The sequence below is a fragment of the Danio aesculapii genome, chromosome 4, assembly GCF_903798145.1.
Source record: "Danio aesculapii chromosome 4, fDanAes4.1, whole genome shotgun sequence".
Classification (NCBI taxonomy): domain Eukaryota; kingdom Metazoa; phylum Chordata; class Actinopteri; order Cypriniformes; family Danionidae; genus Danio; species Danio aesculapii.
In genome coordinates, this window is record NC_079438.1 from 49264855 (window position 1) to 49485842 (window position 220988).

A 220988-nucleotide genomic window follows, 5' to 3' on the forward strand; every position below is an offset into this window, starting at 1 on the left:
ATAATTATGTCAGTGAGACGTCGCTGCTAAACACTGAAACAAAAAAAACATGACAGACTGTTTATGAATAAATAATAAATAGTAGGAGTGTTTATTAATAAACAATAGTGTGGTCCCAATTGACAAAACTTCTATTTGAGCCAGTGAAGTCATACACTATAAAGCACTTATTAAATATAGATTTTTGATACTGTGTGTTAGTATTCTTAACTGTATACAGGCCTTCTGTAAAACGTTTGGGGTCAGTATGATTTTTAAATGTTTTAAAATAAGCTTATCCTGCTGCATTTATTTAATCAAAAATACAATACAAATTGTAAAATTGTGCCTTTTATAGTGCATGTTATTGCACTATAAAATAACTGTCCAAAAGTAGTTTATAATTTAATTTAATTATTTATTCCAGTGATTTTAAAGATGAATTTTCAGCTTTGTTACTCCAGTTTTCAGCCACATGATCCATTAGAAATCACTCTAATATTCATTATTATTATTATTATAATTATTAATATTATTAATATTATTATTATTATTCACTATTAATGGTAATAGTAATAGTGTAGTAGTGTAGGCTATTATGGTTGAAGTTAAAGTTATTATGTCAAATACATTTAGAAGAAGGTGTAGAAGCCAGTAATAACAGAAACAGAGCGTGGTGTTTTACTTTATGGTTTGTTCATGTTATATCTACTTGAACACAAATCCTCTCCTTAAATTATAAAGTAATTCATACTTCCCTAAGACAGCTTTTTCAGAATGCGATCTGATTAATTTTAAAAGTAAAATTTTGAAAATGACCATCAAACATTTTTACCATGATTTACAGTTGATAGACACCCAGTAGAATAACTGTATAGTTAATATAAAAAAATTATAATACTCTTGATGTTAACAAGGATCATTTTAAATCTTTATGGACTACTTTATGCAATATCTCAATTACAGGCACAATACAGTACAAAATGCACCATGTAAAACTATTTTATCTCATGCATGATGAGGATTTCATCAGAATTGCAACAAACTAAAACTGATTATTGTATTAAATTAATGTATAAGTTATATTAAGTAATTATAGTTTACTTAGGGATAGTTTAAAGTTTGTGCCATTGGTAATTTGGCTTGAAAACAAAAGAGTTACAGAGATATCGCCACCTAAACATCACGACAAACAGCAATGTGATCACTTCTACCTCAAAAATTCATACTTAGCAACCATGTGTCACAAGATAAATTGAAATGTTACACTCTCTCTTTACACTCTCAGAAATAAAGGGACAAAATCTGTCACTGAGGTGGTACCTTTTCAAAAAGTATACACGTCTCATACAGATGGACATTATACCTTTGGGGTACACTTTTGTACTTTTAAGTTACTGTGAGGTACACATATGTACTTTTTAGGTATTAATATGTACCTTTAAGGACCTATTAGGAACAAAAATGTACCTTTTGAAAAGGTCCCATTCCAGTGACAGATTTTGTACATTTATTTCTGAGAGTGTATATGCAGTTCACACATTGGTTACACTTTATTTTAAGGTGTCCTTGTTACAGTGTAACTATACATTTAACTACTGAGTAATATTAATAAATTACATGTATGGTTAGGGTTAGAATATGAAACAGATTTAGGGTTTGTTGCATGTAATTATGCATAACTAATTGTAATTACTATAGTAAATATGTGGAGTAACAAGGACACCTTAAAGTAAGGTGTAAAGTGATACCCAAACATATATATATATTGCAAACACTGAACACAAAGTTATGCTATAGTCACACAACAGAATTCATTACAATAACACACAATGAGTCTTTCCAGAAATGTTTATACTGCAAATGTGGTGACCAGTGACTAAACCATATACAGGCATATGGTTCACTATTACTGGAAAAGTAGATCCCCCTTGTGTCATACACTAAGACATACATTTATTAATGTCCAAAAGAACAAAAACCTCCTGACACACACACAAAACCCAGAAATAGATGAGGTTCATATACTCACAGTGAAGTCACTGCCATGACTCAGAAACATCAGCACTCTGACAAATAAGAGAAATGTGAAGGTCAGAAGAAAGCCTAGAGATAGATGGAGGAGGACATCTGGTCGTCATTTAGATGTCAGCTCACCTTATGATTCACTTTCAAATCTCACAGAAATAATCAAGCACGTGTATTACATCAAGATGCTCTGGATAAACGACTTTATTTGTTCCTGTTCATTTACAAAATATACATGGTTAGCAAAATACTTCAAATTTCATTATGCTTTTTTAAATAAGTGCCTGTTAAGGCAAGACAACATGTAAACATGTCAAAGACACTGTACAGAAGAGATACACAATACACAACCACATACAAACAAACATACAAGCAGCAGCAGCGCCACAATGATACAAACCTACATTTTCTCACATTTAACACCCTCCGACAACCATTAATGCAGCGTTACGATGGATTTATAATGACCTTGTTAGCCTATACAATCGGTAATTCTCTTTGAACGTAAAAGACTTTAATCAGAAGATAAGCAGAACAGAGAACAGGACTATACATGTGCATTATGGACTTTAAATTAGAGATTAGAGAAATCCTATGTTTTCTCAAAGCTCCGGTCGGATATTTGGAAATATTTCAGTGCTATTTATAACAATACAAAAACAAAAGAAAAATAATGTTGGTCTTCATGTATAACTTAAAACAAATGTGGAAAGAAATCTGATTTCGATTTGATTTCATGCAAAATCTACTTCTAATTTATCACATGAGCTAAATCTACCACTGGTTTCCATCACTCCGCATGCAGAATCTACTGTCACGAACATGCAAACGCACAATCTGTACATATTACATCATTTACAAGAGCTGAGAGAAAGAGTGTGTGAATTTGCTTCTGGCTCCATCATAAATCAACTTCTTTTTGATGTAAAACACACTTTCCATTAAAAAAAAAACAGTGCAGGACAAATAGCACGTTTATTTTATTTTAAAGACAAGTCACTGTGTAGCATGCAGCGTCTTATAGAAAGTCAGCTGACCATTGATACATCGAACAATCATGTTGTGCTACCATAATTCTGAGTCTATCACCGAGACAGCAGAAAACGCCACTGGAAAGATCTTGGGATGCTGTAAATTATCCCCTACTACTGCCGGGTCTTAACACCATAACACACTGCTACAATTCTAGTCTAGTTTGTGCTGTAAAAAGACATCAGGTGAAGACAACTTGTGTGTATACCAGAAACGATTATATAGTAATAGATACTGTAAGTATTAAGAAATAGATTCTTGTTCATAACAATAGTACCTCAGAGCATTCATAATGTATAGGAGTTCAACGATAGTAATGTTAATCATTATACTTTGTTTTGCATCTACCTCTGATGGAAAACGCTACATATTTCATTCTTTGAACTTCGCTAGGTAAATATACATCATTTCAAGGGATAGTTCACACAAAAAATGAAAAGTCGTCATTAATTTACTCTCAGGTTACATTGAGGTCTCTGAAAAAAAAACTTGGATTACCTCAGGGTGAGTAAATTAGGCAGATTTTCATTTTTTTAGGCCAACTGTCTATTTCTTTTCATAATGCCATATATTTTTGGTGAAAGACAGTATGGAAGTTTCTGTTTCTAGCAATTTTATTAGCTAGATAATCAATTCATGCTATATATATTAATGCTACAGACTGAATTGCATTGTAAAAGCATACTGGGATGACTTTCGCTTGCACTTATCTTTAACGTTTAATGCTTTGTGACTAAACAAAGGGCAACAATGTGAGTGTGCACAGCAATGCACAAAATGCCAGGTGTAAAATTGTCATTTTTTTTTTTTTTAATGCCTGAAGCTTTAAAAAAATCTACCAATGAGATTGTTCATATGGCTAAAGCCTGCCTAGGTTACAGTAAACACGAATTGGTGGTGCTCAAACACAAAACAGTCTAGACAGGCACACATTTCTAACTATGAAGAATTTCTATGATGATTTCAGCCGTGTCTGTTTGTCAACTTGTATACCAGGGTATTTCTGTTATTCATTAAGCGCCATCTAATGTCAGGGAGTCAAAGAAAACGTCTTTTGTATGAATGGCGAAAGACATCTCGGAAAAACACTGGTGATAAGCACATTCGAAAATCGTCCCACTATGCACAAGTCTTAAGAAACATCTTTTTTCAAGGATTTCTGTAAGATAGTAGTTCTCATCTGGCTTTACATTACACATCAGGCTGGCAACCAAACACGCTACCAAAATCTTAAAAAGTCAAACATTGAATTGCATTGAAATGTATCATACAGAGAGAATTCTTCATTTGTTGTACAGTGTTTTTTGCATTCATAAGCTTTAAGATTTTGCTACAGTATTGAAACTTTGGGGCTGTTTATCCCTGCGATCAAAGAACTATGATTCATTTTTTGGGCACCAGTTGAGAATCGCTGATTCATGTCATTTTCCAACATTTCTGTAACTCTTTGATTTGCCTCTGTTTGTGTGCAGAGAATAGATTGTATAGATGTAAATGCTAAGTTTAGTCATTACAAACATTAAAAAAAGATCATATAACTTAAAATGAAATCATCAAGAGATTTACAGTATATCTGTGCTTGTTCATTACACTCGTTTCGGAGTTCATTTAGTGTTATACATTTGTCAACCTTTATATAAAAATATCTATCACTCTTTAGTATCATTTATCAATCTACACACAACAAAATCAATCTACAAACTCCACGTCTCGGAATAAACAGTTCGCGTATAAAAATATTTGTGGAAGGTTGAAAATAAGCACGTTTACCTGCTGGAATAACCTCAACCCACCAGAAATCTTCTGTTTTCTTGACCAAAAGGAATGTAAAACTGCATTATGCATCAGATATGTGCAATTTCTAAATAGTGCTGTACAGACACCTACACAGTTTTGGAGTCAGAAATTAAACAGAACATGCCCTGGTCGAAAGTGAAGATCACGATTGCTGAACACTAATGATACTTCTCTATAATAAAATAAAAGAATAAGGAAGATTGAAAAAGTACTGCATGCTTCTACCTAAACAGAAAGCAGTGACGCACAAAGCAAAATGCAGCATCCAAAGCATTTTTTGATGAAGACGGCATCCTCTTTGGTCCTCAAGACGAAAGCAGTTTATTCTTGACAGCCAAAAAGAGGTCAAATGTGCAAATGTTCTATTGAAAAAAATGATAAGGCAAACAGTTTCAGGACGACCTTCGAAATCGTCCATCAAGAGAAGAAAACAGCGAATGAAATGGGAAGGAGAGAATCAATCAGAAGCTGTTGAAGTCTTCCCTCATTGGTTGAAACTGATATGACTGTCTACAAAAGCAAAGCTGAACGCCAAACAACCAGCATCACAACGCACACCAAAAAAAGCATCGAGTTTGGAAGCTACTGTGTTCCCGCATGACCCGGGTGAAGGATGGTTTTCGGTTCCCATTAGTGTGGTCAGGGAGGAAGAATTGAGTACCATGGGCGGAGTGGGAGGATGAGGTCACTTCCTGTCCAGCCCTCAGGCCAGAGCTCTGGTTAAACTGGGAATGAGTAGAACCGCTGCTGCTGCAACCGCAACAACCATCACCAGGTTCCAGTCTCCCTCACTCTCCTGAGAGAATGACATCAGAGAGGGGAAAGGGACAACAGAGGTCAAGAGTAAGTTGATGTTTTTGACCAAGCATTGATTAGTGCTGTTAATTCTTGTGGAACATTATGATGATGATGATGATGATGATAGAATGTTGATATTTGTGATTTATGGATATTATATTTATTAATATAAACACAAAGTAAATGTGTAGCTAACAATTATTAAATTCAATTACAGAATTTTAATAATGCTCAAAATATTTCTGATTCTTACAACTCACAAAGTATATATGTATTAAAACTACAAAATTATACAGCATATTAACAATATTTTATAATGCATACAACCAAGGTGCAAATTACATGGGGGTTTGGGGGGTATTGATCCCTCTAATTAATTGTTCATCCCCCCTGAAGGACTTCAAAACAACATGTATGGGGGTCAGCCCTCTAAATAGTGAGAAATAGTTTGCTCTGATCTGTATATTAAATAATAATATTAATAATTAAAATAATAGGTCATTCAACCACCCATATAACACTACATACCATTGTAAATGCATAATCGCGCCAGTCAGTCTATGCAAGAAAAAAATCATTCAACAGTCTAAAAAGGGCAGTTCTAGAGCACCGATACATGTGGTAAGTGTTCACAAGACACTTTTTCTTGTAAAATAGATGTTTGTTTGGATATATAGTCCAAAAGTAAAGTCAAATTAGCTACATAGCTTGACCAACAGAAACCTCTGAAATAGCTAATCAGAGGAGACAGTGGGTCAGAAACCACATGATATCCCACAACACACTGAAATCTTAAATACGTTTAATTATTAAAATAATTATTAAAATAGGTTATTATACAAACTAATATTATACGAAAAAGCTGACCCCCCTGATCATCAATTTATAATTCCAACCCTGCATATAATAAGTAATTTTGGTAGTATTGTTGTATTAAATCATCTATAAATATATTATTCATATTTAAACATTAACATTCATTATGTTTGAGGGGAGGGGGGTTAAATTAATGTAACTAAAAGCAAATTTAGTAAGATTCATTTTAAAATAAAAAAGTGTTTTCATACCCACTTTATTGATATTTGTTATTGGAATTATTTTCCTACAAAATATAACTGATTAATAAAGTGCATCTCTAATTGTGTTAATATAATAAATAAAATCAAGAAATATTTCTCATTTAAATAAAATATTTCTATTCCCAACTTTGATGTTCTGACATTTTTTTTCCATTTTTGCGTTCTTCAAACTTGATGAAACTGCACCATCAATGTCTTTTTTTTTAGTCTCTGGCTGCAGTATGGATCTGGTTTTGATGAACCTTCTGAGGGCTTGTTTATTTTCTGTCATCTTCTATAATAGCGCTGGACATGAGAGCTAAATATACCCATCCAGAAATGTGGAGTGATTCAAATCCAAGAGCAATGACCCAGTAAATACCGCAATCACTGTCACACACGTTCTCTCTTTTACGTACTCTATTACTCTCTCTCCATCTGGCGTCCTGAGATTGGCAATGGAAACCGCATGACTGTCCAGCAGAATCAGAGAAGTGTGTAAGTGTGTGGCTTCAGTCGGGCCTGCTGGGCTGCAGAACTGTTGAAATCAGAGTCGTGTCATGTGTTTGGCTGGGATAATAGTGTTTGGAAATCTCAGAGGACGTCTGAATATGACTTCATCCAATCCGATTTTTACATAGAGCCAAACATTTTGAGTGAAAAACATAGGAAATATGCTTATGATGAAAATATTCTGCCGCCCAAACTACAAAAGCACAAGTTGGCGATGCTTGAAAAAAATCATGTCAGCTCTCTTGGGGTGTAGAATTCTTTTTAATGCCTCTTCTAAACACTTTTGTCTGATAAACTGACCCATTTTCTAACATACTCCTTCTAAAAAGAGATTTTTGAATGTTTTTTGTTTTGCTTAGGGAGGTTTTATACCTTTACAAGATGAGAATCAACTGGATCCTAAAATGAAAATGTTTCTAAAATGATAATGCTTATTTATGCTGACCAGAATTGCTTTGTTTTGTCAGTAACACATCATAGACAATGTGCAACATCTTAATATTAGCATCTTTCAGTTGCTTAATTTGTTCTGCTCCAAACTTAGTTTATAAACTGATTTATTCAGCAAAGTTAGTTAAATTTTGTCATAATATACCTTAAAGTTGTTCCAAAGCCATTTTAAAATGTTTTTACTCAAATAGTAGAGATTTGTCACTCTCTGAAAGTCTGTTCACCCAAAACTTACAGATCATATAACTTAAGATTTATCATTTCCATAAAGAATTTAAAGAAGAAATTAATTCATATGAATTGAGCAGCTTAATCAAAGTCTTCTGAAGAGACAGAATTCTCAATTGCTTTTTATGAGATTTTTATGATAAAAAAACATAAAAATATGCAGATATAAATTATTTTATTCAGCTACAAACCTTAAACCGGTTCAAAATGTTTAGTCCCAGAAGAATGCTTGCTTGACACCTGAGAACCAATAAGGTCCAGTCATGCAGGTCCCATGACACGTTTGTGATTCCACATGAAGTTATTGCACTATTATCAGGCAGTATTGAAAGCCAGTTTATTTGATAAACTAATTATGTTTCTTCAGACGATCTGGATTAAACTTGATTCTTTGTTGATACATCTGGATTTATTTCTTGTTTTTATAAAAAAAAAAGAATAGATTTTCATTGGAGACACACACAAAAAAAAATCTGAATACTGAAAGTCCTGTAGGCTTGAAATTACATGATGGTGAGTTTCTTTTGAGAGTTTCTCAGACTAGTAAAGTACAGTTGTGAAACAATGTGCACATCCATAAAGGGCCCTCAAAATAAATCATACACTATGTCCAATAGTAAAAAAATTTTTAGAATTACATCATGTCTTATAAAAGTGACCACGAAAAGGCTTGTCTCTGGACTCTTAGAGAAAGAAAAGGCAAAGCCATACCTTTCCCCCTTTAGGACAAGAGCTCCTTCCAGCAGCACCATATCAGGCCCAAAATTACAACCATTCCTATGAAGGGTATGGAGAGAATAGGGCACTCAGACGAAGGAGTGGAGCTCTGAGGAAAAACACAGGGGGGGCGCAGGGATGGAGAGGAAGAGGAGGAAGAGGTGGTGAGAGAAACAAAAGAAAGAAAAAAATGACAGACGCACAAAATAAAAAAGTGATTACACATGGGACGTTTGCGCACATGTGGAATTACATATAAAGAAAACATGGATAAATAACCAAATGTTGAGAGAAAGAATGAGGAGTGTGAGGATGATAGGGAGAAGACACAACCAGATAGATAGAACGATAGATAGAACGATAGATCGATAGATAGATAGATAGATAGATAGATAGATAGATAGATAGATAGATAGATAGATAGATAGATAGATAGATAGATAGATAGATAGATAGATAGATAGATAGATAGATAGATAGATAGAACGACAGACAGACAGACAGACAGATAGACAGATAGACAGATAGATAGATAGATAGATAGATAGATAGATAGATAGATAGATAGATAGATAGATAGATAGATAGATAGATAGATAGATAGATAGATAGATAGATAGATAGATGTGGTAGCAGTTCATCAGGAATCATCAAATTGGTTTGGAATTTGATACAGTGCAGTGTGCGTCATGATTGTTTATGGCATGTATGTTCATGTAGGTGTTCAGTGGTCAGAAAGCAACAGAACGAAGTGATGAAAGCCCACGGGAAAGCAGGGAGACAGGAAAATACACCCAGGTTAGATACACAGCAAAGATGGTTAAACACAAAATGGAAACCTTGTGCTCGTTTTCGACCCTCCGGCTGATGAACACAGAGCCAAGGTTGCCATCTTGGCATTTAAAGATCCTTGCCCACACTGCACAGCCTGCCCACGCTTTTAAACCAATGTACCGGGTTAAATCTGTCAGGAGAGTCTGAGATGTGTTGTTGAATGCCACAGAAAAAATGAAGGATCTCTTTCCCCATACATTGAAATCATAAACATGTCTGTGAGTGTTTTTATTAAGTAAACTTCCAGTGAAATTGACTTATTACTATGTTATTGTATAGTTGGAATGTTTATATTGTTATTGAGATGCAAAACACACATGAATTTCAAAGAACATTGATTAGAGCTTATATTTAAATAAAGCAATAGGTGGGTATTTTTTTGTTTTAGGTTGTCTTTTAGGTGTGTATAGGTGGGTATTTTATACTTTTAGGTTGTCTTTTAGGTGTGTATAGGTGGGTATTTTTTAGTTTAAGGTTGTCTTTTAGGTGTGTATAGGTGGGTATTTTTTAGTTTAAGGTTGTCTTTTAGGTGTGTATAGGTGGGTATTTTATACTTTTAGGTTGTCTTTTAAATAAAATTAATTGCAATGCCACACTATGAAACCACAACCCATTTTATTATGCTCATTGAGCAGTCACAACACATAAAAAAGTTAAATGAACAAGGAGGCATGTGGACATAATACAAAATTTAAATCAAGTAATTTTATCATGCCAAAGTCTAATTTAAGCATATAAAATATATGTTCCCAACAACAAAATTGGGGCTAGTGAAAATAGCAAGTGGCTAGTAATGTTGGAAAACTACTAGCCACAGTGGCTGGTGATCAAAAAAGCTTATGTCAAGCCCTGTTTCTAAATAAATATTTTGTAATGAAACAATTAAAAAGCAAGCTAAATGACTTGCACTGAGTGTGTGTTTGCTTTGTATTTCTAACATTGTGGGGATCAAATGTCCCCACAAGTATAGCAATATCAGTAAATATTGACCTTGTGGGGATATTGTATTGTCCCTGTTGGCTCACAGAAAACAATCTGCATTTTTTATAGTCAAAATACGTAATTCTGTGTTATGTTTAGCTGTTTTCTTCATGGGGACAATACAATATTCCCAAAAGTATAACTATATCAGTAAATCTTGACATTGAGAGGATATTTTATGGTCCCCATGAAGAAAACAGCTAAAATAACACCGAAGTAAGTATTTTGACAATGTAAAAATGCAGATTGTTTTCTGTGGCTTCAAGGCTGGGATTAAAAATTGGGGTTAGGGTTCGGGTAGGGGGTTGGAATACTATATAAAAATAATTATATCTATAGGAAGTCCCCTTAAAGATAGCTGTACATGTGTATGTGTGTATGTGAATGTGTGGATTATTAAACGCAACAGAACTTGATCCTCTATCAGTTTCTGTGGTATTCTCAACAATATCACAGCTTCTGTCAATAGAGCTCCATATGTCTTTAACCCGGAACATTCCTTTAAAGGAATTCAACAAACTACAGGAATCAAAGCAATTGTAGGCAGCAGAACAGTGTGAGTGAGGGGTTAACCACACAATTGAAGTACAACTATGAAGGACGGATGACTGACATGGGACACTGGACAGACTCTTTGATAGTAAAAAAAAAAGCTTAATTAGGATTTCTTTGGCTCATTCTAAGTCCTCATTCTTACACGCTACAGGGGTTAGAAAGACCTCTATGTCAGTGCACATTGTACACACACAAAAGCTCGATATGCTACAGTGGATCAGGAGAGCTAGCTAGACACATTAGCTGCAAGAGGTTTGACGAACACAAGATGTGGAAACACACGCAGCGTCAATGTGGCAAATAAGCAACCCAAAGCAAGACACACAAACACACACACTCAACCGGAGTGGTTCAGTTAGACAAGATGCGCTTTGAAAGACAGATACTGCTGTTGGACAGATGGTCAATTCAGCGGTGGTTGACCCCCGACATGCAAAAAACGTTAGTCATGTACAGAGCATTTTCGAATGCTGACAAACATGTAGGTTGATGGAGTCATGGTGTCAATCTGTTGATAATATCTCAACCCACTTGCTGTGTGAGTAATGTCTGTGTGCGTGATTTATTACACAGTGAGGTAGTGTTTTTTTTACCCCAAGGAGATCCACACGTTCCAAAACCTCTGCTATTGATAACTGTTGTGGATTTAGAATAAAGCAATGCATTAGGACTGATTTCAGACCCTTTGATGAACCCTCACCTGAGCCTTCCTCCCGGCCAGCCGGTCAAGCTCCGCCCTGTAGCGCTGAAGCTCCGCCTCCAGCTCCGCCCTCTCCCTCTGACTGCTCTCATAAAGCCCCTGCAGCTCCATCAGCTCTCCTTTCAGTCCCTCACACTGAAAAAATCAAGAGATATGGAGAAAAAAAAAACAAAGGACCTGTGGTTCAGTAACAAGGGAAACTTTTGTGTTTTGTGGCAGAAAGAAATAATCAAATCATTTTATTGATATTTGATAAGAAGACCGAGGAATTCGATTTTCATCGTTACACCTTTAAGGTTTTTTCAGCAATATTTCTCACAAGGTCATGCTGTTGAACCACTGAAGGCAAGAAAACAAGATAAGCTGCTAGTATCAAGTATTTGGCTCAAACTTGTTAATATCACAGTGGCAGATGGGTTTATTTGCAAACTGGCATGAATTTACTTACCCCATACTGCGAGTTGAGAATGTTTTCGTTATAAATTAATTAAAAACTGTAATCATTAAATAATATCATGACAAATTTTACACACCATTTTAAAAATAAATATATTTAAGTCTTTTATTATTATTATTTTATTCTTTATATGCCTTATTTACTAACCATTAAATTCAAAGTACTGAACCTAAACATAGGAGCCAGTAAAATGTTGGACACATTATTTACATTAATATTTATTTGAAACACTTTAAAATAAACATGTAATATACATACGTTTAAATATATTTATACACACACATATACAAAAAGAATGAGAAATGAGAATATATACTGTAAATATATTTAGTAATATTAGGTATATTGAGGTAATGTCTATTACTCATTAAAGTCGGACATGCTGTACCTCTCTCTGGACCTTTGATGCTTTCTCCTCGGCTTGTTTCAGTTGATCTCGGAGAGAAAACACCTCTGAAAATCCTCCGCTCTTCCCTGTCGGGGTGATGGGTTTCCCCTCAAACGAGATGTTCTTCTGGGTATAAGCATCCATGCACTTTCCACCTTCCACTTCCCGCGTGCTGATGAAACCCTCGGCCTTCACCTCCTTCTCAACTTCATCATCTTTCTCTGTGTCGTTCTGCTGAGTTTTCAGGGCCAGGCATGAATCGGCTGAGCTGTCAAGAGGAAAGTTTAAAAAAGTATAGTACATTTATAATACATAGACGCACACAGCAACACTGCAGCATTCGTTACCTATTCCTGCTCATTAAAAACGATCATTAAAAATCTCTCTTCACTATTGCTTACAGGAAAAAAAAATGTCAGAATGATAAAAATGTGAAAAAGTATGATTATTAATTATTAATAAAGTACATGCAAAGAAATAAAACACCATTAAAGATAATTATGCTTTACACTTCAAATCTCTCAAATATTCAACACAATTTTGATTATACGAGTATAATATTTGATGTTGTTCTGTATTATTTTCGAGAAAACCCTGTTTAAACCTGTGGTGATTTAAAGTTTCAATTTGCAAAATGTATGTAATTGCAAAAGACTTCAGCATAATCAGCTTTTCCCAAGTCTTTTGAGCTGACACGTCTAGCATTAGAAAAACGTCATTGTATATGCACAGTTGATGTTTAAAACAGCAGTAGAGCAACTGTGGCTCCTCTCCCTGCAAATATATTTGGATAAGTTGAAATTCACAGTCATTAATGATTCATGTAGCTGCAAAGGCATTCATAGCTGCTAAATAGTTTCAGAGAGTGTGTCTATTGAGACAGATTATGGCCGAATGCTTCAGCGGTCAAGCTAACCCAATTAACAGACAGAGTCAGCGATGCTCATTGGCTGAGTGTGTGATTGACAGGCCGTGTGGCCAGTCACCTGGCTCGCTGCTGCTCCAGTATCTCCAGTTTCTCCGAGAGCTGTTTGTTGTCGTTCTTCAGAGTCTGACGCTCATCCTTTAAAGAGCGACACTCCTCCATCAGCTGGTCCACATCACCTGTTCAGTAACAACATTCAGCAGAAGTCAGATGGAGGGAAATACACTGAATTCAGAATACTAGCATATATTAGCATTTGGGCCTTTCTAAAGTCTTCCATAATAGTTACACTTTTACAGAAATAGATGATTTACCACACCAACCATATATATATATATATATATATATATATGTATATAAATTGAAAATTGAAAATTTGAAGTAAATGTCATTTCTTTCCACCTCACTGTACTGAAAGAAACCAAACGCGTCATTAAACCTGAAGTACATACCAAACCCTCATTTTTGTGTCCCATTTCACCTACGACATTGTAAAAAAAGACCACCCTGAAACAAACACCTCATCGAACATGGAACCAGAGAGTCTCAAATCCACACCAAACCATTTTCTAACAAGTTTCTATGTAAATACAGCATTGCCGCATCAGCAGTGTAAGCTGTCAATCAGGAGTGTGTTAACATCCCCCCGAACTGTGCTCATCCCCCATGGTGCACTGCTCAACCCCCGATAGCAGAGCCTCTAATCTAGCAGGAATCTCACATGCAAAAACAACTCGCATCTGCACTCTGTCTCTGCCAGATCCAGTGTGTGTGTGTGTGTGTGTGTGTGTGTGTGTGTGGTATAAACAACTCTCAGAAGTGCACATACTGATAAACAACTGCCGCATCTGACCCCAGATCAGAGTTAGCATCAACGCATCAGTCAAAGGTTTGTGTTCAGCACTGTTCTGTGATCAGAGCAATCACTGCTATGTTGATTTTATTGCAGATCTTATTACAGTAAAGTTGTAATGGCATAGAGGGAGTAAAAAGCAGAGGAAGATATCAATGGTAGACAAATCTCCTGCACTCAATTTCAAACATACACTCAGGCCTTGAAAGAACTGTCAATACACTCGCATTTGTTAGTGGCAGTGCATACTGGGTAATATCAGAGCGCTGTGTCAGCTATGGAGAGGGGGGTTCAGTGAAAATCTCTGTATCTTTTAATAAGGTTTATTTGCTATATGTCAGATATTATGTTGCAATTGAGGTTGTGTGTTATGAGTAAGCCTGCGTGGAATCTGCACACACAGAAATAGCTGATTTTCACAAAATCATGAAATTTTATTTTATTCATATTTATTTGTTTGTATGTTTATTTGTTTGTGGAAATGTGAAATAAAAATGATACAATTCATAAAATATGATTATAAAGATAAATTAATAAGGCAAAAGAAATTAGATGACACGATAAAAAAACGTAACTAAACTAAATTAAATAAATATATAAATATATAAAATACAATATGATTACACCAGGGGTCACCAAACTTGTTTCTGGAGGGCCGTTGTGCTGCAGATTTTAGCTCCAATCCTAATCAAACACACCTGAACAAGCTAATCAAGGTCTTACTAGGTATACTTGAAACACCCAGCCAGGTGTGTTGGGGCAAGTTGGAGCTAAAACCTGCAGGGACACCGGCCCTTCAGGACCGAGATTGGTGACCCCTGGATTACACAATGAATCAAATTGGGTGTAAAATAAAATAAAATAAAATAAAATAAAATAAAATAAAATAAAATAAAATAAAATAAAATAAAATAAAATAAAATAAAATAAAATAAAATAAAATAAAATAATTAAAATGTGGAAGTGTCTAGTGCACATTACTAATGCCATTTAATATTTTTTTATCATTCATCAACTGGAAAAAAAATGCAATTTTTTGTCAACGCTTTGTCAGTTCCAACGATTTTTGGGGTGCAATTATTTTAAAGTTTAGTTTTTTTTTTATTAATTTGAAGCTTTATTATTATTGGTGTGCAAAACCCTTTACAGAAACCACTTTATCAAACAAACTTCCAGAAACATAATTTTAACTAACACTTTATCAGATATTACTCCCACAATTAATGCAAAGCACTGTGGGGCATAGGAAGGTGTATAAACTGTTGTTTTGCAGTGTGTTTGTGCTCAGACCTCCTCCTGGTTTCTCCTGCTGCTCTTTGCTCTGGTTCTTCATGCAGATCTCGGCTCTCAGTGTTGTGAGCTCCAGCTCGTACTCCTGCGTAGTGCCACGCAGACGCTCCAGCTCGGCTCGCAGACGACACAGCTCCTCCTGCAGCAGGGCGATGTCATTTTCCCGCTCAGCCGCAGCCTCCTCCGCTGCCTGTTGGAGCTCCTGCACCTCATCCTGCGCCACTCGCAGTTCCTCCTGCGCCTCCCACAGCTCACTGGCCTTCTCCTCCTCCAGACTGTCCAGCTCCTCCTGCACTGACCGCAGCTGGGCTGAGGAGCAGAACATAAACATAAAATGAAAATGTAATGTATATATGGATGGATGGATGGATGGATAGATGGATAGATGGATAGATGGATAGATAGATAGATAGATAGATAGATAGATAGATAGATAGATAGATAGATAGATAGATAGATAGATAGATAGATAGATAGATAGATAGATAGATAGATAGATAGATAGATAGATAGATAGATAGATAGATAGATAGATCTTCAGCACACTACAGAAAATTATGCTATCTTTGAATACCTGTACTAGTAGATTTCCAAAACCACATAAGCTGTAATCTAAGTAATAAAATCCATGTAACATTTATACATGAAGCTCTTAAGGCCATCAAGACCAATTGAGGTCTATAATCAGCCACTTCAGTGAAAACCAAGGACATTTGAAGTGAAAGATATAGGGATTCACTTCACATCTCATTAGAGCATTCCCTTAGCTGTCGAGAAGCAGAAAAATGTTCAAACCTCTTAAACTAACCACTCAAAGTGTGCATTTTAGCCTGCAGGGGATTCTGGAAAACTATAATCAGCCTCTTTCTTGCAATATAGGTAATGTGAACAGTAAAAGACACATGAATATCTTTCATGATGATTGTTGCAGTCGTTTGTGTTATCTATTCATATAACTGTGACTCCATTACCTACAATGGCAACACAGCATCACCCGTGCACTTCTGCAAAAGCTGGTTTATTTTGTCTGCTCACAGTTGATTTAACTGAATGCCCCTGAGAGACTGTAATTGAGTCACTGGGGAACAGAACAACAACTCCAGCATCTTTGCTTTTCACTTTTCTATTCACTGTGGTAACTGCACTTCAGCAAACTAAAGGCAAAAAAGCTGTAATGATTTATATAAATGATATTATTAAGGACTCCAACAACTTGTTTAGTTGTGACATATGTAACACTGTACTCTACTGGTCCATGCCTCTGCACATTTGAATTGAGAAAACTCTCAATAGCTGTTTATAAGTACTGTTAAGTCATATGACATATTAAAGCAAATCTTTTACAAACTCATGGTGCTCACTGAAAAAACGAATCTAAATTAAATGAAACAAAATGATACAAAAGACAAAAAAACAAAAACAAAGCAAAAATTTAATTAAATAAAATAACCAAAAGCAAAGCAAAAAACTAAACCAAATGAAAAAGAAACAACAAATAAAACAAAATCAAAGTAAAAATCTAATCAAATCAAATAACTGAAAGCAAAGCAAAGCAAAAAACTAAATTAAAGAAAAAACAAACAAAATCAAAGCAAAAAAAAAAAAAAATCGAAACAAAATCAAAGCAAAAATGAAATAAAAAAATATAAAATATCTAAAAGCAAAAAACTAAATAAAAAACACAACTAAAAAAACACAACTAAATAAAACTAAATGAAAAAAAAATAAAATAAAAGCAAAGCAAAAAAGAATTATTAAAATAAATAACTAAAAGTGAAGCAAAAACAAAACAAAATGAAACAAAGGAAATGAAAAATAAAACAAAATCAAAGCAAAAATAAATAAAAAAACTAAAAGCAAAGCAAAAAAACAAAAGACAAATACTAACAAAACGAAGTAAAAGACAATGAAATTATAAAAAATGAGACGAACAAAATGAAAAAAAAAAAATCGAAGCAGAAACGAAATAAAAAATAAACGAAAAAAGTAATGAAAAAATAAAAGCAAAATAAAATAATAAAATAAAACTAACAAAAAAAAACGAAGAAATAAATGAAACAAAGATAGGGTAAAAAATTTTCTTACCACAATTGATTTTGGTAAGAATTTGAATCTTACATCAAGCACACTGCATTGTAGGACGAAGCATTTAGTGCGTTGTACTATGATATTGGAGTTATACTGTTATTTAATGCATACACAAAAATCTACATTATGCACAATATATACAACAAAAATAGTATGTGTAGTCATATTTCCAAACATAGCCAATGCTTTCTAATTTTCTTACAGCATAAAGATATGAAATTGCAAATAGCCTCTTCAAATCAGCTGTGCTCTGTGATAAAATCCTAAATCAGCTTGGTGAATCAAGACTGTTTATTCATTAGCACTGGACACAGCTGTTTTTCAATATGTCGGATTGAAAAGCACAATACAGCTGCTTGATGGCTAAGTAAAACAGTTTTTATGTCTGTCATATTTTAAGTTAATTATATTTATCATTAAATGCGCTTGCTGTGATGCAGGCAGAATTGTAAATGTGTTTCTCTTCACCTTGAAGTCTCTGGATTTGTCTGGTGAAGCTCTCGGCCTGATGGGCACTAGCCAGACGCTCTTCTTCCAAAAGACCTACAAACACAGGGAATGACATTAAAAACCCAGTAAATATTGGTTATTATATATTTTCCTACTTAATATGAGAAATTTAGGAGTAAAAGGGCCTTTTCAATAAAAAGAAAATGTGTAAATACATTTTTAAAAAGTAAATGGGAACAAAAAATCTAATAAATGGAATAATACAACAAACCAAAACAAAGAATACTTACAAAATGACAATAAAAATAGATTAAAAAGACAAATATTCATGAAAAATCTAATTAATAAATAACTTTTTAAAAAGTAAATTGAAAAAAATCTAATAAATGGAATGAGAAAACAGAAAATACTAACAACATCACAAAACATAATTAATAGATCAATAAAAAAGACAAATATTTATGAAAAAATAAATAAATAAATATATTTTTTAAAGTAAATGGAAAAAAAAACAAATAAATGTAATAAGAGAACATATCAAAGCAGAAACTAACAATATGACATAATAAAGAAAGAAAGAAACAAAGAAACAAAGAAACAAACAAACAAACAAACAAACAAACAAATATTTATTAAAAATATAATAATTAAATAAATGGAAAAAGCTAAAATGGAAAAAATAAAGCAACAGAAGGAAACAACTAAAAACTAGACAACTAAAAAGGCATAAAAGACGACAAAAAATAAAATTAAAATGGGGGAAAATAATTATAGATAATTATCTACTGCATCTTTGTGAGGTACACAAAAAATTAAATAAGAAGACAAAAAATGTCAAATTTATGATAGCAAATCAAAGTAAATTAAGACTAAAATACATGAATGATGCAATTTGACAGCATAATAAATAAAAAAAAATCATAAAATAAATAAAATTAACTAATCTAAAAAAATGGTTATATACACAAAGAAATTAAATAAGACAACAAACAAATTAAACTAAGAAAAATCTACAGAAATTCAAACAAATGACACACAACAATAAAGAAAAATGATAAAACATAATTAAACAGATTATAATTAAACTAATTTTAAAAATTAATTAAACAAGTGAAATGAAAGATCAAATAAAACAAACCAAATAATTGTTTATAATAAACGGAGTAAATGGAATGGGATAAATGGAGAGATCAAAAGAACACCGAAACCTCTAGAAGACCTGCAGCCACATTAGACACTAGTAATCAGCAATTACCCCGGGCATCCAGCACTAACAAGCCAGGAATGCCAGTGTGAGGCCCTGCCAGCCAGCAGGAACAGGTGTTTTTATGGGTCAGTGACAGCTGATGCTGCTCAGAGGGCTCTCCCGTGATGATGTCACTCTGATGTCACAGCTGTGTTTGTGCGCAAACTCACCCTGCAGCTCATTATAGCTGTCCTCATGCTTCTGGGACACCTCTCTGGTCTCCTCCAGCTCCAGCAGCAGCTGCACCACCTGAGACCTCAACACCTCCAGCTCATCTTCATCCTCCTCCTCTTCCTCATCTGCTGCTCCCCTGAGCTCCTCCTGCTCCTCCTTCTTCTTCTCCTGCTCGTCCTCCTGGCCCTTCTCTCCGTTTCCGGTGTCCAGATCCTCCTGGTCTCGCTCCTCGTTGTGCTCCAACGAGCCTCGCTCTTTGGCCGTCATTTGGATGCCGAAAACAGGAAGCTCTGCCTTCAGGTCACACACATCGTCTGAGGTGGAAAACAAAAACTATCAACAATAAATTTCTATCAAAAAACATTTCCTAGTACTGGGTTGCAGCTGGAAGGGGATACGCTGCATAAATCATATGCCAGAGCAGTTGGGATTTTAGTTAGCGGTTCATTCCGCTGTGGCAACCCCTGATAAATTAGACAGTCGCAAAGATAGAATACTGTTTTCAGGTGCATGCCTATTTATGAAGTACTCATGAATTTAGCATAACACAAGACAATATGAATATTTATACATTGCCATTATCATCAAAAATCACAATAAATATAAAGGTTTGTATTGTTCACAGGTGTTTAACAATTAATTACAAACTAAAGTTTATTTAAATATTCATATTTTAAATATAATATATGCTACATATTGCATGTGCTTATTTATTTATTTATTTATTTATTTATTTATTTATTTGTTTATTTGTTTATTATTATTATTAATATAATTTATAATATATTTCTAATTATTATATTATAATTCACTATTATACTATTATTTATTTATTATATATTATATATTATATATATATTATTTTTATTTGTATTAAAATTACTAAATATAATAAAAGTAAGCATTGTTTACAGGTATTTAACAATTAATTACATACTAATATATTTATATAGTCATATTTTAAATACCATATATATCACATATTTTATATACTATACATTTTTACATATGTAAAAGTGGTATTATGATAAAATAATTGTTTATCTATATTTATTCTTATTTTTAATATTTTTTAATTATCGATATAATGTCATTTATTATATAATTCTTTTTATAACATTAATTATTACTATCCTACTATAATATATTACATTGTAATATATATAATTATTATTTTATTGAAAATCATTATAAGTATTATAAGTAATAATATTTACTATTAATAATACTATTATAAGTAATAATAAAAGTATTAGAATTTCTTACAGGTATTTAACAATTAATTACGTACTAAACTATATTCACATTTTAATATATATTCATATATATATATATATATATATATATATATATATATATATATATATATATATATGAATTACACAGAATTTTAAATTCAGACTCACTGATGCTGTTAAACAGTGTCAGATGTGGCTTTAGTACCAACTTTAAAGTCCCTGAGAAACAAAACTAAAAATTCTAAAAAGGGGCGGGACTGAACTATATGACCCAGCCCCTCATCCCGTTTCACTGGGAGTTCCTGCATTACACTCAAAAACACTGATGTTACAGGACACTTCAAAGACCCCAAAATGGTTCTCAGACAAGAAAAGCGATGTGTAGCTCTGCATGTCCCAGACCCCCCAGTCACACACCTGTCGTCTCTTATGGAGATCTGCTAATTCCAGCACATTCATCTCTTGATCACCTGCCGTCATCTCTCTGTGCACCCCAGCAGACCTCCAGACCCCCTCAAGAAAACCAAACACACACCCATGGCCACCAGTGCCCCACTGACAGGGGAATGGGTGCTATTTTGGGGATTTAGGTCATAAATTGGCCCCTTTGCCTTCACCTGTTGTCTGTTCACTAACACAAACACAGTCCTGATGGGAAAATTACAGTCTGCAGCAAAAGTGGCCCTTACACACTTAATGAGACCCACAGAGTCCTCTAGTGGCGGCACTGAGTATACAAAGACTTTTACTACTACTGATAATAATAATAATAATAATAATAATAATAATAATAATAATAATAATAATAATAATAATAATAATAATAATGGTAATAATGGTAATAATAATAATAATGGTAGTAGCAATAATAATAATAATAATGGTAATAATAATATTAACAATAATAATAATAGTAGTAGTAATAATAATAATCATAATAATAATAATAATAATAATAATAATAATAATAATAATAATAGTAGTAGTAGTAATAATGGTAATAATAATAATAATAATAATAATAATAATAATAATAATAATAATAATAATAATAATAATAATAATAATAATAATAAAAATAATAATAATAATAATAATAATAATAATAATGTGTGTATATTGTAAAAAATCACAACACATACACTTACATTTTGATTATATATATACACAGATATTTATTTATTATTATTGTGCACACAGCCTGCATTCACTTACTTAAAATAAAGTAATTGTTACCTACTCCTATTATTATTTTTGTTTTATATTCTTAATATTCTCTTTTAAAACTCATATGAAGTTTTTTGAATATTATTTATATAGATTTGTCTTCAATTATACTTATACGTTAAGTTAAAAGATAAATTATAATAAATATATTTTATTGTCTTTTTGAAGTATTTTCCTTAATGCTTTTAGAGTATTCATTTTAATATATATATCCAACATTTTAATTTCTCTGAATCACAATTTTAAATTAAAAAAATATATACAATGTATATAATGTTTACACACAAAATAACATTTTCACAATTTTTTAACAAATTATCTCCACAATTTTTTTATATACAGTTTTGTACTAATACATTATTTTACTTTTAGTTTATATAGTTAGTTTGGTAACATTTTACAATAAGGTTCCATAAATTAATGAAACAAACAATAAATAACACATTTAATTAAAGTGTCTGTTTATCTTTGTTAATCTTAGTTAATGAAATTAAAGTTAATAATTGTTAGCTCATGTTAACTCACAGTGCATTAACTAATGTTAACAAGCAAGACTTAGATTTTAATAATGCATGAGCACATATTGAACTATGATTAATAAATGTTGTTAGTTCACATTAGTAAATGCAATAAATAACATTATCTAATAGAACCTTAATGTAAAGCGTGACCATTGCGTTCATATGCTATTGTACATTACATAAGCATAACTCAACAATTGCTTGAATTTACATAGACAATTGAAATTACAAAGACAAGATGTTACACAGACAGCTCTCTCTCTCTCTCTCTCTCTCTCTCTCTCTCTCTCTCTCTCTCTCTCTCTCTCTCTCTCTCTCTCTCTCTCTCTCTCTCTCTCTCTCTCTCTCTCTCTCTCTCTCTCTCTCTCTCTCTCTCTCTCTCTCTCTCTCTCTCTCTCTCTCTCTTCTGCTGAATAAAAAGTGTTAAACAGATTGAATGAAAGCACATGCTCTGCTGCTGCAGTCTGTGTTAATCACCACCAAACCAAGAAAACAGCTGCTTAAAAATAGCCCATTTCCACACCCTCTTCCCCTCCTCCATCCTTTCTTCATTGCTTTTTCTCACTCCTTCATTTCCTCTTTCACCTTCTCACTATTCACCTCAGCTCTTTTTCATTCTTCTTTGCCAAATGATCGACCTGTTAATCACAGGTTCTAGGAGTCACCTATTCTTCTCTTTCCAAATCACCTTTTGCCAGTCTGATCTATTTGCCCTCTGAGTTAATTAATTAAAGAATTTATATACATGCATATACCACCATTTATCATATAAAGTGCATCAGTTTATCTAATTATATCAGTTGTGTTTTATTTCTTATTATTTTTTATTTCCTATGATTTATTACTTATTATTATAATGAAAAGTATACAATAATAATAGTAATATTTAGTAAAGATGTTTTTATTATGTGCATAAATACAGTCATTAATAAATATAATTAATAATATTGTGTTACTTTATGAAAACAAATTATGAATGTACTTTACATTTGCAAATTATAAACATAAGAAATGCAAGTAATAATAATAATAATGATGTTGATGATGATAATGATGATAATATTAAAGAGCTGTATTTATTATTATTATTTTTATTATTTTATTATTATCATTAAAAATATTAAACAGTATAATTAAACCGCTATTAGTATTTATATCTAATTATATCAGTTGTGTATATTATTTATTACTTATTGTTATAAAAGTATTTAATAATAACAGTAATATTAGTAGCAATTTGTTTATTATACACATAAATTCAGTTATTAATACATATAATTAATAATATAGTGGTATTTTATGAAAATAAATTATGAATGTACCTGCAAATTATATATAACATAAGAAATGCAAGTAATAATAATGATGATGTTGATGATGATGATGATGATGATGATGATGATAAGGATGATAATAATTAAGAGCTGTATTTATTATTATAATCATTATTCAAAATATTAAACAGTATAATTAAACAGCTATTAGTATCACTATGTAATTATATCAGTTGTGTATATTATTTATTACTTATTGTCATAATAAAAGGTATTTAATAATAAAAGTAATATTAGTAAAGATGTATTTATTATATACATTAATACAGTTATGAATAAATGTAATTAATAATATAGTGGTATTTTTATGAAAACAAATTATTAATATACTTGTAAGTTATATGCAACATAAGAAATGCAATTATTAATAAGAAGAAGAAGGAAAAGAAGAAGAATGTACCATATTTTTGTTTATTATAATTATTATTATTTTCATCATCGTTATTAGTATTATTATAATAATAATAATTATTATTAACAACATAAACATTTATTTAATATGTTAAACAATATAATTACGCAATTTATATATTTTTAAATCAATTAAATAGTAATTTATTAATTCATTAATAATCAATTAATTAAATAAGTAAAGCTTTTTTATTTAAGCTCCTAAACACTATTTACTTGTTTACTAAAACAGACTGGAACACCACACTGTATATCAAATGTGTGTCAACTCATTATTTATGCATAACTGTACAAGAATTTAAATAGTCACATTATTTACAGCACTAACTTATCCCAGTCAATAGTATAAATCTACATCAGAAGGCAAATCTTAATGGGATAAATCTCATAGCCTGCTCTGAGCTCCACACACAGGACACAGAGACACTCGGGCCAGCCAGACCTGACTAGACGATTCACCTCTCTGATCCTCTTAGATCAGATGGCTGTGTGGGATTAGCGCAATCTGTCGGTGCGGAAAATGATTCGTCTTGCCAGCAGCTCCTCCATCTTTCTTTCTCTCACTCCTGTTTGTTTTCCCTTCCTCTCTTCCTCAATGATCTACATCCCATCCTAATCAGCCCTGCACTGTATTATTGATCACGCTTTGCAGTTAAAAGTCCTTTAAACATCAATCGAATAGTAACGAAGCAGTAGGGAAACACACACACACACACACACACACACACGAGATTACAGCAGCTTTGATAGCTTCCAATCAGCCTTGTCCAGCATTTCTGAACTATGAATTTATTCTGCAGGGACAGAGAATTATGTTTTTACATGCAAACAGACATGCAGATTTATCACTGGATGGACAAAACATGAAGCAGCTATCATGAAGAATCCCTCATGATGAGTGTATTTATATAACAATAGCCAACAGCATTGCTTTTATTGAAGGACTAGTGCTATCAGTCACTGATAGACAACTTGCTCTCTGTACTTTTACAAAGTTTCTAAATTTAAAGTGGTTATATCACTGAAAATGTCAGGTTATAAAGCAAAATACAAGTGCAAGAAACCTAAAAACCTTGTAAAATGTTTCTTTAAAAAACAAAATCTAAATGATTATAGTGACTAAGATGAAAAGAAAATGAATGAATGAATGAATGAATGAATGAAATGAAATGATTATAGCATTATTATTATTTTTATTATTATTTATACCAGGAAAAGAACCACATTGAGGTTAAAAATCCCTTTAAAGGAGAATCCTGGCCAACACTGACAGTACACAGCTAATAAAATACAGTTTAAAGCCAACTAAAGTAAAAAATAAAGTAATAAATTGACTATGATATCTAGTTTTTATGATTTTGTATTATATAATCGTTTAAAATGCCTCTAAAATACACAGTCTATACATATAAGCAAAGCTGAAAATTGCTAGGAAATGGTCATAAAACCGAATTATGATTAAATAGTTCTAATTGTGGGGTTATATGACAAAAGTAGTAATTAAATAGTAATAAAACTTAATTCGGACTATACATAATGTATACATATAAACACCTGATTATTTTTGAAAAACTGTTTTGAATACATTCACATCTAGCCATTTTTATACAGTATCATATAAAAAGTAGACTGGAAAATGGTCATTAACTGGCATTATATTAAAGTTATTTTTCAATTATTTAAACGCACAACATGCATCTTTTACACTTAAACATCTACACACAGACCTGTATTCTATATAACTGCAGGTTAACTCTGTGCATATATGATATTTTTAAATGATAAAGTTATTAGTAATCAAAGTTATTAGTATCTAATAAATTTAGACACTGTTAAAAATCATAAGATCAATTAGTCCTGTCAGCATATGTTTTTAGGTCATTGTTACTTATTAAACTAAGTTAATCATGTTTTAACTTAATTTTATAAGTTATGCAAATTGTTTTAAGTCAGTTTAACATAATATAAGTTCAATGGACTTCAATTTGATTCAGCTTAAAAATTTAAGGCAGCCAGGTTTTTTTTACAGTGTAGTAGCTAATAACCTTACCTTTTTTTATTTTGATTGTAATGCAATAATATGCACCTTTTGTAAAGCTGCTTTGAAACAATAATTACTGTGAAAAATGCTGTACAAATACAATAAACACCACTTTTAAAACCCAAGTACAAGCTTAAACACTTACTATAGCACAATCTAGAACACATAGACTGATTTTTTTTTTTTGTTTCTTACACACCATATTTACAGAGGCTTCACTTCCTGTTTAACTCAGATTCTTGTGATTTTTACTGACATGGACAGTCCACATAAGGTCTCTTTGTTTCGACAGACATAGTTAGAATAGTTTAAGTGACGCCAGAGTCTGTTCTCTTATTTGTGTAATTCAGTTGCTAACAATTTGATGAGAGAATCTGCCATTGCAATAACTGAATGAGAAATTAAAGTGAGAGATAAACCCTGTAAATCAGATCATTCGCTTATGAATATAACTGGAACTATTCATTTGAAATTGAGAACTTGGTGTTTTAGAGATGATAAACAAACAAAGCCATTTCATTTTAGACCTTCAGCAGAAGGTCACATTAGATCAAATCACAAGCAGCATTAATAGATGACGTGCAAATCATTTCTTAATGTGGAAAACACACACTATAATCTAGTTGCGTATTTAGTCTTAAGTCATCTTGTTCTCATAAGCACAAAGAATTTAAATTATTGCGGTTTTATTTTTATTCAGTTCAGTCTGATCCTGATGATGTGTGATTGATGCTATTTCTATAACAAAAACATCAATCAAGCACTGAAATATTTCATTCCCTCAGTTTTGTTTGTGATGGTCTCTCCTGTGTCCGGACCTGTCAATCATATGTCAGATGTCAGTACAGTCAGCAGCCAATCATAGTGACATGATCTCAGTGAGATGACGGTTAGGTAGAACAACTAAAAAATACAGATGGATGGACGGATCAGTAGTCCCCAACTATGGCCCTCGTGATCCACTTTCCAGCAGAGTTTAGCTCTGACCTTGATCAAATTCACCTGTTTGTAATAACCTAGTAATCCAAAGGGCCTTTATTAGCTTATTCAGGTGCGTTTGATTAGAGCTGGAGCTAAACTCTGCAGGAAAAGAGTTGAAAATCTCTGTCATAAATAATGGGGTCATTCTACAGAAACGTATAATAATGTAAAAGGTAATCATTTTTCATTCATTGAATTCTGCTACAGTCAAAAATTATGACTGAAAGAATTGCATTATGACTTGTTAATAGATGTTTTTCCAATATTTTTGTTTTTATAGCAAAAGTATGGTTGCAGAAATTAACTAACATGATAAAATAGCACTTTTATCAAACCTGATTAAAACATAATCTCTTTATTTCTTGCATTAGCATTATTTTTATGTAAATGATGACATGCTGAAAACAGAAATGATATAAAAATAATAATAAAAATGCAGGTAACACCGTTGACAAAAAAAATCTACATATGATCTTTAAATAAGCGTACAAAACAATTATAAATCATTCAGCTGTCATTTATGTGTATTCATGAATTCAAAAGGTAGTTAATTAATGTGGTCTATAAGCAAAAATGATTAAAAATATATATTTTTTGACATCTTGCCAAAAATAACTCCAAGTTTCTGTAGAATGACCCAATTATGAATAGATGAGTGGACAGAACAAATGAAAGAATGATAAAATAATGAATAACATGCATGAATACACATAATATGCTGTAAATTAATATTAAGTTAACTCAAAAAAAGTTTACATATGTTGTAATATGGGATCGTTGCAAAATACAATTTCATTTTCAATGTAAAAAGGGGTCTTCCCATTCATCTTTCCTAAAGGTCATTGGCCTTAAGACCCCATATACAGTGTGCAAATTATACATTTAAGATCAGGGGGTCAACTGTTTCGGTTTGTGTAATGCTTCAGTGATTTATGTATTTATTTTAAGTTACATCTAGTTTATTAATAAAACATGTTTTCAGCGTTTTGAGAGATATTTAGTGTATTCTGACCTACAGTATTCTCTGATTAGCTATTTCAGATGTTCCTGTAGGTTAAACTACAAACTATGCATCTAATTAGATTTTATTTTCAGGCTAAATATAAATACAAACACCTATTTTACGAGAAAAGAAAGTCTTGTGAACACGAGGTCTACTGGTGCTCTAGATCTGCCACTTTCAGACTTTTTTCTCGAACAGACTGATTGGCGCAATTATGCATTAACAATGGTTTGAACCGATATATGGGGTGGTCAAATGTGTATTTATATTATCTATTATTTATTTTTATTATTATTTAAAATACAGATCAGAGTGAAATATTTATCAGTATTAAGTAATTGAACCCCCCCCATACATCTTCTTTTGACCTCCTTCAGAGGGATCAAGTGTTAATTGGGCAGTTAATCCCCCCCAAACCCCCCAGTAATTCGCTCCCTGCCCATACACTAACATTATATATGCAAATCCTATTCATTATCAACCCAAATCTGGCTAAAATCCAGAATGTGACATCAGCTTCCTGTTTATAGCTCTGTTCTCACACTCAATGCTAGCCTGGAGTAACACAACACTGACCTTAACCTTAACACACACACACACACACACACACACACATAGATCCTTCAACACACTTGATTGTTCAGCCTTTCAGTCTCAAGCCATCCATCAAATCCAAAAATAATATTTAAACACTTAATTTAATCCAGCCTGTCGCCATCATATGAGCTGCACAGACAATCAGAGCCTAAACATCATTAATAATCTCAGCGCAGCACCTGAGAAGAGGAAAGATGATGACGGACACAGTCACAACGGCCCTGTGGGAAATCAAGAAGCAAGGGCAAAGACAAACACCTTCAGCAGGCACATTCACAAAAAAAAACACAAAGGCTAACCTACAAAACAACTCACACACACACTTAAGCATGCATGGTGTTTTCGACTTCAGTTGCATTCCTCTTCATTATTAAAGCATGACTGCAATGCAGCGAGCTGTTTTTTCTGCCAGAAACAACCGCCACGGCCGCAGTGCTGTGCAGAAGCTGAAGTGCGACCAAAAGCATCTTCAGGAATGGGTCGTAAGCCACACTTGTCTATGTTAAACAGCTGCTTGTGAAGTCAAGCAGGCCCCCAGAGCGTTTCTGACTGAGGGAAGTGATGCGGTTGATGTTTGGTGTTGTCTAAACCACAGGGTAAGTATAGATTGCAACGTCTATGCAAAAAAGACTGAGACCCAGACTGAGCTGGCTAAACGCTGCCTGTCAGATATCAAAGTGACAGCTCGGCTGGAACAACAGATGCAGGGGAACACAGGTCTGTAACTATCACCTACAGAGACCTACAAGCAAATGCATGCAGAAAGGAATATTAATTATGGGCCCTGTGGAGCTAATGGTTCTGTTAAAATAACATTTCTGCCATCATTTGCTTTCATTTATGTCATTTGAAACCTATATGATATATCTTCTGTTGAACACAAAAGAAAAGGTATTGCATGCTATTCTGTTATAGTTAAAGTGAATATATAATTACAGCCAATGGTGACATTGTGGAAGTGTCTTTAATTTGCCCTCTGACTGACTCAAGATTATGTTATACACATAATGCATGATTATGCCATGACATTTAACTATTATAATTGCTAAATAACTTAAAAATTCAATATATGAGCTCATAAAATGATTCTAAATTATTGTTTCACTGCAGAAAATTATATGAACAATCAGTCATGACAGCATAAATTTTAGTTCATTGTAACTTATTAAACTAAGTTAATCATGTTCTAACTTAATTTTATAAGTTATGCAAGCAGTTTTAGGTCAGTTTAAGAAAATATAAGTTCAATGGACTCATAAGCTTAATTTTATTCAGCTTAGAAATTTAAGGCAACCAGGATTTTTTTACACTGTTTTTGTCAAATTTATAAAAAGGATAGTTAAGTAATTCAAAAGTACCGTTTTCTCAAATGACAGCATTTTGATTTTATACAGCCTATTCTATATAGTTAAAGTTGGAGTTAAAATTATCTTCTTTTAGTTCAAATAAATCAACATTGCATGACAGAGCAGCGCAGTTATGTTTTGATCCTGAATGAATCAGCTTTTTTGAATGAATCATTCTAATTAAAGGCTTGATGGCTCATTCAACAAACCACACTGTTAAATGCACATGAAAATCAATGACAATTCGACATCAGTGATGTCATTTGGTGTGATTTACTATTTAATAAGTATGCAAATGCAAAAAAACTTAATAGTATCATGTAATAATTGTATGGTATTTATTTATGCCATGTTTTATCATTTTTCCCTTCTATTCACATTTATGGTATTTTAAAAGGCAACAAGTACATTCTGCTAAATATCTACTGTTGCTCTTTTTAGAAAATGTATTACTTTGGGAATGCTAAAGGCATGAGGCTTCATTAATAAATTACAAATTTCCCAATCTCTTTTAAAAACAGCTTTAGCTATGTTTCCATCCAATGAGGAGAATTAAACCTACGTATAAAACTGAAATACCGCATACAATATTTACAAATAATGCACCTCTTCCATGCAAAAATCAAAGAGAACATCCTTCCTGATAAACTGGCACTAAACATCAAAAAGAAAAATTAAATTTGCTGCAGTAGGAAAAGCCACCAAGGCCATTTTTACTAATATAGTAAATGACTTGCGCCTCAGACAAGACAAGACAAAATGCAATGAAGCATTTTTATATGATATTCCAAAATGTGCATAAAAATAGGTGGACTAATCAACACAAGTTTTCCTAAACTTTGTGACAGTGTCATTTCAGTGACCAGAAAAGTGTAGATGATTTTTTTTTTCCATTACAATAGTGCAAACTTATGAGATATGCACAGTAAGTCCAAGGACATTTATCAATCAAGCAAATGAAGTCAATTCTGATTCTGTATTACTGTCTTTAAGAACAAGCACGCTGTACAGAGAGTGCAGAATGACATTTTCTACAGCCTGAAAACATGCATTAAACAGAGCTTCTAAAGCCCTAGCAGACGAACACATGTAAATTAGCATCCGCTTGTAAGCACAGGCCTGTGTTTCAGGAATATCAATGAGGCCTCGCAGGTGAGGAGGAAAATGTGTTCTCAAAACACTCCAATTATGCATCCATGTCCGCTTTCTTCTCCTCTATTGTGACACCGTTAATTAGTTCTCATTAGATGATGACAACATAGACATTACCACAGCTGCAGAAAAGCATCTGATCAGACTTTAAAACACGAGTAATGAAGGACTGAAAGAGACAATGCAGGAGTCCATGTGCAAGTATAATGGTCAGTGGTTAATTAAATGTTTGTGTGCATTGATATACAATTGTGTTCAATATAATTCAGTTTTGAATGAGAGTTGTTTCCATGTGCAGGGGTGAATATAATGGGAGTTGTGGATTGCATTTTAATGAGTACAAAAAAAAAACTGCCATTTCTGGATTTTCTATGATTTATTTCTCTTTTTTACATTTTAAAAAGTATATATTTTTTGTAATAAAAATAAGCTTTGCAAATTTATTTATTTTATTCTTGCAATGTATTAAACTAGGGATGTCCAGATCCGATAACGTAATTGGAAATCTGGCCCGATCATGCTGTTTCAGACTCGATTGGAATCAGACGTTACCTCCTGATCTAACCTCCTGATCTGTGTATACACACAGAAACAGCAACGCATGTGGCATGACATCACATTGTTGCAAAGACGCTATTAGTTAAATGCCAGTTAAGTAAAACACAGAAGCAGCTTGAAGCGGAAAGCGCGCAAGTATGTCTGTGGTCTGGAGGTATTATAAAGTTGATGAAGACTGCATTGCCATCGCAAACTGTTAGATATGTAAACTTAGTATTGCCTGCCAGGTTTTTTAAGTTGAGGTGCTATTTGTTGTTATATTTGATTTTTTTTTTTAATTTATTGTTGCACTAAAGTCCAAAAGTGAAGAATTTATGTTATTTATTATTTGATTATTCAAGCTACCTGACAGAAGTGCTCTGTTTGTTAACAGAGTTGTTGAATGTTAAAATAAGGTGAATTAAGTAAAAATAAGGAACATCCTCTGTTTCCTCGCTCTTCTTTTTTTTCTTTTTTTTATGTGTTATAGAAGTTTCGGATCAGGTTTCATATCAGTAGATACTCAAAATCAAATGACTCGGACTCGAGGGCAAAAAAACTTGATCGGGACATCCCTATATTTAACTCATTTATTAATTTCAGATTTTCTTTTTACAATCATTTTATAAGATAAATAGTTTTTTGGGGGGGTTAGGTTCAGGTCACTTTGGAACAGGTAATTCCAGTCATTTTTAGATATATATATATATAATTAAACTGACCATTTTTCCCCGTATCTCACACCCATATAAAAAATGAATTTTGTAGATAAACATGAATATGTACATCTACAAACCATTACACGATGAAACACTGAACACTTGTTCATCTGAAAGTGAATGATTTTTTTTTTATTTCAGAGTAGTATTTTATGTTACTCTCATGCTGTTTCGTTAGGCTGTCATTATGACCATTCATGAAGTTTAATTAATATGACTATGAGAAATTATTTGCATATATAATTTTAATTCAGTTCAAATGACAACGTGCAATGTTGAAAAAAAAGAAAGAAAAAACTACCACCGAACGAACGAACAAATAAACGAAATTTGTATGAAACAAACGAAATTAGTAATCTCTGGTTAGTTGGTTCCTAAATGTTTTATTTTAGTACTCAGTTGCAACCTGGTCCTGCAAGGAAAAACATATAAAAGATTTAGAACAAAACCAAATATACCCTTGATCTCTGTTGGCCCTGTTATCACGATATCTGAGCTCTTTGCCCGTTGTGGTGGTAAAGACGTCCAGTCTGAATCCCTGACAGACACGCATCATTGACCATTACACACACTTGCAGAGTAATGTAAGACAAGCCTCAGCACAAACAGGTCACACTGACTGTGTCCTTCCCATTCTGATTCATCTCTTAACAACACACACTGGAAACATCAAAATCAAACATTTTTTTTCAAGAATAAGAGCATGTATCATAAAGCATTCAAACAAAGCAATGCATACACTTGTCATTGAAAAGGTGAGAGTTGCGTTTAAGTGAGACATCGCCAGGTCCCTGAAGCAAGAGTGCTTTTAAATGCGTGTGTGCGCACGTGTCACATTTCTGACGCAGTGAGGAGACGCATGAATTATTCACGTTGCCTCTATCCTGGCTCGGCAGGAGGAAAGGTTGAGCGATAGAATAGGAGAAACCGAGAAAGGGAGGAGGGGCGGAAGTGGAAGCAGGAAAAAGAGGAGATGGAGAGGAGAAAAACGGCACCGGTTTGTTGCTCTGACGCAAAAGGAGAAGATGTGTGACGTTAAAGTTTGCAGGAGTCCGTACACTCTCGCCTTGTTGCCATGGTTACAGTCTTTTGCTCAAGCCCCAGCAGTTTTACACTTAACGTGTATTATATAAAACTACATGCATGAGCTGGTCCTCTGAGGAGTTATAGAATGTAACAAAAAATTCAAAACACAATACATTATAACAAGGATCACGGTTATATTACATGATGCATTAAGCACCTTAAGAATCAAAAGGTGATGCTCGAGTTGTATCTTTGACATTGGCCAATCATGAGGAACAACATGAGGACATGATAAGACCACTTAGAACTCCTTAACAATGTATAGCAGCATGTTAATACAACTCAGAGCAGATTAGCAACCATAAGAACATGCTATATCCACACAGAAAACCTTGGAAAAATCTATTAAAAGCTTGCTAAAACCTTAAAAAACAATGTACCAAAACCACTCAGATCATCTTAGCAACAACAATGCAATGTGCTAAATCTAATCAAAACAACATAACCACATAGCATCATGCTAAAACCACACAACACACTAGGAACCACACAGAAATTAGACAAAAACACTCAGAACACCCTAACAAAAACATGACACGCTAAAAACATCCAGAACACCTTAGCAACCACATTGCAACACGAAAGACTCTAAAACCATATGACAAGCTAAAACAAGTCAAGACACCCTAGTTATCACATAGCAACATGCTAAAACTACCATAAAAACACATATAGTCAAGCTAAAACCACTCAAAATGCATTAGCAACCACACACTGGCATGCTAAATCCTATTAGAACACCCTAACAAGTACATATAATGCTAAACCACTCAAAAAAGCCACTTAGAAACTTGCTAAAATCACTTAGAACACCCTTTTAAACACATAGCAGGATGCTAAAACTACCATAAAAACATATAGTCAAGCTAAAACCATTCAAAATGCATTTGCAACCACATAATGGCATGCTAAATCATATTAGAGCACCCTAACAAGCACATATAATGCTAAACCACTCAAAAAAAGTCACTTAGAAACTTGCTAAAATCACTTAGAACACCCTTGTAAACACATAGCAACATGCTAAAAAGCCATAGCAAAGAAAAGGCAATGTGGGAAAATCACTCAGTCTACACTGTAGCAACTACACACCAATGTGCTAAAACTATTGATAACACCTCAGCAACATGACAAACTACTCAGAACACCCTAGCAACAACACAAAATGTCCAACCCACCGAAAAAAAACACCTCAGTATAATGGCACTGACTTTCAGACAGTCACTGATATTTTCCTCAGAAAATGTATCAGTAAAAATAATAGGTTAATATTATTTTTCCCCACCCATGCCATAAAGGTTACATCATCAGAAAATGGTTACATCATCACAAAATCCCCATTTTCCATTTAAAATAATGTGCAGAGATGCAATAGAAAACCAATGGGCCATTTTGATTTTACATTTGAGAACAAGCACACAACTCACAGAACACCAGAGGCTGATAAAAGAGAAAGATTGAGTAAGAAAAGTTAATTTGATCTCTCAAAATCCAAAAGCAGAAACTCTCAATGCTGGAAGAACTCTCGCTGGACTCCTTCAGCACTCACTTATGATGAAGTTTTGTGTGTGGGTGCCTCAACTTTCCTGTGCAGCACATATACACTTTCTCTGATGGAATTTTTTTTTTTTTTTTTGCTAACCGAGATGATCTCAGTTGAACTGCCCTCGAGATTCCTGCCGTCAGCTCTTCTAGAAAGTTCTAGAGAGCCACTCCTCACATCCAAGATGGGGTCAGAGAGCAACACAGGGAGGAAACCCGCAGGAAGATTTAGAGGAAGGAAAGCCACAGCGTGCCTTGTTTGTGTCATCTGGGGTTGAAAAATCAATGTATGTAAACCTCCAAAACATAAACAAGCGCAAAAAGAATGTTCTACTGTAGGTTCAAAACAAGTTACGCATTCATAGCATGTTGTGGAATGGTGTCAATCCCACAGAAAACAACTTCAACACATTCTTCAGTTTATGAAAACATTCTAAAAATGTGTCACATGAATGCATTGGTGCAATATTTTTTATCAAATATTTGCAGCTTGCAAGATTGAAAAACACTTCTGAGCTGTTGTCCAAATTCTTATTCTGAATGACTATTCGGATGATAGGTAAACATATTTTTCTGCTATCTTTCCTCATTTTACGTGAAAATAACAGGTTTGGTGACTTTACAAATGTCATGACTTAAACATTATATGAGGTATTATTCAAGTTTATGTTTGCCACAGAATAAAAAGGAGGTATCTGCAACAATTCTTACTTTTTTTCTTATTATTATTTTTTAAACTGTGAGATCTGAGACTTGTGAGTAACTCTTATAACTTTACATTTTATTTCAAGTTCTATTGCACATTAACATCTAGCAATTCAGACTTTTTTTTAAAAGCTGCAAGTTAATTGTGATTCTCAATCTGTATCTTAATCTGTGAAACATTCTTAGAACTACCAGACATAAACTCAAAATTGCAAGAAATAAACAGAACTGGGAAGTTTGACTTCGTCCCTCTCAATTCTTAATTCATTTCACATTTCAGACTTTTTTTAAAATGCCAAGTTGATTTGTCAAGGTAATATCTGAGAGAAAAGCCAAAATTGCAAGACATAAATAAAGTCAGAATTACGAGACTATAAACTAGCAACTGTGAGAAATATAAAATCCTGATTTTCATGCTAATATAGGAATTGGAAAAGGGTGTCAAACTCAGTTCCTGTAGAGTTTAGTTCCAACCGTGCTTCCACACATCTACCTGAAGGTTTCAAACAATCCTGAGTGACTCAATTAGTTTAATCAGATGTAATTAGAGTTCAAGTTAAACTGTGCAGAACTGCAGCCCTCCAAAAACTCAGTTTGACACCCCCGAATTAGGATGATAAACATTTATTACAACCGCTGTCAGGTTTTTTTTATGAAGTGGTGTAATTTGTGAGTGTAATAATTTTGTTTTTATTGCTCAGATATTATTTATTTATATTTATTGCTCAGATGTGATTGTAATATGTAGTTGGGTGTAGTTGTTTTTGTGGTGCTGGTTGTCTATAAATTTTCTGTAATTGAAATGTCAATGGTGGCAAATTAATTTCTGCTCACATGGATTAATAAAGTTTCCACTACTACCACTAAATTTTTTAGTTTGTCAAACTGAAAAACTAGTTTTGACTTCGAAAGCCCTAAAAACAGGCTGCAGGACAATTTCAAGCATAGTTTTCTAGGGCAGTTGGGCTGGAACAAAAACTCAATCAGCATGAAATGAGAAAGGGTCTCAATATGCAAATGAACTGCAGTAGCGAAAAACTTTTCAGAGCTTCGACTTGACCTAAACTTTGCAGGCACCCAAAATGTGGGCGGCCAGAGAAAGAATGTGTGTTTTCATCATCCGGGGGCGGACAGGGAATGCAAGTGACATTGGAAAAATGTGTGCATGTGGGCGTCTGGTGCATGGAGGAATAGTAGGCAGCACCATTATTGCTGGATAAATCAGCAGGCCATTTAGAGGCAATTGTTAGAGAAGCACTGCATAGAGGAGGCATGTGTGTTTGACTCACCTACAGAAACAAATATTGCAAATTTAAAGCGAGATCAAGTAAAACTACATTTGTATCTTGTCACAGGGGGCGATGTATATTGGGAAAGCAGTAAGAGAGATGGAGACGGTGGGACTGAAGCTTTGAAGATCACATACAGCTCTGCTTTTGATCAGAGGCTCAATTTAAAACAATCCCTCTAGTCTGCAAAATCAGCTATTTAGGACATAAAATCACTTGTAAGGAGAAATCTACAGCATTTTAGTGTGCATAAATGCATGCAACTATTATAGTTTGTTAATAACAAACCAGCCAGCATGCTACATATCTAATTATAAATATGCAGTTTCCCATAATCCTTTGCTGTGCATCTTCAAAGGCTTTGCATTCATCAACCAAACTATGCAGTTTCTTGAAATATGCATCGTGTGAAAATGAAACAGACTTATTTATTAGCAGACACATAAGATGACCACAGTAAAAACAAACTTTCCCTCCATGAGAAGATTATTATGAAAAGTTTGTAAAATATGAATGCGTGCACAAAGTATATATATATATATTGTTAATCTGTTACTAGCTAAAACAACATATGCCCCCTTTTTTCTCCTCTCTTTTTTTTGTACTTGAAAACAAAGATGTAAATGTGATTGTGATGTCTTATATTGTCACATTTCTGTTACATCTCAATAAAAAGATTGTTCAAAAAAGTATTTATAATATAAATTCAAAATCTTTATCTCCAAAAAATAATAATCAATCATTTTAATCATATCAGAATTGTGTGTATACATATTATTATCATCATCGATAACTGATTTTTTATTTACATTTAGAATTATAGATTATTTCACCCATATTTTCTCATTTTATTTTTCCAAACGTTATCTAAAACAATAAAGTGGACAATTTGCTTGCATTTTAAAGGTTTTATACAGTATTTGGCATCACTTTTTAAATTTAATGCAGACACACAACGGGTCTCATCTTTGACACATTTTAGAAATTTTTAACACATTTGTGCAATTCACAGATAGATGCATCATCTGATATTTTATGTAATTATTTTGGGGAATTTCTTTCTTAAAATAACAATAATTAAATCCTTAAAATCATTTGTGCAATTCAAAGATAGATGTATGATCTGATATTTTATGCACAGTAATTATTTTGGGGTATTTTTTTTTCATAAAAATAAAAATAAATAAATCCCTAAAATCATTTGTACAATTCACAGGTAGATGCATCATCTAATATTTTATGTAATTAATTTTGGGGGGATTTTTGATTAAAAAAATAATAATAATATCCTTAAAATCATTTGTACAATTCACAGATAAATGTATCATCTGATATTTTATGTAATTAATTTTGAGGGATTTTTTTTCCTAAAAATATTAATAATTAAATCCTTAAAATAATTTGTCCAATTCACATATTTTATGTTATTATTTTGGTGGATTTTGTCCCCTAAAATAATAATAATTAAATCCTTAAAATCATTTGTGCAATTCAAAGATAGATGTATCATCTGATATTTTTATGTTATTATTTTGGAGGATTTTTTTTCTAAAAATAATAATTAAATCCTTAAAATCATTTATGCAATTCAAAGATAGATGTATCATCTGATATTTTTATGTTATTATTTTGGAGGATTTTTTTTCTAAAAATAATAATTAAATCCTTAAAATCATTTATGCAATTCAAAGATAGATGTATCATCTGATATTTTATGTAACCAACTTTGGGGGATTTTTAGCCTAAAAATATTAATAATTAAATCATTAAAATCAGCTAAGTAAATGTATGTGTTATATATTGTCAACTAAATCTTTTTTTAACCCACTAACTACTAACATATTATTTTCCATTACTTTCTTTTTGTTTTTATCATTGTTTTATTAAAATAGAAAATGCCAATAAAACAATTACAACCTAAGATACAACGATACAAACTCAAGAATACTCTCAAAATAAACCTCAATATTTTGAACCATTTTACTTCTGAATAAAACTCTTTTCTTTTTTATCTAGAAATCACCAGACAAACAACACAATTTCTCCAGTGCTGCAGGTGCATTAGAAGACTAACAAACATCACAATATCTATATCTATTTAACTCCAAGAATGACAAACCAAACACTCTCTCTCTCTCTCTCTCTCTCTCTCTGTTTCTCTTTAACATCAGACAAAGACCCAAATCAACCTCATCCTCCTAAACAACCTTCTTCCAGACGAGATAGCAATGCAGATACAGGCAGGAGGAGAGAAAACAATAATTATTTTCATGCATCACTGCACAAACGAACACCTGTAGAAACACACACACACACACACACACACACACACACACCTGCAGGATCCAAGACCTCCTCGATGACGGGTGGCAGGCGCAATCCGCAGTCCATGACCGCAGTGGACAGGCCTCAGGAAGAGGGAGAATCAGATGTCCAAACACAGCACACACACTCGCCAGCAGAGCAGAGACGCAGTGAGTCTGGTCAGAAAACAGGAGGGACGATCAGGAACGTCAGGCTCCACACACACTGTGCTGCGACGGTCGATACATCCTGAAGCACACACACACACATAAATACACACAGATCAGTCCAATAACCATGTAAACAACTGCAGGCATCACTTACAGAGGATTTATTGCTCTTCCTTAACAAGCGTGCAGTTTCCTCTCTCGGCTGTGTCTTATTGTCTCCTCCATACCAAAACAAAACAAAGCATCAAGGGTGTTTCAGAGACATGGAAGCACTGGTCTGCTTACCTTTAATGAGATCTGTGTGCAGCTCAGGACTCTGACAGCTTATGTTGCCGTTACTCGCTGTGTATTATGTGTCGTTTGCTGCGCGTCCTGCTCTCGTCTCTCCTCCCTCCTTCTCTCTCTCTCTCTCTCGCTCGCTCACTCACTCAAGCTCTCTTGCTCCCCCTTTATCTTTCAGCTCAGTTTGCTCTTTTGTCATCGTTTAACTCTTGAGCTGCTTTGTGTGAAGGACATTTTCTCTGAAATCAATTGTTGGGAGAATCTTGATGCTTTTGAAACAACAATTATGGGGAAAAGCATTATAGAAAAAAATTGAATTAGATTAATTGAATTTTGCACTAATGAGAGTAATAATCTGGTTCATAATATATTGCATAATACTTTTATAATTCATTCATTCATTTTCTTTTCGGCTTAGTCCCTTTATTAATCTGAGGTCGCCACAGCGGAATGAACCGACAACTTATCCAGCATATGTTTTAAGCACCCTTCCAGCCACAACCCAACACTGGGACCCATACACTCTTACATTCACACACATACACTACGACCAATTTAGCTCATTCAATTCACCTATAGCGCATGTCTTTGGACTGTGGGGGAAACCGGAGCACCCGGAGGAAACCCACGCAAACATGGAGAGAACATGCAAACTCCACACAGAAATGCCAACTGACCCAGCCAGGGCTCGAAGCAGCAATCTTCTTGCTGTGAGGCGATTGTGCTACCCACTGCGCCACCGTGATGCCCCTAATATATTATTATATAACACTATTTTGTATTCAGTTATGACTTTATTTACTTTTTCTTTAAAAAAAAAGTTAATATTAAAGTTGGTTTAGAGTTTTTCTTTTATTTTTATTTAACCATATCATCATAATTATTATTTTTTAATTAATATTGTTATTTAGACTTGAAATAAATGTAGAATTTATTTTATTGTAAAGTCTTTTTGTTATAAATATGATTACTTTAATATAATATTTAATATTTTTATTTTATACATGACTGTAAGCTTGTTAATAAAGTATTTTTTATGTGAAATAAATATAAATTCTATTCAATTATTATTCTTTTTTTTCTATAAACAAAAAAATAACACTTCTGTCATCCTCGTTTAATTCAACAAAAACAATTCTGCAAAAATCTAAAGAAACTGCTTTGAAAACTTTTGCTCTAATAGATTTCCATTACATAATGGATGTCAATGGGGACCAAAACTATTTAGTCACCAACATTATTCAAAACAATTTCCATAATTGAAGTTACCATGTAGGTTTGGAACAACATCAGGAAGATAAACTGACAGAATTTCCATTTCTGAATGAACTGTTTTTTTAAATTCTGCATTTCCATAAACTTAAAAAGATTGTTTTCAAAAATTTGAGTCAATTTCAGAGCAGTCAGCTGAATCAAAGCCTTTTTGGGCGTATATATTTACATTCCAAGTGTGATTTAGGAAGATCTGGTCCTTCATCCTCCCAGCAAGATTAATTAAAACAACATGGAGGCCTCATTCTGAAACTCGCAGTCCGTTTAGGATCAGACTGGGCAGACGGCCAAGAAAGACGTGACTACACAGCAATGCAAAACCCTGAGAAGAAAGATTTTACCAATATGCATGAACAGAATTCACTTTTTATGAGAAAATACTTTTTAAAAACAGTTTCATTCAATCTCTTAGTATTTTAGACTGTATTCAAAATGAGAAAAAAAAAACAGCTCACTGCTTACTGAATACTGCACACTGTTGAGTAAATGCAAGTGAAATGGTACTCATTACTTCACAATGAACGCATCGCGTGCAACACTGAAAGCATTTTTCCCCATTCAGTTTTTCCCCTTGGGATTTTTCCTTTAACAACGCGAGTGATTGGTGGAATTTTCAACACAACATCTTGGATAAATGGAGTTTTTCTCCATATGTATTTATTTATTTATTTAATAATTAAACATGTTTGAAGCACAGAAATTACTAACTCGAAAAAATACACAACCAAACTCAATGAGTGACATTTTTAAACATTACAAAAGCACAAGAAAGTGCTTTAAATAAATAAATAAACAAATATAAACAATGCAGAATTATTATTTTTTATATATTATTAATAGGCCTACATAAATAAAAAGTAGAATAAATTACTGTACACAGTACACTTGCGCTGGCAACACGAATAAAGTAAATTGGCCGTAGTGTATGTGTGTGAATGAGTGTGTATGGATGTTTCCCAGTACTGAGTTGCAGCTGGAAGGGCATCCGCTGCGTAAAACATATACTGGGTAAGTTGGCGGTTCATTCCGCTGTGGCGACCCCTGATGAATTGAGAGGGGTCTGGATGCAGACCTGGTGCAGTGCAATCTGAGCTGCATCCAATGCTTTTTAATGTGCTCACCTAACCCTACCCGTCACAGTGACGTCACTCACTCCATTGAGTGCATTGTGCGCATCGTTAAGTGATGCAATGTCAGCTTGCATCATAAAGGCTGCATCCAGATACTATTGGATGAATTAAGGGACTAAGCCGAAGGAAAATGAATGAATGAGTACACTTCCGCGGTAGAAATGTATACGTTTGCTACTGTTTTTGACAGCCACAAAACACAAACATTACAATACAACACACATTAGGGATCATTTATTTTTGTAAAGCACTAGTAAGGGGACAACAATGGTCGTTTGTAGCTAACACATTAGTCAAAATGGTCAACTCACCTGTTGTTTATTGACTTGTTGTTTACTGTATACGCAATACGCAGGGGTCGTTACTTTAAATACCACAAGGAAATGACATTTACTTCCGTCATTAACAAACTACAGCTGGCTGAGAGACACTTCGCCATTTGCAGGAGCTCAGTATCTTTGTTTTGCCTAAAATATTCAGATTGTAGGAGATCCGTGTCAACGCGAGAGAAAAAAAGCGCGAAGAGCTGCCACTCTCTGTCACAGAAACCTGATGGCGTTGCTTGGCAACCGAATGGTCCAAGGAGGAAACTGAAACACTGCTGAAACAGGGCCAGAAACGTTCCCCTCAAATGACACGCCAAAAATGATGTGGGTAAAACACGAAACATACTTTATACTTAAACAGCTGGCCCGTTTACGTAACGCTAATTTGAGTTCCAGTTCGATCATTTTCTCTCCGTTCATTATATAAACACAGCAAAACACCATTAGATGTTATGAGGTCAAAGTCAACAAACGAACAAAGACGACATTGTAGCTGCTATAAATGAAGGTTAATCGACGAATCACCGAATATACTTCTAGATTATGTTCAATTAAGACTTTCAATATCAATTAGGGTCAAAAAGGGGCTTTTATAAGCAAACATTTCCAAGTATCGCAGTTTGTATTATAGGAGGTGACGTTTACGCACGTTCCAGTCATAATTTGTAATTGAAAAATACCTAAATAAACCATCTTGTGTGGCCTAAATATATGCTGAAAATAAACAAGACCACTTGGAAATTCAGTTGCTCTGGGTTTACAAGTTATAGACATATGATTGAGTAAAATAAAATGCTTGGTTTGTACTTCAAACTATTGATGACATTTATTTTGATGATGTTCATTCTGAATTTAAAACACATTTTCATTTGGAACATAACATTATTATTATTATTATTATTATTATTATTATTAGAACAGGTTATAAAATGACCAAAATGGAACTTTCAGAAGAAATATTATAACTTACAAAATATAATATCTTCATCAAAACATTTTCAATTGCAGAATTGTTTTTAAATTCTAAATTAATCTGTCCTTAGAAAATACACACCTAATTATAACCAGAATAAGCTAATATTAATGTAACTAATGTAGTGGTTCACATGGTTGAGACATGTCCAGATTTTCCATCCAGGTGCCCCATATTGCACGGAAGCCAATGAAAGTGCCAGTTCCCAGATGGATTGTGTGGCCCCGAGCACTGTCAATCTGCTGGAAACACACTGCAACCTTGAGTCCCAACGCATGAGATACTGAGGTCAGAATTACACTTTACAAACAACAGAAAGACCAGAGCATCCCTGGACACCCATAATATCAATAGGAAATAGGACATGGGATCATGGGATAGGGCACTGTTTTGCTAAAAATTGACCCAAGGGTGTCATTTTAGATTGAAACAAATTGAACTGTAATCAACGCAACTTTGCAGAGTGACTTGCATTATTTTAATTGAAAGTTTTATTAACATAACCTTTATTAAAAGGCTAAAAACTGTACAATATTAAACATTTGTATTATATCAAACGTACATATCAGCTTAAATATATGGTTGAACAGGAGTCGAATAGATCCAATGCACTACATATCAGCTTACGAAGTAAATTAATTCTCTTCCAAAGCTAATGAAGCCCAGAACTAACTTCATGCTGCTTTAATAACCATAATGTTTTAGTAAAATATAAGTGGTTTTATTACTCGAAACTGGTAATTATACAACTTATTTAACAATATTGTTAAAAAAAACAAGAAATCACTCACTGTTCGAGGCTGAATAACTTGAGCTGTAGTAGTATATCTGAAACAGATCAATGCCATAATGGTATTTGTACAGAACCTGTGCAAATGTAAACAGAATATAGAAAGTAATTGATTTTCAATGATATTCTGCGCCAATGACAGTTTTAATAATGTATCTAATAATTCAGACTTGAAACTCATTATAAATCCACTTACATCGTATGTGTTTCAAGCATCTGTCCTAGTTTTGTTGTCACAAACAACTCAAACTTTATGAAAAATACAGTTTATTAAATTTCACTGTAACATGATCGTCATTAAAACAGATCTGCGCGTAGAAAGAGACACTAAATATGAGAAATTAATCATTTTAATACATTTTAAAAAGTGCACCATGATAATATACAGTTATGATTGATCCACACTATACACTTGTATACAGATATATTAGTATACAAAGATTGTGATTGCATTTAGGGCACAGACAGTGATTCAGTCACAGGTTTATTGATAAGGAGGTGGTGGTGGAGGAGGTGGGGGATGGAACATGAACCCCTGATTAGGCCCTGGGGGCCAGGGGGCCATGCCCATGTGATAGGGTGATGGCCTGGGAAAATGTGGAACCATCGGGCCTTGATAGGGAAACATCTGTGGATCTGGATGACGGAACATGTATTCAGGTGGGAACCGGGGGTGAGCGTGGAAGTTGCTGTGGAAACCGGCACCGCGATTGTGGTACTGCCCGCGAGGGTGGTTGCGGTTCTGTCTGGGCTTCCTCCGAGCAGCTTTTTGAGGCATTTTATGTGCATCCGATTCATCCTCTGATAAAACAATGAAAATAATAGATTAAAAATTAGTGCTATTACGCCCCAAGTCTAGGGGAAAGCAACATGGGCATTTTAAACGAAAAGAGAGGCTGTGGGTGGTGGATTTCCCAAAGGAAACAAAACAAAAAAGAAAAACTTAAAAATCTCCTTCGGTCGACAACCAAACATGGACACTAAGTTGAGAGTAATTGAATAGATTATAGAAAAAAATAATAATAATAATTTAAATGAACCTCTTCAGGGTGGCCACAGGCAAAAATAACAAACAAAAGAATCTGGAAAGTAAATAACCTAAATTACCTGTAAATCTTTAAAGAAACATACAGGAAGCTTCCCTTCCTCCCTGAACATAAAGTTAAAAGTAATCAAATAAATAGGCAGGCCACCCCTACAAGCTCAAAAGAAGTTGCAAGCATACATGGACATTTGTACAAGAATAAAGTTTGGTTGTCAGCCAGAGGGGTAGGGAAATCCAGAAACTCTGCTGGAAGTTCCCTTTCATAGGTCTCCACAACATGCAGCCAATCACTTAGTTAGCATTTAGCTACATTGAGCCATGTGCACAAGCAAGTTTTCGAATTTAGCTTGCAGCATCATGTCCCGTCACTAAAAATAAAACTGAAACATTTTATTTAAGTGTCACTTTTGCCTTTTATCGAGTGTGTAACTGTTTTGAATGCAAGACGTCGGCTAGGTTTTTCAGTAATCCTTTAATCTAATACACCTTTTTGATCATTGGTTAAGCAAACATTTTGTATATAATCCTAATGTTCACATTTGAAAAGAAAAGACAAGTTTTGTTTGCTCACATGAACACATGCATGCACCAGTGTGTATTTTTTTTGGCCTTGATGTATATCAGTATTTATATTCAATCATTAAAAGGACAATCAATGAATCTTTTTACAATCCTATTAGCCTTTTATTTACAGTTGCAAACATTTGCACATTTGAGGATGCTTTTTTTGTTTTGACTGGCATTCACACATCCTGTTATGCCTGTAACAGTGAGCCACTTAAGTTAACATGTTGCATTATTCATTCGATTAACGAATCAACAATGTAAACAATGATAAAACGTGGGAATTTGTCTCATATGCCTATTTCCAATTCAAACTTCACAATAAATGGAGCAAAGTTTATTATGCTGTAAATGCTTTTGAGCAAACGCAATGTGTATTATATATTATGAGAAATTGAATATATATCTATACACATTATGACAAAATTAGTGCTGGGAAAAGATTAATCGCGTCCAAAATACAAGTTGCTTTGACATAATATTAATGTCTGTGCTGTGTATATTTAGTATGCTTTTATAAATACACACATGCATGAATATATTTGAGAAAATATTTATTATATTTTAGATATAAAATATGTGTATATGATTAAAAATATATAGAAATTTAAATATTTAAATACAAATTGTTTTGTACAGTGTTGTTTCTACACATGCATCACATCTACATTATAATTATATATATCACACACACATTAAGTCAAAACAAACTATTATTACTATTATTATATTATAATCAAAGGATTATTTTGATTAATCTGGATACATTTTTGCCCAGCACAAGACAAAATGTTAAAAAAAATGTTTTTTTTTTGCCCATAAATGCATGTAAACCTATTGCTGGAGTCCCCAAAATAAATATAGGGCCCCTTTATTAAACCACTTGACCCACCTGAGTCAGAATCATTTTGTTGGCGTCTCTTTTGCTCTTTCAGCTTCTGTTTAGCCAGCCTCTCTTGCTCATCATCACTAAAGTCAAGTGCCTACGCAGACACAGAATAAAACCCAATCAGCAGAGAGGCTAAACAATCCATCATTAACAGATAACACTGATGACACATTAGAGCAGGATGCCACGCTCTTCCACACAGATTAAACCTGCGCTGACCTGATTTCCTACATAATTGTTATGAAAAGGCACATTTACCTCAGGGGGAGGTTCCTGGTCATTTTTCCAGGAAGCATCTGAACCTTTGAGCCTGTTTTGAGAGGAATCATTTGTTCATGCTTGTGGAAAAATAGCACAGGTGTCAAAAGAGCTTTCGAATAAATAAAATGAATGTCATGAGCTTACGTTTTGAGTTTGTCTGCAAAGATGTAGTCTGTGAAATCTTTAAGTTTGGGGGCGAAGTACACCGGGTCTCGAACTTTTAGATCTTTCTGTGCAATTTCGTCATGGGAGTTGAACCGTAAAACGTAGAAGGGCTGACAAACTGGCCCGAATATTTCAAAGACCTGAAGAGAAATCGACAAGCTGATTATTCCCAAATATATCTTTGAAAATGGCATACATTTTAACACACTGCAAAACATTAGAGAATAAATTTGACTTCTATTTATTACCGACCTTGCCGACGGAGTTTCTGTTTTTGCTGAATAACACACTTTCTTCATTCAAGGGTGGTAAGTTCTTGTATGACTCCACGATCACTAATCACAAATAATTCATTTTTAGTGCTTTAAATCTAGCTAGTATGCTTGCTGATGCCATAAATATATACACATGTGTGGTTTGGCAGATGTCTGAATACCTAACTGCTCCACAATGCTTGATATTGTGCCGATGGGCTCCATTTCTGTATCTTCTGGGAGGCTGATGATCAAGTTTTCCACTGCAGGAAGGTCCTGCACACAAGATACACTTTACAAGTCATTATCATTTATGACTGCTATTAACATTGGCTCTGTTGGATCAATCACAAGTGGACCGGTCAGGCATACAGTAATTCAGTTAGCAGCCTAATTTTGGCACAAATGACAATGGGTCTCAGGACACATGAATCAATAGTTTGCTTTTGTATGGTATGTCATAGCGCATTGTTTGTTTGCATGTTTTTTGCATTAAAAACAAGACTATAAATATAATTTTAGGTTGAATCCCAAAATCTATATTCCTTGATGACAAAACTCTTCTGAATTACACCTCTAATATCACTAATAAGTAGAATATTTGGATGATTATGCATTTGATGATAATTCACAATCCATTCAAAGACACTGAGAAACTTTTAAACATCAGTTTTGGTTTATAAATTGCTGTTGGAAAAGAAGAAAAATCCTAAAACTTACATCAATGAGCAGCTCATCATGTGTTTTGACTGGGGCTGACCTTTTATTGCCCCCGGCAATACCTTCATCGTCGTCATCATCTTCTGGTTTATTCTGCATCATTACTACCTCAGGCTCAGAGGACGAAGAGGAAGAGGAGGATGAAGATGAGGATGTGGAGGATGAAGAGTCTGAGTCACTAAATAAAAGTAACGAAATCATTCAGCACTGAACATTCCTTGCAGGTGTTTAATAAAATTATAATAGATGAGATTATAAAAGATGCTATTAATTAATTGCTGAAGCTTATATCACAGTATATTAGGCTTGGACGGTAATATGGTATACTGCGGGATCTAAAAATAGCAACGGTATCAGTTTCAATACCGTTATACCATCATAAAAAACAATGAACTTATATATGAGACAAGGATTAAATATTAAATATAATTTATTTAATGCTTAAAAATGTGTTTATGTGCTTGACATCATGGGACAGCATGGAGGAGAAAGAGAGAGGTGGGGAAAGATGGCGAGTCACACACCAAATGACCTGGTCTCGAAAAAGAACACAACTTCAGTTTGGCAGTATTTCGGGTTTTGATAGAATGAGAAGGGAGAGGCTTGATTAGCTGGTTCAGGTGTTTAATTGAGGTTGGCACATGATGTCACATGATTTTACCTGTCTGAACAGTTTTCATCCGAGCTGTTTCCTCTGTACTGCATGCTCAGCAATGCCAACGATCCAGTGCCAGACTGTGGACTGACCACAGTCCCACATTGCATCTCTGCTGGGCCAGACTGAACACTAAAGTTCTGTTGATCTATTGGTTCAGATTTAATATTGGAGATCTGATCTGCATGTCCAGATTGATCACTGGTTAAAGCATCTCTTATTAGTCCAGGTTGACCACCGGAGCTTTGACCTTCTCCTGTCAGTCCAGAATGATCACTGGTAAAATGTTCTTCCTCTGCTTCTTCTTTTACAAGTTGTTGTTCTGAATTCTCTTCACTAGATTGTTCATGCTGAATGCTGGAGACCTGATCTTCTTTCTGTTCGCTGCTGCATGGTTCATCTGTAGGTCCAATTAACACATCTGCGTTTATAGTCTTAATATCCACTTCCATTTTCTCTTTTTCAGATTTGGTCTCATCTTGATCCTGGAAAAGAAACGAAATTTGTGCAAGATAAATAAATATCACTATTTATTATTATTATTATTATTATTATTATTATTATTATTATATCAGTTATTATCATTATTATTAGTGCTGCACATTATATCATTTGAGCATCAATATCACAATCTGATCATTCGCAATGGTCACATCGCAAGTACATGCAATACTGAGTCTGGATTATAATTGATCATTTTGCAAGTGATTTGTGACTGTGTGGGGGTTTTAAAAGCATTGAGGCCTATGAAATTGCACTATTAGTAACTTGGTCAAGTTGATAAAGATACATTTTATTGAATTGTTTATAAAACGAAGACCACGTGGATTATTTTACTTTTCAGTATTCAATTACTGTATACCTGAATACAGTTTGACCCCTCGGAAAACAATAAAACGCTGTTTATTTAATTTGTATCTTTTTCTTTATTGAACTTATCGATGCTTCTAGATTGTTTAATATATTTTATGCACTCCTCCTATACAGAATCATTCCAATCAATCTAAAATTATAAAGTCTTTCCAAATTGTTCAACTCATTTAGTGAAACTGCATTCATATCCCAATACATAATCGCAGAATAAACAAAATATCGCAATATTAGATTTTTGCAACATCGTGCAGCCCCTAAATATTAATATTATTTATTATTATTATTATTATTATTATTATTATTCAGCATTATTCAGTAACGTGACATAAACACCCTAGGAGAACATGTGGAATAAAATATTTTGTATTAAACTGATGTGTTTTTCTCATGCAAGTGTACATAAACTATGCTATTTCTCAAAAGTGATGCTCGTTGAATTATTTCTAATGGTTATTATTATTTTTAGAAAACAAAAACATTGAGTGTATCTTTAAGTAATTAGCATGCAAGGTTTAAGTTAACTCGGCAGGGTGGCGGTGTTACTGATGCCGTGACTTGCAATCTAATATGTTAAAAATCTATTTATAATCTGAGCTACATCTTCCTTTACTAAATTGGTCTACAGCTATTCATGCTTGATGCACATGCTCAATTATTCATCATTCAAGTTTAAATTATGAATGGACATTTTTAAGCATACACTAAATATATTTTGTACGTACCAAGTGTCCCACAATGACACCGAATGATCAGAAACACACATAAGCATATAAAACATTGTTTACCTTGCTGTTAGTTACGCTTTCTGTACTGGAATTCTCCATGTTTAGCTCTCCATGTGAGAACAGCGTGAAGAAAGCGCTTCAGATATGATTCTACGTCATCAGCGACACGACGACAGTCTTTCAAAATAAAAGCCACAATCTTTGTCGATAAAAAATAGTAAAATGTTTTGTAAACAAAATAAGCAGACATTTGTATAAGTTTTCGTTTGAAACACACTTGAATGTGTTTTAACGTATAGTATAAATAGAACCTGACTTTTTGTCCGTCGTGAATCACAGACTCGCTCAATCATCCACTCAATAGTGCAAAGTTAAATATAATTTCAGTCATTCATACTGCCATACGACGAACTATTGATACACCTGAAATTATACGCTTATACGAGTCGTATGTTAAAAAACGACCTCCTTCGAGCCGGATTCGAACCAGCGACCTAAGGATATCAGTGATTAAGCTCTACAGTCCTCCGCTCTACCAACTGAGCTATCGAAGGGTACAGAGTGACGTCATGTGCTGCGGAATTAGTTTGCTTCCCTCATGTTTTAGACATCTATATTTCATGTCTATGTTTTTCAGTTAATCCGCAGTAGAGTTTGTTTGGAACGAAGAATGCTTAAATTATTATATTTTTGCGGGGGTGTTCAGTGTACAAAAAATGCTACAGAGTTCGTCACAATCAACCCCATAGAGCCCAATGTGAACTTGTTATTACTGTAAACGAGGATGCGAATATAAACAGAAATAAATAAATATCCTCCTTCGAGCCGGATTCGAACCAGCGACCTAAGGATGTCAGTGTTAATTACCCGCTACAGTCCTCCGCTCTACCAACTGAGCTATCGAAGGGTTACAGAAACTTGGAATATATTGCTGTTTTGGTGATAATCATACAATGATGAGGATATATTGATCCAAACCTTGTTGGAATGGCCGATAAATACAATTCATAAAAATCTATATTAATATTTGATCTATATTTAGGTTATACGACACATAATATAACCCACTTACTGGCTATTGTAATGTTAATAAATTACCAGCAGATGGCGCTATTGGACTTAACAATAATTCACGAGGATCAATTACAGCTGTGTGCATTAAAACAGTATATTTGAACTCCTGTACATTAGTTTGATTTCTTCTGAGCAAAAATAATGTCTACATACACATTTACCATGATTTACACCTTCAGAAAATGTCATTCAGTGTAAGAGTTGCTTATTTACCAGAATTAATGGCATATTAATAATGTTTATATGTTTTAAACGACCAAAAGTATTGTATGTTGTTGTTTTTTTTACATATTTTATTAGGTGAATGCATTTATTTTTCCAAATTTATTATAATCCTTAAAGTAGACATTCATTCATTCATTCATTTTCTATTCGGCTTAGTTCCTTTATTAATCTGAGGTCGCCACAGCGGAATGAACCGAAACTTATCCAGCACGTTTTACGCAGCGGATGCCCTTCCAGCTGCAACTCATCACTGGGAAATTAAAGTAGACACTGTACTTGAATTTAATACATTTGTATGCATATATTGCTTTATTATTAATTTAATAAAACAATTATACACCAATTTGTCAAAAATAAATATCATCGTCATTGTGAAACACACAAAACATACTTTGTCAACAGAACAAGACGATAGAGATTATTTTGGGCTGAATACCTAAATCCAGGATTCATACACATTTTTACAAATAAAATTCCATGATTTTTTGGTCAAAGTAAATTTTCATGACCTAATGTTTCATGGAATGAAATGTTATATTTTACTAGATGTTTTTCAAGACTCTTCTATACAGCTTATAGTGACATTTAAAGGCTTAACTAGGTTAATTAGGTTAACTAGGCAGGTTAGGGTAATTAGGCAAGTTATTGTATAATGATGGTTTGTTCTGTAGACTATCAGAAAAATATAACTTAAAGGGGCTAATAATTTTGACCTTAAAATGGTTTTAAAAAAATTAAAAACTGCTTTTATTCTAGCCGAAATAAAACAAATGAGTCTTTCTCCAGAAGAAAAAATATGATCAGACATACTGTGAACATTTCCTTTCTCTGTTAAACATCATTTGGCAAATATTCAAAAAAGAAGAAAAAACTCAAAGGGGGGCTAATAATTCTGACTTCAACTGTACATCGTAAAAAATAGGAAAAACTATGCATGTTCAAATTCATAATAACATCATAAAACACAAAACAAATCTATTTAGTTTGAATTTGTTTGTCATAAAATAGATATAGAAAATTTATTTCGATAATGCTTACACATGGCGATTCATTCCTGCTGTGGTACCTCTGAAATTGAGACTAATCCGAAGGAAAATGAATGAATAATTGAATGCTTATGCAATATTTATGTAAGACCATGTTTTTGGCCAAAGACTGAAAATAATTAAAGACAACTAACCTATATTCAAGTTTACAGACATTTGTTAAACTAATTTACATAACTTTCAAAAAACTTTGTGGGGATTTTTGTTTTTCCAAAACATTTCCAGCCCTGGAAAATACCATGTCAAAATTCCATGACTTTTCAAAGTTTTCCATGACCGCATGAACCCTGTAAATCTATATTGATAGATGGGGAACTCTACCCGTTTATAAACCTTAAAATTCACCTCTAATTTGACTTATTAGTTATTATCAAGTCAGGCAGATTTTCTGATGATTTAATGAGGAATCAGTAAACATTGTCATCCTTAAATTAATGTAATGTGTTTTTATATAGCACATTTATTGTGTATGGCCATACATCCAAAGTGCTTAACAATCATGAGGGGGGTCTCTCCACACCACCACCAGTGTGCAGCATCCACTTGGATGATGCGACGGCAGCCACAGTACAACGACACCAATGCACTCACCACACACCAGCTATTGGTGGAGTGGAGAGACAGTGATCAAGTCTATTCGGTGGATGGGGATGATTGGGGAGGACATGAAGGGTAAGGGCTGAAGGAGGTAATTTGGCCAGGACACCAGGGTTTCACCCCTACTCTTTACAAGGAGTGCCATGGGATTTTTAGTCACCTAAAGACGGCGCTCACTGACTGTATAGTGTCCCTTCACTATACTGGGGCATTAGGACTCACACAGATCTCAGGTTGAGCACCTCCTGCTGGTCTCACTAATATCACTCCCAACAGCAACCTAGTTTTGCCATGTGGTCTCCCATCCATGTACCAACCAGGCTCAGCCCTGCTCAGCTTCAGTGAGTAACTCCTCTTGGGCTGCAGGGTGATATAATTCATGAATAAAACTACAGTAAACAGAGACAAAAGCAACACACACACACAGATATAAGGAGGCCATGAAACCCCACAGTGGTTTAATCCTAAAAAATATATGGCATGATTGACAACACAACCTGGATCAGATGAGAGAATCGAATTTAAAAAAAAGAAAGCATGAAAAATAAATAAAAACGTTACGCAGTTTTTGCTGTCAGACAGAATTCAGATGTTACGAAAACCAGGACTTGAATTATGTGAAGCATGGAGGAAAAAAAAAAAAGAAAAGGAAAAATTTCGGGTTTATTTGAGTCACATCTGAAGGTTTCCAAAAAATATATATATTTATATCATTAGTCACGTTAACACAGAGATAAACAATGGCACATATTGGATCGCTAATTTAAAAGTTAAGTGGTGCTGTCATATTTCAGGAGACAAAAGTTAAATAAATTACTACCATTAACATACACATTTGAATATTATATACAAAGGGAGTTATTGGAACAAAAATCTACAATTCAAATTTCGTTGTCAACAATTCGGAAGTATTACCCTATTTTACATTGTGTGTGTGTGTGCGTGTGTGTGTATTAGTTTGTGTATCTGGTATTAAAAAACAAAACAAAAGATCCTGTGATAAACAGGTGATACTTTGATGCATCCTCAGTCCAAGTCCAGCAAAATAGACTCTTTCTCTCTCTCTCTAAAGGAATAATATAAACAAACTCCTCTATGTACAGGATTCAAAACAGAAAAGAGGTAACAGACTACAACTAAAACACTGATTTTTGACAGATCCGAGGCTCAGAGGCTGGATATCCGAAGCGTATGTCCTCCACGTTTGATTATGGGATTCAGTTTTGCGATTTAAGTAGATATGGCAGATCTGATATCTGTTTTGGAATGGATATTTACAGGTTTGCATATATTTCATCATTATTTCCAGCCTCTGGCCTCTGATTGGTGTAAACAGACACTTGATGAAACAAAAAAAACCCTCCACACATCGTCCTCTCACTTTTAGTCTGCGCCTTTCTTATAATAAAGAAACGAAATTGAATTATCAATCGTGCATAAATACGACACAATACATCCCTCCATTTTCCTTCAACATCCCTTAAAAATTTAGCGAATAGTGGTTTGTAATTTCTTCGTAAACAGGCGGAATTGGAAATCTCCAGATGGCTTTTTGTCGTCAAATAAAAACGGCAAGGAATGGATCTTTAGTTTTCATATTATCTCATAACGAATAACACAAAAAGAGACACAAAATCCTTCATGAACCGTTGCGTGATGAAGCCGACCAATCGGAAGGGAGTGTGAGAACTTAACCGGCCAATGAGAAGGCAAGAAATCGATGCACTCGTCCAGACTTGCCTTAAAACCGTGGAACAGTGATTAGTTAGTAGCTGTGTGGCTAGTTAGTGGGCATTTTTGAGCCCCTGCATAGCTGAAAGGTGGCAGTATTGGAGCGATAATGGTGGGATGCGAGCGGTAATTGAAGACGAATCGCAGGTCATGCCTTTTTTTCAAACAAGTGAAGGAAGGGTTTTGAAGCCGAGCACGGATATCAGTCTTTGAAATGTTGAGATGCGACATTGCAAAGTTCAATACCACCATTAGGGAAGCCCTGTTTCCTCTGTAAACGCCCGGGGAGTGGCTCCCCATTGGCTATGAGGCTACTGTCCGTCACTGGCTCCGCCCCTCCTCTTTACTATGCATCACAGTTATGTTTTCTGCTATGGTCCGACACCTATGCATCAGATAGGCAACCCTGAATACTGTCCATCCATGACTGCGCATTTGAGCTGTCCTGGGCACAGAAGTTGTACACTCTTTTGGTCGTCTTGAGCTGGCAGAGAAGGAAAAGGAAAGAAAATAAATCATTTACACTTTATTTTACTCACTTTTTAAAAGACTTGCCTACTCGTGAGGTGTATTTTTTGATTGGTTTTATATCTACAATGTTTCTGGCTGGGTTTATTTTTTATTTTATTTTATTTTAGATCATACGTTCATATAATTATTAATCACCTGTTTCTAAATGGTCTGTCTCTAAAAGTGAGGGGGACGCACAAAAACCTGCAACCATTGACTTCCATAGTAGGACAACCAAATACTATGGAAGTCAATGGTTACAGGCTTTCAACATGCTTCAAAATATCTTTTTTTGTGTGTTTAACAGATTTCAAGTTCTGAAAGCACATGAGGGAGAGTAAATAGTAGGTAAATTTGCATTTTCTGATGAACTTGGGTGAAGTTTTTAAAAATTGTGTCATTATTATCCACAGTTCATCTATTAAGGTAATGTATTAGATTTTTTTGCAGTAGTTTTATGGACATGTTGAATATTATTTGGCTGTAGTGAAAAGAGAGAAAAGAATCTGGAGGAACAAGTTTAGTGATACTAATATCACATTAAAATGCCAAGCGTAATTTTCATGCAATATTCTCACTCAGATTTCATTGTGATAAGGATTATTTGTATTATTAGTTTAATGTGATGATGATGATGATGATGATTAATATTATTATCATCAATCTTATTATTATTAATACAGAATCTTATACAACATTATTTGTTTAATGAAATTATGACTTGTTTCAGTTATTTTAAATGAAAGTTTCCCAAACAGGCAGTAGAGCCAATAATTTGAAACAAAACAGACATGATGATGATGATGATGAATGAAGCAGTGTGAGCTGATGATATTATGGAGGTCTTACATCAAAAAAGGCTTTGTCGTCTATATTTTTGGGGGCTCCCATGGCAGGTGTCCCCGGAATGACAGACTCCACGTCAGCCAGTTCAATCATTCCTTTACACTCTTTATCTTGCCTTGTTTCGTAGTATCTCAACTACAGAGAGGAGAACACTGGAGCGTCAGTATCAAATCTCAAAATGATGTACTCTTGATATAAAAACATGCTGAAAACTCTGCACAAATATATAGCAATCAAGACTTATACTGAAACTAAAAGAGAGGAGATTATTGTTGTTGTTGTTGCAGTGACGTACCTGGTGTTTGGTCTTATCCAGTACAAACCAACGGGGTTTCCAAGGTTTCAGCAAAGCGCCTTTTTTATATAAAATACCCTCAAAGCTCCTAAATAAAGAAGAGATAGAAGTTTTACTAAAGAGATTATTCATCTTTCATTCATTTTACCATGTAGGCATGTAGGTAAACAAAGGTAAACAGCACTTAAAACTTCAGAAAAGAAGTGTAGGAAGTGTAAACAGACCTGTTCTCGCTCTCAGTGCTCTGGAACTGGCTGTATAGAGTGCTTGTACTGGGCCGTCCTGCAGCGGGTGTAGATGTAGCGCTGACCTCGCAGTCCAGAGCCAGATTAATGGATGAGCCGCGGCCGCTCTCCTGCAGATAGACCCCCTGAGAGCGCCGCTGGTGGCTCAGATTAGACGACATCAGCAGAGAGCTGGAGAAGGAGTGCTGCAAACACACAAACTGACCATCAGTACGTCACACATTAGTAGATGCAGGTTAGAGGTGGTGTTAAGTTATCTTACCCTGCTCTCTAGTCTGGATTCCACCCGCTGGGTCGTTTTAATCTTGTCCCATGTGTCCTTCCACTTCTCTGTAGGTTGTCCCAGCTCAGTTTCAAGGTTCTGCACATCCTGCTCATAAACACGGTAGATTGAACATTAGGAGGATTTTTTTAGAACATATATTAAATATTTGTTCCTCACGTGATAAAACAAAAGTCTGGTCAAGGCTATAGGTGGTTTTTGATCATATTTACATACTATTACAGGATTTATTGATGGCTTTAATACGTGTAATAAGTGCTTTAATTATTTTTAGGTGCTTTTAAAAATGCTTTACTTAGTTTTAATTTGATGAAAAGTTTTGTCATTTTAATAACTTCATGTAATCTTTTTAATAAGTTACACACATGTAATTTTTTTTATTATATTCTTAATGAGTTCAATCACTTTGAGTTTTACTTGTAATATATTTTAAGTTTCACATAAAGTTTAAATACATGTTTACAATTTTAATTCACATCAAATTATAAAAATAAATACAATATTTCAAATTATTATAATATAATTAAACTAGTTTGTTAAGTGCTTTTTAGCTTTTTAAGTGTTTTTATTTAACTTATTTTTTAATTTAATACTTAAAAAAAAAAATTCTTAGGATTCAAGGCAACACTTAAAAATTCCACGTAACACTAACAAGATTGGTTGGATTAAAAAACTAAAATATTAAATATTACTAATAACTATTTTATTTGACACCTTATCTATATTTCTAAAACTATTTTTAACTTACCTTTATTATAATGTCGTGATATTCATATTTTATTCGGTTTATTTAAACAACTATTTCAACAGACAATAATCTTTTTACTAAGTTACATTTGTAATCATTTTTCTTTTCATTTTTCTTAATGAGTTCAATTACTGAGTTCTACTTGTGATATATTTTAAGTTTCACATAAAAGCTTAAATACATTTTTATAATTTTAATTAACATCAAATTATATAAAATAAATACAATATTATTAAATTATTATAATATAATATAATATAAATATAAAAGTGTTTTATAACTTTTTATTTTAAACTATTTTCCCCTTAGGATTACACTAACAACATTCAGGCCGGTAGCCAGCCTAGTGAAAGGGGTCGTTCTTTTTTTTTCTCAAAATGTGGGCCTTTTTGCAGTTAATCGCCTCATTTTCTATTTAATTAGAAGGTATAAATACTGCATGTTAGTGAGATTTTAAGCACAATTTTTGTGCTTAAAATTGCACAAACGCTTGTCGGATGGTCATCGTCACCATACTTTTTGATGTACCAAAAGCATTTCCCAAAGATTTAGAATAAAGAAATAAGACAATACTTATTTTTAAAATACAAAAATAAGAATCTCCTAAAGTTTTACATTTACTAGGCAAATAACAAACTAGCCAGGACATTCAACTTTCCTCAGTTAGAATTCGGCATCCCAAACTCTATACCGACAGCCAAAACAAGATTCCGCTTGGTCTTAAAGGCTTTTACGATGGGTTATTTTCACAATTTAAAAATAGGACAAATGAGCTCATGTATGGGACAAATTCTGGACCTTTTAAATGAGGGGTAGGTCTTCGAACCACCAGAACCCCCCCTGACTATGGACCTGACAGCGGTTAGAATTAAAAATAATTAAATATTACAATACCAATAACCATTTTATTTGATATCTTCAATATTTCTAAAACTATTTTAATTTACCTTTACTTCTATTTCAGTTTGGCTGATTTTAATACTTAAAAAGTTAAAAGTGGTGCCTAAACATTGTGATATTCATATTTTATTTCGGTTAGAAGTGCAACGTAGAAGTGCATGAACCTAACTGTAAACCTAAACTTATCATAACATAATCGTATCCCTTAAATCTGATTAGCTGATTGGAATATCAACACAGATGTTAAAATCCAGGAACATGTCCCACTAGGTGAAATCAGGTTAGGGGTTTGTTCCTCACCTGTAGGAGTTTGGTGATGGCATCAGGCACTACTTTACTGAGGTTGTCATAGCAGGGCCAGACAATCCTCCGCTTGGATTTGGGCGCCGTCGTCTCTTGTCTGTCTCCAGCTTCCTCCTGTGGCTTCTCCTGCCGACCCTGCACTAACTCCCAGTCAAAGGACGGACCCTCAGAAAGCGTTTCCTCCGTGTAAAAGTCCCAAACCTTTAAGTTGGAGATGAAACTGTAGGGCTTCAAGACCTGAAAAAAAAGAGGAAAGGATACACAGTCACCAACAGAGGGCACTAGAGTATTACTTAAATTAATTAATTAAAAAACTAAATATTATTATGGGAATAGTAAAGGTTTCTGCCTTTTCCCCCCAAATAGTCACTATTTCAGATTATAAAGTTACCTCTTCTTCTTCAGGCGAAAACATGTAGTTGTAGAATATGGGGGTCTTTTTGTTTAGCCTGTCGATGTAATCCCAGACAGACTTGCACACCTGAGTGCTCTTCCTCTCACCTTTTTCCTCATATAAGACTCCTACAGAGACAAAACATTGGGATAAGGAGGAATAGTATTTAATGATTGAATACTGTAAAATAGGCTGGACTTGCTTGACTTTAGACAGGATTACAAAATGAGGGTGAAATTAGGTAAAATGAGAAACTTTCACAGTCCCATTAAGAGTAAATGTTGCTGTATGATAGACAATGAGTTGATAACTGGTTGGTTTAGACTAACCGAGCTCGATGCGCTCATAATCGGAGTCCAGCAGGAAGGTGCGGAAACGGTTGGAGACGTAGTGGTAGGCTAGAAACTTGAGGTAATACTGACTGAACTCAAACTCCATGGGGAACTGCAGATGAATCTGTTGGAAGAATGAGAGAAGGGAAGAATATTTACACTGCAATAATGCGAATATTGTTTAAAAAAAAGAGAGACATGGTGAATTTTGAATGATCTATAAAAGTAATTATGAAAGTATTTACAAACCAGGGTTTCTGCAGGTTTTCTCAAGACAAACTTAAGACTCTTTTAAGACCATTAAGAATGACATTTTTTGACTTTTACAGGGTTAAAGACTTTCTAATGGCCCGGTATTATCATGTGGAATTGTGGAATTGTCTTCTTTCCCTAATTAGGGAATTTAATTTGGTGATTTTGCTTTGGTCAATTGTATCTCCTTGAAATAAAAAACAAATTATTAAAAAAAAGGTTTAATTGAGATGTATTGTTGGTCATCGGATGGATGTCAGTCCAATTGGGTAGCTTTCCTTGGATAAAGCAAAATTAAGACCTGTTTAAAATGATTTAAGACCTACAACACAATATTTTAGTGAATTTAAGACTTTTTAAGATGTAAAAATGTTCTAGTTTTTAAAATTTAGGACTTTTTAAGACCCAGCAGACACCCTGACAAACAATGAAGTCTTAGGGCTTTTTAAAGGAACGGAGAATCTAGTGGGTAAGTTCCTTCTTGATGCTTTACATGAAAATAAATAAAAACGAAAGTAACTTACTTATTCTGTTGAATAAAAAATTCTATACATCTCTATACAAAAAAACAACATGACTATAGAACCATTTATATAGTCTATATTAAAAAAGCACCAAGCCCAAGACTGAACCCTGTGAGACACCTTATATAGTGTATACAGTAAGGACTATGTCGAAAATAACCAGCATGCATTTTGATTAATCAGAAAAGAGATTATGAATACATCCACAAACAGTACAAAGGCATAGAAATGAAGTCATAGCGAATATATAATATAAAACTATATATTTTGTCAGAATAAACTATTTACACAACAATATATAGTTTAAATAAAGAAAAGAACCGGACCTAAGACTGAACCTTGCAGCACACCAATCTAATATAAAGTCCTTGTTATTTTGCAGAAGAAAAGAGCGGGCAAGACGTCTTTTTCCAAGCTGGCTTATCAGTGCCAAGAACATGGCATATCAAACGAGATCAGGATTTCTAAAAGCTTTATCATGTTCAATGTGTAAATGATAAGATCGTCATTGCTATCTTATCGAATCCAGACGCAAAGTGGTGAAATCTCACCATTAAGCAATCTCATTCTTTATACGTGTGCGGGGAAAAAAAGCCTGTCTTTATCTTCAGGGTAAATTAGCAAGACTCTTGCACAATCTGGATGAGTTAGAGTATAGGATTTCATCTTCGAAGGAGTGGTCGATTTAGAGTAACAAAGGCGGAAGCTGGGATAAGTATATGTATATTAACATATATTTAAGAACAATGCGTATATGTACTTGCACATATCCAATCATATAAGGTTTCACATGTTGTCTTTGGACTACCTCTTCCACGAATGTGGAGCTTGCTTTATATCAACACCCTGGTGTTTATCTATGTAAATGAAAGCTTTACAGCACGCAAGATAAGGAACCTCCAGAAATAGCTTGCCTGGTGCACACAGTCCAGGAACTGGAGGAAGACTGGTGTGAATCCGCTGCTCTGACTGGCAAGTGTTTGGGCTCCACGATGGCTGAATCGATGGCCGAATGACAGCCACTCTTTCTCCACGAGCAGTCGAAAGCCATCGATGGTTCGGTAGTAGGGATCTGACAGCAGCTGCACAAGGGACACCACCTACACCCAGCATATTATTAATGCATGTATGCCCAAAATTGCATGCATATTTAAATGAGTGCGTGTCTTACCTGTGTTGTTACATCCCAGCCGTCCTCCAAACTAACCATGACTGAGGAACCATTGTCAAGAAGCTCCACAACAAGAACAGACACCTGTAAAACCCTGTGAAGCTGTAATGGGACACATAGACACATTGTCAACATCAAAAATTATTCCACCATCTGATTACTGACTAACATATTAAGTTGAACATTTTTAGAGTGGATAAAAGCTAGGGATTCATACCAGATTCATCCACTCGGACTCCTCCAGGCAGCGGTGAAAGGTCATGTTTGCGTCAAAGCTTAGGGAGGAAGGCACACAGGCTTTCATCAGCTTCTTAAAACTGTTCTTCACCTGCCGTACGTCAAAGACCTCGATGGGCACCACCTCCCACTGCTGGAAGGAGTCCTGCTTTCCACCCTGAACAGAAGACTGATGGATTAGTTCGTTCACACACTGTTCAATACTGTAATTCCTTAAATACAGCATCTATACCATTATATTCTAGAAACATATCTGTAAATTTTACATAACATGCAGTAATAAAATAATAATAAATATCATAGTGTTCAAATTAGAAGGTGTACTGATTATTAATAATTAAATACCAGTTTATTATATTATATTTAAATACTGAAAATGTTTCTTACTGTTACTGAGTGTCTCAACTGTTTGTCTGTTTTTTTGATACTATTTTGTATATTAAAACCAATAAAGAAATAATAAAAAATAATAATAATTCATGTAATATTTTAGATTTATTTTTTTAAATTATACTTTAGTAACCTTAAGCTGGGACTTGTCTCCAATGATGAACAAGTACGCTCTCTGTTGCCGGAGGAAGTAGGTCTCGCTTGGGCCTCCATTAGCCTGCGGTGACTCTTTCCCAGCCAGCCTGTTCCCCACATCAGGGTTATACGTGCTGAGCCGTCCACTTCCACGAATACTGCCCCATTTCCCTAAAAAAAAAACACACAGACGACCAGCGGAGACTGTTCAGGGATAAACACCAGACTCGGTGGAATTATTTCAGAGTGATTTCTACAGACGCGTGAAGACAGACAAAAATCTGGTGGATCACATGCAAAGAGATGCTCATCACGCCTGCACAAACAGCACAGATAAATCAAACAGACATGGTGGTCAATGATTAGTTAGCAACAGGGAAAGAGGAGGATGATGACAACACTGCTACATGGACACTTAGTGCTCAAACTGGCTGCGCTTCTCTGTCGAGAGATTTGATTGGTTAGATTTGAGAGCAGGGGGCGGGGCCTACTGTACCTCTGGGTGAGTTGCGGGCCTTGACTGAAACTCTAGGCTGAGAGAGGGAGACGACCCTCGCCCTCTGACCCAGCGCTAAGGTCACATGACATAAAAATGCCCATTACTATCAGCACAAAACAAAACTGGGCTCAATTAACCCATTCAATCCCAACTCTCCTCATTAGATAAGCTAATACGATGTATTGCGACCACTTTACTTATTTACATCTTATATGTGCGCAAACAGGAAGTATGTAAACTGATATATTCACGTGACACTCTCTCATTTTAATTAAAAGCATCAATTATTTTATTCAAAAGTTTAATTTCTTATCCGAATCCATCAAGACTTTTAGAGCTTCCAGAAATAAGCCAAAAAATATAGGTCACAATTGTTACTGGGATTAAACGGGTTATTTGGCAAATTATGCACACAATGACTTCCTCTGTTATGTTGGATTGAATAAAGGACTGGGATAAGAGGAATGAATGGCAGGTTTAGTCTGGAGCATCTTAAACTGAACATTGAACATGTGCTCACCTCCTCGACTGAAGGTTCCCGGTACGTCTTCTTTAGCCCCCATGACTTGTTTCATTAAAGCTCCTATTTTAGGTTGCCTCAGCTTGTCTGATGAGTCTGAGGCCCAAAGATAACATATAAAAGGGTGTGAATATCATTTGTGAATTAGGATAAGATACTGCAGGTGACTATTAACTAGAGTCGTACTTCCCCAGTTGACTGATTAAAACATGAAAAATAGTTTTTGTATAGCAAAAATAGTGTTTAAATATGCAAATGAGGCATTGTTTCTTTAAATGTGTGCTAATTGACATATCTCTAGGACAAAAATGTCAACAAGAATTAAAATCAGCTTCAAAAATTCTTTTTTTTCCCGTTATATTCGAGTCAAAGGTTTTTAGATTTGGGGAATCTTTTTATCACTCCACATTAATGAAAAAACACTGTGAAAGCCAGAAAAAGATTTGCAGAACAAAATGATCGAATCATGTATGAACAATACCCTTTTTATAAACCTTAATACAGTCATATTTGAATAAAATTGTAAACATTTCTTTATATAAGTGCTGCTGAAGTGGAGATTTATGGCTCAATCTTAAAAAATATAGACTATACCTGAAATCTAGAGTCACACACTGATTAAGTGCAACAACTGAAACCCTTAAAGGTGTATTTTGGACATTTTCTTCGACCTAGACTCGTAAAAAAAAACTCTTTATATTTAGCTAAAAAGCCTTAAATCTCAAAACTTTGCCTGCAGTTTCAAGCCTCTAATAGTCTGAGTGAGTCAGTTTAGGCTCAGGGTCTGACCTGAGGTGCTCATGTGTGAGGAGGTGAAGCCGCTGAGTGTGTTTCTCCCGCTGGCCTCGCTGTATGAGGGCATGGAGCTGATGATGGCCTGCAGATACTTCTCCTGCTCCAGGCTGGTGGAGTCGGCCTGAGACGGGCCTAGAACAAAACACAACCACGTTTATTTTAAAATTAACAAAAAAATAAAATAAAATAAATAATTAAACTTTACATTCCTACATACATATATTAATTTGCATATTTAAAACGTTTAATAATAAGCTGTCAAACATTTATTTAAAATCAAAATAAGTATGTATTTATTTAATGATTGTATATAAAAATAAACATTTTCTCAAATATACACAAGGAAATGAGTGTGTTAATATATATGCACAGTACACACACATACATTATGTACATACATTTAAAATAAAATAAAATAAAATAAAATAAAATAAAATAAAATAAAATAAAATAAAATAAAATAAAATAAGCTCTTACCTGCAGTAGGTGCATTGGGTGATTTGAAGAAGCCCACGACTCCTTTAGCGTGCAGACCAGCTGATCGCAGCAGCACAGCTTTAGTGCGCGAGTTTCTCCAGCAAACCACAGGGAAACGGTTCTGCCGGTAACAGCGGGAAATACGCTGGATGGTGGAATCAGGGATGCTCTGAGGGACAATCAGTAACCCTGGATAACTGAAGCAAACACACACACTGCTGTAAATAATATGCCAATGCCATTTTTCAAAGCAGTTTTTTAGTTTCTTTTATTTTGAATAATGTTGACAGACATTGACTTCCATAGCATTTTTTTCATACAATATAAGTCAATGGTTACCAGTTTCAAACATTCTTCAAAATATCTTCTTTTGTGCTTGACAGAGTTTGCAAGAATGTTGGAAACCGGTAACCATTGACTTCCATAGTAAGAGAAAATGCTATGGAAGTCAATGATTAGTGGTTTCCAGCATTTTTCAAAACATCTTCTTTTGTGCTTGACAGAAATGGTCTTAAGTTTTCAACCATGCGAGATTGAGTAAATCTTTGTTTCTGGGTAAACTGTCACTTTAACGGGTCTCACCTTCGGCATACAGTGTACATCCGGTTGACGGTGGAGATGCGGAAGGGCTCGTTTTTGGAGCGGGTCAGGCTGTTACTGAGCGTGCCCAGTCCCAGCCGCTGGTAGTCCCGACAGCAGGCCCGTTCCACCACGTTACTCATGGTCTGACGGTCAGACGAGCGGATGGTGGACGAGAGTGTCAATGAACTCGGCTCCGGCTCTTCAGACACTATTGCATAAAAATTGTGAAAAATATTAATATCAGATACAATCCTTCCTCTCTTATGCACCAGCCACTTTGCTAGAAACCCTTCTATGTTTCTTTTATATTTTTAAACCATGTCCTTTTCTTTTTCTACAACCACATACTCTATATCGAAAGTCTTTAAATTGCATTTATTTTCTGTTGCACAACTTCTACTTCTCATATAATTTATTCTTGTTTTTTTTTTATTGTTGTTGTTATTTTTAAGGTCACAAGTGTTTGTGTAAGCATTCCACTGCATATCATACTGTGTATGTATCTGTATATGCCAAATAAAACATGTGAATAAAATTTGTATTTGATAATCATGTGTTAGTGATTGCCAATTTAAAAAAAGTCTTACCAGAGATTTCATCCTCGTCCATCTCTGACTGCATACTGCTGCGGTTCTCCCAGGTTGGTGGAGAATATTTCTTTCGGGTCACATACTGACGCCCAATGGTCCTCTTTGCAGTCTTTACCAGGTTTCTGGACAGCGTTCTAGAATAAGGAGGCAAGTAAGAACAGTGTTTTGATTAAACATATATATATCTGGACTATCATATAAGGACTATCATTTCACACGAAAAAAAAACTACGCAAAAATAAAACACACAACACAACAAAGCAAAAAAATAAATAAATATCACAACAAAAACCAAAAAAGAAAAGAAAACTAAACAAAAAATTAAACAAAACCCGAAACACAACAAAAAAAAACACACAACAAAATAGAAATACAACACAAGAAAACAGAATATACCAAAACACAATACAACAATACATACCAAAAAAAAAACCATACTAAATCAAAACCAAACCAAAACACAAAATATCAAACTCATAAAAAAACATACTCGGACACAAACACAATTTTACAATTACATTCATATTTTAAGCATAATTTCATAACAATATCATTAAATAATGATGTCTTTTATAATATTTATTCTCACATAAACCATAGTGTATCGTGTTTGTGTGCAAAAATTAAGCACATTCCAGTCTAGAGAGAAAATGAGACATTTAAACGCACGTCTGAGCTGATACTAAACGCAATTTTGAGTATAATTGGCCCTCCATTATAAAAGCTGTCTCTGTGTTTGGTATGACATCCATTTGCTGCTAATGCAGGGCTTTTGTGATTTCCACTATTAAATAATTCAAGGCTGGTTCAGCATCGTTTCTGTTTTCTCCAAAGTTTTTACAGGAAAAGGCTGGATCGTGTATGAGAAAGAAATGGTCTCCTGAGAGTTTAAAATGGAAGGTCTCATATTTCTTCAGTTCTTACTTGAGTGACTGGTTCTTGTCCTTGGTTTTGTGCTCCACCACCAGTTTGGCAGACTGACCCACGGTGAAGGCAAACGTGCCCTGGACATGCTGTGGGTATCTGAGCTTGTGCATGTGTTTCCTGAACACCTCAGCCAGATCTGACGCCACCTCCTCGTCAAAGGCGATCTTCATCAGCTACAACGGACCACAAATAATGAAACCACTGAAAATGTAGGCCACTAAAATTACTAATGCATATAAAACTATTTGCAAGCATTTCAACCTTCACACCAAGTCTGAAGTCTTTTTAGGCCATCCAAATCCTAAATAAAAACTCAGATTACCGAATAAATAAAATAAAATAAAATAATATAAATTAAATTAAATTAAATTATTAAATTAAATATGACTTAATATTATTATCCAACATCCAAAACCTAAATAAAAATGTTGTTTATAATATTTTGTATACAAAATCACTGGCCATCATTAAAATAAAATAAAATAAAAATATTACTTAATTCAAATTAATATTATTAAATTTAAAATTAATATTTAATATTGTTTGTATTTAAGCATATAGTTACTGGTCATTTAAAAAAATTTAAAGTAAATGTATTAACTATATATTTGCTTTAAGCATCTGTTGGATATTTAGAATGGTTTGAATTAAAATAAAACTCATTGTCAATTTAGTAAAAAGATCACAGTAAAAAATATGCACTTATTGAAGCAATTTAGTTTCATTATGGAGGATCTGTAGGATTTGTTGATGCCAAACTCTATTTAACACAAAAATATATTTATGTCATTGTTTATAAGGACATTTAGGATTGCTTAGACACCATTAAGTAAATTAAAATTAATTAATGAAAGCACAGATGATGCTCAGTACCTGAAAAGTGCAGGACCGCAGCTGGAGACCCTCCTGGATGAACTGATCCATGGGAAGACTAACAGAAATCCGCTTTTCTTTCGTGAGGGACGCGACAGGGAAGGAGCGAGTGACCACCTGCTCTCCAACTGAACAATCCAAACAAACACGAGTCAAATGAGCGTCCTAAATCTCTAAAATAAAGAATACTGCTTCAGACAAGCAGGACATTTCTATAATTCATGACTATCAGCAGACTAACAGTGGAAAAGATGTGAGCTCCTCCACACATTTCACTTGTTTCTGGTTTCAAATGCACTATTAGATGCCAAATGGGGAACAATTAATGGTAGTAACAAATGTGTTGCAATCCTATTGACAATCATGATCATGTTTATATCCATGTCTAATCTCAGACGGTCAGACAGTGATTCCCACTCTAAGCCAGTTGCCAAGTTCACTGACTTTTCCTTGATTTTTACAGACTAAAAAGCTGAATTTACAAGACATGCCTACGTTATTTTGCACATAAGATCAGCATTGCCATTGCAAAACAAATGCATCTCATTCACTTCCATTCATTTTTAGCTAAATAAAACACAACTTGCGCTGCTTGATATTGTAAGCTGTCATTTTTATCATCATATAGTTTTTATATATCTGATTGCCAGTCGACAAGCGGAAAAGGAATAAAATGGCACAGGAAAAAAACATAATAGGCATGAAAAATAATAATAATAAAAAACGATACAGAAATATGACATTTTGATATGTAAAGTAACATTTAAAGCAACAACAAAAATCCACAACAATCTATGACCTGGAAAAAATGAATACATAATACCCTGACTTTCATTGTCTTGAATACACTTTTAAAATTCCATGATAATCCAGAAATTCCACTTGTTTATATATAGTTAAATATTTGGCAACACTTTAATTTAGGTCATAATTCATGCTATGAACTGCTGGCTTATTACCTGCCTATCATTAAGACATTAACTGTTCATTAGTAGTTATAAAGTATGATCTTATCTCATCCCTAATCCTAACCAAAACTTAAACCCAACTTCAACCTTAGTACCTATTAATTATATAATGAACAGTTATAAATAAAATAATAATGAACAGTTGATTAGTAGTTTATTAAGCTAGTAGTGTTAGTTAGTTAATGGTTTGTTAATACTGTGAATTGTGACCTAAAGTAAAGTGGTACCAAATATTTGTGTCTGGGATGCAGCAAGTCCACATACTGAATCATTTAATAAAAGATTCACTTTAATGTGAGACTTGACTAAACTAAATGACTATTGAGAAAGAGCCTTCAAAACTCAAATGAACAGAGCACTGGTGTCAAACTTACTTCCTGGAGGGCTGCAGCTCTGCACAGATTAGTTCCAATGCTAATTAAACACACCTAATCAAACTAATTGAGTCCTTCAGCCTTGTTTGAAATCTGCAGGTAAGTGTGTTTAGGCAGGGTTGGAACTAAACTGTGCAGAGGTGCAGCCCTCCAGGAACCGAGTTTGACACCCCTGGAAAAGAAGCTTAAACATGGGAACAGTACTATTTAACAAGTGAATTATGCAAATATGCACGGTTCTTGACCAATTGGAGCATACCAAGAGGGTCTGTGGGAGTGCCCTTGAAGATGAGCCTATAGGAAGTGAGGAAGATTGCCCCCTCAGCGGGCAGCAGTGGTGGTCCTCCCATACTGCCCGTTGCCTCCTCTCGACCGTCTGTGATAAGGTGCACCCGCATCCCGTCCATCACAAACTCCTCACCGGGCAAAAGAGTCGGCCTTAGAAGCTTAGGCTGGACACATACAGAGAAAAAAAAAGGGCAATTAAAAGAAAGCAGAGCGACAGATAAAATAATATAATAACAATGACAAAAATAGTGCATTTATATTCTTCAAGTGGCTCAAATATGAAACATCACACTTCATATCCAGCATGCAGAATGCTTAGATATCATGAACTGGAGGAAACGTATAATTCAAAATCCCAAACAGCACACAGAAATGCTGATGATAAACAAGGCAACTTTCTGATCAATTGCTAGGTAACTTTGGGAAATGGGATACAGATACAATATTATTTCCCATTTTTAATAGACAAATAGCCGAGCACTATCGCTTAGCAAAAAGTTACCCTGTGTTTCATCAACATAAAAGTGTTTCCTCTTTGTCAGTTCCACATTTTTGAGTGTTAAAGAGCAAGATTAGCATATTAATGTCCTGAAAACTTGAACATGAAAATGCATCCTTATTGTGACCAATCACAGAACAAAATCGCATAATCAATTATAATTTTTTCAAATGATATTAATATAAACTGACATGTATTTGACATTAGTATTAGTGTTTTTAAATCTTTATTATTTTTATCCATTTTAAAGGACTTCCGTTTACTTTTTATATAATGAATACATTTTTTGTATCAAATAACATTTTTATTTACACAGATAACCCATCTGTTAAGGTAAATTTCCATTTTTAAAACAGTTTTTATATTGAATAAATATCAGGCCTATTTATCTATAATCATTTTTTTTCTATTAAAGCAAATGATATTAATATAAACTGAAATTTATTTGACATTAGTATTATTGTTTTTAAATCTTTATTATTTTTATCTATTTTAAATGACTTCAGTTTACTTTTTAGATAATGAATAAATTTTTTTAGTATCAAATAACATTTTTATTTACACAAATAATCCCTTTTTTAAAGGTAAATTAACATTTTTAGAACACTTTTTCTTTTAAATTACTTTTTTCTTCATTACTATATTTTAATTATCAGGCTTCTATATCCAGTATCATTTTTTTCTATTATAGCAAATTATATTAATATAAACTGACATTTTTATTTGACATTAGCATTAGTGTTTTTAAATCTTTAGTATTTTTATCTATTTTTAATATCTTTAGTTTAATTTTTTATATAATAAATATATTTTTGTATCAAATAACATTTTATTTACACAAATAATCCATCTTCTAACTCTTTTTATTACTATATTTCTTCATTATTATATTTTAGATATCAGGTCTATATATCTATTTATTTTAAATACTCAAATATCAATTGCACTAATCTAGAAAGACTAGATAAATAAATAAATAAATAAATAAATAAATAAAATAAAGCTTTAACAACACTATAGTAATTTGAAAAAAGAAAAGGAAGTCTTTTTTCCCTTATTAACCAATATCCTGAAAACTGAGAAATCTAGGCCAATACAGAGACTGAAATGTACTTCAAAACAAACAGCCTCGATCTTGATTTCATGTTAACTTGAAACATGAGATACTTGTATAAGTTTATTTACAATTTAGATGTAAAACATTCTGTCCCACAGTTCTTCAAATCCTATTTCATGGATCCAGAAATGCCAGAAGCAACATTTTCAGCTGGGAAAAGTTGCCTGTGTTTACTGCAATGAATCTAGCATTTTTGTTATCAAATAAACAAATGCATTATGGGACAAATACTCTGCAGGCGCTTATGCAAGAGCAAGTTTCATCACATTGAAGGATCTCCAGAACGATCTCATCTTCACTGGCCCCGAGCAATGTTTTGGCCCAAACCAGGAAGTGATGTCAGCAGGTGGGCTTCCTGAGAATGCATTTATTGCAGGCCCCATGTCACAACACAGTTTGTTGGGCACTTAGTGATGAAAGATGCATGACTGGCTTTTTCAGCAAACAGGAGTTTTCTTTCGAACTCAGTGGAGTGAAAAAATCATTCAGGCAAGATCTTCATGACACTTCACTGTCTGGTTCTGTCACAGGACACTGAACCAATAGATTAAAAAGATTTGGTTTATTGGGTGTATTTTTATGTTTATTATTATTATGCTTATGATGTTTCAAACCCATGTGACTTACATTCCTCCATGGTGCACAAAACATGAGGTTCAACAATTAAAAAAGGTACATTAAAGAGGTGGAAGTAATCTAGATCTGAAGAGATATGAAGGTGTAAAATCATGTTATTAATATTAGTTAGGAAAGTATAGTAAATAAATAAATAAATAAATAAATAAATAAATAAATATATATAAAATAATCAAACTTCACTTAAACAAAAATGTCAGTAATAATGAAAATAAAAGTAGTCTACTGAATATTCGGGAATAAAGGAATAAGTGTGAAACAAAAAATAAATTAATAAATAAAATAAAATAAATTAAAACTAAAATAATAATAAAAAATAATAGTATACTGAATATTTGGGTAAAATAAGGGTACAAGTGTGACAGGGTTTCTGCAGGTTTCACAAAGTCAAATTTAAGACTTTTTAAGACCATTTTAAGACAATCAAGAATGAAATTTCAGTCTTATATAGGGCTAAATGCTGCTAAATGCTTTTTTTTAATGGCCCATCAGATTTTTTTTTACTTGACCCATCAAAAAACGTTAAGTAAAAAATTGTAATTAATTATTTCTAAGCTACACATTTTATATATGTCAAAAACAAGCAGACCCTAGGTCTATGCATACTATTTTTTTTACATAACTTAAAATTAACTAAATGTATGCACAACAGACTGATATAATATTAGTTTTAAATAGAGACTTGCTAAATGTATTTTATTATTGGTGATTGGATGTGTTGGACTGATTGGGTAGCTTTACATAAACGAAGGAAAATTAAGACTTGTTCAAAGACAAACAACACAATATATCAGTAAATTTTAGACTTTCTAAGGCCTACAATTTAGTTTTTTGAAATTTAAGACATTTTAAGACTTAAGACCCTGCAGACACCCTGTGGGAAATAAAATTAAATGAAAAAATAAAAGAACGAATAAAAAATACAAACAAAATAAAATAAGAAAACAAATAAAATAGGAAATAAAATAAAAAAAAAACGAATAAAAAATATATACAAAATAAAATAAGAAAACAAATAAAATAGGAAATAAAATTAAATAAAAAAAAAACGAATAAAAAATATATACAAAATAAAATAAGAAAACAAATAAAATAGGAAAGACATTAAAGGTCAGTAGGTGGAAATATTTTTCCAAACATTCAAGGTGAAAAAAGAGACAATAATAAGACAAGAAACAAAGTACGCCCTATATGTAACAATAAAAAAGGAAGAAAATAAAAATGTATATATGGTACCTTAACATAAGTGAACGAAACATAAAATAATAATAATAACAACAACATATAAAGTAAAACATTCTGAAAGGACATATGAACAAGAAAATAAAGCTCATTGCTATAATCAGTCAGGTGCATATTAAAAGATAGGTTTGGAACAACATAAGCATTGAAGATCTCTTAAAGAGTAGAGTGAGATCTCAAATAATCTGATCAAAATAATCTGATTGCACAATCAAACAGAAATGGCGCTCACAACCTCCACACACATTAAAAATAAACCATAAAGGTTTTGCGGGGTTGTTTGCTTTGGTTACCTTGCAACCAAGAGCTCCGATAAAAAAAGAAAGGAAATCACACCTACATGTTAAAAGGAAGCACAGCAGAACATCAAACTGAAGTGCGCTCAAAACAGCAGGCCAGAAATCCCATCATGCATCAGAGTCAGGCGTCGCTCAGAGAGCTGAACGTACCTGTTGTGACTCTGGGACTCAATGGTGGAGGAGATGAGGCGGGGAGAGGAGGAATCGGCCTGCTTTTCTACACTGCCTTTCCTGCCCAGAGGAACGTAAAACAATGAGTTGGTTACCTTTTGGATGGGAGGTAGACGTTTGCTCTCCCTGTGAACCGCGTCCAGCGTCTCGATGTGCATCTGAACGATGTCTGAGAGAATTGGGAATATTAAAAGATGGACAAAAGAAAAAGAAAAATGTATGATTGAAGTCAAAATTATTGCATTTTTTTAAATTATTTTATTTATTTTTAAATAATTATTATATTTATTGTATTTAACTATTTTACTTATTTTAGTTTGGCTGGAATAAAGACATTTAGGGTAATTTCTTTTTGATAAAAGATGTACAGTCACATATTAAAACTATTATTTTTAAAATGGGTATTTTTAAAAATCTTCCCTGTTAGACAGCTCTACATAAAATATAATTTTATATGAGGGTTAATAATGGAAAAAATAAGAAAGGGGCTTTACCTGGTATCATTGTGTGTAGGGCCTTCAGGTGTTCGTTGGTGACGCCGCTCTCGTTACACACTTTGTCAACAAATCGGTTGATGAACCGAACAACAGAGTTTGCAACATCTGAGCTCTCGGCATCCTCGAAGCCGCTCTCTGTGTCGTAGCTTTCTGCCATGCTGCCCGCAATACTGGACAAATGAAAATAATTGAATTAGTGGTCTAATATATATTATTAAAATTATATATGAAAAATATAGTAAAAATAAATACTATATGTGGAAAGACTATTTTATTATACTTTTGATGGATTTAGTTATATTAGTTTTCTTTAATTAAAGGCATTACTATTACTATATATATAAAATATATATATAGAACTTTTTTAAAAAGGTGATTCTTATTATAATTAGAAATAAAAGTGACATTTTATTTACTTTATTTAATTAAAGGCATTGCTTCGTCACATTACTTTTCACATAAATTAAAAAAGTAAACAATTATGTTAAAATTATATTAAAAATTGTGGAAATTGTGATAGATTCGGGTTACATATTAAACAGATGCATATATTATAATCATTTAATATATTTTTAATTCAATACATTGCTTTCAAACTAAAAATGAATATTTAAAACGCATTTATTAAATTACATTTTTCCATTTCGATTCGTTATTAAACCTTAAATACCTCTTTTGCACAATATTCACCTTTAATACCTCTCTTGCACAATATCCTGCACAACATTGTTCAGTCTCATGTAAAAGTACTTGTATAGTCTTATGTGTATAGTTAAGTATTTTACAGTATATGTTAGTTAAGCATAGTTTTTAAATAGCTCTTATGTCCAGTGTTGTGTTTGTATTTATGATTAATTTATGTAGCACTGTTGTCCTGCGAGACACAACATTTAGTTTCTCTGCATGTTCACACATTAGCAGAATGACAATAAAGCTCGACGTGACTTGACTTATTTTATTAATGTCACATTACATATTCCTTTACATTACATCTTATTTTGTTGCTACATTTTATTAAACTCATTGTATATTATATCTCATTTTATATTATACTTTATATATATTTTATACTTATATTATATATATAAGTATTTGTTTTTTGCCTCATTTCAGGGTTTTTGCAGGTTTCACCAAGTCAAATGTTTAATTTTCAAGACCACAAGGAATGAAAATTTCACTTATTTAGGGCTAAAGTCTAAGGATTTATGTTATTAGCCAGCAGAAAAAAATGTACTTGCCCCATAAAATGCTAATTCTATTTAGTTATTTCTTAGCCACATATTTTACATAATGTGTCAAAATGAGCAGACTCCAGTTGTATCCGTGCATTTTTTTCAACATAACTTAAAGAAAACTCTTTAAAAACTAAATGTATGCACAGCAGACTGTTATAATATTAGTTATGAATATAATTTTGCTAAGGCCTAAAATTGTATTGTTGAAATTTAGGATATTTTAAGACTTTAAGACCCCGAGGACACCCTGTGTTTGAATAAAATGTTTGGTTTTCTTATTGTCTCCCGGTCTGAGTCCACACTGACCTGTTGGTGACGTAGCTGTTGCTGACGCTCTCGACGTCCCCAAGGCCGGTGTTGCGGAGCAGACGATTTTTGCTGGTGTCAAGCGGCAGGAGCAGGTAACTCATGCGGTTTGCGTAGTGGATGGCCTGACTGAACACTGTGCTCTCCTCTTTCTGCACTCGCTCCTGCTGCTGCTCTTTACTCAGCGTTGGCCACAGACGACTCTGTTCAGACGCCAGTTCGAGAGCGCTGAGCTGATTCTGAGACACACCAAGACCCTCCACCTCCTGAAACAAAAAAAAACACTGATCAGCCCTCAAATGCAGCACAGTTGCTTAATATTTGTGTACATTATTTGATAAATTAAAAGTAAAAAATTATTTACAAAGCTTATGAGATAAAATAAATTAAAAAGCAATCAAATTAAACAAAAAAATTTGAATAAAACTAAAAAAACGACATTCTTAAGCAAAATAGGACTTTCAATCCTAAAATAAACTATTAATTAAACTATTTAAATTCTTATAAAATAACTATGTAACAAATTATTTAAATCACTAAAAAATATTATTAAACTCTTTATAAAAACAGGGTTTCTACAGGTTTCCTCAAGTCAAATTTAAGACTTTTTAAAACACTTTTAAAACCATAATGAATTAAATTTCAAAAAGATGCTAAAGATTTGTTTAATGGCCAATTTAAAACCTTGTAAGGAAGATAATTAAACCATTTTAATAAGTAAATAGAGTTAATAAATAAACATTTCTTCAAACTTTCATTATAATATATTGTTAGTTTTTAGGTGGGTGTTGCACCAAGTGGTTATAGCTTTACATGGACATTGGAAAATTAGGACCTGTTTAAAATTATTTAAGACCTACAACAAAATATTTCAGTGGATTTAAGACTTTAAGGCCTAAAATTTGGTTTTGTAAATATAAGACGTTGAGACATTTTAAAACCCCGCAGACACCCTGAACAAATAAAAAAGAACTTTTATAAAAAATAATACTGACCATTTTATAACAAAAATAATTAAACTAAACTAAAACTTTAAACATTAAAATCACGTTTATAATTTAAACATACATTTTTAACATTAAAACAAACAAAAAATTATACAAAATAACTTTCTGAACTGAAAAACACTACTAAGAATATTATCCAAATGAAATATTGATGTATTAATTAATTTAGATTATATTATTTATAATATATTTATTATTTATATTGTATTATTTAAGGGGTGTCACGGTGGCACAGTGGGTAGCATAATCGCATCACAGCATGAAGGTCGAGCTTCAGCTGGGTCAGTTGGCATTTCTGTGTGGAGTTTGCATGTTCTTCCCGTGTTGGTGTGGGTTTCCTCTGGTTGCTCCGGTTTCCCCCACAAGTCCAAAGACATGTGGTACAGGTGAGTTGGGTAAGCTAAATTGTATGTACCGTATGGCATGTGTGCGAATGAGTGTGTATGGATGTTTCCCAGTGATGGGTTGCAGCTGGAAGGGTATCCGCTGCGTAAAACCTATGCTGGATAAGTTGGCAGTTCATTTCTCTGTTCCGACCACAAATTAATAAAGGGACTAAATTAAAAAGAAAATTAATGAATGTATTATTTAAATTTGTTAAATACTTATAAAACAAAACAATGCAGAAAACTCTTATTTACAGGGCTGGATGCGTCTCCCTCCTCGCCATTCTCCAGGTAGAGCGTCCGGATGTGTTTCTGGACATCACTGTAAAACATGGCCTCCCAGAACTGCATATTGGTCCACACCATGTGCTCCTGAACGCAGCTGTAGGCAAACTGAGTGATTCCTCCTCCCAGTTTCTACAACACACACAAAAACACACAGATGCAGTGAACTCAGACACTCCTGCTATCAAACACCAGCCAACAACGGATTCAAAAACACACTCACCCGACAGAAGGCCGTGACCAGCGGCAGCAGAGCAGCAGCGATGCCATGTTCGTCCATATGAGAACAATCCTGAAGAGAAAAACACAAATAAAACATCTGAACAGCACCATTTATGAAGGTAAACAATGATAACAGGTGATCAATAGTCATAAACTAAACCAAAACATCTTATTTTACACTTCCTTATAGCAACAAAACAATACAAAGACCCATAAAGCCATTCCTTAACACTCAGATAGTCATTAGAAGTAGTATTCACATTTATTGCCATTGTAGCTTTATTGGCTATTGTATGGCAAATATAAAATGTATTTATATAACCACTTCCAGACTGGAAGGTATTAGTTATGTTAAATCTCATTAGTTTATGAAGTTCTTTGAATCTCTGCATGGCGTCTAGTTTTTGAGGATCTTTTGGTCTACTTCGCTTTATGTAATGCAATGTTTTAAGTCTTTTTTGACTTAAACTTTGTGTTTTTAGTGAACATGGTTATCAGCAATGGTAATAACAGTATATTTCAACATTGATTTAGGTGATTTCTTGATTGTAAACAGGTGTGGCAGTAATTAGGCCTGGGTGTGGCTACAGAAATTGACCACAGTTGTGATGAACACCTTTTTTACACAGGGCTATTCAGTTTTGAATGTCGTTTTCCTTTAATAATAAAAACCCTCATTTAAAAACAACACAATGTGATAATTTGTGATATTTTTGACTAATATTTAAATTAGTTTGATGATTTGAAACATTAAAGTGTGACAAACATGCAAAAAAACTACTCAGTAAGGGGGCTAACACTTTTTCACACCACTGTGCATGCATCTCACTTTTGACCAGAGGATTTATCTCAGTTTGTTATTTTGGACACTGTATTGATGTGATTTGGCGGCTGTGTTTTTACCTGTAGGGTGCAGTTCATCATGCGGACGATGTAGTCGAACTGCTGGTCATCCAGAACGGCTCGATTCTGCAGCACGTGAAGATTGAGCTCCTGCGTCAAACAAACACGAGCTGCTCGACCTTTCAGAGCCCGTAATACTGCCGGCATCAACTGCACACACACATACATACATAAGCGTATTATATACACACCAAAACATACAATATACAGTGTAGTGTGAGATCATTAAAAAATATTTGTTAATATTGTTGGAAAAAAAACGTCAATAATGGAAATAGACATGTTTTTGCTGTTATGATGTTTTGTTTTTGTGCTGGATCAATGATTATGACACTAAACTACTAATGTTTCTGTCTTGAGTGATTCACTGAATCATTGGTTCTAAAAAATAATAAAGAAATTTAAGCAAAAATGAAACAAAATGTTAAAACAACTGCAAGAAATAAATTATCAAATGTAAAACATAAAAACTAATTAAATGAAACCAGTAAAACAAAAATAATAATTTCTTAAAAAAATAAAATAAATAAATAAAATTATAAAAAAAACTGAAGAAGAAGATTTGTATACATTAAATAATGACCAATTAACTCACTGAATCATAAATTTCAACTATTGGTTTATATTTATTCATTTAGAATTGATCTCTCTACGAACAGATCGATCAATTATTGAGTCAAATTATCACACAGATTCTCTTTGGCTTGAGAACTATTGGCATTGACAAAATGAAAAACCTGAAAATAATGTGTCTAAAGTATAACTCACTCAAAATAAATGTCTAGTTTTTTGCACGGTTGCATAAAATCAATGTCACATTTGCAATCACACTCACTCAACATTGAGAAAACCGCACTCTTGCTTGTGTGATATTCCTTAACTACATCAAATCACATAAGCAAAACAAAGGAATATTTTTTGCTAACTCTAATTACAAGCTCATTCTTCTAAATGCTATTTAATATGCTTCATTGCACACCGAATGCTTTTGGACTCTCAGGATTTTTTTTTTTATTTGCAAAGACAGGCATATTTATGTCAGCTTTTCCTCACCAAAACAACCGTGATATTATCACTTATAATAAAAACAGAAATGCTTGAATAACAAAATAAGAGGCTTCTTACCTTCTTGGCTTCCAGCATCTTATTGTCAAAAATGTATGTGATGCAGTTCCGGACCACTTCTAACCTCCTGGCGCTGTTTGCCAGAACATTCCCATTACGGTCCACAAAGTCAACTAGAAGATTGAATAAAAAAACAGAGATTGAAAAAATAACAAATCTTTTACTTTAGTTTCAGTTCAGTTTCCTTTATTTTGCCATTCAAAACATCACAGTAGATGTAATGCAGAACCAAATTGTTACATCGACACCCAGCAAGATCATTAAAAAACACATGAGAAAACACTATAAAACCCTAATATAATAAATAAGCTTTTGTAATTTCATAAATATATAAAAATATAGTTCCATATAAAATATAAACCAGCTTAAATACACTAAAAGGAATGAATAAATACTGAAATACATTCATTGCACAGTTTGTTATAATAGTTATGATACTGACATACGTGCTTATTTAACTAATTGATCTGAATGTGTAGGTGAAGTTTGTCTCACCCAGCGGTGGTCCAGTTGGTACCATGCTCTTGAGTTCAGCTTTGACCACCGGTGGGGCAGTTTTGAGTTTAGCCGTGGCGTGGTCTATAAAGAGCTGCACGGCCACCTCGTCCAGCTGGGGGAAGGAGGTCTGCGGCAGCCGAGGATGTGCGCATTCAGCTGTCCTCTGGACTCTGTGCATGGTCACCGCAGGGTACGGGTTCTCCTAAGAGGAAAAGAGAAAAGATTGTGTTTAGAGGATACCAATAATTACAAAAGTATTATTAAAAATGAAGTCAATAGCTAATTTCCATGTGTCTTGTATTTTACAGGGTTCCCACTCTTTCATGAACAGCAGATTCAAGAACTTTTTAAAGCATCATTAATTTTCAGTTCAACACTGGTAATATTCAAATGCAGTTTGTGAAATATTGTTCAAATGTGAATTATTTGTCATAGTTATAGTATAAGATTTAAATTCAAGTTTTTAAATTAAGAATTTCTCAGTTTTTTCCATTCAGTTTTGAAAGCAAAACAGTACAATTGTTGAAATAGCACCACAAACTATACATTCAAGCACTTTCAAGAACCTATGTATGTTTTTAAGTATTTTCCAGGCCTTGAATTCATATGTCTGAAATTCAAATACTTTCAAAAAGCGTGGGAACCCTGATTATATCTTTAAAATAATAAGAATATTAAAATTGGTATATTCGGGAAAAAAGTACACCAAATTACAAATTTCTTTAATCTATTTATTATATTAATTATAATTGAAAGTGTTGAAACCTGATTTAGGCATCACAACATTGTAATGTTAATATGGAAATCATAATTTATTTAAAACAACAATTTTTATTTAAAAATTAGCATTTTAAAACCTGCTAAAAAATTTAATGCACTGTTAATCTATTCAAATGATAAATTTTGAAAATACAGACATATTTCTCCCCTTTAGAGTGAGGTAAATGACAAAAATATTGGTAAAATAAAAAAAATATGTGTATACATAGTTAGTTTAAAAATAAAAGGTTGTGAAAAAACAGAACTATAAGAATCATACGTTTTTGAAAAGCTGCTCCGCCAGCTCCTTAATGTGCTTCATGACTTTATGAGGATCTCCTGTCTCCTGTCGAATGCGCTCCACCTGATTGGCTATAAGCTGAAAGCAAATGAAGATGTCAGAGAGAATCTTAAGACCTTAAGATTGAGAAATCTGAGACCGAACCATGACTTACATCGTCAAACAGGTCAGTGGCTCGATACGGAGGACCGCGTTCAGACACGAACCCAGCGAAGGCCATGCCATCCAGCACCTTCATCAAGAAGTCATCCTCAGATAGTGCTCGCTGCCCCAAAAAAGCAGCCTGAAGGGAAAACAACAAGCTTTAATGATCTGTTTTACCATTTAAATTAATTATAACATTTACCAAATATTTTACTTAAAGGTGGATAAAAAAATAACACATCTCTCACACAACATATACTTCCTCCGAAATTTGCTCAGAGCATACATCTGCATGTTTTATTCTGACATTAAATCATGTTTTGGATATATAAAAAGGCCAATATTTTCAGATCTGTCAATTATTTTCAGATCTGTCAATTATTTTGTCCACCACTGTAGATATCAAGGGATCTACTATATTTATTACCTTATGAAAGCGAATGACGGGTTCAGGGTGTATGCGAATGATATGCAAACACCACCGATAGCCCTGAAAGAGCTGCGAGAACAGCCAGAGGAAGACAGCACGGATCTCTTTATCCTGCCGATCACATAAAACAATTCAACTTTCATTAAAACAAAGCATTTCCTGCAATGTCACAACAACCCGAAGAGATTCAGCTATAAAAATTTGCATCTTAGGTGTTATGTAAGATGCTGATTGTTATACAAGGAAGGAGGAAAATTATATTTATAGATTCACAAAGGAACAGTACCTGAATCTTAAGTGCGGATGGTTGAATGGAAGGTGGAGGAAAAGCGTGATCAGCCACTTCCAGCTCTGGATCCAGAACCTTTATCACACAAAGCATATATTTTAAGATGTATAATATAATTGTATTTTTATTTATTATATAATTGAATTTTTAGCAGCTTTTTAAAATAATTTTACTTTAATTACTTTAATTTTAGTATGTATATCAATATTATTCTTACATTAAAAAAACTAATATTTATACATTGTATGCAATAGATTTTGCTCTTTTATTTAATATATAGTTTGTTTTATTAAACGTGCTGTCAATTTTATTATTGCTTTATTTTTAATTCTAGATTTTCAATCATTTATTATTATATACTTCATAGTTTAACAATTACTTATTCAAATTTAATGCAAAAATAAGACATTTTTTTTCTATTCTACTACAGTCTAAATTAAGAAAAAAGATGTTTAACAGTTTAACCAAAAACAACTAGATGTGGTAGTCATACTTCGTAAACATCCAATGCATCTTTTACACTATCATTATAACACTATAATTGCAACACCTAAGAGTACAATAACATACAATAGTATAACATTATAGTAGCTGATTATTTAATTCTATGTTGAATGCATTGAATTTTGACACCCGTAAAAATAATGTCACCATTTTAAGCACCAGGCCATAAATCAATATGTGAACCGCAAAAGTTTAAAACAATGTTCATTGTGCCTTTGACGACAAAACAATGAATCACAAATCTTCCTTGTTCATTTAAGTTTTTGCAAAGTCACAAGAGCATTGTTATTTTTTCAGTTGTTTGGTTTCAGTGGTATGTCACTTTTGACTGCAATTTGCTGTATTTCAAAACATCTAATACCTAAAAATGAGGTGCAAATTAGTATTATGCATATTAAATTTATTTAAATAAATCTACAGTTTATATCTTATTAATATATATGCATTTAGTTTACATTTTAATAATTTATTTTTATTGGTTTGTCAAATTTATTTATTTTTATTTTAGTTTTAGTACATTTCAGCTAAAGGGCAAGGTCAAAGTAAAATGTAAGGTCTCCCTTGGGAGAGATTTGTTTATAAAAGGTTTTGTTGTACATACAGTAGACACCCACAAGACAACATGTGACAAACATATTAAAAATCTAATCTTAAAAACCTCCTAATATAAATACAATTCCATCAAAACAATAATTTACAAATACAATGTGCACCCACTGCCCTCTGTTATGCCAAGCAATGCAGTTATCTTAATCCTTTGACTGTCCTACTTTAGAAAGCAATGTTTTATATTTAATTTGCATAGTAATTCTATGTTTTATATTACGTCTAGTGTTATTAAGTGTTTAACTAATTGTTAATTAGTGAATCACATACAAAAGAGTCTGCGCTTACATAATTTTATGTGTACGGAGTATATTTATTATATACAGTACATATAAATACACACATCCATGTGAAAATGTATACACATAATAAGGGTTTATTTATCTAAATATAAGTGTAATATATATACATTTGAGATTTAATGGGTAAATTCTTTTACTACTGATTTAGAAATTGGATGTAAACATATATGTATTTTAACCCTTTATCGGGAGAAGAACCATATATGATAACTTCATTGACATTGATTATAATAAGATTTATTTTCTTAAGTCCATAATATAAGTCACTAATTAACTCTATCATGTATATTTTAAAATGTGTGCAAAATCTCCCACTGAACTGTCCCCAAATGTGGCACACGGTCCATCTGTAATTACAGAAAGCTTCAAGTCTGCAGCTGAAGCTAATAACAAAACTCACTTAGCTAATTGAAAAGATTAACCAAAGACGACAGTCACCTACACAACTATCAGAAGCATCTTCAACCTCTGGATTAAAAAAATACAGCTGAAGGGATCAGCAATGAGAAAAAAACCCAGAAGAAAACCCCACGATTTCCAGGCAATTAAATGGATGGAGTGGGTTCATTACTGAGGCATGGCGATCTCTTTTCCCAGCGCGATTATCATCTCTGTCCCAGAGGAGACGCGGTTATGTGAGCCCTGCTCGCTCAAACATGCAGATTCAACCTCTGCCACTTCAGCAGCGATGGTTTGACTGCTTTGGCGCCACAGAAACACACACACATACAAGTACATATACACACACACAGAGAGAGAGAGAGCGATTCTGGGCTTGTTTCCAGAGGGCTAAAATGCGAATGCCACACACAAGGACCTTTCTGTGCCAATTTTGATTTCATCTAAACAAACACAGACTGACAACTGGACACTTTTAGGTGTGTACACAGGACGGAAATCCCTTTTCTTTGTCACTTTCCTGAAAAGAAGGAAAAAAAACTTCCTTTCAAAAAAAAAAAGATGCAGGTATGAAACTGACTCATGCATTGCATTGTGAAGTTTAAAGGAAGTTTTTAAACTGGTAACACTAAACTGGAATAAGATGTGATAATCTGACTGGATTTGTTAAGTAGGATTTGACAGAGCCTGTTAAAAAAAGCGTGTTGACAGGAAAACATTTCATTAAAAGTAGCTAATAAAACTGCTCATTTAAATGGACAATATCAAAATATCTTCAGCATGTGTTTTCTATTAATGTCCTTAAATAGAAATGACATTTAACATATTATATTTTATTAGAGATTACATTTAGCTTACACAAACATAGAAGAAATGTATTGCTTATCTTGTTACAGTATGTCTAGCTAGGACAATGTGTAAAATTGCATGCACTTGAGATCTAAAGGGTAATTTTTTTACTTTCGATTTAGAAATTAGAGACAAACGTATGTATTTTACCCCTTTATTGGGAGAAGAACCATATATGTAACTTTATATAATTTACTTTTTCAAGACAAATGTTTTCAAAACATCTTGACACTCCATGCTTGAGGGTTTTTCCCAATGAGTATTACAATAAATGCCTTATAAAGGGTTAAAGATGATTATAATATATTACATTACTGTAAAATTGAAAGTGCCACTATAAACCTGCCTGTTCAATCACTATCAGCCCTATAATTTTACTCTCTAAACATTGAGCGTAATTTCAAGGAAGTGTTTGTTATTGAGTAATGTCTACCGAGAATCCTTCTTTTAATTACTGCTGGCACAAAACCTCCTTACGAAGGTAAATATGACTTTTTATAGCCCCAGTGCATTAAACCCGCAACATTTCCTTAATCTGTGATGTGGTTTGTTACATTATCTTTAAAGACTAAACCCGTCAACTGTGACTTCTTCATCAACGGCAGCTATTATTACTTACAACTCAATACTGGCACATATCCAGGTAATAGGTAAAACAGGTTGGTTTACCATGGAGATGGCGGTCTGTGTGTGGTGGAGAAGTGGCTCAGGGAGCACGGATATGTGGACACACTCTGGAATGGTCACTGTGCCTCCGTCCAGGTCTGCAATGATTACGTCGAGCTGTGTGTATTAAAAATAAATAAATAAATCACAGGTAAGAATGAACCCGCATTAAGCTACATCATTATATATGCACAAAACAACATCAGATACTCATGTTTCAAAATAAACAACTATTTTCAATAACCCAAGTTCAACCCGGTGTTAATCAAATAGACATTTGAAAGGTCTGCTGTGCCAGTGATGTGACTGAATGTGTGAGCTCTGATCCACTCATTTAATAAATGAACAGTGGATTATAAAAAAATAATAATAATAATATTGGTTAGTTTTGATCTTTTAAACTACATTTTAGTCTCATCTTTAAACATTGACCTTGACAAATGATTCACGTGAGAATAAAAGTTCCAGTTTCACCACAGAATCTAAAGAAACAAATAAATAAATAAACAATAAGTAAATATTTGATTGTTTTTCTCACAATTCTCTGAATTTTTACCAAAAAAAAAACTCCAATTACAAGTTTACATCTCAAAACTCAGAGATCAAACCTCACAGTACTGAGATTATATTGTGCAATTCTAAATTAACATCTTGTAATTTTGAATTTGCATCCTCCAAATCTGATTTTACACAATCCTGAGTTTACATTTTAAAATCCTGCAACATATTCTCAAATCTGTGAGGAAAAAAAGTCTGAACAAATGACATAAGATGTAAACTCGGGGTTTCTGCAGGTTTCAGTTTCCTGCAGGTTAAGACCTTTTCAAGACTATTATGAATAAAATTTCAAACCTATATGGGGTTAAACACCAAGGATTTTTTAGGGAAAAAAATGCTTGGCCAGTAGAAAAGATTTCTAATGGTCCCCTCCAAAAAACAAATCTTAGTTTTAGCCACGTATATTAAATAATTTTTCAAAACAAGTAAACTCTGGTTGCATACATAGACTAATAAATTAATAAGTTAATAAATGTGACTTTTGTTAAAGGTTTTATTGAGATGTATTGTTGGTGACTGGATGAGTGTTGGCCTGATTGGAAAATTAAGACCTGTTTAAAAGGATTTAAGACCTACAAGATAATATTTCGATGAATTTAAGACTTTTTAAGGCCTTAAATTTAGTTTTTGAAATTTAAGACTTTAAGACCCCTGAAAAAAATCGGAACTACAAGTTTAAATTTTATGTTGTTAAATCAAAATGTTCTCCTTTTTTGATTTATGAAATATGTATTTCCAATTGCAAAACAAAAGTCTTGTAAAATAATAAAAGAAAAAGAAAATTGTAAACTAATAAGATTGTTCATTTTATTCATTCATTCACTTATTTATTTCGTAACTTAACTTTTCTTTATTTGTTATTATTATTTATTATTATTATTATTATTATTATTATTATTATTATTATTATTATTATTATTAATTAGTGGAAACATACATGGGACCAGACACATTTCTCACATAAAAAGACCCAAAGTCCTTTGCAATTGCCTGTTTTACATTCCCATCTGTAAAAGCGTTCAGGTCTAAACAATGATCCTTTGGATCAAGTTTCATTCACAGGTATCATGTATCGCTTCATCTCTGCAAACTGCAAATACAGGTGACCAAATGTAAACATGTTCAGTTATGTCCAACAGGCCCCTGTAAATAAGCCATCCAAAAAAAAATCACAGTCAAACAGGTGTAATTGTTGGAGTGAAATCCTGTAGTTACAGCAGCTGATATTTGTTCAAGATAAGCTCAGAAAACAGGTCAGGAATTTCCTATTGAATGAAATCTATAAACGTAAGATCAAGAAGCGAAAGTAAAATTTGTTGTTCTTTGGAATACACATTTGATCAGCTAAATGATAAGCTAGATCTAATGCTAAATCTAAATTTTAAAAAAATGCAACCAAGTAGGATAAAATAAACTATGAGCAAAACATTTCAACTGAGATAAACCAAATCAGATTTAGAAATGATCGTGTATCATTACACATGCTTTTCTTATCCTGCACACCACTGTATGTTAGACGTGATTAAACCTTATCTAAAAAGTGTAAGTGTTCTGTTGTGTGTTGCAGTATTGAAGATGAAGAGAGGATAAAGTGAGAGAAAATGCTCTTACCAGCTCCTGAGTCTCTGAGCGGAAATGTGAGTTGACTCCGATGATGAAGGGTGTCGGACTGCTGAGCACCTCCAGCAGCTTCCCCGGTAAAATGGGAACGTATGTAAAACTGGAGAAAAGGAGAAATAAAGACAATGATGACAAGACTGGGAGAAATGAGAACAACACATAGATGAACACTGAAAAAAAGCATTTAAACAGATGAAATATATAAGGGGGCTGTTTTAAGTCCTGTCCCAATTTGAACTGGTCTATTTTTCACTTTATTACTTTATTTTTTGCAATGCTTTCTTTTTTATTATTTTAAATGCTTTCAGTATTCAGTCCGTATATTATGAAGATTTATTACATATTATATGCGCATCTTGTATTTCTATTAAACAAAATTAGATCGCTTTCATTATTCATTCATTTTCCTTCAGCTTAGTCCCTTATCTATCAGAGGTCGCCACAGCGGAATGAACCGTTTTTTTAATCATTAATACAAATAATAAAAACTGATATGCTACATTGCTGCTATGTAACACTAATGTAAATTATGCAATTTTTATGTTACGAAAACCAGAACTTAAAGTTAAGACCATTTCAAACAGATATTCGAGTAACCACAAGGGAGTCGAGTGACAATGGAGTGAGAATCCTTATGCAGGTTTTATTAAGTATCGCTTCAGACAGACAATTATTAAAAAAAACAGGCACAAACGGGTACAAACAAGGAAATCCGGAGGCTTCGTCAGGAAACAGACAGATAGTCGGTACAGACGGCAGAAAGAGTAAACGATAAATCAAAGCAAGGGTCAGAACACGTAGAAATTATACCAGGGAATGCTTTGTAATGTTACAGGGTGTTAACCTAACAAGACTCAGCAATGAGTATCTCAAAGTGAGCCGTATATATGAGAGTGTAATCAGTACATGAGCAGCTCTAGCTGTGAGAGTCCAATCAAAAGAGACTTGGAACAGGTGTGTGTGTGCGGTGCATGACAGGACTTGTAGTTCATATGAAGACAGGATCCATGAGGGTTCTATAAGGGTTAAATTGCTGGTAATCGTGACAATATGGGCAACTAAACAAATTTTTAAATACAATATTTAGTATAAACTTTATGTTTTATATCTGTATTTATGCTTTTATTATATTCCTTTATTATATACTGACGATTTTGAGCTGCAACATTTCTAAATTTGTGCAGTTTTAAATGATACGAATAATAATCCAAACAATAATTACTATCATTATATTAATAATACACTTATTAGTTTTGTATATATGTGTAAAAAAAACAACTACTTTTTTTATATAAGACAGTATAGTGTCTTAAGTGTTTTGTTTGTTGTTGTTTGGTGGATGTTTTAGTAATATGTGTTTTAGTTTGATTCCTTGTGCCATTATTTTGTGATAGCGATAGATTGTGAAATGAGATGTCTCAAGGGGTTAATCCTAATAAAATAAATTCAATCAAGATTCCTCAACATATGACCCCCCTTTACCTGTACTTGAGTGGGAACATGATGGCCAGCAGAGCCCTGCAGGCATCCGTCAGCCGCTGGTAACTGCTGGAGAGGAACAGGATCTTGTGCTCAGTCAAAGCAGCACAAAACAGACAGAGAACATTCACGATTCCTGCAGCGAGAGAGAGAGAGAGAGAGGCTAAAAATACCAGCCACACTTCCTCTGTTATTTATTTAACAACACAAGGTGGAGATTACAGCGTCCACATCTGACACTTGACACCAACTGTTGCTGTTTTAATGAGGTTGATTTTGCTGTTTAGCATGTAAGCCGGCTGGTGATTGGCTTACCGAGCTGTCTGAAAAGCTGAGCCACACTGCAGCCACTGACGGGCAGGGAGTCGTTGATGGGCGTCTGGATGACCTGCCTGTCGCCCGCGCCAAGTGTTATGGTCCTCTGTAAGAAGAGGGAGACGATACAAGAAATTGAGCTCTTTTTCAAAATCAAAATAAGCTAATCTTATACCTCCACCAGGGCATTATGGGAAAGATTAAGGTGTGTGGCAGGCTGGTCGTGAGGTGAGCTGAAGAAAAGAGGTTATTAGGGAGGAGGAAAAAAAAAAAAGCCATTCACCATTTATAAAAGGGCACCAAAAATAGAGACAAAAAAAATGAACATTGATTTCCTGCTGTGCATAATCCTTCCTTATGTAAAGTGCTTTTTGTGAAAGTTATAAACGAAAAGGTTTGAAAAATTGCTGTCAGGTACATCAGAAAGACTTATATATTTATATTAAATAGAATAATAAAATGATTTGCATCATAAATTTGGAGGTGTGCAATATTTATTGTCTATGGCAATATTACAGTAGGTAACACTTTAGTTTAAGTCACAATTCATGCTATTAACTGCTGGCTTATTACCAGCCTATTATTAAGATATGAACTGTTCATTATTAAATATAAAAGTATGATCTTATTCTGTATCACTACTCCTACCCAAAACCTAAACCCAACTTAGAAGTTACTAACTACTTATGAATAGCTAATTAGTAGTTTATCAAGCTACACTGTTAATAATTTTTGTAAACTACACAGTATTTTACTGCAATATGAACTGTAACTGACAGTTACGCAGTATGTTACTGTATTGTAAAAAGTTGCATATGAAAATTACTGTATATTTCATAGTAACGATATACAATACTGAACATACATACGTAAATGATGCTGTAAATGTAAATACAGTATTTTGCTGTAATTGATTTACAGTAAGTTACTGCTAAACTGCTGCCAGTAAGTTATTGGTGATTCTACAGATTGTTAACAGTGTAGTAGTGTTAGTTAATGATTTATTAATACCTTGAATTGTGTCTTGTGACTCAATATTATAATTGTTATTTTTTAACGATGTGAACATTGACATTGAGCATTGCTAAAAAAGAAAAAAAAAGAAAAAGAAAAGCATTGTGAGAGGGCAAAACAATCCCTGAGTAACGTATTAAACAGAGTATTAAAAAGCAGCTAGAATAAAATATAATAAAAGTTATGGAGCGTTTGGTTTCTGAATCAATGTGTTTTGAACCATCAAAATGAATTAATAACCAGATTCATTCATAAAAACTTACTTTCTAATCAAAGTCTGCTTCTAAAAAACTTTTGTTTCTGAAATAACTGAATCTACATGTCTAAAATACGCTGGTATTTAAATGAACCAGTCTTTTAGAAAGAATTATTTGAATGCATTATTCAATGAATCCCTCATTCAGACAAACTTTTCAAAACCTACTGGCAGTTTGAGTGTTTAGTTAGTAATCTAGTTATTGATCATTTACTTATTGTCATTTATTTATCATTCATTTATTATCTAAAGCAGCAGAGGGACCATCATCAATATTATTGATTAGCAACTTATGCTTAGGATCTCAATACATTACAGATATGCTCACTGAATACGAACCAAACAGATCAAGGGTTCATTTAAAGCAGGGTGAATCCACTTTAGCTTCTGTACTGCGCTCCCCGCTGCTGGAATCAGCTTCCAGAAATGATCAGATGTGCTCCAACTTTTGGCACATTCAAATCAAGACTTAAAACATATCCGTTTAGCTGTGCCTTTACTCAACGAGCACTGTGCTGCGTCCAACAGATCGCACTATTATGTCTTTCTTTTCTTTTTTCATTCTTTTAAAACCTGTTTTAACACATTTTAATCTGTTTTCAATCATTTTTTATTATTTGAATAGTTTTTATTTGCTTGTTTGTTTTATTCTTGTTTATGTAAAGCACTTTGAATAACTATTGTGTATGAAATGTGCTATATAAATAAACTTCCATTGCCTATCAATTATCGTTTTTCGTAAAAATCTCTGTTTTTGTTTTTTTTTTTTATATAGCACACCGCTCAGTACATTCATAAAAAATATTAACACAAACATCTCATCTTCAAAAATCAGTTAAAAAATAATACCAGTAAGCATTTGATAAGACAGTGGTCAATCAAGAAAAGCAAATCATTCACATTATACAATCATGATTAGTCCAGAATCATCCACGTAACCAAACACAGACATTCATGCCCATTTTAGGACTTTAACACACACAAGTAAATTCAGGAAGAGGTCAATAAGAAAAAAGCAGTTCTTTTAGAGTAAATGACACGTCAGGACAGGAAGTTAAAAGGTGGCTGTAAAAATGACAGTGCGTGGATGATGTCATCACTTCAAACAGCCACAGCACACAAGCGATTGACAGCCACGCATTAGAGCACATGCATGTTTATAAACCATCATAAAACGCCTGCGGTAATGAAAGCTCAGGACAGGACCAATCCATAGAGATAACACACGGACCTGCACAGAAGCGTGAGCAGCAGTCATGCATGCCGATAAAAGAGATTATTTGAGATAAACACACTCATTGTGCACTTGAAATTCTCATACAAATATGGGAAATTTAAATGACAATAGCAATGACATGCAGTGTGTTTATTTTATTTATTTAGTCTTTATGGCATGTCAATGAGTCAGACAACATAATATATAAAAACAATTATTTAGTTACATAATGTTTAGTTTTTGATTTATATGTAACTAAAATATTTATTATAATTGTAAAGTTTCATTAATAATTGTATAATTGTAGTTTTAATTTTTTTAGAAGGCATTAGTTGATAGATGAATATGAATACTAAATGTTTTAAACAGTAAACTAAAAAATCTAGATTTCTATGTTCTATCTATCCATCCATCCATCAATACACACACACATTACATATACATACCATGTACAAGGGCTGCACGATATTGAAACAAATCTGACTATGCGCTGTTTCATTTTTTTGCAATATTTATTGCAATATGAATGCAATCATTTCACCAGATGACTTAAAATAACTAATAATTTTCTATTGACTGGGATGATTTCATAGGCCAGATAATCTACTTATATATTATTAGGTGAGTCTAATTGTATTGGAGTATAAGTTGAATAATCAAATGCAGGCAAATGAAACGGCCTAGTCTTCATTGTATAAAAGTTAAATGCAATATATTTTCATAGTTATAATTCTTGTACACAATTTATTTAAAGGACTTAAGGTTAAGTTTTACAATCACTCAACAATATGGTTCTTGGTCAACTCTAACTCTAATTTCACTCAAATTTCCTCAGGGATGAATAAACTGAAGATGAACTTGACATTGCAGATGCTGCGATGCGACTATTGTGAATTATCACATTGCAATATCGATGCTGAAACGATTTATTGGGCAGCCCTACTATATATATATATATATATAGTATATATAAGACAAAAGCTTTATTTTATTTTTTCAAGCATTTGTGTATGTACAAATGCACAAAAATATACATACAACTTCACATTTTATGTCAGAATAAGTACATTTGAATATATTTTATATCATTTAAATAATTCAATTTCAGTTAAATATTTATATTTAGGTTAATTTATTTAAGTATTATTATTAATATTATTATTATTATATCTATATTTTTAAAACAACAATAAAAAGCATCAAGCTATTTTAGGTTTTTCACTTCACCCAAACTGTGCAGAACCAAAATAAAGATGTTGTAAATTTGTGTGTACCGGTATTTGTAAATGTACATACAAAAATACAAATACAATTATTCACATTTTATTTCAGCATATTATAAATAATAAAAATGATCAGATAAAAACTAAATACACTCCCTGCTAATAACTGTGCAGGTTAGTATTACCAGGCCTCCAAAAGCCTTATTTTTTATTGTTTGTGTAGTCCTAATCTGTGATTAAACATCATCGCAGTGCTTAAAACAACAGTTAGTCATATTCTAAATCAATTTTGATTCTAATTTCAGTGATGTCATTGATTCCGCTGATGCTTGTTTTTCTGTTTACTAATTGATGAAGCACACCATAAAGGAGGGGAAGCAGGATTGACAGTGAGAGAAGGAGCTGAACGAAATCAAACATGGCGTACCGAGCTCTCCTCTCTGTCCTCCTGGCCCGGCTAGATTAACACGGCACAGCAACACAAAACACAAACTCATTAGACACACAAAAATTCAGAGACATTACAATACCAAAAAAAGAGAAGGAGCAAAAAAGCAAATAAAAGAAATACATGACAAAACACACGGTCGTGATGATAAAACACAGCTGTGAGGGCAAAAGTCACAGGTATATTGAAACACGGCTGCTGGATTCAAGCAAGACACTGCTGGTAAATACAATAACTGATAAGACAAAAAAAAAATTTAATGATTAAACTTTTTTCTAATACAAGTTATCAAAAACACTTGATTTAAATATGCAGATAAGGCATGTTTTGTAGACTAAAATCATATATTATCAGTCAAACTATGTATAAACACATCCCTCAGTAAAAAAAACCTTTTAATATACGAGATATGCAGAGAGACGAACAAAACTGTGCACGTTGCTGAATTTAAGTGCTGCTGAAGTGGAGATTTATTTTAATGGAGGAGAAAAAAAACTTGAGAAAAGAGCATTTGGGAATATATGCATTGCAATTTAAATCTACAGACATCTCACGTAAAAGTGTATCTTGGATATTTTCCGTACATTATACTGAAAAATCAGCTAAAAAGCAACCTAAAAAGTGTCTGGCCTTAACAGGTAAAAGCCTTACTGAAACAGAAAGTGAGGTCTGGGAAACTCTCGACTTGCGTAACAGATTAGATATTACATCAATGACTTCTGGTACGGCCATATCAGTATGGGTTATTGGGGAAAATAAACAGGTGTGTTTTATTTGGCATTGTGGAGCTGGAGAGATGGTAAAACGTGCCCTTCAGGAAGTCTCAAATACTGAATTCTCAGCAGTGCTTCAGTAAAAAAAATTATAAATAAATCATCCTTTATAGACACATACACCAAACACACCTGACTCACCAAAACAAATGCTAAAAATAATTATAAACTAATTAAGTTAATTATTAAAATAATTTTACATGTCAGGTCAGCTGCATGTTTAAATGAAGAAGTAAATAAATAAACAAATTAATTAATTAATCTTACATAATGTGTGGGGGCAGCTGCATATTTAAGGAAATGTCGGTTTAAATGAAATGAAGGACTTTTTAATGTATATTAGTATTGTTTACAATATGGTTATTACAATTACTTAAAAACTAAACATGTATTTTTGCTTAAACAAAAAGTTTACATTAAATCTGAAACTGGACTGCAGTAAAATTAAAATTAAGCTAGTTGCCAGTTTAAAAAAATGTCAATTTCTGTTTAAATAAATGAAGCTAAAGCTGCAATGAACACTTAAAAAAATTAAATAAAAAAATATACTCAAGCATCTAAAAATCTAACAATTTTTATAAATTAATGTTAAACTTAAAATTGTAAAGAAATAAAAAAAAAAGTTTAAATTATTCATTTAAAAAAGCTACAATCGATTCTTGATGCTGAAATAAAATCAGGCCAACTAAAGAAAGAAAGAAACAAACAAAACCAACTGCTGCAAACAAATCATGACTTAGAACTGTACTAATTATTATTATATCCATGAAAGCAAAAACCCTGTAATCTAGCAAAGAGATCAGCAAACAGCTCTGATGCTGTAGTACGTTGTTTAGCGTGTTTCTAAGACTGTCATTCATATGCTAGCCGTGTGCTTAGCCGCCATCTGCCACCGTCCATATGTTGAATCCACACCACCCAACCGGCCCAGGACACAAACACTGGCTCCATAAGCCTCTGTGTATGTGTGTGTGCGTGTGCGTGTGCGTGTGCGTATGTGTACCTTCTTAAGTGTTTATCAGAGTGCCATCCTATAAAATAAACAACAATAAGCAGTAGGGGTGTAACAGTAAAATGTAGCTGGTACATGTTTTTCTCTCGACAGATATTTGACTATTATTAACAGATTCGTTTTTTATTCGTTTATTTTCATTTAATTATTGCCTATATTGCTTCTCTCCAATTTGAATAAATGTTATATTAAAGAAACACACTTTCAATTAAACGTTTATATTTATTTGAGAATTATTATCACTATATTTATTAGAGAAGCTTTTTCTCTTGTATTTCTGTACAATTTATTTTTGTTTAATTAAACCAATAAGCCATTTTATAGATATTATTTTTGTAATCTTACTTTTTTATAACAATAAAAACCATCAAGTAATTTAACATCTTTCAACTTCTCTTACTGTACAGAAATTGAACCGAGCTGTGACTTTAAATAAAAATCACGATGTTGTGAGTTCTGTGTACCGGTACACCCCTAATAAGCAGATGAGAGAAACCGTCACCAACAAAAAGGTAAAGTTGAAACTGATCACAGCCAAAGATTCAGAAAAGAAATAAAGCACTTGTAATTGATTCTCAGGAACGGCGGTGATTTCAAAAAATGACTGAGAAATGCACAAGTGATGTTTGATTGTCAGGCAGAATCACAAATGGGTTGATTGGTTGAAGCTGCTCAAAGTTAAATGTTACCTGGAAACAACCCAGAAGCCAGTCAGATAAACTACAAAGAGGGGGATCATTTATCTGGAACACAAGGGAGTCAGGTTTACACTTCAAGGGAAGGTTTTAACCCAAAAAAACTCTTGAACTTGATAAAATGAGTACATGTGAGGATGTTATGGAGAAGCACATCATATTTAACCTCTTTACTGTCACTCTACTTATTGAGTTCACACTATATACATATAATATATAATTGGTCAAGATAAATTTAGGTTTAGGTACTGAAAAACGTGGACGGTTACAGTTAAGAGGTTAAAGTGATAGTCAAAAATGAAATCCTTTGTTCAACCCTCATGTGATTTTAAACCCGTAAGACTTGCTTTCGTAGAATAGAAAAGAAGAAACTGGACACTCTTTACTAGATGGGAAATGACTAGTCACAATTTTGAAATGACAATAAAGCAGCACACTGATTTAACCTTAATCTAAAACAATCAAATCAACATTAAACAGCACCTCAAAGACACTAAAGTAACACTGAACCTAAATTCAGTACATGCAAAAGAGCAACCAGGATGTTTGTTTTGTCCAAAAGATCTCCTTTCCCTTTTTTAGAGGGGCAAAAGAGGCTTGCAAGGTTTGTAATGTTGAGTAAACGATGACCGAGTTAAAACACCGAAATGATTTGAACATTTAAATCATCATTACTAAAGAAATATCAATATAAACTAGTATTAACCTTAAACTTATCAAGTGCACTAATGTAAATAACACCAGTCCATCATTCTGAAAATAAAACTCATAACTATATCCATGATGCACTGGGCTAAACAATCATTTACATGTGTATTTAATTTTGGATTCATTTGTTTGGAGGCAAGTAAATCTGCATTGAAGGGAATTCAAAACACGATATATTGACAGGGGTTTTGCATTACAACATGGTTAACTCAGCACATTTCTCACCTGAGAGCCGCCAGCTATAGGAATGATGCAGGTGAGGAGGTTTCCGATCACTGTTTCCATGGGAACAGTGAGGCCATCGACATGAACAGTGTAGATGAGACTCAAACAGTTCTGCAGACACAAAATATAAATGCATGTAATAAATAAGGTCTTTAGCGTTTTTTTAATAGTTTGAATTGGCATAGAAAATTATTAAAGGAAGAAAACAAGATCCCGGATATATCACAGGTCAGGTTTAAACCTTGTTGTGACTGCCTGCGAGAGCGACTGACTGTGCGACTGCCTGCGAGAGCGGCTGACTGTGCAACTGCCAGCGAGAGCTGACTGTGCGACTGCCTGTGCGAATGGTTGACTGTGCGACTGGATGTGAAACTAGATGACTGTGCGACTGCCTGTGCAATTGGATGACTGTGCAACTGCCTGTGTGGGTGCCTGTGCAACTGCCTGACTGTGCGTCTGCTTGAGAAACTGCCTGACTGTGCGTCTGCTTGTGTAACTGCCTGACTGTGCGACTGCATGTGCAACTGGATGACTGTGCGACTGCATGTGCAACTGGATGACTGTGCGACTGCATGTGCAAATGGACGACTGTGCGACTGCATGTGCAAATGGACGACTGTGCGACTCCATGTGCCATGGACTGTGCGACTGCCTGACTGTGCGAGTAGCTGACTGTGCGACGGGCTGACTGTGCGACGGGCTGACTGTGCGGGTGCCTGTTCAACTGGATGACTGTGCGACTGACTGTGCAACTGAATAACTGTGCGACTGCCTGTGCGGGTGCCTGTGCAACTGACTGACTGTGCGACTAACTGTGCAACTGGCTGACTGTGGGACGGGCTGACTGTGCGGGTGCCTGTGCAACTGACTGACTGTGCGACTAACTGTGCAACTGGATGACTGTGCGACAGACTGTGCAACTGGATGACTGCGCGACTGCCTGTGTGGCTGCCTGTGCAACTGATTGTGCGACTGCCTGTGCAACTGGCTGACTGTCCGATTGCCTGTGCAACTGGTTGTGCGTCTGTTATGTGTTTGCCATACCCTAAAGACCTCCGTGTGGTCTAATCGGGACACGAGAACCAGGCTTCTAGGAGCGTAGAGTTGAGCGGGCTGGAGCACGTCTGGACTGTCATCTTCATCTACCTCACTGGGCTCTCCTTTCTGCAGCTGAACACACACAGACACACACACACAAAATCAATAAAACACCCCAAAACTACACCTGGAATTATGTCAAATCTAAAAAGAAAAAGAAAAGTGCCTTCTAAAGCAGTTTAATCCATGTTCACACATCAGTACATCACCCCACCCATCAACCCCTGTTATATAACACCCGTCTTCCCTTCTGTCTCACATTCCTCCTGCTCAACTGCACGTGCTCCACACAAACCTGCGGATTCTCCACAGACTCCCAGAAGGTGAAGCAGGCGCAGTAATGCCGCTCGGAGTTGATGTCAGTGAGAACGGCCACGAAGAAAGATGAAGGTTTTCTCTCAGGAGCCAGCTGCCATCCACTGGGCTGACAGAACTGAAGAGAACATTAAAAAAAATCTATTTATTTTAGAGATTTTGGCTTTTTGGCTTTTAATTATGTTTATGGGTTATTTTAAGTTTAATGTTTAGTTCAAGTTTAGTGTAATGTGAAGAAAATGTGCTAATTTTGTTGCATTTTTCCATTTTAAAGCCCTTTTTTCATTCATCATTACGTTATTACATAAAAGTTTTATTTATATCTGGATCTCGAAGATTCTGAATTTGAATTATAATAGTTTTTATTTTCATGTGAAGTACAATTTTCAGCGCTTCTTTTATTGCATTTTATCAATTTGTGCATTTTAAGGTCCATTTTTTATTAAAACTATTAAAGAGTGATTTGTTCATACATAATTTGCCAGATAACTTTATTTTATTTTATTTTCAGTCTTACAAAGTATATTTAAGTGCTTCTTTTGTTGCATTTCATCAATTTGTTCATTTTAAAGTCCATTCTTTACAAAACTGTATATAAAACTGCATTCTGAAGGTTTATACAGAGGGATTTGTTCATAATTTGATTGATAATTTTTTTGTTTAAGTATTACGTGAAGTACTTTTAACTACTTCTTTTATTGCATTTTATCAATTTGTCCATTTTCACAAAAGTTTTATTCATATTCTGAAGGTTTATAAAAAGGAATTTGTTCATCCATAATTAGCCTTATAAGATATATTTTATTCTATAAAATATTTATTACATGAAATTATTATTCAAATCTGGATTCTGACGATTTATAAAAAAGGATTTTTTTCTTACGTAATTTGCCTGATAATTGTTTTTTGGCGTTATCTGAAGTACATTAAGCACTTCTTTTGTTACATTTTATCAATTTGTGCATTTAAAATCCATTTTCACTAACATTTTATTCATATTCTGAAGGTTAATACAGGGATTGGTTCATGCATAATTAGCCTAATAACATACATTTTATTTGACAAAATATTGTGCAAAAGAAAAATCAGGTTGTTAGAGCAATAAAAAGAGATTTTCTCACTCTGAAAATTCCCTCAGTAGGAAAATATGGCTAAAATGTAAAAAAAAAAATAAAAATAAAAATAACAGAAAATAGTTTTTTTTTAATCCATTTTCTTATTTTCAGATTTATGTGCTAGAAATGTATGCAACTGACCTCATATTTCATTACACAAAGCATTGTTTACAATATTTTAACAGTATTTCAGAAAATAAAAAATTGCAATGCAATTCTTAATGTACTCAATCAACTGGTGAAATATCTGCAGCGCCTTAAAACAACCAGATGTGTGAAATATCGTGGACAGATTTAAGAATTCCAGGATAGGATATGTTCATCAATGTTTGTTTGTGATACTCTTACCAGCTCAAGGCCTTGTGGAAAGGGGTTATCTTCCCAGTCCTTCTCTGGGAAACGCTGGTGAATCCGGCCCTGACCTTCACTACCTCCTTCACACACACAAAGAGAAAAAAGGAGAAATGAACGGATGGACTGAGAGCAGCTATGTACAAACCTGATTGGACAAAAAAAATGACTGTAGCTCAATGCAAATATGATAAGATTAACCATAACCTCTGGCAAAAATTTTACACGACATAATACACAGATAAGTACTTCCTGAACTAAAAACAAGTACTTTATTCACTTTGTGAGTTTGAAACATTTTAGGTAAATGGAAAAGGTGCATTTACACACAAAAAAAACATTGTTTAATAAATGTATTTGATGTTTTTTATTTACTGAAAACAAATTGATGCAATTTGGATATAGCAAAATGCCTTTAAATAGTTCTTAAATGGAACACATTTGACACCGTTAAGTTACTAAGTGTCTTCATGGATCAGATTTGTACCTTTGATGAAGGTACAATATTGCATCTGCATGTTTTTAAACCAAAAGGTATATTTTGGTTTCCCATGAAACAAATCATTACCTTAAAGGTACAAAACTGCAATGGTACAAATTTGTTTCTTTGTCTTAAGGCACAATTCTGTTCCATAAAAAGGTACTGCCCCCAGTGACAAGGGTTTGTGCCTTCCTTGGTACAACATTGTACCATTTTTTTCTTAGAGTGTAATGAAACAACTCAAAATGAAAATCACATAAAAAATAAACAAAAAAGAATGATAGGATAAGAAATATTTCCCCAGAAGGGTTAAACAAAATTATTAAACGTTTTTATAAATAACACAATATTACAAATGAAATGGCACAAGAAAACAAGGTACAGAAGCATAAACACAAACATACAGTATCAGCAAAAAAAAGAGTTAAATATCAAAATAATACAAAAAATAAAGTTAAATATCAATAAAAAACAACAAAAAATAATACATTACATAAAATAACCAGCACAAATATGATGAAATAAAAATAAAACTACCTAAAACAAAAGGTAATATTAACAGTTAAACAAATATTGAACAAAAAGAAAACAAAACTTACAAGATATTTGAAGCAAACGTATCAGCAAACAAGTTAAATTCCAATAAATCATTACAATAAAAACAAGGTACATAAAATAACGAATAAGAAAAATGAATAAAAACTAAAACAAAAACATTTTGTTCAACAAAACATAACTGAAAACAACATAAAACATTTCCTTCCTTTACAACTATGAAGCAAGTTGAAAATACTGAAACACACACTTTGAAGTATTGTACAGCAACAGTGTAAGTGAGAGTTGAGAATGTCACAACAGTAGAGGAGGAACAGCACCTGCCTGAGCTTTCATCAGCTAAACAAAACCCCAAACAGACCCGCCATAAAACAAACAATGAGTGGGACGTCCTCCAAAACCCAACACACCGATCCCAAAACACACACACAAATCAAATCAGGACTGACTGAACAATCTAATACACAGCACTCCAGAAAACAGGGCTCAGGAATTTATCTTTTCAGATATGAGTGTCATCACACACACTCACACACAAACACACACACACACACACACACACACACACACAAACACACACACACACACAGAGTCAGCTCAACAGCTAGCGTTTTGCGAGACTGAACACAGAAATGGCTTGTGTCCATTTGAGAGGCTCTTATTGCACAGAGGAATCATGGGATTGGAGTCACAGTTCATTTAGATGGCTGTTTCTCTTCAGTTAGTGATGAAGCCTTGCGCTGACGCTCAAACCAAAAACTTGACCAGGAAAAGCCCTCTGTTTGAGGAAAGGTCAAAGGGTAAGAGGTTAAAGATTAACACTGTATTCGAGCTCAGGGTCCTCAATACCATTTAAATTCAATATTACAATGTTCTGGAAAATTTAACAAAAAATATGAATTTTTTAAAAAAAACTAACTACATGATATTGATATAATAATATATTTGTATTTTTAAATATTGTATTAAAATTATTGTTATTGTTTGTATTATTATTAATAATAATAATATTTGTATTATTACTATTAGCCAAGAGTACTATTACGAGTACTATAACTGTGCTTTGCTTAACTATATTATTATATATCACTATATAATTTTATTTCTTGAAGAAATTACAACACCTGAAATGCATTAGTCTCAAAGTTGCTTCATCAACAGAAAAATGAAAATATGATTAAATAAATTAATAAATTAATCAGTCAATCAAATAATTAATCAATTAGAATTTTTAAATTAATTATTCATTTAATACATTTTATAAATAATTTTTAATAATACATCAATAAATAATAAATAAAATATGTATTTGTTTTATTGTAATGAAAAATGTAATTAAATATTTTAAAAATTTTATTAACATAATGGAAATTTTTTGTTTCAAAACGTATTTCTGAATAATATTTACCTGGGGTAAAATAATCAAGATTATGATTTAATAATATTACTTTATTATTATTATTATTATTATTATTATTATTATTATTATTATTATAACAACATTAATACATTTATAATTTTTCAAGATTATTTCAACATTATTATTTAAAATAATAAAATTGTATTATTATTATTACTACTACATTATAATATTATTATCATTTTCTTTTTGGCTTAGTCCCTTTATTAATCCGGGGTCGCCACAGCGGAATGAACCGCCAACTTATCCAGCACGTTTTAAGCAGCGGATGTCCTTCCAGCTGCAACCCATCTCTGGGAAACATCCGTACACATTCATTCACACACATACACTACGGAAAATTTAGCCTACCCAATTCACCTGTACCGCATGTCTTTGGACTGTGGGGGAAACCCACTCGATCGTAGGGAGAACATGCAAACTCCACGCAGAAATGCCAACTGACCCAGCAGAGGTTCGAACCAGCGACCTTCTTGCTGTGAGGCGACAGCACTACCTACCTACTACCTAATGTTGTAATAATAATTTTATTATTACAACGTTATAACATTTATAAATTGTGCTTTATTAGTTCTCTTTTTATTAACTTTTTTTTTTTATTAATATATATTGAAATCAGAATTATTAAACCCTCTTCGAATTTTTATTTCTTTTTTAAATATTTACCAAATGATGTTTAACAGAGCAAGGAAATTTTCACAGTATGTCTGATAATATTTTTTCTTCTGAAGAAAGTCTTATTTGTTTCATTTCAGCTAGAATAAAAGCAGTTTTTAATTTTAACACCATTTTAAGGTCAAAATCATAAGCCCCTTTAAGCTATTTTTTTCGATAGTCTACAGAACAAACCACTTTCATACAATAACTTGCCTAATTACCCTAACCTGCCTTGTTAACCTAATTAACCTAGTTAAGCCTTTAAATGTTACTGTAAGAAATGTCTTGAAAATATCTAGTCAAATATTATTTACTGTCATCATGGCAAAGATAAAATAAATCAGTTATTAGAAATGAGTTATTAAAACTATTATATTTAGAAATGTGTTGAAAAAATATCTTACAAGAAATTGGGGTAAAAAAATAAACAGGGGGGCTAATAATTCAGGGGGGTTAATAATTATGACTTCCACTGCATATATACATTTTTATGTAAAAACACCAATCCTACACCACTCTCTTGGTTCCGTCTGCAACAAGAATGAACAAAAAAGTTCCACAAACCTAAAAATGAAATGAATAAAACTCACTAAGAAACAAAAGCCAAACCCTCACGTGTGCAAGCCTGCACGTATAAAACAACTACACTACAGACTCACCACAGGTGAGTGAATGGAGTGCTGCACATGGCTAAAATAAACGATGTAAACGACCACACCTTCCCCTTATGAGTGTCATGTTTATTCGAGAGCGATTGCAGGTGAGCCATAAACAATGATGCATTGTGGGAGATTAACTAAAGGTTTGTACGTGCAGCCTGGGTGTCAACAAACAAGTCTGGAATAAGTCTTGAACCGCTCCCTACACAAAGAAGCCAAGCTACAAGCTATAAAGCTTCAACAACAAATAGCAACAGAAAGTCGAACACTGGCTTGTCTAGATTGCAAATAATGAACTTTATGAGTATGGGTCAAGTGAATAATAGCAATATTTTTTAATAATACAGTTTTTGTATTTTCAAACTAGTGTCATTTAATATCATATAATTTAGTTTTTAGATTTTTGGCTTAAAATAATAATTTTAGGTGCATTTATACAAAACGTTTTATTAAAGGTCACGTGAAGTGCTTTTAAATATGCTTTTTTATTCACTGTTTTACGTAATCTCAACCAAAGCACGTAAAGTACACTGAAAAAAATTATTCAAAGATGATTCCTTGGATTTACTCAATTTTTTTACGTTAAGTGGTTGTAAACAATTTATTTGGGCTGAATTTAAACAAACAAATTAAGTTGACCATTGCTCAATTATATTTGTTTGTTTAAATTTAACACAAATAAATTGTTTGCAACAGTTTTGCATGCAACACTTTTTTCAGTGTAGTTCCTCCCCTTTATAAAAGCAAACCAATAGCATTTCCCCCTGCTCTGCCAGTGAGAGTGGTTGACCTCAAGTGCATCAAATGAAAAGCAAATGAGAAGTGTCTTGAAGGGGCGGGGCATGTCAGATACTAGAGAGCATTTGATTGGTTATGATTTGATGAGAAACTGAAGTATGAGGTGACGTCAATAAAACCATTGATCCATTTAGGTGGAAGTGACAAACTGCAGGCTTTACATGTTTATTTCAGTTTTATATGTTCTGAACGCAAATAGGGTCCCTGTTTTGGAGCACACTAGATTATAGATATCTTAAAAGCTAACAATACTGGTACAAGCATCTAATAATGTTATTTTAATTTCATGGGCCCTTTAAACAGTTAGATATATGACAAAATAAATAAAGTCACCTAAAATCATTAGGAATAGAAATTACAAACTACTAATTTTTTTTATTTTTTTATGTTTCTCTTGATTTTTCCTGCTTATAAAAATTTTATTTATTGTGCTTCCCAAACATGTTAATTTGGTGTACTGATTTTTGGACTGTTATCTTAAGTTATTTGTTTTTGTTAGATTTGTTAGGTTCCAATATTGGCTTTGGTACTGACTAATCTAATGTATATTGCACAAATATACATACAAACTTGAATAGCTCTATTTGTAGAAAAAAAATATTAAATTTGAATTGATTAGGGTGATTTGATAAGGGTGTGAATCATGTATTAAAAGAATAAACAAATTGCAAGCAAGAATAATTACAATAGAGCAAAGAACAAAGTCAAATAAACAGTGCTTTATGGTTTCTGGAGAGTCAAACAGTATTCAGGAACAGAAATTAAATAATGAAATGTAAAGCAACACTGTATAGTCTTCATTCTATTTATAATTCAGTAAAAAAATACTTCAATAAACTTCCAAATGTTGTACATTTTTGTTATTCTTATTAAATTATCCTTAAATTCTCTAAAATGTCTTTAAAACACATGTAAATGATAAAGATTCACTCTGTTATGGTTATACTTTGCAATGACTCCACAAATCGCATGTATTCTCAATTGTTGTGATGATTAAATATAATCCCTCAACATCCTGCGATGTGACTACTGCAGGACACACACACTGCGATATCGATGCTGAAACGATATATTGTGCAGCCCTAACATATATACAATTACACATTTTTTTTAATCACACCCACAGTGTGATATGATCATAATTGCCCTGAAACTTTGAGGTTTTCAAGGTTTTCCTTACAATCTACAAAAAAACAGCTTGGTAAAATCCAGTCTTACAAAAAGAGAAACAATTCTATTAAACCCAAAAGTGAAATAAGACCTAAAGTCCATCTGGCACGTCTCAAAAGTACAAGCACCACAATAGAGCCTATTCACAACACTGTACACAGCAAAAATAGCCTGTACAGATTAAATCTGGCAGTGCAGAGGAAATGCACCAACTTCAGGTGATCTTCATACACAGTTCTGGCCTTCAGCCGGCGACTCTACACTTGGCCCTTATTGATTAAAGCTGACATGTCATCACCCCAGGGTAAGAGTGCAGACTCAGGATTAGTTTCATTTACTCACACACAAAAAAGAAAAGAAAAGAGAAAAAAAAATCAAGACAAGCAGCCAAGGAACGAATCTGAGCCAGAATCAGCGTGCCGGCATCAAACAGATTTCTGAGGCCTCCGACGTGTTGGGAAATCTAAACCTCGCTTTCGTTCCCACCCCTCCTACTTTTCTGCTATCTCAGAATGAAAGTGAAAAGTGACTGGATGAGTGAAGGAGAAAGAGACGTCCATGCACAGACAGGCACTGTTCTCAGAAAACACGAACTCACTCGTGCAGATTCCAGCATTCCACCACATTCCCAATCCAGAACTCTGCTGCTCACAGATAACAGTTGAGTTGGCAAAGCAGGCTTGCATTTTCTAAAGAAAACTCCCAAGTGGTACCACCCATATTAAAGCCATCAACACATTCGCATTTAGCACATTTAAACCCAAAAATCGCACAAGTAGGAATGCTGCACACAAGGATTTGGGCGAATCAGAGGAGAATTTTGACCTCATTTACGGACTCTGGGGACAAAACAAAAAGCTTGGACTCAAAATAAGCCAGTTGAGGACAAATCCAAAGCCAACAGAAATCAATTCAAGTCTGGAGACATTCTGAAAGGAAAAATGGGGTCGGTGGGATTGTACGTCATATAAGCTGTACATTTTTTTAAAGTTTAAAGTCCAGACAGCAATTGTGGGTTTTTTTCTTCTTTTGGAAATTCTAAAAGTTTTGCATCCATACATGTATTGTTTCAAGAAATGTGTGCATCCAGATGGAAATGAGAAAACTGGGTTAACATGGTGCAATTCGTATTCCACACCTGTATGTGGAGCTGCAAACAGACAGATCCGCAGAATACACAAAAAAATAAATAAATTCACAGATGATAGACGTTTTTACTGTAATAAATTCATTGTACTACATTAGTTAATAGAACTTAAAGCAATGTTTTCTAATTATTTTTGAATATTAGGAAATAAATTAGGAAATTACTCATGCAAAATTTGATGTAATACAGTTTGGTATATTTACCTTTGGCCCACAGCCCTCAGTCAACTCAAGTTTTTGGCCCTTCATAAGAAAAAGTTTGGGCACCCCTCGTCTATGTCATGGCTCACATGTGGACTCACATTTAAAGATATACTTTAAAGTCGCTCCAGATAAAAATCGTTGTCTGATAACATTAAAAGTAGGGCATTCCAACCGTATATGTTTCCAGATGAAGATGAAACATTTCAGGCATAGCAAGAGAGACTGATTGTTCCAAATCTGTGATTTCCAGAATACTGCATGATGTTTGTAATGTCATTAACTTTTGCAAGTCCACTAAAAGGGTTGGTCGTCCACAAAAGACAAATAAGTAAGGATCTGTCTGAGCACATATTGTCTTGTCGACTGAAAGCCTAGTGAACAAACCATTCAGCATTAGACAGAATTAAAAGATGAGTAACCTTTACTGAGGAGACTGTTGTGTGAAATTTACAGTGATAAAAATAAGTTTAGCTGATTTGGGTCAGATTTGAAAATTCATAGCCAGTTAAGTCGAAGTCTAAGTCTAAGAACCTTCTGAAATCCAAATGGAAAAACGTGTTCAGCTGGATTTTATGGAAGTTGTATAAGCATTCAAAGTTTCTCAATTATGCAGTTAATTTTGTTTGTGGGACCAGACTAAATTGCACTTGAAACTTTGGCTCCAGAATGAGGCTGTATGGTACATGGTCATGGGGAATGTGCTCAGATAATCCCACAAGACGAATTTGGACATACGAGACTTCAATAAATCTTTCCCAGACAAGCCCTGCTTGTTTAGATGGAAGGCAAAGCTCAGGTATATGGGCTACAAGAGCAAAATGTGCCTTTGTATTTATTTAATGGCACACGACTACCAGAGTAATGACCATTGGGATCTAAAACTTTCACACGATTATTAACACAGAAAAGCATGAACTTATTATAGGGGGTCAATCCCCCTGAAGCAACCAATGGTTAAAATGCTTCACCCAGGGACACGCGCCTGCAGGAATCGAACCAGCCCTGAACTTAAAACCACTACACCACACCACACATTTAATGAGGCCTCTAAAGTACTTCAATAATCCTCTAAAATCTGTTTATAGGTGAGAGTTCAAGCAAATAAAGCATGTAAACTCTGACCCTGGCGCTAGAAAACTATAAAATCCCCTGTGTTCATTTGGAAAACCTGTATTTAAAGTCAGCTACAGCTATTAGACAAGTTGTGTCTGGACATATTAGAATCAATGACATTATTAACATGATTTTTTAATGTACTAGTATCTCATATAGTCAATTTTCCTGAAATGCATAATATATATATGGAAGAATGTATTCGTTTTATTATGTTGCTGTCAAGGGATTTTATGATCAATGCGCTGTTGATCAATCAGCATGAAGAACAAGAACAAACCGTTTAACAATAAATAAATAAATAGTAAATGATTAACTTTCTGAAATACTTACCACACAAGACAGACAGGCAGATAATCATAACATGGACATGAACAGTGTAAATGCCCTGCCTATAGAGTCTCATTTTGTGGTCTACGGAGGAATGCAAATCATACCAGTTTAGAACGGAAAACAACTACAGAACTTTTATTTTTGTGCAAGCAGCTCCTTTTACACAAGCCGCAAAATAAACCACAGCATAACCAATAATTAGGGCTGCACAATATTGAAAAAAATCTGTGATATTTCGTTTTTCTGCGATATAAATTGCGATATGAATACCAATTTCACCAGATGGCTTGAACAGTTCTATTTGGAAAGAAATCATTAATTTAGAATTAGGGTGATTTTCTAAGGGTGTGACTCATGCATAAAATATAACTAAATTGCGAGCAAAAATAATTACAATATAGCAACGGAAAAAAAAGTCAAATGCTTAATGGTTTTCAGGAGTCAAACAGTATTCAGGTATAAACGTTTAATAATCAAATGAAATTAAAATAACACTACATAGTCTTCATTGTAGTAATTCAGTGCAATAGTTAAAGTTACAAATGTATTTTTTGTGGCCGGATGCTTTGAACTCTCTTAAAATGCCTTTAAAACACATGCAAATGATAAACGTTTACCCTGTATGGTTATACTTTGCTGTGAGTCCATATATCTCATGTATTCTCAACTGTCGTGCTGATCAGTTATAACCCAAACTCAACATTCCATATCCTGCGATGTGACTATTGCACACATGCACATTGCTATATCGATACTGAAATGATATATTGTGCAGGCCTGCCAATAAACTAGTGCTTAAGGCTGGGCGATTTGGCCTAAAATCAAAATCTTAATTGATTAAACACTTCAACGTCAGCGCCATTGGTGTAGTGGTTAGTGCATTGGCACATGCACTCCGGTGCTCACGGTGACGCGAGTTCGATTCCCGCACTGCGGTCCTATGCCGATCCTTCCTTCTCTGCTCCCCATGCTTTCCTGTCAATACTCTCTACTGTCCTATACAATAAACTAAATAATTCTTTAAATAATTTTTCAAACGTTAACATTTTAACTTCAATAACAATTTCGAATAATGAACGTTTATTTCATTTATTTATTCTATGTTTTTGTCCTCATAGTTCACTGACAAGTTTTGTACAGTAAATATGCTCACATATGAGTGAGAGATTTTTAAATGTAGGGTGGATTACTTTAAAACAATTGAAGTAAACATGCACTATCTACCATCTAACATTATTTATTAAACATTAACATTGACCAACTGAAATTAAAACACACATTGCCTAAAGCATGGCTCTCTGCGCCACCCACCGTCATCACCGCTACCAAACTGACCAATCACAAGGCTTGCGCTACACGTTGTTGTGGCATGTAAGCACATTTTTAAAAGGTGTGCGGGTATGCGAAGGCTGCACCGGACTGTACACGTCCCCTTGGCAGAAGTATACTATCATAATAATATTCATTCATTCATTTTCTTTATGGCTTAGTCCCTTTATCATAATAATATAATAAGTATAAATCATAATATAATAAGTATAATTCAGAATTAACAGAGCAGGGTCACGTGACTCCACACACGGTAAGGAAAGTAATTGAAAAAAATTGACCTGGAAAAATTAGATCGATTACTGGTTCTGTATGACGGTTTCGATTACTTTTCGATTAATCGGCCAGCCCTACTAGGGCTGTACGATATTGGAAAAAACTGATATTGTGATATTTTTTCTGCAATAAATATTGCGATATGAATACAGTTTCACAATATAGTTTGAATAGCTCCATTTGACAGTTTTCTAGAGAGTCTAACACTACTCATGTACAGAAATTGAATAATTGCAAAGCAAAAAATGCTTTTCTTACTTTGCTTTGGCTCGTTTCTAGTTCAAATTTTTAAAGATTTTTAGATCAAGAACAAAAATTGTTTTGTTTTCAACTTCAGAAGAAATAAGTCAAAATTAAGAGTTTTTTCTTAAAACATGTACAATTATCTGGCAGTGGGGTAAATAAAATGATCTTGTTTTCGCTTTGAAATGTAGATATCTGTAGATCTGTAGATATGTAGATTTCTTATTGTATAAACTCTGTATAAACACTGTAATTAAATACAATTCTGTAGCTCCTCGTCAACTATAACTCAGACTTAAAATTGCATATCTTGCGATGTGACTATTGCAGATGCGCACATTGCAATATCGATGCTGAAACGATATATTGTGCAGTCCTACATTACACACTGAAAGTATATCATTTTTTCTAATTGTGACACATCTATACACCCTGAATGATCACACAACTTCTGCTTCAGCCATCTCTATCGTGACTCACAACAGCGTCTGGTTATTAAAAGGGAAATTTCACCGCCTCCTTCATGAAAGGATCTGAGAGAGACGCCACGAGACAGTCACACCGGCCTGATAGTAAGTCTGAAGCAGGTGAAGTGAAACAGAAGGCAGGTGACAAAACCACAGGAGTCACTGCAGGACAGAAATCACAAGATCCATCCTATAATTCAAAGAGGAAGCAAATGCCATCTAAGTGGCATCAACCGCAAGAGATGACAACATGGTCATGCCATGAGTAACACTGACTGACTTGACTTAAAGTACAAAACAAGGCATTCTGAAGCAACTGATTCTATGCACCACAGGAATTCACTGTCATGCTTGTGTAAGAGACAGACATGGTTGCGACTGTGTGAGTGTGTTAGCGCATGCGGGTGGGGCGACAAAAAACAAGTATGTTGGCCTGCGAAGTGTAGAGACTGGGTGGTATTGCAAAGTTCTCAATAGCACAAAGAATGCCTCGCTATCTTTTCAGGAATTAATATGGGTATATTCTTAAAACCGGTCTCTTTAAGAGTTCAAGCTGGATTCTCAACAAAGACTTGGCGATGTCTCAAAACCACGAAACCTCAGCCAGCGTGTATGGCCTGCTCCTCACGTTGTCAAAACAGTTTGTCGCCATGGCTGCGACGACCTGAGAGGCCACGGTTAAGTGTGTCAGGGAGTAGAGCGCATGCTAGGTGGGTAGACACAGGAAGTTATCAACCACCATCTATAGCAGCAGTTCTCAACTGCCAGGTCATGACCTAAAATGGGCAGACGGGCTGCTTAAAATGGAAAGAGAATACTAAATGTCCATATTAAAGGGGACTGAATATTTAAATCTAAATTATTGCATACTGATACACGGTTATGACAACAGTGCTTATCATTTTGTTATTGCTAATAGGAAAAAATTGGTTTATTGGAGGTTAAATCTGCCACTCTCATTTGCTTTGATACATTTATTTCACTTTAAGTACAAAAGTTTGTTAAAACAATCTTTTAAGGACAAAACAGTATTATATTTTGGTCCTTAAACCCATAAATATCCAATAGTGCAAAAATAATCCATTCTTTGTAAATATGCCTTTGTTTTGTAAATATTTACTGTTTTTAAAATATCATAATTTATTTTAGTTTGTTATGTTTCGCTTTAAGTTTATATAATTTGATATTTTATGTAAGTATCGCTCCATAACACTATTTGGCTTCATTTTGATTCAATAAAGTATTGCTTAATCCCGGACGAGCCCCCATTTGTGAGGTTTCATTCTAAAGAAACGGGCTAGATGTTACTTTCTAAACCTTTTTAAACCAGTAAGTACAATTTTGGACAAAACCAGTAATACTGTGAGGGTAAATACTGTATATAATTAACAATTGCTTAATCCCGGATGAACCCCCATTTGTGAGGTTTAATTTTAAAGAAAAGCGCTAGATGTTACTTTATAAACATTTTTACACCAGTAAACAAAATTTGACAAAACTGGTAATACTGTAAGGGCAAACACTGTATTTAATTACCAGGTGCTCAATCCCTGATGAGCCCCCCATTTGTGAGGTTCCATTTTTAAGAAAAGGGCTGGATGTTACTTTATAAAATGTTTACACCAGTAAATATAATTTTGGACAAAACCGGTAACATTGAGAGGGCAAATACTGTATGTAATTACCAATGCTTAATCCCGGACGAGTCCCCATTTGTGAGGTTTTATTCTAAATAAAAGGACTAGATGTTACTTATTAAAAAATTTTACACCAGTAAATACAATTTGACAAAACCAGTAATACTGTAAGGGCAAATACAGTATATAATTACCAACTGCTCAATCCCGGACGAGCCCCCGTTTGTGAGGTTTCATTCAAAAGAAAAGGGCTAGATGTTACTTAACATTTTTAGACTAGTAAATAAAATTTTGGACAAAACAGGTAATACTGTGAGGGTAAATACTGTATACAGTTACCAATTATATAGAATTAGGGTTATGGTGTGCTGAAAGCATTTTTGAATGCATGCTCACTTTTTACTTTCACTTTTGAACAGCCAATTATGCATACCCTGTATGGGGAGAGGCGGTAGTCACAGCACATTTTGTTTGGTAAGATATTTGTAAATATAATAGGCTTGTCACTCCTTTTGCCTTGCTCTCACCACAGGAAATTTGACTTTTGTGGCACTGTACTTTATAGAGCAAATTATTTAATTTTGAATAGCAGCACATGATGTCCTGTTGAACTAAATATGTAAAAGTTAAATGAAAAAAGTAAAACAACAGTAGGGTCAGTTCCAAAGTGGGTAATTAACGTGATCTGTAAATGATGCTCCACATCCTTTTTTCTTTTTAGAATGGGCAAAAAAAACAGTAAGTAAATGGCTGAAAGCACCTTGTACTTATTCAGAAACAAACTCCTGGCCTCGGTCATTCTGGGGTGGACTTGCATTGAAAGAACAGCATCTGCCAAAATCTGCTGTTGCTCTGGGATACATTGAGCAGTTTTCTTTCTTTTCTCTCTGCGCAGAAAAGCTCTTCAACAAACTCACATCCTTCCTGCACGCCAGCAACCACCCGTCCCACAACCGCATTCAGCCCTGGCTGCTTTTTCAATAGAGGAAATACTCGAGCCTCAAGACAATTTCCAGAGTGAACACTGGTGTTTCGACAACAAAACAACACCTCGTTACTTCTAGAAATACAACATGGCTTTTGAGGTCACTCATAATGAAAAAAATAATAATCAGCACAATATTTTAGATTAGTTTTCTCAGCCACAATGACGTCAGTGATGTTTGAAAACCTTGGTGTCTCTCCTGTCTGTGTTAAATGCAAAGCCCTGTGGTTTTGATATTTTAGGTCGGGTATTTTGGTTTTGCAGTGGACTAGTGTACAGGTCTTTCCAGAAAGCTTTAAAGAGCTTTTGGGCTTCTATGGCAAACTAATGTCACAGCATGAGACATAAATCGAGTTTTATTTAGATTATGGATAAACACTCTCACCCGCACTGACACAGAGGCATTAACCGCTGCGTTAACAAGGATTAGAGGTGGGCGAGAAACATTGCAATGACTTTAATGAGCTTTTTATTTGCCTGTTAGGGCCACATTATTAGACTATTTTTTTGCCCTCCTCACTGTCATGCAGCAGCGATTATGAGCTTGTTTGAATACGTTTAAAATGTGTTTTTTCTATGAGCAGATTCTAGACTGTGAATTAAAGCAGTGGTCCCCAACCCCCCGGGCTGCGGACCGATACCGGTTCATGAATCAATTGGTACTGGGCCGCAGAGGACGTCATTAATTATTTTCAGGTGATTTATTATCTGAGTCTGAATGATCTTTTATTTTGTAAATCATTTTATTTTAAAAATGACCATATTCTCTAGGTTACATCTCGGTAACTTGAGTGCCAAAAATGAACTCAAAAGCTAGCAAAATAAGTAAGAAACAGACATCTTTGGAGAGTTTTTTTTAAAAGAGAAAACACCCAGCGAAGGACCCACGATCTGCCAAAGAATGAATCAGCAACCCATTTGTCAACAAATCAGGTGAATCCAGCATGTCTGTGCAAGAAAGTCTGCTGGTAATTGAAATAACGGCGGTTGTTCACACATCACATCTTTTCTGCGCGCAAATTTGTTATTTCCAATTGAGGGATGCGGCTTACGCTAGCATGACGCTCTCGTGCCTTCCAAAAACACCCATTTGAAAACATCTTCAGAATGACGCAAACACGAATCACGACCTGCTAGACTCGAATCACAGGTCAAGAAATGACCAATCAGCTTCATATTTTGTATGGAATATACACATTTTGGTAGACTAATGATCTCAGACAAACACTGCAGTGGTTTCTCCATAAATAAAACTTACACGCTTACATAAAAAATACACGCTCCACATCGTTTTATTCTGTTAACTACTGATAACATTTCTTGCAAATTTAAAATAAAAACGAGATAATTTATAGCAATAAATAGTAAAAAGATGCCATGTTTTCAAAAACAGTTATTTATTTTTAGACACAATAATAATGTTTTAACCTAAACTTTTGAAAAATATACATTTTGTGCAATAAGACTAAAATGAAACCATGAAAAAAATAAATAAGCTAGAAATAAGCTAGAAAAACGAGCTACAGTGGTTTCTTAGCTTCTGGCTTTCTCTTTTAGTATTGATATAACAAAAGCATCTAGCTCTCTGCAACTCTCACATGGTCGCCCACTGAAGCTAACCAGGGCTGTGCCGGGAGACCACATGGGAAAGCTAGGTTGCTGCCAAAAGTGGTGTTAGTGAGGCCAGCAGGGGGTGCTCAACCTGTGGTCTGTGTGGGTCCTAACACCCCAGTATAGTGAAGGATACTCTATACTGCTCAGTGAGCACGTTCTTTCAGATGAGATGTTAAACCGAGGTCCTGACTCTCTGTGGTTGTTAAAAATCCCAGGATGTGCTTAGAAAAAGGGTAGGGGTTTAACCCCAGCACTCTGGTCAAATTTTCCCACTGGCCTCTGTCCATCATGGCCTCCTAAACATCCCCATATCATAATTGGCTCCTCTCCACCAATCAGCTGGTGTGTGGTGTGCAGTCTGGTGCAATATGGCTGCAGTCATGTCATCCAGGTAGATGTTGCACACTGGTGGTGTATGAGGAGATTCCCCCCAAAAAATGTGTAAAGTGCTTTGAGTGTCCAGAAAAAAGCAATATAAAATGTAAGGAATTATTATTATTATTAAATTTGGTGTCTGTTTCCCAGAAAGTGTTAATTTTGTTCTCTTGAACACAAAGAATAGATAAAGTCCTTAGTTTGCTAATTACTTATATTCCACTTGTTCATGCAACATAAATTACAATACATCATAGCTGTTAATCTAACATGATGAATAAAACAAATATCAGCCATGCCCTTACAAGGATACGCACACTAATCACTTTACGACACTAAATAAACAGACACCCCTTCTCTTACACACACTTTAATATATTGAACTCCATCTACTAACAGATAAGCAGGTACGCCGTAGGTACCATGTACACCTTCTTGTATCAATAATTAAACATTGCAAAGAACTAAAGCTCATTTTGTGACAGATATCCTGCATGCAATTCGAACGGCAAACTAAATAAACGCACTTGGACTTCTTCTGCTTACATAATGCAGACGTCACTGGTTAGGCATTCCACCAATGCAGAAATTCCAAGCCTTCCAACCAGGTTTGGAAATCATATGGAAAGTAGAAGTGAAATGAGCATGTGGGTTATCCAAATGTGAGGCAGCCAGCGGATATGAGGCTGTGACTGATGTTTAGATCGAGTAAAGAGATTATTAGTACCGGCAAAGTGCATAGAGAAGAAAAATAGAAGAGCATGTGGTCGTAAAAATAGACATAGACATAAAATAGGCAAAATAAAAAAATGGTTGACGTCTATCAGCCTACACACTGTGAGAAAGTGTCGATTAGCATGTCTATGGTGTAAGATATTACATAATACAGAGCTGCACACAAATACTACATACTAGTAGGGCTGAACAATATATTGTTTATTTGAGCATCGATATTGCAATGTGTGTATCTGCAATAGTCATATTGGATTAGATTATTTATTAAAGATATGATATTTAATAAAGATACAACAAAGATATGTGTATTTTTCATATACAATGATGACCACTGACTACTGTAATCACTGACAGCATGTTACAGATTATATAGATCATCAGTTCTCAGTCTTGGTCCATAATTTGTATGTTTCTCTCATCACTTGAGAGGTTTGCTCCATTTGACCGCAAGTGCCCTGCAAAGTGGACATGCCAACATTTTCTGCCATAATTCCAATTGAAAGAGAGTTCAATTGAAAGGTTATTAATGTATAGAAGGTGTGACTTTTGTAAAAATTTAAGATGCCGTAAACAGTGTTGGTTAGAGAGTTGGACTTGTGATCCAAAGGATGCAGGTTTAGGTCCCGGTACCAGCAGGGATTGTCGGTGGGAATACCACGGCTCAGATGATTCCCTTGAGCAAGGCACCAAACCCCAAACTGCTCCCCGGTTTTGTGTTCACTTTGGATAAAAGCATCTGCTAAATGCGTGAATAAGTAGTATGTCCAAATTTATAGTATTTGAAAAACAGTATGCGCTACGTTATCCCATAATGCAATGTAAGAGAAATCATAAATGGGAGTGAAGTGACGCAACTGACGCAGGTAGGTCACATGATAATGACAAATGCAGGATGTAGTACATCCAAATTCCAATCATACTACTCACATTCATACTATAAAGGGCATACTTTTTTAACGGTTCTGTAGTAAATTCTAATTTAAATGTAGTAGTAGCAGGTGATTTTAGACAGAACCCTTTGGGAATATGTCGATCTGAATATAGTTCAATCTGAATCAGGTGCATCAAAAACAAGAGACATTTAAATAAACAGAGCGGGGGGTCACAAGGACCATGATTGAGAGCCGCTAATACAGATTAATATTGATACACAAGAATATCTATTAACCTTTTTATAGTACCTATTAACCTTTTTTGCTTGGCATTGATTTTTGCTAGGTTATTTTGTCATTAAAGCTTCTCCTGCTTTTAACTAAGAATTCAAGAGCACTGCCTCTCTTGGTGCATGAATGATTCATGTCTGTTATATGACTCAGATATATATAAAAAAAAAAAAAAAAATACAACAACAACTTATAATAACTAAATCAGGGTGCAAAATGAACACTTGCCAACTGCAAAGAGAAAACAGTGAGAAACAATCACAATAGTTTAAATGAAATTTAAGGAAAACAAATATATAATGTGCATAAGCCTTGGTGAAGTATATGTTAATTAAGGAATTAAAACTAAACACAAAGACAGAAATTAGTTATACACTACAGTACTGAGCTCTAAAAAATACATTTGATTTCAATATTACTTGTTGTTATTATTGTTATTTTATAATTATTTATCAGAATAACTGATATTAGGAGTCATAGTTATATTTTTATATGAAGAATTAAGCATAAAACCAAACAAAAACACACAAAAAAACTACTTTCACAAATCTGCCTTAAAAATTGAAGCACCAAAATAACTTTTTTTTGTGGAAATACTGTTTATTCTGCTGTCACTTTTGATCATTTTAAATGAACAAATTTAATAACGCTTTTAAAAAAACTTCCAATTTAAATCATTTTTAAGAAAGAAATTATTAGGGAGATATTATTGAAACTATTATTGTATTTTGATATTTCTTTGCTGTAGTAGTAATAGTATATTTATATCCTTATATTATTATTTTTTTTAAATCTAAACAAACGAAAACAGTTTTTACCAAACAGGCTATTTTTACAGCCTGTAAACTGATGCATCAAAATGATCTTTGATGAAGGGAAACCCCCCAGAAAAGACCCCGAATATCCTACTAACCACATGAGAGCATTAAGCTTTACCCAACCAACCAATCAGTTTTTTGCAAAGGAGTTGCTCTTTCCACCAATGAATTTCAGAGTCCACTCTCGACCAATCAGGACAGAGTGGGCTGCTTCAGAACCCGAGATTAAGCCAGAAAGGGTGTGACATCAGACTTTAATTCAGAATCCCAACAGCCACAATGCCAAAGACCCCCAAATATAATCCAGTGGGTCAGTAATGGGAAAAAAAAGAGGATTTAGAAGAATTACTATCCACAACCCCATAGGCATGTGGAGAACAAGATCTTCAGTCTCCACCCGAGGGCTCTAGGAGGGGGTGAGGGACGCATTCCCAAAATACCAGGGAAGACCATGAAAGGTTTGCGGGCCTGAAGACCTCACTCCCCCCTTCCCGATCTGACCTCTGCAGAAGAGACGGCTCATTGACCCAGCAGACCTCTGGATATGAAGAATACAAACAGCTATTAACCAGTCACTGCTCACCACAGTCCATTACCAGATCTGATTATTGTGTGTGTGTGCGTGCGTGCGTGCGTGTGTGTGTGTATATATATATATATATATATATATATATATATATATATATATATATATATATATATATATATATATAAATCACATAATAATCATATAATATAGTTATACTTATCTCTATGTTATACATATATCTCTATGACTATTAAATTAATTCACAAACACCTTCAAGTGAAATAAATGCACAAAAAAAACAAAGATTATTACAAGTCACTGCCAAAAAATTGACAAAAACCTGTCCACATTAGCCCGCTACACAACTATAGTGACATTCAATGCTTCACTCCAAATCCTTTTTTTTTTTAGTCTGCATTAAGACTTACAAAGAACACGTACAAGATCAATGTATACAAGATGACAATGCAGACCACATGACGGTTCAATCAACTGACCTCTGAAACTCTCTGGAACAGCAGCACAGCACCATCATATGACTTCACCACATTCATAATCAAACTTAACAACAAGGAGTTTCTAAAGCATATATTTGATTTGGTCTACGGTGTTACTGTGCATATTCATACAATCAAATGTCTGCAAACTATTGTAAAGACAAAAAGAGAGGAGAAAAAAAGTGTGTGTGTGCACTCAGCGCCCGTGTCTCTCAGAATGAGGCCAATCTCCATTGCCCTCTAGCCCCTCGGCTGCCACATGAATGAGGCGTATTCATCCACCAGCTGGCCAACAGAGCTTTTGCGGCCATACGCTGCAGGCATGGGGACCGGGCTTCTGTATCCTCGGCCCCAGCCACCCTATTCCTCGGCACAGAGGCGTTTATAGTCCAGCCAGATGACCAGAAATAGGGAGTCATGGTAACACAGAGCGGCCGGCGTATCACGCCATGGCCCCCTTCGGCCTTATTCTTCTTATGAATGAGAATCTGTACTTCACTGGTGAATATTTCTAGACGTCCGGCTGAGTCAGTGTGCGTTTATCTAAGGCGGACAGGGAGCTGATCTGTTAAAGGCGGGCCGCTGTGGGTAGGCCACCCCTTTTGGCACTGTTTGTTCCTTGGCCTGCACCATTTGTACACTGAAAAATAAATGTTCATTGGAGTTACTCCATTTTTTTTAAGATAAATGGTTGCAAACAATTTATATGTGCTGAATTTAAACAAATAAATTAAGTTGAACATTAATAAAATGAATTTGTTTGTTTAAATTCAGCACACATAAACTTTTTGCAACCATTTTAAAAACATAGAATAAATCCAATGAATATTATTTTAGTGCACTAGTTAAATTGCTTTGTCAAAATATGTCAGTAATTGTTTAAAAACATATTATTTGAGATATTTTAGCTACATTGATTCATATTATATAAATAAAAACTGTAACTTAATTGATTTAGGAGTCACACTTTGTAATAAATTCTGTTTGTCTGATTTGACCGAATGTATGGAAGGCAAACAGGGACAAAAGTATTTCAAATCATGTGAAATTTAAATGTCAACACAGCAAATGCGTCAACAAGCACGAGTAAAGCTGATGTATTTAAAGGGATAGTTCACCCAAAAGAAACATTACCTCATTTACTTCAACTTCAAGTGGTTTCAAACCTATTTGAGGTTCTTCATTCTGTTGAAGAAGTTATTATGAGTATGCTGAAAACCTGTAACCATTGACTCCCATAGTAGGAAAAACAAACACTCTGAAGTCAATGACAGCTTTCTTCAAAACATATTTTTTGTGCTCAATCAAAGACAAAAAGACAACATCTGGTACAGTAGGGAACATGCAAAAGTTGAATTAAAGATGACAGAGTTTTCATTTTTGGGTGAACTAACCCTTTAAGCCAGGGGTGCCCAAACTCGGTCCTGGAGGGCCGGTGTCCTGCAAAGTTTAGTTCCAACCCCAAATAGACACACCTGGGCTAGCTAATCAAGCTCTTACTAGGCTTTCTAGAAATATCCATGTGGGTTTGTTGAGGTAAATTGGAGCTAAAATCTGCAGAACAGAACTGAGTTTAGGCACCCCTGTTTGAAGACTATTTTTGCATATGGGCAGAATATGTACACAAACGATAAATCTAACGTTTATTCATGAAGGATTTTGTGACTGCATACAGGCAAGTATAGATCCTAATGTTATAATATCTTTCACTTTAAAACGTCAAACTGTGCGTGTCTAGACATACTAAAGAAAGGTCAAAGCAGTTCAATATTGCCAATTTATTAAACTGTCCATGATCAAATTCCACACATTTCGTTTTAAGATTTTGTCCTAGATTGCCCTCCATAAAAAATACCAATCACCTAGTATTCAATTAAAATGCATTAAAGCCCTTTTTCTGACATGTTTTATTTGGGGTACTCCTGTTTTATGTATAATCAGAGCTTCTTGTTTTTCTTTTATCTTTTTTCTCCCTTGTTTTGACATTTTTCTTTGCGTGTCTTTTGAATAAGTATTATGTCTGTATTATTGTGAAAACTCAATAAACATTATTATACAAATGAAAAAATGCATTAAAGCACTCACTTTGGCAAGCTGCTTCAAACTCCAGAATCAAATTTTTGCAATGATTTTATACAGATGGTTATGATTTCACTTAAAGTATATCAGGTCCTTCAAACTTGCTAAAAGGATAACTTGAGTACACATGGGACGATAAGCATTTTTAAGGTATACTGCGGTTTGGAAAAGTTAAGGTTTTAAAAACACCACAATTTTCTGCTATACCATTCCAACAATATATGTAAGATTTTTTTAATGTTTTTTTTTTTTTTTTTTTACTTTTTAGGACAACATTATCTCCAGCAGAAAAGGTGCTGATTTAAATTGTAGGGAAATCTGTGTTCTTTAAACAAATAAAAATAGTAGAAGTCAATGACTTGAAGTCAATGAAATGTGTTGTTATGTCTTTATTGTGAAAATTCGATAAACACAATTATAAAAAATGCATTAAAGCACTCAAATTGGCAAGCTGTTTCAAACTCCAGAAACAAATCGTTTTGCAATGACTTTATGCAGATGTTTATGATTACACTTATAGTATATCAGATCCTTTAAACTTGCTAAAAGGATCACTTTTAGCAAGTTATTTGAGTCTGAAAAGTGGGTCACACTAGTCCAGCTGTAAACTTTGGTTTCACTAAAAAGAAACAGATCCTGGACATCATTTGGCTCCACCTATTCATCTGCACCCCAAAGTCCTGACAACCACTTACAACACCCTAACATTGTGTCAGTGACTTTTGCAGCGTCCAGTACAACTCGCATTTCCTTCACAAATCACAAACAAATCTAGATGAACACTTACATTCAATGGCTGGTTATAACTGTCTGTTTATATATATACTATGTGGTTTAAAGAATGTAATTGCATGTTGTATTGTATGTTGTACGCCAGTCAGTGTCAAATACGAATTTCTGTGTTACTTGATCACGTGCCTCTTTCATTTTTCACAGCATGCAGGGGTTAAACAAGAAAACGGACCGTTAGAGACAACTCTTACAAAGCCTGTGCCGCAGAACAAACGCTCTCCTCTTTTGTTACGGGCCTCTCTGTGTTCAACTGAGCTCCTCCCAAGAAAAAAAAGCAACAAGAGAGAGAGAAAGAGAGGCGCAAGAGGGAGAGAAAGAAGGGGGAGCTGTACTCAGCACCCCGAAAGACATTTTCATGGATGTCCACTTGTAGAGAAACCCACCCCAAACTTCTGGACCTCCATTTTCTCACTCTGCACACCGAGGACAATCTGGATTCTCACTCGATCATGTCTTCTCCCAAGAGCCTCAACTCCCATTTCCTGTTTTTAAACAGAAAGCCCCCTCGGTCAGAGGATCCTATTCAACAGCATTCATCTCGCAGGGCCTGGAAATCAACCGAGTGTTGTTACGCAGTTTCACAACAGACGCTCCACCCTGACAGCTCACATGCCCTCCATTCTGGCTCAAGACTTTGGGGATGGAAGAAACTTGACAGCGGGGGGTGTGGGTGAATGATGGAGACTACATCTAAAGGGGTCAGAGACAGGGACACGGCCCTTGGGTCAGTTTGACGCTGCTCTCCACTGGTAAACAAAACAAAGATTGCAGGCTCTCATTTAAGAGATCGGGCCCTCTGGGTGCGAAGTACACGCCACTTAAACAGCACTTCATGAAAATCCCCTGAAACATGCGCAGGTTCACATTCACTGCATGGTTTTGGAGATATGACACCTCTCAAGACACGTGTTGGGTAGACATAAATATTAAGGGAGTTAAAGGGACAGTGTACCCAAACATTGCACCTCATCTACAGGGTGGCTATTTATATGGATATACCTTAATAAACTTATTGGGAATTTCACAAGAAAAACAATGGTGCGCTTGGTTTTAAACGTAACTTTATTCTTTCATGAGTTATTTATAAGCCCCCTCACATATACTAATGTGCCACAAACAGGACACTAATATCACCAACCATTCCCATTTTATTAAGGTGCATGGTTTCCGCTACATTCATTCTTCCATGGCGGGGCGCCACACCAAAATTCATCCTGCCACGGCTACATTACAGCTTCTCATTCAAAACATTTTATTTTTTTAATAGCGGGTAATAATCGCACCAAAACGTATTAAAGGGTAAGTGAACTTTTCTGTAACAGTAGCAGTGCTGTGCGTCATTTGTTTACCCCTTTAAGGTTACGTGCTGGCTGACGCGTGTGTGATACGTGAGGCCAGCAAACACAACGTTTAGCCTAGCCGTTTCACTTTACTTCAGGACGCATTAATGCTACTCTGTAGGTCTATTGGAGATATTCATAAATATTCCTAGCAAATCTAATAAATACTGGAGACATACTCGTTAAATAAACGCGCTAAATCGCACTCAGCAGCGTTTGTTTGAGAGCGCACAAGAAGATCTGCGCGCTCTTGAAGCGGCTTATATTTGAGAGGGCATTTTGCAAAGGAAATCAGCGCGCAAGCAAAGAGATTCACATGCTCGTAGGTTACTACATAAATGCGATCTCGACTTCTTATACTGCGCTCACGACATTTGTCATTTAAATAACGCCACAGGTAGATCTGTGTAAAAAAAATGGCCTGCCACCACAGCTGGAATAAATCCTAGAGAAAACACTGAGGTGTATCCATCTAAATGGCCCACCCTGTATATGGCTGACTTTTTTACGTGAGGATGAATGATTTGGCTTTATCTTCTGCAGATTTTGAAAAACTGTGTTTTTGTAAATGCATAAATATATCATTGTGTCACTATTTACAAACTTGGTTTGTTTCAGTGCTATTTAAATACAATTTGGTTGTGTTCACACTTATAGTGAGGTTAATTTGGTTTCATACTTTTGATGCATTTAGTAAAATGGCTTTTATTTTTCAACAGTATCTACCGAACATTCAAAACAGTGTGTTAGACTAAATTATAATTATTTATTTTATATAACACCTTTAAAACTTAATTCTCAAAGCGCTTTACACAAAACAGATACCGAAGAAAAAACAGTATCGAGTAACAATAAAAATAAAGCATTAAAAATTGATAAAACTTTCAAACACTAAGAATAAGGGCTGAAAGCTATTAGAAAAATCTGACATTGCGATATTTTGTTTTGCTGCGACGATCTGAATATCTCTATTTGGAAAGATTTCAATATATGAGATCGACTGGGATGATCAAGCTTTTTTTATGCAGTGCATCTACATAAAATATAATAAACGACAAGCATATATAAATATGATAGAGCAAAATAAAAGTGCTTTATGGTTTCCTGGGGAGTCTGACAGTATTCAAGTACAGAAGTTGACCAATCAAATGTAAAATAACATGGCCATCATTGTATAAATAATTCTAAGAGTAATGCTTTACAATATCTTTATCTTTTAATAGACAATCTAATACTGCAATGTGACTATTGCGGCAGCACACATTGCGATATCGATGCTCAAACAATCCTACTAAGAATACACATTTCACGAATAGTCTAGAGCATTTTTCAAAAATGCACTCATTGTGTGTGCGTGCATGAGATTTCTGTACTTTTGTTGTTGTTTTTTTATAAGCATGTTCAATTCATGATGAGCTTATTATATGTGTCAAGAAGTCAAATTCCAATGCCTGCACTGAACTGTATGGGAAACTTTATATTTAATAAACTTCTATTTTTATTGCAGTCAAACTATACAATAGTCTATTTAAAAGCAGACCGGTCCATGACTGTTTCTCTCAGCAGTCTCAGTCTACTTGTTTGTTGCTCACCAAGTTCAGATGACAGCCTTCACACTTTTTTTTTACTAAGCAGAGCAGTTAAATCTGGTTTTAATCAAGACACACCTGCCAAATATGGACACTCCCTAAAAGCCAATAGAGTCCAAGAGCTGCTGATTTGGACCTTGTTAACAACAATAGGGTACACGCACTGCTATTTTTTTTCAGCCAAAGATGAACTTCCGGTGAAAGCTTAATGTGACTATTTTCAATTTCATAAGGTTCCTTTTACAGCATCGATGTTGTAATAGAATTACAAAACATTCAATTAAATAGACCTAAGCATTCATTTAGTTGTTCAATGTAAAATGTGATGGAAGACGTCAGGATCGCCATCAGGATCAGCAGGCCAGCGCAGAAACTACATTGAAAATACTGGGGTAAAATAAACTGTCATGTTTTAAAGACATGGTGAGGAAAATGGAATTTAATGCAGTGCTTCTTGTCCGGTCTGAGACTCGCTTCATATCGTATATCTATCAGGCAGTGAAGATCACTGACTTTTAAAGAAATCAGACCTTAAACGTGGTAATTTTATAATGGACAGCTCTGAGGGAAGCGCTGAGGCTGGCTGGCTGAAAATAAAAGTCAGTGTGCATATAGCTCAGTTCTGCTAAAGATTTTGCTAAAGATACAAAATTCTAAAGGTTTTTTGGTGAACTATCCCTTGATGCTTATTGTTGCCTTTTATATGGGTCCAAAACATGAAAGATTTCTGAGAAAAATAGTGAGAAAGATCATGAGATTCGTAGTATAGAGTAAAGAGTATAGGCCTATCCACTGACTGCTATGCATATTTCTCATTTTAAAAAAATCACTTGTGATATGTACAGATGTCAAGACACGGGAAACATGTAGCAACAGCTTCAGTCACAGATTTGACTTTTGGATGTGATGTCAAACCACTTCCACAACAGCCAGCACTATGATGTCAGAAACGGCTCAAGCAGGAGCATTCAGATTGATTTAGTTTCCCCATGTTGCATTGCATGCTACAACACGAACGGCTGCAGATCCAAAGGATTTCAAGAGTTTTTTTCTTTGATATAGTTGGCCATATAAATAAAAACTTCAAGAGGGCTTTTTTTTTTTGCCCCACACACCTTTACTGTAACGCGAAGGTCTGCTAACCAGATGCTGAAACACAGCAGCAGGCTAGAAACAGGAAAGGAAGACATTCTGCAGAGCGTGCAGCCTTTCTACATCCTGCCCCGCTACGAGTATGGCCACATGCAAAAAGCTGTGCCTCACTGGTAACAAAAAGCAAAAGGCCTTTTTGCGCACCAAACAACGGACCACTGCACATAACATGCATTTTAGCATGCATATCTGTCTCAAGAGTCTCTAATACTATCGTTAAAAAGGCTGTGTTTTTTGTGTGCTTCATCAATAATGAATAAGACACGCATGGAGGCAGCTCTCTGAATAGAGGTTTCAACGGTTTGATGCGAGTTTCCAGCAACTTCTTTCTTCGGATGAGGGATGGTAAATTATGCATGCTCACCGGGACCATTATATGGCACGAATCTAGGCCACTAACCAAAACACTCAGCCTCCGGATAACAACACACACTTACAGGAGATTTTACAGACACTCAAACTCACTAAGTCAAATGTAAATTTCCATGCACTTAAAACAGATCCTACATTTTATTAACATCTTGAGATTTATGTTGTACTTAGAAGTAGTGAAAATCTAAGTAAATATACTCATTTTAAAGTCATTTCAATCCTGCATGACTTTTTTTTTTCTGTGCAAGAAAAAATATATAGTTTGAATATTTAAGTTGACTATTTACGATCTTATTTTTTTTCAAAAGAATAAATTCTGCAAACTCTCCGCGTCGCTCTTTTTAACCATGAATTTTAACTCAAGATGTCATATCTCAAAAGAGGCAAATAAATTACAATTGTATGCTTTGTTGGTAAAATCTTTATGTATAACATGCATAATTAATTAAAAAAGACCACATTTATGATGCTTTTATAGTGAGAGTGCTTATCACCATTCATTGCCTCTGCTTAGCAGGACCAGGACATTGTTTGAATTAGATTTGTGTTTTGCAAAACAACTAAAGTTATGCAAGTTTAGACGGAAATATTTACCAAGTGTGCATTTTGTTTAGCAACAGCTTTAAACTAAACTAAAAACTCTGCCTTAAAAGGCATACAGAGCTTTGACTAGGAAGACAGCATTCTGAAGTACAAAAATTTTATCTAGGTAGCCAACTTATAAGGCTCAGACATGTGTCAGTGCCATGCTGCATGTTATTCAGGGTTGTTGACATGTGTTAACAATAATTTCTTGCATTTCTACGCACGAATGTTGGGTCAAAATAACAAACAGCTACATGTCAGAGACTGGTTGGCAAAGATTGCACTAATAAATCCCTGTTAGAACAGTCACACCCTGGCAAAACAACAAAACCGTACCCTCTGGCAAACTTCTTATCAACTGTAAAGGATTCGTGTGAAAGGCCGAACAGAAAGTACAGTCGAATTCGCGCTTCGTGCAACTTCGTTCGGGTTCGGCTTTTCGAGTTCGGCGGTACAGATCCAGAGGCCTGGGACATCCGCGGCTGATAGTAGCTCGCCCATCCCGTGCCGGAATCAGCTGCGTCGGCACCGCGTCCAGCTCCCTCCGCCTTCTGTCGTGTTTACCGCGAATAAACCGCGACTAATACACTCCAATCTAAGAGATCAGGAGGAGGAGGAGGGGAAGAGGAGGAAGAATCGCTGGCTGTGTCTCACTCTTACCTCTCTTATCCAGATCGTAGCCAACTACCACGAAGTAATCGGCGAGCCTCGCCATCTTTTCGGGATCACGGCGTCAGGCCTCGGGGGTGACAGTCTTTCCACAAGTAGACGATATCCTTTTCACATTGTGAAGGCAGCGGCGTAAGCAGCATCCCTACAGCAGCAGCCCGCCGCCATACTGTCGCTGTGAGTGAGCCGTGCCCTGACAGCGCTCTGCGCATGCGCACTGAGCTCAACGACGACAGGGAGGGGCGCGCGGCCGGGGAATGTTGCGTGGTCATTCATTACAGCGCGTGCACGAAAAAAAAAAAACCTTAAAATACGACAATAAAACATACCCATTTGTTACATTTAAGTAACTTTATATAGATACACAATAATTATGCAATAATGCATAGTGCTTACAATTAAAAAAAATATATAGTGAAAAAATACATTTATTTTATCTACAATATATCATAACCAACAATTACAACATATGCACGAAGGCATGCTAAAATAATACACAAGTTCCTCTAAAAAAGCACTTCACACACATTTATTTGTTTATTTATTTTGCTTATTTGTTTGTTTGTTTGTTTGTTTGTTTGTCTAAAATCATATTTCATTTTCACAGACTTGAGTATTTGCTAAAACGAAGCAGAAAGAAATATTTAATTGTTTGTTATTGATTAGTTGGTTGGTTGGTTGGTTGGTTGGTTGGTTTATTGATTGATCAGTTATTTAATTGATTGACTGATTGATTAGTTGGTTGGTTAGTTGTTAGATTGATTCATATTTTCATTCATTCATTCATTCATTCATTCATTCATTCATTCATTAATGAATTTGTTGGTTGATTGATTAATTAGTTGGTTGGTTGATTAGTTGGTTAATTTATTAATTAGTTCGTTGGTTGATAGATTGATTGATTCTTTCATTTATTCATTGATGAATTGGTTGGTTGGTTGGTTGATTGGTTGATAGATTGATTAGTTGGTTTATTGATTAGTTGTTTGTTTGTTTGTTTGATTGATTGATTGATTGATTGATTGATTGATTGATTGATTGATTGATTGATTGATTGATTGATTGATTGATTGAGCAGTCAATTGATTGGTTGGTTGATTAATTGCTTGCTTGCTTGCTTTTTATGCAAAGTGGTATCATTTCAATGATGATTTATGATTACTATTATTCTTATTATTATTTTTTTGCATCTGCATTATTTTTTGTTGCATCTGTATTGCCTGAAAATCTAATAAATACATTATTTAAAAAAAAACAAAAAGATGATTTATAACTCTGTGATGATCTATGGCTATCAGCAGAGCTTGTAAATTTCATTATCTCAATGTAAGGTCAGGTTAACCTGACAATCAAAAACCTGCTTTTTATTTCCCCAGTAGCAGTACAGACCATAGGTGTCTCTACAATTTATTCAGTTGGGCTTCAGTCCCCTGTATTTTATCCTATAGCATTCCTAAAATCTGCATTACAGTTCATCCGTCACTGCTTAAGCAGAATAATGACACCAACCTTACAAACACGTGGCTCAGTTGGTGAATTTTGCAATAAAGAGTCAATGTTTGGACAGTAGTTGCATGCTGTAAGAGACTCAGTGCGGAGGAAAAAGCTGAAAAGGCCTACCGGATGACCTCTCATCCCAAAATCTGAGGCCTGTGTCCTTGCCTGTCAGCATCGACACGCCTCCCAAAGAATTCAACACTTCCTGTGTAAAGTCCTTTGACCCAGAGTACTTATCACACCACTATTAAAAACATTCACAGGCATTTCATCAACTCCCAGTTTATCTGTAATAACAAATGCAAACCAGTCGACTGTAAGGATTTAGCAATATCTAAGAAAAAGTAAAGGCCAGAAAGTTGGCTTTATTTACTAATTTTTAATGATATTCAGTAAAACATTTGTTTATAAATATTTACCATATTGATCAATGCTTCATGTATTATTTATTAATTTTTTATGTTCATTAGTTTTCTCAGTACTTGGTTGCAGCTGGATAGGCATCTGCTGCATAAAGCCTATGCTGGTATAGTTGGCAGTTTATTCCACTGTGGCGACCCCTGATAAAAAGCAACTAAGCTGAAGGAAAATAAACAAAAATAAATGAATTTTCATTAGTTTAAAATGCATTAATTAACTTTGTACATTTATTATTTGATAATATATGATATTTATTGACAAATTAGTGTTATATTAATAAGGTTGATAAATAATATATTGTTGTTCTACTAAGTATATTAAATGATGGCTTTGTTTATTGTTTTATTTATAAGAATTATATATAATATTTGATTTATTAATTAATTTGTGTATTTTTTTCTTGTTTATTTGTTTACATTTTTATGCTTGCATAAATGTTATTTATTTAGTAGTTTGTTTTGAACACATTTGACTTTTAATATGTAAAATGTTCATTTTATGCCTTTTTGATATTTTAATACAGAAATTATTTTAATATTCCTTTTTATTATTAGTAGTACTATTTTATTATACTCTGTCCCTGGGAGTTGGAACTGTTGTTTTAATCATATTTATTTATTAATATTTTTGATTTAATATCAGATGTTTTTATTACATATAAAATATCTAAAAAGAGTCAGATAAATTATTGTAGTTATCATTATAAGCTCTGTATTGACTGATTTTTTTCTGTTCTTCTTTTCATTCAATTTATCTATCTATCTATCTATCTATCTATCTATCTATCTATCTATCTATCTATCTATCTATCTATCTATCTATCTATCTATCTATCTATCTATCTATCTATCTATCTATCTGTCTGTCTATATGTCTGTCTGTCTGTCTGTCTGTCTGTCTGTCTGTCTGTCTGTCCGTCCGTCCATCCGTCCATCTACGAATTTATCCATCCATCCATCCATCCATCCATCCATCCATCCATCCATCCATCCATCCATCCATCCATCCATCCATCTATCTATCTATCTATCTATCTATCTATCTATCTATCTATCTATCTATCTATCTATCTATCTATCTGTCTATATGTCTGTCTGTCTGTCTGTCTGTCTGTCTGTCTGTCTGTCCGTCCGTCCGTCCGTCCGTCCGTCCGTCCGTCCGTCCATCCGTCCATCTACGAATTTATCCATCCATCCATCCATCCATCCATCCATCCATCCATCCATCCATCCATCCATCCATCCATCCATCCATCCATCTATCTATCTATCTATCTATCTATCTATCTATCTATCTATCTATCTATCTATCTGTCTATATGTCTGTCTGTCTGTCTGTCTGTCTGTCTGTCTGTCTGTCCGTCCGTCCGTCCATCCGTCCATCTACGAATTTATCCATCCATCCATCCATCCATCCATCCATCCATCCATCCATCCATCTATCTATCTATCTATCTATCTATCTATCTATCTATCTATCTATCTATCTATCTATCTATCTATCTATCTATCTATCTATCTATCTATCTATCTATCTATCTATCTATCTATCTGTCTGCCTGTCTCTCTGTCCGATCGTCCATCCATCATCCATCCATCCATCTACGGATTTATCCATCCATCCATCCATCCATCATTCACTGTGTATATATTTATATACATAATTTACAAGTCTTAAATATTGTTTTCAAGTGACTAGAGTTGCTCAGGTCAGACAGATGGCCAGATATAAGCAGTCGTGTAATTAAATCGTGTCAGGTGGATCACATGACACTTCAGCCTTCCGTTATGTGATGGCCCAAAATGCTAATCAAAAAAACAGCAAATTTATTGAAGAAGAAAAAAAGCCTGAGAAATGGAGCAGGTACAGATGAGCCTCATCCTTTCTGTTCAACAATGAACGCAGAGATCAAGTTTCCCACAATGCAATGAAAACGGCGACATTAACGGTCATGAAATCCTGCGTGCAGCTGGCCTAAATCCATATCCAGTTCCCAAAAACTGAGCCAAAAGCACAACCACTGCACCTGTCCAGCAAGAACAGTGCTTTTAGGGATATGCACTGTATGTGAGGTTACTATTCATCCAACCCAAGAAGCATGAAATGAGATTTAGCTTCACAAAAAAATAGCCATATATGTATTTTATCACTACAGAAAGATGAACAATACACTTATGAACAAAAGTGCGAGATTAACAGGAAGAGCCGTGGGTTGTGCTTTGGTTTTAGTCATATGACAGGAAGGACAAATGTGTAGGCACACGTTTCTAAAGGTAGCGCTGTAGGTCTGTCTGTGTGTGTGTAAATTGGTAGAATAAAGTAGAGCAGCTCGGCCGGATTTCAAAGTCACATGATATCCTGTCAACAAACCAATAGACAGGAAGAGGTGCGTTGAAGAATATCATAGGTCATCTCAGAGCATCCTAATTCTTAATATCACATTATCTGAGGTGAAGAAAACACTGATAATATTGAGTAAAGAGTCTGTGAAGGCTAGTGGTTGAAAACATTATCTTATTAATTCAAATTATTTCTTTCACCGAGGGTTTTTAATGCTCATTGTTTCAAAGAATAGATCAAATGTAATATTTATATAAATATATATTATGAATAATATGAATACAGGTATATTTATTTTAAAAAATCCCCTTAAGAGACATACATTTATGAAATCTAAATATAAATATATCACGCATTCCAGAATTGTGGGTACCTTTCAAGCATTTTCCATTGATTTCCCTTAAACGTAAACTGTTTTTACAGTAAACTGAATCCTATAATAATGTAAAATAATATAAAAATGCCTAAATCTGATAGAAAGCATTTGATTCTGTTAATAATTGATGCTTAACTAATTGTATTTATTAAAAAGATTATCTTATTAATTCTAATAATTCCTTTTAATGAGGGCTTTCAATGCTCATTGTTTTAAATAATAGAAAATATTAAAATATATCAAAGAAATTTAATAAATATGTCAAATTTATATGAATATTTGGTATGAATATTGTGAATACAGATATATTTATATATATAAATACACTTAAGAGACATAAAATTATGAAAAAATAAAATATGGTCAGTGAAATATTACTCATTTCAGAATTGCGGGTAAATTTCAAGCATTCTCCACTCATTTCCCTTAAACTTGAACTGAATTAACACTAAACCGAATGCATTATTAATGTAAAACAATGTGAAATGCTTAAATCTGATAGGAAGCATTTAATTCTGTTAATATTATTGTTTAATAGATTTGCTAAACATTTTGTTTAAATAGACAACAGAGTTGACAATAACAAAGTCGACCTTTTCATTCTGTGCTTTAGGTCAAGGTGCTAACCTCAAACCAGATACCACATCAACTGGATTTTATGTAGTCATCATGTTGTTGTTTTTTAAAATGTGAATGAGAAATCAAGTGAAATATCACAGTAACAGCGTGCCCCTGCAATTCTATAAATCATCCATATATATTTATTTATTTATTCAAACTATTAACAATTCGCACTTATCGTTTCACCCACATAAAAATATTTTGTGTCCTGTGTATAGTAAACTCAACTGTCTGTGTTTCTTTTGTGTTTTGGCATCAAACACAAAAGATGAAACATTTTGTTTATGGGCGCATCAGATACTTATGCTAAACAACCCATGTGAGACTGACAACAAATGGCCAAGTTCACTGATATATTTGCATAAACAGGCAATGTTCTAAAACAATGTTTAAAAAAGTTATTGTTACTTATTTTTTGTCATGTTTTACTTTCTTTAATCTGTATTATTTTTCTCTCTGCATCATCTTTGTTATAGATCAAACATTAAACATGACAGTTCTATATTTATTTTACAACCTTCAAGCTCCAGAAAACAGTCAAGCTGTAAGAAACTACTTTGAATCTGCACAAATAAAGTGAGCTATGCTCATGGATGGGCAGTATTTTTACGATACATGTTTTTAAAATACGTACTTCAAATATAAAATAGTATTTTTTATTTAAAATACTTATATAATACAAATATACTATTAAGTACTATTATTTATACTATTATATACTACTTAATATTATATTACAAATATAATATTTAGTATTTTAAATACAAAATGGCTTAATATTTTGAATCAGAATACTTTAGTGTCTTTTATATTTGTTTTAAAATACTGCAAAATACTTTTTAAGAGGTCTACATGATGACGTCAAAAAATGCAGCCTCTAAGGGATTTGCCTATAGGCTTGAGATCAAAACATTAATTCATTCATTTTCTTTCGGCTTAGTCCCTCCTTTATCAGGGGTCGTCACAGCGGAATGAACCGCCAACTATTCCAGTAAATATTTTACTCAGCAGATGCCCTTCCAGCCGCAACCCAGTACTGGGAAACACCCATACACACTCATTCATGCACACACTCTTACACTACAGGCAATTTTGTTAACGCAATTCACCTCTAGCGGATGTCTTCGGACTGTGGGGGAAACTGGAGCACCTGGAGGAAACACACCCCAACATGGGGAGAACATGCAAACTTTATGCAGAAATGCCAACTGGCCCCTCTGGGACTCGAACCAACGCTTAAAACTGAGGTATTTGGTAGGATATTTTATTTTAAAATACATTAAAATACATGTTTTTTGCTCAACCCAGCTAATAAACCAAATCCAATTTAGCAGTCTAATTAAACTGAATGGTGGTGACACTGAAAAAGTAACCGGTACCTGCCTGACAAATCCTGTTGAATGACGTGATGGGAATCTAACAGTCATGTGAGTCACGTGAGGATGAAGCACACGTCTGTGTTGATACACCACTATTCATTCATCTTTTATAAGAGCCAGCTATTTGATCCACTAGCACACACACAGCCTCGAGTCTTTGTTTCCATTCATAGAAATTTACCTCTAGAAATATATATATCCATTGTTCCCTGCAGTCACACCCAGACACAAGCGCTCGGACAGTCTGCATTCCCACACACACACACATCCACAGTTATAGTACATACATAGGACAGAAGTGCACTGCATAATGTGTAACAGAAACAAAACTAAATCAGAAAACAAACATGAGCACTGTCTGTCCATCACAGGAGAGCAAATAAACTTGACTGCGAGCTAGTCGTGTGGGAACAAGCGTGTTTTCAAATTGATTTGGCACAGAGGTTTACTGTTTCGTTCTGAAGAGGGAAAAGACGTCACTGATATTTCAGCCAGAGGATCGGTGTGGTGGTTGTTTGTTTTTGTGTTTGTAATGTTTAAGATGTATTGTTTGCGTGTACTTGGAGTGTACTGAGAAATGTCCCCTGGGAGATCAAATACTTCACCACTGCCTTCTGTTTATGACCCCTCAAAATTAATCCTGATTCTCCACAGTGTTGTTCACTAGGGGGCAGCAAACATGAGAAGAAGCTGTATTATTGTGTCTGTCTGTCTGTCTGTCCCCATAAAGGATCTTATAAAATATTATACATTATACATTGTATACCCTAATAATAATAATAATAATAATAATAATAATAATTTTAAACATTTTAGAAATTGAGGAAAAATAAAGAGAACTATAAAAAAAAACTAAATATAGTTCATATAATTTTTGCAACACCTTATTTGAATTTAAATGGTTTATCTTTCTGTTACTACATGTTAGGTAATATATTACTACATATATATTACTACACAATTACCTACACAGACGTCTGTCTGTCTAGGTATATATATATATATATATAATAGGATGTTATAGAATGACACATTTGTGTAAATACAATACATTAGTCGATACCAATGGCAAAACTGGATCAGGGTGAAAGAATTTGAATACCCCAATAATAACAGTAAAAAACTTTTTTGGGAAATTGAGGAAAAGAGAACCATAAATAAATAACTAAATATAATTTATATATTTTTTGCAACATCTCATTTGAATTTAAATGGTTTATCTCTCTATTACTTCATATGTTAGGTTATATCTATTACTACACATTTCGATTAGATATCTATATCGATTACATCTCTTTCTGTCTCTCTGTCTCCCTCCCTCCCTCCCTCTATCTATCTATCTATCTTTCTATCTATCTATCTATCTATCTATCTATCTATCTATCTATCTATCTATCTATCTATCTATCTATCTATCTATCTATCTATCTATCTATCTTCTATCTATCTATCTATCTATCTATCTATCTATCTATCTAAGGATGTTGTAGAATATTACACAATGAGATATTTGTGTATAGACATTATATTAGTTGAGACCAAAGCCAAAACAGGAACTAATCTAACACAATAACTTAAAATCAAGGTGGGAAAAAATGTACACCCCAATAAATATGTTATGAAAAAAATTGTTTATAAAATTGTTATAAATTAAGAGAAAATCAAGAAAACCATAAAAAATACTCAATATAGTTAAAATCTTGTTGTTTGTAATGCTTTTCCAACACCTCATTTGAATTTAGTAGGTTTATCCTTCTATATGTTAGGTGGAACAAATTTAATGAGTATATGATAATATATAAAATATAATATAATAATATCTAATATAATAATATGATAATACATAATAACAGTTGTTTAAATGCTTGTTAAAAATATTGAAACTGGATAAAGATTCATTAAAACTATATCTATCTATCTATCTATCTATCTCTATCTTATCTATCTATCTATCTATCTATCCTAGCTATCTATCTATCTATCTATCTATCTATCTATCTATCTATATCTATCTATCTATCTATCGCGTCATACCATTCTTCAAAATTTCTAATTTAATTTATCCAACAATCATGACCTCATACTTATATTTATTACAACAGTGCATCATGTGATAATCTTTTTTTATCTCAGCTATTGTTTTGGAAAACAAACATGCTATCGTATGATTTGGGAAAATCACAGCAGCTTTAAAGGCGGTTTGAAGCAGATTGATTGGCGGTGACGTGTAGTAACTCATGTACACTAATTGGCACGTATACAGTGGATGAGAGTTTAGAAGAGGAGATTCATTGCTCTCATCTGTGATTTTGGCTCCAGTTCACAGGTTGTCACATGATTTTTACCAATTATGTAAATGGGGGCACTTGCCAACATGGTTTAAACCCAGGCACGTACACCTTGCTGGGTGCTAAGAATTTCTCTGAATTCAGCTATCTGTGGCTCATTAAACTGAAGGTTGGTTGGATTTTTCCATAATATATAGGCAGCTGTAAACTTTTAAACATTTAATAAAAATGTAATAAATGTCCAACAATGACCTGAATAAGTGACATGCATTGCCTAACTGGGGCCGAAAGATATTCCTAAGGAGAAAAACAAGAGATGGTTGGGAAATATATGTCAGCTTTAAAAGGAAATCTACCTACTTATATCTACCTACTATAATCTTATTACTTATATATCCTATTACTTATTTCTTATATAATTTATATATAATTATATATAATTATATATAATTATATATATATATATATATTATATATATATATATATATATATATATACATATATATATATAATATATATAATATAATATAATATAATATAATATAATATAATATAATATAATATAATATAATATAATATAATATAATATAATATAATATATAATGTTGAGACATATATAATTCTAATAAATCATTTTTAATTTGTCTATTTCAATAAACTGAATATATTAATTTGATTGCTAAATAAATAAATAAATTATATTATCATTATTATTATTATTATTATTATTATTATTATTTGCAATATTATTATTATTATTATTATTTTCATTTTCATTATTATTATTATTATTATTATTATTATTATTATTATTAGCATTCACGTTATTATTTGCATTTTTATTATTATTATTATTATTATTATTATCATTTGCATTATTATTATTATTATTATTATTATTATTATCATTTGCATTATTATTATTATTATTATTATTATTAGCATTCACATTAATATTATTATCATCATTATTTTTATTAGATTATAATTATTATTATCATCATCATTACTATTATTAATAATAATAACTAAATATATTTATAAATAAAAACAAAAAAATCCAGATTTTACGTAAAGTGCTGAAATCGAAGAAACACTTTTAAGTAATAGTTTATTTTTAAGCCACTTGTTAATTAAACTAACATTAATTGCATGCATGTTAGTTAAACATAAGCTTTATCTTACAAATAATTCAGAGGGCTCTTACAAAAGTCTGATTTTTCAAGGAAAAGTGGAAAACACCACAAAGAGTTCAGAGTTTGTTTGTCACATGCTCAGCTGCCTCTACAATTGCACCATGACTGTGCGCAAGAGATCAAAGTAAATACATGATGCATAATAATAAAGTTCATTGAAACAAAGCTTCACTATATTCATAATGAATGCATATTAGATAAACCTACTAAACACTTGCTTTTACACTAAATTTAGACCTTTTGTATAATTCAATATGACTGTGCAGATGATATCACAACTTCTTTTGCAACTTATGGTTTGTTTTCTGTGACACAATTGTAAAAACAAAGTCTATTTTAAAGAATTATCACTAAAATGCACATGATTACTTACGTACGAGGGCGAGGGTGTCTTGCCCTCCTGAAATTCTGGGGAAATCAAGCGGTTTCCAAAGAATCCTTATCCTGCTTGCACACTCGACCCAACGACTAGAGATAAAACAAGAGAAATGTTAGTGTATTGAGTGAAAATGCTGTCCAATTACACATAAAATAAATATATTTTTGCTGTTTGTTCAATCTACTAATTTAAAATGAGTTGAAAAAACACAGTTCTTAAGTTTTTTTTTTGACAACTTAATAGTTTTATGTTCAATCCACTTAAATTTGTAAAAGCAATTAAAGCTGCATGAAGGAATTGTGTGGCACCCAGCATTTTTAATCTATGTTACAATTACTTTTGGATCAAAAAAGTGTGTATGCCACCTATCAAAGGCTATTACGCTCATCTAAATAAGTTATATCCATAGGCAATTTACAAGCTGCCCTTAAAATTCAAAGATAAAGGAGTAACTATATATCAAGCTCGCCCATATACCACAGTGACTCACTACATGATCCGCAATAAGGCATCCGACACACCTTTGAAAAATGGCACTGAAGTCCCGCCCAGTCCATATTTAAAGGAGTCAATGTCAGCTGAACCTCAGACTTCACGAGAGCTTGATCTTGGCGAGCGCGTGCGTGCGCACCCGTGGAAAATATCTCAAGACCAGTATTGCGCGTGGCACTAAACCTGAGATAAAGGTCAGTAAACGTTATATCTATAATATATGATGCACATGAATATAAACATAACTTTCAATGCTTTTAAATCAAATCTTAGGAAAAGCTGTAGAGCTAATTAGTTGGCAACTAATTAGAGTTTACGCATTAATGCGCTCTCCAGCTTGTGTGCATAATATTAAGTTTTTATTATAACAAAGCGCGTTTAAAAGTTAGCATGTGATTATACAAATATGTTGATGTCTGCGTTTTGATATTAATTTCTGTGGCAAAACAAACAAAAAATGCATTAAATAATGTTTCTCTTTCAAAATTTGTTTTAGGAGCTCTTCAAACAGCACAGCACCCTAGAGTTGGACCTTTGCTCCAACTTGGAAGTTTAGCTGGAAATTGAATATTGTCCAGGTTCATTGGAAGCCCCCTCCTGACCAAGGGGGCGTGAGAATATCATTCCATTATCCCACAATGAGAGCGCTTTTCCCGGTTTTAGTGTATTGCATCAGCCTGCTCTCTACACAACTGCTGGCTCTACCGGTGGAAAACAGGTAGGAATCTGCCTCAGATTTGTTTGTCAGTCTATTTAACTTATGTTTTTGATTGTTCAATGTTTAATATTGGCCTAGTGTGTCTGTATATGTGCAAACTTTTGCGCTGAAGTAACCCAATCTAATTTAAAGGATGAATGAACGGCTGCGCTGCCTGTTAAACGAACAGTTCATTTGAGTCGAATCTTTTTTACGAATGCCGATTTTAATCATAAGCTGTACAAATGTTTAAACAAACTAAAGTCAACAAATCATTTGTTTTTAATTGTCTGAGATTTTAAGCTAATTTATGTACTGAATGTCAAAAAATATTGCAGATACATGGATGTCTTAAACAAAATGAATTAATTTGGGTAAACATTGTTTTATTAAACGGTGCATTAAAACGCATTCAAGCATGACGATTTCTTATATGTTTCTTTAAACTGATTAGGACACATGAAATCACAATGTAGACCCTTAATAATAACAGGCCCTGTATTATTAAACAGCAACATGTGGCTTTGACGAAAGTTTTTTTCTGCGTCGGTGAATCTTTACAACTGATAGTTCAAAAGAATCGATTCACGGAAAAGAGTCGAATGAACAATTTCAATCTTTGTTCCTTCAAAAAGTTAAACGCACCTGCTGAATCGCGGACCTGCAGCATCTAGCAGCATTTATTATAACTAGGCTGGCACCGGGGATGTATTATATGCAAAATATTACACAAAGGGAGGATGTTGTGTCGCGAGAGATTGTAGTTGCAGAGAGCAAGGTCAGTTAGGATGGTAGACGTGACTGTATAAACGCACGCATCCCACCGTTCACCCGCCTGCTGCGTGAGAAAACCAACTTTTACAGTATCAGTTTATGATCAGTGTGTGTATTTCATTGCGTATAGCCTATTATAAAATGCTTAATAGATACTTTGATCATATGCATTCTCGTTTACAATGATTGTCTGACAGTAAATATTTGAATGCACTTTGAATGGGTCACATGATCAAAGCTTATTAATTACAGTGAAAGATGAGCCAAAGCTCCACCAATAAAAGCAAGTTAAAACATGAATTAATATGTCTATTTATATATTTGACATTCTTTGAGATTATGTTCACAATAGAAATATGCCAACGTCGTGATCAGTGGGGAAAAGTCTCATTGTGATAAAGGAACTGAACTGAAATGAGTCACATTGTTTAAAAAAGTGCAGATTTTTAAAGTATATATTTTTTAAAAAGTAAATGTGAATTTATTAAAATTTCATTTAATTTCCCCACAACTGCCTGATATTGAGAAAAACGTTAATATTAAGAAACTGTCTTTACATTTGCAATATTTCATCAATCACAAATGTGACCAGGAATAACTTTTATTATTAAATTATCTGCAGTTTCTTTTTTTGAAAAGTAAATTCAAAGTAAAATTAAAAAAAGACCTCTGATATACAATATAAGTCACTTTTTTTAAAGTAACTAAATGTGTGAATGCATGTGCTGTGCTATTTTCGCATATTTATAAAGTAAGATAGGCTTAAAATTGTAATATATAACTTTTTTACTCAACACTAATCAATTTTACAATGTCAGACTATTTTAGCATGTCTGTTTTCAAATAATTACTGTAATTATCACAATATTACATATTTGGTGCGTCATTACATATGTTAGTATGAAATCTACATTATAGTCTATATTGAATTTAAAAGACACACTGGAGTCTGGAAGAGCAGATTTATTTTACTGTATGTCATTTTGCTAGATATAGAAAACCTGAAAAAAACAAATATATTAAAGGTTTATTGGAAAAAAAGTGATTGGTTTAGTTTTATTTTTTTTAAGTGAGTACAATTAGCATAATTATAAAAATTCAGTCAACTTGACAGCTTCAAGTTACAGTGGGTTTACTTACATTATTACTGTAAATTCAACTTGTTGCTTTTAAGGCAATTGGTTTACCCGCTTTAAGTAACTAATCACTTTTTATAGTGTGTACACTCCAAAAATTATGCTGTTTGTTCAAACTACTTATCAAAAATGAGCTGAAACAACACAATTATTGAGTTTTATTTTGGGACAACTTAATTTTTTATGTTCAATCCACAGCTACTGTTAACTTAATTCCTTCATGTTTTACCAACTCAAATCGATTGTGTGGAACCCAGCACTTTTTGTGTACATATGCATATTTATTATATACAATATTTCCTTTTACATAAGGCAAGCACTGAAAGTCATTGCATCATGCAATTTTGGCATTTACCGCCACAAAACAAGCCATTAGTCACTTCCCAGAAGACACCGGAGCTCATCGTGTGATTAAAAGAATACTTTATATTGTGAATGTCAACCCATCACAAAGGATGGAAATTAATATACAATGTTTTACTTTTCTTAGCACAAAGATAAACACTTGCGTCATTTCTGAGTCAAGGTTAGACGAATAAGCGAATACGGCTGATAAAAGTGCACATTTCTCTGATAGTTTTAATAGCAGATTAAAAGTCTACACTTTTTTCCAGAAAGCCCATTTGATTGGCAGCAAATCTCTGTAATAGGATACTCAGCCAGTTGCTGTTGAAAGCCGCAGTTTAACGTAGTAAAGCAACGACATGCTTTGTCAAGTCATTATTGCTGGCTGATGACTGATGACGGTACTCAGAAAGAATGAATTTGTGGAGGATGAGTGTTTTTCTGCCCTCTTCTGGTTGACACCTGCTTTGCTTAGTTTGTGTCTTGCTGAATTTGTCAATTTCTCTTCATCGTCAATCTGAGGATTGAGGAATAGATATGAACTCATGATACAGGCTTTGAATCAATTTAATTAATCTAGCTAGAACTTAATCTTGCTCTCATAGTATTTAATGATGCTCTTTTCCACCCACACTGTAAAAAAATCGTGCTGCCTTAAATTTTTAAGTTGAATCAAAATTACTTTTCTAGTCCTCAACTTACATCAATTAAACTGACTAAAATATTAAGTTAAACTTTGCATAACTTAAAATATTTAGTTAAACCTGATTAACTTGTAAAAAATAAGTTAAAACAACATCAAAATATTTGTTGTCGTGACTTTTTGATGTTATATTTTTTTATAGTGCAGCAATGTCACATGTGAAAAATCAAAATCTCAAGGCAAGGACTGTGTTGTCCTTGGCCTACAGTATTTACAGTACAATTGATAGCGGTCTTTGCTATATTTGGTGAGGTCATTAGACTGATATTGAGTCACAGACATCTGACTGGTTGATTTACAGTCACAATGCGACAATAAACAACTGATAAACTTGCAGTTTCTGATTACAGTAATGTCAGGTGGCTTTAAAGAGAAAGTTCAACCAAAAATGAAAAACTTACCAAGATGGCTATTAAGATGCAACCAAACTAGGGATGGTTCAAATCTCCCAAAATGTTGCTGGAAGCTTCATAAAAGTAGTCTATATTTTGTTTTTAAGCATTCAATATCTCTCCGTTGTGACCCGCTTTGTCACGGAGAACTCAGTGTTCTTTACATGGACTCACTTAATGTTCGATAACAATTCATTTGTGTACAGAGAACATACAGAAGCTTTTGTGATACCATCAGAGATTTTTATAGTTTGACATGCTGTCCCAGAATCGATTATGGTGGTTAGCAGGGCCTCTTTTGCTGGTTTAAGTGTAATTTCTGAAGCAAACGGGCCTCTGAGAATAGCTAGCCTAGTTTTCTCCCTTACATAATATACTGAGGTTTAGTTTGTGAGGGAAAAAATGCAGAGACAGGAGCCAAGCGACAAGTCGAATGTACTATAGGTTTAAAACAACAGCTGGAAATTGGATCGTCCCACTGTGGCATGGATTTGCGGTTCGCTCTTAAAAATAAAGTGGCTTTCACAGCAATAGTTAAGAAAAGCCATTTCAGGTGCCCAAAAGAACGTGCGATCAGTATTTGGTTGCAAATATATATTTTTTGTATTATGAAGCACATTTGAAATGTTTAAAAGGCATGTTTCCATTATATAGAAGCTTAATGGTACTTAATTGAACTATCAAGTCCTATATCCAATGCAATAATGGTTTCTGTATTATCATGGACTGTTTATCCTCTATAATCATTAATAGAGAGGAATTACAGATGTCCACGTTACTCTACACTGTAAAAAGCCATTAGTTGGCTTCACTTTGAAAAAAGGGAGATCTCATTGCCCTATGATTATTAAGTAAACAAAAGTACTTTACTTTTTAAAAGTAAAATCAACTTGCTGCATTTAAGGCAACAAGTTTACTCACTTATTTAAAATAAAGTTACGGTCACACTTTATTTTGATGGTCCGTTTGTTGAATTTAAGTTCCATTGCATCTACATGCTAACTAACTCTCATTAGATTATAAGTTAGGTTAGACTGTTAGGTTGGGGTTAGTGTACTTGCAAAGGTTGGGGGTAGTTGACATGTACTTGCAAAGTTTCTTTTAGTCAGTTAAATGTCTATTGAAGGGGCATATCAGCAGATATTAAGCAGACAGTCTACTAATACTCAAATGGACCATCAAAATAAAGTGTTAACAAAGTAACTAATCGCTTTTTACAGTGTATTTTGTAGGACTTCAGATAAAGCAGTCAGTTAATAAGATGCTGTTTGGCTCTGATATTGTATTACATATTTGGTGTCCTATGGTTAAACGTTGGTTCACACTCAATGGGAATCAGGGGTGGTCGTGTTTGGACTTGAGTTATGCAGTCGTCCGTTTACAACATAAACATTAGCATTTTACACCACGTTGCTTGGTCATTATTGCTTGAGGTGAAAGGGAAAAGTCATCCGTCAGGCAGAATTCCGCTTTGGATTAGTAACTAAGACCTGAATTCCTTTCTCCTCATCCTCAAGCGGCGTTTCCACTCTGACCAGAAACTATAAAAACCATAAAAACAAACACACGAGGGGAGTGAGTGCTTAAAAGCCCCCCAGTTAATGCTGTAATCACTTTCACTTGTTTCTGCTGCAGTTAAAACAACTTTCCTTATTGCTATTTAAAGTTTAACCCTTAAAGCGGCATTTCTTTTCATTTACTTTTCATTTACTTCTTATCATTTACTTACTCAGCCTCAACAACTATGAACTATGTCTTTAAGTATTTCATGTTTTACATAGAGACTTAGGGAATAAGGATCAGACTCCTTGGGACTTACCACGTGAACTAATCTAATGGTGGTCAATTAAACTAAAGAAATCAGCTGTCTGAATAGATGCACTTTCACAATTTTATTTATGTCTATCTCCACCCTCAACACCCAGATTATCAGCTATATTGCATAAATATAATAGTTGTTTTATCCTTCTGATACAGGATGGCTGCCAGAAATATGAATTAATTTGGATCATTAGTATTAATATGTTTATTATATATAAGAATTATATTAGTATGGATTTATATGGAGTTATATGGTTTTTCAAGTACACTCAATTAAATGTATATTGGTATATATATAATTGGTATATATATATATATAATTGGTATATATATATATATATATATATAGATAGATAGATAGATAGATAGATAGATAGATAGATAGATAGATAGATAGATAGATAGATAGATAGATAGATAGATAGATAGATAGATAGATAGATATAGATATATAGATATTTAATTTACAGTACTGAGCATTTATTTTTAACCTACTATTCCTGAGCATAAGATGTGTATTATGTGTCATTATATGTCATGTGTCAGTGTGTACCAGGACAGAAGGTGATATTTATGGAATACACACCTCACAGTAACTAGAGAATGTCATTTGGTGTGACTTATGGTCAGATTTTCCATAAAAGAAGGCAGGTACATAATTACGACTCAGTTCAGCTAAATATAAACCATCTAATGACCAATTCACAAACAGCCATGACCAGTTTCAGAGCGGCGTGAAAATCACAACCTCAGGGGAAGAACAAACAGTAACACTGGACTGATCTGAACATCCCAATCAAATATCAGATCTCATTGTTTTCCTACCCAAAACAATTGTTCCCACAAGGCATCACAGGGTTTTCATGGCAGTCTGCCAGTAATAAGAAGTGTGCAGGCAGTGAACATGCTGCATTATTAAAGATTAAATCACTCAGACACAAAGTCCAAATCCGAAGACTGTTGGCTTCTATGTACATCAGGACATTGATTGCTCACTTAAAGGAGTCTTACATTTGACTTGGCACAAAACTCGACTGTGTCTTTGGTTTTTCTGCATAACATGATTACCACCTTAATCCCAACATGGGTTGAATTTCAGTGGGGCAGGTGCTAATTTTCCTGGCTGAACACTATGGTTATAGAAATACTCCAGAATCAGAGATCCTATTTCATTGTGGTCTGTCGGTCAATTGTCGCCAGGTGAGGTTTTTAATTAGCACGTCTGTTCAGTTATACAGCTATGGAAAAAATTAAGAGACCACTGGAAAATAGGCAGTTTCTGTGGATTTACTAGGTATGGGTTGGAGAAAATGTTAACGTTGGGTTTTATTCTATAAAGTTACGATAAGACTTCTTCAAGGTTAAAACAAAAATATTGAAATTTAGAGCTTCTAGAGCAGGATAAGAAATGTTTTTATGTATTGTGATTGTAAATCATGGTTATTCCAAACAAATATTGCTTTCTTAGCTCATCTGAGGGTAAAAATTTGTGTTGTGTCATTTAAAATTCAATTATTACTAAAACATGACATATTTTTGTTGTTTAATGCATTCAAAATGCTTTAAATGTCAATGCTTTTTTACCTGAAGTTTGGAAGAAATGTAATAAGTAGTTTACAAAATGAAACGAGAATTACGTTTGACTCTAATGCATGACTATAAAATGTAAATCCAGAGAAACTGAGAATTTGTGGTCTCTATATTTCTTCCCATGAACTGAATGCTATACTTTATTCAGCATGTTTATTTTAGAACGTATAATGTCATTTCAAAGACTCCAAGCAATCATAATTTTAGTCTGAATTAGTGCGATTTCGCTACATCACTCATATCACATATATTCTTCTTATTTGTAATATTTAAGGTTCTTCAATGAACCACAAAGAAAGAGCAGCAGTACGTTTTTCTAATCGGGCTGTATTTAGGATGAGCTTTGAATCAGGGTGGTCTGGCTGTCATATATTTAAGGATGCATAAAAGTGTGATAATGGAGTCTCCAAAGGGGTGAGAGGGCAAATGGATGAAGTCTACGGTCAGCTTATCTCTGCCTAACCATCTGATATTTGGATCAAGCTCAAAGAGAAACTAATGCTTAGGGGGCAAAAGCACTTAACCTTGATCATGTGAAGCTGATGCGGTGCATGTGTTTGTTGCTGAGTACGCATAAATGTAACATGTTAGAGCAGTTGCGTAGCAAACATTAATAAAAATTTATCCTATTCATCCTAGCAATTTTGCGCAGATAATCATAATATTTTAAAGAGGTGGTATTTTGGTTGACCACGAGAAGAAGGGAAAAATCTAGCTGGCTGCATAGTTTGCACACCGAACCACTGAGACAAGTAAACTTTCTAAAAAAAGGAATGCTACAAATGCATATATTATTATATTAAGACTAAATTTGATTTACATTAGGAATAGAAATGCATTCAATACACAATATTTAACAAAAAAGGCCTACATGTTAAGATTTTAATGATGGAAACAAATGGAAAGGCTAGTTGAGACCTCTGGAAAGTTGAGATTTTAAGCTTTCAAAAAAAAAAGTGCGTGCAAAGACATGTCGTGTAAATTTAGAGTTACTCAGCATGCTTTTTTTAACCGAGTTTAACATGACACTATGAGATTAGATGGTTTAGTCCAACCTAACAATACCCTGTCATTTCTCCAATTTCAGCTTTAGAGTTTTTGTGCAAATTTGGCTGTTCTTTTATGCTTATGCACCTCTTTTTTAAAGATTATATGGAAATAAAAATGTATAAAAATGCTTGATCTTTATGTGGATTTTCACTTTGCTACCTGTAAACTGCTGCTTTCTAATCCTAAAAGCAAGAGCTGAATTAGTGGCCTGTGCAAAAACCAGTCGTATTATAATCAAACAGAGAGCAGATGGCCTCGCCATTACAGCAAAACCAGAGTAAATCAAGTGTGTTTGCCTTACGCTGAGTCCCAAAGAGTCATAGCCTTTTTGAGCAGCGAGCAGTCGGATTTTTCTGAAGTGTTGTTGCCGTAAATGTTTGCACGGTTGGCCAAACCTGCACATTTAGTTCCTGCTGTATATGATCCCTCTTAATAAAAAACAAAAAAATCAATTGACAAAAGAGCACCATGTTTTTCCTACATGTTTATATTTATTTTTGGACAACACAACGTCGATATTTTAACTTCAGAAGAGTAAAGAAATCAGCATTTGGTGGAATAACCCTGATATTAAGTAAAAAAGTAACAAATTGTCATTTTCTTACAATATTTTAATTTGCGATAAATGTTATCAGACTTTTATAGAATAAAACAGTCAATAACATTTTACTCAAAGCTCATATCTAACAAGTAAATCCAGACAGAATCCAAAGTAAAAAGTGAGGATTTCTCGTAATCTCTATCTCTTCTTTTTGTCCATACTTATATTATATTTTATTTCTACATATACAGTATATATTTTTAGTTATGCCTTGTTTTTATCTGTTGATGTTCACAAAATGTTATTAATAACAGGACAATCGATTTTAAGTTTAGCATTTCTTTTTTTGCATATGTTTGCGTTTCTTCTTAATGTATGTCTCTAACTTACCTTAATTTAGTACATTTATTTTTGTTATGTTATTTTTTTTATTCAGTATTTATTTTAAAAACTATTGGTTAACTAATTAATATCAGCAAAATCCAATATCATTCGACCTCTAATGGCTAAATATAAAAGTCAATCAAATAATTCACACAATCTTCAACATCTATGGAAAACCATAAAGAGAGAGATACAATACAGAATATGACTAAATATCTATATGTATTCAGAATTGGTGAAACATAATAATCAAGTATACCAGAATGTATTAAAATACCAATTTCCCTGCAATGTTTACAACTCCACTCTCTGTCTCATTACAGGTTGGACTTCATGACAAGACTCCAAGAGCTAAGAGAGAAATCGACCATCTCTCCAGACGTTACTCAGAGCTCAAACACTGACCATGGCATCTCTATTGACCGCACCATTTTATGGAGGGCCATCTTGTCCAGAGCGCCGCCTGCAGACCTAACAGGGGACCAACTCCAGTCCACCTTAACACTCGAGAGCCCTAAACAGAGAGAGCGACGTTATGTACACTCAAGAGGGCACCACAGCCACCATCACCCCCAGCTAATGCGTGTGGGATGCGTCCTAGGCACCTGCCAGGTACAAAACCTCAGCCATCGCCTCTACCAACTTGTTGGGCAAAGTGGACGGGAAGACTCTCCAATTAACCCGCGCAGTCCACACAGCTACGGATGACTCCAGAGGCTAAAACTAAGACCAAGAAAACAGCGTTACACATATCTGTCTATTAAATTGCAATAGGAACCTGCTGTAGGACTCTTTCCTCCTCCTCTCTGCATTGGTTTTCTGGAGTGTCTGCTGTGCCTTTTTGGGACAGAAAGGATGTTTTGTTACTTGACGGTGTCTTCTTTGTGCCTTTAAAACACTTTTTTGTATACTTAATTTTGGTATTATCATTATAAGTCTTAAGACAAGAGATTATTCCGGGCTCAGCCGCATTATATCCCGACTCATCTATTTAACTTCTACACCACTGATCAAACCGTCTGAGCCTTTAAAGTGGATTTCAACAAGGTGCACGATTGGATTTCTGTCAATCTGAAGCCCCGTGTGATTCAAAAGACTCTGAACCCTCTCACCTTGTGTCTGCAAGATGATTTTAAGAAGAAACCAGACTTGTTTTTTTGTTACAGTGGTTTCAATACCAATGTCTGATACCTTCTTACCTGAATACCTACGCCAACTTAAACCTTGGGTTTTAAACAATGGCGAATTGTGACTTTATAAACACAGTGGTCTCTTGGTTGAACCCGCAGTAGCAATTGTTGCTGAATCTGGATTAGTACATTGTTTCTTTACCGAGCACTGAGGTCTGGCGCCTGAAATATTACACTTCACGTGAAGTCACGAGAATGAGTTATAATCCTAAAGGTCTCAGTTTCCACTCTTACTTAATCATGTTGGGCTTTGCCACATTTCATAAACAGACCCAAGACCTTTCTGAGCATTTCTAAATGATTAGCTTATAACTCATTTAGAAATGAACCAGCTCCTTAATACAGGCGGAACTAGCTGAAGGACTGTTAGAGGTCCCATTTTGATTGCCAAAACACTTTTGAGTCGTGAGTGGGTATGCAAAAACGACTAAATACGCTGTATTGTGCATGCAAAGTCAGTAGATAGCACTTTGTAACTAAAGAAACAATTTGTGCATGTGCAGATAATGATGAAACAAACTAAAAACAATCACAAAAATCATGCATCTTGGATTTTGGGTGCAAAAATACAAAGTGAAAACTGACTACAACAACAATGGTGGACTACCAGACCATATGTGTGTGTGCAGCTTGTGTTTCTCTACAATATAACATTGCCATCTACTAGCCTGGCATGCATAATACAGCAATTTACAAATCTGCATGAATACGCTTGTCTTCTGTTAGCAAAACATTTTCAAAAAGAAAAACTTTATACATTTACGCTAATAAATTTAGCATATGCTTTCATCCAAAGCGACTTACATCGGTAAACACACACCCGAAGCAGTAACACTTTATTTTAAGTTACAATTCTCACTATTAATAAACCATTAACTATGACTTTTGCCCCAATGAACTCCTAATGTGCTACTTATTAATAGTTATTAAGGTAGTAGTTGGATTTAAGTATTACGTAGGATGAGGGATGTAGAATAGGATCTGGCAGAATATGTGCTTGAGAAGTACTAAACAGCCAATATCTTACTAATAGACAGGCAATAAGCCACTAGTAATAGTGAGAATTGTTACCTTATATAGTTTTCAGTACATCCTTGTAGAGAAAACAAAAACACCTTATAATTTTTGTTAAACTTTGAGAAATTTACCCCCATTAGTCCATACAATGCGAGTCAGAAGGCCTTGATTTTGGAGCGCACTCACTTTCATTATAAAGGCAAAAGCTGATTTATTAGTAAAACACACCACTCTTAATATCAGAAATCCTCTTAAAAATGTCCCCAACACACACTGGCTGGCTTGATTTAAGTAATTCTCAAGCTCATTCTTGTAACTCTAATTAAAGATTCTAGTTATACCAAAATTTCAGGCGCGAGCGTGCCAAAGTCTTTCGGGAACACGGCCTTTCCAAAAACACTCTCCATCCGTGTCATGTATTTTAAGAATTCCCTTTGTTATAATAATCATGTCTGAATCCGTGGGTGGATACACACACCAAAAATACCCAACAGACATAGGAAAAGTAGCCGTAAAAAACAGTCAACCCTAGTTTTTTGGGGGTCTGTGGATGTCAGGAGAATGCTGTGAGACATCAAAGTCCATGTCTGGGGATTAAAATAGCGGACGTAATCCTACTTAAACATCAGAAACTTTTCATTTCTGCAAAGTATCCAGGCCAACCTCACGAAACCCTTTATGTTATAGGACAAAGTGCTTTCAATTCGCTCCAGAAAGGCAGAGAACTGACCAAAAAACCTGAGTTTACTTGATACCTTTCACACTATATTATATATATATATATATATATATATATATATATATATATATATATATATATATATATATATATATATATATATATATATATATATATATATATATATATGTGTACTGTTATTTAAATTGGATTTTTTTCATGATGGTGTTGATAACTGTAAAAAAAATACTTCTATATATTTCTTTTTTCATGGCTTATTCTGATGATGATCATAGGAAGTAGTAATAATAATAGCTAATCTGCTCAAAGGCTCTCTCTCTATCCATCCAACACCATCTCTCTGCTGTAATGGACCTGATTAATGTCTCGTGACTGATCATTAAAAGGCTTTTAAACTGCTGAGAGCCTGGTTAATCTGTACTTTTTGTGTACACGTGCAGCGGGGAGCCCCTTTACCTGCCTCGTATTGATCACATTCCTTTTTTTATTTGACTATTTAACTAGCTATTTATTGATCTTTTTGTGAACGTCTTGGTGACATGGGTTGGAGCATAACAAGTGCGTCAGTATCTGGCCCTGATCTTGTGTTTTTGTGTGCTGTCCTCCGTGTATTGCGTATTTTAATGACCTTTATCCCCTTTACTTGGTTTGTTAAGTAAAACACAAGCGTTAGCATTCATGCTAATGTGCATCAGCATTGGGCACACACTGTATTTGTGATGAAGCGATAAACACAATCTTTTAAAGTCATGTGTGTGTGTGTGTAAGTGTAACTTTAAATGTTTTAGTTGATACTAAGGGTCAGTTGTGTTGTTACTACCATGCGAAGCACTTTAAAGCGGGAGCATGTTTCTGTTTATCACTTGAGTTTTGTGTATGAATGTATTTAAAGGGCGTTCTAGCACACAGCCAGTATCTTTTGTGAATACTATTAGGTTTAATATTTAAGTTAATGTATTTATGTTTGTGTATCTGTGTCACCAAAGACGTTATTTATCACATGCAGTGTTTTCTCACACATCGAAAAGTAGTATATTTAGGGAAGGTGGCAGACTTAGACTGTCACGCCCCTACATTGTTCATTTTTGCCTGTGAAATAAAGCACTACATAGTAGTGAGATGAACTCTGACGTGTTGTTCTCTTTTAAATGTGAACGGCGGTGGTTTGCCGCTATGAAATGATCACAAAAAACTATTCAAAAGAGCATCAAATATTTTAGGTTTGAGGAAACTGTAAGAATTTTTGGTCCTGCATTATATATAGAGTGGCCTTAACTAATATGTACTTACACTGAAATTAATGATTTGTTACAATGCAATTATTGTGTACATACATGTTTTACATCGTACTTATGACTGTACTTAATACCTGCAATACCTCAATCACATTATGAACTCTGTAAGTACTTTATTTATTTTACTGATGCAAGTACATATTAGATAAGGCCACTTATTATTTTTTGATGCAAGTACATAGTAGATAAGGCAACTTATTAGGACTTTTTTATGTTAAACATCTTATCCTCACCAAGGCTTTATTTGTTTAATTATAAATGAGGTAGAATTGTTGTTTTATTGTCTCTTTTATTACGATTTAAAACATACATTTTACATTTTAATATATTTATTTAATGTAGTTTACTTTAGTCATGGCAAAGCTGCATGAAGATCATTTGATTTGCTGCTCAAAAATTTTACTTATTATTATTATTATCATCAATGTTTTAAACAGATATGCTATTTAATATATTTATGGAAGCATTATTAAGCCCCAATTTCAATAAAATGTTAGTATTTTAGCTTTTTCATATTCTCAGTTTAAAAGTTTTAATATTTACTTTTAGTAATTTTTAATAGTGTTTATATTTATTATTTACAAGCATTGACATTTTAGTATTATTCTCAAAGAGAATTCATTAGTATGTGACATTGGAAGAAATAGTTTATTTTTCGTCTTAAATATCTAAATTAAGAAGTGCTTTATTTCTAATAAATTCTCATAAATAATTTATTTTTTATTTTAAATACTGATACTCTTTACATCCCCATCAGATTTTTTGATACTGAAATACATTTTGAAATACATTTTGGTACATTATAGGCTTACAGTTACAAAAAATATTTATATTTAAATATATTTTTTCAGCACCAAATCAGCATGTTGATTTAACCAGTATTTTAGCATATTTCTTTACCATATGGGATACATTTAACTGCATTAAAATGTATTTGTGGGGCATTTGTACCAGGGGTGGAAAGTATGACTGATCCACATTTGGTAATGTAATTTTGCAAATAAAATAAAATAAAATAAAATAAAATAAAATAAAATAAAATAAAATAAAATAAAATAAAATAAAATAAAATAAATAAAATAAAATAAAATAAAATAAAATAAAATAAAATAAAATTAAATTAAATTAAATTAAATTAAATTAAAAAAATTCAATTCAGTTCAAATGTTATGACCTCAAAACCTATGAATTGATTAACAAAATTATTCAAGATTACAGTCATAAAGGTAATTCACAAAATATTTAGGTTTGTAATAATAAGGTTTAGGTTGTAATAATATAATATAATATAATATAATATAATATAATATAATATAATATAATATAATATAATATAATATAATATAATATAATATAATATAATATAATATAATATAATATAAATCTAGATATAATAATTATATAAATCTAGATATATGTCCTATTAATATTATTATAGTTTTTTTGATCCTCCAGAAATTACATCATAGACCCACTTTCACTTTTCACCAATTTGCTTACAACATATCTCATTATATCTTCATTCACCTTGTACTAGTCCACTAGTTACATAACTCATGACCATGACATACTATTAGCAAATATACCTGAGCCTGTCTGCAATATCTGTCTGAGCTTATCCATTATCTTTATGAATCTAAAGAGCACAAGAACCATTCAAACATATTCCTGTAACACCAGATTCGCAACCCTTATTGCACAACATCTGAATCTGTGTTAATGAACCAGTGACCATCAGACACAACAGGTTAAACATTAGACTGAAGCCTTCTGACAATAAAATGCAATCAAATGGGTTGTTTCTGCTCCTGCCAGTCATCAAAATTTCCACTTGGACAGGAAAAAGTGGTTCCTAATTCAGCCATTAATAAGTGACCAGGCAATGCAACTACAGCTGTGCAGACAGAAAAAGCAGGTCACAGATCAGCTGAGCATATGACCATAGCCTTCAGACGGAAATAACAGTATTGCTTACAATGATAAAACCGTTCGTTACAGATAATATGAGGTTTGAGCAATATCAAAAGTCTGTGATTACTCAAGTGTGGCCAAAAATTAGGGTCAGAAACTTCTTTTTTGCATTAATTTCCACATTTGTCTGGTGGAATTGTTTTACGGGCATTTTTTTATCTTTTTTAATTTAATTTTATTTCTTTTTTTTAATTTCATTTTACATTTACTTTATTTTACTTTATTTTATTTTACTTTATTTTATTTTACTTTATTTATTTTACTTTATTTATTTATTTTTTATTTATTTATTATTTTTTTCACTTTATTTTACTGGATTTTATTTATTTATTTATTTATTTATTTATTTATTTATTTATTTATTTATTTATTTATTTATTTATTTAATTATTTATTTTATTTTATTTTATTTTATTTTATTTTTTTTTTTTTAATTTTATTTTATTTTATTTTATTTTATTTTATTTTATTTTACTTAATTTTATTTAAGTTTTTAATTTATTTAATTTATTTTGTTATTTAATAAATTTTTAATTTAATTTAATTTAAAAATATATTTTATTTTATTTTATTAGTTTTATTATAATTTTTTTATTTTTATTTTTTTCTTATTATTATTTCGCAAAATAAATTTTTTCTTATTCATAATTAACCATATGTGGATCAGTCATACTTTCCCTACCTGGTACAAATGCCCCACAAATACATTTTAATGCAGTTAAATGTATCTCATATGGTAAAGAAATATGCTAAAACACTGAAGTTGAATCAACATGTTGATTTGGTGCTGAAAAACTATATTTATATATAAACATATGCTGGATAAGTTGGCGGCTCATTCCGCTGTGGCGACCCCTGATTAATAAAGGGACTGAGATGAAAAGATAATGAATGAATGAATGAATGAATGAATGAATGAGATTTGTGAGGGGTGTACTTATATATGCTAAGCACTGTATTTATTTAGTAACAAAATAACAAAAATGTTTTACTAGTTTAATTTTAGTGACTGCAGAAACATTCAGAAGCAGAAACACCAGATAAAAATATGCTGAGAAAATTCATCAAATCCAGCTATACGGCTATGGAATGAACAAATATTGTTGAAAAGTATTTTTAATTTATGTACTTAAGTAAATCAGGGTGGCACCAGTTAAGAGTCCAAAGAAAATGACTCAAATATAGACGAGCCCTGTTTAACTAAAGCAATCACAACATAAATGCAGCACGCCATATTTTGCAGCAAGAAGTTTACTTGTGATTTCCAAGTCTAAAATGGGGTAATTACAGTCATTCAGCGTTATATTTAAAAAGCGTTAACAAAGCATCAGCATCAGCCAGTAGGAATTACATGCTCCTACAAGCTACTTTATTATCAAGTTCAGCATGGGCAGCTTTTTGTCCACCAAATATGGAGAAATGAATGGGAATCATCAGTGTGTGGGAGAGATTTAAGACTTTTGCATAAACTGTAAGCTTGTCCAAACAGGTTTTCATACACACTCGCTGTGGTTGCCACTACTAAGTCTGATTTGTGAACTCAAGCCTTAAGGTTACTAATAACTTTGCTAGAAATTCGTCTTTTGACGCATTTGCAGAGACAACAGACGTCATCTATTCATGTCAACGGCTGAAAAACTGAGTTGTGCAGGCTTTAGATTTTAAAACTGGAGAAGAATGAGTTTGCTGGAGCCACTACGAGACATTTAGAGATGCTGTTTTTTGATTTATGAGACAAATAATGGCTGTACCTGAACTTTACTGTCAGGTTCTGTTCTGCAGCATAAATTATACACGATCCAAATGTTAAATAATGTTTGTTTCCCCTATAAGGAGAGTATAAATGATGCAAGATTCCATTACATTACATAATCTGACCTTCATATTTTTAGAATAATATCAACCTATATATTTAACATATTTTCTTGAATATTTGATGTTGGCACCAACTGAAATGCTTTTTAGTCATAAAATACAACAATTTTCTGATGTTTCGGAGGTCAATAGTTAATGCTGAATCAAACTATTTTACACTGAATTAAAAATAACTTGAATGCTGTCATTTAAAGACGGAAAACTATTATAGTATGCTCTTTTAAAAGGTATGCTTAATTAAACATTTAATTGCTTTGCATCATGATCACATCGCCACCTTGGGTGTGCATTATTTTTAAACAATTCAAAGGCCTGTCATCAGTTACTCCTTTTATAACTGTTATAATCTTGCATGTTTTTTTCGCAAAAATAATTTAATAAATTAACAATTTAAAAAGGGGCAGCACGGTGGCGTAGTGGGTAGCACGATGGCCTCACAGCAAGAAGATCGCTGTTTCGAGCCCTGGCTGGGTCAGGTGGCATTTCTGTGTGGATTTTGCATGTTCTCCTCGTGTTCGAGTGGGTTTCCTACGGTTGCTCCGGTTTCCCCCACAAGTCCAAAGACATGTGGTATAGGTGAACTGGGTAGGCTAAATAGTCCGTAGTGTATGTGTGTGAATGAGAGTGTATGAGTGTTACCCAGTGATGGGTTGCCGCTGGAAGGGCATCCACTGTGTAAAACATATGCTGGATAAGTTGGCGGTTCATTCCGCTGTGGTGACCCCCGATTAATAAAGGGACTAAGCCGAAAAGAAAATAAATGAATAAATAAATAATCTATAAACAAATGTTCTTGATGGTATTTAAACCACAAAATGTAAAACGTTTTTTAGTTTGATAAATTAAAACTTGTTCTGACTGAGGTTATTTGACAGATCTGCTTCATTAAATCCTTTTAAATCGTAAAGTTAAACTGTAAAAAAAAATTAAGTTGTAAACAAAACAAATGTGTTTGTACTAAGTTTAATAAGAAAATTCTATTTCTATTTTCACACTTTAATCAGCGTCTTAACTGTCATATCTTTTTGATTGTTTTTTTTTCACCTTTTGACCTTTTTTCCACTGTGCTGACAATAATTAAAACGTTTTTTATCAGAAAATGTGCTTTAAAATGGTTTAGCATGCTTTTTAGTATGCTTTTAAATGCTTTTTAGTACTGTTTTTTATTTGACAAATATATATTATTGTAAGTAGTGTTGGTGAAAGTTACTTTGAAAAGTAATGCATTACAATATTGTTAACTTTTAATGGTAAGTAATGTGTTACGTTGGGGAAATCTCCTCATCCTCCACCAGTGTGCAGCATCCACCTGGATGACGTGACGGTAGCCATTTTGCGCCAGACCGCACACCAGCTGATTGATGGAGAGGAGACAGAGTGATGAAGCCAATTATCATATGGGAATGGTTACGAGGCCATGATGGACAGAGGCCAGTGTGCAACTCTTTTTCGAAGGACTTTGTAACGACAGAGAGTCAGGACCTCGGTTTAACGTCTCATCCGAAAGATGCTCACTGAGCAGTAAAGAGTCCCCTTCACTATACTGGGGCATATACATGAGGACCCAATCGAACTGCAGGTTGATCGCCCCTTGCTGGTCTCACTAACACCACTTCCATCAGCAACCTATGGTCTCCCATCCAGGTACTGACCCGGCGCAGCCCTGCTTAGCTTCAGTGGGCGACCGTGTGAAATTTGCAGAGAGCAGCTGCCGGTGATAATGTTATCTTCTGAGAACTTCCTGAGCCCAGAGCTCTACATGCTGTAAGTACAGATTAATGAAAGTTTAATGCAATGTGTTTGCTGCTTTTGTGCTTTTTGTCTTATTAGTGAAGTACAAACCATTTTCAAGAACAATTCCTTTTCTTTCATGTGTTCAAAATAATAAACGCATTCTCTCATCTCAATTTTAGTCAGCAATTTACTTTTTAAAAGCGAATTAATTAAACAAAAAGGTAACTCAAATATTATTACTTAATTTTTAAAAGTAATGTTACTTTACTCGTAACCTAAAAAAAGTAATATTATTACAATACTTGTAATGCATTACCCCCAACACTGATTGTAAAGTTAAGCTGTATAATATTATCACATGACATTTGTACAATTTACTTTTTTTGTGTGTCAAATTTACAAGCAATTTCAGAGAGAGCATTTTTTCCTCCTGCTCATATGGAACCTGCTGTGTAAATGTACATAACACCTGAGTGATAAAGACAGAAGAAAAACACGTACAGTAGCAGATTGAAAACATTGTGAAATGAACAGAGGAATGAAAGAGACAGAGAACAGCTCACTAACTTTTCGAGGCTCATAAGAAGTGCACACTCACTAATACACACTCTTCTGGAAAGTGATGTCATAGACGGTCCATGCAAGCGGGAACTCCACCATTTCAGCAAAGCCTGACTCTAATAACACACACACACACATTCTCCAGTTAGGATTCAGAGGCGAGAGTTGGATTGATTCTGCATACGTGCAGCTTCACACGGGCAGGAATTCCCAGTCAGCCGCAGCGTATGGAAAAAAACGACAAAAAGGAATCAAACACCACATGACAGCTATTAATATTAGCACTCGGAGTCAACCTTTCCAAAAACTGCAGCTGGAAAGTTTTGGTAGGAGTTTTAGAGAAGTTATTATGGTTTGGTAACACATGAACAAGTGCCAAAAATCTGATTATTTGAAAGATCTGACAGAGTAATGATGTTATTTTTGTGAGTTTTTTTAATTAACGCTTAAATTTTCAAAGTCACATAAAGGTTACAGGAGTGTGCTTTACAAGAAAACACTGTTTACATTTTTCTACATTCACAATGACACATTAATTTGATGTGGTATAAAGCAATTCAAACAGTACTTTGAACACACAAAGTACAAAAAAAATCAGACTTGACTTTACTTTGACTTTTTTGTATTAATTTGTAGCTTATTACACTACAAAAAAATGCCGGGTTGCACACAATTCATTCCTGTGAATGAAACAAATCGATTAAGTAAACTTAATCTTTTTTTTTTTACAAATTTAAGTGGATTGAACATAAAACATTTAAGTTGTCCCCAAAAAAATCTCAAGAATTGTGTTGTTTCAGCTCATTTTAATTTTGAGTGTACTCTGCGCCTAAATTTTTCTGACAAGCTCATGCCTGCAATTTGAATAGCACTTTTGGGGTATTTAGAGCATCTCTTAATGCACATTCACGTACACATAAGAGTCTTGAAGACTAAACTTTTGGATGACTATAAAACAGCATGAAGCTGAAGTACAGAATGAGGGTTTTTGACTTTTTGGAGCAGACCAGAGATCCAGGCTTCTGATCAAGAGCAAGATACTCTTGATTTTGTTGTTGCTGTTGTTGTTGTTTTTAAGTCATTTTGCTTTTTAAAAATACATTTCTTTTTGGCTATACTTTTCTAAGACTTTACTTTATTAACATTTCACAGTTTCTCTCAAGGTTTTTTTTCTTCACTTTCGCCAATTAGTGAAGTTTTTTTCCCTCTCCGCCACTGGCTTGCATGGTTCGGGATCTATAGAGCTGCGCATGTCAATATTTGACAATATTTATTGCCTGTCAATATTTTACATTTCTGTACAGCGAGGTCATGTTTTGATCTTCGATTGGTCTCACGTGCAATCACATGATGCGATTTCACAGATCAGAGTTCACCACGCTTGAACTTTCCAATGCAGCAAACTGCGAAACTTGTCGCACGAGCTTGCGTTTCTTGCGCAACTTTTGAGTTTTTTAATGATAACCTATGGAAAAAAGTTGTTAAAGTCATTACCAAACTGTTATGATGCCAGTAAAAGGCTTAGTAAAAATTTATATGGCAAAAATTATAATAAAACACAAAAAACTAATTAAAAAACCTTCAACTACAATTTAAATAAAAGTGAAAATAAATATATAGCAAATTATGTAAAACTGTGAATAAAACCTATATACTCTCGGCTATTCTAAATCAGCAATGATGCATAAACACAAGATTTGTGTAAAAATAAATTTATTTATTTAGTTCAAGGGAAATTTCTTATATTGGGATTTTTATACTTCAATCTCTATTGGAAATAAGAAGCCAGGAGCCATAAGATTACTTACATCTTTCAATTAACAACTCCAGCATTAATTAATGACAAATAAAGATATTTGTACTATTTGGTTATTCCAAGCCCAAATATATTTGATCAGATAGAAATGATAATTAAGGCATTCAAATATTGTTGTGGACAAAGGTTATACTATTGTGGGGGCCAGGACTACATACACAATACGTATCCACCTTATCCACAAGTTCAGACTAAAATCGTTTACTTGCAAAAACAAACAAGGTCAATGAACCTTTACAAAATCCTTGTCCTCATGCTCCACGTCTGAGGTTATTGGTCATTTGGAAATAATAAATCAATGTTCTAGCTGTGTTTAAAATCAATAAGGACAGCTACATTGTAATAAGGTAATGTGATGTTACTTATTAACAGTTAATCTTGTTGTTAAAGTGGCTAGGGAATTGATAGTTATCACATTAAAGACAATGTTTACATTACTCACGCTTCATTTACCGTCCCTCCATTTGAGTTTCTTTCTTCTGTTGAAAAAAAAAAGTGATATATTATAGAATATCAAGCAGCAGCTATTGACTTCCATTGTCATTTTTGTTCCTAGTATAGATGCCAACAATCTTCAGAACATTTAGCTTTGTGTTTAATGGAGACAATGGAGTGTGAGTAAAATACAGAACTTGTCATCCCCACATTAAGAAAGCAGTCCTCTGGCTAAGCGAAGAGTTCATTTTATCCCTCTGCTGCCATCTATTGGATGCTATGGGCCCCTAAACATGATAGTGTGAGGGACCACCAAACTAAAATGCAAAAGGCGTTTACAGAGTTTCTTATATAAGACATAATGTTTACTGTCATAAAAAAAGAATAATTCAAATGGGTTTAAATGGGTTTAAAATATTTTTTAAATATTTAAGTTAAGTTGTCTATTAAGATATATTATTATTTATTTATTTATATTATTTATTTATTTATTTTAATCTAATATGCAATTATTATTTGTTTAATAATCAATTATTTATTTGTATTTTAACTCCTTTACCAGGGTTATATTGGTCAGATCATTCAATCATATGTTTGGTTCTTTCTTGTATATTATGGAGGATGAAACCTGCAAAAACAATAAATAAATAAATAAAAAGTCAAAAAAGTCCATAAATTCCAGCATAAATAAAACTATAAATAAATATATACGAAAGTAAATAAATATATATATACAAAAATTCACAAATTCCTGCATAAATAAATATAGAAATAATTAATAGAGCGGGCATATAAATAATTAAAAGAATTACACGAATGTTGGGGAAATGAAAATGCTAAATTGAAAGTTGATTTTATATATATTTGCAGGTTTCGTCCTCCATAGTATATGTTCAGTTATATCATTATACATTTTTATTATTATTTTATTGAATCAATCATTCAGTCTGGTTACAGTTTTGACTGTAGCCAAAATGGTTTTTGACAGAAACTGAAATCAACTACAAACAAACAAACATATAAAATGATTTTAAAAAATGTATGTTAAAAGCAAAACGTATTATGTTGTTTATCTGTGTAACCTAACTGAGGGTTTTGAAACAATTCAGCTTCTTATAAACAAATGCCAGCTAACAAGTCATTACCAAGGTAATTACATTAATCAGCAGTGTTTTATTATCATCACCATACTATTATAGCTATTTATATTTCAATTATTTGCTTTAATTTATTTTTAAACTAAATAAAAAGCCAAATGTTAAAATAACCTGAAAACAAGCTGAAATAATATGTTTAGATTATATTACAAACCTTTATATTATTAATGTTATGTTTATATTAAGTTGGTCACCAAATGAACACTGAAACAATACCACAACATTTCTATATTTTCATCTATATGTCCACTTTTTGTTTACATTTTTGTTGTATCTTACCGGTTCATTATTCCTGGGTTGACTCCAATGCTTCAGGACTCTTGAAGAAGTTATTAATGTTAACTGTTTGTTAGGAACAATTTTGAGACTCAAAAAAGGATGTACCTGAAACAGTGGCTTATCGCCGTCTACTGGCGTAAATATATATATATCATAATACGGAAACGTGTATGTGACAAACACGAACGTAGCGCTCAACCAATCAAAGTTAAATATGTAGACTCTAAACCACGCGTCTGTCCAATCAGAAGCAAGTATTATTAGACCTTTTATTTTGAAAAAACAAACTCCCGGAACTTTTCATTTGTAGCGAAGTAGAGCGGAAATGGAACCCTTCTGAAGTAGTTGTTGTATAAAGTTACACTTTATCGTGTCGTCGACACATCATGGAGTCTTCTATGATAGGTAAATATTAAAGATGACACCATTTGCTATTTTTATCTTTGCACGTCATGTTTGTTTTGGAGTCATTTAAATGCATGTTCTATTTGTAAACAAACGAACACACGCCTGCATTTAAAGTTTGCATTCAACTCCAATGTAGCGACTCCTGTGGTGCATGAATATATGTTAAAATGATTTCCCCAGAGTCATTCTATGTTTTCGCATGTGTTTCCTATAGGAAGGGCCAAACGCAGGCATCTGGGGCCCTCAGAATGTAACGATCTGGCTCAAAGCAACACTGGGAGCCAGTCTCTCACACAGCCATTCAGTGTCAGTCTCAGCAACAGAGATCCAAACCAAAGACTTCAGCCCAGGACACCCACGAAAAGAAGAAGACGTGGTACGGTCACATTTATCTGTTTCTTTTGCATCTTTATGCATTTTGTTGGGAGGTTGAGTGTAGCTACTATGCACTGTTTTCTTTTTCAAACATTTTTAGTAATTATTTTTGCTTTTAAGCTTCAGATGGTGCAGGACAACAGAAGGGCATCACCGATTTCTTCTCCGTCACTGGAGTCCTCAGTTCCAGCCCGCAGAAAGAAACCAAAACTCCTATAAAGAATGAGAAAGAGGAGGAGGAAGAGGAAGAAAAATGCATCCCACTAGAGGAAAATGTTGAAGAGGATAAAATAGAGGACTTCATGGAAGGAATCACAGAGGACATGTTTGACGACGACTTTGAGATGGAAATTGTATCAGTCAGAAAAGAACAGGCGGAGGTTACTGTGAATGTGGATGAAGAGGACTCGGTTGAAGCCCTTCCTGATGCCCATTTTGGGCTGCTGGGGGTGCAGGGAGGGCAGGAGGTGCCTCAGGGTCATGTCCAAGATCTTCCAGAGGAGATCCTGAGGGAAGTTTTCGCTCTTCTCCCTGCTCAGGATCTCTTTCAGCACATCAGTCTGGTGTGCCGTCACTGGAGGGATGTGGTGATGGACCCCAAGGTGTGTCTTTCAAACATTACACTCTAAGAAATATACTAAATTGCTTTGTCACTATCCTTTAAGCCACTAGGACTAACCCATTTATCAACAAGAAGCTTTTGATTCTTTAAAATTTAATGTAATCACTTATTGCAATATTATCGCAATAGTCAACATTGCAGGATCTCAGTTGATTTCAAGTCATTTTAAAAAATTTTGAGACAAGCAATTACAAAGTTGCCCACTTCAACAGAGATAAGTTGTGTTTAATTATTTATACAACAAAGACTACATTATTTTACATTTAATTATTGAATTTCTGTACGTTCAGACTTTAGTGGAAACCATAAAGTGCTGTTTATGTAATTTTTAAGCTGTGCTGTGATTGATTTTATTTTGGAAATATATTTTATAGTTTTGTACATTTAATGCAGATGCACTCACACACAAATCCCTCCCAATCAATGTAAAATTGTGAATTCTTTATTTAGTTATATTCATATCGCAATATATGTAGCAGAAAAAACAAATATTGCAATGTCATGAATCATTTCAGTCTTGCCTGTATATACACTAAAATAATATGTGTATGTCAAGGAAATATTTATTTAATTTATTCATTTATTTTGCTTTATTTGCTTATCTTAGTGCCATTGTGTGACATCTCATTCTTTTTTCCCAGTTTCTTCCTTGGAAGAAGTTGTACTGCAGATACCGCAAGCGGGAAACCGAGGGGGTTAGGGAGGTGAGGTCTATCCTGGATGGTAATCAAATTAGCAAAAACGATGACCTGTGTCTCCTCAACATGCTGAGGTAAGAAGAAAGCCAGTGCTCCTCACACTACACACCCTCACTTAACACTTTCTCCTGGGAAGTACAACAGAGAGGGGTTCACAGCCCCCACTTTCACACCTTGAATCACTTTGTAGTACTACTGCTGAGGTTTGCACATCGGGGGTCTACTGAAGTTGAGTGGTCAGCTTGGAGCCAACAAAGCAACACAAGCAAGACAATGATAACATTTACACTGATAAATACAAGCAAAATTAAAATGCATAGAATGTGATGGAGGAATAAAATTAAGGGAGAACGTTTTTGATGTGGTGTGAGAACACATAAACCATTGGGATCTGTTTTATTTAAATATGGTTGTATTAAACTTTAAAAATTATAAATAAATTGTTTTCATAAGTGAAAAAAAAATAAGGGAGAACTAAAAATGAGGAGGAGTAGGGTTAATTCTGTTATATTCCTTTTTAATGTGATTTGTGTGATGATGTTGAATGTATTTGTGTTATTTGTTGTTTTTTAATGTGATGTTATTATGATAAATGTAATTATGCTGTGAAGCCAAAGACAAAGTCAGAAATGTATGATGAGGCATGCAATTACATGCAATGCAAAGCAAAACTAGCAAGATAGTGATAACATTTTAACCGATAAATACTTAAACAATTAACAAACAAAATAAAAATGCATATAAAATGATGGAGGAGGAGTTAATTGTGTTAAATGCCTTTTTAATGTAATGTGTGTGATAATGTTGAAGGTATTTGTGTTATTATAATTATTATTTCTATTTATGTGACTTAATTATGTTGAGTGTAATTATGTTAAATTTTAATGTAATGATGTTATGGAAGTCAAAAGTTCCACTTGTGGATATTAAAGAAAGTAAAAATCAGAAAAGTATGATGAGATGGCATGCAAAATATTTACGAAACTTCAGAGTAATAATGTGTAAATCCAAGTTCTAAGATGCAATGGTGTGAATTGTTGCCATTTAATTTCCCAGGTATATGTCAGGGTTCAAACACAGCAAACGGGTGAATGTGAAGGATGTGTTGGCATGTATAAAAGGACACCGGCTTTATGCTCACGCCGAAGCTTGCATGAAAGATAGACTCCCAGACATGGTGGATGAAGAGGTACAGTAATGTGTACTTGTAGTTTCAAATACTGTTAACTGCATGTGCCTCTATGTTGCGTTCTATTGTGCAGTTTTGATGTTTGACTTGTATTACAGGCTCCAAACCCTTGGTCTGCCATGGCTCTGTTGTTGATTTTGGCTGACGGAGTGAAAGATATCTTGGACCTGGTAGCTCTTCTGCGGAGATCTGGCTGTCTGCTGACCACAGGGGGAATTTCTGAATACCTGTGGGCAGTGGCGACGTTACTTCTGGCCATGAGAGAGCGGAATATAAACATAAGCAACAGGTAAGAGACCAGTTTAAAGAGCATCCTGCAAATGACCATAACCTCTGCACAGTGATCACAAGTCTATATTTGGCTGCTGAGGAAGTAAAAGTGGTTACTAGGTGAGTTAAACTGAATGCAAGGAAGACAAAGATTTGCTATCGAACGTTTGCATGTAGCTCTAGATAACTCTTTACTTTTTGATCTTCTATTTTTAGGTGGCACTACAACATCTTTTATGTTCTACACTTGATGGAAAATGCATCTCCAGTGAGCCTGAAAGACAACAGGTGGGCAGCCTTTAAATATGGTGTTACTTTAAAAGTTCAGAATCTTTGGGGGTAGATTTTATAAATGCTTTATTATCATACATTATTTAGCATCAAATTAAATGATGAAGCACAAAAGGCGTTTGTAATGTTACAAAAGATGTCACTTTCAAGTAGATTCTGTTCTGTGAACTTCTGTTCATTAAAGTATGCTGGGAAAACAATCATTACTTTTCCAAATGAACACAGGGTGTCCACTGGGTCTTAAAAGGTCTTAATGTCTTAATTTTTAAAAACAAAATGTTAGGCCTTTAAAAAGGTATTGTGTTAAAGGTCTTAAATCATTTTAAACAAGTCATAATTTTGCTTTATCCAAGTAAAGCTACTCAATCGGGGTGACATCCATCCAATGACCAACAATACATCTCAATAAAACTTTTTTAAAATATTCTTTTTATTGCAAAGAGATACAATTGATAACAGCTGTTAGACATTTGTACAGCAGAATCCCCATATTAAATTCTCTAATCAGGGAAAGAAAACAAACACACAATTCCTCATGATAATACTGGACCATTAGAAAAGTCTTTAACCCTGTATAAGTCTAAAATTTCATTTTTAATGGTCTAAAAAGAATCTTATAAAGTCTTAAATTTGACTTGAGGAAACCTGCAGAAACCCTGGAACAATATTTCTTGAGCACAAATCAACATATTAGAATGATTTCTAAAGGGTCATATGACTCTGAAGACTGAAATAAGGTTGCTGAAAATGTCGTTTCGGTATTAAAGCAATAAATAAAATCTTTAAAATATACTCAGTTTAAATATATATATTTATTTCAAATTGAAATAATACGTCACAATATTACTGTTATATTTTTAGCCAAATAAGTTATGATAATATGCATTTATGATAAAAAATAATAGTTATCAAACCCAAACCTTTTAACCCATTAGCAAATTTTTTGTTAAATTAAAAAAATGTAAATTTTATATTATTATATTGTTATACTATGTTATTTAAGTCATTGCAGAGATTTATGTATGCAGTCCTCCAAGCTCATGGGAGTCAGACTTTTGTAAGTCAGACCTTGCTGTCCTAATTTAATAAATAAAATTCAAGGCATGATTATTATATATTTTTAAATATATTTTATTTAGCTAAATTAAGCATAATCTAGAGGCCTTTGCCTTTCATACAAGCCACTTCTGATACCAAATGATCAACTAGAAGTCAAGTTATTTGTTGTTCATAAAATTTGTTGTTCCTTATTTGTTTGGTCAAATAAGGTAATGTTAACATGTATTTATTATAAAATTCCTAATTATCAACCACAAACATTTTAACCCCTTAGATATCATCTAAATTCTTAGTTAAATAAAAAATGTATTATAATATTGTTATATTACTGTTATATTTTTGGTCAAATAAATAATAATAATATATATTTATTAGAAAAACAAAGAGTTATCAATCCCAATTTTTTTATAATGCTAATGTTATTATTAATATATTAATACATAACCACATGCATTGCATACACAAAGTTGTGTATCAAATTTATGACAAATTATATATCAAACCTCATTATCTTCATTTTCAGGCATCTTATCACTCACGAACAGCAGCAGATTCTCAACCATGACATCCAGCATCATCACGTTGTAAAAATAATGGCTTTCGCAGGTGAGGAACAACAACTGAAATGATTTTGCCACCAAAAGTAAGTAGTATCCTGGTTTTATAATCCCTCTTTTTTTGTTGTTGTTGCAGGCACTGGAAAGACGACAACACTAGTGAAATATGCTCAGCAGAGGCCAGACCTGCGCTTCCTCTATCTGGCCTTCAACAAATCTGTAGCCGTGCAAGCCAAGCGGTTATTTCCACACAACGTCGAATGCAGCACCGTCCATTCAATGGCCTACAGATCTGTGGGAGTGAGGTCTGTACATTGGAGAAACATTCAGCAAATGATAAATAATAATAATTAGGGCTGCACAATATATCGTTTCGCCATCGATATCGCAATGTGGTCCTTCGCAATAGTCACATTGCAGGATTTTAAATGTTGAGTCTGGATTATAATTGATCACTTGCATGTGTTTTTGAGCCCTGTGACTGTATGAGGATTTGAAGGCATTTATGCATTCAGGCATGAATTATATACATTAAGGAATAAGAAATTGTACTGTGAGGAACTTTATAATGATTAATTGTATTTAATTATTTTGACTATCCAGTTACTGTACCTAAATACTGTTAGATTTGGAAAACAATAAAACACTTTATTATTTTTATATGTTTATTTCAATTGTCATTTTTTCTTTATTGTATTTATCTATGCTTTTAATTTGTTTAATAGATTATATGCAGGTTTTACCAATATGGTGCAGCCCTAATAATAATAATGAATGAGCTAAGATAATTTGCATTTTTTTGCTTCGCAGATATAAAAATATCAGGAAACTGTCCAGTAATTTGAAGCCGTTTGATGTGGCGTGGATCTTACCAAAAGGACATGGAGGATTCGTCAATGCCAAAGTCGTGACGCAAACGCTCAACAATTTCTGGGCATCCACAGACCAGCGGGTGGACACGCAACACGTCCCATTCGAGTACAAGAACACAAAGGGCCTGAAGGAACAGCCAGATGAAGAGGCTAAAAGGGTAACGTGAAGATGCATTGTTGTGTGAGATTATATTTGTGAATGGGCTATTTTGGTGTCAAACCATTAAAGTCTTTTAACTTGTCAGTAAAAGATTTTAGTTAAATTCAAACTATTAAACAGTGAATGTCATTTCAATGCTGTAATTATAGTAAAAAAGTACTATGCTAGTCATTATATTTGCTCTAAAAACATTGAAATCATACTGAAATTTTTTAATGTCTGAAAATAATTACACTTATTTTATGTTTGGACTTGAATGTTGGTTTATGGCTTGATGAATTCTAAGCTTCTAATGGAAATAGCAAATATATTCAAAATAAAATGTAATGTGTATTTATGAAAGCGTTTTATCATGTATGGTCATACACCCAAAGCGCTTCACAAACTTCACAGAGGGTCTCTCTATAATGAATTAGTGGGATCATTGCACTCATTTGTAAAAAGTGTTGTGACCAAAAATCAACACACACAAAAAAATCTTTTTTTCCAGACCTTTGCTGGCCTCGCGCAGAACATATGGGACCAAATGGTCGAGATGCGGGCCAGAAGAGATCGAGTGTACAACATGACCCATGATGGTAAGCTGCCAAATTTGAAATGCTTCAATTGTAATATAATTCTAAATAACATGAGGGAATAAGCAGAAGGAAAATGAATGAATGAATATATAATAATAAATAAATTAACACTTTACAATAAGGTTTACAAAAAGGTTCTATTAATTTACTAACATGAACAAACAATGAACAATACACTTATTACAATATTTGTTCATGTTAGTTAATGAAAATACAGTTGTTAATTGTTAGTTTATGTTAACTCACAGTGAATTAACTAATATTAACAAGCATAATTTCATTTTTTTTAATAAGGCTTTAAATTCCAGTTTAAGTTTATTAAGTTTATATTCAAATAAGTTTAAATTCCATTAGACAAAATTTTTATAAGGAGAGCACTTTGATGGACATTTTTAAAAAGGTACCACCAGGAAGAGTTTTGCATTTTTTTATCAAAAATAGAACTGAAAAACCATATTTAACTTTGAATAAATGTTTGTGTGAATTTTATCTATTTATATTTTATATATTTGTCCAGGTAACTTTTTCAGTATAATACGAATTTGTTTTTATCATGTAATATTTTAATGTATATCCATTTGGCCACGAAATTGCCATAAGTTGCTGATGTGGCAATAAATATGTAATAAATAAATAAATAATAGAAAATAATAAACAAAATAACATTCACATTCAGTTATTCAGTAGAAAGCTACATAAACAAACATATTCATATTTTTTCCTAGATGTTAATGTATGTCTGTGTTAATAATATGTATTTTTATATTGTTGTCAATAGGATACCTCAAACTCTGGCAGCTGGAAAATCCAGTCCTGGACCGATATGATGCCATATTTATTGATGAAGCTCAAGACTGTACACCAGGTAAAAATTAAAAATCACCTATCATTGTTTAGTAAATTCGTCCAGTTTTAGATAATTAAATGTTTTATGTAGTATTTGTTTAGTAAATTTGGTAGTAAGTTTTAAAAAAACTATAAAAAAAATGTAAATAGGGTAGTTTAGTAGTTTTGCATTTTCATTCTGTACTAATTTGCTAAATGTTGTGTTTTCAGATACTATAATGTGTTGTTGTATTATTATTTTATGTCTTTAATTTTCCAGTCATCATGGACATCATGCTCTCCCAGCGCTGTGGTAAAATCCTGGTGGGAGATCCTCATCAGCAGATCTACACTTTCAGAGGAGCGGTCAACGCTTTGTATTTTGTTCAACACACACACATCTACTATCTCACACAGGTGAGAATCAAACCACACAGATACTAGAGATATAGCATTCGCTGCCACTGCGAGAAGCATGCATTTCATTATATTCTTTTTTTAACAGAGCTTTAGGTTTGGCTCTGAAATTGCGTATGTTGGTGCTTCAATATTGGACGGCTGTAAAGAGGTGAAGCAGATATTGGTTGGTGGGCATCAGGATGGTAAGATTAAGCAATATTATTTGGACAAAAAAATATTCTTTTAGCAAATATAATAATAATAATAATAATAATACTTCTACTACTAACACTACTACTAATAATAATAATTAAGTAGTAGTATTATTATTAGTAGTAGTAGTATTAATATTAGTATTATTATAATTGCTGAAAGAATATAGATTTTGTTCTTGCATTTAGGGTTTGAACTAATCAAAATAATACAAATGTGTGCATTTTCTTTCAGGCAGTGTAAGAGGAGAGGACACGCAAACTCTTCTTCATCTGAAACATGGACAGAAGCTGCCAGAAGGAAGTGTGGCGATTCTGAGCCGATGTAACGTCACGGTTTTCAGCGAGGCTGTGCGGCTCACTGAAGTCAACCCCAACTGCAAGATCTGCATTGTGGGCGTGAGTGCATTCACTAGGAATGATACAGCAATGGCAATGTTTTTTTATTTAAAACGTTCATTTAAAATGCCATATTCGTTCAGGTTGACTTTATTAGTTTTACAAAGCCTTTTTAAATCATCTGAAATGTTCTATGACTTGTGTTCAAAAGTGATTAATAGAATGTAATTCACTTCAAGCAGCCAAAATATGCACAACTTGTGTGTGTATTTGGATTAGTGTTAAATCTGAAATGCTTGAATGTTTGTATAGGGCATTTCCTACATTCAAAAGACTTTTGCTGCTTGTTCAAACTACTTATTTAAAATCTGTTGAAACAGCACAGTTTGAAAGTTGTTTTTTTAGACAACCTAATTGTTTTATGTTCAATGCATTTAAATTTGTTAAAACGATGTTAACTATGAAGTCATGAATGTCAATTATTTGTTTTGGGACAAGATGAAGGAATTGTGTGGAACCCAGCATTTTTTACAGTGTACATGTTGCTCATTTTATTGTCACTTTTATAACACTTTTATAGTTTCGCATTTATAATAATAGTTACATATAATTTAAATTGAATACATTAAGCAGGGTATCCACGGGGTCTTAAAGTCCTAAAATGACTTAAATCTCAAAAGCTAAACTTTAGGCCTTAAAAAGTCTTAAATTTACTGGAATATTGTGTTTTAGGTCTTAAATCTTTATTTTAAGACAGGTATTCATTTTCTTTTGTTCATGTATAGCTACCCAATCAGCCCATTAACACTCATACAATCACCAACAATCTCAATAAAACTATTACCTTTTTATTTAAAAATAGGATTGTTACTTTGCTTACAGTAAAAGTTCTCAGTTTTTGCTGCTGTAGATATTGACTTCACCTATATTTTAATTATTAAATTATTATTATTTTATTATTAAATGTATTAAATTATAATAATCTTTTAATTAGGCAAGTGAAAATCTTTTGGCACATTCTTAAAAATGTTTTAAAAGTTCTCAAATTTGACTTTGTAAAGCCTCCAGAAACCCTGATTAAAGTTAATGCTGTTAAGTTTTTGGAGGAGACAGGGGGATTAAAATAAATGTTTTTTAAAGCATTGTATGTAATTTTAGCTAGCAGTAGGCTATTTTATAATATTTATGAATTCAATTATCAAATGTGACTTTTACCTGCATATTTTATTTATTTCTATTTTTCACACTGTGACCTCTTTTGTATAAAAATACTGTACAAAATGTCAGATTTAAAAAATAAAAATGCTAAAATTTGATTTCAGGGTGTTGAAAATTTTGGACTGGACAAAATTATGGATATCTGGGTGCTGACGCAATCTGAAGACACGCGCAAGAAAGGTCAGTGACTAAATGTTTAATAATTTAATATTAAAATGTCATCATTGCATCGTTCAAAATGGTGTGCAGTTTAGTATTTTAAATCTAGTTTTGCTTTGTTTCTCATACTCAGACAACCTCAAGATCAAGGATTTCTTCATCCGGAATTTCTGCAAAGACAAGATGGGTGGATTCATGGGTCTGAAGGGGTATGCCCTAGCCTCAGAAGATCGCGAGTTGGAGGGCAAGCTGGCCATGGTGGAAAAATACAACAAACGCATTCCAGAGCTGGTTAGACGCATCTACGATTGTGCCCAGGGAAGTGTACAGGATGCAGGTGAGTGAGGTCAACTTAAAGACTAAAGTGTGTGTTTTTGAGAAATACACACAGTTTTAGCATGTGGATATTATCTTAACAAATGCAAGCTAATTCTCTTTCTGATTGTGACAGATTTTATCCTTGGCACGGTGCATAAATCGAAAGGCCTGGAGTTTGATGTAGTTGTTGTGACCGATGACTTTACAAAAGTACCATGTGCTCGACACAACTTGCGCAGAGCCGGTGGTTTCAGTCTAGGTTTGTGATATTTCTACATGACTTGGCTTTTTATGTTGTATAGCTGCATTTTTACAAAACTGTCTTGTTAAGCATTTTTATTCCAGATTCAAGTGAATATGCACAATATAAAAAAGCACTTATATAGCTATGTATAAATGACTATATATTAAGAGTTAAACATAAATGGTATTATTAAACATTTATTGATATTGGTTGTTTATTAGTACTTATAAAGTACATATTCTTCTACATGGTTCTATTTTAAACCCTAGTCCTACATAATACCTAAACCCAATGACTACATTAATAACTATTTATAAGCAGCAAATTAATAGTTTATCAAGCTGAAAGTCATAGTTAATGGTTTGTTATCAGCGAAAATTATACCTTTTAAAATAAAAATCATATACTTTTCAGTGCAAATTCATATTCATAAAAATGCAAATGTAAAAAAATTATCATAATTAAAAAAAGTTTAATAGATTGTTCCCAATCCAGTCATTCATTAACCCAAATCTTTACTCTCTGGCTGCAGAAAACGTCCCAGATGATGAGTGGAACTTGATATACGTGGCCATCACTCGAGCCAAGAAAACACTGTACATCAGTAAGACCATCACCAATCTCATCACATTCACTGGGGTGAGTTACTGCACTTTGTCTTCACATTCCATCATTATTTTCATATGTAATGACACTGAAGCTTATTTGTCTCTGTCACAGGAGTATTTCCTGAGATCAGAGCTGACCAGCTCTCTGCTGAGTAAAGATCCAGCACTCACCTGCTCAACTAAAGACTGTGACAACCAAATCAGCGCAGACTCCGTCCTCAGCATGTGCAAACTCCCCGTCAGATATGTCAGTGTCTTTTTGCACCTTCATTTGTTTATATGTTCAAAAAACGGGATCAAACTAGTCATGCAATTTCTGGAATATCATGGAATTTTACTAGTTATGGAATATTAAGATTTTTGTTTGTTGCTTTAAATTTAGTTTTTATTTATCAAAATGTAATTTTTAAATACTATATTTTTTTACTGCATTGTTTCACACCTGTTGCTATTTTTCAGCTTCATTTTATTTCTTTCAGGGTCCTCAATTAGTATTCACTTAACTCAAATGCAGTCACCAGACTGTACCTAATTAAGGCTAATACGTCATTTTTTTCAAATAACGAAGACATTTCAACCAAATATTTTTACAGTGAACAAAATTAAAGACCACCAATGACTGTCGCATGAAGAAAGATTACAACTAACATTTCTGAAGAATGTAGTCATGATTGCAGTCAAAAATAACTCTTAAGTGTACAATCACATGCTTTGACTGGAGCACACAAAACTGAAATATAAGTTTGCCTGTTAAATGGTGTATGTCAGATAGTTGGTGAAATTACCACCAGGTGTCACCAGTGTCCGAGAGGAATCAGAAAATGTTTTGAACAGTGATCCTTTTTTCAGATATCTAATTACATTTTTTAAAAAGTTTGTTACAATATATTTGCAGTTTTTCTCAGTCGCTTTGGTACATTTCTTAGATCAGAATTGAAATTTGCAAAACAGTAAGTGCATTTCTCAAAACAACACGAACAAAAAGCAAAACACCATGGATTACCTGCAAAACAGTCTCTTGCTCAAAATCCTTAGTTCATCTCTCAACTAAATTCTGGTGTCAACGAACGTGTCTGTGCCTACAGAATGACAAGCCCATGTGTCATTGTGTCTAGATAAGACCGTCAAATTATTTAGTAATGTTGTCAATACAACAGTGTGCTCTGGAGGGGTGTTCCGATGTAAACTATGCCAATTTTTTTGCTGTTTGTAGAGAAAAACAAATGTTAAGATAGGACAATCTCTTTCGAGATGCTCCTTTATTAGAAAAAGTCAAGATTCGCTTGGGAGAAATTTAGCAATTGTAGACAAATTTAGGAAAAAAAAGTCTAATAAAAATGCATAGAAGAATGCATCATGACAGAATATTATGACAGCTTGTTCAGCTATTTTGCATGTAAGGCTTATGCGATGATTAAATGTTGTGAGGGGTGAGACTATTCAACAGTGACCAAAATAATACATTTTGATCAACATGACATAAGCAACTTCAGAGAATTGTACATAATCATTTGCATGGATGTACAAAAGCATTTGCAACTTGTTCAAAGGAATGAGAAACCGCTTTTCTAATGTGCTCAACTGACACAAAGATTGAACAGGGAGTTTTGAGAATTTCAATTCTGATCTGAGAAATGGACCAAAGAGACTGAGAAAAACTGTAACTTGTGAAATATGAAATATCTGAGAGGAATCTAAAAGTGTTCCATTATTTTGATCTGTGATCTTTTTCAGATTTCTAATTTAGGTAAATTAAAAATTCTGCACGTTTCAGAGTATTTGTAACTCATGAAATATGAAAACTCCTTGTTTACCATTGTTTGGAAAACTTCAGATAGGACAAAGCAGTGACTCCAATATGCAGTGGAAATTATTAGTCTCAAGTATTTCACAAATGATGTTTAACAGAGCAAGGAATTTTCACAGTATTTCCTATAATATTTTTTCTTCTGGGTAAAGTTTTATTTCGGCTAGAATAAAAGCGGTTGTAGAAAAAAAAAAAACGTTTTAAGGTCAATTTTCTTGACCCCCCTTAAGCTATTTTTCCCCATTTATACAATGACTTGCCCTAATTACCCTAACTTGCCTAATTAACCAAGTTAAGTCTTTAAATGTCACTTTAATCTGAATAGTAGTATCATTAAAAATGTTTAGTAAAATATTATGTACTATCATAATGGCAGAAATATTTTATTACTTATTAGAAATTAGTTATTAAAACTATTATGTTTAGAAATCTGTGTTAAAAAAATCTTCTTTCTGTTAAACAAAAATTGGGGAAAAATATACAGGGGCGAATAGGGGAGGGCTAATAATTCTGCCTTCAACTCAATATAAGGTATTTGTATGTTGTTTTCTAATTTGCATCTTTCACTGTATGTGTTTCAGATGGACAGTGTGGACGCGGGTGGTGTTCTGTGTTTGACTTGTGTGGAGCAGCGTGTGGGACCTACAGCCTTTCTGCTCTCTCCTCCCGAACGGGTCCAATCCATGCCGTACACCAATGAAAGGATAGACCTGCCTATCAACGTCGCCATGCTGTTGGCCTTGCTGTAAACACCATCATGTGTCCTTTTTTGCCTTTGTGGGATTTGCACATTCACATTTGTGGATTCAAAATCTGCTCCAATAAGTTTTACATCTGAAGTAAAATTTAATTGAAGTGTGTGTTGCCTAACAATTCCTAAAAAGGTGTGTTTTTCTCGATTTTCCCAGATTTTGATGTCTTTGGAGGGCTGTCAGGATCGGTCTGACTGTTTTTAGGGAGAGAGGGAGGGAGAGAGAGAGAAAGAAAGCTTTACGGGTTTTTTTCTGCACCTTCAGAAAGTTTTTTTTGGTACCTACAGTATCGTGAAAAAACCCGTAATTGACTTTATTAGCAACACTAATGCATAATTTGTTCTTTTTTTTTGAGTTTTAACATCAGTGATATGTGGGAAGAGCATTCATGCATATAGTTTTACAGGTGGTGTAAGTAGACTAACTTAAGTTTTGCACTTTTATTGTTTTACTGTATATTCTGTAATCATATATATTTTTTCCTGTGTATATATATTTTTTAAAACTGCCAGAGCTTGATCATAATTTATGTAAAGCTTCATTTTTTTAGTATTTGGGAAAACAATAGCTGAGAATTTCATGTGGAAGATTTTTTTGGTTTAAAAAAAGACATTTTCTTATTCAAAGTGACTTGCATGTCGTTGTTTGGGAATTTATATTCCTATGTATATGTGTGCTATATTACAGACTAAAAATAAATCTGATGCCCAGTAAACAGTCCAAAATGCAGTGTGTTTTTCTTTGGTTATTACTTGTCAACTTTATTTTGTGTAATAACAAGTGTACAAAGCTCATTCTTTTATTTGGATGGATAGATAGATAGATAGATAGATAGATAGATAGATAGATAGATAGATAGATAGATAGATAGATAGATAGATAGATAGATAGATAGATAGATAGATCCTGTTTTAATTATAAATGTGTTAACATTGGTCAATTTGTTTGAGTCAATTTTTGCTTTACAAAGTAGATGTATATTGATTAAAGAAAATTTAAAAAGGTGTTCCTATTAAAAAATTATTTTCTTTCTTAATTTCACCTTTATAAATCCCGCAGTAAGCCTGTTACAACATTAAGATCAGCATTGTAATCACCAAATTATTATTATTTGGTTAATTGAATAAATCTATTATCATTGTTATTACTACATATAACGATCATTTATATAAAGTGTTTATATTTTGGAATAGTGTAAATTAATGGTTAAAAAAAACATAAAAAAATGCACCATTAGTAATAAATTCTGTAATAAATAGTAAAATAATACAATTATACTGGCATAAATATTATCATCATTCAGTCCACGCCCACTTTTGCTAAATGAGAATCGCTCGGACGTCCCCTGTAAAACACACAGATTTGAGACAGAGGGCTGTGAGGGTTTCGGAGATGTTGTAAGGAAACCAGCTAAAAATTGTGTAGCTAGTCTTCATGTGGAAAAATAAAGGAAAATTAACACAGCATCTGCAAGTTTCACTGGAGGTACGTTGACCACGCCCCTTTGTTTGCGACGCACAGATTAAATGAACGTTAAACTCGACGTCAAACTGGAAATTCTGGTAAGTAGCCAACATAAACAACTGAATGAAAAAGGAATGGGATGTTTTTGGTCCTATTTTGGCCTCTATGCTTTATTTAAACGGACTAACCACTTTTTATGATAACTGTCAGTTATTTTGACAGTCTGACATTGTTATGGTTTTCTGACACGGAAATCTCTGCTAACGTTATCTCTCGTTTCTAAAAGACTAGTGTCATTTTAGATAATGTTATCAAAAGTAAGAGTGACATTACAGGTAATAATTATTGTTACAGGCATTATGTAACAGCACATGAACATACATTAACCAAATTATGCATATACATATATTACCTAATATGTGGGTGTTGACTTACTTTGATAAATATTCATGAGCTTTCTGAGAAAATTCTAATTATTCTACATTTAAAGAGTCATTTCTTTTAGTAGTTCACGTCTTCCTAAGCAAAAACAGAATGTAAGGTTTTACTTGCAGATTATAGTACAATTTGTTTTTGTTTTTCTCCTGTGTGAGACAGATTGTGATTCAGAATGAGGAGAGAAAGAAATGAAATAGATAACTGAGAGTCAAGGCTTAGTGAAGAATGCCATGAGGAAGGAAAGGCCAGGAGACTCCTGATAAACAGTCCCACATGTGTGCAAGAGTCTCAAGAGACTCAAAATACATTTGGAAACATGGCCATAAACCTGTGATGGCATAAACGTTTAATAAAAGATAAAAACTGATGTACGTCTTCATCAAGACTATTAGTCATAAATATGTGGGTCAAGACCATTTGAATTCTGCATCAAATCAATCAGACACAATTTCAAATCACTTTTGTCAACATAAAATATTGATAAAATTATTTTCCATTACTGTACATAAACAATTAAGTTGTAGTTTTACATCTTGATCCATATAAGTCATTTATTCTAATAAAATAGCATAGCAATATTAAGGATGTCAGTCATTTTTCATTCATTTTCTTTTTGAAGAACATGCAAACTCCACACAGAACTGACCCAGCTGAGGCTCGAACCAGCGACCTTTTTGCTGTGAGGCGACAGCACTACCTACTGCGCCACTGCATCGCCCAGTCATTTTTAATATCTGCAAAAATGTTACTGAAGTCAGTATTCGTAAAAATCAATACACTGTAAAAGGTGATTAGCTATTTTAAGAAAGTAAACCCAGTGTAACTTGTAACTGTTAAGTTGACAACTTATTTTTTTAATTATGCAAATAGTTCTATTGCTTATTAATTTAATCCAATGGATTTACTCAACTTTTTAAGTAAAGTCAACTAATTACTTTTCACAATGTAAAAATAGCTTGAAAACATTTAATAACTCTACAAGAAATGTATATTTATGCACATTAAAGACAATTTACACTAGTCATTGCAATGTAATCTATCTTAACTAATATATTTAAATATTTATTTTCATTTACAATTTATGCACGTTTAATACACAATTCTCACTAGTTGTTGTAATGTAATCGATCATAAACAAACTAATATAATAAAGTATTTAATTTGATTTACAATTTATGCACATTTAATACACAATTCTCACTAGTTGTTGTAATGTAATCGATCATAACTAATATATTTAAATATTTAATTTAATTTACAATTTATGCACGTTTAAGACACAATTCTCACTAGTTGTTGTAATGGATCATAACTAATATATTTAAATATTTAATTTAATTTACAATTGACGCACGGTTAATACACAATTCTCACCAGTTTTTGTAATGGATCATAACTAATATATTTAAATATTTAATTTAATTTACAGTTTATGGATGTTTAATACACAATTCTCACTAGTTGTTGTAATGTAATCGATCATAACTAATATATTTAAATATTTAATTTAATTTACAATTTATGTACGTTTAAGACACAATTCTCACTAGTTCTAACATATTCTGTCATAACTAATATATTAAAGTATTTAATTTAATTTACAATTTCCACTAGTCATTATAATGTAATCTATCTTAACTAATATATGAAAATATTTAATTTAATTTACAATTTATGCACGTTTAAGACATATTTTCCACTAGTTGATGTAATGTAATCTATCATAGCTAATATATCCAAAAAAAAATAATTAATTTAACAGTGCACAATATTACCAATATCCTCATTTTTAATCTTTACAGATGCTGAAGATGAAAAATGCCTTTGCTGAGGAAAAGTAAGTAACAAATTCAAGTTTTGCAGTTTTCACATCTCCCACTGTACAGTTGTTTATTGCATCACCATTTCATAATCCATAGAAGTGAAAAGTCTTACATACATGATATTAGATCTATTAAATAACTGATATGAGTGATCTGAGAGTACACTGGGATTATTGAAGGTCTCGTTTTGCTTCGCTGTCCTGCAAAACTGGAATGTGTCCAGTGTGTGTGTTTCTGAGGTGGAGGAGGGTCAGTCCCACTGGCTGTCCCAGAGATAATGAGGTAACCAGGCAAATTTGGAGCCATAAAAGTGATGTATTGTGCAATCGTCTCTGGAAATCCTACACTTCACATTTACTTACACCAGAGTAAACTTTTAAAAAAATGTATTTGTATTTCTATGCTTTTTAATGATCATTTTCATGCAATAATTAATAATTTGGTGTTATGTCTTATTGTTATTGATGAATGCAGTGTTTTTATGATGGTAAAAACTGAAAAACTTGGTTGTTTTATGTAACTCTTTGCTATTTGTGTTTCTCAGTTTTACAAAGACCTTATGAGAGTTTGTAAAGACATGTTTTACATTAGTCATGGAGTAAAAATCAACAAAGTACACAGATGTTTACTTTATTTTCTCAGCTGACCTCAGCCTGGACACTGTTTGAGCACAAACCGCCCACAAAGACATTTAGCTCAGATTTAACTTTTTTGTGTGTTTTTTTTGTCTTTAATTGTCACAAATAGTAAAAATAGTGTAGAAAAAAATTGTTAAAAAAATTCAATAATAACAAATAAATAGTAAAAAAATAATTAAGAATAAAGCCTTTAATATTCATTCATTCATTCATTCATTTTCTTTTTGGGTTACTCCCTTTATTAATCTTTAGTCGCCACAGCAGAATGAACCGCCAACTTATCCAGCATATGTTTTACACAGCGGATGCCTTTCCAGCTGCAACCCTTCACTGGGAAACATCCATACACACTCATTCACACACATACACTGCGGACAATTTAGCCTACGCAATTCACCTCTTTGGACTTGTGGCAGAAACCGGAGCACCCAGAGGAAACCAACGTGAACACAGGGAGAACATGCAAACTCCACACAGAAATGCCAGCTGGCCCAGCTGGGACTTGAACCAGTAACCTTCTTGCTGTGAGGCGACAGTGCTAACCACTGAGCCACCGTGACGCCCATAGTAAAATTTAGTTAATTATACAGAAAAAAATGTAATAATAAAAAGTAAATAATTAAATAATAAAATAAAACGTAAATGGTTAAAAAATAAAATTATAAATGATAAATAATTTATTATAGAGAATGTTAGTGAAAATGTTTCAATCAAAAATAAAAAAGTATTGCCATAATTCTACTATTTCAGTGTTTAAACATTTTGATTGAGCTTTTATTGTTATATTTTAATTGCTACTCTATTTTATTTTATTTTACGTTCAGATAGCATCTTTTTGTGTTTTTTGAGTCTTTCATTTCAATATCTAATCATATTTGAGTAACATTTTATTATATTTTAACTGCTATTTTATATTTTATATAGAATATATTATTTATATATTATATTAAACTACTTACTTTATGTCTGACTAGCATCACACTAAGTTATATATGTACATTTGTAATAATCAACTTATTATTATTATTCATTATTTTTGAGTAATTTTCTTATTAATTCATTATTTCATTATTAATATTTTATATTATATTACTTTACATCAGACTAGTTATAAATGTATAAAGTTATAAATGTACATTTGCATTTATTTATTTATTTATTTATTTATTATTTTATTTGAGTAATTGTTTTGTGTGCTATTGACATTTTCATTAGTTCCTATGTGTTTGTTTGTTTTTGTATTTCTATATAATTATTAGTAATATTTTAACTTCAGCAACATAATTAGTTGCAAAATTTCATTTTTTTTAAGCTCCGTGTTTTCATCTGTATTTATGTTTTATTTCAATTCAGCTTTATTTCCTAGAAATGCTTTAAATTAAGTTTTCAATGACAAACACAGCTGACATGTTAGTAGTTGACAAAATTACTTAAGTTTGACAACTAGTTATTCATTAGATGCATATTTTTTTTGTTTTTTACTTACTAGTGATGCAACAATAGTCCCAAAAATCATGCATGGTATTACAGTGACCTCTAGTGGACATCGTTTAATTTTATGCAGCATTTTAAATAGTTGCAATGTTATGACTTTTATTTTTTCTGTCTCTCTCTGTGTATGCGGCAGTCAATCGTGGACTTCTTATTCTGCTGCTTCTGGTGGCTTTTGCTCTCCTGTACAATAAGACCAGACTACAGACATTGCCCAAGTATTCAGGTACTAATGTATGCACATGTATATTGATGTTGTCAGTTGATGTTAACCTTATTGTGCTTTATACAGTGCTCAAGAAAGAGGAGGCAGATACAGGTGCGAAGGATGAGGAAGAGGTGGACACTGATGTTCCTGTGGTCCTCTGTGCCTCAGAAGAGCGTATCGGCGCATCTATGACTGTCATCAACAGCGTCTACAGCAACAGTCAAGCCAGAGTTTTCTTCTACATTGTCACACTAAGAGATGCCATTAAAAAGATAAGGTGCCTGGTATAACTTTTAACCCCAGACACACTTGGTTGAAGTTTTTCTTAACTAATTAAAAACTGATAATATATATAAAAAATTGTATAATATACATACAAAAATGGAAAGTATTGCCATAAAAACGTTTGCGTCATAGTACTGAATTGTTTTATTGGAAAAATGTTCCTTTTGAAAAGTAGATAAGCCTAATAATTTGCCTATTTTTTATGGTTATTTTAATTTTATTTGCATTTAACATGTTTTTCTGCTTTCTTTTTTCTTCTTTGTTTTACAGTTGAAAACCCTTGCTTAAACCCTTGTTTATATAATAAATGTCTTACAGTAGAAATGTAATTAAGCATTATTAATTCTAATAAATTATGTATATTAATTAATTACAATTTTAATAAATTTATAAAACTTTATCAATGTAATTTAACCAAATCCACAGTCAAATTGTGAATATACCAGTTTATTAATATTGTATTCATTATTTTAATACACTTTCATTTGCCATTAGTAATTTTGCTTCAAATTATTTTTATTTCTGTTGTTCATTTAGTTCATCTAATATTATTCAGGTCTATTTGTTTATTAGTTCATCTAATATTTATTTTGTATTTCAGCTTCATATCAATTAAGAAAATGTTGTTTTATAGTTTTTGCGGTATAGCTTACAATAGTTAACTTGAATTTGGCAAAGTATAATATGTCCACCCTTAATTAATCCACCCTTTACATGTCTTAAAGACAAATTAGAGACATGCTCAGTCGATAAATGTCACCAATAAGCAATTTTTCCTGCACTCAAACAGGGAATACATAGAGAAAACCAAGCTGAGAAATATCAGATACAAGATCCTAGAATTCAATCCAATGGTTCTAAAGGGAAAAGTCAATCCAGATTCATCCAGACCAGAACTTCTGCATCCTGTGAGTCTTGCTGGTTCATGTTGTGTTTTTATATCTACAGTTTAAGCCTAAGTAAAGTAAACTCTTCAATTTATTCTAATAGGTGTGATCACGCATTACTGCATGTCATGACCAGATGTACACCCTAAACTGACGTGTCATTTTCTAACGCAAACATTGACTGATTGTTAAAGGTTTTAACATGCCATATTGTTTCTTGTTCCTGCTTTTTATTTGTGTTGCAGCTTAACTTTGTGAGGTTCTACCTTCCGCTTCTTGCCATTGAAAATCACAAACGGATTGTTTACCTGGATGATGATGTCATAGTCCAAGGTGAAATGGTGTAGAGGCATCTGCACATAAAAAAAATGGATGCTTGTTGGATTGATACAAAAGCGTTCATAGTCAATATAATCATGGAAGGACGATCTCATGTATAAAGTGCTTTTATTAAGATATTATATCTGAATCACACAACACTGCGTCCAAATGTTCGGATGCTAAAAGTGAAAGCCAAAAGGTACTAATAATAAATTTAAAAAATCACAAAAGTAATTTTTATATCCAGGATTATTCTCAGATACTCAGACAGTGGTTCATCTTTAATAAATGGTTAAAATGCTGGCACCTGGTGATGCATTCATCACCATGATTTGATAAAATATTCAATTTAATATGTGTTCAGACTCATAATCAGCTATTGAGAGAGTTTTCTCAATTTAAATAGGTAGTGGTAGGTGGTTTGGATACAGGAATAGATTTCCATTGATCATAAATTAATTAGAAGATTATAATGACAGATTTTTGTTGCATTTGAACACAGGAGATATACAGGAACTGTATAACATAAGGCTGAAAGAGGGTCACGCTGCTGCGTTTGCTTCAGACTGCGATCTGCCTGACACACATGAGATGGTGCGCAGTGTGGGGATGCAGGTATTTCTGGATATACAGTACAGATGAAGTCAAAATTATTGTTTTCTTTTTGAATGATGTTTAACGGAGCAAGGAATTTTTCACAGTATTTCCTATATTTTTTTCTTCTGAAGAAAGTCTTGTTTTATTTTGGCTAGAATAATTTTTTTTCAGTTGTCTACAGAACAAACTTTTCCACAAACTAACTTGCCTAATTAACATAATTAACCTAGTTAAGCCTTTTAATTGCACTTTAAACTGAATACTAGCATCTTGAAAAATATCTAGTAAAATATTATGTGCTGTCATCATGGCAAAGACAAAAGAAATCAATTATTACAACTAAAAAAATCTCCTTTCCATTAAACAGAAATTGGGGTAAAATGTTCAGTTGGGCCTAATAATTCTAACTTAAACTGTATGCGTTAGTATTTTAAATGTAGTTAAGTTAATTGCTTTAGTTAACGTTACTTGGATTGTCTTTCTTTGTGTCATTCAAACACAATTGCCTCTTACAGACAACTTATATGGGTTTTCTGGACTACCGCAAAGAGGAAGTCCGAGAGCTGGGCATCAATCCCAGTGAATGCTCCTTTAATCCAGGTGTTTTTGTAGCGGACATTGCTGAATGGCAAAGGCAAAAGATAACCAAACAGCTGGAGAAATGGATGGCTAAAAATTTTAGGTGACGTATTGGTTCATATTGTGCTACAATGAATGATTTAGGAGATTGCTTACATTTTTAAAATTACTATTATTTCTTCATATGGACATAGGGAGAATCTGTTTAGCAGTGCAGTGGCAGGAGGTGTGGCCACTCCTCCAATGCTCATCGTTTTTCATGATAAATTTACAACAATTGATCCACTGTGGCACGTCAGACACCTCGGTAACTACTTTTTTTATATATACTCACAAAAAAAAATGACTTTAATTCTGTTATTTGAGTTAATGTGGCAAATATTCTGCATTATACTGCAATGCATTTTTTTTAATCGATAAACTACATTGATAATTACATTTGAAGAGTACTAAGTTAACCATTGTTAACCTTCATTTGAAAGCAGGTTTTTAAAATTGACAATACAATATTTACAGAACTTACAGTACATGTTAAAGTTAAACACGATTTCAAAGGCATTACATTTATACTTGAAAGTAGTATAAGTTGTCATTTTAAAGTATAAACATTAATATCTGTAACATTTGTTTTAAATAAATTCCATCCATGTCTTTTAAACTGACATGTGCTTTTTCACAGCACAAACATTGATCAGAAATATTAAATACAATAATAGCAGCAAATCAGCATATTAGAATGACTTCTGAAGGATCATGAGATGAGCGGTGATGCTGAAATGTTTTACAGTTTCACTGTATCAGTTTTTACTCTTAACTTTGAATGAAACTTAATTTTACCTCAGTAAGCCAAAATTCTTTTTTTACTTCAGAATGTCATTTTGTAAATCTTGTAAACTAAACTACAGGTTAAAGTTCTTAGACCTCATTTGTGAGTAGCTTTGGATCAGCATCTTAGTGAATAAAAGTAAACATCTGCTTGGGTTTTCTTTAGGCTGGAGTCCTGATACACATTATCCCAAGACCTTCCTCAAAAAGGCAAAGCTACTACACTGGAACGGCCATTTCAAACCCTGGGACTACCCCTGCGTCCATCTAGACCTCTGGGAAAAGTGGTTCATCCCAGACCCCACAGGAAAATTCACCCTGGTACGACCAAGACTAAAGAAATCCTTAAAGGGGCAGTTCACCAAATAATGAAAATTGTCATAATTTACTCATCCTTTGAGTTTTAATCTAGTTTTATAGTTAAAAGATTATATTTTGAAAAATGTTGCCACCTGTAACCATTGACTTCCACATTAGGAAAAACAAATACTATGGAAGTTAATGGTTACAGGTTTTCAGCTCTTCAAAATGTGTACTCTTGCTTCAAAAAAATTGAGTAAATTCATTCATGTATGAACTATCCCTTTAAATTCAAACTGGCCTTCAATTCAACTATTGATGCTGCTAAAATATCCTAAAATGTTATCTCTTTTAATAGAACTGGTTAACATGATTAAACATGACAAATTAAAAATAATTGCACACAAAAATCCTTTTCCGGAAACATTTAATCGTTCTGTGGACAGGAGTCAGCACTCCACAACTGGGTCAGTTAAATATTAACAAATTTACAATCATGGAGGAATGTAAAAAAACAAATTGCAAACACAAAAGCAGCGCCTTAAAAAAACAGCTCCTATCCCCCTAGCCCACCCGCACAGAGAAAAGACAACCCTGTTGACATCGCCATCTTCACTCTGCATCACAGTCAGACACCCCTTCCCATCCCTCCTAAATGTACACATTACAGCTCATCTTTGGATGTGGCCTCCTGAAACACAGAAACGTGCAGATTCAGATAGAAGATCAATATTCCAGCTTTAAAAAGGAGATGTTCATCCAAAATCTTTTTGTTGTTTGGAAGGACACTTACCGATTCCTCTTCTGCTTCATCTGCCTGGACCTCTTCCTCATCCTCAGCTTCCTCTGTCTGTTCTTCAGGTTCCTCCTCTGGCTCTTCCTCTACCTGTAAATGAAACAACAGGATTCTGAGTGTCGTGGTACTGGGAGTTTCATTCATTAAATGAAGCTCAGTCTGGATGTTTTCAATATCAGGAGATAAACTTAATTACATAAAGCAGTGATGTTCACAAGCAGACCTTCAGAATAATCTTATGCTATTCCATTCTGCATTTTTTAACGTTTCACCTTTACTGAGAGATCCAATATGTTTCATGCATACATGACAAGAGTTCTGTTACACTTCTCATGTTATTCTTGGCCCGATGCAAGCAAATGTCTACAGACCAGAGTCATCGTCTTGCTCAGTTCCTCTCAAATACATGTCTAGCCATCTATATATGGTTATACAGGTTTACTGCACACTTTGAGAAAATCTCCATGGGTCACGCTTGATTTGAACATCTCGACTTACTCCAATAACACAACTCTATTGTGTGTGTACCTGAGCGTCGAGGTCTACGTTCATGCTGAGCCGCAGCATGCGCTCTATTCTGTCTCCATAGGCTTTGGTGTCTTGGAGCTGGTACCCGGATCGCAGTGTGGCGGTCTCGAGCAGCACTACGGCTAAATCTGCAGCAGTCTTATCCTCAGCGTCTTCCTACAACACAAAATGCACAATATATCCATTTAAAATACAAAGATTGACGGCAAAATTTGCTAGGCTAAATAAGAACGTTTGACTTACATTGACTCTCCTTAGCATCTCTTTGATGAGTGGATGTTTGGGGTTGATTTCTAATGTCTTCTTTTGACTTGCGTAATAACTAGAACGAAGGAAAAAATGGGTATAAGGATAAATGGTCAATTGTTGCGGACTTTACAATTTTCACATACAGAACATTGTGAAATACGTTGCACAATTATGAAGCCAGAGTCCCACTAGACTTGGGGGACAATATATTTCTACAGATGCTGCAATGGTCATCATATGACATCACACCGGTGTCTTTTTTTTTTTTTTTTTTTTTTTTTTAAAGCCAACTCAATATATAATATCCAAAATGTAGCAGAATGCAATCAACTCATTGCAATGCCCCATTTCTGCAACATTTACTACACATTGTTTTAACACTTGCTTAACTTGCATAAACACAATACGGCTAAATTTAAAGTGGCTTTTCACATGCTTGCATTTACAGTTTTTCACATTTGAATGTACATAATGTGCAGTAACATTTACGAATGCACAATTTCATTAGACAATTTTCAAATATCCACAAAACGCCTGTTATGGGATGTGTTGTGAAAAGGTGCACCAAACCAAATTATACAAGTGCATAATTATAACAATTGTAACAAAAAAACAAAATCATGGCCATCTAAATTTTATTTGTTTGCTTTCCAAACACAAGAACCCCATTTGAACATATTAATGTGTTGAAAATGGTGAGGAGTCTTGGGTGACTCCTTTTGATTTGACCACGCATAATATATTTAGTTAGGAAGAGGGTCTAATACTTATTCAGAAGACATACTTTGTGGAAATGTCTTTTCCTGTCTGATAAGCCTGGGCTTTCATGATACGTTCCATGTTTCCAGACCATCCATACTGACTGGCAACCAGAGCACATGGAGAGTTGGTCAACCTTTGGGACAGAATAGCCTTCTCGATCTGAAACAGAAGCACATGTTACAATTCATCTGCCACTTTATTGTATGCACTGCAATATAAATGACCGACAATAATCATACTTGGTCTTTCAGGGCTTTATCTTTCATCCAGGTAGTGAGGGGCTCAAATTCTTTCTCCAAAGCTTCCCTCTTTTCCTTGGCTTTATCGCTCTCGTCGAACTTCACACCCTCCTTCGCCACGTTCTGGAAGCGTTTGCCGTCAAACTCAGGAAGGGCCTGAATGCAGTACTCATCCACTGGTTCGGTCAGATAGACAACTTCATATCCTTTCTTAAGAAGCTTCTCCACAAATGGAGATGATTCAGCCTAAAAACCAGAAGACAAAAGCTTACATGCTGCTACTGAAACGCAGAAATAGAGTTCGTTAGCAAGTATGGTCGAGATTTAAAAACCATTTAAAGCACCTCCTTCCTGCTGGTTCCAGCCATGAAGTAGATCTTGTCCTGCTTCTCCTTCATCCTCTCCACATACTGCTCCAGACTGGACAGCACAGTGTCGCTGTGGGAGGTCTGGAAGCGGAGCAGTTTGGCCAGGCGGGTTCTGTTGGAGTGATCCTCAATCACGCCCAGCTTAATGTTGGTGCCAAACTCTTTCCAGAACTTATCGTTGTACTGCTCCTCGGCGATCTTCTTGATCATGTCCAGGGTCTTGCGCACCAGCTTCTTACGGATAACCTGAAGAACAAAAGGGACAGTCATGAGTTTTGAAGCCATTTAAATTTGCATGTTTATTGCGTTGTTTTACATGTTGTCAATGTTGCTTCGATAAGCAAAAGTATAACTCACCTTGAGCAGTTTGTGTTGCTGCAGAGTCTCTCTGGACACGTTCAGAGGCAGATCATCAGAGTCCACCTGAGATCAAAGCAAGTTTGAGTCAAAAACGAATTGTAGATCATTAAGACTTTATACAACATTAGGTTTTTTTTATGTTACACCACCCGCTGTGTTAGGAATATCTTAAATCTCAACCTTAAAATATTTTAAAAATAAAAATCCCATATTTATGGAGAAAATGCCATTTAGTCCCCTTGTTAACTAGTATTTATATACAATTATAGCTTGTAGTAATATTAAAATGCAACCCATGAAATCAGTTTAAAAATGGAAGTGATCTTTACTTATGAGCCAATACACAGGCTAAATGGAAAATTTAGCATTTGTTTTGCATCGCCCAATGTAATACTAAACTGAAAGACAGGCACTTACAACACCCTTGATGAAGTTGAGGTACTTGGGCATCATGTCATGGAAGTCGTCAGTGATGAAGACTCTACGCACGAACAGCTAAATAAAAAATATGTGTAACTACCAACTCGTAAAAAAATAATTCCCATTTTCCACTTAATGTTCACTAATTACCTTGATGAAGTCATTCTTCTTGGTGCCATACTCGTCAAAAAGACCTCTGGGTGCAGATGCTGGGACAAAGAGGATGGACTTGAAAGTGACTTCTCCTTCAGCGGTGAAGTGAATGTGTGACAATGGCTCATCAGTGTCCTGAAATGACAACAATCCACTTGAACTGATCCAGAGGCCGTAGTGGGTGACTGTGTATTTGTGCCACACACAGGTTTTACTCACCCTGGAGAAGGTTTTATAGAAGGCTTTATATTCATCTTCCTCCACTTCCTTTGCAGGCCTCTGCCAGATGGGTTTAATGTCATTCATCAGCTCCCAATCCCACACGGTCTTCTCCACCTAAAACAATTAAGAAACATTAAAATTCACTGGGAAAAAAAAGTATAGGATAACTTCTAATGTTGGGTTGAATATCTGCATCTTAATACCTTCTTAGTCTTTGGTTTGTCCTTGTCTTCCTCCTCTTCCTCAACTTCAGCTTCATCTTCAGTGGCTTCTTCCTTCTCTGCCTCAGCCTCATCCTCGATGGGCTCTTCTACGGTCTCGGTCTAAGAAATAACACAAATCAGTGAGTTAAATAAGTCCAATATCTGGTTATGTTATTATGTCTGAAGTCTTGTGTACAAACCTTGCTGCTCCATACGTAAATGGGGAAGTTGATGAATTGAGAGTACTTCTTCACCAGGTTCTTAATGGTCTCCAGCTCAAGGTAGTCAGAAGCTTCCTCTTTCATCACCAACCTAACAAACAAGTCATCTTTAGTGACAATGTCACAATCTATGTATTGTTTTTGCGATATTTTACATTAAGGCTGAAAAATATATTGTTCCAGCCTAAATACCGCAATGGTCAAGCCACAGGATCTTAAATATTAATAGTTACATCACAGCATCATGATTATAGTGGATCAGGAGCCAGTTTAAAACGAGTGATTTTTGAAGTCACTGCAAATTTTACCCATAAAAAGTTTCATCTGCAAAGGCCTGTGACTTTGTGAGCATTAAGCCAGCATTCAGGCACAATAAAATATGTTTATAATAATAATAATAATAATAATAATAATAATAGATTAAATGGAATTATATACACATGACCCCCAGAATACCATAAAGCACTAATTCATTTGTAACTTTGCTCTACTATATTCATCAATGCTTGTGATGGGTTTATTATATGTAATGTAGATTCACTTCCCTATAAAATAATCCTAATCAGTCAATAATTATGAATTTTCCAATTAGAGCGACTCATTTCAACTGGTTAAATTACACTCAATCACAATGTCTATTTTTTCCCCAATATTGTACAGCCCCGTTTCACATTCAGCTTCTTACGTAATGGTGGTGCCTCTGCCTAGAGTGTCTCCACGTGGGTCCTCGATGACGGAGAACTGATTGGAATCAGATTCCCAGATATGCTGGGTGTCGTTGTTGTGCTTGGACATGACAATGACCTTATCGGCCACAAGGAAAGCGGAGTAGAAGCCCACACCGAACTGACCGATCAGCTCAGAGGTGGACTGACTGTCATCCTGCACTTCCGTCATTTTGTTCAGGAACTCGCTGGTTCCAGATTTGGCGATGGTACCGAGGTTCTTCACCAGTTCTTCTTTGGTCATGCCAATACCAGTGTCAGTGATGTGAAGCATGTTCTTATCTTTGTCAGACTGATGAGAGAAGAGTCAGACATGCAGTGAATTTCAGGGATTCTTTTTGATTGCTCTTTTAAAAGCATTTTTAATGTTCTCTTGGTACAACAGAGGCTTTTTAAGAATTATTAGGCATAAGCAATCCAGTTTATGTAGATGAAAAATTAGTCAGGAGACAGATCTCAATATTTTGCCTATTCATTTTTAAGATAATGCAAACTGACAAGTATGTGCAGTGCATACGTGACCAGTATTGTGCAATCTCGAAAGCAAGTAAAGGATGCATTTACTAAAAGAAAATTTGCATGGTTAAAAGGTTTGGTCTTACGATTAAGATAAGAAAATGAAAGGAAGAAAGGAAACTCCTCAGTCTGCTTTAAGCGCATTTGAATTTCTTTTGCAATGCAAATTTAGAACCAATGTTATATTTCTCTGTAAAACAGAGAGGGTTTCAGATCAGAAGGGTGGCGTCACACACCTTAATCTTAATGGTGAGCTCTTCATTTCCGGCAAGGGCATCTTCGTTGGTCAGCGACAACAACCGGATCTTATCCAAGGCATCTGAAGCATTAGAGATCAGCTCTCTCAGGTAGATCTTTAGGATGGAAAAGTAAAAATTAGGACACCTTATGCACAACTTGCAAAGACATGAACTTTTAACTTCTAACACTCACCTCCTTGTTCTTATATAGCGAATTGATGATCAGTTTCATCATTCGATTCACTTCTGCCTGGAACGCATGCTTTTCTGCTTTATCACGAATTTCCTTCAATTGTGAGGCGTTTAAACCATCTAGCTGAATGGCTTCCTCCTCCCTGTTAGAGATGAGATGGAAAAATAAGTGCAAGGGATGCTTCACATATTCCATACTCTTGGGATTTATTACCATTTTCTCCTGGGTTTTGATAAGATGCATAAATGGATTTACCAGATGTATAACCCCATTGGGGATCATTCCTGGCCTTTGTGAGGAGCTTTAAGTGACTATATCCAAATGTACCCTCATAAGAAATAAACAAGTGTGGTTTAATAAGCTTAAAATAGCAGCTAAGATTAGTTTTAAGGATTCATTTACCCCCACTTTCAGATCTGAGCCTAAATAAAGGGTCACTAATTTTGGAATATTAAAATTATTGCTCCTTGATCTTTAAAACGAATGAAGTTCAAGTGCATACAAACCTCTGAACAACCTCGTCATCGGTGCGGGATCCGTCTCTGCTCTTCCCAAGGTCCTCTTCTACTGTGCCATCAATGTCAACATCGTCATCAGCTTTTACAGACGCTGTAATTATGCAAAACATTAAAGATTAGGACAAAACCACAAATTAAGGATGACAGTTGTGATAAAAAGCACTTTAATAACCCCAGTAACTTAATGGTATAATAAATGCTGCACTTTGGCATATTCTTTTTTGGGATAAGTGTTTATGACTTAATTTCTAAGCTGGTTTGCTTAGCAAAAACCCCATTATGCACAACAAGGTTGCTTCTACTTGATATAAAAATGTTTATAATGTGAAGTCAAATTTGATGAAAGGGCATTTCATATATACATGTATGAAATGTACAGAAATGCTTTTGATTCCTGTGCAGATGATTTTTTTTTTTAATTAGGAGTTAAATAATATGACTATGTTCATGTTAAATAATGTGATTCAACATGGTTCAAAATATCTGGTATGGTTCCTTTTAATGTGAAATTAGATTGCATTGTTCTCAAGCAATATTATTTAACAGAATTTAACGTATATTTTATTAAATACAAGATCAAATGATTTACTAATTGATAATGTCATCATATGAATTATAAATTGATAAGCAACATTATAATATGAGGTCCATTTTATTAAGGAAACTTCCAGAAGCACATGCAAGTCAAATCCACTCTCCATGTTTTATTTCCTGTTCTGAATCATTCCAAAATGTAATATTGGTTAGCTTGGCTATACAATAGGCATCGTTTAAAATGTATTTCTAATATTAAAGCGTACATGGCAAAAAGGGGAACCGCACAAAGACGGCAACAGTACTGCAAACATTGTCAAGTTCAAAGCCATCAAATATAACGCAAATCGGCGCATTTCACGGCCGTTCATTAAAATCTACTCACCGAATGCCAAAAGTGCACAGAGGAGACCGATAATCCACAGTCGCCTCATTGTTTTTTGACAGAAAAACGGTTTATTGATGAGACTCAATAGCAGATTAACGCCTTGAGCTTTCGCAGAGCCCTCCACGCCTCGATGAACTGTTTCAGTGCGTGGACAAGGAGCGAAAAGTCGGCTTTATTAACTCATGCGTTCTAGGGCGGTACTTTGCTGCTTTCAGCCAATCACTGTACCCCACGCACAACACCGCACCAATCAGAGAGCGATCCGCAGTCGGTGTCGTCCAATCAGCGCCTTACATGTCCGATTCTACACGCTCCATTCGTGGCTCGAGCTGATTGGCTTCACGGGATGTCAATTCATCGAGCGAGTTTTACATGAGGATTCGTCATAGACTGTAATAACTGTTCTGGGAACGGTTCTGGGTTTGTTTTCAGCTTCAAACGGAATGGGGAGAAACGTAACTAAGCGATTCAGAATCAGATTTAAGTTACGTTTACCTTAGCAACCAGTTGTTGACCACTTTAAAGACTTCAAAGACAAAATTTTACCCTAAGACGTTTGGTAGTTCAATGAATATAATGTTTAATTGTTTATTTCATTTGTGTTTTTGCATTTGTGTTGTTTAATGTAACTATAAATACTTCTAAAACTAGTAAATCTAGTCAATAGTAGTTCAAAATAGTTCTGAAAAAATGCAGGGATTAAACATCCAAGGAGATTTTGACAGCCCGTCTCTTCAGCCTTTCCTTTGTTATGTTCCAGATGATCTCCAAGAAGATTTGTTTTACCTGAAATCCATCATATTTCCTTATCTAGATGCACTTTGCCAGACAAGAGGCACCTGTTTCAGACCTATGGACTTGCAGAGGAGCAAACAAGACCAGGATGATGCAAATAATCAGAAAGATGACACTGATATCTTTGACCAGCATCTGAAAATCAGTTTGGATCTCATAGACCGCTCATCACTTTTCATTTGTCTGCTTGGACACAGCTATGGAAAGTGTCTTCCTCCTGATACTGAATCATGTTCTTTATCTGAAGTTGTTAGAAAGCTAAATATTGCTGCAAGTTCTGGTTATCCTTGGGTTTTGGAAAATAAGTATCGCACATGCAGCCTGACAGAGCTGGAGATTACCAAAGCAGCCTTCATTGACAACCATAGAGTCTGCTTCTTTTATTTTAAAGACTACACACCACAGGATACTGAAGATGATGATGATCATTGGAGTGAAGAAATGAGCATCTTCTTAAACATGCTGTCCAAGCAAAGCCAACGCGAGAGACAGAGAATGAGAGATCTGAAAAGAAGAATCATAAATCACTGTCTTCCTGTCAGGTTTGAGGATATAAGCAAAAATGTTTCACAAATTTAATATGTATTATGTTTTATATTGGGTGTTTTAATTACACGTCCTTTATTTACTCCTTTTACTACATGACAGGTTTTTCAGAAACCAGTATGAACTTGGGGAGATGATCAGGATGGACTGTGAAGAGGTCATTATTAAAACTTCTAAGGATTCAAAACATTTAATCTCAGGTAAGTCTGCAAATCTTGACATTTTGGAGTACTTAATGGATATTTATTATAATTTTATTACACTATGAGAAACATCTGATCAAAATATGATGTAATTTGCTGTAATAATTAGATGTTTAACCATATTTTGAGACTAAATTATGCGAATGTATTAATTTTTTACATTATCTCTTTTTCTACTTTTATTCCTTTGTATTTTTAACACATTTAGATTTTATAATAATAAATTTATAAATAAAATATTAAAATAAATAATATAATATGTCATATTGATTATATGCATTTTATTTAGATTGTGTGTATGTATTCGTACCTGTATTTTAGGATGGCAGGATTCATTCGATCTGCATTCTCATAAGAGCTATTCACGTGCATTGTGCAACTGGTTTGTGCCCTCAGTTCCTGCCACAGAAATACTGAACATTTTTAACAAATTTCTACATCCTATAACCCACAATGCTAAATCTGAGACACCTGCAAAAAACCCAGGAGCTCTTTTCAATAGGTAAGATGATGAAAAACCAAATGCATATTGATTAGCATATATTTGAAGTCAAATTTATTAGCCCTAAATTTATTTCTTCTTCAAATATTTAACAAATTATGTACCTAGTTAAACCTTTAAATGTCACTTTAAGTTAAATACTTGTATCTTGAAAAATATCTAGTGAAAAAGTATTTACTGTTATCATGGCAAAGATAAAATAAATCATTATTATTATTAGATAAAATTATTATTATAATTATTGTTATTAGAAATAAGTCAATAAAACTATTATGTTTAGAAATATGTTCAAAATCTCTCTGCTAAACACAAATTTTGAAATAAATTAATAAAAGAATTCAAAATTAACAGGAGACCTAATAATTCTGACTTCAGCTGTATATAAAGTCAAGTTCTTGCCTGTTTTCAGTGACCGGAACGACTCAGAGAAGTCTGTCTTAGTAATAAGTGGTGAAAGGGGTTGTGGGAAGTCGACTCTGGCGGCTTGGTGTCTGCAGACCTTCTCCGAGCAGAATCCAGATCTTCCAGTCATCTGTCACTTTTGTGGAACAAGCACATCCAGCACTGACGTCAGGTCCTTGCTTAGACTGTGTACTGCTCAACTTCGAAAAGCACATAATGGTAAATTGCCTCATTTTCCAGCAGAATGATGTTTAAATGGTGTTTTTTTTCCAATTAATTATTTCTCAGTGTCTGAAATGGTTTATTCAAGGATCTGATCTCTCTTAAACCCTCTTTTGAGACCCTATCATGATCTGATTGGTCCAATCAAGGCCATGTCTGTTGTGATTGATCAACCGCTTGCAACACATGTCTGAAACAAAACATCATCATTTGGAAGTGCATTTGAAGTGGATTTGCTTTCAGTGTGAAGAAAACATTGGCATCTTGACATTTCCACATATAAAGAACCAAACTCATTCAGGGTTCAACTAGAATTACAGTGTTTGGAGAGTTAAAATGGATGTTATTTGTGAGCAGCCAATAAAGAGTGACTGGCATTATGCAAAATTATAATAAATAGGTTTGTGCAAGAAGTAAAACTAAAAATACTAGACCATTCAAAAAGTAAAATACAATGTTGTATTTACATATTTTTCTGTATTGCTTTATGGCCCAATATGTGTTTATTTTATTTATCTTATTATTATTATATATTTTTATTTGTGTTTTGCCCTAAATATTGTTTTTGATGCAAGAATATATAATTGTACTGTTTGATTCAGAGAGGAAGAAAATGTGAACTAATTTTGTTTTTCTGCTAGATAGATTGAAATAGTTGATGTCTTGTGATTCTTTATGTAACTCTCTGACTAATATGCATCAATAAGAGTTAAACTAAAAGTATAAAACAATGTAAAATAATAAGTTTGTTAAGGTTTTCCGTATTTTGCGATTCACCAATGTTTTCTGTTTATTTTTGGTTCTGAATTGCATAATGTGACATTGATTCAGCTCTGTCTACTCTTGATGATGAAGATTTTACTCTGCAGTTTAACAAAGTGACTTTGAGTGACATTTAGTAACTTAAAATATTCTGTTGTATTAGAAATAATGCAGAATTATGTGTGTTAAAAGTACTGTCTGTTTATTACAAAGTTTTTGCACCATAATTTACAGCACCAACCCAGACAATATATCTTTCAAACTATTAAAAATGACAATAAAAGTCACTTTTTTAAACTTTTCAATATTAAAAGCTGTTAACGAAAAGATTAAGTTTCCATAATGCAATTCAAAAGCATAAATACAGGAAGAAAACCTGGATCACAAAATATGTGGAAATGTGAAAAACTTCACATTTTTACTAATTCTTAACTAATCATTTACTATTATTTTTATAGTGTAGTGCATATTAAAAGTGTTTATTCAGAGAGTGTCAATTGTTTCTGCAGGTGATTTTCCAGATTGGGATGAAAGTTTGGAGGACACTTCTGAGTTTATGTATCTCCATCGGGCAGTCCAGGCATTTACTGCAGGCCTGAATCTCAGGCCTTGTATTCTTCTCATAGATGGGATTGACCTTCTGACAGAAACACTTGGACTTTCAAAGCAAGAGGTGATCTTTCATTTCCCTCCATGGTTTACTTAAGCACACTTTAAGCTTTTCTTACTTACATTTTCTGGAAAAGTAAAAAATATTGTTTTGTTTTTGGAAATAAGTCGTCAAAATTAGGAGTAAGCAAATTAAATTTGTTTTCAGATTGAAAGCAGGTTATACTTACCCAGTTGGCAGATAATTTTTACTTATTGTAAAATTTATTATTTCTTGTATTATTTAATTTAACTTAATTTTGATGAGTTGTTAATGGAAAACAACACAATATTTTAAGAATTGTTTGAATTTTGGACTAGAAATGAGACAAAAACTATAAGTAAGAAAAGCAGAGCAGGTTTTTTTAAAATCTGAAACAACTAAACATCCTATTTTTGTCTTCCAGGTAAAATCACTACAATGGCTGCCAGCTGTTCTGCCTTCCTTCAGCAAAATGATTATCACTACAACATTCACTGACCTCACTCACAAAAGTCTCTCTTGTCGTACTGATGTCCAGATTCTTAAGTGTCCCCATTTCCCAGATCCTAGTGTTCAGCTCAGCATTGTGCGCAAACATCTGTCTTTACCTTCCAAGGAGCTTCCAAACAGTATTTTGCAAAGAATGGTGCGTAAGTGCCGCTCCCCAACCTTTTTAGCCCTCGTTGGCACGGAGTTGCGAACGTGTGGAGTGTTAAGGGAGAAAGAGGAAGAGATGGAGCTGCTGAAGGAGTATGCTGAGGCTGATTCAGTTCCTGAGCTCTGGGTGAAGGTCATTCATCGCTGGGTGAAAGATTACAGCAGATCTGCTCCATCAGAAGATGTTACTTCTTATAAAGTCACAGAGGCCCATACATCACTTGGGGAGGGTAATTAATTTATTTTTATTATTATTAATAATAATAATAATAAATTTTATTTATGATGCGCTTTTCTTAAACTCAAAGTGCTACAAGATATACTGTTACAAATTAAAAACGCAGAGAATTACAAGCTTGCATAAGATCCCAGTGACAAGCCAGAAGTCACACCACAGTTGATGAATTTTTACAATAATACAGACATAACCAAGCCTCATCCAAAAATTAGACAAAGAAAAACTCAAAACAAAACAAAATAAGGCTCAGATAATAAACAACACGACTACCTCAAATAAAACATATAAGGAGTAAAAAAATATATAATAAAACAGTATAACAAAAATATAACAGTAACTTCACTGTAAGACTGTAAATTTACAAGCACACTGTGAATAAATAATTACAATTTACTGTAAAATTTACAGTAACTTACTGGCAATTTTGGATCCCTTTATGACTGTACTTTAACAAGTGCACTGTAAATTATTAATTAATGTACACTGTAATAAAATAATTTGTTACATTGCAATTGTAATTGTTAATTTACAGTGTATAAGGGGTGTAAGGGGTAAAAATAAAAACAGGTAAAAAAAAAAAAAGGGTTGGTTCCAAATAATTAAAATATGGAGTTCAGTCTTTGTAAACCTGGGCTGCTTTGTTTTTCAATAATACTAATATTCTACATGGGAATTAACTCAAAATGTATTATATGCCAACCTTTAAGTGATGTAAATTCATCATTAATTCAATTAAGTAAAATATATATTGTTTTTTTCTGGCTAAAGGATATTGTAGTATAAAGATAATTTTTATTATTAGCTGATAAAACAATGTGTCCATAAGGTATATCCAAAAGTGAGTCAAAATCCAGCTGCACTTTAAAGATCTTTTCCATTTCCGTGTAATTCAGTTTTATTTTGTTACATAAAACCATGCTTACTTACAATGTCTTTTTCTACAACTAAAAAGCATTTCCTTCCAGGTACTTAAACTGTTTGGATAAACTGGTTTGGAGAAATATTATGACTGTATAAATTTGATGGATTTATAAGGACAGATTTTGTATATTCACCTCGTTTATTTTTAATTTAGTTTTTTTTTCCTCTCACTTCGACTTTTGTATATCGGAGGTTTTAATTGTATTTAATTATAGCCAAGTTGTGACCGCAATGCCTTAGTTGGGGACTAGTTTGTTAACAGGGTAACATTAGATTCTGTACAGAGATATTGTATTATATTCTTTATTTTACTTAAGAATTAATAAATCTGTTAAATCACTAAAAAGGATTTCCTCTTCTTTTCTGCAGGTCTGTCAGGCTGGGTTTGGGACACGCTCTGCCTCATTCATGTGTCTCGTGCGGGGCTTACTGAAGCTCAGGTTCTGGTTTTATTGGAAGATCTTGGCTACTGTGATCATCTGAGAGTTCAGGTGTTGGAATGGGCCAGACTGCGTTCTGCTTTTTGGCCATGGATTCAGGAAAAAGCCAGTGGTCTTCTGATTATCAAGCATAAGTCTCTCAGCCTGACTATGAACCTGTTGCTGCATGGTGAGGATGATTTTATGTTATTTGTCTTATTCTTTATTATTGTATTTAATCTCTTGCCACATGAATAATTCATAATGAAAATAAAATAAAATTTTGTAAAAAAAAATATAAACAAATAAATAATAATAATAATAAAATAAACAAATATATAAATAATGTATTAAGAACACTTTTACACATAAATACACTGTTTAACAAATAAATAAAATATATATCTTAAATAAGTAATTAAATAATATTAATATTCTTATAAATATTTGTTACAAATATATTTTATGATAAATTATTTATTTAAAAATTAACATTTTAATTATTATAATGTAATTATTTTAATAACATTTTGGTAGCAACCCCTTTTTCGAATGTAATCTTGCAGTAAAACTAAAAATGAATTTCCAGTGTTTTTAAGGAGTGCTCTTGCCTCTTTTTCTTTAAGGTATGGAGGGTCAAAACACCTACCATCAGATCCTCACTACATTTTTTCAGAAATCCAGTTCAGACATTTGTAGCTGGTCACAAAAGATGGAAGAGATTCCTTGGCATTTCATTCAAACTAATTCATTCAAAGAGCTGCAGGAGTTCCTCATCAATCCAGCGTATGATTACTCAAACTAATCTTTGAGTAGAAAATATTTAGTATGTTTTCAGTCAACACCGATGTTTACAGACATATAGTATTATCAATATCAAATCTCCTTGTTTTTCCACAGTACTGTAGAGTTTTTGTCAAGCAACCTAAAGCGGTATCCACACTTGTCAACTGATGTTTTGCATTACTGGACACTACTAAGAAAGAGAGGATTCGACCCAGTGATGTCATTCCAGAATCTGATAACTCAGACTTGTAAGTATCTTAATGGTAAAACAAGCTGTTTTTATAACAAATGCAAAATGCATTTAGACGTTACATCCAGCGATTTATCACCCTTGGTAAATATGAGCAAAGAAGGCTGTGAAAAAAAAAGATCTAAATATTAACAAATACACAGCTTTGTTAAATATATATGTGCCACAATCTATTGGTAAATTCATGAATTTAAAATACTTTAAAATTATATTGCTGTTGATATTTTGCATATGTAGTACCATGCCTGTTTAGATGCTTAAAAAATGAGCAAACACACTAGTCAGACACACACATTCATTCATCACAATGGGTAAACTCAAAGAAGAAAGCTGTAATTTGTGGCAAAAGGTTGTTGAGCTTCGCAAAATGGAAAGTGGCTGTAAGAAACTAGCACAAACACCAAAAATGACACGAATAGGGCAATTATTAAGAATCTCCAATCAACTAAATGTATTAAGAATCAGTCTAGAGTTTTCAGAAGAATGATTTCACTGCAAAAAATGCTTAGACTTTGTTTCTTAGATTTGTTTCTTGTTTTTAGTCGAGATATCTAAAAATTCTTAAATCAAGAAGCATTTTCTAGACAAGCAAAAAATATTGTCTTGTTTTAATAATATATAATAATAATAATAATAATAATAATAATAATAATAATAAAAATAAAAATAATATGCCAAAATTAAGTGTTTGTTTTTCTTTTGACATAAGATCATCTTGCTACTTGATTTAAGATTTTTTAGAAATTTGGACTAGAAACAAGACAAAAAATCTTAGTAATTTTTGTTTCCACAGTGTTGAGTGGACAAAAAAAATCTCCAGAGAATCACAGCTGGAGAACTGCAGAAGTTAGTTGGGTCTTGGGGTCAAAAATTCTCCAAAACTGACAATCTGACGTCACCAACATCACTGCAACTTATTTGGGAGTGTTTCAGGGAAAAAAAACAACAACTCTTACCAAAAAATAAACTCAAGTGTCTTTAGATCACAAGGTTAAACAGTAGATTTTTCCCAGCCTTCATTGCTTATATCTACAAAGGGTGGCAATATTACAATATCACACTTCATTGAAAATATATTATAATTAAATACATACTGTAGAAATCACCTTTTTGGAAGAACACTATATAGTGTATAACTGCAGGTTACACTGTGAAAAATATCTGTTCATTAACAGTTTGCATATTTTATGATTAACAAGTCTTTTCTGTTTATTTATGGTTGTAAATTGCATTGTGGGACTTTGATCTCTGCTCTGTCGACCTTTGATGTTGAAAATTCAACTCTACAGTTTAACAAAGTGGCTTTATTGACATTTCAGTTGTTTAAATTTATATAATGTATAAAAACTTAATATATAGAAAAATAAATTAAAAGAAAATGTACTGACAGTTTATTACAAGGATTTGTATAATAATATACAACACAACCCAAACAATATATCTCTTTAAACTATTAAAAATGCTAAAAAAAGACTTTTTTTGAACTTTTCCAGGTCAAAAGTTGTTGCATGAAAGATTAAGCTCCCATAATGCAATTCAAAAGCATAAATAAATGTGGAAAAATAAAGACTTAAATTACAAAATTTGGAAAACGCCTAATTTACCAATATTTTTTACAATGTAATTATGTTTATATACTGTGTCCACCCTATACCCCTTCTTAACTTCTTAACTACTGATTTTACTGTGCTATAGTAATAATGCACCTTTTGTAAAGCTGCTTTTGAATGATAATCATTATGAAAAGTGCTATACAAATAAAAAACTAAAAATATATTAGTGAAGGCAGTGTATATCTTTGAATTGACCTGATCTTTCTTAGATGCTGACACTCCAGATCCCAGTCATTTATCAAGATTATCATTATTCTGCTCAAAAGTGCTGCTCTATATGGGTGAGATGAGGAAAACTGAGGAGCTGCTATTACAAGCAGATCAAATTCTCCAAAAGGTAAAAAATAAGGCATGATCAGAAATTGCATGCATTCAGAAATGAGTTTGTGAGAGTGAATCTTTGTATATTCTGATTTGACAGGCTGTTAAGCTTGATAGTGACAGTATGAGGTTACAGCTCAACGTGCAGCATATGATGGCAGAGCTTTACGTCCTAATGCATCTGCCGAAAGACTTAGAGATGATTTGCCACAAGGGACTTGAGACAGCCCGGTCTCTTACCGAAGCACATCTCGACAGCGTAGAGGTCAAAATCATAGTTGGTACTAACATGCATTTCATATTTCATCTTGCATGCATGTAGCTTTTATAAACTGATAAAGAAAGTTCTTTTTTGGCAAGTGTAAATTTGAACACATGTAGGATGAATCTGCTCCCACAGGACAGCTGCTTTGTCGTCTGTGTATGGCGTTGCTGGAGGAAGGACGACTGTTTGCAGTGCCAGAGCTTTTTAGAGAGATCCGCTCTGCCAGATACATGTCTGCCCATCCTTGTGCTGAAGGCACTGTAATGATACTGAAGGCCATTCACAAGTAATTAAAAAAAGTGTAAATAAAAAGGTTGTTTTTCCAATAAATTGAATAAAATGTATTCAGATTAAAGGAAACCATTATGACTGAATGACTAATGACTTTAAATTAAATTAAGTTAAATTAAATTAAATTAAATTAAATTAAATTAAATTAAATTAAATTAAATTAAATTAAATTAAATTAAATTAAATTAAATTAAATTAAATTAAATTAAATTAAATTAAATTATAAATTAAGTTAAAAAAATTATATAAAAACTTATTTCATTAAAGATTTAATTTTTTTTATTAAAATAAATAAATAAATAAAACATGTAATAACATTTTTTTATTAAACAATAAATTAAAGATTAAGTTAAAATTACATTTTAAATTAAATTAAAATAAACATTATGTTACATTTTTAATTAATTGTTCAAAAATGTCAATTTTTTTCACTCAAATTATTTTGCGGCTTGTTTAAACTACTTATTTAATCATCGTTTATTTTCTTTTTGGCTCAGTCCCTTTATTAATCCGGGGTCGCCACAGCGGAATGAACCGCCTATGCTACTTATTTAAAATGAGCTAAATCAACGCTGTTCCTGAGTTTTTTCTGGGATAACTTAATTGTTTTATGTTCAATCCACTTACATTAGTTTAAGTTTGTACAACATGAAGGAATTGCGTGGAGCCCAGCATTTTTACAGCGTTCTTAACTAAAACACACACATTATTTACAGTATAGTGTCAGTTATGAATATATTTAAGATATATACTGTAGAAAGTAAATATTATTATATGTAAATAAACATTATATGAAATAACATTTACATTTTTTATGTAGTTCAAATTATAAATAATGCTACATTTGCATTCATACAGGTTTAAAAAATTCACAATAAAAAGTATGGGAATAATGCACATATGCATGTTAACTTTTGTTAAGGTTGAGTCTTGGTGAGCACAAGAATGCTGAAAGGGGTTTGGAGTCTGCTCTGGAAAGCAGGAGACGCTGGTATGGGCATGACCATACTCTGGTAGCAGAAGTGGAGGAGTTGCTTGCAGATCTCTGGGCTAACAATCAAACCAACACAGAGTAAGATAAACACATCTGTGATGTGCTTACAGTATTAATAGCAAACATAATCTGTTGTTAAACTTCAAGATCGAATCATTTGATTTCAAGATCACTGGCTTGATTTGCTTTTAGGTGGACACGGAGGATGATGGTTGAATTCTACCGCCATGTTATAAGCACTAAAGAGACAGAGGCTCTGACATTGCAGCTTCCTGTTCTGCAACATAGCCTTGCCGTCGTTCTTATGAAGCTCGGTGAGTGACAAAGAATTGGCCTTCAGAATTGGCTCTGCTCAGGCCTTGGTTTCAGAGAATCCTCAAAGCTTTGAACCCACTCAAAAAGCATGGAGATAAATCAATACTTTAGAAAGTGTGCAGTGAACCGCTGATCCAATGCAGCACTGCCAGTCAGCAGTTCAAGCCATTTACGTCTTCAAGTTTGCAATAATTTCTTTAAAAAATGTTTTAAGCTCTTATTTAGATTTTAGATTTTTGCATTTATTTCATCAAACATGCAGTAAAAACAGCAATATTGTGAAATAATAATATCAGTATTCTTGATAATCGTGTAGAAAATGTGTTGGCAGTGCGTTGAAGCATGCTATCTGTATGTTAAATAATGTTAGAAACATGCTAACAACATGCTATCTACATGCCAACACATGCTTGGTGATTTTAAATCATGCTAGAAACGTACAGTGTATCAAATGTTAGAATACACTAGTATTATGTTAAATCATGCTGGAGATGAGCTAGCAGTGAGCTAAATAATGTTATAATCATGATAACAACATGCTAGAAACATGGCAACACATGCTTAGTGGTTTGTTAAATCATGCTAGAAACATGTTTGCAGTGTGCTAAACAATGTCAGAACCTTGTTAAAACATGCCAAAACATGCTTTAGTGGTGTTAAATCATGCTAGAAACATACAGTGGATTAATGTTAAAGCACACCAGTTTTTTGTTAAATCATGCTAGAGACATGTTAGCAGTGTGCTAAATTATGTTAGAATCATGCTAATGGTATGCTAGAAATATGGCAACACATGCTTAGTGGTTTGTTGAATCATGTTAGAAACATACAAACCATTTATGAAAACATGCTGTGTTAAAACATTCTAGCTGTATGTTAAATCATGCTAGAAACATGTTAGCACTGTGTTAAATCATGTTAGAATCATGCTATAAGCATGCTAGAAACATGGCAAAATATTCTTAGTGGTTTTTTAAATCATGTTAGAGACATGTGCAAACAGTATATGAAATTGTGCTAACAACATGCTAAAACATGATAGAATCATGCCAACACATACTTTGGGGTGTATTAAATTATGTTAGAAGCTGTTTAAACATGCTAGACACATGCTAACACGTGCCTAAGCATGCTAGCAGTGTGGTCAGTCATGTTAGAAACATGTTAACAGTGCTAAATCATGTTACAGACATGGCAACAGCGTACTAAAACATGTTGTGTGTTAAAATGTGATAAAAACATGCTAACAATGGCAAAAAACATGCTAGCAATGTGTATAAATTGTAGATACACAACTCGTAATTACAAAATTTCTTAGATAAATATCATGCGTTTCTATTTAAGCATCACATGATCATAATAAATATCTTGTTTATTCCAGATGTTTGACTCATAATGTATGTTTTGTCACAGATGTTTTGTCTGTAATATGCAGGTAAATTGTTGTTATGTAGCTGCAGTACAATGGAGAAGAGAGAGGGTCTGGAACTTCTTCAGAGAGCTGCAGACATACAGATTTAACTCCAGGGCTCTGAACATCTAGTGACTAAAGGCTTTGAGAAGTGAGCTCATTTGTTTTATAGTCTTGTGTTATAATTGATTACACAGATACTAATACTTTCCTTTTTTGTAGTGTTTCAAAACATGATGTTATTGGACAGGACAAGTATGTTTCAGAGGTCACCAGCTCAAGCAATAAATGGTCTCTAGGCAAGAAATCAAATAGTGGACAACAACAGGCATCGTATTACTACAAGCCAGATATTACTCCAAAACTCAATAGGAGCTACTCTGCAGAAACAGCTTTGTCTTGTAAGCAGGATGAAACTCCAAAAAGGCCATGCACGACTTCACGGGTCTCTGTATATGGGCCACAGAGTGACATTAATACTCTACTCCAAAGAGGAAAGGCTGGTTGGTTAGAGCGACGTCTGTCTGATACTAGATCAACTGAACAGGCTTCCAAGGCAAATGCATTATGCAGGAAGAAGCTCATCTAAAGGCACTGAACCAATAGATGAAAACACTAACTTACAGGATATCAAAAATCTGTCACTTAGTCAGAGCGTATTCTATTCTATTCTATTCTATTCTATTCTATTCTATTCTATTCTATTCTGGTATATTCTATTCTGTTATATTATATTACTCTATTCTATTCTATATTATTCTATTCTGTCTTATTCTATTCTATTCTGTTCTATTCTATTGCTCTATTCTATTCCATTCCATTCTATTCTATCTTATTCTATTCTGTTCTATTCTTTTACTCTATTCTATTCTATTCTATTCTGTCTTATTCTATTCTATCTTATTCTATTCTATCATCTTCTATTCTATCTTATTCTATCCTATTGTATCGTCTTTTATTTTATCTTATTCTATTCCATCTTCTATTCTATTCTATTCTTTTCTATCATATTCAATTCTATCTTATTCTATTCTATTCTGTAATATTATATTACTTTATTCTATTCTATTCTATTCTGTTCTATTCTATTCTATTCTATTCTATTCTATTCTATTCTATTTTATTCTATTCTATTCTATTCTATTCTATCTTATTCTATTCTATTCTATTCTATTCTATTCTATTCTATTCTATTCAAAATAGCCAGAGATCTATTTTTAGCTATAATTTAGCTAATTATGATATTAACTATATATCCTACATAAGCCCTTATTATTGCTTTTAACTCATATTAAATATTAAAAAATATTAATAATATTAAAATAGGTCTTGTGTTCATAACACTTGTTTTTATATTTCTAACACATGCATTTAATGTGACATTAAATATAATAAATATATATAATTAAGAAACAAATATTATAAACAAATAGAAAGTGGCAGAAATAAAACTAATATATCTGCCTGTCTGTATGTCTGTCTATTATGGAGCCAGATCAGTCTCAAAAATATTATATTTGCATTCCTAAAATTCGTAAATTCAAAACACAATTCATAAATCCACAACTCCCATTTGTAAATTTAATATATGCAGAAATATGTAGGACTTTTAATTTTGCAGTAACCTGGGTGAAGCGCTTCTGGTGAACTGTATGCAGTTACAAAAACTGCACGTTTAAGGTCTGTTTTCTTTAAAAATCAATGATCTCCACTGCCTGATAGATATACGATATAAAGTGGGTCTCAGATTGTATAAGAAGCACTGCATTAAATTACATTTTCCTGTGCCATGTCTTTAAAATCTGAACATTTATTTTACTCTAGTATTTTCAATGGTGTTTCTGCGCTGGCCTGCTGATCCTGAAAGGTGCGTGCATGTAAACGGCTTTTCATCTCGGTTTACATTTCAACAACTAAATGAATGCTGAAGTCAATTTAACTGATTGTGTTTTAATTACATTACAACATTGATGCTATAAAAGGAACCGTATAAAAATTTTAAAAGTCACATTGACCGTTCACTGGAAGTTTACCAGTATGGGAAAAAAAACAGTAGATGTGCATATACCCTATTCAAAAGTAAAAAGCAAAAATATTCACACATATCATACCTAAAAACATTTAAAATATATTAAAATGGTTCTTGAATTACCTTTCTCATGCATTCATGAATAATGTTAGATGTATTTATGAACTCCTGAATGTGCATTTGAAAATGCCCACACGAGTATGGAGTTCTTTGAATTTGTTGACTTTCCTGGCAGGACATGATTCAATACACATCTTTTTTGGAGGAGTTGTGGATTTTTTTTAATTGTGCTGTGCATTTATGAATTTTAAGAACGCAAATGTATTATTTTTGAGATTGATCTGGCTCCATATAGTCTTCGTCATAGTTGTTTTCCCGAGACTTTTATTTTGAAAATGATGGGCATTGGACACTTGGTACCGAATCTTAGCCTACGTTATTGCAGTTTCCGCTTTCATTTATGTAGAAACGAAGACTCAAAAACATCAAAGTACAGTCAGACTGGAGCCCAGCCGCGGCTCATATGTCCATGTCCGATATGTCGGACTGCACTCGGGTCATACATCATGCGACCAGCATATTATGCGGCAATAAAGGCTCAATGGAAATGTCCCAGCTGCACCAGAGGGTCTTCCAGCGTTTTGAGATCAGCGAAGCAGATTTTTGGTACATCGTAAAGAAATGTGCCCGCTTCGTTATGGTCCAGAGCAGACCCGGAGAAGAGGATGCAGAATCGGACTGCACCGTTGTCGCCAAGACATCTCTGAGACTCTGCAAGAAATATTCCAAGAATGAATGTTACGAGTGCCAAGACTTACACCTCTGCAAGTATTTTGTCTACGGGAACTGCAGGTATGGGAAAGGAAGGTAAGTTTAGGAGAATTTTTTTTGAGGTATCTCTAATGTAAGATTTTCCTGTTATGTTAATGGAAAAAAAGGTGATTAATAAAATGTTTATGATGTAGTGCATAATGCATGAAATAAAGACGCGTTAAAGGGATAGTTCACCAAGAGAAAATAAAATTTCCTCACCAATTACTCACACTCAGCTATTCTAAGATATTCTGTTTAATGATTGGGGGGAAACAGCATTTGACATCCATATAAGGAGCAAAAATTGCTATGGAAGTCAATAGTGGTTTGTTTTTTCAACATTCTTCAGAATGTCTTCCTTTGAAAAAATGAAAATAAACTCAAATGGCTTTGGAAAGTGAGTAAATGATGAAAGAATGTTATCCCTTAAACTATCCCTTAAACGCAAAATAAAATTGTAATGTAGCTATTAGTATTAATTTATTGAAATTAATATTGTCAATTCATTATTGTAGGTTCTGTTCGACCCATTGATCGTTTAATGTAATATAGTTTTATAATTACTTGGTCTTCTTTGCTTTTGTTTATTTGTTTCTTTGAACACTCATAAACATGCATTCAAATGTTTTTTTTTTAATTATTTTTTCAACATTTCAGACTGATAGTATAACAAATATGATCGAATTTAACCTGGCAACTGGCCAACATTTATTCCTTTTTAATTTATTACAATCAATATTAGGTTTTATTTACGTAACTGATTATTATTACAACATAATGAATTAATAATAATACTTATTCATTAACATTACTATTAGCACACAGCATTGCAATTTAACTATAGATATAGATTTTCAACGTAATTAGACTTACTAGTCACTTTAAAAGCAAAGGGTTTACTCGCTTTCATTAAGTAAAGCCAACTAGTCGCTTTAAAAGCAATGGGTTTACTCACTTTCTTTAAGTACTAATCGATTTAAAAGCAATGTGTTTACTCACTTTCTTTAAGTAAAGCCAACTAATCTCTTTAAAAGCAATGGGTTTACTCACTTTTTTTAGTAAAGCCAACTAATCGTTTTAAAACCAATGTGTTTTCTCACTTTCTTTAAGTAAAGCCAACCAATCTCTTTAAAAGCAATGGGTTTACTCACTTTCTTTAAGTACTAATCGATTTAAAAGCAATGTGTTTACTCACTTTCTTTAATTAAAGCAAACTAATCACTTTTTACAGTGTTGAAGTGTTATTGTTCAGTGTCTCTTGGGTAACCAAACATCATTCTATACATTTTGTGTTTATCAGGAAGGAGTGTAAATTCTCTCATAACATCCAATCACAACATAACTATCCCCTGCTGCGCGAGTGTACGCTTCATGAACTGAACGAGGATGATCTTTTCCTGCTTCTGCTCCAGAACGATCCCGCCCTGCTGCCAGAGGTGAGGAAATGCAAACAGGAAGGCTAATTTAGTCACCTAAATGTTTTTGGACTCCTTTCTCATGAGAGAATTCCTGCCCAAAGCCGAACTCATGTTATGATTGGGATATTTCTGCATTCCAGGTACCTGACCTGCCGTTTGAAACACCAATCTTCCTTTCAGATGCGTTCAGAGTAGATCAGAGTTCACGTAACCGCTCGCATGTTTGTTTTGGCCATCAGCTGCTGGTTACACGCAAAAATACAGCATTACAAGTTTTGAAGTAATCGAATATTTGAGTATACATTTGGTCAACCAGAAAACACCAAAAAAATTGTTGTAGTGTTATATCCCGGATAAGGAGCGATCTGTTCTGTACCAGCAATCAAATTTTTTTTTTTAAAGAAAGAGAAAGAAAGAAAGGGTCAGTCAGTAAGTCGTCCAAGTAAAGTTTTGTTTCATCAGTGTTCCAGTCAGTATGTTAATGTTGAAAAAAAAGGAAAATTGAGAAGAATTGTGGCCTCATTCAAGACGAAGAGTTGCTGATGATGGTTCTAAGATCTTCAGGTGTCCTAAGTTTGAAAAAAAAGGAAAAAAAAAGAAAAACCAAAAAAAAAAGAAAAAAAAAAAAAGGAGAATGTCCTGTAAACAGGTAAAGTAAAATGTTTTGCTGAGCTCTGTGATGCACTGGTTTCATTGAGAAGTTTCATTGAATGTGTAAAGCATTTACTTTAAAGGGGTCATATTATGCTTTTTACAAAATGTAATAAAAGTAATGTAATATTCATTCATTCATTTTCCTTCAGCTTAATCCGTTTATTCATCAGGGGTCGCCACAGTGCAATGAACCACCAACTTATCCAGAATATGTTTTACACAGCGAATGGCCTTCCAGCTGTAACCCAGTGAAACACCCATACACACTCATTCACACACATACACTATACGGCCAATTTAGTTCACCCAATTCACTTAAAGCGCATGTCTTTGGACTGTGGGGGAAACCGGAGCACACGGAGGAAACCTACGTGAACACGGGGAGAACTTGCAAACTCCTCAAGGATATGTCATCTGACCCAGCCGGGACTTGAACCAGTGACCTTTTTGCTGTGAGGCGACAGTGCTAACCACTGAGCCACCGTGCCGGCCCTAGTAATGTAATAATAATGTAATATAATATTGCATACTCACTGGCAACAATAAATAAATCTTCTGCATGTATTTTAAAGCCTTGGTGTAAAGTGTAAAGAAATGTAATATTAAGTGTATGCACAGAAAGCAAAACATATGAAAGTATTAAAGTTAACATCAGTGCTCAAATACACACAAGTGTATGCCTAAACACAAACACACAAACATTTGCATGATTGATCTATTTATACATGTTCCCAAAAGTAAGTTCTAGAGTGTGATTAAGGAGGAAGTTTAAGGTAATGAGAAAGACACTTCATTCAATTCACTTCATTTCATTTTCCTTTGGCTTAGTCCCTTTATTTTATCAGGAGTCGCCATAGCGAAATGAACCACCAACTATTCCAGCATATGTTTTATGCAGCGGATGCTTTTTCAACCGCAACCCTGTACTGGGAAACGCCCATACACACACAAATTCACACACACTCGTACACTACAGCCAATTTAGTTTATTCAATTCACCTATAGCTCATGTCTTTGGACTTGTGAAGGGAACCCACACAAACACAGGGAGAACATGCAAACTCCTCACAAAAATGCCAACTGACCCAACTGGGACTCAAACCAGCGACCTTCTTGCTGTGAGGCGACAGTGACCACTGAGCCACCGTGCCACCCTAACTTTTTCCATTGCACTCTTAATGCAGTTAAGTGTAAACAGCATAAAATGCCCCCTTCAGTTATTAATGAATGCATGTGTGTTTTTAAATACTGTAAATGCAGGATGTATCACTCCGATGTTTAAAGAATCTACCTGGTGCTGTATGTGCGCAGGTGTGTGCTCACTATAATAAAGGCACGGGTGTTTTCGGGGCCTGTACCTTTATGGAGCGCTGCACTAAAGTGCACATTTGTCAGCACTTTGTGCATGATACCTGCCTGTTCGGGCCCAAGTGCAAACGGCAACACAGCATCGACGAGTACAGCCGCAGGATGCTGGAAGAGCGTGGGCTCAGTGGTGACATCATCCGTGAACTGCCTTACATCTACCAGAATGTGTATCGGCTGAATTCGCAACCTCAAAGCAGTGGTAAGTGTGTAAAGGTATTAATTCACATGCATCATCATCTTAATTTATTAAATATATACAGTTGAAGTCAAAATTATTAGCCCTCCTGTGAATTGTTTTTCTTGTCAAACATTTCCCAAATGAAGTTTAACAAAGCAAGGAATTTTTCACAGTATTTCCTGTAATATTCTTTCTTCTGGAGAAAGTCTTATTTGTTTTATTTTGGCTAGAATGAAAGAAAATTAAAAAAAAAAAAAAATTTAAGGTCAATATTATTGCAATATTTTTTTCAATTATCCTTATCCTAATTTCCCTAACTCGCCTAGTTAACCTAATTAACCTAGTTAAGCCTTTACATTGCACTTACTATAAGCTGAATATTAGTATTTTGAAAAAATATCTAGTGAAATATTATGTTCACTACCTGACAAAAGTCTTGTCGTCGATCCCATTTGTAAGAGCAACAAATAATAACTTTATTTCTAGTTGATCATTTGGAAAAATGACAGTTGGTAGATTTTTCAGATGAATCATCTGTTGAACTGCATCCCAATCATCACAAATACTGTAAAGACCTACTGGAACCCGCATGGACTCAAGATTCTCACAGAAATTAGTCAAGTTTGGTGAAGGAAAAATCATGGTTTGGGGTTACATTCAGTATGGGGGCATGCGAGAGATCTGCAAAGTGGATGCCAACATAAACTGCCTGAGGTATTAAAGCAATTGTTCTTCCCATTACATTACAAATTTCAGGAGAGGTCAATTTCTTCAGCAGGAGATCACTCCTTCTCAAACTTCAGCCTCCACATCAAAGTTCCTGAAAGCAAAGAAGGTCAAGGTGCTCCAGGATTGGCCAGCCCAGTCACCAGGAATAAACATTATTGAGCATGTCTGGGGAAAGATGAAGGAGGAGGAGGCATTGAAGATGAATCCAAAGTATCTTGATGAACTCTGGGAGTCCTGCAAGAATGTTTTCTTTGCCATTCCAGATGACTTTATTAATAAGTTATCTGAGTCGTTGCAGAGATGTATTGAAGGAGTCCTCCAAGATCATGGGAGTCATACACAATATTAATTCTTTTCCCACTGCACTATGACTTTATATTCTATACTGTACATTATTTCTGGTAAGTGACAAGACTTTTGTCTAAGCCAAGTCAGACCTTACTGTCCTAAGTAAATAATTAAAAATCAAGGCATGATCATATTTTATTTTGGTGAAATAAGCGTAATCTAGAGGCCTTTGCCTTTCATAGAAGCCACTTCTGATACCAAATGGTCAACTAGAAGTCAAGTTATTATTTGTTGTTCCTAAAACTTGAATAAGTGACAAGATTTTTGTCAGGTAGTGTACTGTCATCATGGCGTAGATAAAAGAAATCAGTTATTAGAAATGAGTTATTAAAACTATTATGTTTAGAAATGTGTTGGAAAAAAAACCTCTGTTAAAAAGAGATTGTATACAAAAACTGATAATTGTGCTGATAATTCAGGAGGGCTAATAATTCTGACTTCAGTATTGTATTCATATGCATTTCAGAACTGATATCTGATCAAGGCATCAATCCGGTCGCACAGATGGAGAAGAATGAAATCTGTCTCCACTTTATTAGACGGAAGTGCAAGTTTCAGGGTTGGTGTTCATGTCTTCCAGGTTATCTTTAGTGAATCTTGTTGTCTTTAACACAGATGAGTTGTAATGGATTTTTATCACTTCAGACCAGTGCGTTCTTGTCCACTTTAATCTTCCATATAAGTGGGAGCTTTATGATGGGAAAGGCTGGAGGGAATTAAGAAATATGGAGGACATAGAGAGAGCTTACTGTGACCCAAAGAATGAATACAGGTCAGTATAGATGCACATGCGTGTGTTTGATTTAATTTTATCCCTGTACTCAGTTAGTTTATGTAATTTTATTGGAGGTATTTTTAGAATGAGGATATTTATTGTTTATCTTAATGTAATGGAGAGATGATATTTTGCTGTTGTATTGCCTTTTAAAACTGTTTCATAACATAATTTTTTAAATAATATTTTGATTTTAGTCATTATTATTATTAATGATTCTTGTATATTGTTTGTTTATATTGTTGTAAGAGTTTCTGTTGGTTTTATTTATTATAATGTATTTTAATTTGATATTCTAATGGGTGAAAGTTAATAGTTTAATATTTATTTTTATTGTTTAAAAAACAAATGGTTCTGTATAGGGCTGCACAATATCGTTTAGCATCGAAATTGCAATGTGCACATCCGCAAGAGTCACATCGCAGTATATGCAATGTTGAGTTATGGTTATAGTTGACCCTAAGAAACACATGAATGTAATTATTGCAGTTTAACCAAAATTAAGTGAGTTTTTAATTTGCACATGTTTTTAAGGAGAGAATTTAAAGCATTCAGGCACAAGAAACTTTATCATTTGTAACTTTAATAAAGTTTAATCATTTTTTTATTTATATCAGTAAAGGCTTTGGCAGTGTTATTTTCCATTTGATTATTCAAATTCTGTGCCTGAATACTATTTGACTGCCCTAAAACATCACACAGTTTGTTTCACTTTTATCTTAGCTTTTAAATCTTTTAAATAGCAGTCATCTGGTGAAATTGAATATATAACACAACATTTATAGCAGAAAAAGGAAACAACGCAATGTCAGATTTTTCCAGTATTGTACAGCCAGTTCTGTATTTTATTTTCCAAAACCGAATTTTAAAAAAATAATAGGCTATACACAGTGAACAAAAAAACTGTCTTGTTTATTTCTTGATTTCTTCTCTTTTTCATTGGGGATGCTTGTATAATGTTTGTTTGTATTGAGTTTATATTAGTTTTATTTATTTTTATTTGATATTACATTATATTGAATAGTTTTATATTTGTTTTTATTGTCTTTTTTTATTAGTTTCTGTATTTTGTTTCCAAATTATATACAGATAAAGTCAAAATTATTAGCCAAGAACACTACCTGACAAGAATGCCAAGAAGTCTATGTTAATCAAATAGTTCTTTTATGAATTTTCTATCATATATTGTAATGTCTGACTAACCATTAGGACTTTAACCTTATTACTTCTTTTCAAAACCAGGGGGCCCCATGAATAGTGGAATAATTTTTTGTGTCAGCGGTTCAAGTTTATTTCCAAAAAAAAAAAAAGTCTATAGAGAACAAAATATCTATAGAGAAAGAGAATGTTTTGAGTTTCAATGCTAGGGTAGGGCCCCATACCTGGAATTGCTTAGGGCCCCCAAATAACTAAGTCCGACCCTGTTTTTGTAAATTTTCTTTGTTTTTTAATATTTCTCAAATTATGTTTAACAGAGCAAGGACTTTTTCACAGTATTTCCTATAATATTTTTTCTTCTGGAGAAAGTCTTATTTGTTTTATTTCGGGTAGAATAAAATCAGTTTTTAAGTTTTTATCAGTATTATTGATTATTATTTAATTCAATATTATTAGTCCCCTTAAGCAATATTTTTTTTCTGATTGTCTACAGAACAAACCATTATTATACAGTGACTTGCCTAATTACCCCAACTTTTTAACCTAGTTAAATTAAATTGCACTAAGCTGAATACTAAAAAATTAAAAAAATAAATAAAAATAAAATAAAAATATCCAGTAAAGTGTTATGTACCGTCATCGTGGCAAAGATAAATGAAATCTTTTTTAAAAATGAGAAATGTGTTGAAAAAAATCTTCTCTGTTAAACAGAAATTGGGGGGAAAAATACATCGTGCTAATAATTCAATAGAGCTAATAATTCTAACTTCAACTGTAAATAAAGAAAATTAAAGGCAGCACAGTAAACATGGACCTTGTTTATTTCTTAATATGATTCTTTTTCCCATCCATGGCCCACTTGGCTAAAGTACTTCCCGAACTTTTCTTTTGGATCCAGTCCAGGATCAAGGCCGGTGAATTTTGTGTCCATGACCAAGAACGGTGACCCTGTGCGCCGGCTTTCTACAGTCTCCTCAGTCTCCAAGCCTGCCCACTATTTCCTGACAACCCAGTGGATTTGGTACTACAAAGGAGATCATGAGAACTGGATAGAGTACGGTCAACCGGTGAGACTGAATAGCAAACATAGCGGACACACTCTCCGAATACAAGTTATCCAAGTAATCCAGATCAATCTTGTAGTGTACCGTATGCCTTTCTACTTTCACACAAACAGAGTGGGAGTCATATTAAAGTATAAATAAAATCAAAACTAGCCATATGAATTTTCTTAGCTTACATTGTTAGTTTTGTGGTGAACAATTCATCTGTGCCTGTTATTAAGACAAAAAAAAAACAACCCAGGCTCACTTTGAAAACGAAGCCCTATATACATTTCTGGAGAGCGCCAAATACGTCCCAGGAGGTACATTTTTTGCAGTTTTTGTTTTTGCGAATCCACCAGAGGTCGCTGTGTACGCTTTTTGAGATATCAAATTTCTCTTGCAAGTGCCACTCATGCCTGCTGTTCTCGCGTAAATCCACCAGAGGCCATTGTCGACTGACTCACTGACTGATCGACTGACCCACCCTTCTTTTTTCCTAAACCCAACCGATAGTCTTTTCAAAAGCATTGATTGACCAGCGCCCATACCCTTTTCCTCAACCCAACCGCAGTGTTTTAAAAAGCAAGCCCTCATCTGATTTTTACCACGTTTTCATATTTTACCACATTCTCACCCCATTATTTAGTTGTTTATTAAATTTTTTGGCTTCTGTTTTTGTCTTACCTGCTTTCTGGAACCGTTCTTCGCCGCACTCGAACACTGTCGTCGTGGTCAACTCCTCTTTGCGTCCGCCGACGTACACTGTGAGCCACTGAACAAACTGGTAACATCAGGAAAGCCGTTCATACGGAAGCAGTCAGCTGCTAGCGCAAAAAGGAACGGCGTTATACCGCCCCGTATCATTCATTTTAAAGACGAAATGCAGCCAAAAGTACTTCTGGCTACATACTTCGTGATCTCCAGAAATGTCCAGAACTTTACTACATCCAATCAACTCGTGGTAAAAAAAACAAAAAAACAAGCAACGCCCACTGTTTTCTCATTTAATATTCCATTTTACTAGGAGCTACATCACAATACGAAAAAAAAAATGGTCGCAGCTTCCGGTTCATGCAGACTTTAAATAAAATCCTGGCTCTGTCATTGGTTTTGTCTCAGTACTGTTTTTCCTTAGGATGACAAGCATCGTGCCACTTCTGTCACATCCAGAGAGCTGGAGAAATCTTTTCAACAGGACAACAATGCAGAAGTTACTGTCATTAAAGGCAATAGGCATTACTATGTCAGTTTTCAAGGTAATACACTCATTCATAATATTTTTTTTATTTCAGCTAGAATAAAAGCATTTAAAAAAATTTTAAAAACCATTTTAAGGTCAAAATTATTAGCCCCTTTAAGCTATTTTTTTTCTATAGTCTACAGAACAAACTATCGTTATACAATAACTTGCCTAATTACCCTAACCTGCCTAGTTAACCTAATTAACCTAGTTAAGCCTTTAAATGTCACTTTAAGCTGCATAGAAGTGTCTTGAAAAATATCTAGTCAAATATTATTGACTGTCATCATGGCAAAGATAAAATAAATCAGTTATTAGAAATGAGTTATTAAAACTATTATGTTTAGAAATGTGTTGAAAAAAATCTCTGTTAAAAAGAACTTGGGGGAAAAATAAGCAGGGCGCTTATACTTCAGGGGGTTTAATAATACTGACTTCAACTGTATTTTCCCCTTTTATTTATATATTTACTTAAATAGTAAAAAAAACTAATCACTAATTAACATGACTAACAACACAACGTACATACAAATTTAGCGCTTTAATATTGTGTACATATAAACAAAAACAAAAAAAATACATATATATATATATACATACATACATACACATACACAGAACTAATATATTAAATTATATTAGATAAAATTATTTTATGTTACAATCAATTATTTGACATTATGTTATGTCTTTTTTTACAGATATGTATCAGAGAAACCCCAAACACAACACCAAGAGAAGGGTGCGGAGACGACCACGCTTTGTGTCAATCATTGAGGTGGAAAGTAAAGCTGCCCAGTGACAGAACTAACACACAAACACTCTTAATGCTCACACACCTGAGCACAGACGATCAAATTATGAGTTACAGCATTCATTTCTTGCAATTTAACTTTCACAGACAAACTGTATACATACTATGTGTACATAGTGAGGAACGTGCCGTTCCTTTAGGGTATTACTCAAATATATTCCTTCCATCATTTTTAACCATCAGAAAATGTTGCTGCATCTATTTTTATCTTTTAGCTCAAATATCTCATTATTTTACCCTCCAATGGACATATTTATATACTGTGACTTCAATGTTGGTTTTTCATGCCTGGACTTACCTTCAGTGAACGTGGTACCTTTTTGGGTTGATGTGGATCAGCTCATGAGGCCTTTTTACAAATTATGTATTGGACAATAAACACGTTTTTTTCTATTCTGTTTTCTTAAAAAAAAAAAGAAAAAAAAAGAAAAAAGGTGTGCTATTAGAGATATAATCAGACAATAATGAGATTTTCCTTGAGGGGGAGGCACCCAATATAATATATGATAAAAATTCAGTAATAAATATCTGTGTATTTTTTATATTATCTATCTTTCATTCATTCATTTTCCCTTTTGCTTAGTGCCTTCATTCATTAGGGGTCGCCACAGCGGAATGAACCGCCAACTTATCCAGCATATGTTTTACCCAGCGGATTCCCTTCCAGCTGCAACCCAGTAATGGGAAACCCCCATACACACTCATTCACACTACAGCCAATTTAGTTTATTCAATTCCTCTAACATTCAAACTCCACACAAAATTGCCCAGCTGGCCCAGCTAGGACTTGAAACCGGGGAGCTTTCTTGCTGTGAGACAACAGTGCTAACCACTGAGCCGCCACGTATTTTCTATCTAATATTATATCTTTTTGCTGAGCCTCTAAACTCATTGGGAGGGCCAGAGAAAATATTACATAGCCCATATTATTATTTTACAGTCAGTGTGAAATCAAAATGTACTTTTGTTGTGCTAATGCACATTGTTATACTTTAGGTGAACAGTTAATTCGTGCAAGCTATTCCACTGAAATTAAATGTTTGTCTTGGTAATCTTCAAAACTGGACGCTTCCCTGCTGAAAAAACTGCTTAGCCTGGTTTTAGAGGGGTTTTGACCCTTTTTAGGCTGGTAGCCATTTCCAGCCTGGTCTTAACTGGTCAGGCTGGGAAATGACCAGCTAAAACCAGCCTGACCAGCCTGGTTTAGGCTGTGCACAGCTAGTTTTGGCTGGGCTCCCAGTCTGGCCAGCTAAGACCAGGCTTGAAATGGCCAAAACCCTTCTAGGGATGATGCCCAAAAAGAAAGCACCGCCCCCTTCTCAGTCTTTTATTAAAATGTAAAACCATCAACCTACTGGATTAAAAGTCTCCGCAACTTCTAGTTCGCACAGCTTTGAGTCTCTCATCATATCGGGATGGGGGGGGGATAATATTGATATTTACTATAGTTTTACATATCGAGGCTGAAATCTTGTCTTGAACGTTTGGGGGGACCAGATTTTGATAATATATTTATAATGCAAAATGTTCAGTTTCTTTGCACAGAATGACAGTTTTGCTTCAGCAAAACAAATTGTATCACTGGGCCCAGTTTTTCCAAAAGTAATCCAGTGAGATTTTGGATCACAGATTGGATCAAATCTAGGAAATGAGTTTTTAAAAAGTAACAGAGGGATTCCGAATTGAGATCAGACCATGTATTCCGATCTTACATTTGATTTAGATTAAACCTGCCCTTTGGGTTATTCAAAACGTTGAACTCAGATTGGGATCTATTTGATCTAAATAAACAGGATTATCCTGATCCCATCAGAAGGGTGAATTTAGCTTTTGAACCAAATACAAATAAAAAAAGTTTTATATTTTATGTGAATGATCACAAACTTGCAGTAACTTTATGGTTACTGATGATATATAAATTTCTTCATATCTGACGCCTATATTAAGCATGTCACATCTAATGGGATATGGTAAACAACAACAACAAAACAATATCAAAGCAGTATTGTATTAGAACAAACAAAAAAGTAAAATGTTTGTTGATTGCAGTTTTTCTGTTTCTTACCATTAAAACAAACAATGGCTGCTTGTGGCCACTGGTAAATTGCCTACCTGTTGTTGTCATAAAAGTAAGATAGATCAGTTAATCCTGGATAGCAAAACATGGGATTTCCAATTACCCGTTTGATCCAGATTATAATATATTATTATTATTAATATTATTATTATTAATTTTTTTTTAAGCTGGACCCAGGAGCCACTGGTATTCATTTTGATTTACCTGTGTATTATT

General features: G+C 33.7%; 9 protein-coding genes, 1 long non-coding RNA gene and 2 other non-coding genes across 20 annotated transcripts; 5 read left to right on the forward strand and 7 right to left on the reverse strand.

Annotated features, from left to right (window-relative positions):
* Window positions 1–2193: 2193 nt before the first annotated feature.
* LOC130223189 (coiled-coil domain-containing protein 136) lies at window positions 2194–40139 on the reverse strand. 4 transcript variants are annotated; one of them, XM_056455919.1, is made up of 11 exons: window positions 40030–40131; window positions 39899–39963; window positions 39607–39823; window positions 19538–19855; window positions 18140–18214; window positions 15584–15892; window positions 13502–13619; window positions 12516–12783; window positions 11671–11805; window positions 8595–8709; window positions 5544–5632 (listed from the first exon to the last, which is right to left on the reverse strand). In XM_056455919.1, exons 3-10 carry the CDS (start codon window positions 39659–39661, stop codon window positions 8605–8607), a joined length of 1383 nt encoding a protein of 460 aa, XP_056311894.1. In that variant the 5' UTR covers window positions 39662–39823; window positions 39899–39963; window positions 40030–40131; the 3' UTR covers window positions 5544–5632; window positions 8595–8604. The 4 variants fall into 4 exon arrangements, 3 of the variants coding, with proteins under 3 accessions (XP_056311895.1, XP_056311894.1, XP_056311893.1); XM_056455918.1 differs by lacking the exon at window positions 39899–39963 and having other exon boundaries at window positions 40030–40139; XR_008836619.1 differs by lacking the exon at window positions 39899–39963 and having other exon boundaries at window positions 5612–5632; window positions 8595–8660; window positions 40030–40139.
* A 4628-nt stretch (window positions 40140–44767) lies between these two features.
* naf1 (nuclear assembly factor 1 homolog (S. cerevisiae)) lies at window positions 44768–50834 on the reverse strand. Its single transcript, XM_056455103.1, has 9 exons — window positions 50729–50834; window positions 49077–49555; window positions 48416–48593; window positions 47878–47971; window positions 47694–47776; window positions 47421–47581; window positions 47274–47325; window positions 47019–47109; window positions 44768–45318 (listed from the first exon to the last, which is right to left on the reverse strand). The coding sequence occupies exons 1-9, from the start codon at window positions 50765–50767 to the stop codon at window positions 45002–45004; spliced, it is 1494 nt and encodes a 497-aa protein (XP_056311078.1). The 5' UTR covers window positions 50768–50834; the 3' UTR covers window positions 44768–45001.
* Window positions 50835–51134: 300 nt separating this feature from the next.
* Window positions 51135–51222, reverse strand: trnay-gua (transfer RNA tyrosine (anticodon GUA)). The gene is given in 2 exon segments: window positions 51135–51170; window positions 51186–51222. It is a non-coding gene; the product is annotated as a tRNA-Tyr (tRNA).
* A 262-nt stretch (window positions 51223–51484) lies between these two features.
* Window positions 51485–51575, reverse strand: trnay-gua (transfer RNA tyrosine (anticodon GUA)). The gene is given in 2 exon segments: window positions 51485–51520; window positions 51539–51575. It is a non-coding gene; the product is annotated as a tRNA-Tyr (tRNA).
* Window positions 51576–54038: 2463 nt separating this feature from the next.
* On the reverse strand, window positions 54039–127881 carry sbf1 (SET binding factor 1). Of its 5 annotated transcripts, XM_056455921.1 has the most exons (44): window positions 127671–127881; window positions 99895–99980; window positions 98412–98549; window positions 98063–98188; window positions 97019–97129; window positions 96080–96133; window positions 93585–93614; window positions 89449–89554; window positions 89137–89269; window positions 87646–87754; window positions 85480–85593; window positions 82148–82225; window positions 81859–81972; window positions 81442–81570; window positions 81267–81365; window positions 80225–80429; window positions 79730–79842; window positions 78605–78754; window positions 77703–77771; window positions 77450–77611; window positions 75802–76067; window positions 74258–74430; window positions 73859–73932; window positions 69771–69963; window positions 68170–68297; window positions 67294–67469; window positions 66367–66503; window positions 65780–65987; window positions 65198–65394; window positions 64715–64852; window positions 63926–64021; window positions 63403–63477; window positions 62905–63077; window positions 62362–62538; window positions 62145–62246; window positions 61888–62073; window positions 60195–60321; window positions 59863–59993; window positions 59469–59708; window positions 57500–57607; window positions 57217–57422; window positions 56993–57080; window positions 56701–56832; window positions 54039–55825 (listed from the first exon to the last, which is right to left on the reverse strand). In XM_056455921.1, the coding sequence occupies exons 1-44, from the start codon at window positions 127723–127725 to the stop codon at window positions 55727–55729; spliced, it is 5811 nt and encodes a 1936-aa protein (XP_056311896.1). In that variant the 5' UTR covers window positions 127726–127881; the 3' UTR covers window positions 54039–55726. The 5 variants fall into 5 exon arrangements, with proteins under 5 accessions (XP_056311896.1, XP_056311898.1, XP_056311897.1 ...); XM_056455923.1 differs by lacking the exon at window positions 96080–96133; XM_056455922.1 differs by lacking the exon at window positions 93585–93614.
* Window positions 127882–138776: 10895 nt separating this feature from the next.
* adm2a (adrenomedullin 2a) lies at window positions 138777–151066 on the forward strand. Its single transcript, XM_056455104.1, has 3 exons — window positions 138777–138862; window positions 139165–139386; window positions 148425–151066. The coding sequence occupies exons 2-3, from the start codon at window positions 139307–139309 to the stop codon at window positions 148807–148809; spliced, it is 465 nt and encodes a 154-aa protein (XP_056311079.1). The 5' UTR covers window positions 138777–138862; window positions 139165–139306; the 3' UTR covers window positions 148810–151066.
* A 7390-nt stretch (window positions 151067–158456) lies between these two features.
* LOC130222629 (uncharacterized) lies at window positions 158457–162231 on the reverse strand. Its single transcript, XR_008836528.1, has 3 exons — window positions 162132–162231; window positions 160703–160739; window positions 158457–158560 (listed from the first exon to the last, which is right to left on the reverse strand). It is a non-coding gene; the product is annotated as an uncharacterized LOC130222629 (long non-coding RNA).
* A 214-nt stretch (window positions 162232–162445) lies between these two features.
* Window positions 162446–176806, forward strand: fbxo18 (F-box DNA helicase 1). Of its 2 annotated transcripts, none has more exons than XM_056455927.1 (21): window positions 162446–162536; window positions 162754–162915; window positions 163035–163516; window positions 164178–164308; window positions 165291–165423; window positions 165522–165712; window positions 165910–165981; window positions 167567–167649; window positions 167737–167905; window positions 168411–168630; window positions 169123–169210; window positions 169989–170075; window positions 170316–170452; window positions 170541–170637; window positions 170882–171045; window positions 172308–172383; window positions 172496–172699; window positions 172814–172939; window positions 173457–173563; window positions 173645–173779; window positions 175921–176806. In XM_056455927.1, exons 1-21 carry the CDS (start codon window positions 162518–162520, stop codon window positions 176086–176088), a joined length of 3051 nt encoding a protein of 1016 aa, XP_056311902.1. In that variant the 5' UTR covers window positions 162446–162517; the 3' UTR covers window positions 176089–176806. The 2 variants fall into 2 exon arrangements, with proteins under 2 accessions (XP_056311902.1, XP_056311903.1); XM_056455928.1 differs by having other exon boundaries at window positions 163041–163516.
* A 663-nt stretch (window positions 176807–177469) lies between these two features.
* On the forward strand, window positions 177470–186114 carry glt8d2 (glycosyltransferase 8 domain containing 2). The gene is made up of 10 exons (XM_056455105.1): window positions 177470–177653; window positions 179796–179830; window positions 182082–182171; window positions 182238–182430; window positions 183229–183346; window positions 183571–183658; window positions 184149–184261; window positions 184759–184925; window positions 185017–185129; window positions 185814–186114. The coding sequence occupies exons 2-10, from the start codon at window positions 179812–179814 to the stop codon at window positions 186014–186016; spliced, it is 1104 nt and encodes a 367-aa protein (XP_056311080.1). The 5' UTR covers window positions 177470–177653; window positions 179796–179811; the 3' UTR covers window positions 186017–186114.
* A 243-nt stretch (window positions 186115–186357) lies between these two features.
* On the reverse strand, window positions 186358–193734 carry hsp90b1 (heat shock protein 90, beta (grp94), member 1). Its single transcript, XM_056455929.1, has 18 exons — window positions 193579–193734; window positions 192648–192750; window positions 192142–192283; window positions 191946–192062; window positions 191154–191485; window positions 190448–190559; window positions 190248–190367; window positions 190042–190158; window positions 189820–189957; window positions 189667–189744; window positions 189247–189312; window positions 188866–189135; window positions 188522–188767; window positions 188305–188441; window positions 187515–187593; window positions 187272–187427; window positions 186741–186833; window positions 186358–186638 (listed from the first exon to the last, which is right to left on the reverse strand). Exons 1-18 carry the CDS (start codon window positions 193625–193627, stop codon window positions 186612–186614), a joined length of 2382 nt encoding a protein of 793 aa, XP_056311904.1. The 5' UTR covers window positions 193628–193734; the 3' UTR covers window positions 186358–186611.
* Window positions 193735–194271: 537 nt separating this feature from the next.
* ttc41 (tetratricopeptide repeat domain 41) lies at window positions 194272–206718 on the forward strand. Its single transcript, XM_056455106.1, is given in 16 exon segments — window positions 194272–194918; window positions 195025–195122; window positions 195447–195627; window positions 196037–196248; window positions 197523–197686; window positions 198069–198531; window positions 199830–200069; window positions 200506–200665; window positions 200780–200913; window positions 202738–202865; window positions 202950–203130; window positions 203250–203400; window positions 204328–204477; window positions 204592–204713; window positions 206150–206276; window positions 206348–206718. Coding segments are annotated over 16 exon segments (3525 nt in total). The 3' UTR covers window positions 206715–206718.
* Window positions 206719–208553: 1835 nt separating this feature from the next.
* parp12b (poly (ADP-ribose) polymerase family, member 12b) lies at window positions 208554–219088 on the forward strand. The gene is made up of 8 exons (XM_056455930.1): window positions 208554–209021; window positions 210268–210403; window positions 212351–212606; window positions 214129–214221; window positions 214308–214434; window positions 216494–216662; window positions 217777–217897; window positions 218583–219088. Exons 1-8 carry the CDS (start codon window positions 208678–208680, stop codon window positions 218681–218683), a joined length of 1347 nt encoding a protein of 448 aa, XP_056311905.1. The 5' UTR covers window positions 208554–208677; the 3' UTR covers window positions 218684–219088.
* Window positions 219089–220988: the final 1900 nt, after the last annotated feature.

Coding starts and splice junctions, on each gene's coding strand:
- LOC130223189 (XM_056455918.1), bottom strand. CDS start 39,661: ATGGACTGCGGATTGCGCCTGCCACCCGTCATCGAGGAGGTCTTGGAT. Junction 12,784..13,501: donor CTGGAGCAGCAGCGAGCCAG/GTGACTGGCCAC, acceptor TCCTCTTGACAG/CTCAGCCGATTCATGCCTGG. Junction 8,710..11,670: donor TGGCCGGGAGGAAGGCTCAG/GTGAGGGTTCAT, acceptor GTTTTTCCTCAG/AGCTCCACTCCTTCGTCTGA.
- naf1 (XM_056455103.1), bottom strand. CDS start 50,767: ATGGAGAATTCCAGTACAGAAAGCGTAACTAACAGCAAG. Junction 47,972..48,415: donor ATGATGAGCTGCTCATTGAT/GTAAGTTTTAGG, acceptor TCTTGTGTGCAG/GACCTTCCTGCAGTGGAAAA. Junction 47,110..47,273: donor ACCAGGAACCTCCCCCTGAG/GTAAATGTGCCT, acceptor GTGTCTGCGTAG/GCACTTGACTTTAGTGATGA.
- sbf1 (XM_056455921.1), bottom strand. CDS start 127,725: ATGGCGAGGCTCGCCGATTACTTCGTGGTAGTTGGCTACGATCTGGAT. Junction 59,709..59,862: donor TTTCGCCTGAAGAAGAAGAG/GTAACTTTATAA, acceptor CTTTTTTTTCAG/GTCTTGAAGCCCTACAGTTT. Junction 55,826..56,700: donor ACGACAAAGCCTTTTTTGAT/GTAAGACCTCCA, acceptor CTTCTCTGCCAG/CTCAAGACGACCAAAAGAGT.
- adm2a (XM_056455104.1), top strand. CDS start 139,307: ATGAGAGCGCTTTTCCCGGTTTTAGTGTATTGCATCAGCCTGCTCTCT. Junction 139,387..148,424: donor GCTCTACCGGTGGAAAACAG/GTAGGAATCTGC, acceptor GTCTCATTACAG/GTTGGACTTCATGACAAGAC.
- fbxo18 (XM_056455927.1), top strand. Junction 165,424..165,521: donor CAGACATGGTGGATGAAGAG/GTACAGTAATGT, acceptor CTTGTATTACAG/GCTCCAAACCCTTGGTCTGC. Junction 173,564..173,644: donor ATCTCATCACATTCACTGGG/GTGAGTTACTGC, acceptor TCTCTGTCACAG/GAGTATTTCCTGAGATCAGA.
- glt8d2 (XM_056455105.1), top strand. Junction 183,347..183,570: donor GACCAGAACTTCTGCATCCT/GTGAGTCTTGCT, acceptor TTTGTGTTGCAG/CTTAACTTTGTGAGGTTCTA. Junction 184,262..184,758: donor TGCGCAGTGTGGGGATGCAG/GTATTTCTGGAT, acceptor TGCCTCTTACAG/ACAACTTATATGGGTTTTCT.
- hsp90b1 (XM_056455929.1), bottom strand. CDS start 193,627: ATGAGGCGACTGTGGATTATCGGTCTCCTCTGTGCACTTTTGGCATTC. Junction 192,063..192,141: donor CGCTATATAAGAACAAGGAG/GTGAGTGTTAGA, acceptor TCCATCCTAAAG/ATCTACCTGAGAGAGCTGAT. Junction 189,745..189,819: donor AGAAGAATGACTTCATCAAG/GTAATTAGTGAA, acceptor TTTTTTATTTAG/CTGTTCGTGCGTAGAGTCTT.
- parp12b (XM_056455930.1), top strand. CDS start 208,678: ATGTCCATGTCCGATATGTCGGACTGCACTCGGGTCATACATCATGCG. Junction 209,022..210,267: donor TGCAGGTATGGGAAAGGAAG/GTAAGTTTAGGA, acceptor TGTGTTTATCAG/GAAGGAGTGTAAATTCTCTC. Junction 216,663..217,776: donor GGATAGAGTACGGTCAACCG/GTGAGACTGAAT, acceptor GTTTTTCCTTAG/GATGACAAGCATCGTGCCAC.